The sequence below is a fragment of the Daucus carota genome, chromosome 3 (assembly GCF_001625215.2).
Source record: "Daucus carota subsp. sativus chromosome 3, DH1 v3.0, whole genome shotgun sequence".
NCBI classification, from domain to species: domain Eukaryota; kingdom Viridiplantae; phylum Streptophyta; class Magnoliopsida; order Apiales; family Apiaceae; genus Daucus; species Daucus carota.
Window position 1 is genome coordinate 7,334,912 of NC_030383.2, and position 231,549 is coordinate 7,566,460.

General features: G+C 34.6%; 31 protein-coding genes and 4 long non-coding RNA genes across 51 annotated transcripts; 17 read left to right on the forward strand and 18 right to left on the reverse strand.

The window, feature by feature from the left end:
- The first annotated feature begins 1,042 nt into the window (after window positions 1-1,042).
- Window positions 1,043-4,732, forward strand: LOC108211624 (caffeic acid 3-O-methyltransferase). 2 transcript variants are annotated; one of them, XM_064088741.1, is made up of 5 exons: window positions 1,043-1,560; window positions 2,743-3,056; window positions 3,621-3,685; window positions 4,240-4,315; window positions 4,398-4,732. In XM_064088741.1, exons 1-5 carry the CDS (start codon window positions 1,142-1,144, stop codon window positions 4,406-4,408), a joined length of 885 nt encoding a protein of 294 aa, XP_063944811.1. In that variant the 5' UTR covers window positions 1,043-1,141; the 3' UTR covers window positions 4,409-4,732. The 2 variants fall into 2 exon arrangements, with proteins under 2 accessions (XP_063944811.1, XP_017238759.1); XM_017383270.2 differs by having other exon boundaries at window positions 1,048-1,560; window positions 4,240-4,732.
- Window positions 4,733-7,155: 2,423 nt separating this feature from the next.
- Window positions 7,156-10,182, forward strand: LOC108212157 (probable pectinesterase/pectinesterase inhibitor 59). Its single transcript, XM_017383887.2, has 2 exons — window positions 7,156-8,343; window positions 9,274-10,182. The coding sequence occupies exons 1-2, from the start codon at window positions 7,437-7,439 to the stop codon at window positions 9,966-9,968; spliced, it is 1,602 nt and encodes a 533-aa protein (XP_017239376.1). The 5' UTR covers window positions 7,156-7,436; the 3' UTR covers window positions 9,969-10,182.
- An 88-nt stretch (window positions 10,183-10,270) lies between these two features.
- On the reverse strand, window positions 10,271-13,246 carry LOC108210770 (F-box protein CPR1). Of its 2 annotated transcripts, XM_017382175.2 has the most exons (3): window positions 11,949-13,244; window positions 11,626-11,703; window positions 10,271-10,583 (listed from the first exon to the last, which is right to left on the reverse strand). In XM_017382175.2, exons 1-2 carry the CDS (start codon window positions 13,100-13,102, stop codon window positions 11,655-11,657), a joined length of 1,203 nt encoding a protein of 400 aa, XP_017237664.1. In that variant the 5' UTR covers window positions 13,103-13,244; the 3' UTR covers window positions 10,271-10,583; window positions 11,626-11,654. The 2 variants fall into 2 exon arrangements, with proteins under 2 accessions (XP_017237664.1, XP_017237663.1); XM_017382174.2 differs by lacking the exon at window positions 11,626-11,703 and having other exon boundaries at window positions 11,949-13,246.
- A 472-nt stretch (window positions 13,247-13,718) lies between these two features.
- LOC108210771 (F-box protein CPR1) lies at window positions 13,719-15,738 on the reverse strand. Of its 2 annotated transcripts, XR_010290452.1 has the most exons (3): window positions 15,090-15,738; window positions 14,791-14,879; window positions 13,719-13,941 (listed from the first exon to the last, which is right to left on the reverse strand). XR_010290452.1 is itself a non-coding variant. In XM_064090634.1 (2 exons), exons 1-2 carry the CDS (start codon window positions 15,588-15,590, stop codon window positions 13,861-13,863), a joined length of 582 nt encoding a protein of 193 aa, XP_063946704.1. In that variant the 5' UTR covers window positions 15,591-15,738; the 3' UTR covers window positions 13,719-13,860. The 2 variants fall into 2 exon arrangements, 1 of the variants encoding a protein (XP_063946704.1); XM_064090634.1 differs by lacking the exon at window positions 14,791-14,879.
- Window positions 15,739-16,090: 352 nt separating this feature from the next.
- Window positions 16,091-19,011, forward strand: LOC108212158 (ruBisCO large subunit-binding protein subunit alpha, chloroplastic). Its single transcript, XM_064089768.1, has 4 exons — window positions 16,091-16,104; window positions 16,757-16,887; window positions 18,455-18,906; window positions 18,997-19,011. Exons 1-4 carry the CDS (start codon window positions 16,091-16,093, stop codon window positions 19,009-19,011), a joined length of 612 nt encoding a protein of 203 aa, XP_063945838.1.
- A 4,026-nt stretch (window positions 19,012-23,037) lies between these two features.
- On the forward strand, window positions 23,038-36,964 carry LOC108211025 (uncharacterized). 2 transcript variants are annotated; one of them, XR_001804961.1, is made up of 5 exons: window positions 23,038-23,271; window positions 24,435-24,577; window positions 24,859-25,262; window positions 25,402-25,469; window positions 36,516-36,964. It is a non-coding gene; the product is annotated as an uncharacterized LOC108211025 (long non-coding RNA). The 2 variants fall into 2 exon arrangements; XR_001804964.2 differs by lacking the exon at window positions 36,516-36,964 and adding an exon at window positions 26,628-28,137.
- On the reverse strand, window positions 26,428-28,439 carry LOC108211026 (uncharacterized). The gene is made up of 2 exons (XR_001804966.2): window positions 28,133-28,439; window positions 26,428-27,701 (listed from the first exon to the last, which is right to left on the reverse strand). It is a non-coding gene; the product is annotated as an uncharacterized LOC108211026 (long non-coding RNA).
- A 3,357-nt stretch (window positions 36,965-40,321) lies between the features above and the next one.
- LOC108214718 (protein LPA2) lies at window positions 40,322-42,301 on the forward strand. The gene is made up of 2 exons (XM_017386874.2): window positions 40,322-40,861; window positions 41,986-42,301. Exons 1-2 carry the CDS (start codon window positions 40,447-40,449, stop codon window positions 42,132-42,134), a joined length of 564 nt encoding a protein of 187 aa, XP_017242363.1. The 5' UTR covers window positions 40,322-40,446; the 3' UTR covers window positions 42,135-42,301.
- Window positions 42,302-42,851: 550 nt separating this feature from the next.
- Window positions 42,852-44,966, reverse strand: LOC108214719 (small ribosomal subunit protein uS10y). Of its 2 annotated transcripts, none has more exons than XM_017386875.2 (4): window positions 44,836-44,966; window positions 44,599-44,752; window positions 43,929-44,042; window positions 42,852-43,157 (listed from the first exon to the last, which is right to left on the reverse strand). In XM_017386875.2, the coding sequence occupies exons 2-4, from the start codon at window positions 44,714-44,716 to the stop codon at window positions 43,015-43,017; spliced, it is 375 nt and encodes a 124-aa protein (XP_017242364.1). In that variant the 5' UTR covers window positions 44,717-44,752; window positions 44,836-44,966; the 3' UTR covers window positions 42,852-43,014. The 2 variants fall into 2 exon arrangements, with proteins under 2 accessions (XP_017242364.1, XP_017242365.1); XM_017386876.2 differs by having other exon boundaries at window positions 44,599-44,749; window positions 44,836-44,954.
- Window positions 44,967-46,804: 1,838 nt separating this feature from the next.
- LOC108211202 (probable calcium-binding protein CML13) lies at window positions 46,805-49,244 on the reverse strand. Of its 2 annotated transcripts, none has more exons than XM_017382735.2 (2): window positions 48,651-49,244; window positions 46,805-46,998 (listed from the first exon to the last, which is right to left on the reverse strand). In XM_017382735.2, exons 1-2 carry the CDS (start codon window positions 49,088-49,090, stop codon window positions 46,995-46,997), a joined length of 444 nt encoding a protein of 147 aa, XP_017238224.1. In that variant the 5' UTR covers window positions 49,091-49,244; the 3' UTR covers window positions 46,805-46,994. The 2 variants fall into 2 exon arrangements, with proteins under 2 accessions (XP_017238224.1, XP_017238225.1); XM_017382736.2 differs by having other exon boundaries at window positions 48,642-49,218.
- Window positions 49,245-50,412: 1,168 nt separating this feature from the next.
- LOC108211464 (uncharacterized) lies at window positions 50,413-53,793 on the reverse strand. The gene is made up of 3 exons (XM_017383069.2): window positions 52,067-53,793; window positions 51,421-51,476; window positions 50,413-50,721 (listed from the first exon to the last, which is right to left on the reverse strand). The coding sequence occupies exon 1, from the start codon at window positions 53,624-53,626 to the stop codon at window positions 52,424-52,426; it is 1,203 nt and encodes a 400-aa protein (XP_017238558.1). The 5' UTR covers window positions 53,627-53,793; the 3' UTR covers window positions 50,413-50,721; window positions 51,421-51,476; window positions 52,067-52,423.
- Window positions 53,794-55,143: 1,350 nt separating this feature from the next.
- Window positions 55,144-67,692, reverse strand: LOC108215135 (uncharacterized). 6 transcript variants are annotated; one of them, XM_017387489.2, is made up of 15 exons: window positions 67,585-67,692; window positions 67,337-67,402; window positions 65,646-65,770; window positions 65,409-65,542; window positions 61,069-61,107; window positions 60,882-60,974; window positions 60,399-60,515; window positions 59,927-60,022; window positions 59,472-59,585; window positions 58,473-58,526; window positions 58,350-58,397; window positions 57,032-57,182; window positions 56,371-56,536; window positions 56,004-56,073; window positions 55,144-55,562 (listed from the first exon to the last, which is right to left on the reverse strand). In XM_017387489.2, exons 3-15 carry the CDS (start codon window positions 65,722-65,724, stop codon window positions 55,308-55,310), a joined length of 1,416 nt encoding a protein of 471 aa, XP_017242978.1. In that variant the 5' UTR covers window positions 65,725-65,770; window positions 67,337-67,402; window positions 67,585-67,692; the 3' UTR covers window positions 55,144-55,307. The 6 variants fall into 6 exon arrangements, with proteins under 6 accessions (XP_017242978.1, XP_017242977.1, XP_017242980.1 ...); XM_017387488.2 differs by having other exon boundaries at window positions 67,568-67,686; XM_017387491.2 differs by having other exon boundaries at window positions 67,337-67,419; window positions 67,585-67,650.
- Window positions 67,693-73,230: 5,538 nt separating this feature from the next.
- On the forward strand, window positions 73,231-75,351 carry LOC108210582 (zinc transporter 11). Its single transcript, XM_017381926.2, has 3 exons — window positions 73,231-73,727; window positions 74,499-74,557; window positions 74,681-75,351. The coding sequence occupies exons 1-3, from the start codon at window positions 73,262-73,264 to the stop codon at window positions 75,203-75,205; spliced, it is 1,050 nt and encodes a 349-aa protein (XP_017237415.1). The 5' UTR covers window positions 73,231-73,261; the 3' UTR covers window positions 75,206-75,351.
- Window positions 75,352-76,717: 1,366 nt separating this feature from the next.
- On the forward strand, window positions 76,718-79,030 carry LOC108211563 (zinc transporter 11). Its single transcript, XM_017383196.2, has 3 exons — window positions 76,718-77,304; window positions 78,155-78,210; window positions 78,322-79,030. Exons 1-3 carry the CDS (start codon window positions 76,863-76,865, stop codon window positions 78,844-78,846), a joined length of 1,023 nt encoding a protein of 340 aa, XP_017238685.1. The 5' UTR covers window positions 76,718-76,862; the 3' UTR covers window positions 78,847-79,030.
- A 1,023-nt stretch (window positions 79,031-80,053) lies between these two features.
- LOC108210546 (hypersensitive-induced response protein 4) lies at window positions 80,054-84,560 on the forward strand. The gene is made up of 5 exons (XM_017381876.2): window positions 80,054-80,474; window positions 82,309-82,429; window positions 82,753-82,844; window positions 83,411-83,507; window positions 83,910-84,560. Exons 1-5 carry the CDS (start codon window positions 80,280-80,282, stop codon window positions 84,278-84,280), a joined length of 876 nt encoding a protein of 291 aa, XP_017237365.1. The 5' UTR covers window positions 80,054-80,279; the 3' UTR covers window positions 84,281-84,560.
- A 422-nt stretch (window positions 84,561-84,982) lies between these two features.
- On the reverse strand, window positions 84,983-87,904 carry LOC108211194 (uncharacterized). Its single transcript, XM_017382723.2, has one exon. The coding sequence runs from the start codon at window positions 87,765-87,767 to the stop codon at window positions 85,065-85,067; it is 2,703 nt and encodes a 900-aa protein (XP_017238212.1). The 5' UTR covers window positions 87,768-87,904; the 3' UTR covers window positions 84,983-85,064.
- A 3,115-nt stretch (window positions 87,905-91,019) lies between these two features.
- LOC108213394 (uncharacterized) lies at window positions 91,020-94,039 on the reverse strand. Its single transcript, XR_001805265.2, has 3 exons — window positions 93,898-94,039; window positions 92,685-92,792; window positions 91,020-91,813 (listed from the first exon to the last, which is right to left on the reverse strand). It is a non-coding gene; the product is annotated as an uncharacterized LOC108213394 (long non-coding RNA).
- A 1,082-nt stretch (window positions 94,040-95,121) lies between these two features.
- LOC108211634 (uncharacterized) lies at window positions 95,122-97,730 on the reverse strand. Its single transcript, XR_001805082.2, has 3 exons — window positions 97,460-97,730; window positions 96,611-96,681; window positions 95,122-95,924 (listed from the first exon to the last, which is right to left on the reverse strand). It is a non-coding gene; the product is annotated as an uncharacterized LOC108211634 (long non-coding RNA).
- A 6,159-nt stretch (window positions 97,731-103,889) lies between these two features.
- On the forward strand, window positions 103,890-106,354 carry LOC135151651 (uncharacterized). Of its 2 annotated transcripts, none has more exons than XR_010290453.1 (2): window positions 103,890-105,570; window positions 105,667-106,354. XR_010290453.1 is itself a non-coding variant. In XM_064090636.1 (2 exons), the coding sequence occupies exons 1-2, from the start codon at window positions 105,514-105,516 to the stop codon at window positions 106,285-106,287; spliced, it is 678 nt and encodes a 225-aa protein (XP_063946706.1). In that variant the 5' UTR covers window positions 104,008-105,513; the 3' UTR covers window positions 106,288-106,347. The 2 variants fall into 2 exon arrangements, 1 of the variants encoding a protein (XP_063946706.1); XM_064090636.1 differs by having other exon boundaries at window positions 104,008-105,570; window positions 105,667-106,347.
- Window positions 106,355-107,377: 1,023 nt separating this feature from the next.
- LOC135151360 (uncharacterized) lies at window positions 107,378-110,281 on the reverse strand. The gene is made up of 2 exons (XM_064089769.1): window positions 108,084-110,281; window positions 107,378-107,993 (listed from the first exon to the last, which is right to left on the reverse strand). Exons 1-2 carry the CDS (start codon window positions 110,279-110,281, stop codon window positions 107,378-107,380), a joined length of 2,814 nt encoding a protein of 937 aa, XP_063945839.1.
- An 11,909-nt stretch (window positions 110,282-122,190) lies between these two features.
- LOC108213852 (general transcription and DNA repair factor IIH subunit TFB5-like) lies at window positions 122,191-125,446 on the forward strand. The gene is made up of 3 exons (XM_017385641.2): window positions 122,191-122,318; window positions 124,356-124,421; window positions 125,147-125,446. The coding sequence occupies exons 2-3, from the start codon at window positions 124,387-124,389 to the stop codon at window positions 125,322-125,324; spliced, it is 213 nt and encodes a 70-aa protein (XP_017241130.1). The 5' UTR covers window positions 122,191-122,318; window positions 124,356-124,386; the 3' UTR covers window positions 125,325-125,446.
- Window positions 125,447-126,724: 1,278 nt separating this feature from the next.
- Window positions 126,725-131,011, forward strand: LOC108213389 (uncharacterized). 2 transcript variants are annotated; one of them, XM_017385181.2, is made up of 6 exons: window positions 126,725-126,884; window positions 127,351-127,680; window positions 127,780-127,831; window positions 128,070-128,137; window positions 129,555-129,777; window positions 130,645-131,011. In XM_017385181.2, the coding sequence occupies exons 2-5, from the start codon at window positions 127,381-127,383 to the stop codon at window positions 129,768-129,770; spliced, it is 636 nt and encodes a 211-aa protein (XP_017240670.1). In that variant the 5' UTR covers window positions 126,725-126,884; window positions 127,351-127,380; the 3' UTR covers window positions 129,771-129,777; window positions 130,645-131,011. The 2 variants fall into 2 exon arrangements, with proteins under 2 accessions (XP_017240670.1, XP_063944803.1); XM_064088733.1 differs by having other exon boundaries at window positions 126,728-126,884; window positions 127,365-127,680.
- Window positions 131,012-133,602: 2,591 nt separating this feature from the next.
- LOC108213308 (65-kDa microtubule-associated protein 3) lies at window positions 133,603-143,376 on the reverse strand. Its single transcript, XM_017385089.1, has 14 exons — window positions 143,208-143,376; window positions 141,876-141,988; window positions 138,419-138,507; window positions 138,095-138,301; window positions 137,150-137,401; window positions 136,850-137,059; window positions 136,363-136,518; window positions 136,106-136,265; window positions 135,863-136,014; window positions 135,686-135,773; window positions 135,279-135,352; window positions 135,115-135,189; window positions 134,712-135,003; window positions 133,603-134,334 (listed from the first exon to the last, which is right to left on the reverse strand). Exons 3-14 carry the CDS (start codon window positions 138,488-138,490, stop codon window positions 133,883-133,885), a joined length of 2,190 nt encoding a protein of 729 aa, XP_017240578.1. The 5' UTR covers window positions 138,491-138,507; window positions 141,876-141,988; window positions 143,208-143,376; the 3' UTR covers window positions 133,603-133,882.
- A 6,734-nt stretch (window positions 143,377-150,110) lies between these two features.
- On the forward strand, window positions 150,111-152,074 carry LOC108211296 (protein PSK SIMULATOR 3). The gene has a single exon (XM_017382854.2). It carries the CDS (start codon window positions 150,416-150,418, stop codon window positions 151,835-151,837), a length of 1,422 nt encoding a protein of 473 aa, XP_017238343.1. The 5' UTR covers window positions 150,111-150,415; the 3' UTR covers window positions 151,838-152,074.
- A 1,519-nt stretch (window positions 152,075-153,593) lies between these two features.
- On the reverse strand, window positions 153,594-154,019 carry LOC108212160 (zinc finger A20 and AN1 domain-containing stress-associated protein 6). Its single transcript, XM_017383890.1, has one exon. The coding sequence runs from the start codon at window positions 154,017-154,019 to the stop codon at window positions 153,594-153,596; it is 426 nt and encodes a 141-aa protein (XP_017239379.1).
- Window positions 154,020-170,522: 16,503 nt separating this feature from the next.
- Window positions 170,523-176,930, forward strand: LOC108214484 (DEAD-box ATP-dependent RNA helicase 7). The gene is made up of 14 exons (XM_017386493.2): window positions 170,523-171,198; window positions 171,655-171,789; window positions 171,889-172,029; window positions 172,147-172,258; window positions 172,571-172,641; window positions 173,140-173,294; window positions 173,377-173,488; window positions 174,404-174,505; window positions 174,590-174,650; window positions 174,740-174,908; window positions 175,000-175,096; window positions 175,181-175,275; window positions 176,222-176,355; window positions 176,524-176,930. Exons 1-14 carry the CDS (start codon window positions 170,722-170,724, stop codon window positions 176,721-176,723), a joined length of 2,061 nt encoding a protein of 686 aa, XP_017241982.1. The 5' UTR covers window positions 170,523-170,721; the 3' UTR covers window positions 176,724-176,930.
- A 687-nt stretch (window positions 176,931-177,617) lies between these two features.
- Window positions 177,618-179,027, reverse strand: LOC108211736 (putative F-box protein At3g16210). Its single transcript, XM_017383413.2, has one exon. The coding sequence runs from the start codon at window positions 178,935-178,937 to the stop codon at window positions 177,774-177,776; it is 1,164 nt and encodes a 387-aa protein (XP_017238902.1). The 5' UTR covers window positions 178,938-179,027; the 3' UTR covers window positions 177,618-177,773.
- Window positions 179,028-180,581: 1,554 nt separating this feature from the next.
- Window positions 180,582-184,356, reverse strand: LOC108213290 (monocopper oxidase-like protein SKU5). Its single transcript, XM_017385069.2, has 9 exons — window positions 184,115-184,356; window positions 183,590-183,699; window positions 183,231-183,501; window positions 183,012-183,147; window positions 182,462-182,828; window positions 181,607-181,972; window positions 181,446-181,524; window positions 181,051-181,256; window positions 180,582-180,958 (listed from the first exon to the last, which is right to left on the reverse strand). The coding sequence occupies exons 1-9, from the start codon at window positions 184,259-184,261 to the stop codon at window positions 180,859-180,861; spliced, it is 1,782 nt and encodes a 593-aa protein (XP_017240558.1). The 5' UTR covers window positions 184,262-184,356; the 3' UTR covers window positions 180,582-180,858.
- Window positions 184,357-191,912: 7,556 nt separating this feature from the next.
- LOC108212162 (uncharacterized) lies at window positions 191,913-195,650 on the forward strand. The gene is made up of 2 exons (XM_017383891.1): window positions 191,913-192,326; window positions 194,157-195,650. The coding sequence occupies exons 1-2, from the start codon at window positions 191,913-191,915 to the stop codon at window positions 195,648-195,650; spliced, it is 1,908 nt and encodes a 635-aa protein (XP_017239380.1).
- Window positions 195,651-195,933: 283 nt separating this feature from the next.
- On the reverse strand, window positions 195,934-201,136 carry LOC108215226 (probable trehalose-phosphate phosphatase G). Of its 2 annotated transcripts, none has more exons than XM_064090628.1 (12): window positions 200,991-201,136; window positions 198,575-199,038; window positions 198,349-198,489; window positions 198,156-198,227; window positions 197,943-198,065; window positions 197,798-197,854; window positions 197,603-197,704; window positions 197,438-197,515; window positions 197,274-197,343; window positions 197,078-197,148; window positions 196,881-196,973; window positions 195,934-196,463 (listed from the first exon to the last, which is right to left on the reverse strand). In XM_064090628.1, the coding sequence occupies exons 2-12, from the start codon at window positions 198,857-198,859 to the stop codon at window positions 196,413-196,415; spliced, it is 1,143 nt and encodes a 380-aa protein (XP_063946698.1). In that variant the 5' UTR covers window positions 198,860-199,038; window positions 200,991-201,136; the 3' UTR covers window positions 195,934-196,412. The 2 variants fall into 2 exon arrangements, with proteins under 2 accessions (XP_063946698.1, XP_063946699.1); XM_064090629.1 differs by lacking the exon at window positions 200,991-201,136 and having other exon boundaries at window positions 198,575-198,713; window positions 198,795-199,006.
- A 5,313-nt stretch (window positions 201,137-206,449) lies between these two features.
- Window positions 206,450-211,981, reverse strand: LOC108210948 (vesicle-associated protein 1-2). Its single transcript, XM_017382412.2, has 8 exons — window positions 211,736-211,981; window positions 211,533-211,603; window positions 210,615-210,696; window positions 210,411-210,526; window positions 210,171-210,296; window positions 210,013-210,054; window positions 209,029-209,106; window positions 206,450-206,885 (listed from the first exon to the last, which is right to left on the reverse strand). Exons 1-8 carry the CDS (start codon window positions 211,830-211,832, stop codon window positions 206,772-206,774), a joined length of 726 nt encoding a protein of 241 aa, XP_017237901.1. The 5' UTR covers window positions 211,833-211,981; the 3' UTR covers window positions 206,450-206,771.
- A 2,785-nt stretch (window positions 211,982-214,766) lies between these two features.
- On the forward strand, window positions 214,767-216,253 carry LOC108212163 (F-box/FBD/LRR-repeat protein At1g13570). Its single transcript, XM_017383892.1, has 2 exons — window positions 214,767-215,609; window positions 215,942-216,253. The coding sequence occupies exons 1-2, from the start codon at window positions 214,767-214,769 to the stop codon at window positions 216,251-216,253; spliced, it is 1,155 nt and encodes a 384-aa protein (XP_017239381.1).
- A 3,560-nt stretch (window positions 216,254-219,813) lies between these two features.
- Window positions 219,814-223,425, forward strand: LOC108211078 (cell number regulator 6). Of its 2 annotated transcripts, none has more exons than XM_017382570.2 (5): window positions 219,814-220,332; window positions 220,411-220,521; window positions 221,892-222,006; window positions 222,479-222,744; window positions 222,954-223,425. In XM_017382570.2, exons 1-5 carry the CDS (start codon window positions 220,330-220,332, stop codon window positions 223,203-223,205), a joined length of 747 nt encoding a protein of 248 aa, XP_017238059.1. In that variant the 5' UTR covers window positions 219,814-220,329; the 3' UTR covers window positions 223,206-223,425. The 2 variants fall into 2 exon arrangements, with proteins under 2 accessions (XP_017238059.1, XP_017238061.1); XM_017382572.2 differs by having other exon boundaries at window positions 219,815-220,332; window positions 220,399-220,521.
- Window positions 223,426-223,969: 544 nt separating this feature from the next.
- Window positions 223,970-224,945, reverse strand: LOC108212164 (probable aquaporin TIP5-1). Its single transcript, XM_017383893.2, has 3 exons — window positions 224,822-224,945; window positions 224,444-224,694; window positions 223,970-224,353 (listed from the first exon to the last, which is right to left on the reverse strand). The coding sequence occupies exons 1-3, from the start codon at window positions 224,943-224,945 to the stop codon at window positions 223,970-223,972; spliced, it is 759 nt and encodes a 252-aa protein (XP_017239382.1).
- Window positions 224,946-226,194: 1,249 nt separating this feature from the next.
- LOC108211279 (GDP-mannose transporter GONST3) lies at window positions 226,195-228,552 on the forward strand. Of its 2 annotated transcripts, none has more exons than XM_017382837.2 (2): window positions 226,195-226,338; window positions 226,971-228,552. In XM_017382837.2, the coding sequence occupies exon 2, from the start codon at window positions 226,977-226,979 to the stop codon at window positions 228,108-228,110; it is 1,134 nt and encodes a 377-aa protein (XP_017238326.1). In that variant the 5' UTR covers window positions 226,195-226,338; window positions 226,971-226,976; the 3' UTR covers window positions 228,111-228,552. The 2 variants fall into 2 exon arrangements, with proteins under 2 accessions (XP_017238326.1, XP_063946895.1); XM_064090825.1 differs by having other exon boundaries at window positions 226,977-228,552.
- Window positions 228,553-231,549: the final 2,997 nt, after the last annotated feature.

Sequence of the window (231,549 nt, forward strand, 5' to 3'; positions counted from 1 at the left end):
ATACATGAATTAAAAATTAGTATTGAATTATGGTGCAAATTCAAGTTCTACATCATAGAGATATAAAGAAAAAAAATTTTGTCTTAAATATAAAGAATCAAAGAATTTCATTAATAAGCGACCTTTTGAAAGGAGTTAAAAAATCCACAGTATCAAGTATCATTAGGGAGAAATTGTTGAGTGAGTGTCAATTCAAATCTCATATCATAAAGATATATAAAGAAGACCTTTTGGTAGGAACTTACTGAGTTAATGAATGTATATTATTTTTGAGAAAGCTACTATAATAAAACTATTGAAAAATAAAATATAAAAATAATTTAGTCTTTGTAATTAAGTAGGTATTGAGCTTTAAAGCTCCTCCTAGTTTCATTTTACAAGTTGAGTTTATTTTACAATGTACACGATTAATACATATCGGTCCTTCAGTTTCTTTCTTCTTCATCTCGTTTCATGGTTATAAACCTATAAATAAATATGTATTATATTAGTCATCATGGTAGTTCTCGAGGCTTGACAATTTAGTTAGAAAAGCTTTAAAGCTCAATACCTACTTAATTACAAAAACTAAACTATCCTTATATTTTATTCCTCAACAAAAACATATATCAAATATATTGTTTATTTTTTCGGTTGATACTCATGAAAAGTTTATAAACTATACCTTAATCAATTGAGTCTAGTTTCAAGTTTAGAATTATCAACTTTATGCAAAATAGTGTTTACTATTATCGATTTTATGAAAATAATTTTGTTTTATTTTCAGTGATCCCTTTTCTTCCAACCATTTCACTGTCTTTTCAACTCGGGTCAATGCATGAGAGCTGGTCGTTTCCACTTTATGCAAAATAATATATTATTCTTTCTTGATGTAATTTTTCTGTAGTTTTCGTTTCTTTGTCTTACCCATTCCATTCCACGTTCTATTACGTATGGTAACTCCAACCTTAATTTATATCGCGTGGTCGTTATTATTCGGATAAGGTATCTTCTCTCAATTTGATTAAGTGGTTGGAATTCTGTAAAGATAAAGCCAGAAAAGGGTAATTTGGTGGCCCTCCTCCTTACATTAGGTCGTTTCGAAGATTATACAACTACCAGAGACCAAGTAAAACTACGTTGATATAATTTAATTACTAAGATGTCGAAAGAAGAGGAAGGCAGTGATTTCGCCAGAGCACTGCAGCTGAGCAGTGGCACCATTCTTGGAATGGTTACCACAGCTGCTACACAACTTGATTTGTTTGAGATCATAGCTAAAGCTTCTACTGCAAATGGTACTTCCCCTTTCGGACATGATGCTAAAAGATTGTCTGCTGACGACATTGTAGCTCATCTTCCGACAAGAAATCCTACAGCTCCTGCAATGCTTGAACGAATTCTCCGCTTTTTGGCTGCCAAGTCCATTCTAAACCGAATTGTGGTAACGGGAGAAAATGGAGAAGAGAAGAGCTTGTATGGTCTAACAAGTGTGTGCAAATATTACGTTTCTGATGAGGATGGAGTTTCACTAGCTCCTACGTTGGTGATGCTTCATGACAAAGTTATGGTCGATTCCTGGTACGTACGTCTCATCCTTTTGACTACTGCTGCGTCCTGTCGTCCCCAAAAATATATAGTACGGAAGATACAGAATGAGTTGGCATGATGACATGAAAGCTCTTTTATAGTCTTGTCTGCTCTGTTGGTTGACAGATATATTCACATGATCTCTGTTTATTCTATATAATTTTCCCCTTTTTCTGATTTGATAATTATCTTAATTCTATTTTAACTAGTTGTTTAATTTTCCATAACTTAATTTTTTGTTACATATATATAAATTTGTTATAGAATAAATATATAAATGAAATATGATTTGATATTTTAAATATTTGATTATATAATATTTCATTTTTGTTAATATATTAACAATTTAAAAATATATTATTTATAATTTACACTTTATTGATTATATGTTAACATGCATTTATAACATTTAATTTTCAGGTGCAAATTTATCATAAGTAATATATTTTACATTATTCTAAATAATTATAAATCTAATAATTTTGGTAATATAACACACCGACAATTAATTTTAATTAGTGAACTAAAATTATACGAATTAAAAATATATATTAGTATTGTATTTCTACAAAACTTAGAAAATTGTCAACAAAAAATTATAAAAAATAATCAAATTGTCAACAAATATATTAAACAAATTTTTAAATAAAATTGTGATAACAACTAAATGAAAGTTAACAATAAGAAAAAAAAAAAAAAAAGTACATCACCGGAATAATTAAACATAAATGCATCGATGCCAGTTGTAGACAAGAATATAATTGCACCTTATGCGTTATACCTCATCCTGCCAATTCGTTTTGTAATTATTTTCTGCTTCTCTTTTTGTGCAGTCCAGACAAATTACAAATGACGATACAGGTCGTAAAAAACTAACATACTAAAAATAGTTAACTATTTTATTTCCTAATCTTTTAACACATAAAATTTAAAATTTTTGAAGATAAAAATAAAATCAAAGATCCGAATTAAACTACCATCTGAAATCCTAGATATAGACATGCCGAAAATGTAAACTACTGATATATGAACAATCTTCGTTGTGAGGCACAAACACCAAAAAATAGATTTTATCTTTTTATTTTAAATGCACAGTTTTATTGGTTTTCGCTCAAATTGTTTTTAATGTACTTAACTGCTTAGATGTATCTCATCAATGTTGTTACTTGTTAGGCATCACTTGAAAGACGCAGTGCTTGAGGGCGTAACTCCCTTCAACATGGCTCATGATGACATGCATTTATTTGAATACCCTGCAGTAGATAGCAGATTTAACGATGTTTTCAATCAAGGAATGTATAACCACACCACTCTGGTCATGAAAAAGGTTCTAGAAGTATATTCTGGATTCGAGAAATTAACAGAAGTCGTAGATGTTGGTGGGGGAACAGGGGCGATGCTAGCCAAAATCATATCCAAGTATCCCCAGATCAGGGGAATCAACTTTGATTTACCTCACGTTATCAAGACTGCGGCTCCTTTACATGGTGATTAGCATGCATATTGTTAGTTGTAATTGTGTTTGATATATTTTTAATTATTTTTATTGCGTGTGCTCATGGTTATATAATAACATTCACTTAGAGCCCCCAAATATAATATAAAATATTATGTCCTAATAATTTAAGACATACTTTACTAATTTGAACTCCAACAATGTAACTTATTCTCACACTATGTTTAATATTTTATTATTAAAAACTCTCTTTCATCATTTAAGCATAATATAAAAGTAGAGAGTGAAAGAAGGTGTGATGAGAATTTATAATAAAATATTGAATAGGGCAAGATGAGATGTGCCCCAAAAATAGAGCTTGGGGAGGTTGTCCTAGTGATATAAGGCATCACTAGGACATTGTTGGATCAAGTTTTTTGGTCAATTGCCCTAAATTATGACTTAAGACATGATATAGGGCATCTCTTGGACTTGCTCTTATAAGTAATTTAGTATATTTTTATATATTCTATTTTCATTAATAATGATGTCTCATGATATATGCACAAAAATGAACTAAAAAAATTATTTGAATAATCATGTAATCTTGTTGTAGGTGTGGAGCATCTTGGAGGAGATATGTTCGAAAGAGTTCCAAAGGGAGAGACCATTTTTTTAAAGGTGAACACATTTTTTATACAAAACAAACTTAGTTAATTATTCACAGAGTAAAGTATATAAATACATGGCTGAATTTTATCTATATTTTAATATCGATGACTGGAATTGTAAATTTACAATAAGATGGTCATATATTGTTCTAATTTATCAAAAAAATGGCTAAAAATTTTTCTTTTTTAGCTATATATATTTTGTACTATAAGATTTGACTTCCATTATTTCTAAAAGGTGCTCAAATTGATACTATTAATTGGGTACCCTTAAAACACCATATATATTCGACATTTCTTATTGAAGATGCTATAACTCCACGGATTTATTATATCTGCATGGACCCCCTGTACCATTTTCTCTTTTAAGAATAGATGGAAATTTAATAAAAACTTGTAACATGTGTTATAAAATTATTACCTATGTGGCTTTTATTTAATCCGGCCATAAATGTGCAGAGCAAGCCAACAAAATGTAATTAGTTTATGATTTCATATACAATAGACTATGATAATGTGGGTAATCAAACATGATCAAAATTTTTAAATACTTGGATTATGCAGGCTATACTTCATGACTGGGATGACGAACACTGCTTAAAGCTTTTAAAGAATTGCTACAATGCACTTCCAGAATATGGTAAGGTTATAATAGTAGAATTAGTAGTGCCCGAGTTTAAGAGCATAGGTTCTTCATCAAAAATGAACTATGTTATGGATAGGGATATTTTGATGTTGGCTGCATGTCCCGGAGGAAAAGAAAGGAGTTTTAAAGAATTTCAGACATTGGCAAAAGAATCTGGATTTGCAACTGCAAAAATCATTTGCAATGCAGGTGTCCACAATGTTTTGGAATTTCTCAAAAAATTATAATTCATTACGTTAGTATGACAATACATGAATATGTTTATATATATTCATTCAGATGTTATTGTTGGAGCTTTTTCATCTTTAGAATAGCTCAATGAAGGGTTTAATTCTTAATTTTCATATAAACACATGTATTAATGTTGTATTGTTCTAAACTCCATGAAATATTGAAGATTTCGTTTAATTACTTTGGTTTGTAATTTTTTTAATTTCTAATACCTATGATTATACATGAAAATATATTAACAAGACATCTACATGTGTGTCTATATGTGTGTGTATACATGTGTGTAAAGAAAATATAAATTAAATAGCAATAACAAATCCACCTCTGTTAATTCATTTACTGATTAGAAATTTGATTTCACAAACTTTTAAAATAATCAGTTTTACAAATTTAATTAGTGTATTGATCGGGATATTTATCATAATAAACATTTATTAAATTGACACCAATTAGACATTATTATCATTTATAGCGTACTCTCCTATATGACTCATAATTATAATATACTTCTTTTTTTTATATGTCACTTCTGACTTGAGCACGTATATTCAGGTGGGTTGACCGGATAGTAAAAGTTATTATTTTTAATTAATTTTTTTGTGAATTAAAATTTTGATTACATATTTTTGTTCAGAAAAATAAAATTTCAAAAATGATACTTTTAACTACCCGGTTAATATATTTAAAGTGTGTGTCAAAAAGTCAAACTGTTATATATTAAAAATAGAGGAGTATGAGATGAGAGTATAAGTTGAATTTAGATTTCTGATTCTATCTCCGACCTGGGCATGGGCTTGATGGACAAGTTTGATAGTGAAAGAAAATTACACTCTTTAATTTACAGGTTGTTGTAAATGTTGAACGGGAGAAACAGTTGCAAGCATACAAATGGAGAGATGACAGGTGAGTTTTGTCAGCACATAATTGACATGTTAGCCCCATTGCGCAACGACATAAGTATTAATTTTGGGAAAAAAATTTATATTTTACTTTATTTGCCCAAAGGGCAAAGGCCCCAAACTATTCGATTATCAAATTATCTTGCACACTTAAGAGTCCTCACTTTCTCCTTCTCACAAACTTTCACAGCCAAACAAGCCGGCCCAATCAACTTAAAAATGGATTTACATACTAGGACTCCAGGAGGCTCAACGATTATGATTTCGTTGTGGTAATTTATCGGTAATTATCAAGAGAAATATTTGTTGTAAATCCGTAAGTTCAATATTTCTTGCAAAGATGTTAGTAACTACTCACAAAAATTTCAGGGGTATTTAATTGTTTAACGGGGTCCATGGTGACTTGGTGAGTCGGTGACAAGAATTTTAGATTGAATTATCACAATTTTGTTGTTAAAGTATGCAATAAAAATTCAGTCACCACATAGTTGTCTATGAAGAAGGGTCATAACAACTGGAATTTTGTAATAAACTACTTAGCATCTTTTTTTTTCACAATTTAAACTTATATATTTTATAAATAAATATTTATTCTAATATCTCTCGGGATAAGTCAGAGTTGAACCCGAGTATCCGGAACAACATAAAATAAACTCATCATTTGGACTATCCAATCATACTCCACTATTTACATCTTTGTCGCAAAATTAACTATGATTACAAAATTCATTTCAAATTATTTATTATCACTATTTTTCTAACTGGAATTCCCATAAATATATCTGTTTCTTTTTTTTTTTAAACAATCAATATATTTGTTATCATTCTCGGTATTGCTGTTAGAATTCGATGACTATTAACGAAAATTTCTAGTTGTAATCATCAAAGATTATCAAAATAGTGATTTTAATATCAATCACTAAATTATGATCGGATCAAACTGATTATTAAATTGTTGCCTTCACTCTTTTTCTTTTGTTAAATAAGGTCTTCACCTTTTAACTTTGTTAACTCAAACTTATATATATCAACTGAACTGTAATTAGTAAGAAATTTTAAGGGATGATTTAGTTTATGATTAATAATTCTTGTTTACCATCTCATAATTTAGTGTTTGTATTAACAAAATCACTATTTAAATTTATCTTTATTCTCGATACACTCTGAACTCAATCTCTTGTCAATGTCCCTTTAAATGGGCGGAGTTCTCATTCTCAATTATCATTTTCATCAACAATCCAAACATTTATATAATAACATACAAAATATCATTAATTTTTTTTATAAAAAGGGCCAGATCTAGTGTAAAAATCATAATTTTTGACTAATAGTTACTGTATATTTTTTTGAAGAAATTTGTACTTATTTTTCTGGACCAAGATTAGCCCCATGTTATATCTCTGCATATTTCATTGTTTCAATATAAACTTGACATAATTCTTTAGCACATAGACATTCTCAAGTACAATTTTAATCGTGAAGCAATCAATAATCAATTCTTCTGCACATGAATCACCAATCAATGGCAAACTCATGCTACTATTATATCAGCTCAAAACACTATACATCTGGTCAGCATTAAACCAGAGAAAGCATCTTCTTCATTACTGTTTCCAATCAATCTTCTCTGTGTAGTGGAGTGATCCGCATAACAAGGATCTTATAGTGTAAACTTTAAGCATAGAACGTTGGTTGAATAATTATAAACTTGCTTATATCTGCATTATGCATTATGCAGTATACTTAAACCTTATTGACTTCAATTTCAAATCTGATAAGCGCTCGATTTTTCACATTTCAATTAGCCAACTGTCATTTACACTTATCTATCTATGCAACCCTGTATTTTTGTTTATAAAGAGAGAGCTAGCAGATAGTTCTGATGCTTAATGACCCCGGAAATATTTTTTCGAATTTTCACCAGATCCCAGAGAAAAACAAAGCAAAGAAACCAAAAGGGTTATTGAAATAGTTCTTATTTCTTCATGGCTACCAAGATCATAGCATTATTTTTTTTCTGCATATTTTTTTCTTGTGTCAATACTTCCCAAGCCATAGTTGTCTCAGACGAATCGTTACGTAATATCAACTCCTGGTGCGAAAGTACACCCCATCCGGAGCCATGCAAGTATTTCTTGAGCCATGATCTACAGGTGGAACCAAAAGACAGCGGCGATTTCAGGAGAATAATGGTGGAAGTAGCTCTGGAGAAGGCCTTAAAAGAGCAAAATGGCACGGATAGGCTTGAAAATCGATGTGATAGCAAGAGGAGAAGAGCAGCGTGGACTGATTGCAACACATTGTTCCAAAACACAATTTATCAACTCAACCAAACCCTCGAAGCCTTGAAAAAAAACACAAGCGTTTCTTTCAATTTTGATGCGCAGACTTGGCTCAGCGCTGCCTTGACGAATATTGAGGTATGTCGTTCGGGTTCTGTAGAGCTAAATGTTACCAAATTCATAGCTCCCATTGTGTCGAATAATGTGTCAGAGCTGATTAGTAATAGCTTGGCAATCAACGGAGCTCCTTCCGCGGATGAGGATCAAGGAGAAAATAATAAAGATAAAGATTTTCCGACATGGTTTACTAGGAAAGACAGGAGACTCCTGCGAAGGAGATCATGGCCGTCGAGGGCGAACGTTGTGGTGGCCAAAGACAGGTCCGGGAAGTTTAGTTCAGTTCAAGCTGCTATAAATTATGCAGCAAGAGTGAAGAAGAGAGATTCGAGATTCATTATATATGTGAAGAGAGGTGTTTATCGCGAAAATATTGTTGTTCCGAATACGCTGAGCAAGATTATGTTGGTTGGCGACGGGATGAGGTACACAATAATCACTGGGAGCAGAAGTGTAGGTGCGGGATTTACAACCTACAGCTCTGCAACTGCAGGTAAACTAATTTATTTTTTAGTCTTGCTAAAGAAATTACTAATATTGCATAGCTTATGAATAAATCACCTGAAATAAGCTTAAGAAATATGTAAACACCGAGTTGAATACAGGGGTCCTTCCAATCAAAACTTATCACATGTCATTTTGGGTGAGATTTTATACCCAATTTTGTGCTTCAAGCATTTTCCTTTGGTAAATTATCTAATGCACAAATTTAAACACCGACATGCAACGAGATGTCACACTGAGACACTGATACCTTAAGCAGCATTACTGTGATCATCGCTTAAAACTTTCTGGTGTCGAGTGTTGCTGTAGGGCTTTCAGTTTTGTCTTCAACAATTCTACAGAGCCATACAGTTTTTAAATTTCTATGTAATTATGTAGTGTTTTGAGTCATTGAGTACGCGTCTATATTCATGTCACAGGAAGTGAAAAGAATACTGCAGGATTGAGATTTTAGAATTTAGGTTCTTAAAATCAGACAGCTGATGTTCTGAAAATCAGCAAAAATGAAATTGATGTTTTTTAAGTGAAGAAGCGAAGAAGCTACAGCAAGTTTAAAAGTCTCGATTAAGTTTCTAGATAATTTTGTGAAAAGGAAGAATAACATAACATAGTCATTAATATAATGATGCGATCGTGTGATGTAGAATTCTATTTGGCAATTTAAATATTCCTCTTGATCAGCCTTTTGTGGATCTCAAACCAAATTTAATTCTGCCAGAGTATTGTATGATTGTATCGTGTATCATCTTATGCAGACAGTAGCCAGACACCACTAAATTCGGATCAGTTCTTGCAACTAACTGTTGACCTGACACTAATAATCTAAATAGATTCCGTTTTTCATATCATATTGAGCTTGTAAGATCTGCAACAATTGACTTCGATTTTCTGCATCTGATATACCTCTAAAATTCATCAGGGATCGACGGAGTTGGCTTTATTGCACGTAGCATTACGTTCCGTAACACAGCTGGACCGCAGAAGGGACAGGCCGTGGCTCTTCGATCAGCATCTGATCTCTCTGTATATTATTCCTGTGCTTTTGAAGGATACCAGGACACTCTTTTTGTTCTTGCACAACGCCAATTTTACAAGTCATGTTACATTTACGGTACCATAGACTTCATCTTTGGAAATGCAGCAGCTGTGTTTCAGAACTGCATTATAAATGTCCGAAGACCGCTGCACGGCCAGATAAACGTCATAACGGCTCAAGGCCGGGCTGACCCGTACCAGAACACCGGTATTTCAATTCATAGCTCACGTATACAAGCTGCACCGGACCTTAGACCGGTGGTGAGAGAATTCAACACATACCTAGGACGTCCGTGGCAGCAATATTCGCGAACTGTTGTGATGAATTCCTTCATCGACAGCCTGGTGAATCCGCAAGGATGGTTAGCCTGGCAAGAATCGAATTTTGCTTGGAATACTTTGTATTACGGGGAGTATAATAACTTCGGGCCAGGTTCTGTCACCGGAAAAAGAGTCAGGTGGCGCGGCTACCACGTTATCAGAAGTGCGAACGAGGCATCTAAGTTCACAGCAGCGAAGCTTATAGCTGGTCAGGCCTGGTTAGCTTCCACTGGGGTGCCATTTTACTTAGGGCTATGATCATATCTCAATCACATGCCATTCATTCTCAGAATTGCTTTCATTAGTTTATTTTACAAAGTTCTGTATATTATTTTTTATATATACCTATCATCTTGAAAATGAAAAATCATATCGATTTTTCTTTAACCAACTTGTATGAGTTTCTCCTATGTTGATTGCTTGATGTAAAGCGGAAACTATTACTGTACAAGTCAATCATATTCTTGTTGAATCCTCCTTGTAATGAAAAGACTACAGATATAATTCAGCAATGATTTTGAACAAAAGATGCACAGCAGTGATCTTTAGAGCCTTGCAAATGTAGAAAAGAAGTTTTGCCTATACGGCTATACTAATCTTAGTTTAACAGAAACATAACAATTCAGCCTTAATATAATGATGTCTAGTTAATACCCAGTTCAATAAGAACCACCATACAATTGATCCCTAAGATAGAAAGGTTAAGTAGAATCTGTGCACCATAATAACAAACCAACAGAATCTTGAGTCAGATAACAAAAGCAGAAGAAAACAAACATAGATAGGCTAAATCATCTCAACAATCCACTTTTGTTTGTGCTCCATCTTTTCCTGCGTACAACCAAAAAGCTATCCAGAACAGCCGTCATGATCCTGCAAATTGTAACATTAACAATGCTTACTTGTTGAACAAAGAACTGCTATAATTAATTACATACCCGGGTGTAGGCAACACGGATTCACATTGTACTCAATGTAGACAGTATATTACTGTAGGAACTAGGATGTCAACCAGATGTAAACTTGTCAGTACTAGAAAGCAAAGCCCTTGAGGATCTACTAGAACTATATACTAGCATCATCAGTTCCTAACAGACAAGAACTTCATATAACAGACTAATATCACTAACGTCTAAATTGGAACTTTCTACCATTTAAACTTAATTTCAGTCTGTCAGCGATATTCATAATTCATGTATCCCGCAAGCATTCATCTGTAACTCTTTCCTTAGAAGACATAATTGAAAATTCATGCATCTTAATTTTAAACTTCTAAACCAACAGGATTCCAAGACCAACGATATATGTTTATGATTATTCATGTAGCCTGCAAGCATTCTTCTGTAACTCTTTGCTTAGAAAACATCATACAAAAATTCGTAATGTTTATATAGTTTATAATGATTAGTCTTTTAGACCTAGAATGACAAGGGTGTTTTAAAAGTCTTTACCCACTTTCCGTATGTCTCTCTACTTAAGCTGATTATCGACAGTATTAACATAACCTTCTGGCAGAATACAGGGCACTGCAACAGGTTTCAACAATTCTCGGAATACACGCCACCCCACATAACCAAAACAACGTCATGTGATTATTCAAGCTACAGAAACCTGATGTGTGAAATTATACTGCAAGAATCCCAACTTAAAATTTCTGTCTTCTTATAGTCAGGTAATTCTCATAATTTAGAATCTCTAAAAGACCCAACTAGAAATTCCCGTCTTCTTATAGTCAGGTGTATTGTTATAATTCAGGATTAAGGTGTTATTCATCATATTCTTATAGTCATACTTGTCGGGTATTCTCCTTCACAAGTTTTCATACAAGACAGTAGTGTATATTATCTAATTAAATAATATATCTTATTAACGCAAAAGATATTGTAATACAAGATAAAGATTTTAAGAATCTTACACATCAACTTCGTGCACTTGTCTCCTGTACTAAAGCTTCAGGTTGAACGCCTTGGACAAGAAATCATCCAATTGACGACTAAAGACAATGTCAGTAATCAATTGAAATTAGAGCGTGCTAGTTAGTATGAACTCAGTACCCAAAAGGCAACCACATTTACAGGAAAAGAGTACAATCAAATAACCATCTAACTTAGGAGTTGTAAATAGCTCAACAATTCAAATTTGCCAAGCATCTAAAGTCATGGACACAATAATCCATTGCTCAGGAACATGCAGTTGAGATAAAGAAGTAATACATGAAGTATAAAAGAAAAGATGTACCTCTTCTTCGTTTTCCTTTTAGACCATGGAAACTCAGTACTATCCTCATAATCGAGCTTTACAAGACTTTCCAGAGATACATATGCTTTCCAAAAATCAGGAAAGTGAAACTTTTTGCTGATAACCTTTTGTTCAAGTTCATACCACAGCAGCTGGCTAGCATCTTGCTGTAGGAGGACTTTCTTACCAGTGTTTGAATATGCCACAGCAGTCAGTTGCACAAACGGGAGATCATCATTCTGTACAACAGACAATATCTTGCTCCACGACTTCTTAACACCATATTTCTCCATCACCCATATATCAATGTACCTCATATTATAGTTGCAATTCAAACACAGTTTCCCTCCTAGAACTCCAAGAGTTGCCATATTATCCGACATATCAGAGTACCGAGGCTGGGGAAGCAAACCATATTTCTCAGTTCCAAGATTGAACGAAGCAATGACAGCAGCCTCAGACCCAAATCGCTTGCACACTAGCCAATGCACAGCACTATCAAGAAACACCCCATGTTCAGATGTAGACACACGATAGGGAAAGTCCAGAACCCTTCTCCAGCCATTTTTCTTCAAACTAAAAACCTTAACCTCATTCTTAACCATATCAGGAAACTGAGCGATACGCACCACTTTATAATCATCGCGCACAGAATCATACCCGAAACCATAACTAACAAACTCACACTTAGTTTCCGAATAGTACACAGGATACTCAACTGGGGAAACCGGTAACAACTTATGCTTTCGAGTAGCGGGGTTCACCAAAACAAGGCTAAGATTAGGAGGGTCAGGCTGGGAAATAGTTTCGAGAACACACGTATCAACATTTTTAGCAGTTAAGAGCAAAATCAAGCCATTACAAGAAGCAATAAAATGAGCACCACAGTGTGTGAAGGGGTGATTGACAAAAGTAGCAAAAGGGTTATCAAAATCAAAGTCTGTATAACAGATACTAGTACAATCAATAGAAGTAGTGATAATAGTTCGATTAGAGTTAGAAACGAGAGATTTATGCAAGTGGGAGTTGATGAAATGAGGAGAATCGATTAGAGCACGGAGAGGCTTGGATACACACCTGAAACGAAGGAGAGATTTAACGGGCAGGCGTGAGAAGATGTTGGCGATCAAGTGGGGTGGAATCAGATCAGACATTGTTGCTGTTGATGTTGTGTTGGGTCAAGACAATGCTCCAAACCCTCACTTTGTTTCTTTTCTTCCAGCAGGGTTTACAAGGGGTTTTTTGTTTGGGAAATGCTTGTTATCTGAATATTTTTCCAAACTTTTCTCTATCTTGTGATTGATTCCTTTCACATCAGTAATAATGTACTATAAATCACTCAATTAAGTTAGTCATAAATCATTTAATGAAATTATACATATATATTTGTCTTCATTTATTCATATATATTTGTCTTCATTTATTGACAACAATTTACGAGTTACTCTCATATCTTTTTGTTGTTTTATACTTTCAACAAGCTAATTGTTAATTCGGTCTTTCTAGTGTGTTTAAAGTCACACAATAAGTCTCAACTTTCAAGAAAATAGCTTGTTCTTATTCGTGTGAACGCAAGAAGCCATCAACATTTATTATTTATCCACCGATCAAAATTTACCATTCTAATGAAAGTGACTATTGTGTGGCACATCATAGAATATCCCTCATTAATTTGTGGTCATTTATTGACAACAATTTATGAGCTATCTTTTTGTCATTTATAAGCAATTATCAGCAACAATCTACGAGTTATCTTATGGCTGATTAGCATCACAAACACCATAATAATCAATACCCGAGTGAGAAAGGTTATCGACTTGAATCTGTTACCGCAATAACAGAACAATAGACTTCCAAGTCTTTAAAAAAAAAAAAACAGCAGATTAATACAGAACAATTAGAATAGTTCAAATCATTTAGTAACAGATTGGTGGATAGCTCCAGCTTCTCCACTGCACAACCAAAAAGCTACCCCAGAACAACGGTCAATGACCTGCAAAAAATTATTCAATGTTCCTAATTAGAACAAACCGGTATATATTAAATACTAAAGTAGGCAGAACCAGGGGATGACAATGCACTCAATGTAGTCATCAAATTTTCATAAAAAGTTGTCCAGATGACCGGATGTAATATTGTTGGAACCAGAGTGTAAACCCCTTCACGATCTGTCAGTACTTTATATTAGCATCATAAATTTAAGAATAAAAAGATTCAATAAACATATAGCTTTTGATTAGAGACAAACAGTATCAGCTACGTAGTACTTCAGCGAACTTTTAACATTCTGAGACTTGCTATTATTTCATTTTAGCCTATCAGTGAGAGTTACACTTCACTGAAATACACTTCATGACATTTCAACCAACAAAACACAAAGACAAATGAAACATATTAATAAGGAATCGTCCTGCAAGGATTCTTTACTCTTTCTGTAAAAGACAAAAAGTATGAAGAGTTAACTTTTCATAACAAAGTCGCTAGTTTGTAATGATTCCATCCTGTAGACCTAAAATGACAAGGGGTGCTTAAGAAGTTTTTATAAATAAACCTTATTCCCTTGCTGAAGCTGATTATAGATAAAATCAACTAGAACATTTGGCCAAATTCAGCACACGCCAACAATAATATAATACTTCTCTGGGCATTTATATCATACTGCTCCAGAACTTGGCCTTTATAAAGCTCTATGATTCACTATAAAATTTTACAGACAGTACTAATGTCTTTCAGAAGTTGGCATACTAAGTCGAAACAAAGTTTACAGATAAATACAACAGACAGGACCTAGTAGTAATCTCACGCAAGAGATGAAACAAGATAAATAGTTTATGAAACTTACACATCATCTTCCTGTATTTGCCCTGATTATATATATCAGTTGACTAGAACACGAGTTTAAACCCCTTGGACAGAAAATCATCAAGTTTGCTGAAGACAGTAGCAATTAAGTCTAATTAAAGGATGTTAATTATAGTCAATGTACTCAGTGCCCACACAGCAATGCACATTGAACAACACAACTAAATTTAACATCAGAAAATTTTAAAGTATGAAATTCAATTGCTAAGAATCGAGCCTAAGTTAAAGTTGACAACTTAACATAGATATGCAATACATTCAATTAAAGAAAAGTGGTACCTCTTTTTTTTTTTTTCGAAACTGTGCCATACCGGTACTAGGAGCACTGTCGAGCTTAACAAGGCTTTCCACAGATCCATAAGCTCTCCAAAAATCAGGAATGACAGGATTGTTTACCATTTTGATGACTTTCAATTCAAGGTCATACCAAACAAGCTCTCCAAAATCTTTCAGTAGAAGGACTTTCTTACGATTGTTGGAATATGCCAGAGGCTTCAGTTGCATAAACTGAAGAGCAACATTCTGCACAATAGTAAGTATCTTGGTCCACGATCCCGCCACACCATAATTCTCCATCACCCATATGTCAACATTCCTCATATTATAATTGCAATTCATACAAAGTTTCCCTCCTAGCACTGTCACAATTTCCATAAACTCCTCGAAACCAGAGTAACAAGGCTGAGGTAGTAAACAGTACTCTTCAGCAGCAAGATCAAAAGCAGCAATCCTAACAACCTCAAGCCCTAATTGGGCAGAAACACTCACCGCCCAATGCATCGCACCTTAACAAACACCCCCTGAGTAGTACACCCAAGCCGATACGGAAAATCCTCCCCCTTACTCCACTCATTAAACTTAAGACTAAAAATTTTAACCTCATTCATCCCGACAAACTGAGCAATCCGAACCACATTATAATCATCACTAACTGTATCATACCCAACACCGTAACTAATGAAGTCACACTTAGCTTTCGTATAACAAGCAGGATACTTAATCGGGGAAACAGGCAACAACTTGAACTATCGAGTAGCGGGGTTAACCAAAGCAAGATTAAGATAGTGCAATCAATAGAAGAAGTGATAATAGTTCGATTTGTATTTGAGGCGAGGGATTTTTTAAGGTGAGATTTGATGAAATGAGGGGAATCGATTAGGGCACGGAGAGGTTTGGATACACACCTGAAGCGGAGGAGAGATTTGACGGGGAGGCGTGAGAAGATTTTGGTCATCAGGTGGGGTGGAATCAGATGCGACATTGTCGCTGCTGCCGAGGAAATGAAGCTCGGGAGGTAAAGGTTTTTTTCCTGTTTCTCAACCAGGGTTTCTGGCGAATTAAGCGATCAGAATTCAGGATAACTGTTTTTTTTTTTTTGTATCATGTTAGTCCAGGTCGCTGCCATATGTACAGGTTCCAGCGGAAGGATTAAATAGAACGTATTTTTTAACGTTATATTAGTCATTTTTATTACATACAAGCTGCGGCGCTTTTCAACCGTTAGTACAAGATTTTTCTCATACAGCGCAAACATGGTATGTATTATTTTGTTTTAATTCTGACTGTTTTCCGACGCCTAGGAATTTGTATGTTATTTAACTGGTGCCCAATAATTATATGTCCGATACCTGAACTCATATCATATCTACTTCTATATATTAAAAAGAGAACCAAGGTAGGAATCTGTATGTTATTTAACCGGTGCCCAATAAATATATGCCCGATACCTGAACCCATATCATATCTATCTATTTCTATATATTAAAAGGGGACTAGGGGCAAAAAGAGCAAAGAAAATACCTGTGAAATTACATATATACCCTTAGTTTACACAGAATTTCTAGAATGCCCTCAACGTGTTATACTGAATACTCTTCGTTTTCTTGCTGTGTTCTACCGGTTTCTTTTCATGTTTATCGTTTGTTTGCTCTTTAATTTGGCTTCAGTATTCTCTCGTTGCTTTTCACTGGATGGCTTCCCGGAAAAGCGGGGCAAACCGAGGCTGTGCCTGACCAAGAAGTTACCGAGGAGCGCGGGACGCTGAAGCGACTGCGGAATGCTACTCGCCGGGAACTAGGTATGGTTTCTCAGATCATGATTTGTTTGCCCTTACCTATTACAAAATGCCATGCTCTGTAACCCCCAGTAAATCATTTCCAGGGAAAAGAATCGATATACACACTGCTAATTGAATTGAATCAGAGACAAACAGGAATATATTGTTTGTTTGATTACAAATCTTGAGTTTGAGTGGGTGAAAGAGTCAAGATATATTCAGGTCCAGGGTATATCAATTTCTCAAGGGGTTTGATAAACCCTAAACTCGGGGTTTATCAAAGTCTTCTGTCATCAGTCTGCAATTTGTAGTCGTTTCTCCATATATATATATTCTCTGCCAGCTCTTTCATTTAATTACGCTGTTCACTCCTTGTCTGCGATTTGTTTGGTGCTAGGTTGCCTCTCTTCTGTTGGGTTTTTGTCATGGTTTGGGTTTTAGAGAAAGAGATTCGTTTTTTGTTTGTATATTAATTGGGTTTATGAGGCAGCTTCTTCACAATGGATGGTTCCTCGAAAGAACATGGCAGGCATAGTTTTCTTTACAGTGAAACTCGATTTTTTTTTTCCAATTGAAGGTTTCATTTTTCAAGTCAAGAAGGGGATTTGTTCGCATAGCTATGGAGAAGGGATGTGATACAGTGCCAGCTTTTGGCTTTGGTTAGGTATACACTAATTCTATTATGCTTCGATATATGAGCTTATTAATGACCTCCACATTTTTACCCTGTCCTCTCATCTCAGTCTGCACTATTAAATTTTAATACTTCATTATTGTCAAAGAGACATCTATTATATGGTGTTCACCTTCCTATTCAGTTCTGCATTCATTGATGCTAATTTCTGTATCGCAAATTGCTTTAGACTGAAGTCAATAAATGGTGGAAGCCTAACGACAATTTGCTCCTGCAAATTGGTAGAGCAATAAGGGCTATATGTTGAAATAGATCTCCATAGTATTTCTGCTTGACAGAATCACACCATACAAGGATCCAGATGATCCTTGTATATAGTTGCATCTAGATGATCTAAAAGCTAGCTTACATCAACTGAAAAGCTTACCAAGGATCCACCATACAAGGAAGATGGGTATAGTTTGATTCTGAAGTAAGGGTGCTGGATGTGAAAGCATCGACTAATGATACTTTTATATATGAGATAATAGCTTTATCCAATACTGTGGTTGCAGCAACTCAGCAAGAGTCAAGGACATGAAGTGTTGTCTAAGCATTGTAGAAGACTAGATGGTATATCAGTTTTAAGGGAATAAAGTGTGATATATGGCGAACTATCTTTTTGCAACCTATAGGTTTATTATGAGAAGCGCAAAGAAAATATTCAGTTAGTAATCTGAAGTCATGATAAAGATTTCTGTTTTGAATAACAAATATTTTAGTTTGTTGGTTGTCAGTCTGCTAATTTAGATACTCGTGTTCACTTTACAGGAGCTGAATACTAAGCCAGTGACTGCAAAGAAAATATCCAGTTAGTAATCTGAAGTCATGATAAAGATTTCTGTTTTGAATAACAAATAATTTAGTTTGTTGGTTGTTAGTCTGCTAATTTAGATACTCGTGTTCACTTTACAGGAGCTGAATACCAAGCCAGTGACTTGAGTTTACTCATTGAGAACACCTTGGTTCAACAGCTTGGTTTGGCAAGAAAGATCACCATCACTAAGGATTCGACGACCATTATAGCTGATGCTGCATCAAAGGATGAGATTCAGGCTAGGATTGCACAGATTAAGAAAGAATTGTCTGAGACTGACTCTGTTTATGATTCTGAGAAACTTGCAGAAAGAATCGCAAAGTTATCTGACGGGGTTGCTGTCATTAAGGTAGGTGCTGCAACTGAGACCGAGCTTGAGGATCGTAAGCTTCGTATTGAGGATGCAAAGAATGCAACTTTTTCTGCCATAGAAGAAGGTATTGTGCCTGGTGGTTGTGCCGCCTTGGTTCATTTGTCAGAATATGTTCCTCCCATCAAGGCCAAGCTTGAGGATGTAGAGGAGCGTCTCGGAGCTGACATAGTACAAAAGGTAATTAATTGTGTTACTTGCTGATGGATAAAGCAGTGAGTAGGGTCTTTTGTATATTTACTAATTTATTTTTCAATTTCATTACGGAAGGTACGAGAGCAATAGCTTTACTGTCCCTAATCAATTCCTTTTAGAGCAACTCCAATCCAACACTATAACGCTATTAGTGTAACTTATAGTTTGATATTTTTGTGTTTTAATTGGGTTTCTGCGGCACAAACTTCTTCCCAATGGTTGATTCATCGAAAAAGCGTGGCAGGCCGAAACTCTGCCTGACGAAAGAGGTTTTGGAGGAGCGCAGTGTGCAGGGCGCTCAAGCGACAGCGGAATGCATCTCGTCGTAATCCAGGTATGGTTTCTCAGGTCTTCATTTCTTGCTTGCATTAATTGGACCAAGTTTGTTTCGTAAGATGTTTTTGAATGTTTGATTCGCTTATAATAAGCCTGCCAACAATTATTTTGAATGAAGAAATATTACTACTGTCCATAATCAGTGGTGCTTCTTTGTGGCGCAATTTTAAAAATCGTCCACTCACCATACACCCAATTTATGAATTTTCTAGAAAAGTGTGAATCTTCAGCAATAATTATATATAGTTGGTCACTGTTATCAACATATTATTTTTTGGGTTATGTAAATTGAGTGTTTTGTGGTCGTAACTAAACAAAATTCAAACTTTTGAGGCTCACATTTTACTGATTTCTTCAAGATTTGTTTTGGAGCATAGTGTAGCAAAATACAGAAAAGCTGTTTTTTTATTTGAGCAAAGTAGACTTTTTGTCACTTGTGTAATAAATAACAAAAAACATGTTAGTAATTCACTAATTATTAAATTATAATTGTCTGTTTGTAGAAGAGGGGATTTGGGTTTTTTTCATGCTGCTTGAGGCCATCTTGTGATTTGTGAGAAACCAGTGACAACTTAGAAGACTTGCTGAGATGCATCATATGCCTACATGCAAAAGAATGATGGCAGACAACATAGTTGTGACTAAAACCATTCTAAGCCTTTATATTTTCATGCAGCTATGGATCAAAGAGCAGAGGTAATTTTTTCCATCTAATCTGATTTTCTCGGCTTTAGGCACGAGTATATGAAAATAGGAACCAGAGATTTTACACAAATGCGAGCTATTAGCCTACAAAGACATCTTCGAGGATATTTTGGAAACAGAAGCATTTGATAATTTATACAAATATATCTTTTGGGTCTACTTAACTCGTGTACTTACCTGTTCGTATTGATGGCCTGTCTCATGCTACAATAAAAAGGCATTCTCATCAACTTCATTTCTGTTTGTTCATTACTGTGAACATACAATGGATATGACTAGCAGTGTTTTGTTTTTTATTTTTATTTTTTGAAATTAGAGTGTTAAGCTGATTATTGCTGGATAGTTTTTAACTTAAGATTTCGATGACATGATTTTATGAGTTCTTTTGTGAATTATGAGCTGAAGTTTCACGGAAAAAAATTTATAAATGTCGAATGTGTATGTAAAACAATGTCGAATGTGTATGTAAAACTTGCAAGTTCAATTATAAATATGCACTATATTTTCACATTTGTGTGCATCTTTTTTTATATTATCTAATGGATAATTTGTTAGTGTCTTATGTTTTGTTCCATTATTAAGTGATATCAGATCATTAAATACGAGCGCATTATAAGTCCCACAAATATTTGATCAGTAAAGCAGAGAATATTGAGTTTTCTTCCTTAGTTTTCTCTTTACTCCCTTTCAAGGCAACTAAGAATTAACATTATTTTCCTTTGCACACTCTTTTTTACACTATTGTATGTTTGATGATCATCTTCTATAAATGGATTTGGCAGCTTGGAAGAAACAATTGGCTTGGTCATCAGATTTATTATAACAGAAGATAAAGCAAAAGTGTTAGAACTCGTGAAGGAGGTGGCAAAATTTGATGACTTCATGCTCTTGGATATCAAACAGGAGTACAGTAAGTCCCATATAAATTCGTCCTTACATTAATTTCATCCTCGGTGAGTTGGATACATAATCTGATACTCATAAAAACTTGTGCATTTATATTAGGTTGTCCTTCTTTAAAGCCGCCTATGCACTTTATGATTCTGAATTCTATGTCAAAGCTGATGCCGACATATTTTTGAGGCCAGGTTGATAATTTTAGAAATGATTACTATTTATGTCATTGCTTATTATGTGCATTTGCGTGAATGCAATTATTTATTTGTCGTTTGGGTTATTGTTAGATCGACCTTCACTTCTTTTGGCCAAAAACGTTCTTACACCTAAACATATCTTCGATGCATTAATGTTCTGTTTTCACTGATCCAAAGCAAAAATGGTTAGCTTATTACTATACTGTAACAATTTATACATAGATCAGCTTTAATGAACTTGAGACTTCTGTGAAAAATAATTTAGACAGGGTGCTCCCCCTTTTTTTCATAGGTCGTTTGATTTTTTTAGACATTATTGACTGTCTGTTTGAAATTATTATTTTTACTCTCTTTTTTGTGAATAAAAGTATGCAATAATTATTATTATTCCATGTGCATCAAGCATGTCACCTTAATCTCTGATCGAATGAAAGACTCAAATTAGAAGAATAGTTAGAACTGCAAGAATTCTGTCTTTACTCTTGATGACAGTTATTCTGAGATATCAAAATTTAAAGTGAGATTGTATACAATGGCAGTTAGACAAAGTTATCAATTTGACTAGAAAATTTAAGCACACAGCTCGAATTTGTGGTTTATTCCAATTGTTTGGTGTGTAACATGGTTACAAAGGTGAACATGGCAAGAAATCATTAGTTAATTAGTCAATATGATATCAGTGTTTAAGGTCCTTAGAGAAGGGTCCTATAAGGGAATTAAGAATGGCTAATCTCAAGGTATAATAGAGGCAGAAAAGATTAGAATTGGGATGGGGATGGGGGATGAATAATGAAATGAGAGGCTCAGGACTGGCCCATAATTTAAAATCAAACTATTGACCCACTAACTTCTGTTGTTGCTACACACTGTGATTAAAAGCTGGGGAATTATGTGAGCTAAAAACTTTATTTTCATTCCCCAGTTTTTCAGAAAGATACACATCCATACCATCATGTCAGGTATGTATTACAGGAGAAGATTGCCCACTTACAATACTAATAGTAGGAATATTCTAAAAAATACTACATTTTTGCTTTATGCTCCAACATATTTTGTGGGATAAATTGTGTTCAAACAGACTCAAGTGGTTGTAGAAAATTGAATGTCAAAATATTAACTGATTTGCAAGTGTTTTTTGTAGACTACTTATAACTTTTACATCAAATTTATATTGCTTTTACCGAAGTTTCAACTTCGGCAGATTCTTCTCTAGACTGTGATTTAGCCGTTTATGGCTACGCCTTCTGGAACCTTTTCATCTTACTTACCTAAATATTTCAGAGACCTCCTTTGTTATGTTATAGCTGCACTTGCATTGTTTGACTCCCTTGATTGGTATTTTTCACCATATATATGATCTTTACTTCTACTCATTCAGATTTAATTTTTAAACTATTTTATGTCTTAGGGTTTTGGATCTCGATGTGCAAGACAAGGGTGGCTCCTTCAACTTGCTTGTGTTCAACTCATATATTGAATGTTTACATAATGCGCCAGTCAAAAGAAATCAAAGGGATGAGTCTATCTTCTGATTCTATGCTTGAACATATACTGGAAGGGAAGGATTTTGTGTTTAAACTCAATCTGGTAACCACAAAATGAGTGGACTAATTTAAGAATTATGTTGTTGCCTTCACTTTTATGTCAGATTCTAACTTGAGAAAAACCTAAGAAAGTTATGTCTTTACATGAAGACGTATTTGGATGGTTAGCAGCACCTTTTGACACAGGCATACTACAAAATAAAGACAAGAAACTGCTGAATTTTTTTAATAAGCACGTACCAAATCGTAAAATATTGATATTTGAAACTCGAAAGTATATGTTAGTTATACAACAGGCCCGTGCCTTGCACGGGCTTTTACGCTAGTTTCTATATATTAAAAGAGAACCAAGGGCAAAAAGAATAAGGAAAATAGGCGTGAATTTACAGATATACCCTCAGTTAACATAGAATTTCGACATTGCCCTGTACCGTTACTGCTATTACAGGCATACGAAGACGAAGCACTTCAACTTCCGCCCAATTATTATCTAGCTGGGTCATCTATAGCATATACAAGTCTCGGCGAATTGTGTTAGGATTCAAGAGTAACAAACTGATTTTGGGATACTGGGTGGCCATTTGGTGAAGTCAGTTTGGTGTGTGGCCAATTGGGAGTGGCGCTGTGTCCATGATTGAATTCGACGTTCAAAAAAAAGAGTTCGAAGAAAGGTATTTAGCGTTGATGGAATCTTGGTGTGCATATCACTTGTGTGTGTACATACTGCGACCGAATTGAGTTATTAGCATATTTCATTTGTTGAATGTTGATGAAGAATTATGTCTATAGCACTGATTTTTATCTTGGCAATCCTGCTTATACTTTGAATATATGAATATAGTGTCCCCAATTCTTTCTTTTTTTTGGCAATTTATATTCTGGAATTCGTAGAACCAATGGATGATTCTCATGCATGTTTCCAGTTTTGCTTTGAGATTATTCTGTTTTAGTGTTCTGTCTCTAGTTTCTTGTGTAGAGTACTTTTTTGATTCAAGGTTGTTTGCTGTCGTTGTTTGATTTTCTCAGGACACAGTTTTGTCTTTTAGAATCTTAATTGATAGTGACTAAATTGTTTTTCCTGGTCATTCTACCTTAGGATTAGTGTCACTAATGTAAAGCAGCCTATTTAACGCCGTCTTGCTATTATCTTCGAGGATTGCATTTTTTGTTGTCACAAAACATCGCACCTCATGTTCTCGAAGGGGATTTCATCGTTACCTTGCATGTTTACAGTTTTATTTGCCTGATGCAGCAGAATATAGATGCATTGTTTATTTGTTGTAAAAAGATGGTCGAAGGACTAATTGCTCATAGAAATTTTGTATCGATTTTGTTGTCTCCTACATATGCTATTAATTTAATTATGTAAGGGTTGGATCAAGGAAATTCAAGACATAAATAAATTGAATGAACAATAAGTTTAGAACAATTCAAGAAACCGAACAACTGAGTTATGAAATTATTGGCAGAAATAAAAACAGAACATAAATGATAGGTTCCTTATGATTATATGAGTCTGATGTTTGTAAAACTCAACCGATGTAAAAGCTATGCCTGTAAATTTCAAGTGGTGTATAAGATTCCAGCTGCAATTAAGCTGGAATGTGACATCCTGATTAATACGATTATTCTGGTTAAGAGGAAAAATCACACTAGAAACATGTAGCATTAATTTATGGGATAACAGATATTGATTCCCCTGAAGGAACCTTCACACATGATAAACAATTACTTAGTATTGATTGTGACCCTGATAATTAATATATAGAAGTTTAAAGCCAAAACTAGCCTGTCCTCCATAGGATGAATTTTCGAGTGTATTGTTATCTTTCAGGATAATAAGTTTGCCTCCAAAGCCAAAGAAACTAGAGCATGTGCGGCCGTTCATCTGACGATCTCCCCACAGCCGTAGCATAGCTCTGATACTGTTGCTGAGAATGGCTTGCCACATCCTGGTTACCATAGTAATTACTTGAGGTATTCATACATTCATCTTTCTTAGTTTGTGGCTTATTATATTGCTGAGTAAAGTTTTCATCAGTAACAAAGCTTTGGTTCCTTGATGTATTTGAAAACTCATTATGACTCTGACTTGCTCTCTTTAAGTCCAACCACCAATTGAGTTAACCGAGATATTTTGGGGCCCTTGGATGTCATTTTTCATTAATCAAGTCATTTATATTTTCTATCAGAAATTTGACTTTATATGATTTGATATTGAGTTATAGCTTAAATAACTTAGTTGTGTTGTGTTTCAGCACATGAATCCTCTTTGGTTTGCTTGCCTGTCCCTGCATTATGTCCCTAAATCGCTGCTATCAGTATGGTAGTGTCTCCAATTGGACGAAAAACCATGTGATGATCGATAATCCAAAAGCCTTTCATTAACCTGTTTCTTTTAGAAATGGCATGTCTTGTTTTAGCTGTCCATAGGCAGTCTAGGATTGAATTTTTGTAGGTGTGAAATGTTTTACAGCATGTAGATCGAGGTTTTCTCAAGAATTGGTTGTGCGGTGATTTGGGCATGACACCCCAGACCCCAGTCTTCCCAATGTATGTGACACCTAGAAAACAAGGCAGGCCAAAAGTGTTCTCACAAAAGAGATGGCAGATGAGTGTAGGAAGCTAAAGCATCTACATAATAATACTCAACGGAGCATGGGTATGTTTTTTAAGTGTATAAATTTAATTGAGGGCTGTGATTCTCTTCTCTTTTATTAGATCATATTTGCTGTTTATTATTAACTAAGTTTTAATGGTATGAATTTAGTGATCCCACCCTAAAAATTTATGTCGTGCAGGATGTGCATATCTGGATCCGGAGAAGTTCATAGTCGTCTTAGTTTGTCGCATGATGGAATCCCTCAAGGTAATTTTATATTTCTCTTGTGTGTCCCCGTAACTATAAATTTCGTAAATTTTAATTTATGGAGGATATTAATTAAAAAGGTTTGGTGGGATGTAAAAATCGCACTTTCAGCGATGCAAAACATGAGTATTACCACACGTGTTAGAAAGATACCCAACATCTTAAAATAATTTAGCTTTCTAAGTTTATTAAATAGTATTCTTTCTAATAAAATTATATTCGATTAAAACATATATTGCATGTAGAGATTAAACCGATTAAATAGATTTGGATTCTGCTTAAATTTTAATATTTAAATCAGTGAACTTTTAGAGCGGTGAAAACAGTTTGCTAATATAATATAGTCTCATAGTAGTGAGGTGCTAAAATCTACTTTCTATACATTAAAAGGGGACTAAGGGCTAATAAGCCTAAATAATAGGTGTGAAATTATAGATATAGACTTAGGGGGTGTTTGGATCGCACATGGGAATGGGAATGGGGAATTGGAATGAAGGGTATGGGAATGGCGGGAAACGGGATTGGGAATGAGGTTACGATTTTGTTTGGATCATGCTGGAATGGGAATGAGTGCCAACATAAGCTGTTTGGTTTACACTGGAATGAGAATCAGAATACTTTTTCTCTAAAACGAAAAATAATTTATTATTTATTTTAAAAAACATAAAATAATTCATTTTTTATTTTAAAAACATGAAATAATTCAATATTTATTTGGATTTTAAAAAGTCAACCGGAGGCATAAAATTATAAATTATAAACCAAATTAAAAGTTTACTTTTCACTAAAAATATTTGATTATTTATTTGATTTTCTACTAAAAATATAAAAAATAATAAAAATAGTGAGCAAGGAAAACCCCAAAAAAAAAAATCCTAAAGAAATATGCTTTAATTACCCAATGTTACTACAATAAGCAAAATAAAATTTTTATTTATTTGCATAAGTTTTACACAAATTATAAGAATCTAATGCACAGTAAAATAAACAATTAAATTTCTCAACTTTTTACACATAATAAAAGTTTTGGGTCAGCTCCAAACAACAACATTATATCAGTGTTTAGTTTTCTTAAAACAAGAATCTTCCTTCGTCAAAAGTAGCAAAGTAATTACAAGAGCGGCTCCGACATAAGTATATTCACACTGTCTAATGCAGGATCTTGATCTCCTCTTCCACTAAAATTGTATAGCCGGCTCGAGAAGGAGTTACAGAGAGCAATTCCAAATTTTCAATTGTGCGAGCACCTGATCATATAAATAAATTTAAGCAAAATCAGAAACACATGTGCAAGCAACTTCCCTATGTCTGAACAATAGTTTGCAACTCTAAAATCTAAATGAGCCAGGAAAAATAGTTCAGAGATGTCCACACAAACGAGTGAAAATGTTTATTACATCCTTCCTGCAGTACTTTGTACACTTAAAATCTAATAGCAGTAGTGTTACTACAGTCCGAGTAGTAATCTAAATTGAGCAAGACAAGTTAGGATGTTGATGAGTAAAATATGAAATGAGATGATAAAACTGACGGGGTTTGAACAACACCACAGAAGTTTAAGGAGCTGAGCACACATGATGCAAGAGTTTTCGATAATAAAACCGTAGAAACAAGTGAATATATTAGAAATGACAGGCTCGTTTTTGTAAAAGGAAAGAATGAGTCCTTGCAAGCATTTGAAAAAGCTTATTTATGGAGAAACTGTATGCAGTTGAATGGTAGTACTCATGTTCCAAGTTCATTTCAAGGCCAGTAGGCAAAATTTTCATCCTTTGGAAAAATGGGTCATTTGGAAGAAAAATTGAGAACATAAACTCATCCAACAAACTTATATATTTATAATTCATGCTCCACAGGGACCAAAAGTTTAAAGACACATCTCACAAGCATAGCTGGAATACAAGGATAGTTATGGAGAGAAATATGAAATTGACCCAACTATCCAAAAAGAAAAATGCCAATTCCAAATTCCTCCCTAACACTTCCAAATTAGATTAAAATCCTTCCTGACAAAAAATAAAATATTAAAATCATCAGCTAATTCCTGCAACAGAACTTTCACCAGAAACAGCTAATGTTTTTGAAGTGCTATTGACAATTATGAAAAAATGGTAAAATATTCAAGAATATGGTGCCTGAAAAATACATGTAAACATACCTTTCAAGAGTTATTGCTTGGCGCGTTAATGATACTTGATGACAACTTAACAGACTTAACCTAAGCTATGAACACTGTTACAAATTCGCCAATCCAAAACAAATTAACCAATAATAACCAGCAACTCAAACTTCAATGGACAGCAAGAAGAAAACGCAGCAGACTAAATCGAAAATAACCAAACAATAACAAAACAAAACATGATTCTCGACCCTGCAACTCAGCAAAACAGGACTCGCGACTTGGTGAAATCAGTACACCAAGTCAACAACAAATTACTACTCGACTCGACTGGAAACCAAAGCCAACACACAAACAGGCAAACAAGCATGAAGTAGCGACTCATAAAACAGAACCCAACATTACAAATCGGAAGAATCGGAACAGCAGACAAGAACATCAAAAGGAATTAAAACTTTGAATTCTGCTCAGTTGGGCATTAAATGCATAACTGTGAGCAAAAATACACAAATGCATATAGTGAGAATTATGCGGAACGTGTTACCTTCAAAGGAGACTTGATTACCGAGTTATATGCCTGAGAGATCTCGCCAGAGATGTAGGGGAGAGATTCAGTGAGGGAGACACGGTACAAAGAGACGGAGGCGAGAGAGTCGATTGGGAGGGAGTCAGAGAGAGGCTAGATCGACGGAGATGGAGAAGAGATTACAGCGAGAGAAACGACGGAGGCGAGGGAGTCGGAGAAGAGGGAGAGAGATAAAATAAAAAGGGAGGAGCGGCAAATGAATTTTGTTAACCCAGGGTCCATGTAAAGTTTGTATTAACCGGCTGGAGGTATACATGTTCCCATTCCCGTGGTATTGCTAAATACGTTTTTACTTCGTGCTGTTTGCTGAATTTACCTTTAACTCTTTTGAATGAATTAAATGAGGACTTAAATCACAGCATTGATTATACATAATTCTCACGATTTGAGGTCGATTGCACTAATTTGCACACCGCCCGATACACGGTACAAGCAGATTTTTTTTAAAATTAACAATTACAACTGCTTCTTATTTGATTATATGAGCTATTATGTTTTATATTTGAACTCTTCCATTATTTTATTTTCAGGTGATATCAAATTAAATAAATTTATAAAAATTATTATTCTTCCAAATCAAATGTTATTATAATATCGAAAATTATCTTTTAATTATGACATACTTCAATAACTGAAATAATATATAATATTATGTTTTTTTTATTATTTTTAGTGACTTATGCTATTTTTCATATTCTTATTCTTTCATGATGATAAAAGATACGAGATTGGTCCGAACATAATTTGAGTAAATAATGTCTTTAAATATCATAATTGAAAAAATTGGGTAGCACGTATAAACTCAATATCGGGTAGTATTACATAAAGTAACATTTGAAAAACCTCTCCTCATGACATCTAGAACCATTTCTCAAAATAACAAGGTTTTGCATGTGTCTTCATTTATCAAATATTTTCTAAACCTCACAAGATATTTTTATAAATATTTATGCCAGAAAATATTTTTCTTAAAAAAAAATAGACTTCATTTACGAGCAACTAGACCTTATAAAAAAATTAATTAATTTTTAAAACTTATTTCCAAAATTCTATTTTGAAATATATGTATTTTAATAATTTCCCTTTAAAAATAACAAAAAAAAATGTATGATGAAAACAATTAGTGTGGTTCAATTGCCTTTCATAATTTTATTTTACACTTTTATTTTTATTTTTATTAAATATAAAAATTTATATACTTGAACTAATGTCAATAAATTTATTCTTTTTAAATCATGCATGTACTAATATTTTTAATATAAAAAACAATCAGTATTACGTTTACTTGATAAAGCGATACGATAAGATTAATAATATAAATCATAATTAATTAGAAAAAATAGCAACTAAGTCAATTTTACTTTGACAAAATTATTTCATGAACTTTATTTTCTCGATTAGCCGAGTAAAGTTCCAGTTAAAAAGAGAATTAATGTAACAAGTTTCAAGACATTAACTCACTGTCATCATAATGACGCCCAACTAACCTCAAGGCTATATTAGTAATCACCAGTGATCACTCCAAACTGTAAAAAGTAAAATTGAAGTGTATACATCAATTATGTAAAATTTTAAACCAAACAGCCCATTAGGGATTGGACTTCCCATTCCCGTTTACCAGTCCCATTAACCCCCAACCAAACACCCCCTAATAAACATGGAACATCATAATTACCATCAGCTGCTGCAGATAAAGGGTTTATTATACTAGCTCCATCCCAAATTAGATGAGCTAGTTGACTTTGGGCACGCAATTTTAGATGCATTGACCGTCTAATTCCGAAATTTATTTTTCTATTTTTTCTTTTGTAAATGAAAATTTCATATTTTAATTTTTATTTGCAAAAATAAAATTTTAAAAATAAGTCATGTAGCTATACAGTCAATGAACTTTAAATTGCATGCCCAAAGTCAACAGGGTCATCTAATTTGGGATGGAGAGAGTATATCCTACCAAAGATAATTAATTAGAGCATCTCCAACGGTCACCTGTTAGCTTTAAAATCTACGTGTCAGCTTATATACCTAATATGTAAAAAAAACACAACTTAGATGCCGAGAAATGAGCATGCTACATTTGTTGAATCAGTGTTTGTCATCTATATCATATCCATGTCATTTTCTTTTAAAATTTAACTCAAAGAAAATTTAACCTTGCTTCAACCTAGGTGTCTATATTATATTATATATGTATTATAATATTATAGTTCTATTATATATATTTGTATAACTTTTTAATTTAATTTTATGTATCGTTAAGTGTAAAAATATTTATTAAAAAAAATAATATAATAAAACTAATATAATAACTTATATAGTTATTTAACGTCAATTGTGAATTTTTAACAAAGAAAATTAGTAAATGTTTTACATGATATAAGTAATTTTTGGTAATTAGTTTTTTCAAGTTATTATTATTATAATAGTATCGGTATATATGTTTTTATTAATTATATTTTTTATTTTCACTTATATTAAATAAAATATAATTAACTTTATATTTTTAATTCTTTCAAACTCTTTTTATCAAAAGATAATTATCAAAACATAATTAGCTTAAAATCTTTCACTTTGATTTTGATTCTTGCCCTACTTTAATATTATTTTTTTATTTATAGCATATAACATTCTACCTTAAATCATTTTTACAATATTTAAATTGAAATATTTAAGGTACTATTATTATTATTGTAAGTATATATGTATTATTCATGTTTTCTTATAAATAATATTGTTATGTAATATTATGTAAAAATGTTACTTTATTGTCAATCAAAATTTTAAAATATTATAATATAATAATATAAAAATGTTAAATATTATAATTGATCATTAGTTATTAAATATATTATTTAGTTTTCAATAATACAGAATAAAAATTAAATAAATTATTTTTATATTTATAATTAATATTTAAAAAAATACTTTAGATATAGCTAATGGTTTTAGCTAATACCCACTGGAGCAAAAATCCTTACAGGCTCAAAAAAATTTTAGCTAAAGATATTTTAGTTAACAGTTGCATCTTTAGCCTTGGAGATGCTCTTAGGCTAGCTTATATGTACAGATATTTGGCGATCAAATCAAAAGAGTGTGTGTTGACTTGATTTCGTTTGCTACCTCTATATATGTGTACACTCGAAATTCAAAACTTAGGAAGTCGTTTGCTACCTCTATATATGTGTACACTCGAAATTCAAAACTTAGGAAGGGAATCGAAGAATCTTTATATCATGTGAACTGATACATATACTGATTTGCCACCTCATTCAAGTGTTGGTTAGTAGGTTCAGTGCCACGTTTAGTGTTATTGGAGTTTTGTTGGCTTCAATACATTGATTCCCCGCTTAAATATTTAATTTGCCAGAGGTAGGGTAATTGAAGTTCTATTTTGGCGGGGTTGGGCGAAGGTAATTATTTGTGCCCTAAATTGATGTCATAATTACTTGAGATCCATATCATTTTATGTAACTATTGCAACATATGTTTTAAATTATTCTAGAGACAATGTAATTCGTGAAAGGATATAGCTATACTTGATGTGATGGTAGTGAGAATAGTTTATTTCGGTTGGGTGGTTTCGATTTGAAGGTACTCCCTTAGTCCGGCACGCATTTTAAGACTTTCATATATATAGTATAACTTCATAAATTATGTTGACCTTTTATTTTTTTATTAATAAAAGTTTAACTTTTAGACTTTTATTTAGAAAAAGAAAATTTTGAAAATAAGTTATGAAACTATATTTTATATACGTCTTAAAATGCATGCTAAATATTGTAAAAAAAAATGTTAACAAATGAAAGGGATGAAAGGGACAGAGGGAGCAATCTGTTGTACGGTTTATAGTTATTTATTGTTCAGATTATCTGACACTCTACATCTCATATCATATGTCTTGTTTTGACTATTAAAAAGTCAAATTGACTAAATTTTGACCGCAAATTACACATATCATCCAACTTAAATAGATTAAAAAAAAACTTATTTCATCAGAAAATATATCTAATCCCCTTGAAAATTCATTTTTTAGATTTTAAAAATAATTAATAAATGAAACATGTATCAAAAGAGGACACATGCTATGAGATGGAGGCTTCCTCTGTCTCGAAATAAGAGTCGCCTTGACTTTTTACACCTAATTTGAGGTGTGAAAAAAACGTGCTTTTACATACTATTTCTCAAAAAAAATAAATTAAAAAATTTAATATCTACATTTTAATTCAAAAAAAATAATTTGAAAAATAATGTGTACAAGCATGCTTTTTTACACCTCAAATTACGTGTAAAAAGTCAATGCGAGTCTTATTTTGGGACCGAGAGAGTAACATTTTTCTGTTAGACTGCCATTATTGCATTGCAATCATTCGCAACTTTCATTACATACGCCATGTTATTCAATATTCATGTTGGCTCAAAATCAAACATGCGATTTTTGTTTGGATTCCTTTTATTTTCTCATATTAGAGTTCTGATCAACTAACTCTTCAAATTATAACATGTTGACATTCAAGCTTTCTTGGGTTCTTTTGTATTATTAATTAAGGTATTAAAAAATGGTCTCATTTGCATTTTGAAACCTATAACAAATGGCGATAGGCATATATGTCTTAGCAGAAAATGGAACCAATACAAATTACATGTCGAGTTCTTTCTTTGCTATTGCATGCTTGCTTTGCTTCTTGAGTTCATGTTAGTTAGATATGAAATTATATTTATATCAGCTTCTTTGTTTATGATTGTTTCATACATATTTTGATTTCTTAATAATTTTGTGCATTGTAAATCATTTGGATATGGATTTCAAGTACTGGTTGTTGTAATTTTTTTATTTGCCTCCACCGACAGTAAAGAGAACCACGGGGTTATATTTCTAAGTAGATCTGTGAGCATTCCATTTTAATTTTGACATTTTAGCTTTTTAAGATACCATTTTCATAGCTTTGAGCAATGGTGTAGAATCACATTATGTATTTTGAAAAGACTAATACTGCTTGTGAATTTTGTAGTGTACTACAGTCTATATCTACAAATGTAGTTTGTAAGCAGCGATAAAGCCCATAAAATATTTAAGATTAAGAAATCTTGATGGGGCAACAAGTTTACTTAACCCTACTATATCAAGTGAAACACACCATAAATTGGTTCAAGATTATCTTCGATCTCTTCTAATTGTATCAACCACGCCGGTTTTGAAGGCAACTATTCCAACAAGTTACTTAAATTTAATTGTTTGTTTGTGGTTTCAGTCGTTGCTTAGTACTCTTTTCATCTTGCTCTTACAATATGGGGCTAGAGAATATATATGACTATTAATATCCACGTTTAGTCCCAATAATACACCAATTTTAGTCGAATTTCTAGATATGATTGCAATTGTCACTACTAGAAATATGCTAATACACATCAGTTAAAAACTGATGTCCCGGAGAATTGTAACTGATGTTACTGTGGGCGATGTTAAAGGTACCTGTCTTTAACATCAGTTAATAACTGATGTCTATTATGACTTATTACATCATTTTTTATTTAAAAAATGATGTATATTATACTATTTAACATCAGTTCTGTAAACTTGGATGATGTCTATTGTACTCGTATACATCGGTTAATAACTGATGTTAAAACTTAGTACCTTTAACATCGCCGACAAAGACATCACTTGAATTTTTTGCTTACATCAGTTAATAACTGATGTCTATAGCCTTTAACATCACTTCAATTTTAAAGAAACTGATGTCATAATATTTGATTAACATCATTTCTTTACTCATTAACTGATGTAACAACATTGAATTAAAATCATTTTTATACGCCAAAAATACCAAGAAAACAACCAAATTAACAACTAAATCTTATTAATGCATATATAAACCAATTGTATTCTACACATCCATCAAATTCCAAACTGACCTACTACACATCCATCAAATCCAATATTGATCAACTATTACAAAAATTTATAAATCACAACATTTACAATGATATATTGTTATCACCGCACCCTCCAACCTTGTTCCTCTGCTTGAACAAAGAAGACGGCATATTGTAATCTCTGCACAAAATCAATTTCATGTGATTAATATACAAGAATATAGCAAAATGATATCCAGGCCAAGAAAAAAGAACAACTATTCCCCTCGCTTTCAGGCACAGACAATCACTTAGTATGCTTTATGTTAGCTATATATATTAATTTTTGTCAACTGAATATACATGATTAATTTCAAGTTGGCAAATAATTGTATTCGTTTATTCATCAATTAGAATACTACAGAAGCGCACGCGCGCGCACACAAATAACCGGGGAAATTATATTTTTATTAATAAAATAATGGTACTGAATAACATTCTTACATATAACGTAAGTACATACACAAACATTTACTGATGTAAGAGCTTGCCAGTAGTAACTAATTGCAATAATAAACTCAAATTGCAATATGAAAAGGAGTGAAACTCTTCTGTATATAAAATACCTATACATTGGCCAGCAAAGCATGAATACTAAACCAAAGCTTATATGCACCATCTTCCTGTTAACTTTCTGAAAATAAAGTATACATGTCATAAATCAGAATTCATCATACACGAGACATTTTAACACAAACTCAGTTTATTTTAACATAACCCAGTCCATTTTGCTTATACTGAAATTAATTGAAATCTTTAATTAACTTTTGTGAGTGTCTGGATAATACAAACTCGAAATTACCTTCTGAAGATTATGAACGCGTGCATCAATCATTTCCCTTCCCACTTGAATGCCAAATTCACTAACAGAAACAAGAAAATTGCAACTAACATATAATGGCATACTATTAGTACAAAATAAATTTCTATCTCAAACTGTCAAGAAGCAACATACAAAAGCAATTGAATATATTGATACCACATGTTTTACAAAAGTGGTGACCCAGATTACGAGTAATCAAGTAAAATACAAACAACCCACATAATTAATAAGCCCCCAAATAATTTATATAAGTGGAACAAACTAAACAAATATTTGACATAATTAAACATCTCCTAAACAAGGACCCATATATACTAGAGATACAAATCACAAGCACAATAGCACAACAACACAATATTAACCCAAATAGCCCTAAGAATCAGTAGCCCTCATATATATACAAGAACACCCAAATCAAGAATCTTCATATATATACAATAGTACAATATTAACCCAAAAAGCACCCAAATAGAGCATGTATACACTAATCAAAGCTTACCGACTCAAGAAATAACCTCCTAATTGACTGATTAAGCTCAAGCTTCGAGCACCCGAAATAGAGCAGCTAGCAGCAAGATGCACGAGAAAGACCTCGGGACTGAAGAAGTAGGGGCGGAATCGAGGGTCTACAGCTCTTGGAGCGCCTGAATTGGGACGGAGATGATGAACGCCGGGGGAATCGATGTCGCGCGATTTCTAGGGTTCATGAGCAGAGAGAGTGTGTGTCGGGTCCTTTCTGTTTTAAATTGAGTGTGTTGTGTGCGTGTTTTAGTTTGTCTGAATGTTTGTATGTGTTTTATGTTTAAGTTTGTTTTAATTATTTTATGTGATGTTTATTGATATATATTTGTAATGTGTTGGGTTGTAATATTTTGGGTGATTTTAATTTATGTGTGTGATAGTAGTTTTAATTAGTTTAATATTTTTATTTAGTTGAATAATTATAATTTTTAATATTTTAAAGTTATAATATATATATATATATATGATTTATGTATTTTAATAATTTTTAATATTTTAAAATAATATATATATATATATATATGATTTTGTATTTTAATGATTTTGATTATATAAATATTTTATATGTATGTGTTTGTAGTTGAATGATTTTATTTTAAAGTTTTATGTTATGTATATTGGAGGGAGATGAAATTTGTTTAAGGGAGGGAAGTTGAAATTTTATAAGGGAGGGAAATTTTTGATAAGGGGATGGTGGAAACTTTTTTTAAACACGTACCTTAGACATCAGTTGCATAAATAACTGATGTCTAAAATACTTTAACACATCAGTTTAAGTGAAAATGATGTTGAAAGTATCTTTAACATCAGAGACATTTCTAACTGATGTCTGAAGTGTGATGTCTATTCCACTTTTTCTAGTAGTGTGTTGTGAGGTAATACAAAATTAGACAGTTGTGTAAGGTTATTGAACACATAATTCTTCATTAACTTCGTGATTTTATCAAATAGTTTTCAGTATATGAGCGACGACTCCTCGACCATGTTAATAGGTCCCCTTCATAAATTGCCTCATTAAATTGTTGGTGTTGATGTATTTTATTAATGTGTGTTGTTTGATAAATTACGTGCACTTGATTCCAGGATCAAAACACAATCAAGAAGAAACCCCGCAACTGAAGAGCTTATCTAAACCTGAGCCCATCGCTTTAGAGAAGCTTACGATATTAGCCGACTATGAGAATAAATCTGTTGGGAAGTGCATAGAAGAAGAGGGAAATGCACATCAGAGGAATGGAAAAATGAAATTGTGTGGTAAATTAGATGAAGATAGAGGCAAGAAATTGCATTAGCTTTGGAGCTTGAGATTTTCACTTCTATAGTGAATGATCTCATTTCAGTTTTTAAAGAAGCCTTTTAGACATACATTTCGTGTTTTTCTGAATCGAATAATATTGCCTGCTTGAAAAGTGTTTTCGTCTTGTATGTGGTTGCAAATTTCAAAGTATTATGGTCTAGAGTTGTGCACCTTTACAGAACAAAGCCATTGTTGAACTTTTATAGCAGGAATTGACACAACTCTAATTTTATGACAGCAGCTCTAACTTGATAATTTTTTAATTTTTTTTCGAATCAAAAGTACTTGCATTGATTCAAATTAGCAGTAATAACATCCAAAAGGAAATCTGGAGCACAGGAGCTCCATTCCCTGAAGTCTGGCAAAGAACAAGAAGCTTTTGCTAACAAGTGCGCTACTTCATTTGCAGACCTATGCACAAATTGCTTGCACTAGCATATTATCAAAGTGTTTTAATAGTTCACTACGCAAACTATAGTCTATATAATACACGTTTTATGAAATATGACTCGAGAGTATACACAAATTATATAAGAGGACGAAATATGACTCGAGAGTATACACAAATTATATAAGAGTCCCGTGCCTTGCACGGGCTTTTACGTTAGTTGCTTATTACAGTACATGGCTATTATTTTTTAATTAAAAATAAACAATAAATAAACTTGATAAAAGCTAAATATATTATCATAAATATTAAAAATTATAAGTTTTTATTTGGTTGTGATAACATTCAACAATAATCTGTAAAACTCTAATAATATTTTTACTAACTTGAACTCATATGTAGATATACATTTTCTTCTTTTTATTTTTTTACGTAGGAACCCGCTACACTTTGTTAGAAGGATATTTCTTATTAATATGTGGGAAGAAAGTCGCTTAATTTTATTTTGTTTAATATCATAAGAAATATTTTCTAGAAAATATAATATTATAAATTGAAATTACCTTATTAATTACGAATTTGTTTTTAAGAAATATTTTTTAATTAATAATATAATGTTTTTAATTTATATTTAGTTAGAAATATTTTTCTTATAAATATATATTCCCTAGGTATCAATTTTCAGTTTCGAGAAAGTTATTATTTGTAGAAAACAATGTTTAATTTATAAATAGCTTAAACAATCTGCTATTGAATATTCTTTTTTTATAAATTTTTATTTTCGTATGGAAACATTATAAATATAACTGTATACATAACTAGACATATAAATATTAAACAAATATGTTCCGAATGTTAAACGCAGTTCTGATGTTGATGTGAGACAAGACAAGTAGCCTTAAAACATAAACCAACACTAACGCAAATTTCACATTATTATTAACAACTAGAAACCTAACCGGCAACAATTCACCGTTACATGGCCTATCGTGATCGTCTCCCGATGAGATTGATGAGTCCTACCAGGTTCGCGCGGCTGCGGCTTGCGAATCGAAATTAACATTGTTATTATTACGATATCATTTTTATAATTTTAACAAAATAGAGATGATGATATTATCGGGTTTCTCGACATATTTGAAAGAAGATAATCGGATGCAACAAGTGTGATTCAACCTCTTGATTTTACAAATTTCGCTATTGAGTCGTTCACTATGCTGTAGTGGCATATCTGTTTCAGAAAATAAATGAAGTCGTACACATAATAACATTTTATAACGGTGATCAGTAGGTTTACATTAACTTGTTGAATTGTTTATGTTAAAATTAACTCTAAAATCATTTTTTTATACGTTTTTTTTAATTTCTTTTATTTAAACTAGTCCATTTTTTATCTTCATTTATTAAATTTTTTTTATACAAATAGTCCAACTGATTTCATACAATATTAAGTCCATTTTATATTTTTGAACATCTAAATACTTGACTAATAAACAAATCATGTCTACCAAATTTAATACTAAGACTATGCAATTTTTTACCGTCTCACAACATTTCCTTACCGCTGCATAACATTATCTATAATATTAGTGGTATGATCTTTTTACTCAAACCTATTACTCTTCTTTATTCATTCAAAATAACTCTTTTTTCAATTAAAAAATTAATGCGACGGTTGTTATTATTGCCCTTGGTATGTTTTTGTAAATAGTTAAAAAATTACTGTAAAAATTAAATTTTAAGGAGATCAATATAAATATATATTTGCATAAAAATATAAGAGGGTCGACTGATACTCTTGCTCCTGTTAGGATCTCATCTGCAATGTTGTGCCTTAGAATGAGTTCAGCCGAAGAGGAATATATTTTTTCTATAACACGCTTGCTCACCCTCAAAAGGGCAATCTTAACCTGACTAAAAAAATCATATCAAAACTATGGAATACTATATGTGGAGAAAATCGAGTAATCAAAAAAGAAATTACTCTTATGGTTGGTATGTAAGTACAAGAACGGCTTTTAACTTGATTGACAAACAAGTTGGCAGAAAAGAAGCGGCGACTGGATTTGAAATAAGATTGTGTTCAAGAACATGTTTTTCATTTCAAATTTTGGATTTCAAATGACACGATTTGAGATGTCATTTCAAATTCTCAGTTTTATACTGGTAATTGAATGTCTTAGATTTAAAATAAAATTTAAATCCAAATTATTTTTTATCCAAACATATCATTTTATCAAATCTTGGATTTCAAATGAAATCCAATTTCCAAACAGACTATAAAGATACTTGAATTGACACGTGATCGTATTTGTGTTTTTTCGCAATTTTATTAGTTGATGATCGATTAATTGATTTTAATTTTTTTTAATTTTTTTATATTATTTTCATATAATTAAATCTATATCTTTGTTTCCAGAAGAGTCAGTGAACTCTTGTGCAATTGAAGCACTGTAGGATTAGGAGAAGACAGGATCAGCTAGTCAGTTAATTTGGTTCTCTTTTTTTGGAAATCATGACTTAGTTTTATCATTGTTGAAATATTGTGACATTTTGTTAGACTCAAATTATATATTATTTTTTTTTCTAATAATTCTACATTTGGAATGTTTCAACTCTCTCAACTCTATGTAGATAGGTATAGATTATTCAAAGAATGCAAATGTAGAATATTTTGTAAAACGTGTTATCTTGCAAAAATATAATTCACAAATATCATTATTTCAATAAAATCTTATAAATCTTATAAATTTACAAGTAAAATATGTATTTTATGCAATATGAACGTGTATATTCTTCAAACTAAACATATTTTATAAAATAATATATTTTGCAATGTTCTACTGGTAAACTATATGTCTACATGGGGTGCGCAAGATTTTCAATAAATAGTGATTTTTGTATAACATCATTCGAAAAATAATATGTTTTATAACATTTTAAAATATATTTTACTTAAAAAACATATGTCAACTTTAAGACTCCAATGAAACTGTGGACTTAATAGAACTTAACTTTTATATATTAATATAATTATATGCTAATTTATTATATATATGTTATATATGTTCGTTTCGGATATATCATGTTAAAATTTTAGTAAAATTGAAACCAAATTAATCTAGCAAAAAAATCCAAATTTTCTGTATGATCATATGGTTCGGTCCGCTTTATTAAGTTTTGATATGCGAGGATCATTTCTACTTTATTTTTTTTTAACCTCAGTATCTTAACTATTAACAAAATCCTGTGTCTAAAAAGAAACCCGAGTGTAGCTGAACATAGCAAGTAGTTTAGAGGCAGAGGTACTAAACTAACCAAATCAAACAATGTCTCTAATTCTCCACTCATCTCCCACCTTTCATTTCAATGCCTCTAATCTTTTTCTCAACAAATCTCCTCACCTATCATTCTCCAAACCCTCAAGACTCTCCATCAAATCTGAAGATTCTTCGGACCAATCAAGTGATGACGCATCATCCACCGTGGTCCCACCCAAATCCAGCTCCACTGGTCTAGGATTCGGCTCTTCCGCTGCTTCTCCGAGTCCAACAAAGAAAAAACAGGGGAAAAGAGAAAGAGCGGCTGTGATTCGTAGAGACCCAGTTGAGAAACCCAAGTTTGCTGCACTAAGAGATGAGAGTGAGTTGAAGGAGCAGGGGCAGAATGAGCAAGCTTTCTTGCTTGCTTGGTTAGGTCTTGGTTCTATTATTTTTGTCCAGGGGATTCTTCTTGCTGTTTCAGGTATATATTTCATGACCCTTTTCGAGGAATTGTTGAATTTATTGATTTGGAGTTCTTAGTAGGTTGTTTAGAGTAATTGGATGATGGAGTACTACATGATTGTATTGCATTCTTGATATTCTGTGCGGTTTAATTGGTAAGAATGTAATTACTAATGACCTAGGGATGAGGTGAAAAACTGTGAATTGTGCAGAAAAGAAAATGAAGAGGGTAGAGTGATGAAAATGTGAGAGCGATTTTTTTATGGTGGGATAGAGAATTATAGAGCTTTAGTTCGTATTTTAAAGGGTTAATAATCAAATGAGTCACCAAAGTGGGTTCGATATATCAATTTGGTCACTAAACTCAAAACCGTCTCAAATTAGTCATTTAAGTCGGTTATACGTATCTTTAAATATGAGTTGAAGGTGTAAAAATATTATTTACAGAGGTTTACGCATTATTATTGAATGTTATCACAACTAAGTACAATGTTTTATAATAATATATTTTGATTTTATCAAGTTTATTTATTATTTATTTTTAATTAAAACAAAGGAATTAACTATATAATAAAAAATAAATAACAAATAAATTTGATATAATCTAAATATATTATCATAAATACTAGAAGTCATAACCTTGTACTTAGTTGTGGTAACATTCAATAATAATGTGTAAATCTATGTAAATAATACTTTCACTCTTTGAACTCACATTTAAAGATACATGTAACTGTGACCAATTTGAGACGGTTTTGAGTTCAGTGACCAATTTGATATATCGAGTTCACTTCGGTGACTCACTTGATTATTAACCCGTATTTTAAATGAACAAGAATGGAATGAAAATGTGTGAAGAATAGGGAGGTGGAAATTTTGATGCAGAGGGGAGAGTAAAAAAGAGAGCAAATTTACTAGGGTGAGATTGTGTTAAAGATTCAATCTGTATGAATGTAATGGATGACTGAATGAAAATTATGAATTGAATGAACAATGTGGATATTTACCTGCAAAACAGTACAGTTTTTATTTCTTGCTTGCCTGATTCTGTTCCTTCCAACCAAATTTAGGGTTAGAGACTTAGAGTTAAATTCTTATAGATTTTTTTGTTCTACCTGTGTTTTACTTGTTGGTGTTTTTCAGGTTTTCTCCCAGAAGAATTGGATAAGTTGTGTGTAAAGTATGTATACCCAGCATTTACCCCAACAGTTGTTTTCTTTTTTGGGGGAACGATCGTGTATGGTGTCTCTAAATACCTGCAGAACGAAAAAGAGAATAACCAAAATTTATGATTTCTTCAATGTAAATAAGTTCTTGGATTCCTTGGCTGCACCTTTTGCTTTGCTTCTCATTGCAATGGTCATAAAGATGTATGGCCTTTGAGTTTTTTATTTGAGAATCTGCCAAGGATAATGTAATTCTATATTTTCATATCATACCTACATCGGCATTCTGCATACTAACATTTTACAGTGAGCATACTTGCATCTGAAAGAGTTCCATTGCAAGTCGAGTATGCTAATGGTTACGACTTTTGAGTAGAGCTGCTATAGACACATACACCAGGAAAACTCAGTTCAAGCTGCTATAGACACATACATCAGGAAAACTCAGTTGATCTGTACATATGCGGTGATTCCTGAGAGATATATCATATTTCACAGTTTCCATCCATTTGGATATTGGAGAGATATATCATATTTCACAGTTTCCATCCATTTGGATATTGGACTGCGCCAAGTTATTTGTTTATAAATATAGTTGTCTTTTTTAGTGTTTGAAAGTATCAAATTCAGCCAAGCTTTGCAGACCATTCCTTTATCTAATTCATTCTGTTTCAAATTTTGATTCCTCTATGCTCCACATCATCTCCTTGAGTATGCTAGTCCACCACCATTTTCAATGTTTAACCACTTCTTAATCTTCATCTTAGGAAGGTTAAATCAACTATTAAACCAAGATTTATCACAATACGTTAGATATCAAATCTATAAGACATGCCCAGATCCTTTACTTAAAACTTCATGTATCAAATTGCAAGCATACTTAGGAAAACTGACAATACAGTTACTTTTCTAACAAATCTGTTCCAGCTCCACAAATGAAATAAAACTGAGTACTTTAAAAAGGCTCTAAGACAAAAAGCCCAAAACACATAATCAATAAAGGCCTCTAGTTATCAGCAATGGTGACCTCAACCTCAACACCTGGTTCAATGGTGATGGAAGTAATCTGCTTCACCACATCAGGGGAGCTGAATAGGTCGATCACACGTTTGTGGACACGAAGCTCAAATCTGTCCCATGTATTGGTTCCTATGAGTAGATGAAGAACAAAGAGTCAGATGTGGAATAAAACTTGCCATGTATTCAATTTTCTGTTACAGAGGAATAGTAACTTAATAACCAAGATATGTTTAGTGTAATTACACACATATCACAAGGGACTTTAGAGTATAGATTTTAATTTTGTTTGCTGACACGAATTTTACAGCCGAACTCTATTAAGACAAGACAGACTCTTAAAAATCAGACTCTTAAAAATCATATATAAACTTGGTCTATAAAAAATAATTTCCAATAAAGTTTAACAAAATCCATATAACAGAGGAGATGATAAAATAATCCTAGGAAAGAGAAAAGGTATGCGACAGAGTGGTGGAATAAAATCTGAAAGTGATAAATGCATCAGAACTGCAGTACAGACACAATATATTCACTAGCAAGTACAGTAAAAAGTATTTCCTAAAGATAAATTAGCTTATTCAGTATCTCAGGCAAGAATACTTAAACATGCACTATGCTTCAAAGAACTGCCTAAAGGCACATTGTAGATATTGAAGTACAAAAGTCTTTTTCGAGGCAACATAAATTAGAGAAACAAAATCTTGGCACCACAAGTGTTACAGAAATTACTAGGCAACTCTCAACTCAGACCAAGTATATGTTTCACTACAGAATGTGATGGGGCCAGTTGCTCACTGTTGTTCTTCATGAACCCCAAAAGCGATAATAGTATTTTAAAGAAACCATGAATGATGTCTACAACAAGAGAAAAACAATTTCTTCGAGCAGTAGAAAAATTACCTTCACCACATGGAGATTTCCTGGTGGTAATTTTAAGAACCTTGGTCGGCATTCTAACTGGTCCCTTGACCCTCAAAGTCTTGTCCTTGGCTCCACGAACCAAATCAGCACACACTAATATAAACAATTTCCATAAATCCACAATCAATACGTGAACAGAATTATATACATATCACAAACACTTTAAACAGTATCACAACTCAATGCTATATTCAATAAAACATCAAGACACTTAACTTTAGAAAAAACATTCATACACTCTGAATATCATTTCTAATGAATTCAGCTCATCCTCAAGTTCAATTAATTTATCACTCAAATTTGTTAACCTTAATATTAACTCTTTAATTAAAAAATGAATAATCCTCCCTACGTAGAACCCGAACTCGCAACAAGAGAATTCACATAAAAATGCACTCAAACCCTGGCTTAGATCTCAATGAATCACCATTCTACTTATACTAGTCGCAACACTCAATATTAAGCTAAATAACCATAACACATTCAATTTCTCAACCACAACTGAAAAAACATTATCAACGCATATGTACACTATCGAATCAAAAAAATCAATAACAATTAGCTGACAATTAATTCATAGCTACCATAAATTTAAAAAAGCTAAACACAAACAAGTCTAACATTTATTAATAGATAGAAATGTTAATACCTTTCTCGAGATTCTTGACATTTTTGGAAGAGAGAGTGATTCTAATCTTGTGAATCGACTCCTGAGTCTCTTCGTAACCTGGCTTCGTCGCCGGCTTCACTGCTGCATAGGCCGCCATTCTTTCAGATCAATTAGATTGTTGCTGCTGCTGCTGCTGTAATTATACAAGCTTAATCAGATTACAAGATTGACTAAGCGAATAAGAATAGAGATTATTAGGGTTTGATGATTGAGTACCTTTGAATTAGGCTCGGCGAGGAGGAGCGGCTTCAATCTCTCAGTGGCGTTTCTTTTTAGGGTTTTCTGCATTTTTATACCCATGTGGTCGTGCTTGTCAGAGTGGGCTTGGGCTTTTTGCAATAAGGGCTTATTACAGCTCAGAAGGCTAATGTTAATTCGCTGATTATGTTAGTGCCCGGTTCATTCTCTTCCTTGAAATAACCCATCATTTTATTTACAAGAAAAACCTTGTTTATAAGTGAAGTTTACTAGTTTAGTTTTGACTTTAATTCTTATTATTTTAAATGAGATAATATATAATGTATGGATCAAATAATTATTACTAATATAATAAATATTATAAATATTCATTCAAACTAATTATTTATATTTATTTTTCGGTTTATATATTTATTTCAAAAAAATTATAATAACTTAATAAAGTAAGGTAGTTTTTACGTTTTCCATATTCCTGCTGATGAATTATATAAACTTATATCACAAATAATATTGATAAACATATTTTATTTCATTTGTTTATCACGTAACAGTAAAAAAAAAAGTGGTTAATAAACAGTATAATCCAACTGCAGACTATTTAATATTTTGAAAAAGTACAAAGCTTTTATAGTTTTTTTGTTTATTGAATAGGTGATCATGTAAAGATGTTGACTAAAAATAAGGGAAATCTACAAAACTACCTACTTTTTCTTTTATTGTTTTCAAAAATACTACCTTCTAGAATTATTTTTAAAAATACCTTTTCATAAATTTTATTTTTCAAAAATACGGTTTGCAACTTTTGCAACCTCATCTGCAACTCCAGGCGGCGCCAGCCGTGTTGCAACCTCTTTTGCAACTTCATATGCAACCGAATTCCTGATTTCAAATTCCAGTTTTCAAATGTCAGTTCAGGTCGAAAATGACATTTGAAAACTGGAACTAAAAATCAGGATTTGTAATTGCATATATGGTTGCATATGGTTGTATTCAGTTGCATATGGTTGCATTCAGTTGATTCTATTGCAATCTAATGGCCCCGCCAGGGGCACACCATACATCTGTTGTTATTTACAGTTTTCAGTTGCACTTAGTTGCAACTGAGGTTGCAAATGAAGTTGCAACTGCAGTTGCAAAAGTTGCAACTGCAGATGCAACTTCATTTGCAACCTCATTTGCAACTTTTGCAACCTCATTTGCAATTATATATAGTTTTTAGTTGCATTTAGTTGCAACCTCATTTGCAACTTTTGCAACCTCATTTGCAACTTACAGTTTTCAGTTGAACTAGTTGCAATTGCAGTTGCAACAGTTGCAACTTTTTGTTTTTATTTGCAACTTTTGCAACCTCATTTGCAACTGTTGCAACCTCATTTGCAACTTTTGCGACTGCGCCGCCCAAGGTTGCAAATGAGGTTGCAAAAGTTGCAAACCGTATTTTCGAAATTTTTTTTTTATGAAAAGGTATTTTTAAAAACAATGAAAAAGATGGTAGTATTTTTTAAAAAATAATTTTACAGATAGGTATTTTTAAAAAGATCCCTAAAAATAATGTCTTAAATATCACATCTGAGAAAAATTATCTAAATATTATTTTTTTGAAATACTACTTTAACTTGTATTATTCGAATCGTGATATTATAAAATCATTTTTAAATTATGGAATGTCATATGAACTTGCCCCTTAAATTTATGCAAAACTCCAGGTTATCAACTCAGGGTGAGATTTTATTTCAGCCGATCAATCACCAGCAAAGCAGCAACAGAGGCAAACCATTGAAGTTTGCCAAAAAAATAAATAAATAAAGCGAGGGGATCAATGAATGGAAAATTTTGACGATCAACACATAAATGAATTATTACAATATCACAGGCAGGTTTTACTTGCCTTCACAAAATTAAAATCACTATATCGAGGTTTTATGCCACTAAATTATTCAAAACACAACAGCCAAAAAACATGCTACCATCTATATTAGCAATGAAATTCAAGAAGATTAAAGACAGGATTGATTCCAATAATACTGGATGCACACATTGTTCACTGTTAGAAAGAAGAATCAGAAGGAAACCGAATGCTAAAAACACGAATATACCAAAGAGAAAGTAGGAACTACATGACTAAATATCAAAAGGACTGGTCAAGCTTGAGCAAGCATTATAACACCACTTCAAACTCACCTGCACAGGAAAATAGAAATACTAATAAATCAATGTTCAAGTGACGCCAAATAAATTCTGCACTTGAATGAGTATAGAAGATGCGTATTAATTTCATTAAAGATTCATGGGTGCTGAATGCTGATGATCCTGCTTATAAAGATATTGACTTAGCGAAAGCATGGGTCAATGTAGCAGAACGACCATATTGCTCAGTTACAAGTTTGAAATTCAAAATCCGTCATATAACTAATAATTGTTTAAACTTTTGCCTTGTAGCAGCAATACTCATTATAGCTCTCTATTCACCTTACTACACCGACACAGAAAGTCAATTAACACAATGACAAAATGAAAAGACCCTTCCCATAACAGATGCCCTAGTTGGTCTTTTTTACTCATGTACACGAAATTCCCTATAAATAGTCAGAATATGGCAGCTCTTTAAGATGCTTCTTCAGGAAATCTTTAAAATGCTTCTTCTACAAAATCACTAATCACGTTGGGGCTGTATCTCACATTTCCATTGTTGCTACTAGCATTTGCTTAGAGTGCTTTATTTAGGTGTTTATCAGGCTTACAGTTGCAGACTGCAGTTTCATTCAGTTAGTTTAACCTATCACGTGAGCAAATTCTTCACCGATGAAAGCAACGAACAAAATTTAGTGAAGGCAGCATACATTGATATTCAGTTTGGTTCTTTAGTTAGCACTTGGATGATAAACTTATACTTTCTTCACACGATTAGTTTACAGTATATTGTCTTGAGTTAATCACATAATGTATTAGTGCTTCAAGTTGAACGCTTAAATTATAAACTGGTACTTGAAATTCTGACTACACAAGCTCAGAGGATATCTATTATTTTTCAATAATTTTAAATGTTTCTTACACGGTTACACCTATCTTTATTGCTGCACTAGTCCTAACATATATCATTATCAGTTTATCACATTATGACACACCTGTCCTATAAACTTCCGCTCATCTATGTTTTTAGCATCTTAAATTTGCTTATATTCCATATACAAGCTTGTAATTTGTTCAAAGATATAGCACGTAGATTAGCTAATGACTAGTTCTAATGGTAGCAAGATTAGCTAATTTAGTAGCAATCCAAATTTGGTTACCATTAACTTCCTCTTAGCAGAGAGGTAGATAACAAACCCTTAAGAAAGTAGCTAGATAAAAGAGGCTTCTCTGTTTTGAACAACTCATATTTCATTTTAATTCTCATCTCATGAATCCATACCTTAGAAACATATGCACCGTATCCGTATGACATAATTCCAATATCTCAAGAGCACATAACAGGAATATACAATATACTCCGAAATCCAGAGACAATAGCAGCCTTGACATGGCTCCGTGATCTATCACACAATAGACTAATTGAAACCAACAAATTGTTGGTTTCAATCCCAAATTTCATTGTACTAACTATTTCACAAGATAGAGAAATCTATTCTAAGCATATTACTGCTAACTAAAACGAACAGAACAAGATTCCCACATAATCAATTACATCAACATTTCTCATTCACATTACCGATCACTAAAAAATTAGTGCATAACAAATATTCCCGAAATTCAAACCACACAAAGGCATAAACACGCAACAATGAAACAAAATTCATCGAAAACAAACGCAATCGCATACTCACACAACTCACTTGGCAACCATCTTGTTAACAAAATCATCATACTTAATCTTCCCATCGGATCCAACATCCACCTCACGAATCCACTCATCAAACTCCGACGCCTCCAATTTCTCCCCGATACTCGTAAGGATGTGCTTAAGATCCTTGACCGCAACAAAGCCAGTCCCGTCCTTATCAATTACTTTGAACGCCTCGCGAAGCTTCTGATCGAACGGCTCAGGCTTGAGATGCTTGGACATGAGATCAGTGAATCGATTGAAATCGAATGGCGAGGTGAGTTTCTCCTCGGCGATGATGGCTTTGAGTTGAGCTTGCGTTGGATTGCCGCCGAGAGATCGCATTAGGATTCCGAGCTCCGACGGTGCGATCTTGCCGTCGTTGTCGGTGTCGAAGAGAGTGAACGCTTCTTTCATTGATGAGACCTGATCGTTGCTCAGATTCTTCCCCATTGTGTGTCTCTCTCTGAGTGACTCTCTCTTCTCTCTCGTGTGTTGATTTGGTGTCTCTCTGCGTGACTCTCTCTCTCTGCTGCGTTTTTAATTTTGCAGTTTTAACAATTCAATAGTGAGGGATCCTATCTATCAGGCGAATACATTTCTATTTCACTCGAAAATGCAACATAAAATGTATTTATGTTTGGTTTTTTTTTTGTTTTTTTTTTTGAAACAAATGTTTGGTTTTATTTTAAAAAGTATATTTAAAGCACTTAATTTGCGACAAAATTATTTTTAATACATTTTCAATTTAATTTTCTTAAAATTCCTGCCTGAGTAACCTATAATTTGGATTTTATTAGATTCAAACTTCGGACCGTTGAATATAACTTAAATTTGGAGAAATTTGTAAAAAAAATATCCATTTTTTTATTCTTTTACAAAAATATGATCAAAATTGTACATGAGATTGTCCGTAATGAAAGTAGTTGATTTGCAATTGCAACTTAGGTTTGCATCATATTTTTGAAAAAGTCCCTGCTTTTTTATACAAAAAATTGCCTCCACCGGCTACTCCCTCCGTCCCATTTTAGTTGTCACCTTTGGGTTTGTACTGGTCAAATTGACCAAAGTTTGACTCAAATTTATAAATATTTTATCAAGTGAAAAAGTTTAAAAAAAAGTTAATTATCATGTTGGTCACTGAAGTGGGCTTAATGTATCAAGTTGGTATCAAGATGGTCACTAAAATCACCATAAATATCAAACAAGTACATTGAAATATGAGTTCAAGTAGTAAAAATATTATTTATAAAATTTTACATATTATTTTTAAATGTTATCACAACCAACTAAAAGTTTATGACTTCTAGTATTTAAAATAATACATTTATATTTTATCAAGTTTTATTATTATTTATATTTTATTATATAGTTATTTTTTTGTTTTAATTAAAAATAAATAATAAATAAACTTAATAAAATCTAAATATATTATCATAAATATTAGATTTCATAAGCTTTTACTTGATTTTGGTAACATTAAAATATAATGTGTAAAACTTTATAAACAATATTTTTACTGCTTGAACTTATATTTCAAAGTACTTGTTTGATATTTATGGCCACTTCAGTGACCATCTTGATACCGTTTTGAGTTCAGTGACCAATTTGATACATTAGACCCACTTCAGTGACCAACTAGATAATTAACCCGTTAAAAAAATATGTCAACAGAAATAACTTTTAATCTATTTTAAAATGTAATTTTTAGTTTTTTAAAATAATGAAAGAGTGGCTTATAATCTTTGGTCAAAAATTAGTCAATTTCACCAACAAAAATAGAAATGTGACAACTAAAATGGGACGGAGCCACGGAGGGAGTAACATTTTAAATTCTGAAATCGAGAAAACATACAGACTGATGGTCAGCCCCTTGATACAGGCTGCTCAAATAAGAGTACAATAACACAAATTTTTGCCCAAGATCAAGAAGTTGGAAGAGTTGGAGGACGGGCAAGGGAGATTGCCGAATAAACGCAGCAGGATAGGCCGGTAGATGATCTGCAGATATATCCAGGCTCGCAGAGCATCACGCCAGAACATATCATTCTATCTTTTGTAAGCCGCCTCTTCTGTGAAGCAAACTGCATGTAAAAGCAAATTCTGGGATCAACCGAGTACGCCAAATTGTTATGCAAAGGAAAGAGAGTAGCAGTTTGTCTAATACTCTACTAGATTTCCAAATTGACAAGAGCATGCATATTCACAAGGTATAGCCAGAGACCAGAGAATATCGCCATGAAAACATATCAGAACCATGCAACTGAATTGAGGAAATCATAGAGATCTGCATGGATGGCTATATCATGATTTCTAAGGAAAGGAGCTAATTTGCTGTTATTAACAACAGAACTAACAGGAGCCAGATTGAAACAATCTGTGATAATATTTATGAATTCACTTGAATTACAACCCTAATTTTCACATTTGCAACAAAACAATATAGAAATAATAAATAGAGCAGTTGTGTAGTGCCATTTTATTGTTTCTAAGAAGCATCCACTTTGTCGGCATATAATACAGACCAACACACTTTACCCTACAATACAAGAACATCGCTTAGACATTCTTGGATTTTACAAATTAATTAATTGATTTTATTATATATCATTTCACAGATGGGTATTGGTTTCGAATCCAGTGACAAGAAAATCACAAATGCAAAAGCGAAAGTTTATAGACAAAGCATCTCACCTCTAATCACAAAATTTTTATAACTTGCCTGATTTTAGAAAATGATAAATTATAACTGAACTGAGTAACAAAAACTGCAGTGAACTCACTTGAATCCCCTTTCAGGCTCCAAATGCTCCGTCCTGTCATGCGCAACAGGCATCTCCTGCACATAAAATATTGTGTCAAAACTAAAACACAAATTAACAAGACCCTACAGAAGCTCAATGATTCGTCAAAAATAACGAAGAACATTAGTATGATAATAACAAAGCCAGAATGACAGGAATTGTTCCTTTTCTGGAACTCCATTGGCCATTAAGCCCTGTTGTTTAACGTGGTAAGTCAATTATTCATGAACAAGCTTCATTTACAACTTGGTATAATTAACTACAAGTCCATAACCTATATGTAACATAGAAATGAACTGGAAACTGCACAAATTTGCTACCCATGAATGTCTACTGCGACCCACTCGAACATACATGGCACGCGGATTAGGTTATCAGTAAAATGTGAAGCTATCCTGCTTTGATTTGGCAGAATTTAAATTCTTCAAGTACAAAGTAATTTATTCCAATCTAGACTAAACAAAATAACTTCCTAATTTTGTTAGTAAACAGAACGAATATCTCTTTGTTGCTTCCACAGAAAATGCAGAATAGCAACTAAATTGATCTGGGTATCTTTCTGATGGTACACAGTGTTAAGCAGGTTAAACAAGGATAATAACTATTTAGACAAAATCTAACTTACCCAAAATATTAATGTAATAATGGCTTTTGACAACTTTATTCTTCAAGCCTCCATAGCATTCAAATCCAGGATTCCAACAAAATGAATAGCAACTATGATATCTGATGATGTAATGGTACCAAACTACCAATCAATAACACAACTTTTATTGCTCCTCCCCTGTCCGCTCCAATCAGGCAATCATATCTAATAGCGCACAGATAAAAAAGCTACATTTTCACCAACATAGTTGAATTCTAATATAATATTTTGCATCTTTTTACAATATTTCAAGTTTTTAACAGTTCAACGTCCCACGACTCCTGCTAAATAATGTTTTTCCATACTTTCAAGCTAAAAGTTAATTTTATACTAGCCTCATGTGATGCTTTCTGTTTCTTTTTCTTCTAAAGATTCCAATAGGTGTCCTTTGTAAGCAGCCAACAATTCATCAGCATAACTTGGAAACTTCGAAATGAACTTATCCAAGAACACATCCTCTGACAAATACAATACAGCTATGAAACTTGGCTGCTGCTTCAACAGCTTCTTTGACATGAGTATCTCTAGAACTTTATGCCGAGGAATCACTCTATTCTCCATGCTACTCATCAAAATAAAAGGATGGTTCACTAACACAGTTTTTTTCAACTTAGCAGTGTTCAAGAAGAATGAAAGACCAAATTTTAACTTCTCATGCGATGTTTTGAACACATTCGGCATTCTTCTAAACATGTCAGCACAATCAACCTTAGAAAACCCAAATTCATAAAACAACTGAAATTTCCCCATTAATGTATCATTGCTCATGCAATATAGTGTTTGAATTGTGTAAACAAACATCTTTGATTCAACTGAAGCCCCCATATACACAGCTCTAGCAACCAACTTCTTAAGGTCACCCAATTTCATTAAAAAAAGCCGAGGCTGCCTCCTCAAAAGCATTGACAACTGTTTACCAACAATTCCACATTCCATCAAATACTCAGAATTAGCTTTTAACACTTTTTCAGGATCCTTCCCTAAAATCCTCTTGCCACGATTTATTACAAGCAGCAAATCTTTGTCAGACAGAAGCAACTTCTTCAAGAAATCAACACCGGGAATCAATCTTCTTTCAAGACTAGAATTCAGAAGTGCAGAATTCTTGGAAAAAAACTCGCCCAAATCATAATCTTGAAGACCCAAATCTTGAAAAAGCTTAATCTTAGGTTTCAGTGTCTTGTCAATGTGGGCGTTCAAAATCTGTGGAGCGGTATTGACAGAACAGCGTATCTGGGTGTCCGAGAAACCGAGAGATTTCAAGAAATAAACAACAGAACGGGGGTTTTCCAGGGTTTTAAGACGTGGGGTACGTTGGCATAAGGAGAGAGCTTGAGGTGAGGAGAAGCCCAAAGAGAGAGTTAGGTAATCAATGACTTCAGGATTAATGCCAGTGGGGCTCTTTTTCCTGTAGGTTTCAGAATTAATGCCAGTGGGGCTCTTGTTTCTGTAGGTTCTCAACGGAAAGAAGTTGAAGAATGTAGGTTTGCAATGGTGAATCAGTTGGTGGATTTGACAAGTGAAGCGTCGATTCAACATTTTGGATTCTCGAGTCACTGGGGACTTTTTCCAAACACTTTGTAGGTGCACAGCTGCGACGCTTGTACGCCCAAAATGAAATTTGCAAGGGTGGAAATCTACTTCTCACAATCTGATGTGAAACATATATACAATGAAATGCGAAACTTTTTTACTTTTACTGCAGTGTTGTAAATAGCGAGAATCGGACTTAGGGTCTGTTTGGGAGTACTGTTAAAAATTGTTGTGCTGCCAAAATAAGTGCTGGTAAAATAAGTGTTGTTGTAGAAATCAGATAACTGTTTGGTAATTTTTTGATATTTACTTATTTTGAGTTATAATATAAAAAATAATAATGTTTTTGGTGAGGTTTTATAATGAAATCTATAACAGCATTCTGCAAAAGCTGAAAAGCAGTTTTTTACAAAAGCATGGGAGGACCTGCTTTTTCTAACAGCAGCTTTTCAGCCAAAAGCTGCTGTTCGGAAAAGCTGCTTTTCGATTTACCAAACAGTTTTTCACCTGCTTTTCAGCAAAAAGCTGCTGTTGCTGTCTGCAACAGCAACCCCAAACAGTACCTTAATCGGTGAAGTCACGAAACAGGGATTAATCGGTGATTAATTGAATTGATCCGTGATTAATCGGAGATTTAATCAGTTTGACGAGCTACGAAATAGAGATTAATCGGTGACTAATCATTATTAATCACCAACTTTTAGAACAGAGCTTTTAAGTAGATCAATTTTTTTATTAATATCATTTTACGGGGGTGTATTCGATTGGGATTTTAATACATTGTTTTTAGTCTATGGATTTTAATGGATTGTATGGAATTTTGATTTTTTGCGGATTTTTGATGAAATGTCGCAGAGTTGATAGGATTTAGGTAGCTTCAAAATCCCATTGAATTTGGTGGGATTTCAAAAAACTTAAAATAAACTGAAGAATGCCACAAAATCCATCATTTTATGAAATGAAAAAAAATCCATCAGCATTTGAATACCATCAGATTTTAATGGATTTTAAACAATCCCAATTGAATACCATCGGATTTTAAAGTATAATTTAAAATCCCAATTGAATACCACTAGATTTTGTAGCATAGTTTAAAATCCCAATTGAATACCTCAAGATTTTAATGGATTTCAAACAATCCTAATCGAATACCCTCGGATTTCATGAATGCAAAAAAATGCTTTAAAATCCCAATCCAATACACCCCTCTTAGTTTACGAGTTACTATTATAAACCAGTTTTGTAAAAGTCTGCAATTTATCGAAATTAATTAATAATTAGTAGTTCGAGCGGCTTTCATGGCGATTAAGTAATAATCTGGTTAAAAATCATCTTACAAGAAATGCATAAATATCTGTATAAAATCGGTTAGTATAAACTGAAAATCTAATTTTAATGAAAATAAAAATTTGTGTAAGATCGGCCGTTTATAAATTAAAAATCTAATTTTAATAAAAATGAAAAGGTTTTATTAAATCATTAAATTAGTACATTAGTAAGCAACTATACACTGACATCATATATTATGTTTCAGCTGATATATAGTACTTCCAAAATTTTATCATTTGAATGTGAGAGATAAAGTGATTAGGAGTATGTTTGTCTTGACTTTATGTTTTGGATGCAACTAATGGTGATTGTCTGAATTCTGATGCTGCTGAGCTGCTGGCATATCTGTCTTAATTATTTATACATTATAGTCATTCAAGAGTAGCTTATCTTCTTCAGTAGAATTGTCCATTGTGGAGAGTGGAATGTGCTGCTTTGAGCTCATTTTGATGACCTCTTTTTCAACACGAAAGAATACCCACTGGAACCTTCGGAAAATCTCCAATGCGGTTATTCCGAAGACTGTAAGGTAGTTGTGACGTAGATGAGCAGATAACTTGTAGGTCCAAGTGCAGCGGAGAATCAGATTACTACCCAACACCCAGAAATAGACCTGCAAATAACGAAACATTGATATTTCTGTTAGTAGAGATTACATCGAGTCTATGATAAATAGTCACTATAATTGGAGAAAGACAATTGAAAATAAAACTTTAATCAAGTTTGATACACTGTCTGTCTGATTGTGCTCAAGTGAAGGTGACAACCCACCAGAGTCCAAATAATGCTTTTTTCAAGTTCTTTGGTAATTATACTTACCGTATAAGTAGAATAGTTGTTATGACTATTTACAAGACTGTCAAAAACAGAATGTGGAACATCAGATATGCAATTTGCAAATAATTAGATGATAAGTATACAACACAGGACATGGTTTTAAGGGTTGCAGCTTTTATTTCTTCCCGTAAGTAGTATATACTATATAACCAAAGGTGAAGACTGAGAGAGATCAATCTCGCTGACAGTAAAATCAAGTGCATCCTTGGTTCCTTACCCATTTCCTTCCATATAACATGTGTGAGACAAGATGCAGTTTGCTAAACTTGAAGATCCGAGTGAACCCACTGGCACATGATTAAAAAAAAGGTAAATTACCAACACATATCTGAAAGCACGAAAAAGACCTAACGAATGTACCAAGAATGATTTTCGTACTGATGGACTTAAATCCCGAACAGTGCATGCATTAAATACAAAGTGCAACAGGTCAAAAGTTGTGTTGAAAAAATAACAATACATTTTGTCAGAAGGGAAAAAAAATGCAGGGAGAGAGATATCATGTTAATATAATATTAGGGAAGCACGAGTGACAAGGATATTTCACAACAATCAGCAACCAGAAAATAATTATAATCACGTACCTCATGTCCCAGTCTCTGGTCACATCCCAGTAAAAAGAATATGAGGAGTTCACAAGACTTGACAAAAGCCACAAAGGGCGATATATGTTTGTCCACTGATCAGGGAAGACATGATACTTAAGGGCTGAAAGGAAAATCACTGGCACTGCGGTCGAGTATTTTAAAGCTGAAAAAAAAGGAAGAAATATTATTGGAAAAGAATTACTACAGCTAAAATATGGAAACAAACGTTGTATCAGAGAGAGTTTGCAAGTTCATAATTAAAAAATACAGAAGAAGCAATGAATAATGTGCAGCAAAGGAGAAAACACCAAATCCATATATACAAAAAACTTGATGGAAAAGAAATTCATTGATAACAAATTTCTGACACATCCTTACTGCTAACAATATATCCCCGATCTGATGGGTGGACTTCATCAGGATAAAGTTAAGCAATGTTACACGGACTTATCTTAAAAGAGGAGGTGTATAGATACCTGGTGATCCAATTTGGTAACAAGAAGTTAAGGATCAAATAAAAGATCAAAATTGCAACTTTACTTGATGACATGTTATTATAGGCTGTTGTTGTACTGTCTAACTATATTTAGGTTATCAAGCATCCTAAATATCAACCATGATCTACAAGTGAAAATTCAAATTAGAGTGGAATTCTCACCATTCAGTAAAGTGGCTTTCTCCCCAGTATCCTTGTACTGCCGTAGACACTGAAACAGGCGAAATATATAGGGTAAAACAAGAACAATGGGGATTGCAACAGCGTGACTACCACAAACAGAGTCTGCTTCAAACCATGCAATGGTGGCAACCTGGACATGTTTAAGAATCATATTCATCAGGAAAGAAGGCCTTTTGGACATCAAAAACTGTGGTAGATATTCTATATTATATTTCACCACACTTGGCAGACTTTAATAGCGTGACTACCATGTGATATGTGATGACTTGGACAGAGATAAATAGAACTTGCGTGGCAGTCTCACTAAGTTCATTTCAGCCGATAAGAAAAAAATACATAACAATATCATGTATTCATGTGTCTCTGTAAAAATCTTTTCTTTATTCAGAAAATATAGGTTATTCAATCTTTACACTACTACACACAGACGCTAATACAAAACATCTAAAACTTGGTGAATAAAAATAAAAAATTCTTTTCTTCTTGGGTCCGCAACATGGATAGAATAATAACTAATAGCAAAAACCCAAAGAATAACAGCATGTCAACCCATACTGTAAATAAGGGTTACAGCAGCATTTAAGTAGAATGTACCACCAAAAATCAAATTTATAAACAGTTGGGTCACAAATTGTATCTAATATAGAAAATAAATCCAGTAAATAAATAACTTCTTACTCCAATAGTCCAATGCAGCTATGCTAAATGCAGCAGCAAATTTTAAGACTAAGATTATGGAAAGAAAACAAGAAAAGTATAGGCTCAAGTTAATTAATTGCAAAACAGAAGAATAACTAATCAAGAACTGCGCAAACCGTGCAACTTGCAACCCATGACGAGAGAATAATAATGTTATCACAACAATCAATTATATAACATGGAGGGACTACATGGGAATTTAGATAAACATAAACCGATCTATGTAACAAATTACTTCCTAATCATCCCAAACTATGCCAATAAAAACCGTAAATCAATGCTAGAATCCCCCAATCCCCATCAATACCTTAAATAAAGTCTACATTTGACCTTTATGAGAAGGAACACTAAAACTCTTACCAATATATAATTATAATCTCTTCATTAATTTGTCCCCAATCATATCCTTAGTAATATGTGCAGATGATGGGCAGCATTTAAAAAACAAATATAAACACTATCACACCAAAATGAATTTATAACATCCCAAATCTGATCACTGGGTAATACAGAACATCAAAGGAGCATTAAAATACTAAACTAAAACCTTATTTTACAGGTAAATGTTTTCTATAAAAAAAATAGAAGAAAAAGAAACCTGTCGATGAACCATCCTACAAACAGATCGCTCCAAATCAGAGAAAACCTGAAAGAAACAAATTTAAAAGCAAGTAAAAAAAAAAAATACCTGAATCAATAATTATCATGGACATGTTATTACCTTTGACATAGAGGTCAATATATCAGCCACAAAAAAGTCGGGGAATGATATTGCCTGCATACATCAAGAAAAGCGCAATGTGAGGATGTTATGTGAGCCAGTGTCCGTTCAGTAGATATATAAATGATTTTTTCCTCAAGCTTTTGTGAGATTAATTGGATTAAAATTGTTTGTACTTGGTTGTATCAACTGGACAACTTACCCTGTTATTCACGTTTAATGTGTGAAGAGACCACATTTGCAGCATATATAGGCAATTTTGACACCCGCAAGTGAAAAATGGAAAAGAAGGTAGCACTATATTGTTTGGCATCAACTGACAAATGTCTAAATGGCATGTTTTATTATTTTTCAATCTAGGATTATCCACCCCCAAATTAGTTATTTATGTACAGGACTTGAATTCAAATTTTGCGTCAATAAAAGAACTATTAAGCACAGAAAGGTGGTAGATTGTATCTTTCATTTACAGATATTAACAAGAAATCCATTTAGTATATATTCCTGTACTAGGAACATTACAACAACACCCTAACAAAAGAAGAGCTAAGAAGCAAGTCATCAATATCCACCTGCTATGGTGATCATTAATCTCTGATTCCAAGTTTATGTGCCTACTTATTGTTTCCTTTTAGTGGTGAGGTTAGTAGTTCCAAGGCTTTTTAGCAGTTTTTTTCCCTCGTATTATTATACTTTTACTTGGAATGGTTAGTTAATGTAAAATGGTGTCTATACCCCTCTTTTGGACTTCATTCGGTACAGATCTGAGGCAGAGCTATAACAGGTGGGGGACTGTTCGAACCTTAATTTTGCTTCTACTATATTTTATTTTATAAATCAAAGGAAAAAAAAAAAAGATCCCCTAATTGTTACTGTCATTACAAAAGCACAAAGATTAAGTCTATCAAAAAAGAATTGAAAATTGGAGATTAATAACTGGTTTATGGCAAAGGGACTTAGACGCTGCTTGCCAACAGAAAAGAATAATCCTAAACCTGCCTGCAAAGGAAGTACTATCCGCCAAAGAGTCCTCAAGAAGAAGTAGCGAGACGACAGATAGAAAATATCAAATGGAAATATCATAATCATTGCAACAGCAGCATACAAGAGCACCTGCAATTGAGTAAATGTTATAGTACACAGTACATATAAAGATACTCGCTGCTACACACAAACTAACACCCTACCAGTAAATCCCTTCTGCTGAGTAATGGCAGTAGAAACATGTCAAATATCTAAAAGAAATGTAAATGCAACAGTCTTGGACTGTAACATCAATATCTACAGATATGTGGTTATCTAGATTCATGCCCTCAGTTCAGAAATAACATAAATTTACTACTGTACATACATTTTCTGATGTCAAAAGTCAGTGATGTGTCATATATTCAACCAACATATTGAACAAAAAAGACATTATAATTGTCTGAACAAAGAGGAGGCATCTATTACACTGGTTGAAATGCAGCCAGGGGAACTTCTCCGTGTGAATACAGATAAAGATAAGCCGTCATACTACTTGGAACAATGATTGTCATCCAGGTTGCACACTGCAAGAAAGTGATGAATTTGATGAGTAAATCCTGCAACCTGCTCCTATTACTAAAAGTTAAACTATGTAATGCCTGGACATAAAAGTCCAAGAGGCATGTATATGCAAGAAAGAGGTAATAAACCTATGCACATGCTTCTACACCAAATGTCTCATAACACCAAACTATATTCATAGGAAAAAAGAAAACAGAGCATCATTTCTGTAACCTAATTAGAGATGGGAAGGAAGAAATTTTTTTAGAGTTTTAAGCAATATATAGCACACAAATCATATAAGCTCAAACCAGAGTACAAACTGTTTGAAAAGGAAGGATATTACAATTAAGAGTTGTTTCTCTCAATTAACTATGTCATAACTGTCATGCAGTGTACCTTCCATATTTCTCTATGGGTAAGGTGATTTTGATCGAGCTCAAAAATCGTTGCATAACTAATATTGGCTTGAAAAAAGACCCACAAATTTATGCCCCAAAGCCAGACCATCATAGTCTGCAACACCAAGATCACATAACATTATTAACAGAAGAAAATGATGTAAATTATAGTACTCCCTCTGGTCCTTTATATAAGGCACATTGACTTTTTACACACAATTTGAGGAGCTTTGACCGCATAGCTAAAATTAATATTTTTAAATTTTTCTTTTTCTGAATAATAGTATTTATGTTATATTTTTATTGAGAAAATGAAAATTTATAAAATATTGATTTTATATATGTGGTCAAAGCTCCTAAAAAAATGTGCAGTAGGTCAAAGCGTCTTATATTAAGGACCAGAGGGAGTACAAAATATAATAATTAGTCAGGTTTATAAAAGTACAGAGCTACTGTTTATAAATGTACAGAAGTACAATACCACAAGAAGTAGAGGATTGTAATATAAAAAGGCCTCATATAAAAACAAATCCCGAAGATCTACACTCATTCTCATAACCGAACCCCATCCAACCTGTATATGAAGTGAATGCGTGCAGTTATTAGAACTTCCTTTGTGTCATAATGCATCAAGATAAAAAGATAAAGGTAAGAGCAACAGAACTAACCTTACAGCAAACATAACCCCATATGACCAATAGTAACACCTGAAATCAGCATAGCTAATATTAATGTTAATATCACATTACATAATAGTTGATCATAACCAAAAATCTCAACTCACTGATAGTAGACCTCACATATATCCAATCATAACTCGATATATGACCAAATATAATACATGTTGTTTAGATCTAATATATTTCATGTTATCTCAGATTCCATTTATTTAAGTAATTTTACAGATACTAATACCTGATTACATAAATGCACTTTAGGCATTAGAGTTGCAGTTGCTCTTGACAGCTAGATGAATCTTACCAACAGGATTAAATCTGCCTATATCAGGCCCATGATGCTACATTGATACGGTCTAGAATCATCACTAGTTTTCCTTGTGGGAGTATACAAGCCATAACCAAACGATCAAATTGGTAAAGGCATTTGAGATTTTTGAAAATTGTTCAAATGATTACACCGTTCTTCAAGCTGCCCCTTTTCTCCCACAATATTCTGTCTCAGGTCTCAATCTATATCTTTTAAATAAATAAACAATCAACAATTTTAGGGTTCCAATGGTGCCCTAACAGTTTGAACTTTGAACATAATCAAGCTATCTATTGCCTTGGTCAATGTTCATCGTCAGATTTTTCATATTTTCTAGTTTTACCCAAATCAATCTATAAGATTCCATTAATACTGCTAACAAAAAGTTAATCATCACTAGCCAAAAAGCTATATGAAAACCAAGCATCAAAAAATTGGATGTTCCGCTCAGGAGAAAACCTAAAACTGAGCCTTGTCACTCCCCCAAAACATTGACGTTTTAGCAACAGCCACTGAATAGATCTAATATTTTCAATGGTCACCTACGGACCACCAAAAGAATCCTACTAAGGGACACAATCCCACTAAAAGGCACAATTGCACCTAAGAGCAATATACAAACAAAGGTGTCCACAGCTTGAAAGTTTGTTTATACGTTCAAAGAACCTTATTTTATATTCAAGTATCAGGATATAACAAATTTTATAATTCATGCATAGTTCATATACTACTTCCCTATCAATAATCGCAAGTTCTATAACATTGACATTTGATTAAAATATCAGTGTTTTGCTTAGACCAAAAAATGCATTCATTACTAATTAGTTCTAACCTTATTTTACCACACTTGCAAAGTTGGTGTTGTCACTAACTTTAATGGTTGTCACGTCGATGAGTCGAGGCGAGTCGATAGACCTCCCGCCAGTCGACTAGTCAACTAGTCGTGGACTAGTCATAGACTAGTCGCTAAAAAATATTTATATTTATTATCAATTAAAAATATATTATATACATATAAACACATATATTTGTATTATGTACCTTCCATAATATTTTATTTCAGATTCTAAGGAATTAAGACCCGGACACTTAAAGAGAATGATGGAAAAGCGAAAATAGTTAACAACAAAGCAAAGTACTCAAGATCACGTAAAATATGTATCAAGATAACAATTGATAAATATCAATTATGTGATACTGATGTGATGTGGCAGTACAGTAAACAAATAACAAAATTTATGCAGAAAGCAAATTGCAGAAAACAGTCGACTAGTCGGTGGCCCAAACTCTACTAGTTGACTAGTCGTTGACTAGTCGACCGCTTAGTCGACCAAGCGACCGAAATATCGACATTCACCTAGTCGACATGTTGAGTCGACATCCATTCACCGCTTAGTCGACTAGTCGACCGACATGACAACCATGCCAACTTCAGATATTCTTCAAACCCCGACATCAGTTTGACCTATGTTTTAGCTTTCACTTTAATTCCTCTATTTGAGGTAAAGAAAGGAAATACATTATGACTTGTTATTTATACCATCTTCAATTTCCCCCCACAGGAATTGTGTATCCAAGTAGAGTGTACAGCATAGGTAAAAAGGTTAACAACATTAAAGAATTTCTCTTACGCCTGTAACACTTTCATGGTGACAAAAGAAAGCTCGTCACTTAAATTGCAGTATGAACTATGAAGGCTTCTACTTTTTACGTAGCACAAACTCTGCAGCTATTGCAAGTAAGTCTAAGACTATCAAAGCCTCCCAATAAAGAAGGAGCTTAAAAGAGACCAAGAGGAGCTATGTGAATGTGACTGTCATGATGAAAATTAGTAGGCCCTCGAAGAGCACGGAAACACTCATAGGGATGGTTTTGTGGAAACTGAAATGGAGGATTTGTCATCTACCAAGTTTGATGAGGCTTTTAAATGAAAATTAGAGGTATAGAATATGTGGTGCTAAGAATGGGAGTCACTTGCTCGATCAATTCACATGCCTGGAATTTACTTGGATAAATAGAGGGTGAAAGTTTACTGACTTGGTCAAGGCTCTTGCCAGTGTAAGCTTGTGCTTTAGCCTTATTTAGGGTGCCCTTGCTAAAAGGGAATGGTCACTGGCTCTAGCTGATAACAATACAGTAACATCCCTTCTTGAAGATGATGAGTGAAAGGAGTGGCCCATTTTGGCTATAATCCCTTCATGTGCAGGAAAAATCTGCATCAGAATCAACTGAGCAGAAAATAAAAGATAATGTAGCATAACAAGTTGCGTCCAGTGTTAAGCATCATAAAGATTTAAAGGCAGGGTTGGCCATAAGTATGTCATAGATATTCTTTCTTGTCAAATGAATGACAAATAGAAGAAGTTTGCGGTGAAAATGGTATTTAGAATTGTAAAACCTGTAATTTCTTATTCAAATTCTTGATTTATTGTAAATAGGTAATTGAATTTCGGTGTAAATTAACGATCTCACGTTTGAGATATACAAGTTTTTTCTTTTTTGTACACCTGTACCTTTGAACGAAAAATAATTTATCATTAAGCTAGGCATGAGGATTGGGTATATCATTAAGAAAACTCAAGGAACGAGAACTTAGGAAAACAGTTTATATCCAATAAACCAACTCTTTGGGTCGATTAAGGACTTGGCTTTGACTTCCATAATAACAGATCAGAATACTCTCAAAATTCAAACTCACGCCTAGTGCATTTCCGGAAGATCTAATGTTAAGGGGAAACACTGTGTTAGTTGTCAATAAAACACATCTGAATTTGTTGAGAATAAGTTGTCTTATTTGGAACACATTGACAGACCGAAAGCAGCAGCACAAACCTTACAAGTAAAGAAAATGTTTTAAGGAGGCTTCAACCTAGAACTGTAAAAATTAATGGAAATTATGGACCTAAGTACCTAACGGCTATATAGAATCTATGTAGGACTATGTAATCATTGTGACACTACAAAGAGGTGATATATGAATTACCAAAGGCCTTTAAGAAAACCTAAGCAGGCTCTAAATCAAAACCCAGCATTAGCCTTACTAGATTATACCAAAAGATATAAAGAGAAGACAGATGCTTTTTATGCTGGGACTGGAGCTATTTTAACTCAAGATGAGTAAGGTTTAGCTTATTTGAGCAACACTCCAAACCCTTATTGTGCGTGAGTTAAATAGACAGCCTTCATTACAGTTGTACAATGATGATCACCTTCTCATATGATACCATTATTCTGCTGCCAACAACTTCAACCGCAGAACTCCACTATACGGTTACAGTAGTCAGTAGTGATTATTAATCATGTCTACATACCACAAGTGTGAAATTATGTCAAGTTGCAATTTACATCCATGAGAAACTGCTAAAGAAACACAACATAAAATCAAAGCTTGTGATATTTACAACATTCTTTAATAACAAGCTCCGACTTCCAAGATGATCTTAGAACTTATTTTTTTTAAGATAGAAGGGTTTATTATAGTATAAAATTATAAACAATTTGGCATAAGCCATAAGGTGTCATTATCGCAATCTCTGGGTGACATTGGTAAGGCATTTTGTCTGGTGATGCACAATAGTTTACCGTCACTCGTCTAAGGTTGCGTTCAGTTTGGAAATGGAATGAGGAGAGAATGGAATGAACAATTATAAACAAGTTTAATGGAATAAGAAGAATACATGAGACAATAGTGACTAAATATGAGTGAGTCTAAATCTTTTATGATGAAGATTATAGGAAAAATGATGAAGAAGTGAAAAAGAGAATTCCTTCCAAAACATGTGGGTTAAATTTTTAGTTCAAATAGGTTATAATGGAATGATTAAAGGAATGAATATTATATACATTTTCTCCAATCACCCCCAAATAAGAGTACACATTTCATTCCATTCTCACCCCATTTCATTTCATCCAAGTGAATGCAGCCTCAGTGTTTAAATGTGGCAAATGTGGTTCTAGGATACAATTTACCATGCGCATAAGCGTAAGCAGCACAAAATTTCAGATGTCAAGTGATGGATACCTTAAGTCTCCAAAGTAATATTGGAGAGGGCATTACTGCTGCACTAGCCAATGGTGTCGTCACACCTTTCATATCATATGATTCTACTGATCGCAATATATTTTCTTCTCCGCTACTTCCACCATCGCTAATACCTGAAAGTATTTTAGAAATATTAAGAAAAATATATGTTAAGCACCAAGGACTTCATGCATACCATGATATACTTTTGCACTTTGTGGTGTTAAAGTTCTTTACCTAAATCAGAGACCCTAGATCTGCTTGCAGGCTTTCGTGGATGAGGACTATTAGCAGGACTTACATTACCTCCAAACATAGATGAGAAGAAGAAACTACTGTGTTACTGTTCCTATAAGTGGTTCCTGAAATCACATGTATGACAAGTTTAGTATTTTTTTACACATATAACAAAAAGAAAACAGCCTTGCTTAATAAATCCACCCATTTACAAAACTCTACCTATCATATCTATAGAGAGAGAAATAATACTGGTAAATGGTGAAACATGTATATGCATATTTTTCTATCTTATATGCAACATTGTACGTGTTACCAGCAATCTAGCATAATACATTCACTTGAACTAGTTTTTTTTTTTTTTTTTTGTTTTTTTGAGCTAATTTTGAAAAGGTCAACATGAAAAGTAAAAGGCGACGTGGAGTTGAGAAATGATCACAATGATATACGGATCCAAGGCCACCAAAGAGCCAAAAAAGCAATTCATAGCAAATCTCGTATAAAATCAAGTCTACTAATTCAGCAGAGTTCAAAGAAGACCTTTCAGCTGTCTATAAATTGAACAAATGGCCTACAATTTGGACCAATTTACTGTCTGCTTCAGCTCATTTACTATAACACATAAAATGCTAAAAGCTTAAGCTTGGACTCTGTTTGTGGCATCTTGTTTAATGGTGATTAGAGGTAAAAACAAGGGAAAACATCTTTAATATGAAGGCTTATCTCGGCTTGCTTCATTTAACATGAACTTGAGTACCTCTAAGAAAATGTACTCCTGGCTTGGCTCTATTACAGTTGCAAGTAGATTAGGATAGAACAATAACTTAACAGTGTAGCGCACAAACTTAGGCTGTGTTCATTTGGATGGAATGGAATGCGGAGAGAATGAAATGAAATTTGTATTCTAAATTAGGAGTGATTAGAGAAATGGTCTATAATTTTGATTCCTTAATTCATTCCATTCCAGACTATTTTAACTAAAAATCCAACCCACATGTTTAGAAGGAATGCTCATTCCACTTCAACATCATGTTTCCCTACAATCTTCATCATAGAAATTCAGACTCGCTCATATATAGTCACTATTTTTTCATACTCTCTTCTTTCTCCATCAAATTTTTTTTTTTTTCATTCCATTGTCTCCTTATTTAATTCCATCCAAAGGAACGCAAACTTAGCGAATTGCAGAAAATACTTCGTCTTGTGTGATATGCTTGAGAAAACTTAACATAAAGAACCATTATATCAAATTGTCATTCTTACATGATCCCGTGACTTATACAGATGGGAGCAAAAGATATAGTATACCATTATTAACTCGTATAATAGCTTACTTCATTTTTTTATAAGGCAATCCGGGTTTGTAAAGGAACCCTCTGCTTCAACTTAGACATATATGTCAGCATTAAGACTTAAGCACTGTCACTCTAGTCATAACTACCTACATAACAAGACTCCAGCACATTGCTCTCCCCACAGTTACACAAGCGTCTATATCACTACACGTAGTCAGCAATTGTAACAAATTTTCTTGTCAAGATTCTCCAGAATTAAATCGAAACTCTATAGGCCTCAACAGCATGCCGCATAAGTAAACCAATTGTCAAGGTATACAAATATAATCTGCAATTACGCAAAAATGAACATAACGCCATATAATTGCACGAAAAAAAATAGTTTCCTCAATTCACCTGTAATCATTTACATCACTTTCCGGCCGTTTCTTCGAGAAACTATAGTGATCAGTCACCAGCAAACTGGATATATTCAATTTCTAAATATCAGTGGCAACACAGAACCATCAGTAATTTCTAAAACATGTTTATATCTGACACTAATAACACTTGTGATATTCAAATTGAAACGCGATTTTATAAACATCAATTGACGAAACAAATGAAGATTAAGAAGATTATGTGTACAAGATTGTGGATCTGACCGATCTGATACGCTCTTTCGATCTGCTACTATCAAACCCTGCTACTATCAGTGAGATTGTGATCTGTAACTCTTTTTTACAACTTACGGTTAAACGAGAAATTAAAATTTTAGTATCATCTCGAGGAAAAAAAATATTTACTAGTATTAATTAGCTAAGAAATTCATTTCTTACTTGTGATTGTTAATTTTTTTAGATATATTTATTAATTATTTCACATATTTATTGATTTAGATATATTTTTCACATTTAGTGACATGTACGTGTTTTGTAAAAGATAAATTTTAGTAAATATATAATTAATTTATGAATATTTTTAACTCCCAATTATTAGAAAATGATGTATTTTACATATTAAAAAGAACTAGGGGAAGATAATAAAATGACTATGAAATTGTCGATATAACATTATTTAACAAAAAATAATAAACACGTCATGTCTTATAACGAATAATAAAAATATCTGAATAACTTTCTTAAAAAAACTCTATTAAAAGTCTTATTATAAAATTCTGAAACCCTACTACTTTGATTATAATTTTCAGGTTGTTGAATTCATTTTCCAATTTTTTCTAAATAAATTCACACCTTTCATTTTATTATCTATTTAATTTATTATAAATTTTACATATAATTCGATCTATAGATACAGTAACCTTATTATACAAATAAACACCTTTAATCATATTATATTTTATTTTCTATAAAATTTATAAATATATCTTGATCTGTAGTATATACACATAATATTGTATATATGTATATGTGAGTATATATGTATAATCAAAAGATGCGGATGAATTGGGTCAAGTCCAAATCTAAAAAAAATTGTTTTATGATGCTCAATAAACAATTTTTTTCATAATAATTATATTGAGTGTCACTCGACCAAGCACATGAGATATGAGATAGGGTTAATTATCTATTTGGTTATTGAAGTGAATTTAATGCATCATGGTCACTAAATTGAAAACGGTATCAAGATTGTCACTGAAGTCATCATAAATATCAAGTACCTCGAAATATGAATACAAGCAGTAAAAAAATTACTTATAGAGTTTCACACATTATTTTTGAATGTTACTATGACTAAATAAAAAATTATAACTTCTAGTATTTGCAATAATATGTTTAGATAATTAACCCATATGAGATACGTTAATATGATTGCTTTTGTTAAACAAACCTCTCTCACTTCCCAAGCCGAAAATAGACGTTATAAAGGGATCAAAGGTCACTGTAAAATCCTGTGATTTTATTTATTTATTTAAATATTTTATTTAATTAGTATTGCTATTATGAGTTAGATATTAGATTTAGATTGTTTGTATTTATGTATTTAGATATTAGTATTAATTGGAAGCTTCTAGAATTTATTTTGTGTTAGTTATTTGAATAATAAAATAGAGAGAATTCTTTATTAATGGAAAGAAGCGTAGAAATATTTTCAAAAATCGAAATCTTTTTTAGAAAACCTTATATTTGGAAATTGGTTTATGAGGTGGAGAAAATTGTGACTCAGGTTTGGAACTTCCTATTTACGATTAGGTTTTATGTGCTATATAAGAACCCCTTTAGAATTCGAATAAGTCGTACAGTAATTTACGTGGACGGGTATGCTCTCTTTTTCTCTTTGATTATAACACGTATATGTTGACTTGAGATATTGATTTCTTGCTTCTTATCATGTGTATTTGATGTGAATATATCTTGTTTGTCTATTTGTTTATGTTGAAATTCGTATATAGTATTTTCTGTGAATCAGTTGGGTTGTAAAAATCGTAGTAAATTGAAAATTGATCGGATTTTGTTGATTCTGGACATTCTGAAAAGCTCCTTTCGTTATATACAACTCGTGTCTCATGACGTATTTCAGAATTAGCAGTGTATCTATGCTTAAAATCACATTCTTTGTTACCCTTCAGTTCTTAGTCGCGAAACTTTTTCCCATGTTCAAAAATTCGCTATAAATTGATCGTATGTCGAAAATTTACTCGTGATACCAATCTGAAAATCTTGAGATATAATCTTTCGTTATCAGTCATACCCAATTGTTGTTTAAATTGATTTAATTGTCTAAACTGACTTATAAAGATTCAGGGCTGTTTATACTTTTCTGCTGAGTTGTTCCGTGTTTAAAAATTCATATCTTCCTCGTTATTTGCCATAAAATTGTGATCTTTACCAATTCTGAAACCTCTGAGAATGATCTTTAAGTGTTTAGTTATAGTCTAGTTGAGATCAGTTTGTTTGCTTCGTCAAAATCTGCTTTGAATGTAAACTGCTCCTGAGTAAAATTCTGCTGTGTTACTTGAACTTCTAAAATTCATAACTAATTCGTTATCTGTCTGTTTATTATGAATCTGGTAATTTTGGAATCCTTATTGAATGTTCTTTAATTCTCCAGTTGACTTTATTCTCATATTCAGAAGCTATCTTTGGATAATATTGAGATTTGTAACAGCATGCATGTTATTTATCTTACTCAATAATTGCATTGTGTTATTTGCTATTAGTTGCTAAAGTTTGAATTTTGTTAAGACTTGTTATGTGCCTTGCTCTTGATTGTTTAAGGAGTACTACATGTTAATTATGTTTTGTTTGTTAATTAAATGTATAGGCTTTGTTCGGGTTATTAATTTCGGATTTTAAGTGTCGACTTTGAGGTAAGTACCTTTTGACTTACTTTTATTTTCGAAAGGATATTTTGATTTCGCAAATTTCAGATTTTTGTTATAAGATATAAGAATTTTGTTTCGAAATTTATAAGATATAAGACATGAGAATCTTTGAAGACCCAGTCTCTACGTTTCGAACCCGTTCGTAATTTACGCTATAGTTCCGGAACTAGCCTTAGATACCTTTAGTAGGCGCACAAGTGTGCAACTTTAGATACCTGCTAAGGGCGCGTGATTATTGAACTTTAGATCCCGGTCACTGGGAAAGTGTGACGAAAGAATAAGAATAAGATCCCGGTCACTGGGAAAGTGTGGCCGTAGAGCAAGACTGTGGTATTTATAAGATTTTTTATTTCTGTTCTGTTTTAAATTCTGTTTGCTGTTAAAATATAAACTGTGGGTTGGATTTGTTTTTACAAGTGTTTTAAAAATTATTATTGTTTTGAGGAACAATGTTTTATAAAAACACCCACTTATTTCGAGATTAATTGTTGGTCAAATTGTTACTTGCTGAGCTGTGTAGCTCATCCCCTTTTACAGTTTTTCAGGTTTGATTTAAGAACGAGTTGATGTGCATTGGATTTGGAGTTCAGTGATGTTAGATTTGGATTGACTTTTGGACTTCCGTTAGCTGCGCATTTGTAGTAGTCACCTTTGTAATTTTGATTTAAGTAATGATAGTATTTATGTTGTGAAATTAGTTTTTAATATTCCGAAAATTCGGGATGTTACAGTCACAGACATAAAAAAATAATCTACTATTCCCTTTAATTTTAGTCATCAATCTATATAAGATCACCATATTCTTGATAATTTTTCCGTAAACAAATTATCGTATTAAATCTTGATCTTGATTTTTTTAAAAGAAAGAAACTAATTTAATAATAAAAAATCATACAACATCTAAAAAACAATCGAGTCGAATAAATATAAAACAGATTATATCACTCATTAATCTAATATTTAATCAAGCGATTTTTTGAAATTGATATACGTACGCGTATTGCATTCACTGCAACCAGTGGTCGTAATTGCAATATCATATAAATTTTTATCGCTAAATCAAATTCTTAAAAATATGACAGATCTGTCGTCCTTAACATTGAATCACACTTGAACACCCACCCTTTCCACGGAGATGACAAACAAAATTCAAATATATCAAGAGCAAAATTCACCCACAAAAAAATTTATCAAACAAAAACAAAATTTTGAAAGATAAAAATCCTTATTTGGAGAGTATTGTTAATAAAAATGCGACCAAATTAAAAGAAAAAAAATAATCTTGGACTTTGCATCGGTGAATCCTGATTAAAAAAAGAAGAAGAAGAGATTGAGATGTTTTATTTTTAGAATTTTGTGAAGTTTCAACGACTTTTTGTCTCAAAACACTCAGAATACTTGATAAATGTACATATTTTTATCCTGATTAATAATTCTAAACTTTTTTGAGTACAAGATTCCTGTTATCAACAATGTATACCTCTCAATTTCATCCGCAAACTTTTGATTTACGAGCACCAAAATATTTTTTACAAACACCAATTAGACACTAGCAATTGTATTAAGTGTATATCGCTGTCGGTATGTCTTTGTTGAAAAATTCAGACATACAAGTCGAGGCATACCATAACCACATATATCGCCGTGACTTCTATCTTTGATATTTCAAAGTCTCCCCTCTCAGACTCTATTTATTCCCTGCCCACCTTGCCACAAATATCTCAAAAGAAAAACCTCTGAATTTTTTCGGTAAAGCTTCCACTTAAACAGCGGACTATAGTTAGTCTAAAATTATAATTCATTAATTAAATTATCTGATATTATAGTTATTGGTTGATAATCAATTATGTATATTTACCATTAATATGGTAAAAATGAGAACTAAAATTAACGGGTGAAGTCACCGCCTAGCAATTAGTAGGATAACTGGAGATTAATCGGAACGACTAATGAGATATATTTATATAATATATAACATATTAAATTTATTATACTAGTTTAAAAAAAAGCTATAATTAATTGGATTTAAAAATAATCGACAAAATATTTTTCAGAAATAATCCTCAAAAGCCCACAGGAACCGAGTTGATGCTCCCAGATCCATAGCATGATTAGTTAAAGCAAGTGAATGATTTGGATCGAATCGACAATTTTTAAATTATGCGTATTATTCGAGAATTTTACTCAGAATATTATCATCAGAGAAAGAAAAAAGTTCATTGAAATGCTTAAATTAGGAAGATATTCCAATAACACATTCTAAAAAGTACTATCATTATGTTTTATGGAGAAGCAAAAGCAATCTTCAGGATATAATAATGATATTATGTGATCGTGACGCCACTTAGCAAGGTCAATAACACCATCATTTTGATCTATACATGGTTTAATCATGTTATAATATCGTATACACTATACACTATTCTATCCTGTTCAAAATAAGACAATTACCTTGTTAAAAAATATATGTATATATATCAAAAATGCTTATATATAAAAATATTCCTCCATCTGTGTCTAATTATATGTATAATTTCAATTTTTAACTAGTTAAATTGATCATAATTTTCTTCAGATGTATATATATATATATATATATTATATAATTGAAAAAAAAATAAAAAATCATATCACCAAAAGTATATTTAATCTTTCTAATATTATAACTTCCGATTCCAATTTCATAAAATAAAAAAACAATTATTTTTAATTATTTCATCAATTTTTTTTTAAAACTAAAATGAATATGAGACGGAGTGAATGCAGATGTATTCAGGCATGCAGCGAGTAATATAAGCGAATTTTTTATATAGAAAATTCAAGGTGGAGTAGCTTATGCAGTACAAAGTCGGAGAATTTTATATGTTGATTTGTATTGAAGTACAACTAATTCTGTCTTTGTCAGATTAATGCAGTACAATAGTTGTATGTTCTGCCTTGTTATGGTAATCTCTATATAAATTTCAAACCCTACATTTCCACAATGCACATCTCCAATGTCTTCATCTCACCTCTTGTTCAAGACCCTCCTTCTCCTCTGTCTCCTCTTCGTCTCGGCCACCGCTCACGGCGGCGGCGGCGACGACGAGGACCATGAGCATGACTCAGAGCCGGTTGATCTGCGAAACAAATCGCTGATTCTGGTGAAGATATGGTGTTTGATACTGGTGTTTGTGGGGACTTTTGTGGGTGGGATTTCGCCGTATTTTATGAAATGGAACGAGGGGTTTCTGGTTCTGGGGACTCAGTTTGCTGGCGGGGTGTTTTTGAGCACGGCGATTATGCATTTCTTGAGCGATGCGAATGAGACTTTTGAGGATTTGAGTGATAAGGAGTACCCGTTTGCGTTTATGTTGGCTTGTGCGGGTTACTTGTTGACCATGCTGGCTGATTCTGTTATTTCTTATGTTTATGGCAAGCAGAAGACCACGAGTGTTTCGGCTAATGATGTTGAGCTGCAAGGTCTGTTCTTCTCATTCGGCTCTTTCGTTTCATGTATCTAAAATGAGAATTTATTTGGATGCGAATAGATTTTCTGCTTCGGGGTTGTGATATCTGATATAGGGTGTAAGGTGTAAGGAATGGAACGGAAGAAGGAATGAAATTCCGATCTTTCCAGATTCATTTACCCCGGCCAACCACAACATTCGGGTTAATAGTTATTTGCATCTAAATTTATCAGGCTGTCCTGCGTACCGGTGTGATTTTTTTAGCTCATATTATTCTTGAAACTAGCCATGTGTTTATTGATTTTTGGTTGATCTAAAAAAAAAATTAGCAAAAATTTTAGTATTGCATAATCCTCATTCGGATCTTATAGAATTGTGGTTGCGGTTATCGCTTAAGCTTGGTCATATTTAAGAATTCCTTCAAGTATATACTACTCATTTTACAACTTTTTTTTACCAAGACTTGAGATTTGTAATGAGTTGACCTCTGATCTGAACTTTGTTTCTAGAGTGTGTGATAAAAGATGGTTTGCTCTGCAACATGAGCTTATTGTATATAGATGAGTTGGATCAAAAACAAACTACAAAGACTGTATACAGTACTACTATTGCTGATTTGTAAATGGTTTGTAGATTTTGTAGGTTAAAATGATCTAGTAAATTGTAACATGACCGCAAATACCTTACATGTGTTTTTACTCTATCCTTAAATATGTTTGACTTGATGTTTCACCAATCTGTTTGGTATTATCATTTATTAAGTTATATGTTGATAATTCTGCAGGTGATCAGAGTGAAAAACGCGATGACACCGAAATACCTGTGTCATCTTCACAATTACAGGTAAGAATGAGAAAGGCTATTGCACCAGAAATTTTAATTGACTTTTTGATCTGCAATGATTTCTTGCTCGTAGTTGACGATTTGCTACAGTATATTTATATACCTGTTTCTCTGCTTTCCCAGGGTCATCATTCAACCAACCACTTTGTGAATGCCCCAGTGGCCAGTGCTTCTTCTGTTGGAGACAGCATCTTATTGATTTTTGCATTATGCTTTCACTCTGTCTTTGAGGGGATAGCCATCGGAATTGCAGATACTAAAGCTGATGCTTGGAAAGCCCTCTGGACAATATCTTTGCACAAGATATTTGCAGCCATTGCAATGGGAATAGCACTTCTTAGAATGATTCCTGACCGCCCTCTCTTATCATGTGTGGCATACGCTTTTGCCTTCGCCATTTCAAGTCCAATTGGTGTCGCCATTGGAATTGTAATAGATGCCACAACTCAGGGTGCTGTGGCAGATTGGATCTTTGCCATATCTATGGGCTTAGCCTGTGGTGTTTTCATCCATGTATCTATTAATCATCTGCTAACCAAAGGTTACGCCCCCCTGAAGTCTGTGAAGGTCGACACTCCACATTACAGATTCTTGGCAGTCACATTGGGTGTTGCGGTGATTGCTGTAGTGATGATATGGGACACATAAACTGTATTTGCAAATTATTCAATAGATATACTATTTCTGAAACAGTTTGATTACTGCTTAGCTAAGAGTGCAAAGATAACAATGTACAATTGCTTATTTCCTGTTTGGTGGTTTGCTGAAGTTATGAAGGATACGATTTTAGTAAATTGACTCCCTATGTTATGCTGGTGTCCCAATAACAGCTTAAATGCCCTATAGATTGTGTGCCAAACAGCCTAGTCGATGCAACAGAATATGCAGCAAAGATGCTGTAAACAATGTTTCTGCGCATAGTGACACCCTAACAAGGTCTGCAATATCTTGCATTGAACATCCTGCAAAGTGACACCCTAACAAGGCCTGCAATATCTCGCATTGAACATCCTGCAAAAGTAGATGAGAACTCGGTCAAGGAAATTATTTACATTCGAAGTCATAATCCCGCGTGCACAAGTTATCAAGCATCGACTTGCAGAATGTGTTTGTCGCAATGCATTGAGCAGCACACTACTGAAGAACAATCTTATTCATTCCACTTCCAACAGAAGCAAAGAAATCATTGTTCGCCGGAACCAGAAGTAAAAATACTCTGATATTCTTCTTACTTGCTGGCTTGCTGCACTTTCATTGCTTTATTATGTTGATCCCCTCGAATTCGATAGCCCTGAATGAAATGCAAGTACAGAGTATACATCAACGCCTTTAAGTTTTTTCTGTCATTTCTGTGGAAGTTCTTCCTCTCCCACACTTGTGCTGGGCTGATATCAGAACATCTGAATAAATTGCAATCACATATCATTCAGCAAATAGTGATATTTGTATGATAGTGGTGTTTGGCTAAAAAGCCGTTCCGAAAATGAAAACGATTTTTAATAATTTTTATATTATTTACCTTTTTAGAAATTAATATTTAATATTACTAAAATGGTTCTTATTCATTATTCAATAAAAAAATAATTATTTTCAAATAAAAATATATATTTGTTTATTAACTTACTATTTTTTCTAAAAATAAGAATTTATTTATGAAGAGTCGCTTTTTTTGAAATCATGAAGAGTATCTTAAATAAAACAGATTATCTTAAAAAAAAAAGAGAGAAAAATTTCCCAGTCATCTGCTTCTCTCATATTTCACTTTTTAAATTTGGGCCAAATATCCTAATTAAATAAGATATTCTTTCTGTCCCACCAGATTCTTTACTCTTTTCTTATTTGATCTTCTCATTCATTTCTTTACATTAAAAAACTTTTTAAATTGGTCGTCTCATTCATTTTTTTACATTAAAAAACTTTCGTAAATTAGTTAATGAATCCCACCATTTTTCCACTTTTCTCTCTTTTATACATCTTTCTTAACTTTCGTCCCCAAACCCAATGTAGGCAATTGGGTGGGATGGGGAGAGTATGATAAAAGGAAGTTGAAATTAATATTAAAAAAATGTATAAATAAAGGGTGAAATGGTCAAAGTGCCGAACGCAGAGTAGCTTATGCGTCAAAGCAGTACGATGTCCGAAAATACATCTTCGTATCCCTTTCCACTGAAGTAGAGACAAACGATGTCTCTGTCATTCACACCCTGTGTGCAGTACAATCTGTTATTACATCATTAAACTAACTTACAATCCACGCCTATATACATTTCGACAATGCTCTTCTCTGCTTACAATTACAATCCCCATGTCTCCAGCTCACCTCTTCTACACATCCCTCCTACTCTCTCTTGTCATCTCCGCCGCCGCACACGGCGGAGGCGATGAGGATGACGACGCCTCAGCCACCCCAGTTGATCTACGCAGCAAATCGTTGATTCTGGTGAAGATATGGTGTTTGATAATCGTGTTTTTCGGGACATTTGTGGGCGGGATATCGCCGTATTTTATGAAATGGAACGAGGGGTTTTTGGTTCTGGGGACTCAGTTTGCTGGCGGGGTGTTCTTGGGGACGGCGCTTATGCATTTTCTGAGTGATGCGAATGAGACTTTTGGGGATTTGAGTGATAAGGCTTATCCGTTTGCGTTTATGTTGGCTTGTGTGGGATACCTGTTTACTATGCTTGCTGATTCTGTCATTTCTTATGTTTATGGCAAGCACAAGACCACTACTGATGTGGAGCTTCAAGGTCCTTTTCTCTCGCCTTGATTCCTCTTTTATTTGTAGTTTATAATACATTTTTGTGCTGGTTTAAATGTAGATTCGTTTAGCCTATAATCTGAATCTCGATTTGTAGTGATGACATTTAAATATAGCTGAAAAAGAAATTTTAGTATGGTAGGCTAAATTTTAGAGGGAGGCTTCAATATAAAATATTCTAAATTTTAGTTTTAAAAAAAAAACTATAGGAGTCGGGAGTGCTTAACCCCCCTGAGCACCCCTTCTAGATTCGCCACTGGATGTGACTGGTGGTTAGTAGAGTTTTTATAGGTTAAAATGGATTGCCATGCCCCATGATCGTATCCGTGTGTGTTTCTAAAATAATGTAGTAATTTTACCTACGAATAACAGACTGGTGAGATTGATGTTTTATAGTACTGTTGTTGGTGATTTGTCGATGTTTGTAATGTTCATGGGGTAAATTAATGATCATTTGGTGCAACACCACTTTGTTTATGTATGAGTGTGGGATCTTTAAATTTGTTTATGACTAAATCTCACAATTTATTGGTTAAATGCCTAAATTTGTTCCACCAGTCTTGACTAATCGCAACACTATTTGGATGTGCCTCCTGATTAAGATAGCTTGTGAATTGTAATCCAATCTGTTAAAATCAATTTTCTTTAAACTATAACCTGATGAAGACCAGTTGATTTGAAGGCTTAAAAACTATGTGAACAATATAATCAGGTTAGGTTAGAGATATATACTTTTATGTTTAATTAGAGATTAGACCTTCGTCATGGTGCTATTGAAAAAGAAACTTGTTGACCTTTTCTTTTAAAATGTTTAAAATATTTGTTTGGCAAATGTGCAGGCGATCAGATTGAAAAAGTCGATGGCAATGGAAATGTCCAACCTTCACAAGATCAGGTAAGGATTGGAAAGTTTGTAACTGAGATTTACAGTTAAAGTTTTTGATGTGCAACGAAATTTTGCTTGTAGTTGAAAATTAAGTACAGTATTTTTTCTTTGTTCCGCCAGGGTCATTGTTCAACCAACCCCTTTGTGGATGCCCCTGCGACAACTGCTTCTTCCGTTGGGGATAGCATCTTATTGATTTTTGCATTATGCTTTCACTCTGTCTTTGAGGGGATAGCAATCGGAATTGCAGATACTAAAGCTGATGCTTGGAAAGCCCTCTGGACAATATCTTTGCACAAGATATTTGCAGCCATTGCAATGGGAATAGCACTTCTTAGAATGATTCCTGACCGCCCCCTCTTATCATGCGCGACATATGCTTTTGCCTTTGCTATCTCAACTCCGGTTGGTGTTGCCATTGGAATTGTAATAGATGCCACAACTCAGGGTGCAGTTGCAGATTGGATCTTTGCCATATCCATGGGCTTAGCCTGTGGTGTGTTCGTCTATGTATCAATAAATCATCTGCTAACCAAAGGCTATGCCCCCCTTAAGTCGGTGAAGGTCGACACTCCACATCACAAATTCTTGGCAGTTACCTTCGGTGTGGGGGTGATTGCTGTAGTGATGATATGGGACACTTAGATTCGTCGGTACATTGTTGGATGTTTTATCATCAAACACTTTGTTAGCAGGCTAGATAAAGATATATTGTAAATGTGTTAATTTCCTTGCTTTGTTGGCATGTGATGATGTACTAGAAAGGATTTCATAATGGTATTTTGACTCTGTCCATTTTATAGATGGATGGTGTTGGCACTTTTTATCACATTGCTAGATTGAAACTCAACTTCTGAAAGTTGCTCTATTGACTTTCATGTAAGAAATTTCAATGTGATACTATTTTATACAATTCAATTTACAGCAAGTTTTTATTGGCCTCCATTTTGATTTCAGATTTAACTCACCCATAATATTTGTTTTCAAAAAAAAAAAAAAAACACCTCACGTAAGCATATGATTTTCAAATCATTGGATAAATATTGGGTTAGAATCCTAACATGATTTTAACACGTCAAAAATCATTGTACAAGGTTTATTGTTAAAAAACACTGAATGTTAAGGCATGATCCAAAAATCTAAATTTAGGGCAATTCTGGTCCAAAACACTTCAAACATGACTAAAAAGTGATCCAAATTTGGATCAGTGAATAGTATTGGTCCAAATTTGGATCACTACTATTCACTGATCCAAATCTTTTTAACATTAAAATATTATTACTTTTATTATTTGATGATTTTGTTAATGTTATTAAAGATAGATTAATTAAGAATAGAATATAAATAAAACAATGATTAATTACAAATTAAAATTTCAAAATACATAAAATTTCAACAATTTATCAATTGCTACAGAAAAATCAAAGACAAATATTGTTCATCACGAGTTTCGAAATGCACTAATTGAGGGAAAAATATACTAATTCTAAGAATTAGTATATTAATGTAATATTTTATTATTTTTAATTTAGTTTTATGTACCGTTTTAACTTTTTCGAATTATTTTGTAATATTTTATCTTTGTCTATTTGTTAATTATATTATTATAATTAATGACGAAATTAGTTAATCATTTTTTAAAATATTTAAAATCAAAATATGTGAATATTATAAAGATGAATGAATTTGAATCCATATTTGAATCACATAATTGTCGCCCCAAATTTGGATCATTTGGTGATCCAAATTTGGACTTATAATTGGAGTTGACCTTAGGATATTCGTCCAACTATTCGAAAATTAGATGTGGCCTAGCCCTCAAAGCCTCGATAGTTGTGAACGGCGACCTGATATTAACAATAAAAAATAGACCGACCCTAAATATCTAAGCATGAGACACGTAAGCAGCTTCTGTATCATACACAACAAGACAACTTGTGCAAGTATCAACGCCTCTATCTAACACCGTTCCTCTCCAGATTTGATCATAAACCTTGCTATAAATAAACACACATATACATATCTAAACTTTACTCACAAAACATTAATCGAGCAGACACACATATACATACATAGTAATGGGGAATGTGTTCTGTCTATTCTGCGGATGTATAGGCCAATCCAACGTTGGTGTGGTTGAGAAATGGGGACGCTTCGAGAAGCTAGCTCAGCCTGGTCTTAATTTCTTCAATCCTTTCGCCGGAGAGTTCATCGCCGGCGTTCTTTCCACCAGAATCAACTCCCTTGATGTCAAAATCGAGACCAAAACTAAGGTTTTTATCCCATATTTATTTTAATCTCGATAAATTGATAAAATTGATTTAGTTTAATCCGGCCTTTCAAATTGATGCAATTATAAAGGTCTACTGTATGAATATGTAATCATGGTTGATTTAGTGGTTATGATTAAACTGGAAATGGATATGCCCGGATCTTTTTAGCGTTTAGTTTGGTTAATTTTTCGGGGTACTTTTATTGTTTGTTAAGCTCTCAGGAGTTGCTAGAAGCAGTGGATGATCCTTTCATCCGTTTTGTGCTACTGTTAGTATGGTTGATATATAGTACACGTAAATGATGTGGAATTGAATTAGGGAATCAAATTTAAGCAACTAACTTATGGTTAAATAGGGAGTTTGAAGTCAAATAGTGTTCTGATTAATTTATATTGATATAGTTCTACACACGTGATCAAATCGTCAGATGGCCTAAATGTAAATAAAGGGGAAGTGTGTTGTAAGATAAGCTATGAGCAAACAGATCTTACTTTTGATAACTAGAGCTGACATGATACTGCCACAAATAGAGACTGAATATTACTGCCTAAGCAGAGAACAGACGTAAACAACCCATTATGCATCACAACAGCCTGCAAAACGGAATTATATGAACAGGGGATGGATTCCTCGTCATCAAATGAAACATCAAGGTTCTGTAACACATCATCTGTGGATGATACCAGCCAACTAGTTCTTGCTTGCTAGACTGAATAACCTAGTTGACCCTAGAGAGGTTGTTCATGATATTTAGTTTGATTATGTTCTATCCTCAATTTTATGCCTTTAAGTTTGGCACCTATTATTGTTTTATTCTTCATTTCAAGATCATGTAAAGAAAATGAAGATATTACCCGGCCTTTCAGGTTTGCAAAATTACTCTGATATTTATAACCTTTGCAGTTTGACCTTTACTGGAAAGAAAATGCTGAATCTCTTATTTTGAGGAAGAGAAGCCATGCTCTTTATAATCTCACATGAACAAGCTTTAATCTTCTATATTATAAAATTAGATATGCCACAACATACGTTTTATTTCTTGTTCTGCCATGTCACAGTATAAACATTGATGCAATTTACTTCAGAGACCCAAAAAATGAACTCGTTATTGCTTTTTTCCGTTCCTTATGTGAGCCAGTAGCCACTGGCACCAACTTTGTGAACAACAGGTGAATCGTTGTAATTTGTTTGAGGTTTGGTACTGTGGTCTATAAGTGGACTTTTTCTTAATTTCTTGGGAAGAAGGCTCTGGCTTCACTTTAGGCTAACAGGGGCTGTTAAAAAATAATATCTGTTTACTGTTCCTAACATCAGCTTAAGGAGAGTTGATCATCTAAATGTTATCAGAGTTATCCTGTTCAAGCCCCCAACCCCCAATGTCCTCGAATTTTGATGTGGACACCTTTATTCTTGCCCCATAGTGAGTTTGTACCCCAGTGGATTGGTTATGATGATATGTTCTTTACCCTTAAAGGCTTTCGATTCGCAGGTTTTTAAATGTAAGCTTGATTTATCCAAACAACGTAATGTTTTGGGTGGGTTGGTTATCTAATATTGGCCTTTTTGTTGATTTTGACTGTCAAAAAGTCATAAGTAGCTTTTAAGGGTAGTTTCTACTGAAGGGGTGGTTTTTAATTTTGTCGGGATTGAGTTATAATCCTTTCTTAATTATATTCTTTTGTCACTTAGCCTATTTCTATGTTGGAAACACATCTCCCTTCTGTCGGGATCTAGTTTTTCTTTAGAAGCTCTTCTTGGAAGGAAAATAGTGGCATTATGTTTTAGGTCACTCATATATTTTTTTGAGAACACTGATGAAACTTTAATTATGCAGGACAATGTTTTTGTGCAAATGATTTGCTCAATTCAGTACCGTGTTATAAAGGAAAATGCTGATGATGCTTTCTATGAATTGCAAAATCCCGAGGAGCAGATCCAGGCATATGTATTTGATGGTAAGTTTCTTAGGGGCATATCTGTCTTGTTATTCTATAAATATGTACAATTCAATTGCAGAAGATATATACTTTTTGGCCTGGGTGTATAATTATTCCCAGTCTATCATAGGGAGTCTATTTGAAACTATTAGTGCAGTATTTGGGATGGCTGTCTTTTTTTGTATGAGCAAATGGGCATAGCAATAGAGTTCCAGAGTTTCACTACTAAATTTCAGTTAACAAACTTAACAATTTTGTGTACTTTAAATTGAAAAGGGATGATTTGTATTATATAATTACACAAGTATTTATTTCTCTACATATTCCTTTTGTGTACGTAGTGGTTCGGGCCCAGGTTCCCAGGATGACATTGGATGAACTTTTTGAGCAGAAAGGTGATGTTGCTAAATCTGTCATGGAGGAACTTGAGAAGGTACATTCATAACTCCTGATATAGATAATTATTTCCCATTTTATGTTATGGGATACAGTTTTCTTCTTTTATCTTTTTATTTTTTTCTAGATCTTCTATCTTTCTTTTTTTATGACATGCATGATTTGTTTATTTCCTGTAGACTGTATCTTATACCAGTTCTCTCAACTTACTTGTCTATATTAATTGTTTCATTATTAGCTAAATGTACATGACAATTATCTATAATGATATTTGTAAATTAACGGCATAACTAGACTTTAAGAAAGTGAATTGTTCTTTATAAGTTCACCTGGCGAATGGCGATGCAACATTTATAGGTTCTACTGCTACTTGAGTTTACTTGATAACAGGCTTCTTCTCTAGGAATTTAAACTTGCGTTACACCTGCCTCGCACAACATTTCTTTAGCATTTATATGATCTTATGCATCTGTTCGAGGCTGCCTTCTAGATTGTCACCTAGGCATGGTTTTTCTGTCAGCATTCAGAACTCCTAAAAAAAGAGTTTTATCTTTAACAGAAGCCATATTAGTACGTTAACTCCTATTGATTTAAATTCGTCAGGTCATGGGAGAGTACGGGTACAACATAGAGCACATACTGATGGTTGATATCATTCCTGATCCCTCTGTGCGTACCGCAATGAACGAAATCAATGCAGGTGATGATTACTGTGAAGGCATATTATCTGCTATTTTGGTCATTTATTACAAACTTTCTGGACACAGACTTCAACATGCGTCTAATGAATTTCTCAATCACTTCTTTTAAATATTCGAGAAGAGTACCATATGAATTCTGTTTCCAACAACCACCCTATATAATTCTATTTATTTATTTATTTTTTATTAAAATTGATATAGCAGACATCACCTGCCTACACATTAGAATTTAAATCTGGCCAATATTTATAGAGCTGGTATCTTTGTATTCTTTACTTGTGCCATCATGGCACCTAATTATCCACATACATGGCATTGGATCGTCAATTTCCTACTTAATAAATGTAGCTGTTGAGAAATGCAGTTTATAACCTCTCACTGAATTGTATAACTAAATGCAGCTCAAAGGATGCAGCTTGCTAGTGTTTATAAGGGAGAGGCAGAAAAAATACTTTTAGTTAAAAGGGCGGAAGCTGAGGCAGAGTCCAAGTACCTAGGCGGTGTTGGTGTTGCAAGGCAGAGGCAGGCAATAACCGATGGGTTGAGAGAGAACATATTAAACTTCTCTCACAAGGTTGAGGGAACCTCTGCTAAGGAGGTCATGGATCTTATCATGATCACTCAGTACTTCGACACAATCAAAGACCTTGGAAATTCGTCGAAGAATACAACAGTATTTCTACCCCATGGTCCAGGTCATGTCAGGGACATCAGTGATCAGATTCGCAATGGTTTGATGGAAGCTGAAAGCGGCCGTGTCAATGGCGTTTGAGTTTTGAATATACGAATCTTATTAAAAACATATTTACCTGGTACAGTTTACCTCCATTCTGTTTAGGGCCTGGTTAGAAATAAGTTCTTGAAAAGGAACTGTCAAGATATAGCGTATGAGCATGTGTTCATAACATTTCTATAATGCTTACACGTGAGAATGTGAGTTAAGATTGTATGTAAATTCATTTCCTGCTGTTGTTGGTTGATAAGGATTTACGTCATTTGTAATACTTTTGGTAACCTTGATTAAGTTTATAAACTGTTTCTTGTACTGGCAATTAGTTAGTGGCATATTCTGGAATGTAACAAAATATTACTTTTCAAGCAATTATTAGATACAGAAAAAGAAAAAGAAAAAATAAACATATTTATTCCAACTAACACTAGTCAAAGCTATAACATGCCCAATATGGGATTTGTTTGGCTAAACTTATTTTTCAGAAATAAAGACTTATTTATGGAGTAAAGTACATGAAACTCTAATCTTTTTCCTGAAATAATCCCTTATTTTTCTGATCAAATAAAGAATATGAAATACCTCTTTAGCATTTATATCTAATTTTTTTAAAAAAATATGAATTTTTTAAAAACAAATAAGGACTTATTTTACCAAAAAATTGGTTGCCAAACAGGCACATTATTCTGATGAAATAACTGGATACTGAATTTTGACATGCACTTGTTAACATCAGTTTCATCCTGAGATAAACCAAAATTTGATGCTTAGAAACCTCCGCTCGAAAACCAAAACGACTCAGGAAAGATTATTACATATATGCAGATCACAGATATCGTTTCCGAAAGCTAGACCTCTTAGCTGCAAAACTATTCATAAATTTCTTCTGTTGTCCTAACAAATATTTGAATTCGGCAGGCAAATGGTCAATTGGAAGATCACGAAACTTCACTCCTGGACGACATATGGCATCAATAGCTTCAGGTTTTGTTAAATCCAGTTTGTCGCTGGAACATACCTCGGCTGGACTGCATCTACTTAAAAAGGTTGAATAGTTGTGATTTCTAAAAGCAGAACTTGAGGATGTAGGAGGATCCACATTGGAAATTTTACTGGAGAATGCAACTGGTTCATAAATCGAAAAACGATCCCCATCTTGAGAGCCATTACACAAGTCATCTTTGTCATTTGAAAGTGAAACAACATGTTCACTGTCATCGCCAAGGTTACCATAAGCTGCATCTCGCACAACAACTTTGTTGACCATCTGCTTGACTTTGTTGCACTCAAGTTCAACTAGACGGTTAGATGATTCTCCATCTGCTTCTGCTTCTATATACAGCTTGTTATAAGTTACCAAAAAATGTAGAGGAACTGCTGGACCTACAAGCGGATTGCCAAGCTGCATCTTGTGAGACCACTTATTACTACAGTGTGACGGGTTCCGAAAGGTAAAAGGAGGCAATTGAGGTTGGTCTGGAACATTTAAAAACTCCAAGGACAAATTCTTACGACTAACTGTGATACTGCTTAAGTCTATGTAGGTGACGAAACTTATGCGTAAGAGAGCTGGTGGCAAGCTTGACCACATGCTCATCAAAGCAATCTCCAACATACTCATCGGGGATACAATGTCTCTAACTGCAGAGCTCATGTCACTGGATGCTCTAAGTTCATTAATTCCACATGTCTTCAACTTCTGGCATATATCTTGGTGAAACTCTGAACTGAGAGAAACTTCTGGACCGTTACCAGATGTATCTTTCTTTTTACTCATCAAAACTTTATCCAGCTTATCACTTAAATGACCGTAGAGGTAGTCTAGCTTTAGGAAGTACAATTGTTTGGAAAATTTATATTCTTCATCACCAGTTTCGCATATAAGAAAATCTTTTAAAAGAATAGAACACTCCTCGTGAGCTTTGTCAGAAAAATTCACTGCTTCATGTGAGGCAGAGTACCTTTGCAACTCAAGATTACCAGAAGAAGTTAGCTTAATTACGGTGAAGCCACCAAAATTCTCTGCCTCAAACAGTTGGACAGAAGGATCTTCATCGAGGATGCAAAAGCCCAAAACTATGTCTTTCTTTTGTTGCCAATCAATCCATTCAGGAAGAGCATCCTTTGAGAACTCCTCTCTCAGAAGGCAACTTCCACAATAACAATCACAAGCAGCCAATGAGAACTCAGAAGGGAGTTTCCAAGCATAAAATGACTTGCACAGTCTTGAAATTTCAGTATATGTTCTAGTATTATATGTTCTAGTATTTTGTCCATAGCAAAAGAGACTAAACTCGCAGTTCCAAAAGGATCCCATCAGAATACAGTATCCATTCTCAGAAGCCCACGTGTATTCATCATTCTTTGAGTTTGACCTTAGCTTGGACAACTTAACCCCAGTTATATATGCAGGAGTATCAATACTATGACTCCACCGCAGAACAGGCTTCAATGGCGCCCTCACATCACAAAGGAAAAGGAACCTATTGGAAGCCACTGTATAGTAAAATTCATCCGGACCTGTTCTAGAAAATGCCACAAACTGATCATTATCTTTAACAGAATTACCACCTGCTAACATAGATATTCTTAACAAACATTTCACTAGACATCCCTCCGACCTTAAATCAACCAAAAACACAGCACTAGAATGAGCAACAACCAAAATTCTAGGATGCCAACTGAATTCACAACTCAACCACGAACCTCCCCCCTGTCCACCCAAATGATTATCCCATGAGACCTTTAAAGTCTTTCTTGTTAATTTATTAATCAAACTATCACTGCCAATACAACAAGACTCCAAATCAAACAAGAACAGTTTCCCACTTTCTAACAAAACTACACACTCCTCGGGCACATGAGGACTCCAACAAGCATGAACAACAGCACAACTTTTAAAAGATCTAGTACCTACAAATTCCAACTTGGGCGTATCGGAATCCAAACCTAGCCTAACAACATACCAAGAAACAGAATACATTGTACAAATCAGCAAAAACCCAAAATCACCTGACTCGCAATCCTTAACTTTTTGCACCAACAACCTCGAAATCCTATGATTCAAACCACTGCTAGCACCACTATACTTAACAACAACCTGACCACCTTCAACTGACAACAAAACAAACCCCACCTGGTCCAAGTTAGGACCCGCCGGGAAAAACACCAAAACCCGACCCGACCCGGAACACTTCATCATTTCCAGAGAATTATATCGAAAGGGGGTTTGATAATCGTGTCGGCCCAAGGTAAAGTTAGCAAGTTTTGAGCTAGTGGAAGGGAGAATTGAAGCATCTTTAGTAGTCTCAAGAAATCTAGAGAGAGAGAGATGAGGGAAAGGAGAGAAAGATTGAGCTGGGGAGTAGAGAGAAGGTGGAATTGTGATTTGGGTCAGTGTCTCAAGAGATGGGTTGAAGAACAATGGCCCAGTTTTTCGAGAATCAGTGTCTGAGTCATCGGCGAGGAGAGGGGCAGAGAAAACAGATGAGATGGGCCACAAAGATTTCGCATCTTCTCCAAAATCCATTGGTTTTCAGCACATATCTCGGAACCCTGTAGGATTGCTGCCAAGTATAGAGTACTGTGGAGTTCTGAGGGTTTTAGCGGCTTCAGAAACGCAAAAGCACAAGCTCGGAACTAGGTGGAGTGTTTTATTTATAAGAAGCAATTTCGATCGAAACAAAAACAAAACAGAGCCGTGATTTCAATTTCAACTTATTGGAATACGAAAATACATGAATACAAAAAAAAATTCATTTCAAATAAATTTTGAGTTTAAGTATATATAACTTTTATTCTCAGCTCTTCAAATTATTTTCGGCAAATCAATTTTTAAATTTTCTTTTAATAATAAAAATTATTAAATTTGTATGTAAAAAATATTAAAATTAAAAATAATAAATATAAATCTTATTTAAAAATCAGGATGCATTTTTCACATCGATATATTGTATTTGGCCTAAATAGATGTACGTATTAAATTTATTAAGTAAATTATTAGTGTATGGTTTACTTTTAAAATAATAATGTTTTTAAAATTAAAAAATAAAGGATCAAGTGCTTGATTATACAAAAGGATTAAAGTTGTAAATATTAATATTTGATTTTAAAATGTGAGCTTTTACTTAATATAACTTAATTGAGTGAAGTTAACTTCTTAATTGAGAAATTTATTTTTAATATGATTATCAATTGTATTTGTATGGGTCCATGATGATAGTAAGTGATGAGATGGAGTGCGTGTGGTAGATAATCGCTAGTTGCACAAAATATCTATATATTTAACATATTTCAGATACATAATATTTTAAAAAATATAAATACCATTAAATTTAGATAAATATGATGAACTCTTCTTATATTTTATAAAATGACAATATATAAGTAATTGAGCTAGAGAATTAAAAAGAACAACTAGAATACTAGTAAAAATAAACAATTAAATTGTATATAATAGTTCTCGGTAAGATTAACTCATGCACTTTTTTAAGTACCTTAAGGCTTTCATGGTGATAGGGGTGGTGGAACTGTAAAGAAAATGATGTTCTTCTCGATTCCTTGGTCACACAAATCACCACTTGTTATGAGGGACACAAGTGCGATAATCAATTCAACATTTCTGGTGATAGTTGGCTCAGTATGGCTAGGATACGAGTAAGCGTTCTTATATTCATCAAATTTATCTAGACTTCCTACCATTGTCCCTATAATTGTGTTAGGATTCATTATGATTATAAAACCACTTTCATCCACCTTTAAATGAGTATGTCCAGTTGTCATTTGATACAGAGGCTCCATGATGATGAAGATAATTGGGATATTTGTTTGCATATCTAACTACGTAGCTCATATTCATGGAATTTAAGCAAAGAATGTAATTTATTTGTTGATGGGATGTAGAGAATTTTTAGGTCATATATCTCGGTTTTGTATATCTTATTTTTTTGAAATAGTTTGCAGATTGTGTACATGTAACTTTGGAAGAGGCAAAACTAAGCAGATCACCGGCTAAGATGAAGTCAGGGACACAATACCAACCTTTTACTCCGGTGACGTTCAGATAGTCTAAAAAGTGATTATAAGAAAGCCGCATTAACCACATATTGAAGTGGTTGCCAATGTCCATGGTTCAATTGAATCAGTAACCCCTGCAATTTTTATGCTAGTTAAGACGCTATATAACTTCCTTCAAAATTTGTTTCTAGACATTTAATATATATGTTGAGCGTACTTATGATAATAGTTTAACGCAATAACCTAAAATTTAACTCAAATCTAGTTGTAAATAAAGTAGCGTTGGAGATATGAGCACATGATACGACCAGTAATTTCGTGATAGTTTATGAGCATTGCCTCATAAGGGTAACCGGGATCCAAGAAAATGCACAGCCTAGTTAAAAGCGTCATAGCTATAGGAAACTTGTTATCCCACCTCAAAACGCTTAAATCCGGATCCTAGGGACTCCATGTGCATTGGAAAGAAGCTCTTGATAACCTGCAAGCGAAATATAACTCAAATTCTAGGTAAAGTTAATTTGCACCCCACATGTACTCATCATTGTAGCCACTCGAATTATATCAATATTCAGTCATCGAGTTTTGGAAGCAGTCTGTCGTGCCTTTGCTTTTGTCTAAGGCGAACTCGAAGACTTTAATTGCCGCTTTAACCAGCTTTTCAGAGTACATCTTGTTATCTCGGAAAACAAATGGACGACGTTGCTAGTGCCGCTGCCATTTCTCCTGCTAGATTTGGAGTTGTATTGAACTAGACAAGGATAGTCCATGTCTTCTAGCCTAGTCCAACATGTATGATCATCCGGCACCCTCACACCTTACAATTAACATAGTCAAAAAATCAAATATGATTCTTGGAACATACAAATCATAACTAAAGTTCTCACATTTATGGATCCTACTTTATTACCAATCAAGTATAATGTTTTTAGTTCAATGAGTGGTCAATTTCCTTCGATCCACAAAGTCTTTTTTTAAACATTTTATGATTATACCTATTTGTTCAACTATTTTATATAACTTAGTTGTTCTATATAGCTACCATAAGTTCACATACTACATCAGAAGCTTGAAGTTTAAGTCAACAGCTGATCAAGCTAGAGTGAACATTATATGTTTATAATATGTATTTAGCTTAACTAGATTCAGTTAGTATTTAGTCAACAAAGCATTCCTTATATACATGAAATACAAGTGATGAGGTATATTTGTGGTTGATCAGCTATTATGCAAATATTATGTAGTTTATGAGATTCATTATTCAAAGTTAATGGTTTAATCTATTTTTTTTTTATTACCACTAAACTACCCTTCTTTACTTCATGTTCTCTTTATCCATCTTTTCTCAGGGAACATAAGTAGGAGGAAAAAAAAAATCAAATCTTGAAAATCATAAATTGGTCCATACTTGGCTATAAATGTAAGGAACTTAAGGATCAAAGGTGTGGAGCAAATAGCCAAGACCCCACTTGATGAGTTCTCTGGTGTGATCATACTCTTGCACCGTCTTGTACACTCCTTCGTACTCTATGACACTCCAGCAGTCCAGCTAAGCATTGTCATCACAAATGACATGGAGAAATGATACTTTCAATTATCATCAGCATCGTGGTAAGATGTGCAACCATCGTGCAATTATTGTGCAACTATCGTGCAATTATTGGGCAGTTTGTAAGATTCATACTTAATGGTTCCATGCATTATATCTCTTTTTTTACCACTAAAGTGCACTCATTTTCTTTATTGCATTTAGCCGCAGGGAATATAAGTAGAAAAAAAATATCAAATCCTAAAAATCATAAACTGATTCATATTTGACGAGCTCTCTGATGTGGTCATACTCTTCCACCGTCTTGAAATTGCCTTCATACTCTATGACACTCTAACTTAGCATTATCATCATAAATGACACCGGGAAATAATACTTTGCATCGTCACCAGTATCGTGGTATCCTCCAACAAGTCCTCCATCCATTACATTTCCATCTTGTATCCCTGAATCTCTTCTCCATCTTATCCCATAATTGTTCTTGGGGAGTCCCAAATGCAAAATTTACAAATTTGTAAATACAGATTGCAGCTTATGTGAAGCAACATAAACAATATATAAATAAATAATTCACTTTTGTTCATTAAAGAAAAAAGCACTTTATGTAGAGCAGTTGTATAGTTATCTGGAATGCGTGACTTGGGGTGATGATGTGGCAAACTCCTCGTCATGATGGTTGGTGCGACGATGACAAAAACTGCAACTATCAACAACCACATCATCCACTTGAATGCTCTTCGGCTACATATCATGCACCCCAAATCAATGTGCCTGCTCCTAGACACTCATGATTTTGGGTTTAGCAGCCAACTCCGTTGTATCTCTTCAAGTGTACGGGTATTCTGCGTCTCACTTGAGTAAAGAGCTGGTGTGTCGAATTCCATTTGTGTTTGTCCGACCATATCTATTGCTCCAGCATCATTATTTTCTGAATGCATATTTGTGGCGGCTCTCGGTAAAGGATCAACGAATGCAATGAAATGCTAGCAATTTAAAGTATTTCTCTTTTCCTGCAAACAACATAGTCCAGTAACATGTTAAACCATCAGCAAAAAAACTTATTGTGTTTGGACTGGGATTATCTAATAGTGGAACCAAAATAAAGAACGTCACAATTATATGTGATATGTGGAGTGAAAATTATCAAATGGTCCGAATACTCCTAATTATATCACCTCATGATGAAAAGCTAACATTATGCTCGCTTTTTTAATAATTTATTAATTTATATGTGTTTATCAACTTTTCTATAAAGTAACTTGACATAATTATATTTGTGCCTAGTAAATAAATGTTACAATTAGCATATAAAACCAAGTACAGATGGTAACTAATTCCTCGTTGAATGCTTGAAGATTTGATTAAAGCATGGATGTTCTACATGAGTCGTACAACAAAGGGCTAGGCTATCTGATATATGGAGATGCACTGATCATACGACGAATTGGCATGAGTAAGGTGCCGTTTGATAACAAGTGAACTATTTTTTTTAAGCTATTTTTTATGGAACTTTTGTTCTTCAGCTCTTAAATTAACTGTGATATGTATATTGGATTTAGCATATCTGCACAAAATTCTGAAAACCGCAGACATCTGACCAGGCTGAAAACCAAATTCAAGCATCGAAATTAGTTCTGCAATACTTTTTTTGATATTTAACCCCTTTCTGGTTAAATATCAGACAACTCATTAAACTGACTTTTATGTATCAAATAACTCACCTATCTCAATATGGACACATTTAACTCATTAATTACACATAAAATCTCATTCCGTTAAAATAAGTTAACGATGTTAGCCCAATCAATACAGATTTTAAACATTATTCTCAAATTCTAAGTACTTGCATAATGTGATAGTAATGCGTTGAGGGCCACAAACCAGATTACAGCTTCTTAAGATATTCAGTCTTCTACTCAATGTTTTTAAAATCCTTTTGCCTCTGAAGGTACAGCCCCAAATATATGAATTGACAACGAAGTGTAAATTCTGTAACACAGTGAACAAACCTCATATTATTAACAGTTAATATACACTTCATGCATACATCGTTCAAAATAAAGTAGGTTCAACTTCTAGCAGACACTTTTTAGAAAAAAGCCAATCTTAGTCCATTATCTAGCCTTCTGCCTTCCAGCACCTTAGGTGAGCAACACTGGATAATGGCTCTTTAGGTTCATCTCGATCCTTTTCCTTTAACATTAAAGATACCAACTACACATTATGCAAGTTCTCAGAATTTGAGAATAATGTTTAAAATCTGTATTGATTGGGCTAATGCCGTTAACTTATTTTAACGGAATGAGATTTTATGTGTAATGAGTAAGTTAAATGAGTCCATTTTGAGATAGGTGATCTACTTGATACATAAAGATCAGTTTAACGAGTTGTTTGATAGACACAGAAATCACTCTTCTAGTTACACTACTCTGGACCTGAAAGCCTAAATTTGATTTTATAAGCAAAATTCCTCCTCGACCCACTAACGACATCTCCTATTCTGTAGTTAGTTTTAATCTTAAAAGGGACACAGAGCAGTAGTAGGGAGATTCAAAGCAAAAACTACATGATCACACCATATTTTCTCAGGTTCATCTTAAAGCGAGGAGATAAATAAGCACCCTGATAAGTACAATTTTGTCCCATCGATCTTAGACCCGTTCGGCACCTCAGGCGTGATAATCACTTGACCGTAAATTTATCAACTTATGATAGTACATTTTGCTAGTGAGGTAGAATTTCTGATTCCGTTGTCACTAGCAAAATGTACTGTCATGAGTTCATAAATGTACAGTCAACTGATTATCACGCCCGACGTGCCGAACGGGCCTCACCCCCGGTCCGGCATTGTTTTGGAGGAACCTCTGGACAACAAAGATCACTCCGGCCGCACCCTGGGTAGATCGATGGGACAAAATCGTCCTTATCACACCCAGACTATCCAAATCATACATATATAACAAGATTACGATCAATGTCTCTCGAAGGGAGGCTCAAAGAAAATAAAAAAATAAGCATCTTAATTTGCAAAAAGCTATATTCATAATCATATAGTAAAATCAAAAGTGTTCATCGAAGAAGAGACGGATCTTACCTGCGGGCGGCTCTGCTGTTGTTCTTAGATTTTGATCGGCCTAATCTTCTTACATATATAAGTATCAATTTATGAGTGTCCAGCTTAATCTCGAGTTTCCAAGCAGTGTGTAAAGCTTTATCTTTTCTTTCTAGAATTAGATCATTTTTATTCCTTGATTAAAACATTTTATTATCATAGTGTAGGTGTAGCACTTATAATTATTTGTTGATACGATGCACTTAAAATCATTAATATTGTTCATTTACCAAAATAACTTATTTTTATGTATATAAACTCTTTTATAAATAAGTGAATTATTTTTAGAAAATAATATAGATATGGTTTTATCAACTTCAGTCGGAAATTTTGTTATTCTTGTACATAAGAAGTTTATTAAACTTGTATATAAAACTTTTTTATAATGGATAAAAATAATTTTTAACTTATACATTTTAATTAATTTCAAAAAAATTTATATTTAAGTACAAAATTAATAATATAACTAAATATAATATTATAGATTTTTGTAAGAAAATTTACACACATATTTATGTAGCCAAATTTCATAGATTATTAAAATAAATTAAAAATTTAGAGTTCCATTTTAAAAATACAAAAATGATTATTAATTTATCTTATAAAATAACACAAAGATTTTAACTCCACCTTATAACAAAACCAAGCAAATCAAATACAAATCATAATCAAATAGTAAGTTTATCTTTGTTAATTTTCTGAAAATTGCCGGGATTCAGACCTATTGATTATTCCGAAAATCTGGAATTAATGAAATTATTAATTATAAATTATTATCATTACATAATTCAATAATTTTTCTAATTTTATTAGAATAAGAATAATATTTGATCGTAAATAATATAATATCATATATGAAATACACCAGACATATGATATAAGTTTTTTGCTAAGCTCCACCGTGTTAACCATCGCTAAAAAGATTGTGTAACTCATCTAAATTGTGTTTGGTTGGGAGGAATGAAATTTGTTAGGAGTGAAATGAAGTTGTGAATGGAATGGTGGGGAAATGGAAACAAGGTTGAATGGAATAATCAATTCAAAGCTCTTGTTTGGTTCTTTTTTTCTCTGATCGGAATGGACCATTTCGTTCATTTGAGTTGTTTGGTTACTCAAAGGAATTGTTGTTTGGTTACTCAAAGGAATGGAATGGTAATATAATATTTTTTTAATAAATTTTTTCATGTAAAATTTTAAGTTTCAGAATTTATGTATTAAATACACGAATTAATTAATTTCATTTCAATAGAATACTTCCCATTTCATTACATAAATTATTAGTACCTAAATCAACTATAATAAATATTATAAAGTTTACAAATAAAATCCAAACTTTAGCCACTACCAATTCTCCTTCATAATTTACAAATAAAATACAAAACCTGGGAATTGAATATGAGAACATTGGAGAACCACAACACCTGCAGGCTATGTATCCCAGAATTTTCAGCATAGTTTGAGCTCGAGCTTTGGTAAGCACTATAAGATGAGGATGCTCTCACTGGTTGGTGATTGAGAGGTAGAGATTCATGTTTGCATACAAAAGTTTCCTGAGAGCTGGATCCCTTGTTAAAGATTGCAGGTGAATAATCTGGAGGAAGATAAGGATACGTCTGAGGAACAGGAACCCCACCAAAGGCACGATAGGCATTTTCATACACAACATTAGTTTGACAGCCAATGGATGGACTAGTAAACCTGGAATCCAGGGGTATTATCTGAAAAACGCTTTGTGAGAGCATATCTATCTGAATTTCTGATGAAGATGCAATCTTTTTATTTTTTTCTATTCCTCGCTGCATCATTAAGTCTTGCTGAAAGTGTCTTGAGGATTCATAACTGATAGCATCGCCATCATGATGATAAAAAGTGGCACAGCTTCTCTGATGGTAGTCTCTCATCATGGTTGATAAATGATAACTGACCGTCCTGGTTACTTGGTGGTTCAGTACAAAATGCCAAGGTTCTCGATGAATCTGTAAAAAGCAACTGTTTCCACCACAAACCACCTGCCAATATTAATCAAGAGTAAAATTTCATCCAAAATCATTCTAAAACATAGTAATAAACATAGTAATCAAGAGTAAAATTTATAAAAAGCTTATGCAGAACATGAAAGCCCAAAAGATCAACTCCTCGAGCTTACAGAAACTTAATAACAGAAACTAAAACTAATGCAGGTGCAGGGCATAGATATATGCCTACTGTCTTCTCTTTCTGATTGTCAAATTTTTAATACACTTGGAAGCTAATTAACATTGTAAAACATCAACATAGAAATCCTTCGTTATGTGCTTCTGGTGCCAACTTAAAATCTTTTAGATATTAACACGCACAGATCACATTTCTACTTGGCAAAGATATTAATAGGCAAATAAAGCACAACAAATATAAAATTTCTACTGACAGAAGCACAAATATTGATCATTTGCAAGACAACTACGACTTCACATACCATAACAAAAAAATTGAATATAATTCAATGCATATATATAAATCAAGAAAAACTAACATCTTTCATCCCACAACAAGTTACCGAACTTAAAATATAAGGTACTTGAACAAATTTAATAGCTGCTACCACACTTCCTATAAACTATCACTTGGCTTCAAAACTACATAAAAGTATATGATTTAAACTTCGAATCAGACACAACAAAAATAATAATGCCAGAGTTCAGGATCAAGATTTCACCTCTCAAGAAGAAAATTCCCCAGTTCAGAATAGTTGAAACCCCACCAGCAAAGATATATGATTCAACAAAACTGTGTAAAGCCCAAGAATCAGACAAACCAGTGACAAATCAGACAAAATTACAACTAAAAAGTCAGATTAAGTAAAGGTGAGCTTGTAAGAATAGACTATTGACTTGTAAGAATATAAATTTTGTTACGATCTGAGCTAGCATAACAGAAATGTTGGATTAAAAAAAATCAGTTTTAAAAGGTAATGAATCCGGATTAGACCCCCATTAAAATTTCTCTGTCATATCAGTTAGGACAATATAAATGAATGGACTTCCATACAATTTAGTACCACCAAAATTTAAAAATTAGAGCCAAGAAACCAATGAAAATCAGGACCAAACCCACAGCCAAACATGGCATCTGCCTTGTCTAAAACATAACACAAATATACTTGTGAATATAAGCAATCAGATAGTTAAAAATAGAATCCTTGATTATAAGAGCCCCTGTGTACCTCCTGTAGATTCACTTTGCAAGTATTTTAACATGCAAAAATTCACAAATTATCTAGCTTAATACATTCTCTGTATCGGCCTACTGACACATACTCCATCAGAGAATAAATCAAGCACAAGCACATGCAATTCTCATTGTTCTAAGAGGCATTTCATCAAACACGTAATACACATGGTGAAACACAAGCATCTAATCCGGAATGAGCAACTGCCCTAGGCACATCCATACACCGAAATCACATAAATTAACTGATTGACAAATGATTTATCGAAATCAATCGACATAAAAGCACATAAATTAGCAAGAATAATAAAGAAATTTAAATGGATGGAAATCAAACCTGTTTATTTAGATAGATAGAGGTTTGAAAATGTTAAGAATCGTTGATTATGGTAGATCAATGAAAACGAAACATATTCGTTGATGATTGCAGATTCGGTAGAGTTCGAAGCTTGCTGAGAATCGCCGGACATTTTCTGTATATGTTGATTTTGTGCGGTAGTAGAGAAGAGAATTGAATGGACTTGTCCCTCTGTTTTGTTCGAGAATAGGTTTACTGCCGGCCCAGAATGAAATGATTTAAAAAAAGGATCATTCCATTCCTTTGCCCCAACCAAACAATAAAATTTTTTGATGGGCTGAATGGACCATTCCATTCTCTCCAAAACTCATTCCATTCAGGCAACCAAACAGAGCCCTAGTGTTCTAGTAGACTCAACATTTGGGTGTTGGGCAGGCCAATCTTTATACCAATATGAGAAATATTAAAATAAATAGTAAAAAGAGGATCAGTTTTCTTATTTACATAAGAACCGTACTTAGTAAATATAATTTGTCTTTTTATTTATAAATATAAATAATTTAAACAAGTTTAGTACTAAAATGAGTGTAAAAACATTAACATAAAAACTAGTGTTTAATATTAGGATTATTTTTCACTAATATATTTGGTGTCAAATGAAAATATATTTGCAGAGAATATTAGTCGTAAATCATATTATTTGGAGATAATATTATTTTTAAGTATATATTTTAAAATTTATGATATATGCTTTAATATGCCCGTAAACGTGTCTTAGTCATTTGGTAAGCCTATCTCTCAAAAAAGTTTTGTTAAATGAAAATTTTAATTTTTAATCATAAAGCACGTATTTGTATTAACAAAAGCAATAATGAGATTTTAATGTTTTTAATAAATAAAATTTAAAATCAATTTTTTATTTTATATATCCAAACATTTCAAAGGTAATTTTTTTTCCTATACTCAAATATATTATTTGATCACATTTATATTTGTAGTTTAAAATTTCAAACCAGATTAATAATTAGTTTTTTGAATTTTCTGGTTTTTAGATTAATAATTGGTCCATCTCTTGGTTGTTTTCTCAGTTGTTACCGACTTGCTGCAATTCAGGTAATCTTGACAGTTGACTTACTGCGTTCGGTCCGGGCGGTTCGGCCGTTTGGCCCCCCTAATTTGAAACTACTGATAGTTTTAACGGAGTTGATTTATAAGCAAGATTGATTGACATATGTTTGATAAATTCCCCAGAACTTTATAAGGAATACATTTTCATGTCTGATCATGTTACTATATTGATACCATCCCCAATAGTTTTTCTCTGGTTTCGTAAGACTGATTGGAAGTGAATAAGTAATATATACTCGCTTTCAGTGACCAGTTAGTTGAAAGCTCGGCTAGAGTATGTTCATGCCAATTATTGTCATGGACGAGATACAGAGCTTTAATACAAGAGTAGATATCAATGCCTATTTATAAAGGAGGTTATGTTTTTTCGGATTTTTTCTCGAAAGCTTATTCTCTAGAATTTTCAAACTGTCATGCTGGCCCAGCAACTTGATTCACTTGTTCATCTGAAGTTTTTTCCTAGACTTCTTTGATCTTCGTCCTTGCCGAACTTATTGATCTTGTATATATGGTCTCTTATGTGAATCATATTTTTCTTGTTGCTTGTACTTTCTTTGTTCTCGAGCAATTTTTCCTTACTGTTTTCCCAGCATTATAAAAAGCAAACTCTTTTGCTTGCATGTTTGAGCTCAAACGTGCTAACTGGTTGAGTTAGAGTAATACCAGTATTCCAAATCCTCTGCAGTTATATGCCAGCAATAAAGTCTCGTCTTTTTCACCTGTTACTTGTTTGTATGTGCTTCCGTTACTGCTGCTTCATGTTCATTTTCAGGAGGAACCACTATCCTTTTACCACCTAGGAGGATCTATTCAACACAGAATGAAAGACCGGTGATAACGCCAAATCCCGTTCCGGTGCTTCCTCCGCTGTGTACTGGTGTCTTGCGGTGTAGCTGCTGGACGGGTGTCTGCAAAACAACACCGGAGGGGGGTTTGAGCCCCGCGGCGCCTCCGGCGTGAGAATGAGTACAGGCGTCGGAAAAAAGATAGACGGGAAATGAGCTATCTATGTGTGGTGGGTGAAGGTGTATGGCTGCTGTGTATGGTGGCTTAGAGTGTGTGAGAAATATGAGAGTGTGGAGAAGAAGATCCTTAAGCCTCTCATCCTTGGTCTATTTATAGGCCAAGGATTAGGGTTTAAGGATGTGTACCTTGGATCCTGCCGTCCATCTGTAGGGCTTGGATGCTTAACACCTGTCCAAGTGTCAGCTAAGGAATAGTATTTTGGAGTGTTCTGAGGTTTGTCTTCATAGTGTCAGTAGTTGACCATTGAGCTTGGATCCCGGTTCATATCCAGACTAAGTTCTGGCAGGACTGGTGTCCACCAACCCGGGTTGATTGCCTCTCCAGGGTCATGGAATTCTCTCCGGGTTGGGTGCACCTCCGGGATTGCGTCTTTGCATTGTTGGTCCCTCGAACCGGGGTTGGAGTTGGTCTTGCTCCCGGTTCTTGACGGGATTGAGGTATCCTCATCCGGATTGGGATACTTGTCAGGACATGGTTGAACTATCCTCACCAATCCGGATTCATGTTCTGGAGTGGGTGGATTATTCTCCGCTGGACCGAATTCCTCCCGGGGTTGTGCTGAATCTGGACCAGACTTGGCCAAGGACCTTAAGAATACTGCCGGGTTGGATTATATACTATCATTTGCCCCCCACTCCCTTATACAGATTTTCTGTGTGAGGGAGTAGAGAATAATGTGAATCTTGTCTTCGATCTAGACGAGAATGGAGTAGGAGTAAAAATTTGCCACGGCTCCTTAATTCGGACTGATCTGGACTAGGAGTAGTAAGTTTCTGTTGCACCCTGATCTGGGTTGATATGGACTAGGGGTATAAGTATTCTTTTGCCCCCCAATCCAGGTTGATCCGGACAAGAGGTGAAGCTCTGCTTTTTGCCCCCAGTCCGGGTTGATCCGGACAAGAGGTGAGATTTTGCTTTTTGCCTTTGGTCTGGGTTGGTCCGGACAAGGGGAGGTTTTTGCTGTCGTCATCTGATCCGGGTCGCTATAGATGGTTTCTAAGTAATAGAGTATGAATGAGTCCGTACGAGATTGCTTGACATGAGTCCTGACGGGATTGCTTGACATGAGTCCGGACGGGATTGCTTGACATGAGTCCGGACGGGATTGCTTGACATTAGTCCTGACGGGATTGCTTGACATTAGTCCGGAAGTGATTGCTTGACATGAGTCTGGACGGGATTGCTACCCGGGTAGCTTTTGCTTGTTTGCCTTGGAATTTTTTTTTTTCTTCAAGTAAGAGATAGATCATAACTGGACCGGAGTAGCTTTTGCTTGTTTGCCTTGGAAATTTTTTTTTTCTTCAAGTAAGAGATAGATCATAACTGGACCGGAGTAGCTTTTGCTTTATACCTTAAAAAAATTTTCTAAGTAAGAGATAGGTCATAACTGGACCGGGGTAACTTTTGCTTTTTTGCCTTGGAAAATTTTTCGAAAAATTTTTCTAAGTAAGAGATAGGTCATAACTAGACCGGGGTAGCTTTTGCTTGTTTGCCTTAGAAAATTTTTTCCAAGTAAGAGATAGCTCATGATTGAACCCGGGTAGCTTTTGCTTGTTTGCCTTGAAAAAAAATTTCCAAGTAAGAGTAACTCATGATTGAACCCGGGTAGCTTTGCTTGTTTGCCTTAGAAAATTTTTTCCAAGTAAGAGATGGCTCATGATTGAACCCGGGTAGCTTTTGCTTGTTTGCCTTGAAAAAAAAATTCCAAGTAAGAGATAACTCATGATTGAACCCGGGTAGCTTTTGCTTGTTTGCCTTAGAAAAAAAATTTCCAAGTAAGAGATAGCTCAAAATTGAACCGGGGTAGCTTTTGGTTTTTGACTTGGAAAATTTTTCAAGAATTTTTTTTCTGAGTAAGAGATAGCTCATGATTGAACCCGGGTAGCTTTTGCTTGTTTGCCTTGGAAAATTTTTTCCAAGTAAGAGATAACTCATGATTGAACCCGGGTAGCTTTTGCTTGTTTGCCTTAGAAAAATTTTTCCAAGTAAGAGATAGCTCAAAATTGAACCAGGATAGCTTTTTGTTTGTTTGCCTTGGAAAAAAAAATTCCAAGTAAGAGATAGATCATGATTGAAGCGGGACTTGCTCATAAGCCTTTATTCTTCTAGCTGGATCCTTCTTTGAATTTTCTACTCTAGCTTTTCTCCTTCTTCCCTCCGGATGTGTTCTTTTCTTTTTCTTTTTTGGCCAGGATCTTTCGCCTTGTGGCATCACTTTCTCTCTGCTTCTTTTTCCTTACTTTGTCACCAATCCGGTCAAAAACGGAACCCCGGGATTGGCGGGAATTTTCAAAGTCTTCAAAATCAGCAATCAACCCGGGTCCTTTGAGGTTCTCGGCTCGTTGTTCCTGGTATAACCGGATTGCTTCGGCCAACTCTATGTTGGTTAGATATGTAACATGGTCTGCGGTCATCGGGACATCGATGCACTTAACTGGTTCATTTCAATTGTGACCCGGGCATCGTCTAGGTTGATCTGGGTCTCTTCTGGATTGATCCCGGTCAAGCGTGGTTTAGAGATGAGATCCTGATGTGGATTGTCCTGGTCCACCGGGTTGAACTGCTAGGATCGGGTTGATTGGGTTTGGGTTTTTCCACCTCTTGTCATGATTATAGTGAACGATTCAAACAAGAACTACCCAGGGAGTATGCTTGCTTTTTGGTGAAAGTGTATGTGTGCAGTATAGACAATAGTGGAATGATAGAAATAGTGTAGGCAGATAGTCAACTTACTACTTCAAGAAATGCTAGAAATAGTTAAATGACAAAGGTGTAAGGGACTACAGGACAAGGTGTCTTGATGTACTACAGACAAAGTTAGAGTGCTTCTAGACAGGGTTTGCTAACATGCACACAACAAAGAGAATCATGGCTGAGAGGGTTTTGAGAGATTTGAGTGCATTTTGAAGCTTACAGGGTTGAATCGGGACTCCCTTTTCGGGAGTTTGCTGATGAAGATGAGTCCAGTGGCACCGTGACCACAGGACGGAGAATACAACCTCCCCCTCCTTCTAGCGCCAAATGATAACGCCAAATCCCGTTCCGGTGCTTCCTCCGCTGTGTACTGGTGTCTTGCAGTGTAGCTGCTGGACGGGTGTCTGCAAAACAACACCGGAGGGGGGTTTGAGCCCCGCGGCGCCTCCGGCGTGAGAATGAGTACAGGCGTCGGAAAATAGATAGACGGGAAATGAGCTATCTATGTGTGGTGGGTGAAGGTGTATGGCTGGTGGTTGCTGGTGGCTGAGAGTGTTTGAGTATATGCTGAGTGCAAGTGTGTGTAGAATCAGTGTAAAAGAGAGAGTGAAGTCAAGTTAACCCCCAGACCCTTGATCCTTGGTCTATTTATAGGCCAAGGACTAGGGTTCGGGGGTGCGTACCTGGATCCTGGTCCTACACGTGTAGGGGTTTGATCCCCTACACGTGTCCAGGTGTCAGCGTAGAAGTAGTATTTTGGAATGTTCCCTGGCTCGTCTCTATCGCCAGTAGTTGACCGTTATGTTTGTCTTTATCATGTCAGTCTGTGCTTTGTGCAGCACATGTCGGCTGGTACATATAGGGATCCCGGTCGAGGGGTATGATTCTGGTTCTACCCGGGTCCAGGTCCTCACCCGGTGATATGCCCTGGTAGGGTTGAGGGATCGTCTGCCGTGTCTGGTAGCATACCGGGGGTCGGGGTCGCCATGTTTCCGGGTGAACACGGGGGCGGGGTATCCGGGTTCTGTCATCCCGGATTACACCCTATCAGTTCGTGTTTTGATCTTCGATTTCGATTTGAAATGCGTTAGAAATTGTTTGTGCCCGTTGGGTTTCTGGGGATGTGAACTGAACCCGGGTATGCCAGGTATGCCCGGGTTGGGTAGTTTTGGGAGATGGTCACTTTGGGTTGTTTTGAGGATTGTGTATATGATTGTGAAGGGTAGGATTTTCGACCCGGGTATATGTGTTAGGTCCGGGTAGGGGTTTTGAGTTGCTTTGTTTTCGTTCTTGGGGGAATTTTTGTTGCGTTGTAGTGTGTGTGGGATCCGGATAGCTTTCTTGTATGTGGTGCCCTTCTTCCCCTGAGAATTTGAAGAAGGAGAGGGCCCGGGTGGCTTTGATTGTGCTTAATTGTTTCCCTTACTCTTGGTATGCTTCACATAGAATTAGGATGGGATCCGGACCTAACTAAAATCTGTAACAACTTTTGTGAATTCTTTCTCTTAAAATTGACCCGGATTGCTTCTTTATTTAGGTCCATGGTCCGGATCCCTAGGAGGCAAAAGAGCGATATCGTTGCGTATTCGGCCGTTCCAGGGCAGTTTTCCAGTGATACGGAGTGTGACGAAGTCCAGACTTTAGCCAGCCGTGCCCGGGTCAAGATGGCTGAGAGAGAAGTTTCTTCTTCGGGGGTGGTATCCGAGTTCCAAAAGGTGACGAAGACTGTCGGGAGGCAGGTGATTATGTCTCCTGAAGGGGTTTGGTGTGATTGTAAATCCTATTTTATCACTAAGGCTCACTTTGTTGAGGAGAAGGGCTTCTATACAAACATGGCCGGGTTCTACCGATCGAAGCACCCGGATGGTCCGTTGGCTCCTTACAACAAGGAGGAGTTCGATTCCAGGTTCGAGTTGTTGTCTGTTGCCCGGGCTCCTTTTCCCTTGAGAGACCATATAATGGAAATGCCCGAGGATGTTGCGGATAAGATGATCCGGGCGGCGTTCCAGATTCCGCCCGATGTTGAGTGGAGATGGCCTCAGCCCGGGGAGAGGGTGCACCATCGCCCCGCCGACGGATTTGTTCCCGTTTGGATGGAGCACCTCCGATCGGGATGGAACCCGAGGTGGCACATCTTCTTTAAGCACTTATGTAAATACGAGTTCAAGTGTTCCCCGATGCAGCTCACTCCAAATGCAATTAAATGGATGACCTGGTTCCTGGCGGCTTGCAATAAGAAGGGTTATTACCTGACTCTGAAGCTTTTCCATTTGTTGTTTCAATTCAAGAGATCCGGGGTGAAGCCCCTTTATGAGTTGCGTTTCCGGTCTAAGGAGCTTGGCTTGGGAGCCGGGTTCGTTAGTCCGGTCATTCATCAAAGCTCTCTTAAGGGTTGGAATGGGGAGGTGCTCATGTTGAAGGGCTTGGACCTGGCTTTTATGCCGTACATTGTTTCCGACGAGAAACAAGTGAGAACAGACTTTGGGGCTCCGGGTGCTGCGGGTGCATTTCGGGAACAACTGCGTGACTTCTGTAGTTGTCTTGGGTCCCAAATGACCCGGGATTCGTTCATGCAACATGATAAATTGCATGAATATGGCTGTAAGTTATTTTCTTTTCTTACCCGGGTTCGCTCTGTTGTATTTGGCTGTTTTGTTGTTTGTTTGTTCGTCCTTAGAGTTTTTCTGTTGTTCTAACTTTTGTCTTTGTTATGTGTATATTGCTTCTGACCCGGGTACTTGTTCCTCGTTGCAGGCTTGCCATATTTTGATCCGGATCTGTGGAAAGAAATGGCTAGTGATTCGTTTGCCGCCCATTTGAAAACTCTAGGGGCAGCCCATGTTCTCCCCAAGCCGGCTCCTAAGAAGTCCGGGAAGAAGAAGAAGAAGGCTGAATCCGGGTCTTCCCGGCAGGAGACCGAGGGGACGGGCACCTCTAGTGCCAACCCGGACCTTGTGCTTCGGGAGGAGAATCCGGAGCCTAGCACAGACGTGGTGGGTGAGGAGAGTCCGGATCTCCAGCCAAGACTGAAGAAGATGAGGGCGAGTTCTGCTGTGAAGTCGGCTGCAGAGGCCGAGAGCGTTGATCCGGGGAAGTCCCCTATTGAAGTCCTGGATTTGGATGTGGAAGGTGAAGAGAGGACCCGGGTAGTTTCGGGGGTTAGTAAACCGGAGTTTGGCCGGTATTCTTTGAAGAAAGTTATTGGATTGATGTCTGAGCTTCCATCCGACTAGGATTGGGAGACAATGGAGGAGGAAGGTCTTGTGGAGAATTTTAAAGGACTCGGGAGTCTTTGGGCCGAGGTATTTCTCCTTCTCTCCCTTTCTTTTTGTGCTTCCTGTTTCTCCTTTATATTTGTTTAATCTTGTTGATCTTTGTTTGGATTTTGTCTTCTTCAGCTTGGTGGTCGTTTGGCCGGGTTCAACACCCACGCTCTGAATCAGTTGAAGAAGGAGAGGGAGTTTTCTGCGTCCACTTTGGGCCAGGTCGCGAAGTTGGAGAAGAGCCGGGATATGGAGAGGTCGGCCAGGGAGGTGTTGGAATCGAGCGTGGCGACCAGAATCAAAGAAGCTGAGGCCCGTAAAGAAGCTGAACTCGGGCAGAAGGTGAAGGATGCTGAGATCCGGGCGGGTGAGGCCGAGGAGAGAGTGTCCGGGTTGGAAAAGGAGGTTGCTGACCTGAAGTTGCAGTTGGAGACCCGGAAGGCCCCTGAAGAGGTCATTGCTGAATTTCAGAAGTCTCCAGTCTATGCAGATGCTTTGTCAAAGGCCGCGGCTGCGGAGGTGATGCGTTGCTGGACTGTGGCCGAGAAACACATCAAGACAGACCCGGGTGCCAACGCGCAGAGCTTTATCGACTTGTATATTGCTGCGAAGGCCAAGATTAATGCAGGCGGGGGGGAGCCCGAACCCTATGTTGCCCCGGGTCAGGAAGTGGACTCGGATTCTTCTGCTGAATCTGAACCCTTGGACGAGGAGATTCCTGTCACCGATCCCCCTGCTGATGACCCTCCTGCTTAAGTTTTCTCTGCCTTTACCTTGAAAAACAATGTTTTTTGTAAGACTGGATATGTTTGTGTTTCCGGATTTGGATGTTTTTCCGGGTCTGTGTTGACCCGGGCTCGTGAATATTTGTCCTCTGCTGCTTTTATCGAATATTTCCTTGTCATCTTTGCCTGTGAATGCTTTTTGTATATTTCTTTCTCATGTTTGATTGTTTTAGAATAATTTTGTACTTAAGAAATATTTCCAAGTAGGGACGATACAGGTGGATCCAGGCAACGCCTGCCCGGGTCGATTGCTTCTAACTGCTTTGTGTTTAGAGATTTTTCTAAGTAAAATGAACGGGTGGATCCGGGAAATTTATACCCGGGTATGATTGCTCAAATGGCTTTTATACTTAGAAATTTCTTGAACGAAACAGGTTGATCCGGGCAAAGTGTACCCGGGTCTGATTGCTTAGAATATTTTTCGAAGTACATAGAATAGATGGATCCGGGCAATGCTTACCCGGGTTGGTTGTTTTATAGGTGTCTGCACTTAGAAATTTTTCTAAGGAAATAAAATAGATGGACCCGGGCAATGCTTACCCGGGTTGATTGCTTTATACATGTTCGACTTAGAAATTTTTCCAAGCAACTGAGATAGGTGGACCCGGGCAATGCTTACCCGGGTTGATTGCTTTTTAACTTTTGTTTGTAGAAGTTTCCCAAGTAAAAATGTTTGAATGGATGGATCTGGGTAGATCTTTCCCGGGTTGGTTGTTTTCTTTAGCTTTTGTACTTACAAATTTTTCTCAATTAGATGATTGCATGGATGGATGACTGTATGGATGGATCCGGGCGGGTTCTCCCCGGGTTGTTTGCTTTTTAGATGTTTGTACTTGAAAATTTTTCCAAGTAAATGAAAATGGTGGACCCGGGCAATGTTTACCCGGGTTGATTGCTTGATTGCCTTAGAAAATTTCTAAGTAAATAGGAACGTAGATTTATCAATAGCAAAAGACTTCATTGATATTAAAACCATTACACAGCTTTGAGAATGATCAAAAGTACATGACTGCTTTTAGGTATATATGGCTGTCTTCAGGGATCCTTCCTACTCGTTGATTTTACTGATAGAACTTCCTTAACCTAAGACCATGCCAGGTGTTGGATACTTCTGACCCGTCCATATGCTCCAGCTTGTAGGTGCCCGGCCTTAGGACTTCTTTGACTTTGTTAGGGCCTTCCCACTTAGGCATCAGCTTGCCTGTGTTGGTTGGATCAGAGGCTTCGGTGTCTCGTAGTACTAGGTCTCCTGTTTGAAAATTCCTAACCCGGGATTTTTTGCTGAAGTGATCCCGGGTCTTCTCTTTGTATTTTTCCATCCTTGTGATTGCTTGATCTCGGACCTCGTCTACCAAGTCCAGATTGACCCGGAGTCCTTCTTCATTCGCGATTTCGTCGAAGTTGATCACTCTGTGGGAAGGTGACCCGACTTCGATTGGGAGCATTGCCTCCGTTCCATAGGCCAATTTGAATGGAGTTTCTCCGGTGCTTGTCCGAGGACTAGTTCGGTATGACCAGAGGACATGAGGTAGTTCTTCTGGCCACTTGCTCTTGCTTTCTTCAAGCCTTTTTTCAATTCCTCTCAGGAGGATCCGGTTGGTGACCTCTACCTGGCCATTTCCTTGAGGATAGGCGACTGAAGACTTCTTGTGCTTGATGCCTCTTTCAGCCAGGTAGCTTTCAAAGTCCGACCCTATGAACTAGGGTCCATTATCTGAGACCAGGACCCTTGGTAGCTCGAATCTCATCAGGATGTTGTCCATGAACCGGATGACATCTTGTTGATTGATCGTCCGCATTGCCTTGGCTTCAACCCACTTGGTCATATAATCAATGGAGACAAGCAAGTATCTGAGGTCTCCTTTAGCCCGGGGAAAGGGTCCCATGATGTCTATTCCCCATACAGCAAATGGGATCGGGGATAGAACTGAGGAAGGTAGGACAGGGCTTACCCGGGGCACGTTGCTGAACAGCTGACAGTTCTTGCATCTTTTCACAAATTCCATAGCGTCTTGGTGTATAGTTGGCCAGTAGTAGCCTTGCCGGATGAGTTTATACGCCAGGCCTTTTGCTGACATGTGATCTCCACAGATCCCTTCGTGAACTTCTCTTAGACAATATTCGGCCTCTTCCGGACCTATGCATTTCAGGATTGGGGATGAGTAGGTCCGGCGAAAGAGTGTTCCTTCTTCGACAAAAAATTTGGCCGCCTTAGCTTTCAGCCGTTGTGCTTTCCCCTTGTCTTCGGGTAACTCTCCCTTCTCTATGTAGTTGATCAGGGGAGTCATCCAGGTAGGGTTGTTGTTGATTTCGAAAATTTCTTCATGATCTATTGTTGGCTTGTTCAATTCCTCGAAATAGACTGAGCTACCCAGGTCTGCTGAATTTTGGACTAACCTGGAGAGGTTGTCTGCTTCAGCATTTTCTTCCCTGTTGACTTGCAAGATCTTGCACCCGGGGATCAGAGTGAGGTAGCCTTTTACCAAGGCTTGATATTTGGTCAAGATTGGGTCTTTGGCAAGGTATTCCCCATTGGTCTGTCTGACCACGATCTGGGAATCACTGTAGATGGTGAGGTTCCGGATTGACAAGGTCCGGACCAACCTCAATCCCGCTAATAGGGCTTCATACTCTGCTTGATTGTTGGTTGCTGCAAAGTTGAAAGAGATTGCTGTTTTGATGGTGAATCCATCCGGGCTTTTTAGGATTAGTCCGGCTCCTGACCTTTCGGTTGTTGAGGAACCGTCAACGTGGAGTATCCAAGACTCCGGGTTAGACTCTACCGGGGCTTCAGGTTCGGTTTCCATGGGAGTTATTTGATTTTCTGGGAAGTTGCATTCCACTACGAAGTCTGCCAGGACCTGGGCTTTGACCGCTGTCCGGGGTAGAAACGTTAGGCTGAACTGGCTAAGCTCGATTGCCCAGTTCACCAGTCTCCCGGAGATGTCTGGCTTGTGAATGATTTTCCTCAGCGGTTGGTCTGTGACAATCCTGATTTCTCTTCCTTGGAAGTAATGTCTGAGTTTTCTGGATGCGGTGATCAGTGCAAATGCAAATTTTTCTAAGTTGGGGTATCTGGTCTCCGCATCTTTGAGGACTTGGCTGACATAGTAGACAGGCTTCTGTTGTCCGGATTCTTCCCGGATCAAGGCTGCCCCGACGGCGAAGGGACCGGCTGACAGGTATAGGTAGAGAGGTTCTCCGGGTAAGGCTTTTGTCAGGATTGGGGGTTTGGACAGATATGCTTTGATTTCATCAAGAGCTCTTTGGCAATCCGGGCTCCATTCTACTAATTTCTGATTTTTTGCCCCTTTTAACAACTCAAAGAATGGTAGACATCTTTCAGCGAGTTTGGAGACAAACCTTCGGAGCGCTGCTAAGGACCCTGCTAGCTTTTGGACCTCCCTCTGAGTCCGAGGCGGTTGCATCTCTTGTACAGCTTTGATCTTCTCCGGGTTGGCCTCGATACCCCGGTTGCTTACCATAAAACCCAAAAACTTTCCAGCCTCCACTCCAAAGGTGCACTTGTCCGGGTTGAGCTTTAGCTTGGTCCTTCTCATGTTCTCAAAACATTCTTTGAGATCAGAAATGTGACCCGGGACCGAAGTGGATTTGGAGATGATGTCGTCGACGTAGCATTCCAAATTCCTTCCGAGTTGATCTTTGAAAATTTCATTCATGGCTTTCTGGTATGTGGACCCGGCGTTCCTTAACCCGAAAGGCATCAGTTTGTAGGCATACACTGCCCGGTGGGTTATGAAGGCTGTTTTGGCTATGTCTGCTGGGTTCATCTTAACCTGGTTGTACCCGGAGAAGGCGTCCATAAAGCTTAACATCAGGTGTCCTGATGTGGCATCAATGAGCTGATCAATGCTTGGTAGAGGATAAGGGTCCTTGGGGCACGCCGCATTCAGGTCCGTGTAGTCGACACACATCCTCCACTTGCCGTTTGCTTTCTTTACCATGACTACGTTAGCTAGCCACTCCGGGTATTTGATCTCGCAGATGATATCTGCCTTCATTAATTTGCCAACTTCCTCATCTATCGCCTTCTGCCTTTCTGGGGCGAAGTTTCTTCATTTTTGTTTGACTGGTTTCTTCTTGGGGTCTACATCCAGGCTGTGCATTGCTAGTGACTCATCCAACCCGGGCATGTCGTCCGGGCTCCAGGCAAAAACATCTGCGTAACTCCGAAGTAGTTGGATGAGCAATAAAGTCTCGTCTTTTTCACCTGTTACTTGTTTGTATGTGCTTCCGTTACTGCTGCTTCATGTTCATTTTCAGGAGGAACCACTATCCTTTTACCACCTAGGAGGATCTATTCAACACAGAATGAAAGACCGGAGCTTTTGATTCCCGCCAAATAGTAAAACAAGTGATTCATAGTGTCCTGGCGATCACCTGTGTTTATCCTTTGATCCTTTTCACTGCACCAGCTTTATATCTCTTTTCCTTATATTTTTTCGTGATCCTTTTGTATCTCTGCTGCATTTTTTAGTTTTAACTTTGCAATTCCTGTATCATTACTTGTTTTTTTCCTGGATCATGTCAAGGGCTTTGCCATAGAATTTTTTCGTGCATTAGAATGTTTACCTCCTTGAACAGATCTGGTACATGTTTGCTGATATAATTTTTTCTGTGAATGACGCGAAGTCCTGCTGTTCAACTTAATTTAGCCCAATTTTTTGCCCTGCTAAGCTTGATGACTTAGCTTTTTCCTCAAGGCTGTATTTCCATTGCCTCTTCCAGCTACATAGAGAGCTTCCTTTTTGCAATCAAACCCGGTGTTTTTTCTAAGCTGATGTACTTTTCTCCATGCAGCTTGTTTCCCATTCCTGTACCTTTTCCTCTTTCTCTGCGCAAGTCTTTGGTATTTTAATTTTTTTGTTGATGTCCGGCGGAATCACACATGACACAACATGTGTGTATGCTTCTCATTCCTTTAGTCCGATTGCTTCCTTTTGCTTAAGAACTCGTCAGCCATTTTCTTAATGTCTGTCCATGATTTTTTTAAATCTCCTTGCAGGAATATTTATTTTCTTTATTTTTCTGCTTTTGCACGAGCTTCAGAAACAAGACTTTCTGACTGAATCTTTGCCGGTGTGTTACCTAGGAGAGATCCCAGATGTACTGGTTTGAGATTTAGAACTTTCACAAAGTTTTGCTTTAACCACATAAACATAGTTTTGAATACATAGTAATAAGGGTTGCTCTCATTTACATTGAGTTGACTGTCTGTTCTACACCTAAAACCTAATGGCCACGCACTTTTTCCTTCACTTGTTAAGCTGAATCTTGTATATTTGTATAAGAGATTACTGAGTTGATTTTGTGGCACAGAGTTGCTCAAGATCATAAATGGTTTTCAGAGTTCAATTATCAGAAAAAACCAAGTTTTACCTGGGACTAGTCAAAAACAAACCGACTATCAGAAGATTATGTTAATGAAAACAATAAAAGCATTCATATGTGTACTGGTCTTTTAACTCAAAGTTTACGTGAAGTATGCAAGTTATCCATGAATTCAAACATGTTGTAGTTACGTGCAAGGAAACAAGTTTTTAAACAAAATGCATAGATTATTAAACTGAAACTGCTTCCCCGTCTATCGATTTAGAGTACTTTCAAGATGTCCCAAACTCATAGATTTGAGACTTCATCTTAATATGTAGACCCTACTTAATGTTGCCAGGCTAGTTGTTCATTGCCCGTGCTAGCATAACAAGTGCGAAATCACATTATCGTTAGGGATTGAATGTTTTTTACTTTGTAGTGTCTTGACTTGACAGTTATTTTTAACGTAAGTGCAAATATTTTTACTATTCCATCCCATTTAGTAGAACATTCATCCTGCGAATCCCTGCATTTATTGTATCTGCATTTTTTTTCTTCATATTCTGTACTTTTTATTTACAGATTAAAGTTTGTAAAGGTTGCTTACAGAATCATGGTAAACATATTCAAAGGATTATACATTTCATGGTAACTGTCCTGCCTTCTCAGTATTTCTGTTTCTTGTTCGACACATATTATCTGTGTTGCTTTTATTTCATAAAGCTGCTTCCTGCTGATATATCCCAAAGATTTTTTTTAAAAAAAACTTAATTTGGTAATGAAGTATAATCTTTGACTAACTTATCAAGATCTTGATAACCCCTTGTTATGATCGCAACATGGTGTATATGATTTTGAACATCACAAAGAGTGCTGCTACATGCTTTAATAAATCATTGGTAGAGAAACATTTTGAAACTAGATATATTTAAATACCAACTACGATTTCCTCCGACCTATTTTATACATGTAATTTTGTTTTTTATAATTGGTCTCTGCTTCTCAGTTTGATGATTATGCATTATATTAGTATCTTAGTGTTTTTTGTATAGCTACAACTTGCAAGCTTTTCATGTATTGAAGCCATGTCCTAGAAAACATGTGTCGGAAAGAATCTCTCTACCATCACTAGAACGTAGTAGGGAAATATATTTACAAATTGACAGGTTAATCCCAACCCATGGCAGAGTTTATAGTGTTACCTAAACTCTGATTTTGGAAGCGTGGGAGAAATATTTAAAGATGGTGCAAGGTGCATGCATTTAAATAGGCTGTTTTCTTAGTTATTTTTGCAATTCCGCTTTTATTATATTGTTTTCCTATTGCGAATTTTCAATTTGCTTTTAAATTCTATTTCTTGTCCTTAAAATTCTCGAATATGGATTTATTATGTAAATATTCATATGAAATTTATTTTTTATGATATATAAATTCACGCATATAAAATATATATTATTGTATGTAATAGTAATTTAGTTACATTAATTAGTCGACACATATTATAAAGGCTTAATGACCTTTTAGCACTCGAAGTATGGGTGGAAGTTTCGATGCGGCCTCGAAGTTTAAAAACGTACCTTTCGACCCTCAAAGTATCTTTGTTGTACCTTTGAGCCCTTTTTAAAAATACCGGTATAAATCGGGGGATAAACTTGACAATTCATATTCGGGGTAAAGTTTTGGCATACCTTTTAACCCTTAAAATATACATCTCGTTCCTTTTAACCTCCTAAAGAATACATTAAAATACATTAGATGTTCCTTTTAACCCTTAATGTTTAATGCCCCTTTTAACCCTCACGTGTGAAATGTCAATTTGTCCACCCCGTTATATACCGGTATACGCCATAAGGGCTAAAAGGTACGACAAAGATACTTTGAGGGTCGAAAGGTACGTTTTTAAACTTCGAGGCCGCATCGGAACTTTTACCCAAACTTCAAGGGCTAAAAGGTCATTAAGCCTATTATAAAATTAATTGCATTTAATTAAAAGTGATATTATTTGTAAGTGCAAGAAAGATTAAATTGAGTTGTAGTAAAAAGATTGAATTGAATTACAGTTCGCGAGCCGAGTCACGTCAACATAGCAACATACAGTCAACATAGCAACAGAATGTATGTTGGCCGGTATTACGTTTGTTAGTTGGGCCACATCAGCATAACGTTTGTTGGTCGAATTTAGACGCAGCACAACATATTTTAGAATTAATTAAGGTGTCCAAATATTTCAGAGACCTAGATTGTAGTTCAAAGATGAAAGAATTTATTTTCCCTAGCCGCTATGTGAGTATGTCCAAATTTGCACTACGTCCAGCTTACTGGTGCAGCACTGCTTGTGCAGTGTTATATGTACCCAGTTTAGATATATAAGGGGGCATATGAGTAGAACAACATCGAATGTTCGAACTCTTGTTCGCTGAATCACAAGTCAGTCTAACTATTCAACAGGAAGGCTCAAGGCCAGTTGGTACACATGCTCAACCAGAGTTCTCATGTGCGGATGTTTAAAGGAATGGCCTACCACTACCTATTCACTCTGGGGAAGGGGGGACTTCTGTTCATACTGCATCTCGAGAGGGTCCTCCTATTCGATCACAAATTCATGATGAGGCAGCTGATGATGATGTCATTATTTCCTCAGCTAGGGAATTTGAACAAGTATCAATTGTTTTTTGGGTTTTATATCAAAGTGCCCACCGAACTCGTTAAAATGTATCAAGTGCCTACTCAATCTCCACGACGACTCATTTAACATACTAAAATCATTATATATATCAGGTTGCTAATTTTTTTGAATCTCTTGATAGAAAACGTTAGGTCTATAACATTTTTTGTGCTGAGCTGTTGGACTGAACCACCTCACAAGACGGTATCATCTACAACTAAGACTAATTCAAAAAAATTCTCCATCACAGACAGGTCCAAGAAGAGCAACTCCACCTGCAACCAATGTTCCAGCAGCTTCTAAAGTATCTAGAGCGGCTTAACTTACCTTTGCAAGGCTAACTAGGTGTGTACCACAACGGAGTAGAGCAAAATCACTTTGGCAGAGTACAAAAACTCACTGAAATATCATGTTAAACTCACTTTAACGTTTTCTGTTAAAAGATTAAAAGAAATCAGCAGGCTGTTATATATAATGATTTTAGTATGTTAAATGAGTCGTCGTGGAGATTGGGTAGATACTTGATACATTTTAACGAGTTCAGTGGGCACTTTGATATAAAACCCATTGTTTTTTAATCCAACTGTATATGTAATGCATTAAATGTTTTACTCTTGATCACTACTAACAAATCCTAAACATTTTATAACAGGCAAGGAGAAAGAAGAACCGAATAAGAAATCATCAGAGGAATTTGAGTTCAGGTAATCAAGTATTTATCCTATGATTTTCGCTGCTATGTATTTAGCTGCTTTAAATGTGGCTCTTAGATAAAACTGCAATGTTTTGTGGATACATTGGTATCTTACCAAAATCTAGTCAAATATTAGCTGTACTGAAGCATGCATATGTTGTGCAGTATTTTTGTTGATGCAATCCATTCATGTTTCTCTTATCTTTCTTTGAGGGACTAATTCTATATTGTAATTAGAACAGAAGGACAATCAACTAGAAGTTCTCCAAATAATCTCAGTAAGCGCATAAGAGGTCCGTCGAATCTGGGAGTAAGTAAAAACATTTAGTAATTGCAAAATTTTCATTTTGTGTTACAGAGCTTTAGATAGTTGTGTTAATTGTTTCTTGTTGTGCTTGTTTAAAACTAGTCATTAATAAAAACCGTATTTAATACATTCAAACTGCACTTAGTCCTTTATATAGGTCGTTTGGCCTTTTGCATGTAACTTTAGGATCGTTTTTTTTTTTTTGTCAGGAAAACTTTAGGATCTTTGACCACATATCTAAAATTAGTTTTTTTTTTTAATTTCTTTTTCTGAATAAAATATTTATGTTATAGTTTTATTCAGGAAAAGAAAATTATAACAAAATTCATGTTTGCTATATGGTGAAACCACCTAAAGTTACTTGCAAATAGTCAAACAACCCATAAATAGGACCAGAGGGAGTGTTCCTGAAACAAATACTATGTAATAGGTACTGTTATTCCTCATTCTCATCTTTAGTACTATAATAGTTATTACCTTGCTCATGTCATCTAGGCAATTGGAAGCGCCCTGTGTCCTCCTTACGTTCATTTGAGTCACTAATTTGAGCTCATGGGTCGTCTTGTTTAGGCAAGGATGTTTAATCTTATTTAACATAGAAATGCCACTGTGTTGCCGGAAGGAAGAGGAGAGAAAACAGTTGAGGTAAAATCTTGTAGTTGTATATTATAGACTAATAGTAACTGCTTCTTCAAGTTTTTCAACGAGGCATAGCCTCTATTAATAAAACGCCTGCTTATACCCGTCGCTGCAGTAATTATTTAATTATGATGTTATGATGGTGACTTAAGGTTTTGATGCCCAAATTCACAATTTCTCATACTACACCACAAGTTTGAAGTTTAAGTCAATAGCTAATCAAGCTTAACTAGATTCAGTTAGTATTTAGTCAATAAAGCATTCCCTATATACATAAAGTAAGTGATGAGGTATTTTTATGATTAATCAGCTATTATGCAACTATTATGCAGTTTGTAAGATTCATTCTTCAAAGTTAATTGTTCAATCCATTTTCCCTTTTTTATTATCACTAAAATGTCCTCATTCTCTTGACTACGTCTATTGTTTATCCACCCTTGCTCAAGGAACATAAGTAGTAAAAGAAAATCAAATCCTAAAAATCATAAATTGGTGCATACTTGGCTATAAATGTAAGAAACGTAAGGATCAAATATGAGAAGCAAATAGTCAGGCCCCCACTTGACGAGTTCTCTGATGTGGTCACCGTCTTGTACACTTCTATGTACTCTATGACACTCCACCTCATCATTGTCATCGCAAATGACATGGGGAAATGATACTTTCCATTATCACTAGCATCGTGGCAAGATTATTGTGCAACTATTGTGCAATTATTGTGCAGTTTACAAGATTCATTCTTCAAATTTATGGTTCAATCCATTCTCTTTCTCTTTTTTACCACTAAACTGCACTCATTTTTTTGTTTATTGTGGTCATGTCTTACATAGACACAGGTGGTGTTTGGTTGAAGGAATGCGATTGGCTGGAGATAGGATGGAAAATCAACTATAAATATATATATATATATAGTTTTCATTATTTCCTCGATTAATTCTACTAAAGTTACCTAGATCTTGAAAATGAATCATCTGCACTATATATCGTCTACTCATCGTTTCGCAAACATCATAACATAAACAAGCTACACGTGCAATAAGCAGAGTCGCCAATGAACATACTAAAAGTAACATGCAAAATTCAGAAGATATGAACTGACCACCAAGTATGAACAGGGGCGTCTAAATGCTGCCAGGGTAAGGTTTCGTCGGAGAAGTTGCTGAAGCCACGGGAATTCGAGAAGCACTTAGTTGGGTGAAGGATCAAAATCAGAATAATATTGTGGTGGAGACGACAGACTGCCTAGTCGTAGTTCAAGCTGTGAGGGGCCTTCAATTCTTCTGTTTTGCTTTCGGAGATTAATAGAAGCTATAGCGAGATACTCGCGCATTCGTGTACAAACCAGTGCAGACGAAGTAACACGAATATATCCGGTAGTCAGTCTATTTTCATCAGCCGGCCGGTGGGAGCGAGAAGTTTGGGATACAGTAGTTGTGATGGCAAACAAAAAGTATGAATGGTTGTAAAATGGAAGAAGAGATTGGTTGTAATTCCGACTACTTTCCTTTTGTTTGCTTTTTCCCAAGAACAAGTATGAACCTTTTTCCATATATTAATTGCTTATTAGCAAATTTTGTATAGGACTAAGCTATATCTCATTATATCCTGGCAGTGGATTTTCGAATAATGGCCTGAAAAAATATAGCACACTGGTGTACTTTGCTTGCAAAGAAACTGCTCAAGTACCAGCTCAGTAGCATGCTCTAACATTTGTCCTTCACAATTTCTTTAGTAAATTTATTCTCACAGCTAGGTTTAAGTCGAAAGAAGTACCTGCCAGTCAGGTTGTGTACCAGGTGAAGTAGCAGCAAGTTTGCCGGAAAGCTTTCTTTTTAAGCCTTCAATTTCTAAATAATCAAGTAAACCAGGAGTGGTTGGTATCAGAAGAAAGGAACCGCTAAGCAAAAAGGATAACAAACATGATTAAAAGTAACATAAACCTGACTTTAGACGCCCACCAAGAAGCTTGCAAAAAGTGTTCCCAATTTGCAGCAGAAGTATATGCGGGTGATTATTTTCTTGTGCCTGCAAAATCAGATACATATATGCCTTCAATGGATAAATTCCTCTGTTTTGCTTTCGGAGATTAATAGAAGCTATCAGGGACGAAGCCTGCAAACATCTATAAGGGGTTCGACACAGTGAAATTTTTCGTCAACACAGTAAAATATTCAATATAAAATAAATACAAAAACATTAGTAAAAAAATTATAGTAGAACCTTGCGCTCTTTTAAACCTACCTGGAAATCAAGTATATAGTTGTGTCAATTAAAATATTTAGCTATTTCTTTTTAGATATATAAGAGTATAAAATATTAGGAAACTCATCATAATAACTCAAAATTATAAACCCTAATTCTCTCTAGCCTCTCTCTTGTCGTAGCCGCCTGGGGCTTCCATCGGTTTTCACCGGTGGAAAGCCCCGAATCAGTTAATTGCTTTGTTTTCTTCTTAGTTTTTGAATAATACTTCTTCTCGCGAAGCTTATATCTAAAAGACTAAAACCATCGGAGATTTCGTTGTCTCTCTTCCAAGCGGGTGGGTTTCAGTCCGATTTCTCTTGTTTTTGTGGTTCTATCCGGATCTATTTGCGGGAGAATTCTTAGATCTAAAACCATCGGAGATTTCGTTGTCTTTCTTCTCTGTTTCAAGCTGGTGGATTTTCAATCCGATTTCTCTTGTTTTTGTGGTTCCGTCAGATCTAAGGTTGTGTTCTCTCCCTGGTGAGAGCTTTGTTTTTCGCTTCTTAGTTGTAAGCGGGTATTGATTTGGTGGTGAAAGTTTGTATGGAATCGCAGTTGTGGTCGATATCTCTATCAGGGCATGATGAAGAGGGTACCAGTAATTCAACGAGGATGCATGAAGCGGGTACTTGTATTTGTATATACATTTTCTTCAAAATATCGTTTAAATGTCTCTTAATGAGAATAGGCGATTGCAATTTAGAGTTTGTTCGACTCGATCATTGGTGTAGATGCCGTATGGCTTTTTATTATTAAATTAACACCTTTGTTTTAAAAAAAAAGATAATCTTTATTTAGCAAGTAACACACATTAAATGAAATTGTACTTCAAAAAAAATGAATTTGTATTTTAAACAAGAGCAAGTAAAATTTTTACAATATCACAAAAAATAAGTATTATGCTTATTAACCTTACAAAAAAAATATTATACTTATTTAGAAGATGACAAACTATAGTTTAAACAAGTAAAAATATTACCTGGATGATGAAATTTGAATTGACGATGAGTAGACAAATATTAATATTAATTAAAAAAACTGATAATGCACGAGTACTAACTCTATGAAAATGAAGAAGTGAGGTATAAGTTTCTCAGATAAGAAAGACCTCCACCAAAAATTCTTATTTTTGTAAAAGAATCATATTGACGTTTACCTTTACCACATATCACATTTCACGATCTTTTTCTTAAATAGTATAATTGTATATATATACATATTTTAGTTTATTTTTATTTATAAATTATATATATACATATTTTAGTTTATTTTCCTTTATAACCAACATCATGGTATGATTATTGTGCAATTATCGTGCAATTATTGTGGAGTTTGTAAGATTCATTCTTCAAACTTAATGGTTGAATCCATTCTCTCTCTTTTTTTATCACTAAACTTCACTCATTTTATTTAACCAGTGCAGACGAAGTAAGACGAATATATCCGGTAGTCAGTCTATTTTCATCAGCCGGCCGGTGGGATCGAGAAGTTTGGGATACAGTAGTTGTGATGGCAAACAAAAGGTATGAATGGTTGCAAAATGGAAGAAGAGATTGGTAAAGTACCTGCTGGCTGCTAGTGTGCGTTTAGTTGTTCGGGATTTTGATCGGCTTGAGCTTTGTAAGTATATTAGCATCAACTTGTGAGTCTCCAGTTTAATCTCCATTTTCTCAGCAGTATATTTACTCTTGTCCACCATATGAGTCTTTATCATCATCATCTTTTCTTTTAATAGCTTCAGGGAACTCACTAACTTTCAAATGTAAGCTTTTCCTAAAAAAGATTGCAAGTGATGTTATATTTTATGTTCGAGTTATAAACAGTTGGGGAAAGCTTCTAAGCTTTCACGTGCCAGGTGTCATGTATTATTAAAAAATATATCTTTTCTTTCTAGAATTAGATCATTTTTATTCAGCTTGTACCCGAACTTGATTAAAACATTTTTATTATTACAGTTCAAATTTTATGTAATTATTTGTTGGTACGGTGCACTTAAAATCTTTAATATTGTTCATTTACCAAAATAACTTATTTTATGTATTAATATAAGTCTAACATCTTTTTGCGAGAGATAAGACAAGTAACTTGAACCGATTCTTCAGTGCATGGCTCTCTCTGGATCAATCTTCGAGAGTCCAAGTCAGTGCCCAGTGGTGTATCATATGATATAGGTGTCAACGGCATTATGGAACGAGATAATCCCTGCTTGATTCGGGATTTTAGACAATATCAAGGTTTGCTACGTATATAGGTATTTATTCACCATCGGTTCTGGAGGATCTTTAATCACGGGTACATCTTTGTTCCTCATCTCTACAGATTTGTATGCCTATGTATATTTTGAAATCTTTGATTGCTTGATGCTTCGGATTCTTATCATTCAGTATGTCAAGATTTAAATAGTTATAATATTAGGATTTGTTATGTTTCTTGGGCGTTTTGTAGTGGTCTGTTAAATGTTTTTCTGGTGGTTTTGATTTTCTCGGTGGTATATTGTCTCTTCTATCTATTTTGTCTGATTTTGAGAAGATTGGATTGGTGTAATCTACTTAAATTTGCAATTAGTTATAATTTGTTCAGTATCCTCTTTTTGAGTATTAGTTTTTCGCTAGTGTTCTTGGTGAATGTTTGTTATTTCTTGGACGGTGGTAATAGAGGTTCACGGACGATGGGAATGGAGGTGGCGTAGGGGTGACTAAATTAGTGCCCATTGATTATTCTGATTGACTATTTTGTTGCATGATTTAGTTTTAAGTATTAAAATTTTGGATAGGTTGTTTTTAGTAATAGTAATTGTAGATATTAATTTTATTTTTTGAATGGCAAGTTGATTCTTTTTAAATTTGCTCAAATTTGGAATTTGACTTTCTCTACATGCCTTAATTTAAATATTTTTATTGCTGACCTGAATTTCATAATTTATGGGGCCATATAAGATGGTTTAATTGTGCCTTAATGAGGTATTATTGTGCCATTAATGGTTGATGGATTAATTGGTGTATACCAAATTTATTGTGCCTTAATGAGGTATTATTGCGCCATTAATGGTTGGTTAATTGATTGGTGTATACCAAACTTGTATTGCGTTGATAATGATAATTAGTTATAATCGTGATACATTTGTTTTGCCAAGATTTTGTCTTATATTTGACGAGTTATATATTAACTATGTTTTCCATATCCAAACTATATTTTCTTATTTTAAATATTTGTTATTATATATGTCAGTTATTTTCAGATGGGAGTTATTTTATTATGTATCTAACCAAAGAGATTTCTTATCTCTTTGGTGTAGATTTTTATGATTTGTTTAACATTATTTTTGACTTACTGTTCTTTTTAAAAAATTATATTATATACTTATCTTATTTCTTTAATTTAATTATGGTTTTGACCCTTTTCATCTGTCATTTTAAATAGTTTTCTTATTTTATTGTCAGCATGACCTTACAATGTTTTTGTATTGTATTTTTCAGGGTAGGAGAATGGATGGATTAATGACAGCGAGACCTCTTAAGGTGTTTTCTTGTCGAACATTAAAGCTTTATTGTCTAATGTTCCCGGTCATCTATGCATGTTCGAGGAGTAGATAGTAAATTTTCTTGAACGAAAGAAACTCCGGGCTGCGGCTTTTGTACTCTTCGGTATACGAGAAAGTATCTTGTGACAAAAAAAAAATAGACGGGAAATTACGTTATTCTTGTACATAAGAATTTTGTTACACTTGTAAACAAAAGGTTTTTCATAAGGGATTAAAACAATTTTTCACTTATACATTTTACTTAATTTAGAAAATTTATATATTTAAGTGCAAAATTAATATTATAATTAAATATAATATTATTGATTATTTTTTTAAAAAAAGTACACACATATTTATATATCCAAATTTTATAATTATTAAAATAAATTCAAAAGTTTAGATTTCCATTTTAAAAATGGAAAAATCATTATCATTTAAAATACAGATACAACGATTTTAACTCGCACCTTATAACAAAACCAAGTCAAGTACAAACTTGCATGCTACAAAATGAATGTGCAACTCAGTGATTATACAAGTTTACTGCAATAACGGGCCATTTCTTGGTTGTTTTCTCGGTTCTGACTGCAATTCAGGTAATCTTCACATGATGAACTCAAATTGAGTGTTTAAATTTAATGCCCATTGAAACTACTGATAGTTTTAACGGAGCTGATTTGTAAGCAAGTTGAGATTGATTGACATATGTTTGATTAAAGTCCCCACAAAATTGGAAAAGGAGTACATTTTCATGCTTATATATGTTACTGTAACTCTGTAATCGATTGTTTTGCTTTCTTTACGGAAACAAGGGTGATTTCATCTGATCATGTAACTATATAGATACCATCCCCAATAGTTTTTCTCTGGTTTTGTAAGACTGATTTGAAGTGAATAAGTAATATATACTCGCTTTCAGTGACCATAGTCAGTTGAAAGCTCGACTAGAGTATGTTCATGCCAATTATTGTCATGGACGAGATATTGTAACTATTCGTACAGAGCTTTAAGACAATAATAGATATCAATGCCTATTTATAAAGGAGGTTATGTTTTTTTGGATTTTGGGACTGAACTCGAGAGCTTGTTCTCTAGAATTTTCAGAGTGTTTGTTCTCCCCTCAAGGTGCTAAAGGATCACCATTGACTGGTCTTCAAACTGTCATGCTGGCCCAGCGACTTGATTCACTTGTTCATCTCAAATTTTTTCCTGGACTTCTTCGATCTTCATCCTTTCCGAATTTATTGATCTTGTATATACGGTCTCTTATATGAATCATATTTTTCTTGTTGCTTGCATGTTTGAGCTCAAACATGTTGAACCTTGGCCATAGAACTGGTTGAGTTAGAGAGTGATTCCAGTATTCCAAATCCTCTGCAGTTATGTGCCAGCAATAAAGTCTCGTCTTTTATCACGTTCTGTAACTTGTTTGTATTTGCTTCCGTTACTCTGCGTCAAGTTCATTTTTAGGAGGAACTGCTATCCTTTTACCACCTAGGACTAGGAGACCACGGAATATATTCAACACAGAATGAAAGAGCAGAGCTTTCAATTCACGCCAAATAGTAGAACAAGTGATTCATAGTGTCCTGGCGATCACTTTTGTTTATCCATTATCCTTTTCACCGCACCAGCTTTATATCTCTTTTCCTTGAATTTTTTCTTGATCCTTTTTTTTTTTGTCTGCTGCATTTTTTTAGTTCAACTTTGCAGTTCCTGTATCGTTGCTTGTTTTTTTCCTGGATCATGTCAAGGGCTTTGCCATAGCCCATAGAATTTTTTCGTGCATTAGAATGTATACCTCCTTGAACAGATCTGGTACATGTTTGCTGATATAATTTTATCGTGCTGCCATGTAGAATGTGTTTACTGGCATCACTCAGCCTCAGAGCATTCATTTTTTTTAATTAACCTGCAAGTTGTCGCATGCACTCTGCTTGTTTAATTTGTTTTGCTTTAAATTTTTTTTTCTCGTCTTGATCATGAATTGCCGCTGCATTTATGTTACTTTTTCCATTGTCACATGCACTCTGCTTGTTTATTGCCTTGTTTATAAGTGAACTCTGTGAATGACACGAAGTCCTGCTGTTGAACCAAGATTTACCTGGGCCTCGTAAAAAAAAACCAATTATCAGAAAATTATGTTAGTGATACAATAAAAGCATTCATATGTGTACTGGTGTTTTAACTCAAAGTGTACGCGAAATATGCAGCATATAATGTATGCAAGTTATCCATGAATTCAAACGTGTTGTAGTTACGTGCAAGGAAACAAGTTTTTAAACTAATGCATAGAATATTAAATTGAAACTACTTCCCTGTATATCGATTTAGAGTAGTTTCATGATGTCCCAAACTCACAGATTTGAGACTTCATCTGAATACGTAGACCCTTCTTAATGTTGCCAGGCTAGTTGTACATTGCCTGTGCTAGCATAACAAGTGTGAAATCACATTATCGTTAGGGATTGAATGTTTTGTACTTTGTAGTGTCTTGACTTCACAGTTATATTTTAACGGAAGTGCAAATAATTTTTTTATTCTATCTCATTTAATAGAATATTCATCCTGTGAATCCCTGTCTTTATTGTATCTGTAATTTTTCCCCCTTAATATGTAATTTTTATTTCCAGATTAAAGTTCGTAAAGGTTGCTTCCAGTATCATGGTAAACATATTCAAAGGTTTATACATTTCCTGGTAACTGTTCTGCCTTCTCAGTATTCTTGGTTTTTGTTTGACTCATATTATCTATGTTGCTGTTATTTCAGTAAAGCTGCTTCCTGCTAATCCTATCCCAAAGATTTAAAATATACTTAATTTTGGTAATGAAGTATAATCTTTGACTAACTTATGAAGATCTTGATAACCTCTTGTTATGATCGCAACATGGTATATATGATTTTGAACATCACGAAGAGTGCTGCTATGTGCTTTAATAAATCATTGGTAGAGAAACATTTTAAAACTAGATATATTTAAATGCCAACTATGATTTCCTCCGACCTATTTTATACATGTCTTTTTATTTTAATAATTATTGTTCACTGCTTTTCAGTTTGATGATTATGCATTATATTACTATCATAGTGTTTTTTGTATAGCTACAACTTGCAAGCTCTTTTTCATGTATTGAAGCCATGTGAAATGATGTCCTAGAAAACATGTGTTCGAAAGAATCTCTCTACCATCACTGGACCGTAGTAGGGGAATATATTTACAAACTGACATGTTAATCCCAACCTGTGGCAGTTTTTATAGTGTTACCTAAACTCTGATTTCTGAAGGGTGGGAGAAATATTTACAATTGACAATCTGCATTTGACTCTTATATGGCAATTGTTTGTGATTTTTGTTTTTTTGTTTGTTTGTTTCCTTTATCACTGGTTTGATCCCAACTAACCTCTTTCAATGTCGGATTGCAGTGACATACCAATGGCACAATTCATTATTAACATGAATGCAACATTACCCCAGACACAGAAGTTTATATTACATGTTTTGGATGATACCCGTCTATTTGTGCGATCTGACATGGCTGGAAGTATACGAGATAAAATCTCAGAATTCAGAGAGCAGAATACATATGAGAAGCCTGCATAATTTTTCTTTTGTTAAGAAGTTCCCATTACTCCTGTGAAATTTTGAAGAAAATTGTGAATGACTAGCTTCGAGTATAATTTCTGAATAATTAAATTCTTATAATAATGTATAAATTTAAAATATTTGCGTGTGTAATCACCATTAAAATAACAATAATAGGAAAGATATACATATATCTTGAAAGAAAAAACATAAATTTATACCAGGATAAAATGTCTGGCATGGAGAAATGTGTAAGCTAATCAATCAGTGCCGGTTTGCTTGAGCCGGTCGCGGTTCAAGCTGTTTATTTTTTTGTGTTTTTTATAATTATTTCTGCAACTCGGCTTTTATTTCCCAGAAGTGAAATACTGTTCTTAGCGTTATAAACACCTGTCTCAATTTTCTTAATATTCTTGATAATTTTTATATCGTTTATTCCTAAATATGGCGTAATATAAAAAATATTGAGTCGACGAGAACAAATTCTAAATATTCAAATTCTTTTACTATTATATACTTATATATAATAAGCGTAAGGGAGATAATTTGGTCGCATGGTCACATGATCCAAAAACTTATCATCCGTTGGATCGTAGATTGAGCAAATAAGTACCGTTAGATTAGAACAAAATTAACTTCCAATTCTATAAGGCAACTGATATCTACTTGCATGTTTATAATTCCTTTTCTGAATTCAAAATAAATTCTGTCTTTCACATGTTTATGATTTTTTTAATCCGAAATAAATATTTCCTACCAGCCTTAATTGTGGAATCATATAAATCGCACCGTCACAAAATTATTTTTATCTAATATATTTTAAAATTCATAAGCCGGATATTTTAATCCAAAATAAATATTTCCTACCAGTTTTCATTGTAGAATTATATAAATCGCACTGCCACAAAATTATTTTTATCTAATATATTTTAAAGTTAGTAAGCCAAATTTAAATCATATTATAATAATTCTAATATAAAATACATTTATAAATAGAATATAATGGAAGTTGACGTCACATATTCTACTCAATATATATTAAAATTTGATAGAAAAAATTAATACTTTGGCATGATACATGAGAGAAAAGGAATGGCTTGATTACAATAGTTTATTTGAAACCATTAATGAGTGTGACAGTGTATTTTATACGGCGTCGCCACTGTCGGATGATCCAACATGTGTGACCAGTTTTTTTTTTACAGAAACAAATCTGAAAAGTAGAACCTATATATTTTTACAATAGTTCTGACTTACAAACAAATCATAATTTCAAATTTTATTTAATTGAAAATTTTAATTTATTATTTATAAATTAAATTCTTTCGCACCACTTACAATATATTTAAAAGTTTATAAATAATTAAAAAGCTCTCGTGCTTTTGCACGGGGTATAAGCTAGTACATTTAATATGCATAAAATTTCTAAATGACACACCGGGGAAGAAGAGGCTGTAGCCGAAAACAGAGCGCCAAAAAAATTAGTCGACGGCGGGCTTGAAAATATAAAATCAATTCAAACGCCTCCTCACATATTATTGGCCCGTTGTGTGATTACAACTCCACTCTTTCTCTCAGGTTCCTCAAGCAACTCTCTATCTCCCTGTTATTCATATTAATCCATTTCTTCAGTCTAAATCTAATTCACTTCATGTGTTAATCAATCCCGTTCGATTTCATTTGAATGTGAATTATCTGCTCTTGTAATCATGTGATCTTGTAATACCTAAAATCTCTAGCCACCACTACTTTAATTCAGCGATAATCATGTATTACGGAAGAGCTGACTACTAGTGAAATTTATAAAATGTAGTGTAGTGCTTTGGTAGACACTGATTTGAGTTATGAAATTTCGACTTGGCTAAACTTGTTTATGATAGAAATGTAGGATTTTGTTGACTACCGGTAGGCTGTGAGGTGAATGTTGATTATTTAATTTAGATGAATTAGGATGTTATGTGTTATCATAACAAGCTATCGTTAGTTCCTACTCACCTATATTATTGGCGCGTGTTTCTTAGTTAAGCTATTCTTGTGTCTGTAGATGATTTTATGCAGGTAAGTTTCCCCAAGTATGTCCAAATTTGCACTACTTCCAGCTTACTGGTGCAGCACTGCTCGTGCAGTGTGTAACCACTTTAGATATATAAGGGGGCATATGCGCAGAACAACATTGAATGTTCAGACTCTGGTTCATACTGAATCGCCAGTCAGTCTGAATATTCAACAGGAGGGCTCAAGGCCGGTTGGCACACATGCTCAACCAGAGAGTTCTCATGCGCGGATTTCACAAATACCAATGCCACCACAAATTCATGATGAGGCAGCTGATGATGATGATGTCATTATTTCTTCTGCTAGGGAATTTGAACAAGTATCAATTGTTTTTTTATTGAACTGTATATGTAATGCATTAAATGTTTTAGTTGTGATCACTACTAAGAACTAACAAATCCTAACCGTTTCATAACAGGCAAGGAGAAAGAAGAACCGAAGAAGAAACCATCGGAGGACTTTGAATTCTGGTAATCAAGTATTCATCCTATGATTTTCACTGCTATGTATTTAGCCGCTTTAAATGTGGCTGTTAGATAGAACTGCTTTTTTTTTTGTGGATACATGGGTATCTTACCAACTTCTGGCCAAATATTAGCTGTACTGAAGCATGCATGTTGTGCGGTATTGTTGTTGATGCAATCCATTTGACCATTTATGTATCTCTTCTCTTTCTGAGGAACTAATTCTACATTGCAATTGAAACAGAAGGACAATCAACTAAAAGTTCTCCAAATAATCTCAGCAAGCGCATAAGAGGTCCGTCAAATCTGGAAGTAAGTGAAAATATGTGGTAATAGCAAAATTTTCTTTTTATGTTACAGGGCTTTAGTTGTGTTCATTGTTTTTTTGTTGTGCTTGTTTAAAACTGGTCATTAAGAAAAACCGTATTTAATACACTCAAACTGCACTTGGTACCTTGATTTATAAATTAGGTATTCCTTAAACAAAGACTATGTAATAGGTACTGTTATTCCTCATTCTCATCTTTAGTACTGTAATAGTTATTACCTTGGACATGTCATCTAGGCAATTGGAAATGCCCTGTGTTCACCAATTTTGAGACCATGGGTCGTCTTGTTTAGGCAAGGATGGTTAACCTTATTTAACATTAAAATGTCACTATCCCTTGAGGATTGAGCAGCTCATTTGGGGGCCTTGTAAGAGAGGGAGCAGAAAGCAGGCTTTACTTATGATATCAACTAGAGTGCTTTCTTGCCTTTGAAAGTTCTAAACTTCTAATCAGTTACTTTATCATTTTTTTCTTTCTAGTAATCTTTATTCTATGAAAACGGAAGAAAGGAATAGAAATCAATATTGTGATTTGTTTGAATGTGGTCACTTTCAATCATTGGACCAGCATCCGAATAAAGGATTATTCAGTAAGTATATACATCTTTATGCTACCCAGTTCCCACTTCCCATTGTACAGCCGTGGACTTACTAACTTGATAAGACTAGAATGAAATGCCAGATTATAGAGAAAGAGGAGAGAAAACAGTTGAGGTAAAATCTTGTAGTTTTATATTATAGTAACTGCTTCTTCAAGTTTTTCAGTGAGGCATAACCTCTATTAATAAAACATAAAAATTTACCGCCTGCTTATACAAGCCACTGCAGTAACTATTTAATTATGATGTCACGACGGTGACTTAAGGTTGTTGATACTCTAATTTGCAAAAATTTCAAATGAAGCACACAGTATTTAATACTTTAATTTGGGTAGTGTGAGAAGTTCTATTTGATTGTATGTTATCGTGATGTGGAGCATGAATTGAATAGAAAATACTATTGTAATGCACTTCTGCCCATCTTACTAGTTATATGTTTGAGTTCGATACAAAGAAAATTTATCATCATGATGGCACAAAATTGGAGTATTGACCTGAAATCTCTATAGGTCTACTACTGTCAACGTACTTTCAGTCTGTGCTAATGTGCGTTCATAATAATATCCATTATGGTTGTCCTCCATACCACTGAGTCTTATATCCTTGAAACATTTTCATTATTCATTAGGTTGCCTGAGTTTTGGAAAGTAAATTAACTCCTATATTGCTGTTATTTGTGTCTTGCTTCTACTTGATTTCCTTGCACCAACTTTACATGGATGCATCGTAGGTTATTTTATGATGGAAGATAAGATCAAATATAATGTTTTTCATTGCTTCCCTGAATTATGTAAAATTGCAGATTGAGAATGCATGGAGTGCTCCGCAGAAGAAGCTCGAATTCACCTGCCCAGTTTGTCTGGGTCCAATCGTCCAAGAAATGTCTACAAAATGTGGTCATGTATTCTGCAAGGACTGTATCACGCAATCAACAGCTACTCAGGGTAAATGCCCTGTATGCAGGACAAAGATCAGTATGAAAGATAGTATCAAGATTTATCTTCCCATGGCCAGTTAAACTCAAGGTTTGCACTCTCCTTATAGGTTTATTAATTCTAGTGCATTAAATCTATAAGCTTCAAGGAATATTAGATTTGAAAAGTTTCTTCTCCTTGCCTAAAAACTTGGAATGCTATTTGACTAGCCACGGAACACATTTATGTTGACATCAGTAGAAATACAAAAAGTTTGAAATACTTATTTTAACCGGAAATGGATTAAAAGAAAGGCAAATAGTGGAGTGATCATGAATGGTTCTCTTCTCCTGTTGATTGAAGTCATCTTGGCTGTTGATCTGTTTTTGGTTCGATAAACTCTCGATTCAGCATCATGAGTTTGAGGGAGGATGTTCGTTTGGATTTCATGGCTCCGTGTTTGGTTTGGCAAACTCTAGATTAAACATCGTGAGTTTAGGGGATATTAGAATATATATTTATCATAATTATATTAGGCTTTGATTAATTTATCATATTTGTATTAGGTTATGTTTCCTTTATTACTGTTGGATGTTGGCTATATAAACACCTCTTCTGTTGTAATTGTTAACAAGTTCATTATGATGAAAATATAGTTTTCTTGTTTCTTTCTCTACTTTATCAATCATACATTTCTAGTAAGTAAACATTGTTCCTTAACCCTTCAGTTAATTTTATTTTTTTTGTTTAAATGAATTTGTACATGTTGTTTCAATGTCATTGAGATTATTATACGTTGAGGAAGATTGAACTCTTGGCCTCAATGAAGATAGAACCCTTGGCAACTCTTTATATATTGTGTATTATGTTCATGGCAAAGGTTAAAGATACTAGTATGCTTGAACTGTCTGCATATTACGGCTCAGTACTGTCATATCAAATATGAAGCTCAGACATTTATATTTTTGTTTCATGCAGGATTACTCTATTCCGATAGGTACTTGGTTGAAGTTTCATCATGGAATGTGGTTGTTTTGCGGAAGTGGCTAAATGCTGTAAATAACTTAGAATCAGATATGAGAATTGCTCATCTTTTTCCGGGTTGTGATCGGAGCTGGTTTTGTGGCAACAAGACTGCTTTACTTTTGCTTGTTGGCTGTTGCTATGATGATAATATATAATCGTTGAACTGGTTGTATCACTCAAACTATTGGTGATTACTCTTTTACTCTGCTGTGATGATATAATATAGTCTTATGCTGTTACCTTGCGATTTGTTAAGTTCTTAGCTTCATTTCAATGGAAATGTAGTCATGCTGTCATGGCTCTCATTTAGCTTTTAAAATATGATTTCTTTATCATTGTATGTGGAAATAAAATAGAATATGAAAACATACTAATTAAGAGAGAAGGTCCTAACAAATAATTGTTAACTGCTCGAACCGAATCCTCTCATTAACATGTAAGAACAAAATAATCGTAATCAAATTAATTATTATTATTTTCTGAAAAACGACTCAATGAAATGGTGAACAGACCTAATTATATGCCTAGGGTCAAGTTCCACATAGAACCCAATAAAATTAGAACTTTAGAACTTTAATATTAACCATTAGATTGAAAAGAATTTGATGATTGAGATCAAATTTATGTACAATACATATATGCTGCAACTTACTATACGGTACACAATTACATCTTTAATATAATGAATATACGCGGCAGTTTGGTTTTTTTATTTATTACAGTAGTGTCATCAAATCCCAAAAAAAGTGCAAATCAGCATCATGCTTATCAGTTGGCTCTCTATACAAGAGATTAGATGGTCAAAGCCTGATATCCCCATATACAAAACCTGATTTCACTTAATCGAAAACCTTGATGCTAGAATAGTATATATATAATCTGAAGAACTAACAGTACTGCAAGAGTATATAATGTGTTATTCGAGTTTGAGGCTGCGAGGCGATTCTGAATCATCAGGCACACTAGCTGAAGCAATGGTCTATGATAGAGAGTATAATAGTGATACTACTGCAGCACACGAGCACATAAAACTAGCTCGTGATTGATCTGCAGCACTTGGGAAGTAAAATTTTCAGATGTTAATCTCACGCTCATGTAAATGCATCAAATTAATCATAATGTCAATAGATACTGCAACAGTATGTGAGACTGTATAACTGAAAAAGATGTACAGTTGGAGCACAATTGTGATGGACCAATAAGTCGGTCATTTAAAACTTAATAATGCAGTACTTAAATCTCCCCACACTTATATGCATATAAAGCTACGTTGCAGAACACAGGTGTACTGTTGCAGCACACCTGTAAAAGACATATACTAGTTCTTATAAAAATAATCATGCAGCACATAAATCTGAAAGGTGGTGTAAACTTGCAACAGCAAAGCTGAATTTCACACATATACTGGACTCGTAACAAGGTTGATACTGGAATGAATCGAGACACAGTAGAGTACACTTAGAGTTGTTTTGATCTTTAAAAGATGGTGTATAATTACCTTTAAATGTACACAATTATGATCAATTACTGATTGATGTTTATTTTAATTAGCAACTAATTTCTGATTAATAAATTATCAGTTACAGCTCACGTATTCCAATTGTGTATAATAGAGGTATATTGATTTTGTATTTAAAAGCTTATTAAATCACATCCATTTGTTACATTCCAATCTAATGGCTAACAGTGGTCCTAAGTTCTAATCCTATCATTGGTTCAAATTTGAACCTAACCCTATATGGCTATTCTTTTTATTACTAAATGATTTCCCGGGGAAATGACATGTTAGTGTAATTTATTACTCCCTCCGTCCCTTCTTATCTGTCCATTTTGGGAAAAAAAACACATACCAAGAAATAATTGATTATATGAACTTTTTCATTAAATATTTCTAATTAATATCTTGAAAATGGTGGAATACCCCTACTGTCTTGAAAACATGAATTCAACCAAGTTTTAAATAAGTCAAGCCTTGAAAATTGAAATTATGGAGATATATTTGAAAAATTATCATTAAATTAGTTTTGAAAGTATAAATTGACAGATAAATAGAGACAAATTTTTAAGAGGGGTAGATATTTATTCCTTTTGCAAGTTGATTTGTCCAAATTAAAAATAATGTACTGGTGCTGACATCGATTTATAGATAATAACAACATAATCAACTTATATTACTTACTCCGTCCCAATTTAAATGAGCTCTTTGCTCATTTCATATTAAGAAGTATTAAATGATTGTTATTTTTTTCTTCTCTATCCATATTTATTGTGTTGACTTTCATAGTATTAGGTAGACGATACATTGAAAATAATAAATAAGCAAGGGAAACAATGGAAGATTGTTGACAAATGTGCACCGGAAAGAGAAAGGCTCAACTATTTTGGGATAATTTTTTTCTCGAAAGGGTCATCTAATTTGATAGGGAAGGAGTAGTATCCTGGGAAAACTTGACAAAAGAGACTCACAATTAAACAAAATACCTTTATTTTATTAACAATAGAACATGAACATAAAATTAACACTGTTAAATCTCATGCTGACATTTATATCGATGAGTAATTGAAAAAATTGAAACTCTGGAACAACAACTAAGCACGTACATAAATTTTACTCCTTCCGTCCCATCAGGATGCTTACGTGCACTGTTTGCACGCATTTTGAGGCTCTCGTAAAGTATAGTTCTATTACATATTTTTAATTTTTTCTTTTTTTGAATTAAAGTTTAAATGTCAAACTTTTTTTGGGGATTTTTTTTAAAAATAAATATATAATGTAAGTATACTTTATAGGAGCATTAAAATGCGTGTCAAAAAGTAACGTAAAGAACCTGGTGGGACGGAGGGAGTAGCATAGTTTTCTAAAGCCTCGAAACTATGTTATATGCAATTAATCTAAAGTTTGATGTAATATAACATTAAAAGATCAGAAAACTGATAGTAATCTGAAATTTCAATTATAGAAATAGTGATCAACCACCAAAATCATTTTATCGTTCAAATGTATTTTGTAAAACCAAAAAAGAAAAGAGTATAAATAAAATCCTTATTTGCACCCCATTCCAGACATTTAAGGGATTTTATTTGAATATCCTCCTGCCTTCTGGTTTAAAAGCCAAGTTCGGATCGACTTAACCACACAATATACCAAAAAGAAGACAGAAATATCATGGACAATAACAAATAAGAACCTTTAGAGGTGTGTCAGAGCTTTGAGATGTGCTTCAGGTAGTATAAACCCTGCCCTTCGTTCCTCAAACGAGTATTCAATCTCTTCAGGAGTCTCTCTTATCAGAGTAGCAGCAGCGGGATGATTGGACTGTGAAGCTGGAGTTGTGCTTGTATAAATTGATGGTGCTGAGGGTGTAGAGGGTACAGGAAGCATCATTGTCTTTTGATTCATGTTCGCTTCTGCTGCAGCAGAAACTGTTCTGGAGGGAGTGAGAAATGAAGTGTCACTTTCAACTGGCTTTTGTGCCGTCTCATAGTGTGTCCCATTCAGTACGTTTGCTGCATTGGCCTTCAATAATTCTTTAGACGATATAGGCGAAAATGGCTTGCGAAACACAGGTGACATTTGGGCTTCAAGAGCACTCAAAAAGTGCTTTTTTCCAGGAAGATCAGCAGTGTCCAAGCCTCTGCTACCTGAAGTGATGAGAAGAACACAAGGCAGGGAGATGTGGAATGACATGAGTTAAAGAATCAGAACAAATCCAACTATTTCAGAATTTTATGAACTTCAGATACAAAAAAAGAAATTAAAACCAATCATTTAAAAGCTGGAACCTTTAGGATGAGTTTAGTAGGGCAAAACAAAATCTTATTGAACTAAAGGTGAAGTATCTTCATGCATACTTAGTTTACAATTTATGACCATAATTAGTTATCTGTTGCGGTGAAAATTACTTTATTAAGAAGGAGATCATTTATTCTAGACTTCATAAACAAACGAGACACGATCCGGATCTATCTCAAAAAAAATGCAGACACATGCAGAAAATAGATATTTATGTAAATATTACCAGCTGAAAAGGCTGCAACTCCACTGTCACTCCGTGAATTTAACTGTCCCTTCAGCAGCATTCGCTCATTCGTTTTGGTTTGTCGTGTATTGGGAGTCCCTTTAATGGAGTGAAGTTGGTTAGTCTTTGGAGTTTGTAGGACTTCTCCTCCATGTGAGAGTCTGTGATTGCTTGCGCCACCATATGACGTTCTAGAACCTTTTTTTACACTCTGGGGTCTCTTAGGGCTTGGTTTTGATCCAAATAGTACTTCATGTTCTACTATTAGTTGTTCTTCAAGTTTCTTCTGGTCCTGGTATAGATATATGTTGGCATGGGTCACTTATATATATATGCTCATGCAAAATCGCAATATCTAGTTGGCAAAAAGAAAACAAATCTATGTGAAACTACAGGTCCGTACCCTCTGCCTCTTGCGTTCTTCCTCCTTTTCCTGTCGTAAAATATTATAGTCTTGAAGCATGGAAAGAAGTCGTATCTGAAAGATGGCAAATAAAAGTTATTGACTCTGTATTTCAAAGGATTTGCTACATGGAGTATAGATATAGAAAGGGAGGTGAGACTCACTCCATCATAAGTGAACTCAATTCCCCTCTCTTTTTCCCATGCATCAGTTTTTGAAGCTAATGTCTGTATTATTCCTGTTAAGAAGAGTGTAAAATGTTTTAAACACAACTAAAAACTAAAAAGGAACTACTAAGTCAATGTTCTAGTCATCTACCAAAATCTGTAGTCTAAATGTCTTCTCAATTTGATTTTTGGAACAAAAAGTATATATAAAAACATGATACACTATCAACAAGCTCCGATGAGTTGTTGATAAGTGAAGGGACCAAATTAATGCATTATGCAACACCAAAAGACCTTATTGAGCACATAGGAATTTTGATATTGGCTTAAGGGGGGTTAATTTATACTCTGGTAAACATTGGGCTTGTGGTGTTACAGTTAATTTGCAGAGGAGCAAAATTTACCTGGAAGTTTATTAACCAAAGCTCGAGCTTTCTCAGCACGCTTCAGAATAAGGTGTGCACCTCTCCCAGCATTGTATCGATTTTCATCCTGAGGAGATATAGGGTAAATGAGAACTAAGATAGTTGATTAATAAAGTAAAAACACAATTAACCAAGAGGAATAGGAATTCAGTGCACCCTATTATACTCCTCAAGCCAACACTCTTCTTCACATGCCGCCATCCATTTCTCAACCTTTTCAAGTATTTCTTTTCTGCTAAGAGCTTCCTCTTTAACATTACCTATTCGAAGCTCAATTTGTTCAAGGATATGACCGAGGTCCACGACTCCTTTGATACACGATACAAGCAAGACAATGAGACATGAATTTTGTCTACAGAGCATTGAGAAATAATTATCTTATTTACAAACTCCGCTCACCAGTTTCAATAGCTTGTACGGGAAATTCCAGTACACTATCTGGTTCCAGAATCATGTGTGTCTTCCTGCATATATCCTCCAGCTCGGACCTCTTTTTGAGGACGAGCTCTTTCATTTTGCTCACTTTCAGGGCTTCCAAACGATACACTTCAGCCACAACCTGCATGATAGATTACATTGACTTGATAGAATTAGATTGGACCCCTCAACAAAAGAATTTAGATTTTCAACAAATAAACAAAAAGCCAACTCCTTACAGTATTAATGAAATCCTCAGAAAGCAAGTTAGCCTCTTTTAATTCATGTTCTGAAGCAGCTATGTTGCGGGTAACATTCTGAAACATCTGCTGCTCTTCAACTGAAGTATCCATCAAATTCCATAGTTCAAGCATTGATGTTGCAAGGTCTCGCAGCTGGTACAATTTTGACAGGCAATATAATAGGTTCATTAATGAAGATATGTCTACCAAAGATAACGTCTTGTGAAAAATATAAGAACCATTTAGCAGTTCTCCTCAACACCCTAAGTCTTGGAAGAGTTGGCCATCTAATATGGATTTCAGAGCTCAAGTAATAAACGAGGTGTCGAAATTGAACCCCTTTATCAACTCTAAAATCCGAAAAATGGGCTTTCGAGTGAGAGGATATATTATAGATATAAGATCCAGTTAGTGGCTTTACCAACACCATAAGATTTTGGATAAGTTAATTATCTAAAATGACTGTCAATGCAACCATTATTACCTGATGCATTCTCTGTATCTTTAGCTCCCGCAGTTTTTCAATTGCAATTTTCAAACTCTCTATAGTATCATTACTTATGCTTTTTGTTCCATTTAAATCACCTAAACTGGGATGAATCTCATTAACTGTCTGCTGAAAATCCACACCCAACACCAAGCATAGAGAGTTTAAGGTATACTGGTGATCCAGGACCTGCTTCAGGCGATCACTCTGCATCCAGATAGACAACAATATTAATACACATGGATAATACAGAGTAATTTCTGCTGACAAAATACAGGCAGGTACTTTAGAGGATACCTTCTCTTTTTGAAGGTCCTGAAGCTCTTTCTGCAGTTCTTCAAGCTTTCTTACGGATAAGTCCGTCTCATCAACACCAGGGCTAGAAGAAGTTCGTTCATCAGACCTATAAATTTCTTTTTTTATCTTTTGTATTTTCTCTACAGCATCGAAGAATTGATTTTTTCGTTCCAATTTCTTTTTCTGCATCTCCTCTAATTGTGGTAGAATAGACCTGAGTTCTTCCTTCAAGCTTCTAGGACGTTGATCAGACTAAATAAATGAAGAACATTTTTATTTGTCTTAATTGTATGCAGCAGAATAGAACAGAGAGATAAACTATATATGATAGGGCAGTGGTGCACAATATTTACATGGAGAAATCTCACTTAACAAAGAGAAAAAAAATATAAGAGCGGACAATTCAGCATCTTAAAGAAAGCATTGCAGATATGTGACAGTTGGAAAGTAAAGGCTAAAGAGAACAGCAAGCAGCTTTTTTCCCTCTCATATAGAAGAAAGCCGAATTTATTATTCTGATTATTTATTAGCATTATTTTCTCTAATTTGAGTTGGATACTACAAAACTAGAATATTACGCTGTGTAATATCAAGATAATTAAAGTAATGTAACTTCTATAAAGCAGCTAAATATTATATTTGTCTCCTATATCATAGCTCTTTTTAGTTAAACAGTTTTATCAGTCTGCAATAGTTCAAACTTATTTAATCAGAACAATATAGACATTTTACTATTTTCCCTGGTATGCAAGTAGATTTTCTCAATTAAACTAAGAGAACCGGTTCATAATAGTGTTATCATGTTCCATATGATGTCATTACTTTAAACCAATTCGGCAAATTAAACCACCATTCGAATCAGAAGATCTGCCAGTTGTAGCATACGACTGATTAGATATAGATACTTCTTAATCTGCGAGACAGTTTCAAAACCTCACTCTTTACCTGCCTAACATGTATGGGTCGCTCCGCCATAGCAGAGCAGATAGATGCAAGCTCTGCTTCAGCTTCAGCAATTGCCTGTCTTAGCTGAGCTCTTTTCTTGTTAGCTGATTCAACTTTTCTTCTATAAACCTCAAGGCACTCTCGTTCAAGTTCAAGAAGCATTTTATCTCTTTCAACATCAGACTCCCCAACGTCATCCCATATTACCTGATTTCGTCAATAAGTTCATATCACATGTTAAGATGTTATCAGGAAATGGCAACAAACATGAAACATGGAAATGAAAAGACCAAATGAATCAGCAATACATCCAAGAGTTAGAACCTTGAGTTCGTATAGAAGAGAGCCGCACGTTGTTTCAACTTGCATAAGTGGATCGTTTTGAGGGACAGACATTAGAGAGAAAATACAGCCTGTTGATAACAATAATATAAATGAGATATTCAAGCTATATGGAATTTCATATATTTGTAGAGGATTAAAACCTGTTGATAACAGTAATATAAACGATATATCCAGGCTATACAAAAAATCTATTCAAATAATTCCAGATGTTAAAAAGTACATACTATCAATTAAAGTAGTAGTACACAAAATTTTCATATCCCTTATCTCTTCTTTTTTCCACACGCAGGTCAATAGCATATAAAATCCTTTAACCATAATGAATTTATAGTTGGAAAAAGGGTGTTCATGTCCTCCATTCCTCGATAGGTGTTTCATATATAGGGTAAGTTTATTTTGAGTTTGCCTCAAGCAATTTGGATTTTTCTAACACACTCTGATAACACTGGATATGCATCTAGTATAATTTTTTGCTCCATTTTCACCCTATAATGTGCATTGGAAATGTTGGAAATAAAGAATAAAATGAAGGCAACTCCGGGAAGATTAGTCAGTACTTGTACCTTGGAATGTGACAGAAACAATTGAAATGGAATTTTCAAAATTTAGACAGATGCCCTATTGAGGAACTCGGGAGTTCTTAAAATGTCTGTATATCTCTAAACCATGCGCTGAACATGACAGCCTTTGAAGGTTGTAAGTAAAACTTTCACAAGAAAAACTAATACTCGGGCAAGTATTCTACTCCGTGAAACAATTCCATATTTATATCAATGGACTATAGTTATAACTCTTAAAACGACAAATCAAACTGCCCCTCCATATATCACTAATCAAAGCAATAAATAACAAATTAGCTCATAGATCCAATTTAACATCTTCTGGGCAATATTTATGTGACCACCTGTTACATACTCATTAATCAAAGACGGCCATACAAAACACCACACTGCAACCAAGTTCTCAAACTCTATCTATCAACACAATGCCCCAACTTAACTCTAGATACTCCACACATGACTTGAGCACAAATAGGAGAGAACAATTATCATCATGGAAACCTAAATTGTGCATCTGGTAGTAATCTTTTAGTGTTTCTAACATCTGCGACATACATTTGATTAAACAACTTCCAAGCATCATACAATCTACCAAATTTAATCAAGAACCAAGTTCTCAGACTCTTTTCCATCAATACCCACCCCCCCCCCCCCAAAAAAAAAAAAGAAAAAAAAAAGACATGACTTGACCACAAAAAACCACAAAAGTGAAAGTAAAATATCAGCAAAGAAACCCCAACAATTCATGTGACCAGTCAAGAACTAGGACATGTTTTAGTATAATACCGCATAGGGGGGTTTCCAGTAAATGAATATGTCCAACATTGTTTGGAGTGAAGTCAGGAGCCATATAATAAATAATATTGTACTTACAGAACAGTTTTCAGATAGTTTTAATACAGAGTACCCTAAAAGATACAAGGTGCTAATATTATCAACTAATATTGATTATTATCCTGTTTAAGTAATGATGAATGTGTACTAAAATTATTACATAGAGCCAATCAGATTCCAATTCAAGCAAGGAAGAGGTTGTATTATTTAGTATTTTGTTAATAAAATTTTAAATAGTATAGTAAAAACTTAAGTGAGGATCAAGGAGCGCTTGATGTGCAAAAATGCTTCCGTTCGGTCCTGCCCAATAATATCTATAACACAACAGTAGATACATTTCCTGAACTTAATAACTTGGTTCAATAAGAACAAACCACTTGGTTACCATACTTTAACATTATTTAGTAGTTATTTCTGGTGCCTATTATTAGCCCCAACGGCCAATATCAGGGGGTACTATGTTGTGAAAAGGTGGATGTGGATTGTGCTGTGCAATTATATTCTCAGTCTACAACATATAGAGTTTTCGAAAATCTGCTCCCATCACATAGCAAAATAGGTAACATATTAAACAGCTAAACATTTGATTTTAAACTAAATGAAAATTTACATTGAATTACTTGATTGATGGGTGAAAAATATATCATTATAGCTAGTGTTCTTTGACCATATAAATAATTTTTTTCTGCTAACATCTTATTCAGTCGTGGATGCCATTTTTCTACAGGAATAGCTAATATTTTGTATATAAACCTATGTAATTTAGCTTGAATTAAAATGCCCTACATGACTATACAGACTTTTTCAAAATTTAACCAGATGCCTATAAAATGAAAAACAAATAAACTATGAATTCATACCAATCTGTAGTATTAGGAATTCAAATCTAGTTTTAGGACAGCAAAAGTCAAAACATGAATTTTCAACCATTAACTATATTGCAATAAATGAAAACTATTATTTCCTTATAAACTTTTACACTCCAAAAAATCCTATTAGGAAAAACTACAACATCCCACTGATAAACATCACATTAATATAGAAATTATTGATTTTAGCATAGCTTGATTCCAAATGTATGAACAAAACTTAATGCATTGATGACAGAAAGCATGAATCGGATAATCCAATTCATAGCTTAAGCGCTAATTTGGATCTAACCATATTCTTTTAAATTCAAATTTTTTGAAGTAGCTCGATTCAATTATAATCAAAAACCTAATACAATCTAGAAAAGTAGATAGTTGCGCTAAAGCACTGGAAAGAAGAAAAGAAAACTCTGGGAAAAATAAATAAGACAGATGTGTAAAGTATTATGAAACTGTAAGCATACCTGTGAAGACTGTAAAGAGTCTAGTGCTAAAAAAATTCAGGATTGAAACAGGCACTCCAAATTGATTATGAAAATAACTCTAGACGATACGAGATATATACATAGCGCTTGATTATAGAAAGAAGAAAAAGAGAATATGAGATCTCTACATAGCGCTTGATTATAGAAATAAGAAAAAGAGAATTCAAAATCCGAAAGGTTGTGTAACTGACGATTTATACTTTATAAGGTCCCCACACTCATTTGCAGCCAGATACTCACATTAGGGAGTACATAGTTTTAATACAATCTATAGTAATCATGGAATGCTATAACTTTCCGGACAGATGAACATGAAATGATCGAAATAACAGAAAAAGTAAATTAGAGTCTAAAATAATAAATTTTCATTTTAGCACTCGGCCTTTTTTTAAGAAGTTTGCGCCGCACATGCGTTACCTAAGTGACTGTATTTGCAAGATGCGTTACAGCCTTACTCAATTAATGCATGCGTTACTCATATAGCGCATGCGTTACTGATTTAGCGCATGCGTTACTCTGAGTAGATAAGGGATTTATCACATGCGTTATGCTTGTGTTTATATGTACCGTTTCTTTATAAAGAACCATTTTGATTTTACATGAAATGTTATCATATACCTTCACAGGACATAAACTTCACTGTTGTAACAATACACAAAACCTTATCAAATCAAAAGAAGCCCCTTACCGTAAATGCAATTTGGTAGTCTTTTCTGCACCTCAGTTAACTACCTTCGTAAACGTTATTTCTGTGCAATCATCCACTCACTCTAGTAACATAGAATTCCCAGAAATCTGCCACTGTATCACATCAAAACGTCAAGATTTCTTACAGTATATGAAACTACTCAGTGGATTATTTATATCAATAAGTGAAATCTTAATCTCACCTAACATGTATTACATCGATATCCCTTAATAAATGTCGGACTTTATTGAGAAAATCATACATAAAATATCGCATAAATATCTTCAAATAATATCATTGAAGAATATCTTTCGGATACCACGGATCAAATTTTTTTAAGACGATCCCAATTAAATATTACTCCCTCCGTCCCCCTGAGTTATATACATTGGGGGACGGGGAAGCGGCACGGACTTTAATGCTCCTGTAAAGTATAGTTCTGTAACTTAATTTTAAGATTTTTTTCAATCTGAATAAAAATTTGAATGTACTTTTATTCAGAAAAAGAAACATTTAAAAATAAGTGATAGAACTATGTTTTATAGGAGCATTGAAGTGCGTGTCGAGCAGTGAAAAAGAAACGTATAGAATTAAATATGACCGAGGGAGTAACAACTTGTCAAGTTTTTTTACATACATTTTCCAAAATCCTAAATAAATGTCAGCGTATCCTAATTGCATACGGAGATTTTAATACGATCCCACTCGAACCTTTTCGAAATCCTAATTAAATGCCATCGTATCCTAATTGAATAGGCGTAAACTTTTACAATCCGATCTCTTATAATTTCAGCCAATCTCTTAAAGACTCAATACTGAATACAAGTGTATCCTAATTGAATAAGCGTAAACTTTTACATTCCAATCTCTTATAAACTCAAAACGATGAACAATCCAGTTTCGAAACAAACAGATAACTATCCATACACAAATTATATAGTTGGGCGTCGAGTAGGGCCAGTGGTTAAGGTGCCCAATTCATGATAAACGGTCATTTTTAGAAACAATCGAGAGATGAGAGCTAGTATTCACATAGAAACTTGTCATAATCACATTCCATTCCAAACAAACCTAGCAGTATAACAATTACAATGCCGACAATAAAATGGAAATGATTTAATTTCTACTATATAAACAAAACCTAACCATAGCTGAATTAGGTAAAAAAAAACATTGATTATAATATCGCTAAAATGATGTGACGGAATCTAAATTCGACCTAGCTGATGAATAAAATTAGATTAATATATCAGATTGTAATTAACCTAGAACAGTAGATACGCGCGGGAAAAAATAAAAAGGATAAAAAACAGTGAGAAAATTTATGCGTACCTGAGGAGAGCAGTGCTAACTAGTGATGATCGAGAAATTTCGGTGACTGTAATTTCAGTAGAAATTGATATTTATTCGGCAAATTGATAGGGTTTGATTGTGAGCGAGAAAGAACGAAGGAATTTCAAATTCGAACTAGTTATGTAACGGACGGTTACAGGGCCCACTTTGTTCTGCATTTTGGAAATTACTTGGTAAATTTTAGTGTGATCACTGTGATATGCAAATCTAGTTGCGCGATACCAGAATATACAGTACATGTATATTGAATTATTTAAATAATTTTTTTTTTTGAAACTAAATAAAATTATTAATATTCTATAATAAAAATTTGACAGAACTTTAAAAGTATATATTCCCATTTCCAGATAACTTGATTAATAATAAACTGATATTTTTATATGTGATTTTAGATAAATTTGAAAATATTATCAATATATAAAATAATAAATATATAAATACATAAAATTGAAACTATAATTAGTACATTTATTATATATCATGGGTGTTACTTTTAATAATATACATACTGCGTATATACGATAGCTCCATATAACAACTTAAATAAAAATATTGATATTAATAATACTCTCTCTGTTTCAAAATACATGTCCACCTTAGGAAAAAAATTGTTTCAAATACTTGTCCACTTCAACTTTCAATGTAAATTTATATTTCTAAAATCAACTCTCCTTCGTATATTACTAATTTATATTTCCAAGATCAACCATACACCACATATTATGTTCAATTAATGACTTAATACACCTCTTTTTTCTCACAATCCACTTTTTTTAAATTATATAATTTTTTTAAAGTGTACATAAAATTTGAAACGAAGGAAGTACAAATTATAAATGAAAAACTATATCACAAGTATATATCAAGTCATTCAAAGTGGTCCTAAAAACTATTATCATTACTCCCTCTCTGTTTTGAAATATATGTCGCTTGATTTTTTTGCACGTATTTTTTAGTCCTTTGGTCGCATGTTAAAAATCATTGTTTTTGAAATTTTCTGTTTCTGAATAAAAATATATATCACATATTTTTATTAAAAAAATAAAATTTGAAAAAAAATGACTTTTAGCATGCGGTCGAAGCACTTAGAAATGCGTGCAAAAAAGTTAAGCGACCTATATTTCAAAACGGAAGGAGTATTCATTTTATATAGTGTTGTTCCCGGTACTGCTAATTGTTATGAATGCATCGTAACATTCACGGCGGTAGTGGAAAGATTCATAAGGGCGGTGAAGAATGGTGTTAATTGAGTGATAATTGTACCTTAATTAAGGATATTAATTATTCTTAATTAATGGTTTTTGTACCATTTATGGCGACCATGACTGGGGCATTTTGGCATATAAGCATTTAAGTGCTATAATGTTGGCTCATTTATGTCTATGTTTTAATTTTTTCAAATTCACTCAAATTCCTTTTATTCAATTTTTTCTTATTTTCAGGATGTTTGAAAGAGATTTTATGAATTTACTTATTAAGGTTGCTTTCGAGAAGACGCAAACTTTGGAGTACAAGACAATTGAGACACGAATATTGATAGAAGGGAATAAGAAGACACTAGTTTTAGTATGTGTTATTAAACGATGTAATTTTGTAAGGCACTCTTTTCTCTCTTGAGTTTTTTCCCCACAGAATTTTACTCTTAAGGGGTTTCAATTAGGCCTTTTTTGATGAGTTATCTTTTATGACTTGAAAAGCGATATCATCCAAATATTCGGAATATATACATACTTTCAGTTAGACGATATATTTTCTTTAATGAAGGAAATTATGTACATCAAGATATTGTAACTTCCCATCTTAGTATAATATAACCGTTTTATGAAGAAAAAAAAACAAAAAATAATGACAAGAGCCATTTTAAAAATAAATAAATAATAACAAAGATATGATCGCTGAGTTTATAACTTATGGATTAATGTAATTTATGATTTAATGTGACTTATTTGATAAATTAAGAATTTAAAATGTTTTTATTAATGATTTATGGGTTATCAAAAATATAAATAATGAAAATAAAATTGATTTATGAGTAATTTATAATTTATGAGTAATTTATTAAAAAAAAGTCCAAAAAATTTAAATCACCTAAAAAATACCTAAAACTAACTTCTGTATCTAAGTTAGTTTCTGAACAATTTTTAATTTTATGCGACTTCTAATTTAGTACCCAGACAATATTTTTTTTAGCTTCAAAAATGGCCTAATCGGGATGTTAGTATTTAGAAAAAAAAAATAATCGGGGCGTTAGACCCCGCAAACAGGCTCCACCTAAAGCAAGACCCAGCCTCGGGCCTGCGCCCAAATACATACGGGCTAGATTCCTGTTTATTGGTTTTAAGCGGCAACCAGAAACTATCAATGGGGTCCTGAATCATATCAACTCACCCGTCGTTTTTTACTTGTCATTTTGATTTTTTACATGTAATTAAAAAGATAAAAAATCATATTTTTATTTATTATTTTTAAAATTTTTTATGTATAAAAAACATAAATTATAAATTTTAATTCAAAAAAAAAAATTCACACTCCTGTTGCTATTTGTAATGGTCTCAATTGTAGAATTTGATTTTACTCGCGAATGTAATAATAAATAAATTATATAATGATAATTTTAACTTATAAATAATAGGTTGATTATGTATCATAAATGAGAGTTTAGTTTTAAAATAATTTTTAATTAGGAACCGCTCCCGAGTGTTTTTATGAAAGAAAGTAAAAGAATGTAAATGAAAATAAATGAATTTTCACTTTCATCCCACTTTTGAAGTGAAATTGGAATGAAAGTTATATAACTCTATTTCCTATCCATTTGTTGCACAAATTGGAATGAAAGTTATATAACTCTATTTCCTATCCATTTGTTGTCCACCCTATTTATAATTCGAGAGCATGGCCTTAAATGGATTAATCTAATTCAACTAAAATAAGTTTAAATCACACCAACTCGAGTTATTATCATTTTTTTAAATCAATATCCTTATGTTCTACCACACTCAAATCTAAAAGATAAGATTAAAATTCTAAAAATACCCTTTGAATGATGACATAACAATTTATAAGTATTAAATTTCAAACAAAATAATAGTATCACCAAAGGTAATTCTCAATCATTTCTTAAACAATAATATAAAATGTGTCTCTTAGTGAGTTAAATATTGAAAAACGTGAGAACTCTAATGTTACTCTTTATATTTGGTTATTTATCCACTCTTTATATTTATTTTATATTTATATAAATAAGAGGGAAAAGTTAACTCAAGAAAAAGAAATATCAGGGAGAAATTAATACTATACTTCTTAGTAAAAAGTTAAAAGTTATTAGATGTTTTTAAAAAAAAGAGAGATTTTAAAAATCCGTCAGAGAACTAATTATTGATTAGCTCTTTAAATTTTGAGTTGGAATTTTGTTCAAGGGGGTCATGAGAAGTGATCTGACAGAATGTAACAGTCAGTTAGTCCGTGGTCACTTGCTTTAGCTGAAAGGCCAAAGCTTCCACCTTCATACCATCCCAAATTTGTGTGTATAATTATGAAACTCGTCAATTCTTTTGCAAATATAACAAGTATTCTAATGCTACTTGTAAAGGGTTTCATACATTCGAAAAAGCGAGTCTGTTACTGGGAAACATATTGTATCCAACACATACAATGCACTACCCTTGCCCATTTATTTACCGACATCATGTTTATAAATCGGTGGCCAAAGGTAATTTATAAATCGACTTGCCGCACCCTTTTTATACACCGTGCGTGCTTCATATACTTCATACCGTTAACTCTGACCACGCTTAATTTTTTTGACAAACTCTGACCACGCTTATTATAAATAAATAAACTTATAAATATCCGCAGCAAGTAGCAACATGATGCTAGAAATTAAGAGGAGTGTATTCGATTGAGATTTTAATAGATTGTTTTTAGTCTATGAATTTTAATGGATTGTATGTGAATTTAATTTTGTGCGGATTCTTAATAAAATATCATAGAGTTGGACAGGATTCAAAATCTCATTGATTTTGGTGAGATTTCAAAAGAGTTAAAATACACTGAAAAATACCACAAAATCCATCATTTTATGAAATCAAAACAATCCATCAGCACTTGAATACCATCAGATTTTGATGGATTTTAAACAATCCTAATTGAATACCATTGGATTTTAAAGTATAATTTAAAATCTCAATTGAATACCACCATATTTTGCAGCATAATTTAAAATTTTAATTGAATACGTCAAGATTTTAATGGATTTCAAATAATCTCAATCGAATATCCTCGGATTTCATGAATGAAAAAAAATGTTTTAAAATCTCGATCCAATACACCATTGTAAAAATTATAAAGAACGAAGATGGGCATCATAAACCGATCCGGAATCCATCATAAAATGTGGAGTACATGCACAACCGAGTCTCATTGATTAAATTAGTATCTTTGTCCGGACAAAGCAAGCTTTATCTCTTGATTGATGATCCCGAATGTTGTGGATCTAGGTACCATAAGTGAGTGGCCTTTTGCCTTTGTTATGCTACCCCTTTTTCTTAAATTCACACCCTCATATGCATGTCCTCTTTTAACTCCATGCTTTTCACCCTTTCATAATGCATTTCTTTTCCAGCTACTTCTTTGGTCCTTACTCACTGTCCATTTGCATGCTACACAAATCTAGCAATATACTTCATTATATTATGAAAAGGTTGTTGGTGGTTAACAACATATAACAAAGAAAGATATGAGACTTTTTAGTGGTTTGTGAGGTTGGTTTTGCATGGCATCGACTTGAACTGATGGTGCAGAGCTGCAGTAACAAATTCGGAATCATAACCGAAATTAGGGGTGTTCGCGGTGCGGGCGGTGCGGTTTTTTCCTAAAACCGCGAACCAATCCGCGCATGTGGTTTAGGAAAATTCGTAAACCGCAACCGCATCGCGTAATATAAAAACCGCGTAAACCACACCACAAAATTGCGGTGCGGTGTGATGCGGTTCATGCGGTTTGCGTGGTTTATACATTCAAAAAATTTATACTTTTGAATGACAATATAAATATAATTTTAAATTATATGTATTTAAAAATAATTTTTATAATCTATTAATACACACACACAAATTTAGAGTTACGATACTCATCAAAAGAAATATGAACTAAAATATGAGTATGATAATGATGAAGATGAAAATATTTCAACACTAACAAGTTATTTAATAGAAAATAAATATAATTATAATATTTAATTTGTCGTCTTAAAACTAACTTTAATTTTTATTGTAAAATTATTAAAATTAAGTTAAGTAACTTGAACATATATATAATATATACACAAATAGGAGTTAACATATATATACACACATAAAAGATAACATCATAATAAATTTTAAATCTATATAATATAAATATTTGTAATTATATGAGATATATTTTTATATATTAGAAAGTAGCGGTGCGGTGCGGTTTGAACCGCGGTTGTATAATGTTAAACCGCAACCCGCACCGCACCGCGCGGTTTGTTAAAATTTCAACCCGCAACCGCACCACGAAAAAGAAAAACCGCATTTTGCGGTGTGGTGCGGAGCGGTGCGGGCGGTTTATGCGGTGTGGGCGGTTTGATGAACACCCCTAACCGAAAGACTCCCTCCATCCTTGATATGATTGTTTACGTTCACGCATTTTAAACTCATGTCGTTTTTTAATTTCTTTGAATAAAAATCTAAACATCAAACATTTATTCAGAAAAGAAATTAAAATAAATATTATGGAATTATATTTTCTAGGAGTCTCAAAATGTAAATAACTTGTTAGGACAGATAGAATAATAAGATGTCGCGAGTAATAAGTGTGATTTCGATTTTTTAAAAATATAAATCCAAGTGCAGTTTCAAACACTTGAAATCGACATCGGAACAATAACAAACAATGTGGTTTTTGTAAATTTTGTTCCGGGCTAAAGCAGGGTGCTGAGAAACAAGAAAAGGAAGATGCTTACTCTATGTGTGAAAAAAATAGTAGCAAGTAGAAAGGTGCGTTTGTGCTATCAAGTCCTAACAATCCGAAAAGAACCTTTACCAAACTAAGAAAGATAAAGTTAAAAGGATGATCCAGTTATTGTTCCCTGAGCTTTCACCTCTTGCACCACACCAGATATACTCATGATGATGACCCATTTCGCATCCTTGGGCACATTTTCAATTTTGAAATCTAACTCCCATTACATTATTACAAACCCAAGGATTGACCTGACTAGCAGTCCAGCATTAACCAATGACAGTTTGACAACTTTGATATAAAAAACTCTCATGCTCTTCTATGTCGTGGTAAAATTATTTCTGACACACATATGCAACAAAAGCTCTTCGTTTTCTGTAAGGTCGGTTGTTAAAAATTTATCACTTTTATCTCCATCGTGATTCGAACCTTCAACCTATTTACAGGATGCGTTATTTATCCAATCAAATCACTGTATTAAGATAAGAAAGCGCGGTTACTTCAAAAAAAAAGATAGGAAAGCGCGGTAGTAGAAGACAGTTTAACAAGGGTGTTGGTTTAGCTTACATAAAAAAATATGTATATAAGCATTTTTTTTTCAAATAAGTACTTATTTTTCTGATATAAGTCAAAACAAAAACATCGTGTAAGAGGGTGATAATTTCGGATAACTGGTCGTGTTCGACTGTTCGACCAATTTTGACTCAAGTTAAAATCGCGTAAAATTGAAAATTTTAATTTCTACGAATGAAATTCAAATCCGGACCATCTCAGGTCTACGAGTCATTTTCGGGTTTGATCTCCTTAAATCGGGTTGCGTTTTCGGATCAGGGTCAAGTCGGTTTCCGATCGTGTCTGATACTACAACCCTGGTGGCCTCATCAGACTTCAAGTGACTCGACCTGGTTTCAGAACTCATTAAGTAATATCCAATGCCAAAGATTGTGCTATAGTAACTTAACTATACACTGACTAATGTTGACAGACATCCCACGAGCCTATCATCTTCTACTCCCTTGATAACTCCGACTTCATCTATCTTCTGCAATTCACATTTCAATTATTCTCATCCATTTGTTCCCTCCTTCACTTACCATCAGTACTACAACCCATCCCTTTCCCAACCCCACTCTATTTCCATTAACTCCTTAGACAACTACATTTTTTTCCTACATTGTCTAAAATCCAGCTCAATCAAGCTCATGGCGCTTGATACATGGCTAGTCAAAGTGAAGAAAACTATATCACACAGCTTCGATTCAGTTCGAGCAAGCCCTCCTCATGCAAAGCCTGTCACCAAGAAATCAAGTCTAGGAGTTATGGCATTCGAGATCGCAGGCCTCATGTCGAAGCTCCTTCACTTGTGGCAGTCTCTCTCTGACAAGAACATAATGCGTTTACGAAATGAGTCCATTTGTCTTGAAGGGGTGCGAAAAATTGTCTCGAATGATGAAGATTTCCTGCTCAGCCTCGCCTGCGCGGAGATAGTGGAGAATTTGAGAGTGATCTCAAGAGCCTTGTCCAGGATAAGTAGCAAGTGTGAAGACTCGAGTTTACGCAGTTTTGATCAGATTTTCGACCAGTTTGCTAATACTGGCCGTGATCCTCATAATTGGAGCCTGAGCTGGAAGGATATGGAAGCGAAGATCAAGAAAATGGATGGTTATGTGACTGTAACTGCAACTTTGTATCGCGAAATTGAGGAGCTTACATTGGTGGAAAACAGTTTAAAGAAATCATTACAGAGTAAAGACCAGGATCATGTAACAATTAAGCAACAGAAGGTCATTGATCAGCAACAAAAATTACTCTGGCAGCGACAAGAAATCAAGTACTTGAAGGAAAGATCATTGTGGTGCAGAAGTTTTGACACTGTCACTATATTACTAGCAAGATCAGTTTTCACTGTTCTTGCAAGAATTAAGCTTGTTTTCGGTATGGGTCAAGGCTATCCACATTCTCTGCATCGTAGTTTATCCGCGACAGTTTACCCTTCTGATCAGAACCATCCCACTTCCCTTGACATGGTATTAGGCCCTCGTGCCAAAAGCACTAAACATCAAGAATCAAAGGGTGGTTTGTCTCATGGATTCTTCGAGTTGAACTCAAAGATCCTGAAACCGCCTGCAAGTACACTAGGAGCAGCGGCTTTATCTCTGCATTACTCAAATTTGATAATTGTTCTTGAGAAAATGACCAGGTCACCTCATTTGATTGGATTCGATGCACGGGATGATCTTTACGTGATGTTACCACAAAGCATTCGATGGTCTTTAAGGGCTAGACTAAGAGGGGTGGGGTTTTCCGCTAGTGATCCGGTGCTTGCTGGAGAATGGAGAGATGCATTGGGGAAGATCTTGGGGTGGTTGTCACCACTAGCGCATAATATGATTAAATGGCAAAGTGAAAGGAGCTTTGAGCAGCAAAACATGATGCCGAAGACTAATGTTTTGTTGTTACAAACTTTGTATTTTGCAAACCAAGAAAAAACAGAAGCTGCCATAACAGAGCTGTTAGTGGGATTAAATTACATTTGGAGGTTCGAAAGAGAGATGAATGCCAAGGCCTTATTCGAATCTGCAGATTTCAACGGCGGCTTCATCAATCTGCAGAATTCCAGTTAAGTATATCAAAGCTTGCTGCTTTCTCTCTTGTTTGTTTAGATTTTGTACTGAGTCTGTATAATCTGTTTCTTCCATATAGCTTACTCTGGATCTTTCATTTATAAATTGAACTGAGTTTCACATCTGTGAAGTGCTGTTTTGCTTCCAACTGTGATCTATCTATTGTAATACAAGTCATGTTTGTGAATGATCTGCTCTAAATTTGATATGAAAACATATTCTTGTAGTTGCTGATTATTTACATCATTACATGATGTGATAGCCTCATACTGTATTTGATTGTTCTAGAAATATGTTTAACTGTCTGCTGTACATGCTGCGGTGGTCCGGTCCTGACATGACCACGACGTTACTCATACCTGATTCCATTTCCGACCAAATTATATAAATAAAATTTTGAAATAAAACAATACGACTAGACCGATCTCCTGAAATTTCACTTCAGTACTTGTGTATTCATATTTTTTAAAGTTTTGTTTTTTGCAAAATTGACACATTTACAAACACGACTCTGAACTCGAATGGTCACCCCGGAGGCCCGGACTCTGCTCTCTGTTCGTATATACATTAATGCACACATATCTCTATTTTTTAGGGAAGATTCATTGAATGGTGTAGGCCAAACCAGTCTGTGGTTAAGGAGGGTGCCTCATAAACATATGTACGTATGGACAACATGCAATCATTATTAGTATTACAACATGATCTATCTCAAAAATAAAAATCAATTTTTAAGATATTAAAGATATGGGAACCAGACTACCAGAGAACTGAACCTGAATAACTGTACGAATGTACAATATCGGCCTTATATTCTAGACATGTAAATCTACAGATAGATTGATATCAAGAAGATGATCAAGTCTCTCTGATTAGATATTAATACTTTTATGAGTTGGTGAATTATTAGAGGTGGTACTGATCATACCCCTCCCTCTGCTTTAATTAGATTCCAGTACTTTACTTAATCATTCAGTTCTTTTGAATTTAATCGAAAATGCTCTGGGGTCAAGGTGCCCACATAATTGATTCTTTCTTCCTCTTTCTTTTCATTATGAAAAAGATTGTGTTGGATTAAAGAACTTTTTGGAAATAGTAATTTATTTGATGATGCTAAGGCTCCATCAAGCTGTTTGAATTAGTTCTGATCATTGGAAAGCTCCTCACAACAAAGCTAGCTAAGAAACTGGCCCTAGCTAGCTACTCCAGATGCACAGTTTGATTTATCAAGTGTTTATGATAGAAAAGAAAAATATGGTCAAGTGCTTCGTGTCACTTTCACCCTTCTCCTTCGGGTTGGGTGAATTATAGAGTTGTGGTCAAACTTTATCCGTTTTTATATTTTGATAGTTGAAATTTCAAATTCATATTATAATAATCAAACATTGTTTTAAATATTTCAAAAAAGTGGTGAAGGACATTTTTTCCGAGAGAAAAAACTACTTTATTCTTCATAAAGTGACTCTTAAAGACCTTTTTTGAAGAGTTAAAATAATATTTGAAATTTTGGCAAGCAAAATATAAAAGTGGTAAAATTCACCCATACATTACAATATATATATATATTTTTTTGACAGACCCATCGCTTTACAATTTACTCTTCTTCTTTCCAATACAATATTTAATTCAATACAATAACAAGAAAATTTCAATTACTGAACTTTAAAACAACTGATCTGATTTAACTAAAAGCAATAAGTAAATCAACTAATTATAAACATTCTGTTTGTCCTAATATAACTAACAAAAGGCTCAGTTACACTCTGTGCCTTAACCGATCACAAGCAACCAGAGGATTTTCCCTGGCCAAAGCAACACGTCCGGAAGTCTTATAATCAAAAGGGCACTTATGTTCCTCCGGATATCGATGCATGCTGCAGAACTTGCCTCCACACCGACATGCAAACCCTAGCAATCCGACCTTTTTCTTGCAGCACAAGCAACGACTAGGTTTGTTTTTCGACACAGAACTATCATCAACAACAACATGATCCTTCTCGTCATGTAAAGAGACTTGTTCCACAGAGGAAGTAATGGAATCAATGCCACGAGATTCGGACCGTAGTATAGCTTGATTGACAGAGTCTAGGTAGCACTTTGAGCAGAGATTACGATTTGCAGGAGATCCGTAGAAGCCACAATTCTTGACACAGAGAGTCGGAGTGCTATCGGATGAAGACATGTTTCTACTGATAATATACGAGACTTAAATCGTTAGTAAGCTGGAAAGAAGCATAAAAGTTTCGCTGGGGAATATTGAGAGAACTATAGAGCCTTTGAGTGTATATATACACTTCGGGTGAGAGCTGAGACTCGCAGTGGGAGACCAACTAGGAATCGAAAACTGAAGTCTCTTCCAAAATCTTTTCCAATTCGGAACTCATGATGTTAATCATTCTAAAAGCTTCTGGAATTCCGAAAAAAAAAAATCTAGAATAAACTAGATTCGGAAACTAGTGACTTCATAATAACATATATTATTATTATTAGTATATTAGTATATAATAATAATAATAATAATAACTAGTTGATAAGCCGCGCGTTGCGGCGACCTATAAAGATTATATTAATGATTCAAAATTTATATTTGTAAAATGTAATAATTTTGTGGCTGTCTATAAAAAGTATATTGATGATTAAAAATAAAATATTTATAGGATAAAATAAATTTTATATTACAAAAATTTTGATGTAATACCAATACTAATATATAAATTTACAAAATTGGACTATAATTCATGGTGAAAAAATAAAAATAAATTTTTACACGTAATTAATAATTTAAAGCACGACGAATTTTAATTTTATTTGTGTTTTTTTTTAAAAGAAATCATGTTCTTACATTGTCACCTTCCTCCAATATTTTTGGATTGATTGTGCATAAAAACATCTAACTTAAATCCGTGAGATAGCGGTCTATAACTACTCTTGCTTGTAACAACCTTTATTTTTTAGATTGATCGACACTTTGCACTCCTTATATTTAGGCGCTTTTTCAATTTGTTCTCAAACAATTTTTTTTGGCAGTATGCACCCCAAAGTTTGAAAAACTCTTCGCTTTGCACCTATTTTACCAATCTCCGTTAATTGACCGTTAAAGTTAACGTCAGGTTTTCATTTTGCACCCCACAATTTTAATTTTTTTTCAGGAGTGTTTTGAATGTTTTTTTCAGTCCCTGACTAACGAGTGGGGTGTTGCTGTTTATCAGGAAATTTTTTATGAATGTTTTACTGGTCATAAATGCTCCACGACTTGATATTAGTCCATGCTCCCAGATAAGAACTTATATGGGAGAACAACAATATGAATTTATCAGGAAATTTTTTATGAATGTTCTACTGGTCATAAATGCTCCACGACTTGATATTAGTCCATGCTCCCAGATAAGAACTTATATGGGAGAACAACAATATGAATTTTATATTATATTATGAGTCGTAGTAACAGTTCTGGATAATCTACTAGGAACTTGGAGGGTTGGAGGAGTTTTAGCAATGTCCCGTGCATTTGGTAATCGTACGCTAAAGCCATTTGTTGTGGCAGAGCCTGAAATTCAAATAGAACGTGAAACATAATGGATACTGACGTATCTCTATCTTTTGTCACTATTAAGCTGTTCGCAGGATATGGAATGGCTTGTTTATTTCTTTTCTTGTTTGTCTTTTGTATTCTTATTTGAATAGTTAATCTCATTTTCAATATTATAAAGCCACAAGTTATGAATAGTGTGGATGCATATGGTATGCTTAAAGCTTGGAGGAAATATATTACATATGTCTATTATCACTTCACACACACGCACACGCGAATAAAATGCAAAAGCCACTTGGGATCACCTCCATTCCTCTAAAACTCACCTTCATTGTAGCAATAGATCATGGTTGGAATTGTTCTTCTAATTGTGAAAATTTTGATTACTGTTGGTTTGTTACATGCTTACTCATTTACACAAGAAGTTTCTTTCTTTTTGTGCAGACACAAAACAAACTTGATGCTTGTGAATATTTAAAAACTCGGATAAATTAATTTAGTTTGCTTACCTATTGAATTAGAAAAGATGTAGTTAACCATAATGATAATCTTGCGTTCTTTACCTGGAACCCTTGAAGTCGATGTCCAGATTGGTAGTTCTAATCAATGTTCAAAAAATGTAATTTTTCTCAGTCTTGAGGAAAATATTTTTGTTAGGAATCAATAATTTTTGATGATAACATAAACATTTTGTAACATGTCTTACTTAGAACCTTTATCAAATTTCAGTTGTAATTGTTATGTTTCTTGTCTTTGGGAATTATCAACGGATGGGTAGAATAGGATGGCTAATTGTAAATATCCAATGCCATGTAATTTTATCTAAGTGAAGGATATTCAACTGATGAGATGTAACTATTCAACTGATGAAGACTGGATGATGTTTCAACTGATGAAAATCAAGCATTCAACTGAAGACAAAGTGTTCAACTGATGATGCTGAGGAATTCAACTGATGAGACTGGAACAGCATTCAACTGATGAAGTTTGTAATTCATTCAACTGATGAGCCGGGCATTCAACTGATAAAGTCAATAGCAGTTGAAAGTAACCAGAACTTTCAACTGATGAAGCAAAGAGCAGTTGAAAGTGACTAGAGCTTAAGTCTGACAAATCACATGGATCGAATTACACTAAAATAGACATGGAAGCCTAATTAGGAAAATAAAGAAGAAGCAGAAACATACTTATCTCATGCAATGCAATCTGGATCAAATCAAGATGATGGTCAAAGATGAAGACATCTCAGAAAGCATGCATAAGACAAAGTTGTGCAGCATTGTTTTTAGATTAGAGTGCATTTTGTAATCTAGCTAAAAGCTTTGTAAAACTTGGAGTATATAACCAAGTTAGTAGCATCAGTTGAACTTGTTCAAATTACTTGAGAGAAAAATCTGAGAGTTAGAACTTGTTGAGTGATGAACCAGCAGCTGTGCGAATTGTAAAACAATCCACAGATTCTTCTATATAAAATCTCACGGGTGGATCATTCAATCCACCCGTATTTTTAATACTTGGTGTTTTTCTGTCTATTGTGTTCTTAGTGTATTATTCTTGAATCTTTTAAATTTGTAAAAGATTGTATTCAACCCCCCCCTTCTACAATCTTTCTCATAGTTGGTGTAAAATAACAATTGGTATCAGAGCGAGGTTGCCAACAAACAGGGAAAAAGATCAACACTGCTAGAGAAAGATGGGAAAGAAGGATGCTGGAGTGAAGATTCCTGTTCTTGACAAAGACAACTATTTTCACTGGAAAGTGAGAATGCATCTGCATCTGTTGTCCATTGATGAAAGCTATGTGAACTGCATTGAAAAAGGACCTCATGTCCCCATGAAGGTCTGCACAAGCATGGGAGCTGATGGTGAAGACATGGTAGGTAAGATGATTCCAAAACCTGTCCATGAATATTCTCAAGAAGATACTGAGGAGGTGCACAAGGACAAGAAAACCATGAACCTTCTGTTCAATGGTTTGGATCAAGAAATGATTGATAGTGTTATTAGCTGCACAAGTGCCAAAGAAGTTTGGGACACCATCAGGACTATCTGTGAAGGGAATGAGCAAGTGAGAGAAAACAAGATGCAGCTTCTGATTCAACAATATGAGTCATTCCATTTCAAGGCTGGTGAAAGTTTGAGTGATACATTTAACAGATTTCAAAAACTGTTAAATGGTCTAAAGCTCTTTGGAAGAGTATATCAAGTTAAGGATTCAAACCTGAAATTCTTAAGAGCTCTTCCTAAAGATTGGAAACCCATGACAGTCTCTCTCAGAAATACACAAGAATTTAAAGACTATACTCTAGAGAGACTGTATGGAACCTTAAAGACTTATGAGCTTGAAATGGAACAAGATGAAGAGATTGAGAAAAGCCAAAAGAAAGGGCATTCATCTGTGGCTCTAGTTGCATCTCTGGAGGATACTGTCAAGGACAAGGGAAAGTCTCAAGTTGAAGAAACTGAGAAGTTGGTCAAAGAGGAGAGCTCAGAGTCAAGCAAAGGAAGAAGAAAGGAGAAAGAAGTAGCTGATTCTGGTGAAGAAAGTGATGGAATTGATGAGCATCTAGCCTTCCTGTCAAGAAGATTCTCCAAACTGAAATTCAAAAAGAATTTTAATTCTGCAAAATCTTTTAAAGGCAATCCCAAGTCTGATAGAAGCATGGTAGACAGATCAAAATTCAAGTGCTTCAACTGTGGGAATGCAGGTCACTTTGCAAATGAGTGCAGAAAGCCTAAAGTTGAGAAGAAGTCAAGTGAAAACATTGACTACAAAAAGAAATATTATGAACTTCTCAAACAAAAGGAAAGAGCATTCATCACAAAGGATGATTGGGCAGCTGGAGATGATTCTGATGAAGAGGAGGAGTTTGTCAATCTAGCTCTAATGGCCAACTCCACAGATCAAGAAGAAAACACTGGAAGCAGTAGTCAGGTATTCACTACAAACCTAGTTGAGTTAACTAAAGATGAATGCAATGCTACCATTAATGAAATGTCTACTGAACTGTATCATTTGCATGTTTCTTTAAAATCTCTTACTAAGGAAAACAGTAGAATTAAGGAAGCTAACACCTTTCTTAGTGATAGAAACAGTGCCTTAGAAGCTCAATTTATTGAATTTGAGAAGCTGAAGATTGAGTGTCAGACAGCCAAGGATGATCTCTTGGTTGTTCTGAAGAGAGAAGAGGTCATAAGAAAGCAGCTTGATAAGGAACAAGAGATCATTGCCAAATGGAAATCTGGTAGAGATGTTTCCACCAATATCATTAACATGCAAGGCAGAGAAACCTTTGTGGAGAATGAATGGAAGAGGAATAAGAAAGTGCTTAAGATATCTGAGAACAGTTCAGGTGATGAGAATACTGATGATGATCATCAGTTGAAGAACAAAGTCTCAACTGATGAGAGTCATCAGTTGAACAAAAACTCATCAGTTGACAAGAATGTTCTCAAGAAGCTTAACAAGAAATATGGTCCTGTTAAAAAGAATTTTGTTAAAGGTGAGAATAGTTCTTCTGAGACCAGTGATAGTGTTAATAACACTCTTCATTCTAGTAACAAGAACAAGAAGAATTTGGATACTAATGAGCATAAATCTGAGGAGACTAAAAGGAAGAAAGGAAATAGAAATGGCAAAATAGGAGTTAACAAGCACACCAATTACACTCCCAATGCTAGTGCTCTTAGGAAAACCTGCAGTAAGTGTGGTAGTGTAAATCATTTATCTGCTAATTGTAAAACTGTGGTTGCTCCTAATTTATCCTTGCCTATTCCTATGACATCTGTTCCTCACATGAATTTATCTGCTATGAATATGATGCCTGGTTTATTGCCTCACAATCTCTATTCTCAGCCTAACATGCCATATATGTTCAATCCTTATTTCAATGCCTTTAACATGCCTCAATTTCATTCAAACTTGCATGGTATGAACAATTTATGCATGACTCAAAGGCCTGTGTTTGAAAACAAAGTTGATATTCCAGTTTCTCAACCAAAACCAAAGATTGAACCTATTCAATCCAAGGAAAAGGTTGAGAAGGTGGAAAAGGCTGCTAAGACTAACAAATCTGGACCCAAAGCAATTTGGGTACCAAAATCAACTTGATCTGTTTGTGAAATGTGTGCAGGGAAACCACAAGAAGAATTTGTGGTACTTGGATAGTGGATGCTCCAGGCACATGACTGGTGATTCCTCCCTGCTCACAAAGTTTGTGGAGAAAGCTGGCCCTAGCATTACCTTTGGAGATGACAGCAAAGGATATACTATGGGATATGGCTTGATTGCAAGAGAGAATGTCATCATTGATGAAGTTGCATTGGTGTCTGGTCTTAAGCACAACTTGCTTAGCATCAGTCAGCTCTGTGACAAAGGTTACAAAGTAAATTTCACTTCTGCAGCCTGTGTTGTCACCAAAGGAGATGACAACAATGTGGTTCTGATTGGACAAAGAAAAGGAAATGTGTATGTAGCTGACTTCAATTCTGTCAAGTCTGAATCTATCACTTGCCTTCTCAGCAAAGCAAGCTCAGATGACAGTTGGCTATGGCATAAGAGATTGTCTCATCTAAATTTCAAAACCTTGAATGAGTTAGTAAAGAAGGACTTGGTAAGAGGTCTACCAAAGCTGGAATTCTCAAAAGATGGACTTTGTGGAGCTTGTCAGCTAGGAAAGCAAAAGAGAAGCTCTTTCAAAAGCAAAACTCTTTCATCAATTGTGAAGCCCCTTCAGCTCTTGCATATGGATTTGTTTGGACCAGTTAACATCATGTCTATTTCAAAGAAGAAATATTGCCTAGTGATTGTTGATGATTTTTCAAAATTCACTTGGACTTTCTTTCTGCATTCTAAGGATGAAGCTGGGAAAATCATCATCAATCATATCAAGGCATTAAACAACAATCCAGATGTCAAAGTTGGAAGGATAAGAAGTGACAATGGGACAGAATTCAAGAACTCTGTGATGAAAGAATTTTGTGAAGAAGAGGGAATTACTCATGAGTTCTCTGCACCAAGAACTCCACAACAAAATGGTGTTGTTGAAAGGAAAAATAGAACTCTTATTGAGGCTGCAAGAACCATGATTAATGAAGCTCAACTTCCAACCTATTTTTGGGCTGAAGCTGTGAACACTGCTTGCTTCACTCAAAACATCTCACTAATTACCAAACCTCATAATCTAACTCCCTTTCAACTCTTCAAAGGAAAGAAGCCAACAATTAGCTTTCTTCATGTATTTGGATGCAAGTGTTATGTTCTAAGAAATCAAGGTGAAAATCTTGGAAAATTTGAGGCCAAGGCAGATGAAGCTATTTTTGTTGGATACTCTGATGGAAAATCATTTAGAGTATATAATCTGAGAACCAACATTGTTATGGAATCAATCCATGTGGTTTTTGATGATAAGAAGATTCAAGGATTCTCAGATGAAGGATTTCATGATAATCTCAGATTTGAAAATGAAGGTGAAGGTGATCTGTATGACAGTGATGATGATGATGACATTATTCAAAATGTTGGAATTAATCCTGGAATTAATATCCCAACTGATGACTCTCTAGTGCAAGGAACAACTGCAACTGGAAATTCAACTGAAGCATCAGTTGAAACTACATTGGAGGGATCAGTTGAAACACCTCAAGGATCATCAGTTGAAAGAATGTCTCAAAGTTTCAATCAGTCTAGAAATAATGAGATGTCAAATTTAGGGGGAGCTTTCCAACATGGAAACCTGAACTTCAACAATGAAGCCACATCATCAAGACAATCACTTCCACCACAAAGAAAGTGGACAAGGGATCATCCTTTTGAACTAATTATTGGAGATGCAAATGCATCTGTACAAACAAGAAGAGCAACTCAAGATGAGTGTTTGTACAGTGCATTCCTTTCACAGGATGAACCTAAAGTCATAGAAGATGCTCTCAAAGATGCTGATTGGGTTCTTGCTATGCAAGAAGAATTAAATCAATTTGAGAGAAACAATGTTTGGAAGCTGGTGCCTAAGCCTAAAAATAAAACAATTGTAGGAGTAAGGTGGGTATTCAGAAACAAGGTGGATGAGAATGGAGTTGTCACCAGGAACAAGGCCAGACTTGTTGCTAAAGGATACTCTCAATCTGAAGGAATTGATTTTGATGAGACCTTTGCACCAGTTGCAAGACTGGAAGCAATAAGAATGTTCCTAGCTTATGCTGCTCATGCCAACTTTAAAGTTTATCAAATGGATGTCAAGAGTGCTTTTCTAAATGGTGAACTGGAAGAGGAGGTATATGTCAGTCAGCCTCCTGGTTTTGAAGATCCAGAATTTCCAGGGTATGTTTACTTTTTATTAAAAGCACTCTATGGACTAAAGCAAGCACCAAGGGCATGGTATGACACTCTGTCTCAATTCTTATTAGATAATCATTTTTCCAGAGGAACTGTGGATAAAACACTATTTTACAGAAATGTAAATGGTGCCTTTATTCTGGTTCAAATTTATGTAGATGATATAATTTTTGGCTCTACAGATGAGAAACTTTGCAAGAAGTTTGCTAATCTTATGAAGAGTCAGTATGAAATGAGCATGATGGGAGAGCTCACCTACTTTCTTGGTTTACAAGTTAAACAAGTAAAGGAAGGTATATTCATAAATCAAACTAAGTACATCTATGATCTACTTAAAAAGTTTGATTTATTGGATTGCAAAGAAGCTAAGACTCCCATGCCAACAGCCACCAAATTAGAGTTAAGTCCTAATGAGAAATCTGTGGACATCTCTAATTATAGAGGCATGGTTGGTTCTCTTTTATATCTGACAGCTAGTAGACCAGATATTATGTTTTCTACATGCCTCTGTGCTAGATTTCAATCTGATCCTAAAGAATCACATCTTATTGCTATAAAAAGAATATTCAGATATCTTAAGGGAACACCAAATCTTGGCATTTGGTACCCTAAAGACTCTGGATTTGATCTAATTGGATATTCAGATGCTGATTTTGCAGGATGCAAAATTGATAGAAAAAGTACAACAGGCACCTGTCAATTTCTTGGTGACAGACTGATTTCTTGGTTTAGCAAAAAGCAAAATTCTGTATCAACCTCTACAGCTGAGGCTGAGTACATTGCAGCTGGAAGCTGTTGTGCACAATTATTGTGGATGAGAAATCAATTACTTGATTATGGATTAAATCTCTCAAAAATCCCAATATTTTGTGACAACACCAGTGCTATTGCTATAACTGAAAATCCAGTACAACACTCAAGAACCAAGCACATTGACATCAAATACCACTTCATAAGGGAACATGTGATGGCTGGTACTGTTGAAATGCATTTTGTTCCAAGTGAAGAACAAATTGCAGATATCTTCACAAAGCCTCTTGATGAATCCACATTCACAAGGTTGGTAAGTAAATTAGGTATGTTAAATTTCTCCTAATTTAGAGTGAATTTTTCTGTAATTTGGCAGCCAGAATTTGATTAATTTTGATTTATCAAAATTGAATTAATTATAATTCTGGATAAAATCTATAATATTTCAACTGATGAACTAGTGAAATTGTTTCAACTGATGTTTGAAACAATATCCTCCTGCGCTGTTTTTCATTCAACTGATGACATCAGTTGAAGACGCCTTCAACTGATCTTCATCAGTTGACTAGGAAGTTTAAAGAGGCGCTTATTTCATCCGTTGAAAGTATTATCAGATCTGAGCCGTTGAAATTTCTTTTGTCTCTCTCTTACTTTATATACACGATCGTGTGTGTAATTTTTGTAGAGATAAATAAGAGTAATTTCTTCTCAACGGTAATTTCTCAGCCAATCACAGCAATTTTCTGAGAAAGTATTTAAGTGTTTTAATCTATTTTCATTTCTTTTCATCTTACTCTTTCGAATTCTCAAAGCTCTCTTCTCTCTCTGTGCAAAACCAAGTTCTAATTTCTCTTCAAGCTTTCTCTGTAACTGCAATGGCACCAATGAAGAAGTACACTGCACCAAGTGGGTTTATCTATGAGAAGAACAACTTTGCGTCATTTGTGGATACTAAAGCTGTGGAGGAGAAAGAGTATCACAGGATGATGGAGTTCATCAAGTCAAGCCAGCTCTCTTATGCTATGACTGAAGCTCCCATCATCTACCATGAAATAGTTGAGGAAATGTGGACCTCTGCAGAGTTTAATAGTGAGCATGAAACTCTAACTTTCTCTGTCAATAATAAAACTTACTCTGTTAATGCTGATGTTATGAAAGCATGCTTTAAGATTCCTGAAAATACTGTTTTATCTTTGCCTAGTGATAATCAGTTGGTTAATTTACTTTATGCCATGAATTATGTTTTGCCAACTGATGCCTTAGGTAAAATAGAAAGAAGGGGTCTTAGGAGAGAATGGAGTTACTTATGTGATGCATTTATTAAAGCATTTTCTGGTAAAATTAGTAATTTTAATGCCCTTACTTCCCAGATCTTACAGATGCTTTACATGTACCTGACTAATGAATATTTCAACTTTGGTGGTTTGATGATCCAAGAAATTGGGGAGAAACTAGGTGATAAAACTGATAGACCTAGGAATATATATTATGTCAGATTTCTTATGATGCTAGCTAATCATCTCAATGATAAGCTAGTTATTACTAACAAGGAAGCCAAGCTTCCCAGTTTTGTGCAGGAAAAGAGAGTCTTTAAAGACCTCTTTAGGATGAATTTATACCCCTCCTTGGAGGTGGTGTACCTGCCAACAATGGAGGCTGGAAAGCACAAAGAGGTACATGGCTTTCCTACTACTCTCTCTCAACCCTCAACTTCTTTGCTTTCTGCTATCAGGGCTGTTGAAGAGGCCCATCAACAGCCTACACAAATAGCAAAACCCTCTAAAACCAAGTCTTCTAAACCAACCTCAGATGCCTCCCAAAAGGCATCTGTTGTAAAAACTAAGAAACACAAGCCTGAGGGGAGTGTGATTGGAGGAAGTGAGGGGGAGGGAAAGGGTGATCATCAAAGAAACCCTAAGGATAAGGATGGAGAGGTGAGTGCTAACCAGCCTAGCCACTCTGCAGTCTCCCAAAAGACTGTAGATGTTAATATGGATTTAAGCACATCCCTAGCAGCATCCTCCCAAAAGGATGTTGTTATTGAAAACAGTCCTCAGCCAAGGACACAGTCAAAAAGGGGGAGGGACACCACTTCTTCACCAATAAAAGCCTATGGGAGAAAGAAGCCAAGAAGTGACAAACTGAAGCACTCTGCACACACACAGGCATCCATTCTGGACTTCATGCCTTTAACTTCTCAAAGTCAGATTGATGTGACTCCAATAAATGTGGAGTCACAGCCCCCTTCTTCATCTCAACCAATCACCCATATTCATGATCTTACCATCTCTACTGCTCAAACACAATCCCCAACCTCCTCTGTGGATGTGGAATTAATTCACACCACACTTGTAAATTCTCCATCTTTGGATTTCATGGAGAAGCCCCCATCTGAGATTGATCATCATCATTTTGATGATTTGTTGGATCTTTCTCTTCCAATTCCTTCTTTTGTGAAAGTGTGCTCTGTGGATATACCATTAAAATCAATCACCACAGACTCAACTATCACAGCCTCTAAACCTATTTCTTCATTTTCTTCAACTGATCTCCCTCATCAGTTGACAAGTGTTTGTCCTTCAACTGATCTGCTTAACAGCTCTCATCAGTTGAAAGCATTCTCTACTCATGTTTCAACTGATGTCTCTCATCAGTTGACAACTGCTACTACTTCAATTACTTTACCTTCTTCTACAGCAGTTGATCACATGGTAGCACAAACACTTTTAGGATTGAGTGGAGTGAGCTATGGAGTGGAGAGGCAGCCTAGTGAGCTGGCAAAAGGAGAGGGTGTGGAGAGTCTGGCATTTTCTTCTAGCCAGGAAAAAGGAGAGGATATGAGTGACCCTTTAGTAAGGGTAAGTGAGGGAGAGGTGAGTTGTGTGGTGAGCCAAGGGGAGCCCTTGATGCAAGAAAAGAGAGAAATTGAGAGAAATGCAGGTGTCAGTGAAGGGTTTAGTGAACAAGAGTTTCAAGCTGAATACAGATCCATATTGGATGGTGTTTCACTAGACCCTGAGACTTTTACTCATGGAATGTCTTCCATTCAAGATTTTGCCAGATTGGACAATCAAGCAGCTGAGAGGCACCTTAATCTAATTCACACTACATCTTCTATGCTTAGAGCAAAGGAGGCATTTACAGCTCTGCCTGCCAATGCTGGAGATGATTTTCAATATGATGATAGTGATGAAGACCTCAATGATGCTCTTGAGGAATCCCTTGGTGAACAACCTACCACTTCTCTACCTTCATGGCTCTCCATGCAGTCTGCAAATGCAATGGTTGTCAGCATGGAGCTGGAAAGGCAAGCCTCCACCATTCTTCAATCACAACCTGGAAGCTCATCCTCCTCTCAAGCCATCTCTGCCACCATTGCCAGTCAAGCTTTGGAAAACCTCAAGCTTCACAAATATCAATCTCTCCACTTTCAGAAAGAGATAGAGCATCTCAATTGTCTCATTGCCTCTGTTAAGACTGATCTGACCAAACAAATTGATGAAAAGCTTCCAGCTCAGGTCAAATCAGCTATTTCTGGTTCTGAGCAAAAACAACTGCAATTGGAAAAGCAAGTAGAAGCTCTGGAAGGCAATGTCTATATCTTAAACTCTAGGATGGATGAGATGTTGCAGCATCAAAGAATTCAGACTGGACTCCTTCAACATCTTCTTCTTGCCTCTGGTGCTTCTCTTCCCAGTCCATCCCTTACACTTGCTGCTAACAAAAAGGGGGAGAAAGAATTACCAACTCCTGCAGAATTAATCAGTCAAATTCCTCCTCCTTTCCACACTGAAAGGGAAAAGCAAAAGATTGAAAGGATGAAAGAATTGGACTCCATTGCAAAGAGAGTGGCTCAATTGGGCAAGAAATCATCTACATCTTCTACAGCCACCACAGCTCAAATCTCTTTTCCAACCACAACCACAATTCTCAGGGTAATCACACCTGAGATTGTTATTCCCTCCAAGACAGAGAAGGGTGAGCCATCATTTCTGAATGAGTTCAAGCCAACTCTGTTTCCAAACAATTGTGGTTACTCCAGGCCTGGAAAAGACTCAAGCTCAATCTACTTTCCATTAGCCAGGCCTGACAAAAATGAATACAAGCTTTTGGGCCAAGAAATCAAAAGTTATAAAGATTGTGCAGATGTGGCCTTAAAGACTCATTTTGCCATCATCTACAGAGAAGGCCAGAAGTTGTTTATTGGAACTGGCCATCCTCATTACTCATATGCAAAAGCTGAAGAGGTGGCCAGAGAATGTGAAAAAGAGGAGTTTGAATCCCAACTCTCTTTAAACCAAATAGAGGTGGATGAAAGGTTTGCTATTGAGCTGGAAGAGGAGTTGGCAGCTGAGCTTTTAAATGAGGAAAGATTGCCTCTTGAATCATCTCCAAAGAAAAAGAGAGTCAAATCTAAGACTAAGATGCCTGAGGCAGCCAAGAGAAGAGAAGAAGTGCCAGAAAAGCCTATCTCAAAGCCTTCTTCTCCAATCAAGGACACCACAGTGGTACATCCAGATGTCAACTTCCATGATGAGCCAATAATGCCAAAAGAGGAGCCAGTTGACTTGGAAGATATCCCAATTCCAGCTTTTCTTGTTCAAGAACCTTCCAAGCCAAAGAAGAAAGTCAAGTCTGTTGCTAAGAGGATGGCTAACCCTCCTAAACCTCCAAAAGAACCTGAAAATCCTGATGACTATCTGATCATTGCTAACATTGAAGAAATTTCTGAGTTGGAGCTGGAGCTGGATGATCTTCAAGAAGTAAGAGGAATAGAAGCAACTTCAAAGTTACCTGAAAGATTGGTATTCTCTTACAAAAACAAGGGTGATGTCATCTGGCCTCTTCACAGAGTTCTGAATTCTGAGGGATTCAGTTCTCTAACAAAAATATATGGATCTATGAAGAGGACTGGAGGATTTACACCACCTGCAAAGCAAATGGTACTAAAGAGAATCCTTGAGATCAGGAAGGAATGGAACTCAGATGCTAGTCTACAAAGAAGGCTGAAAATTCCCTACACTGGAAAGAAAATTCATCATGAACCTACTCCAGTTATGGAATTTAGGGACAATCAAGGTGTTAGGAGATTTTTCAGACCTAAAGATCAACTCAAGGTTGCTAGCTTGAATACTCTGAAGACTCTCCAATCCAAGCTCAACAGACAAGATAGTGATGAAGAATGGTTCTACAGGATCTTTCAGAAGCAAATTAATATTCTTGAAGAAAAACTTAAGTCCAGAAGAAGAAGATCTTCTAGGAACAAGTAACTGCTCAGTCTAGAGGAGCATAATCATCTGTAATCTTTTCTAACTCTTGTATTTAAATTCTGCATTTTATTTTATTAATGTTTTTGTTATCATCAAGTGTAGAATTTATGTCTGCATCTTCTCCAGTCATAAATTGGGGGAGATTGTTAGGAATCAATAATTTTTGATGATAACATAAACATTTTGTAACATGTCTTACTTAGAACCTTTATCAAATTTCAGTTGTAATTGTTATGTTTCTTGTCTTTGGGAATTATCAACGGATGGGTAGAATAGGATGGCTAATTGTAAATATCCAATGCCATGTAATTTTATCTAAGTGAAGGATATTCAACTGATGAGATGTAACTATTCAACTGATGAAGACTGGATGATGTTTCAACTGATGAAAATCAAGCATTCAACTGAAGACAAAGTGTTCAACTGATGATGCTGAGGAATTCAACTGATGAGACTGGAACAGCATTCAACTGATGAAGTTTGTAATTCATTCAACTGATGAGCCGGGCATTCAACTGATAAAGTCAATAGCAGTTGAAAGTAACCAGAACTTTCAACTGATGAAGCAAAGAGCAGTTGAAAGTGACTAGAGCTTAAGTCTGACAAATCACATGGATCGAATTACACTAAAATAGACATGGAAGCCTAATTAGGAAAATAAAGAAGAAGCAGAAACATACTTATCTCATGCAATGCAATCTGGATCAAATCAAGATGATGGTCAAAGATGAAGACATCTCAGAAAGCATGCATAAGACAAAGTTGTGCAGCATTGTTTTTAGATTAGAGTGCATTTTGTAATCTAGCTAAAAGCTTTGTAAAACTTGGAGTATATAACCAAGTTAGTAGCATCAGTTGAACTTGTTCAAATTACTTGAGAGAAAAATCTGAGAGTTAGAACTTGTTGAGTGATGAACCAGCAGCTGTGCGAATTGTAAAACAATCCACAGATTCTTCTATATAAAATCTCACGGGTGGATCATTCAATCCACCCGTATTTTTAATACTTGGTGTTTTTCTGTCTATTGTGTTCTTAGTGTATTATTCTTGAATCTTTTAAATTTGTAAAAGATTGTATTCAACCCCCCCCTTCTACAATCTTTCTCATAGTTGGTGTAAAATAACAATTTTTTTTTGAAAAAAAATATTTGAAAACACTCATGAAAAAATTAAAATTGCGGGGTGCAAAGTGAAAACCTGAAATCTGTTAACTTTAACGGTCAATTAACGGAGATTGGTCAAAAAGGTGCAAAGCGAAGCGCTTTTCAAACTTTGGAGTGCATACTGCCAAAAAAAAACTGTTTGAGACCAAATCGAAAAAGCGTCTAAACATAATGGGTGCAAAGTGCCAATCACTCTATTTTTTGATAATGTATAAACAGTCTTCATTTAAAATTTGCTTGAACGGAGCAAATAGATAATGCATGAATAATATTTTCCTGTGTACAAAGTAAATCATATAAAAATTAACAACAACAAAACATGTCCGATTATTTAAAAAAAAAAAAACATGTCCGATGAACAAAACAAATATTATAAAAGAATACCTAACAAACATACATCACTAACAGTTAATTTATTGATATCATCCATCAATATCATGTCAAGACTATATTTTTCTCCCGTGTTTGGATTTGTCGACTCCCACATAGCAGTCTATAACTACTTTTACTTGCAACAACCTCTCTTTTTCATAATTAAATAATCAGAAACGAAATCAGATTAAAACTTTCAAGCTGCTATATTCCATAAAAAATTTGAAACAAAATCAGATTGTGAAAATTGCTTCTAATATATCCGAAACTAAAAAAGATAGTTCTAATTTTTGATATTTTTCATCCGAAAATTTCAGAAAATTAGAAAAATTGAACGGAGCAATGTGAGATGCCACCTACACGCCCCTAGCTTCTCCTTTATATAAGTATATATATTGATGATTGATTGATTGATGATTAATGATTTTTCTTTCAAAAATACCAAAATTATAATTTTTTTCTTCAAAGGTACGGGTAACCATTTTCAACTTCAATTGCAATTACTGACAAATGCTCCATTTAATATTATTCTTTCATACAACAATAATAATTTTTTGTTTAAAAATAGATGAAAAATTATTTAATAGTACATATTTTTGAAACATGTTGTTTCTATTTATTTTTTTAAGAAAAAACTGTCATAAACCTCATCACAAAAAACTCGTTAAAATTATTATTTTTCCTATTATAAATCAAATCACATAAATATAAAAAATATTTACCAAATAATAATATGATTCCACCTCCTTTTGTTTACGGGCTTTTTTTTTCCTCGAGTAAAGACCCTTAGGGTCGTTTGGTTCATGGGTTTTTGGAATTAAGTATGGGGTTTGTCTATTCCAAACTCATACATGATGTTTGGTTGGGAAAAACAGAATCTGAAACTCATACCTTAAACCTCCAAGGTATGAGTTTTTGATACCCAAACGGGGAGGTGAGTATGAGATGGACGTATGAGATGCATTTATTGTTTATTTCTTATTGTTTCTATTTAAGTAATGAAATATTAATATTTGATACAAAATTAAATCAATGATGCAAAAATATATGACAATAATAATTTTATTAATATTTTTAATAAATTAATAACTTATTTTTTACAAAAATTATATATATTGATTCCGGCACTCAACCAAACACATGATATCAGATATGATACCTCAAACCCATACTAGCTTAAGCCGATTCCCCGTTCCAACCCAATACCACTCCTCCAGCCAAACAACCCCTAGTTCTTTTTTCTAATCCAACGGTAATCCCCTGGATCCAGCGGCCCATAATGAATCCCAAATTCCAGCCGAAAAACATCGAATTGACTATAAAATCACAAAACCCTAAACCCTATTCTCTCTCTTTCTCTCCTGCAAGCTCAAGCCCACTTTCACTGCCACATTCTTCGCTTGCAGCTACAGCAGGAGATCACTCATCCCCTTATTATACATACGACCTCTGTATCTATCACCATGCCTTCTTTTCCTCTCTCCGAAAATCTCTCCCCCGAGAAAAAAGAGAAGAAGATGAAGAAACTAAAGGAATCAGTTAATCTCGACTCTTCGATCGAGAAGAAGGTCAAGAAGGAGAAAAAGAAGAGAGCTTTATCTGATTCCGACGACTTTACGGCGATTGATTCGGAGAAGAAGAGTAAGAAGAAGGAGAAGAAGCGAAAGTTATCGGAAGACGAAGACGAGAGGAGCGAGACGAGCTCGGAGCGCGGCGAGCCGGTGAATTTGAAGGAGAAGAAGAGTAAGAAGGCTAAGTTGATGGAGGAAGCGGAGGAAGAGGAGGAGAATCCGAATGCGGTGTCGAATTTCAGGATTTCGGAGCCGTTGAGGAATAAGTTGAAGTCTAAGGGGATTGAGGCGTTGTTTCCGATACAGGCGATGACGTTTAATATTATTCTTGAGGGTTCTGATTTGGTTGGGAGGGCTCGGACTGGTCAGGTAATCATTGGTTTGTTTTGTGATGAATTACTAGTGCGTATTTTTTGATAAATGCATTTACTCGTTGTTATAACTTTGTTCCAATAGAAATTAAAGTGTTGAATACCTAGGCATGGTTATATTACATTTAAGTTTTAAGAAGTTGGTTATTCTTAAAATTATTCTTTAGTAGTGCTTAAACCCAAAATGTCTAGGAGCCATTAAGAACACAATATACGGAAATGCCTATTGCATGACTGCACCATATGAACATCGTGCAGGGATTTAATATAACAAGCAATAATCTCCTATCTGCTAGATTGCCAAAAGGCTGCTAGTTGCTACTAAGGTCTATTAACTTAAGTATTTTGGTGTGGAGCCTTTATGATTCTATATTATATATTTTTGATTGTTCTATTTGGTCTTGTATTAATTTTACTGAAAAGCTGTCTGTTTTTGTGTTTTTTGATTTTGCAGGGTAAAACCTTAGCATTTGTGTTACCCATATTAGAGTCCTTGACAAATGGAGCATTTAAAGGATCACGAAAGACTGGTTATGGGAGGGCACCAAGTGTTCTTGTGCTATTGCCTACCAGGGAGCTGGCAACACAGGTATTGTGCAAGAATCCATTTCAGAGAACTTCTCCCAGACAGAAAATTTGAATATCTGTAATCTGAGTTTTTAGTTTGACAGTTTGCTTTAAATGGTAGGTGGCTGCGGATTTTGAAACCTATGGAGGGTCTTTGGGGTTGAATTCATGCTGTTTGTATGGGGGTGCTCCCTACCAGCCTCAGCATACGCAGCTGATTAGAGGGGTTGATATAGTTGTGGGAACGCCGGGTCGTATCAAGGTATCTTTTTACTGAACCATTAGAGCTTTCTGGAGAGTTTGCATATAAAGTAGGTATCAGTTTATGGGACTCTGTAATCTTGAAACTTATTGCCTTTCTGTCGAAATTTTGTTTTAGGATCACTTAGAAAGAGGAAATCTTGATTTTAGCTCTTTGAAGTTCCGTGTTCTTGATGAAGCTGATGAAATGCTTAAGATGGGTTTTGTTGATGATGTTGAACTTATATTAGGTAATATGATGTACTTATTCAAGCGTTTCGGCCAATTTTTACAATTTCTTAAATTATATTGTGAGCTGATTAATAAATTGATTATATATGTGTGTGTGTGTGTGTGGGTGACTGTGTGTGTATAACAAAAACTACCTGAGAACACCCTCAGACGTGGGACCATTTTCTCATTATTGGTACATGATATCTGTTAAGATATATTTGATTCTGTGCTCTAGGAAGTTAGAATACAATGGCATAGATGGGATGTCTTCGTGGTCATTTCTATTATAATAGCGTATGATGTTTCTAACTCTTCTTTACACTATGAAGGTAAAGTAGAAGATGCAAGCAAAGTTCAAACTCTATTATTCAGCGCAACCTTGCCTATTTGGGTGAAGCAGGTTCATTTCCCAACTGATAAGTTATTTCAAAAAATTTAGCCAAGTATAGAGCCTCATCTTTTATAATTGAAGTGCTATGTATTTCCTTAAGAGCAAGTCCAATAGGTGTGCTAAATCAAGTCTTAAATCCAAAAATAGGGAATATGGGATAAAATTGCACTCCAACACTATGTTAGTGATGTGCTAAATCACTAGCACAAGCCTCCCCTTCCCTATTTTTAGAATATGCTAGCCACTTCTAAACTATTTTTATCATTAAAATATTCATTTCCCTCTCTCCTCCACATCATTTCCCTCTCTCTTTTTTCCTCTTTTCCTCTTTTTTAATATTATTATAATAATAGGGAATGGATATAGGGAGTACTATTGGAGCTCATGTGCTAAATCACTAAGACATATTATTTTATAATATTTTTAGGGAACCTTTTAGCATAGTGTTGGACTTGCTCTAAGGACCCTCCTATGCTTAGAGCTGACATTTTCATGTGTTAATGTTAGATTGCTGCCAGGTTTCTGAAGCCAGATAAGAAAACCGCCGATCTTGTTGGTAATGAGAGAATGAAGGCTAGTACAAATGTCAGACATATTGTTATTCCCTGCTCTAGTTCGGCAAGAGCACAGCTCATTCCAGATATTATTCGCTGTTATAGCAGGTTAATATTTCGGATCATGGAACTTGTGCACGAATAATGGCACATCTCTCATTTTCTTATGTCCTGGTATCTTCTATTTCAGTGGAGGACGTTCAATAATTTTTACCGAGACCAAAGATTCTGCTTCTCAGTTAGCTGGTATATTGCCTGGAGCACGTGCTTTGCATGGGGATATACAACAGGCCACACGCGAGGTATGCGATATTTTTTTGTGCAAAGTTTTTTGTGGACTTGCGGTCAATTTACTATGTTCATTGTGATAGTTCTTGATACTTTATTTTGTGTCTCTTTGTTATGTTACTTTGGACAGTAAAGACATCATGTTTTTGGATAACAATTATAGTTCTTGACCAGAACCGAAGGCCCTCTATCTCCTACGATAAACTTCTCATCTAATTCTCTCTCCAAGGAATAAAACTTCATCTATATTTTTATCAAATATCAACTCCAGCATATAGCTTCGCAATCGTCTCATTTGACTACCACAACTAGTTTTGTATTATATACATTTGACTAATAGTTTAATATGATATCTATAATAATTAACAGTTCAAATATAATTTTAAATCTATTCAAGTGCACAAGGACATATTCAAATGTTAATTTGGAGATGCTTTAAATAAGATAGGTCCTCAAATGTGCATGTTGCCAATACTGTAATAAATTCAGGGGAAGAGGGAGCTAATAAAAAAAGGTATAATAATCTTGAGTTTTTTTTTTAATTAACTTATTTAAGCAGCTCTCAGTTATGTTAGGACTAAGCATTGATTGAGAATGTTTTCTTTAAGGTATTATACTTAATTGAAGAATTACATTGCATCTTTACTAGGCTATATGATTAGTTTGTGATGTCAGGAACTAAATAATAATCCTATCATCTATATATATTTTCAGTTCTGAGGTAATTTTTCGAAGCAAGTTTAACGTTCATGTATCTTGGTTCTAATTTTATGTTAATATACATGAATCTGATGAGAATTCAAGTAATTGTAGACTTGTAGTGATACCATATTAATGTTTTTTCTACTAAATCCATTATGAAAGTTCATTCCTGTAAAATTCTCAGAAATATGAAAACCTTCGCTTTAAATGATGAATGGTATTTTTAGGTTACACTTTCTGGATTTAGATCAGGCAAATTTATGACGTTGGTGGCAACAAATGTGGCAGCACGGGGACTCGATATCAATGACGTGCAGTTGATCATTCAGGTTTGTCATCGCTCTCTCTCTTCCCCTCCCCTTCCCTGGTTATATTCGTTGTATGTGATTTATGGTGTCCTCCCTATGCTCTAGTGTGAACCTCCACGTGATGTAGAAGCATATATTCATCGATCTGGACGGACAGGGAGAGCAGGTGAATTTTTGTTGTGTGATATTGGAACATGTTTCTTTCCTTTACCAAATTCTTTTTTGTGTTTTATTACTAGTGTTCATTTTATACAGGAAAATCTGGTGTTGCTGTTATGCTTTATGATCCAAGAAGGTCAAACTTTTCTAGGATAGAGAGAGAATCCGGTGTAAAGTTCGAACATATGGCTGCTCCTCAGCCAGCTGATATTGCTAAAGCTGCTGGCTTAGAAGCTGTAGAAACAATCAATGAAATTTCTGATAAGTATGTATTTATATAGTATATGCCTTCTATCAATGAGTCGCAGTTCTCCTTTTGGCTCTCAATTAAATCAATTATACAAAAATTGCTGCAGTGTAATTCCGATCTTTAAGTCTGCCGCCGAGGAGCTAATGAGTACTTCTGGACTGACACCAGTAGAACTGCTGGCAAAGGCACTTGCCAAAACCACTGTGAGTTCTGTTTTTGATTATATATACTAGATATTCTAAAACTGTGACACGAGTTCAATAGCTGTGTTGACTTGTTTGGTACAGGGATATACTGAGATTAAGAGTAGGTCACTCCTTACTTCTATGGAGAACTTCACCACATTACTTCTTGAGGCTGGAAGACCCATTTACACGCCATCGTGAGTGTCTTTCTACATATTCATTGCACTTTCTGATTTATATCATATCATATGTAATACCTTAAATGAAACTGTATGCAATTCTACATAACAACAGTAATCATGGTTTACTTGTGTTAATGATATCTTTTAGTTTATTATTAAATTATTAAATATATCTATTGCTTTAGATTTTTTAGTACACACAAAGGGATGAGGATTCGAGTCTATGCCTCTTGCCATTTGGAATTAATGAGGAGGAGCTTTGCTACTAGCTGTCAATTAATCCTAAAAAATAGGGGGTTTAGTTTTCTTAACTATTGATAGTCTATTGACTTCCGTAAAATATGATTTCACCAATTTTTCTGTGATTGATACATTCACGGGATTAACTTTTGATCATGTAATCAGTTATTGGTTTGACCGTTAATCAATTGGGTTGTGTTAAAGGCATCACGTACTCAACATGATATTTGTTTTGATATTTGGGTTGCGTTGATGCTTTTAAGGCAGCCTTGTGATAGTGTATTGTATTTGCCTTTGCCACCTGAGTTCTGTTGATTGATGATTTTTGGATCTTGAATTTGTACCCTGTAGCACATACCTAGAAAATATCTTTTTCTTGTTTGACTGAAAGTTTGTGCTGTCCCAAGTGTACTTGGAATGTGTCATGTTTTATGGGGTGACAGACTTTAAAGGATGGGAAGTGCAGTACCTTTGTTCATTGATCATATACTATCTTTGTTCTTCTGATCGTGTTCTCAAGATGGAATCTATTGTGTGCCTCTTATCTCTATGAAGAATGCTTATTTTTATTGTTTGCCTGTTGTATACATGGTTAATCTGGTATGATGTCCTTCAGTAACTTGGATTATTCAGCTAATGTCTGGCTACGTGAAAGCATATATTGGCTACAGTAATGAACTTTTGTACCTAAAAACTAAATGTCCCTTGTTTGATGCTCCAGTGTTGCTTTTAGTATCTTGAGGAGGTTTTTACCAGAAGAGAAAGTTGAAACTGTCAAGGGTCTTGCTCTTACAGCTGATGGGAGGGGAGCTGTATTTGATGTGTCTGCAGCAGATTTGGATACATTTCTTTCTGGTACGTCGCTGATATTGCCCATTGTCAAAATCTCTAGATATCATTATGTGTTTTCAGTTTAAAGCAGGTACACCCAAATGAATTTGGAACTATAGAACTGTTGCATCATCTACATCTCTAAACCTTACTCAGTCTATAACTTATCCTATATATTTTGAATGGTTTCAGGTCAGGAAAATGCAGCTGGTGTGAGTTTAACGGTGGTAACAGAATTGCCAGAGTTGCAAGAGAAGGAGCAATCCAGAGGGGGAAGATTTGGAGGTGGTGGTCGTGGTGGTAGGTTTTCTGGGGGAAGAGGTGGTGGGTTTAATGATCGAAGAAATGACAGATTTTCAGGAGGGAGAGGTGGTGGTAGAAACAGATGGTGAAGATATATGTTCTAGTCGGACAAATACCAGGGTTATGGTTAAAGTTAGTCATGCAGTAGGGGCATACAATTTTTTGATAATGATGAAATTTATTGCAAGCAATTTCTCAGAGACAGAATACTTCTTAATAAACTTGTTTTCTATTTTTAAGTTGTGAGCAATTTTGAACCTAAATACTAAAGAGAGCTCTATCTCTGTTTTATGTTATGTAGTTCTTTTTTTTTTTCTCTTTGTCAGAATTTATGTTCGATAGTTGATTTCACTAGAATTACTTTGGTTATATATATATGTACCTTATATCTTTCTGAAGCATATTTGAGCATAAATTGTGCGAACAATGTTTTATAACAGAAGAGTGCCTGAATCTGGCTTGAAGCTCATCAGAAGCTACAGCTCTGTTTAGTGCAATAGTACTGTACATTTGATTAAGCTGAAGGCTTTTGGGTGCTTGAATGAATTTTGCCATTCAATTGGTTGCCTAATCTAAAACTCGTGTTTATTATCTGGGGGCGGCATGTAGAAGATTACTTATAGATTAAATTTATATGCATTAAAAAAAAAGTATTCGGCCATTTTAAAAATGAGTATAAAACTTGCTATACATGCAAGGACAAGTTAAGTTTCATATCCTTCAACTTTTTGTAACTCTAAAATCACACAAACTGCTAGTGTTTTAAATCCCATAAGTATTTAAATGACATCACCCAATGGATGCACAGAAAAAGAGTGCTGAAAATTGATAATAGGATATCAGAATGAAAAGAAATGAAGTTCAAATATATTGTTCACCCTCTAGTAGAGCAACAAAAAACATTCCTAGCTCGTATTTGATTACAAAATAATATTTTCTTCTGACAGATGGCTCGTATTGTCTTTAAAATAAGACATGCATAATTTTCGAGAAACTAAACAAATTCTTTCAACTTTGATAACATAGAATCCTCCACATAAATTATCTCAACAGAGGAAACAAAAAACAGAAATAAATAGATGTAGCCATCTCAGGAAAGCAAATATAACAATACTAATAACATGACATGAGTACCAGAATCAGTGCTGGTCCCCTAAATTATCTTCGTGAGCGTTCCAGTCAACTTGTTTGGATCCTGTGACCGAAACCAAGCTCTCATTATACTTTATAATTCGACCATGAATAGAAATCGAAACAGGGGCATTTCTGGCCTCTTTCGTGTGTGGGTTATACAAAAGACAGTTGTCATCTTGAGTATATAGCACGAAATCACCACTGTTGAAGCAGCCATAAACACGAGGATATGGATAATCTACATCAATACTGAGCATTAAAGTCCACGATGCCTCAACTTTACCACCATGAAGGCATGCCTCATCATCCAGCGTCCACAAGCTAAATGTGTAATTCAGCTCACTCTTCTGAGAGGTAATGACAGCAATAGTACCGTTGAAATCACCAAAGCAAGCGTCAAGACATTTAGTAAGAGGTAACTTAAGACCAATGGTAAACACCTCGGTGTTTAAATTAAAAGCCATCATACCATAATATCCCAAGCAACACAAGAAACCATTCACAGAAACATCAAACTCATCTTCCTCTGGAAAATCTCCCGGGACATTATAATAATGCTTCCCACCCTCCGATAAATCAGGCTTTACCTTCTGCCAGACATTAGTATTTGCAGAATAGACCTCAGCTGCCCTCGGGTCAGCACTCAAGAAAGACACAATCCTAACAACCTTATAATCATCGGCTACGGGATCGAAACCAAATCCTAACGCCACCGACATAATTTCGCCCCGTAAACTATGAGGGGGGATGAGTTTGGATTGTTTAGTAGCAGGATTCCAAAGATAGATACATGGATTATTATTTATGGGGCCATTAGCTACGGCAACACAAACAAGGCCATTACAAGAAGCAACAATGTCGAACTGGGGATCAAAAGAGAAATCACCTCGTGAAAAAGGATGGCCGAGTGGGGTCCGCGTTTGAGGAGAATCGAGATGGAGCAGAGACCTGGAGTAATCATCTTCTGCTTTGACGATGAGGATTTGATCAGCTCCTGGTTTGGATTGACTGTGCTTCAATTGAGACTTGGTGAAATTAGGGTTTGAAATTAGGGATAACCAGGGCTTGCACACTGATTTGCAACGGAGTAATGATTTCACGGGAAGTCTGACAAGAATCTCAGTAAGGAGATCATCGGAGATCATATCACCGGTCGTCGGAGTAGACATGAGTAGCTAGGATTTGAACGAAATGTTAGGGTTTTGAATGAGTAGCTAGTGCTTTCTATGACAATCCGGAGAATTAAGGTTTCAGTTAGGTAACATATGAATCCCAAGTATCGATGTTTTTAATTTTTGGGAAAACATACTTTCGCCGTTTTATTTTAATATTTCAATAAAATATAATTCTGTAATATTTTTTTGAAATTTTCATTTTTAAATAAAATTTTAAATATCAAATTTTTATTTAAGAAAACAATCAAAAAAAATTATAAAACTATACTTACAAAAATCTTAAAAAAAGTGTCAAAAAAACGTATATATTTTATTGGCATGAAGGAAGTACAAATTAGTGTTTAGAACATGATCTTAAGTGATGTAATGTTATTTCAATCAATATTTTGAAAATTCAGGTAACGATAAATCTATTTAAAATATATATTAAATATATTTTTGTGAACTAATAAAAAGAAGAAACGTTCTAATGCGATATATGTGACTATCTCTCGAGAACATGTTATATGCAATGTTTCAATATAATATCGAGATTATTTTGAGTGTGATATTTAAGTCATTGAATATGATATTTAGTATTTTATTATCGAAATTATAATATAGATGTCTTTTCTTTTATATTAGTCGAAGAAAAGCTGCTGTGTTGGAGTGGTTACCGAAACTTCAAATACTATATTGTTATGTTATTTTTATTAAATTTAATAAAATTTATTCTAAATATCACACACACATATATAACTTTACCTATTATATAAAAAATTGTTATAAAAGTATTTAAAATTTCTTTTATTTTCAAAATTTAAAACTCATGGAAGCAACTAACTAATGGCATGGAACCACAAGTGTGGTTTCAGTTTCAGTCTTTCAGACATGGAACCACAGGCCAGACAGTAGTCTTGACATGGCTGATTCGGAGCTACCATAAGTTGATATTATAATCCTATTCATAAGCCTCATCATTCTTGCCACCTTATATACGAGTCCTATAGTTTTGCGCTATCAACACAAATCAATCTGAGCCAAAATTTACTTGTGTCAACCCATGAACCCAACTCCTCGACTAGAGCACTGTCTCCCAGTCAACTTGTTGGGATCCTGTGATTCACGAATAGTAATCAGGACTGGCGTAATTCTGGCCTCTTTCTTGTGTGAGTTATACAAAAGAGAAATGTCATCTTCAGTATATAACACAAACTCACCACCGTTGAAGAAGCCAAGCCATCAACACGTACGGGCACTTGAACAACACGGATTATCCACATCAAAACTGAGCCTTAGAGTCCACGATGCCTTGAGGACTTTACCACACCACATAGGCATGCCTCATCATCCAGCATCCACAAACTAGGAAAGTATGATTCCGCTCATTCAAGTCACTGAAACAAGCATCAAAACACCTAGCACAATGCCTTAATCTACCACCACGTGTTATACACTTTATCTGTTGAGGACTGTACAAGATTGGCAGAGAACTAAAACAAACACATATAGAATAATCATCTCCTGCTTTAACGATGAGAGTTTGATTAGCTCCTGGAGTTGTAATGGTGTGATTATATAACAAAAGGAAATATAAGATAATAGGGGAGAAAAAAACTTTTTATAATAAAAATTGTCAATACCAGATTATAAATAATCTTAAGAGCAATGTGCATGCTATATAAGAACTGAAATTGGTCCTGGTCAAGTCAATAGGAATCCTTCTACTAACCAGTATCAAAACCAAATTAGTTACCATACTAGTATTAGGGAAGAAATAAAAAATTATGTTAATCTTGGCTATCTTCGTTACAAGTATGCCACCTCCCCAATGGACCAAGTCTAAAAGAAATTACTTTTTTTAATTTCCTAAGTTATGTAATTGCTTCATTTTTACGGACAAACATGCGCAAATGCCTCGCCATTGTGATGAAGATCATAACCACGTGAATATGAAAGCAGATAGTGTCACCAGAAGCAGCTGATAGTTCGAATTTGACCTTTCATTGATGATTGATGCTGAGGACTTCTGTGGCCTGAAATTTGATAATACAAAACCAGAAAGATTATTTCTAAATTAATAACTTGAATAAGATATAAAGACAGAAAAACCAATGTAACATCGTACTTCTGCAATCGTGAAAGAGCACCACAGAAGAGAGCATTATTAGGGACAGGGAATTCTGTTTTGTTGCTAGGATCAGCTTCGTGATTAATAACTCTCATATATGTCTCTTGCCCTAAATACCATCTGTCCAGGTTCTCAGCTCTAAGGTTCCACACTCCAACATTGTCTAGAGATACTAGAATTGCTGTCCATCCTCCGGGAAGTACCTTTGCGCCAAAATACAAAATTCACGTTTGTTATAGAAAAATAAAATAGTCCACGTTTGTTAAGTAATTATTGGAAGAAAAGATAAACTTGAGAAAACATACTAGCAAGGAAACATAGTTTAACACTAGGCACCAGTTTTAAGAGCATAGTATAAAAAAGCAGGTAATACAAGTAATTTATAATGAAACCTGTGTGGTGGAGCGAGCTATAGCATCCCACTTATTATAGGAGCCCCGGTTATTTTCAGTCCATTCTCCATAAGCCATCCTATATTCACACGTATTTTCAAGATTAATACTTCACAGAAGTTCCAAATGTAGATATTTGCACAAATAAAAAAAAAACATACCCAACTACAAAAAAGGAATAGCCGTCCATGTGAAAGCTCTGAACTACTGTATCATTGTTCTGCAATACAATTTCGATAAATCCTTTGTATGTAGCGTTGATGACAGAGCTGTCCGATCGAAGTGGTCTGTTGAGTGGTCGACTGGGGAAGTCGAGCTTGTAATCCCCCTTAATATTGTACTTGTCTGCTAGCCTAATGGGTGTATCAGGATTAATGAATGAAATACCATTTAGAGTAGCTCTGAGTTTCCCATCAATCATCACCGGGGGAACACTTTTTAAGACAATTGTATCAGTCACTGGTATTTGACCATAGTGGAAAGACCCCTGTGGGTTAGGGCGAGCACCACTCGCTGAGACATTTTGCCTGAGCAACAGGATAATTCAACACAATAATAAATGAAAAAGGTACAAACCATTCAAATGATGGAAGACATTCACTTCAGGATCACTGAATTTACATTCATATTGTAAGGTGTTAAGACAGTGTGACCATCAATTCTTAGCTTGCAAAAATAGTTAGAATAATCATTCCTATATATCAACTCTTGACAAAACTGCTCTGACAAATTTAACCCTAATTTCAATGTTTACCATCATAAGTGCTCAATTTCCAACATTCTAAAACACATATATCCAACAGTTAACAAATTGAGTAAATGATCTTGATACATGTATACATGATGTACATAAACATTATATGCACAGATATCTACATATGTGCTCATACAATATGTGATATCAAGTTAAGACAGGAAAGTATCTACTGTCAGCAATTGTCGCTAACAAGTAGAAAATTTGATGTATACAATGAACTGGAAGTGTCTAATTAAAAAAATTATGACTGATAACAAACCTGATTGATATTGCTTCGTTCACCACGTACGATTTATCATAAAAATCATTTGGAGGGTCAGGAAGAGAACCGATTGCCTTTCCTTTAGAATTTGAATAATGCAAGATTGCAACGCCAGTAACTCTCTGCCAAACTGTTTGATTTACAAACCTAGGACTCGCAACAATGTAGTAATCACTGCTTGCATTCTGATCCATGGTAACCAGAAAAGAATAAGATTGTCCAACATGGATATCTAAGCTAGTAAAGTTATTTTGTTGTGTATAGTATCCCTCGGTCTCTGCCAATAGCAATTTGTGGTTCTGAATACGGAAGTTCAGACATGTTGAGACACCAACATTATGCACATGAATTCGGTAGGTTTTACCTACAGCACAAGACAGCAAAGTCATTTTAAACCATGGAGTCCTAAAATGAAGTCAACAGACAGAAATATTATCAGATACAAGTTTTTGCTGGCTCATGGATATACTTGAAGGGACAATGACCTTAAACTTAAAATATAATGCTTGCAGTGTTACATACAAGATTAATACGGCCTTATCATTACCTGGATCAACACTAATTGTTTCATAATTAATGCCATCAGGTACACTTGCATTATACTGATAAGGTCCCTTGCCATTAATCAGGACTCCATCTGGCATCCCGAGGTCCTTCCCCATGTCAAGAGCTGTCCTCAAGGCCTATTTTGGAAGAATAAATTTTAAGCATATACAAAATGAGAACATAGACAATAAAAACATTTGAATTAACAGCAATTTCTAACCGTGTGGTTTTTAGTATACCAATCACCGATTGAAATGACTATATCTCCGTCAGGCATTTTGTATGGCAATGAGATAACTTTCCGATTGGTAATAATAAAAGAACCAAATCCACCCGCCGCTCTTTGAAAGTTAAGCGATGGGAAGTAGAAGAAGCTTCCAATCTGATCCTTGACCTGGAAATTATAGGTCCAGTTCCACGTGGGCGGAATGGGACAGTTGGTGCCAAGAACCCCATCTTGCCAAGAAGTACGACGCATTTGAACCCCAGGCCTAACACCAAACCAGTATACTCAAAACACTCAAAATAAATTCCCAAAACAACGTAAAAATATAAAGGCAACACAGGTACACAACTTACCATGTCACAAGGGCGTTTTCATCCAGTTTGTTTCTCACATTCACAAAGACATTTTCATTAGTGGTTACATTAATAGTAGGACCTGGAAAATTCCCATTAACCGCTATGACCTGCACCAATCGTAAAGAATTACCAAGTTAAACCAAAGCATTATACTATTTCACCCAAATCATCTCCTTGACAAATCCAGATTATTTGTACAATCTTAACAACTTGGAGCAATACTTCATATCAACAACAATTAGTATATGCAGTACTACATATATCAAAACAGTGGAATTACTGACTGAACCGAACCAATACACTATCACTTGGGGGCCAATCCGTTAACAAACGACAATTATTCGATATTCGACATAATCAAAATTGCAAAAACTATTTTACAAGCTCAAATAAAAGAAAAACACACACTTGACCACAAAAATCTAAAACCCGCGTTTGTATCTGAACTACATTCAAACAAGAAACAATTATTTCTACGTTTTCTGACGCTAAAACTGTTGTTCATAGAGCACGAAAAGTGACCTGTTGGGGGACACCGAGAGGAGAAGCGGTGATATAAGACAGTTCCAAATCAAAATATTTGGAAGCATCATCTGTAAAACAAAGTCCAAACATGTAACAAACGAGAAAAATAATACACAACAGCCCATTTGATCCTGCGATCGCCATTGATGATTAGTTGAGAATTCAGACACACTGAGAAGATTTTGTGGGGTTTGGCTTGTCAGGTGGTAAACTGAACAGCCTATGACTACCTGTTGAATCCTAAGTACTTGTTGTCTTTTTCTCTACTTTTTAATGGTTAATTACCGTGTATAACCATTCTTTCGAAAAAAAATTAAATAAATTGCCATGAATGTCCGCGTACGGTTTCGAAATAAATATCTCCAATATCACGACCATCTTAGCTGTCCCCAATTATATTTTTACCAAATTTATATATTTTCCGTATTTACTCCCCAGCTTGTTATGTAATGCCAACGTAAAAATACATAAATAATTATTAGAGGAGTGATGATAGTATCCTTTTTAAGAAAATAAAAATAATTTTTAAATACTGTATTGATTGAATATAGTATAGATTAAAGATTAAAGATAAGATTAAAGTGAGCTATTTTATTGGTAAGTACCAGTGAATATAATGACACAATTATGAAATTAATTATTAATAAATTGGAAATCATAATAAACAAATATTTTCAATATAGTGAAGATCATGTATAATTCTTAGTGTTTTTTTTCCGATAATCGAAGATTATGTATAACTAGTGTATAAATCAGAATTAATACTATTGTTTATAACTACAATCAATAGGATGATATTGTTTAAAATGTAATTGATTGTAGTCTACAGTCATCGTATTATTTGTGATAGTTTTAAATTTGTTTAAAATATAATTGATTGTAGTCTACAATTACAATGTAGTTGATTGTAGTTTAAAATAATATTAATTGTAATTTGTTTAAAATGTAATTGATTGATTGTAATTGATTTGTTTAAAATTGATCTGTATTGTTACTCACTACAAGATCGGCCCAGGAGAGGAAGCATAATAATTGACTGTTAGTTGCATTTGTAGTTTGAGCAATCAATAATATTCTTATGCATTGTTTTAAATACTCCGTCCGTCTCAAATTAGATGAGCTCGTTCATTTCGGGTACGCACTTTAAAGTCTATTGACCGCATAGTTATATTACTTTTTTTTTTAAAATTTTATTTTTGCAAATAAAAAATTAAATATGAAATTTTCATTTAGAAAAAAAAATTAAATTTCAGAACTCGTTGACCGCATAGCTACATTTCTTTTTTTTAAAATTTTATTTTTGCAAATAAAAATTTAAATATGAAATTAAATGAAAAAATAAAAAATTAAATTTCAGAACTCAACGGTCAATGCATTTTAAGTTACATGCCCAACATCTAATTTGGGATGGAGGGAGTAGTTGTTTGTTGTGATGTAATCCTGGTTTAAATGAATGTTCTTTTATTTGATATTTCATTGTGCTTCCATTGATCACCATTCTTGACAGTGCAAGGCAGCTTCTTGATGAAGTTCTCCATTATAAATGGAGATCTGCTAGAGTTCTTGAGCACATGTACGAGGTATATGTTTGATATTTATTTTGATTTTAGTGATTCAAGTGATCCCTCGTTAATTTTGATGACTAATTTGATACTAACCCTTAACTTCGGTGAGCATTTTAAGATTTAACCCAATATAAATATAACTTAATTTAAATTAAAATAACAAAATATTGGTCCTGTTTGGGGATTAGCTGTTAGCGGATTGAAATAGATGTTTTGACTAGCGGATTGAAATAGATGTTTTGACTAACGGATTGTGATGTAGCTGTAAGGGTAAAATAGGAAATTTAGTCTTTTGGGCGCCAAAAGTAGTTACAAGCTGTTAGAGAAGTGGTGGCCTATAGAGCTATAGGTCTGTAAACCAGTATAAAGCTGGTGAAAGGAGTTGTAAAAACATTATGCAGAATATTATTCACTCTTGTTCTCAATTCTCTTCCTCTCTCTCTAACTGTATTTCTCCATCTCTCTCTCTAGTCCATATCTCTCTGTTAGTGTTAATTACTAGTTGATAAGCATACTGCATCAATGGTATCAGAGCGGTCGAACCTCCATTAATCAAACTGGCGCCTCAAACGCGAAGCTCGTCGACTGGGGGAATGGACGAACAGATTAAGGATCAATTTCGTTCGATTAACGATCACTTTGTGGCAATTGATGATCATCGCATTTCTGCGAATGAGTCTCGGTTTGATGGAAAATTGGAAGAAATCTTGCACATGATGAGGAATCTGAAAGATATTGGAGCTACTCCGAACATGAATAGGAGCGAATCCTCTTCTCCAAATCAGGGAGGTAATATCAAAACCCTAGGTTTTACTCCTAAAGTTGAATTTCCGAGATTTGATGGAAATGGAGCTAAAAGTTGGGTTAAAAAGTGTGCTAAATACTTTTCGCTGTGTAAGATTCCAGAAGAACAAAGAGTAGATTTAGCAAGCTTGTATATGTTTGATAAGGCTGAGGTATGGGTTTCTAATTACCTGTCTGTTCGTAAACAAGTTGATTGGGGAGAATTTGTGATTGATTTGAGTGCAAGGTTTAGAGATGAGGCTAGTCATGATATAGTTGAGCAATTTAACAAACTGCAACAATACTCTTCTCTAGAAGTTTATATTGATGATTTTGAGAATTTACGCTCTTTACTACTCCAGAGTAATCATACTCTTCCTGAACCTTATGTACTGGAGAGTTTTATTGGAGGCTTAAAACCTGCTGTTAAGCCTATTGTGAGAGCCTTTAAGCCAGTTTCAGTAACTGAAGCAATTCTGTATGCACGGTTACAGGAGGAAGCTTTGAATAACACTCAGAAAACAAACAAGTATACTGTGTCTCCATCTGTTTCTAAATCAAATTTTTCCACAGTTACCAAACAACCTATTTTACCTACACCTCAGACTAAGCCAGTTTCACAGGGATTTACTAAAGAAAACCAAAAACCTTTTAGGTTCATTCCTGCTGAGGTTAGGGCTGAGAAAATGGCAAAGGGACTGTGCTATTATTGTGATAAGCAGTATGAGAAAGGACATAAATGCCAGTTCAAAGAGGCACAACTGTTTACTGTGGAAATTCCTTGTGATGAAACTTCTGTCAATCAGGAAGAGAAATTAGAAGAAACAATACCTGAGGAATGTAATAGTGAGCCCTGTATTTCTGTTAATGCATTGATGGGAAATCATACATTTAACACCATGAGAGTGCAAGGGTGGGTGCAGGGTAAACCTATTCACATTTTAATAGATGCTGGCAGCACTCACAATTTTTTAGACATTGAAACTGCACACCAGTTGGGATGTAAGAAGGAAAAGATTGAATTGCAGGCTGTAACAGTGGCAGATGGGAATCACATTCCTTGCCACCAGATGGTTAAAGATTTTTGCTGGAAGTTAGGAGGAAATTCATTTACTGCAGAAGCTTTGTTAATTGAATTGGGAAGTTGTGACATGGTCTTAGGAGTACAGTGGCTCAGTACTCTAGGAAGTATAAATTGGGATTTTAAGAGACTGGTTATGGAGTTTGTAAGTGATGGCAAGATGGTGAAATTGAAAGGTGTAGCTTCTCAAAAGCTGAAGGTACTTAAGGACCAACCTTCACTTAAACTACTGCAGAATAGTGCTCAATTATGCTTACTACAACTACAATTGAGGCAAGTTGACACCAGAGGTGAATTGTCTCAATTGGAAGGATCTCAGGAAACACACATAACTGGTACTCCAGGAACTCACAGTAAGTTGCAGGAGCTCAAGGAACAGTACAAAGACATATTTAAAGAACCTGAGCAGTTACCACCAGAAAGAGGTTTGTTTGATCACAGAATACCCTTGGAGGAAGGATCCAATCCTGTGAGCATCAGACCTTACAGGTATCCCTTAAAACAGATAGACATTATAGAAAACATAATTGAAGAGATGCTGCAGAAGGGTATCATTCAGCAGAGTGCATCTCCATTTGCTTCTCCTGTTGTATTAGTAGGGAAAAAAGATGGCACCTGGAGGTTGTGTGTGGATTACAGAGAGTTGAACAAGAAAACAGTAAAAGATAGGTTTCCTATACCTGTAGTAGATGAATTAATTGATGAACTTTCAGGTTCTCAGGTGTTTAGTAAGATAGATCTTAGAGCTGGATATCATCAGCTGAGAATGCATACTGAAGATGTGTTTAAAACAGCATTCAAAACTCATAGTGGGCATTATGAGTTTCTGGTTATGCCCTTTGGACTCACAAATGCTCCAGCATCTTTTCAAGGGTGGATGAATGCTATTTTTAAATGTTTGTTGAGGAAGAGTGTGCTGGTATTTTTTGATGATATTCTCATCTATAGTAAATCTTTAGATGATCATTGGTGTCATTTGAAGGAGGTCTTTGATCTTATGAGATCTCACTCTTTGTTTGCCAAGGAAAGCAAGTGCTGCTTTGTTATGGATAAAGTAGAATATCTGGGACATTTTATTTCTGGCAAAGGGGTGGAGACTGATGCCAGGAAAATTAGCACAATTGTGAATTGGCCAGTACCTACATCAGTCAAAGATTTGAGGAGTTTTCTGGGTATCACTGGGTATTACAGAAAATTTATAAAAAATTATGCAATTATCAGTAAGGCATTAACAGATCAGCTTAAGAAGGGCTGTTTTGCTTGGAATGAACAGGCCCAGAATGCTTTCCAGACTTTGAAAACTGCCTTGAGTACTGCACCTGTGCTTGCTTTGCCTAATTTCAACAAAGAATTTGTGGTGGAAACTGATGCATCAAAAACAGGCATTGGTGCTGTACTGATGCAAGATCAACACCCTTTGGCTTTTATAAGCAAATCTTTGGGACCTAAGTGGCAGAAACTCTCTGTGTATGAAAAGGAATTATTAGCTGTGGTTCATGCAGTACAAAAGTGGGAACAATATCTAATGGGGAGTCATTTTATCATCAAAACTGATCAGAAGAGCTTAAAATGGCTGTTACAACAAAGAATTTCAACTCCATTTCAAGTCTTTTGGCTATCCAAATTAATGGGGTTTGATTATGAAATTCAATATAAAGGGGGGAGTGAGAATGTGGCAGCTGATGCTTTGTCTAGAGTGCAAGGGTCAGAAATACTATTGATGGCTATTTCAGTGGTAGATTCTGATTTAATGGAATTGTTAATACAAAGTTATGATCAGGATCCACACCTGTTGGAAATTAAGGGCAAATTGGAACAAGGACTACTTGTGGATACATTTTCTTTGCAAAATGGTCTTCTGAAAAAATCTGGCAAGATTGTGGTAGGTTCAGATGCAGCTTTAAGAGACAAACTGATTTGGTGGCAACATGCCTCTCCTGAAGGAGGACATTCTGGTAGGGATCACACTATAAAGAGAGTCAAAACACTCTTCTATTGGCCAGGAATGTCTAAGGAAATCAGACAGAAAGTGAGACTCTGTCAGGTATGTCAAGCAGCTAAATATGATGCTAGTCCATACCCTGGTTACTTGCAACCACTGCCAATTCCTCAAGAGGTTTGGGTGGATATTTCAATGGACTTCATCACAGGATTACCAAAGTCTCAAGGGAAGGAAGTGATATTTGTAGTGGTGGATAGGCTGAGTAAAAGTGCTCATTTCATGGCATTGAGTCATCCATTCACTGCTATCCAGGTGGCACAGTGCTATCTTGACCATGTTTTTAAACTACATGGTTGGCCCAGAACCATTGTAAGTGACAGAGACTCAGTATTTCTGAGTCAATTCTGGAAAGCACTATTTGCTCTTCATGGAACTAACTTGTTACTGTCATCAGCATACCATCCACAGACAGATGGTCAAACAGAAGTGGTCAATAGGTGCCTAGAATCTTACCTCAGATGTATGTGTGGGGATTGTCCTAAAGAGTGGTCACTGTGGTTACCTTTGGCTGAATGGTGGTTTAACACACATTTCCACAATTTCATTGGTAAAACTCCTTATGAGGTAGTTTATAATCAACCACCACCATTACATTTACCTTATCTGCCTGGAGAGTGTATGATAGCAGCTGTGGATAGAAGCTTACAAAGGAGGGAGGAGATGATAGCAACTCTTAAGCTTCAGCTCACTAAAGCTCAGAACAGAATGAAACAGCAGGCAGATAAGAGAAGATCTGAAAGGCAGTTTGCTGTTGGAGATTGGGCTTGGTTAAAGTTGCAGCCATATAAGCAGAGTTCTGTGCAAAAGAGGGAGAATCAAAAGCTGGCTTTCAAATATTATGGGCCTTTTCAAGTGTTGGATGTTATTGGTAAAGTTGCTTATAAAATACAGTTGCCTGCTAAGGCCAAAATCCACAATGTCTTTCATGTTTCTCAGTTGGAAGCTTATGAGGGTCCAGTACCAAGTACTGCAAATGTACCTGTGTGGTTTAATGAGGAGAACCAACCTATACGACCAAAAGCTGTGATTGATAAGAGAATGGTCAAGGTTAGAAATGCAGCCCAGGTTCAGTATCTAGTACAGTGGGAAGGGCTTAATGATCATGAGGCAACATGGGAGGTTGCAGAATCATTTGTGCAGAAGTACCCGGATTTCAAAGTGTTTACATAAACTTGAGGGCAAGTTTCTTGTTCAAGCAGGAGGGTATGATGTAGCTGTAAGGGTAAAATAGGAAATTTAGTCTTTTGGGCGCCAAAAGTAGTTACAAGCTGTTAGAGAAGTGGTGGCCTATAGAGCTATAGGTCTGTAAACCAGTATAAAGCTGGTGAAAGGAGTTGTAAAAACATTATGCAGAATATTATTCACTCTTGTTCTCAATTCTCTTCCTCTCTCTCTAACTGTATTTCTCCATCTCTCTCTCTAGTCCATATCTCTCTGTTAGTGTTAATTACTAGTTGATAAGCATACTGCATCAGATTGAATTAGCTGTTTCTCGTAAAACTGTTTGGTTAATAGCTGATTGATTAGTTTTTTATGATACAAACCAAAACCTCTAACTCAAAAAACTCCTCAAAATAGCTTTTTCAAAATTAGCTTTTTGGGTCCAAACCTATGTTTCAATCCGCTAACTACCAAACACTTACATTAGCGGATTCTAGTAGTCAAACCTCTAAACCACCCTAAACCTCTAATTTTGCCCTAAACCTCTGACTTTCAAATAGGCCCATTGAATATTGTGATTTCCACATTGTGATAATACTGCTGGGTAGAATATGGTATTCTAGGAGATGTATCATGATCATCGGAGATGTATCATGATCATCTACAAACTACGAACGTTGAGTTCTGCAATCATATATTTAACCATCCAACTGAATTGTGTTCTTGAAACTATTCGAAGAAAATTATGTAAATCACTGGGGCACGTATGTACTCGTGATACATGAAAAGAGAGTACAAATTCCCTCCTCGGTGGCCTGGCCAAAATATGCAATTGTCAGAAGTTCCTTTGTAAAGAATACTTAGTACGCCATGATATTTGCTTTTCTTTTTGTTTTCTCCGACCACCAAGTTTTCTTCTTTTATGATCATGTTAGTAGATAGTAAATAACTGCAGATGTTCAGCATAATAAATCCACATTAGTGATGATAATATTCAGTTTAGTTCAACTATAACATGTTTATGGCAAATATTTAGCACCTGACCACTTTAGAACAGAACTGCTTGATCCAAACCTTGTCTGTCAAGTTTCTAGCTTCTTGGACAATTAAAGTATACCATAAATATTATTATTCGTTATATATACTCACACAAACCACTTAAACCAGAGGCCATCTAAAAGAAAAAAAGATCATATATCAGTTATGATAGTTTTCAATGGATGGGAACTCTGGGCTTGCATTTTGCTCAGTCTTTTCCTCCAAATCTTCTTAACAATTGCTGGAACCTTTAGGAGATTAGCATCCCGCAGATGGTTCGTGAAGATTCTGTGGTTGGCCTATTTGCTTGCAGATTTTGTTGCTGTTTTGGGACTTGGACTCCTTGTGAGCAGGCAAAGTTTATTATATAACAATTGTTTGAATGAAAAACATTGCTACACAGATGAGGCTCTCATGTACTGGGCTACCTTTTTCCTCGTACACCTTGGCGGTCCAGACAACATCACTGCTTTCTCAACAGTGGACAATGAGTTGTGGCTCAGAGATTTGTTTTCTATTTCTTCAAAGTGCATTACTGTGGCCTATGCTATCTATGAGTCTGTCAGGACTAGTTCCAAAGTAAGTCTCCCAGTTCTACTTTTGTTTTTCTATGGAATTATCAAGTGCATTGAGTAGGGATGGCAAAATAATCCGATCCGACGGATACCCGATCCGAAACCCGATTTTTTGGATATACCGAACCCGAATTTTTGGATTTGGATTTGGATATGGATTTGATTTTTGTACCCGAAATTTTTTGGATTTGGATATGGATATGACCTCTACCGATCCGAAACCCGATCCGAAACCCGAAATCCTATCCGAACCCGATCCGAACCCGAAACCCGAAAAAAACCCGAATATTATATATATATATATATATATATATATATTATAAATAATTTAATATGAATGTGTGTGTGTGTGTCTATATATATAACATATTTATATTTAATTATTTGGATGAATGTAATATAATACTCTCAATATCAATAGACTAGGTTAAAGGAATAAGGGTTTCTATTTAAGACAAATACTTCATTATTAATAGGGAAAATAAATTTTTTTGCCACTCAACTTATAGCGTTTTTCAAAACTTACCACCCAACTATTTTTTTTCTTTTTTCAGTCACTAATGTTAGGTTTGGTTTTATTTTTAGCCACCAACTTAGGTTCGGATTTGATTACTAGCATTATGATAATTTTTTGTAGCATCGTTTATACATAGTGATAGTATGTAATATTTTAATGATGTGTTGTATGTTTATATCTTTATATATAGTAATAATAATATAAAATAAGCTGATGAAAAATTAATATCAGGAAAAATCGTAATTAGATTCCAAAATTTTAATAATCCATAAATATGAAATCAGTGACTTTAAACAATTCATCCTCTCTCATAATATATTCACCCTCTCTCATAAGATAAAGTGTAATTGAGTGATATGACGCATCATCTTTCGCTATTAAAGTTTCAATCGACTAGCTCAGTCTAAGATCTCTCTTAAATTTATCTTCAAAAGTTTTAATAACTTTATCTTATCACAATTTTCAAGATAAATAAATAGAGAGGAAAACTTAATTTTTAATGATTGTCCACTATATATAAAGATACAAACATATATCAAATCATCAAAATATTACAGACTACCACTATATTTTAACAATGATACACATAAAATGTAATGCTAATAATCAAATCCGAACCTAACTTCAGTGACAAAAAAAGTGACCAAAAAAAGCTGAATCTATCGCTAGTGAGTAAAATAAAAAAATTATAGTTGAATGGTTAGTTTCTAAAGACGCAATAAGTTTAGTGACAAAAAAATTATAATAATACTAGTAATCAAATCCGAACCTAAGTTGGTGGCTAAAAAAAAAAACCAAACCTAACATTAGTGAGTAAAAGGAAAAAAAAATTAGTTGGGTGGTAAGTTTCCAAAAGCACAATAAGTTGAGTGACAAAAAAATCTATTTTCCCTTAATAATATATTGTATAAAATATATTGTATATTGGTAATAATGAAAATTAATATGGTTTAAGTTTATATTATTCAAATTTAAACCAATAGAATCCAATCCAATAATCTTAATTTTGAAAAAAAATACTTAATTATCATAGTTCAGACAGCTTTATAATTTTTAATTTTTTTTTAAGATATCCGGTTGAAACCCGAATCCGATCCGAAACCCGAAAAAACCCGACGGATTGGATTTGGATTTTACATTTTAATATCCAAATCCGAACCCGATCCGATCCGAAATATATCGGATTGGATATGGATTTCATGAAATCCGACCCGATCCGACCCGATTGCCATCCCTAGCATTGAGCGTACGTGTGCTCTGTATTATGCCAGTGCAAAGGGTTTCCGCAATTCCATGCTTTCAAAAAATTATTTGCAGGTCAGACTTGTGAGTGATATGAATAAGGTGGATTTGTCCAAAACAGAAGTGCTGCAATATGCTTTGGTATACTCCACGGCGTTTAAAGGACTTGTTGTTGATCTCAGTGTCAGTATCAGTCAACGCAACCAAAGCCGTGAATTCTTCCTTCAAAGATCTATAGAACAAGCTTTCAGGCTAGTTGAGTTAGAGTTAGATTACCTCTATGATGTGCTTTTCACGAAAATCCTAGTGTTGCACCACAAAGTTGGCCTCTCTTGTCGCATTCTATCATTCATCGCAGTTGTTTCTTCCTTCGTGCTCTTCTATTTTGATTTTGTTGCTTCTCCCTTACCACCATCAGACATTGCTACTCCTGAATTTCATAAAATTGATATAGTGGTTACCTGCATATTGTTTATTGGAGCCATTCTGATGGAGGTAATTGCCTTTTTTATGCTACTTTTCTGTGACTGGACTGTGGTTAAGCTCAGCCCTTTGTCTGATGCAAACTCCAACAGACAATCATGGAAAGATAAGCTTCTTGCTTGCATACTGTCTTATAAACATACTATAAGTGCCTTCTTTCATCACTGTCTTTATCTTGTTGGTATAGAGAATCAACGCGAGATTAGAATTACTGAGAGGTGGTGGGCTAATTCTTTCTCAGCATTCAACTTGATATATCATTGTTTACATGGAGGAAGGCAAAACATTTATCCTCGCCTTGTCAAGTTTCTGATGGAGTTTTTGTATGCAGAACCATATGCACTATCCGGTCATTTAGCTACCTTCATTTTCGACCAACTAAAAATGAAATCAAAAAAAGCTGAGAGTTTAGCCATAGCAAAACAAATCTATTCTTCTAGAGGAGAGTGGGTGCTTGATGAATTGGAAGATGGCTGTCAAGCATTTCTTCCTTATGTTGCCAAGTATGATTACGAAGATATCCTTCTTTTGTGGCACATCGCTACTGAAGTCTGCTACAACGACAACCAGGACAAAGTAACTAACCAGGAACAACGTCGCACTGCAAAGGATCTATCAGACTACATGCTCTATCTTATGGTCATGAAGCCTGATATGATGTATGGAGTTTCAAGCAATGGGGAAATAAAGTTCAGAGAAACTTGCACAGAAGTTTCAAAATTTTTTGACACGGAATTACCTGAACTAAAGAACAGACAGTTTAGTTATACCTACCGCGGAGAGAGGGAGGAAGCTTTACAGAAAATTGCCTGTCAAAGAATTCTTTTCCACGAAACAGAAGCTGAGCATGTTACTGTATGCAGAGATGTTCCTACTTTGTTCACCGCATCTGAATTGGCCAAAGAACTGAATAAGTTACCTTCTGAGGAAAAATGGTTGCTAATAAGCAAATTGTGGGTGGAACTGCTATCATATGCTGCAACTCATATCAGGTCAAGTGCTCATGCTGAACAGCTAAGTAAAGGAGGGGAGCTCATAACTGTTGTTTGGTTACTTATGGCTCATTTTGGCTTGGGAGATCACTAGGAGATCGGCCCTGGAGAGGAACATGATATTTGACTGTTAGTGCAAAATTTAGCTACCTATCAAAAGTTGCATTTGTGATTTGAGCAACCAACAATATTCTTATGTATTGTTTTAAATAGTTGTTTGCTGTGATGTAACCCTTGTTTAAATAAATGTTCTTTTTTTTTATATTTCATTGTGCTTCCATTGATTACCATTCTCAGGAGCACCAAAGACTGAAAATTGCTTTCTTAGGACAATTTATCAAGTTAATTACGGAGTACAGGAACCACCAGGCACCATATAATATATCTACCAAAATATATAAAGTAGACAAAGAAATTATTGTAAAAGATAGATGTGTTACAATAAAACTATCTGCAGCTTCACTCAATTAGCAGCTGCAATTTGCAAAGGTCACCCAAACTACATGATTCATTTCCCAGAGGATTACTTTGTATAATTACTCTATCTCCTAAATAACTATACAATTGCCAACAAAGAAATGAAATAATAGCTTTCCCCACCCCCAAAAATTTGCCAACAAAAACAAAAAAAAAAAAAACTAGGGAACAGAAATTAGAACAGTGCTATGTAATTACAATATGGCGTGGGCATCCTTGGTATCAACAGAAAGACTGCAAATTAATTGATCCACAGCTTCATATGTGCACCTCTCCCCTTACACCAGCAATATCTTTTATGCAAGAATCGGAAAAAATGCTTGCTTTTGGTTATATATCTTTACGATTGTAGAGCAACCGTCTATTATCTTCATGATTGTTAAGCACTTGCTTTCTTCCATATTACTAATGACCTGAGGAATTCCAAGACCTGCACATATATGGGAAATAAAGTGAATACACAAATTGTAATCAGATATACAGCCAGAGGGTGAAAGGAAAGGCGGCTATAGTGTACTAAGAATAGCAGAACTCGGTCTGCGAAGAAACACATACCATGGGCGGACATAAACATAAACATATTGCCTGCTTGTTGATAAATTATAATTCTCACAGCTTACTAGGTCTGCACTCATGGCACTAGTTATTTTAGTCCCTATTTAACCTTCCGGAAGGCAAGTATGCCAGAGCCCTTTCTTCCACTAAGTAGCAAGTCCATCATGGTGTTTGCGAATTGAAAAAGGCATTTTTATTGACATGGCATGATAACACTTTTTATGATTAAGGTCTTATAAAGTTGGCCTCATGCTTACAATACCACCACTCCTAATTTAAGAAATAAGATTACCTCTGATGGGTCTCTGAGAGAGTAAAATGCATTGCTTTCTTTCGGTGCAGAAGACACCAATATACCATAACCTCGATTACCCTCTCTAAGAACCTATATAGAAAAAATAAAAAATATATAACTTTATCCAATGTCTTCTGAGACGTTTTTTATGTCGAGATAGTTCAAAATATAATTATCACTTGACACTTGCTTACCTTGAATGCATCTTCATCAGTTCGATCATCTCCAACATATATAGGAAGCACGTTGTCACTATTACTAAGCCCTACAATAATATTACAAAAACCATTTAGCTTGCTTACAAAAAAAGAATAACAGTATAGCACATAACCATTTTTCAATATTTAATCAGGATTACTTCATGAATCTAGAGGAAGAGAGATCACGCACCTAAAGATTCAAGTAAAAACTCTACAGCCTTCCCTTTATCCCAATTAAGCACTGGTCGGACCTCTAAAACCTACAAAAAAGTATGGGAAGTTTAATAATTGAACTAATTTTACAAATATGCTGCAAGTGCACATAACCATGTACAAACTAGTTCAGATGTAAACCTTCCGCCCATGGGTTAATCTAAGTCGAGGGTAGTTCTTCATGATGTCATGAACAGATTCTGCAATCGTTGTCCAACTCTGCAATTACAGCAACGAAGAACAGTAAATATCATTCTTTACCAAAGAAGAGTAACTATAACTGGTTAAACTTAGAACAACTCCCACCTTCTCATCTACGTTACGGTAATGAACAGATATACAAAATTTATTGTTCTCGACAGTGGCTCCTTCTATTTCTTTAGCAATATCAACAAGGGATCTATAAATCTGCTCAAACACAATAAGCAAATGATACTTCAATCATACAGAATGAAATGAACGACAACTACACATCACCAAAATAATATTCCAGTACTATACCTCATCAATCATGGGTAAGAATTCACTAGCAGGCTGGAACAAGTTAACTTCTTTACCCTGTCATCATAACAAACACAATCAAAAAAATTAGCAAGAAGGGTTTCCAGACACTTTCTTTGGAGAGAATTTATACTATGATAATCACCTGGTTGTCAGTGGACCTGATACAATTTGTATGACCATCAGTATTGGGGCGAACAGGGCCCATTATGTCCATCCCATGGCTACCAGCATAGTAGAGTTCTGTTAGTCCTACAAATTCAAGTACCTGGAAAAGAGGGCACTAAGGGATCAGAAAAGAATTAAATGTTGAATGCGAAAGTTGATATTGGTATCACAACATTGGCCTGCCAAGTACCTTGTCACGGCTTCTCCCACTGATAATTGCTGTAGGGAAGTACCTTGCCACATTTTTAACAGCCAAGCGCATCTGAAAATGTCGTTAAGAATGCAGAAGAATACAAGGGTGAGAAATAAATTTAAATCTTAAAATTAACTACGAAATATGAAAAGAATACCAATAGAGTAGACACAACACAGTAGATCCTCACATTATTAGACATAAAGGCTCGATCTGGGTTGTCCACTATTGGTGACAAAGTCCCGTCATAGTCCAGAAACAAAACTACTCTTTTACCCTTTGCATAGCTTGTTATTTTCTCAAAAGATGCAAGTGCAGATGGATACTTGAGCTGCGTGAATTTAGCATAGTACAAGTTAGATGCTAATAAAAGAACAGTACGAATTTTATAGCTAACCATAACACAATTTAATTACCATCCAATTGCGATGGGCTATTTCAGTATCGGTGGGCTCGGTGCTAAAATCTTTTAACTTCTTATGAGTGGGAGATGAAGATTTCATGGCATCCAACCAACAGGTGGACAGTACATCATCGAGTAGGCCAGTCTTTTTCCTTGGAATTGTCAAGAAGAGACTTGAAGAAAACACGGCATCTGGGGGAGAATATGGCAGCAAAGCAGAATGAAGGCCTAACCTTGAGTTGTTCAATGATGCAGATTCAGTGAGAACTGAAGCATTGTGATTCTTTTCCATTTCCATCAGATACAGGATATTTGATCAGTTATAAGGTTTGTTTAGGCTAATGGTGGTATTAGAAAACAGTGCAGGTGGATGCTTATAATTTCAAAACCCAACAGATAGCAGTTCTTCCAACCAAAAATCACCTCTTAAGTGGTCAAGCCCCACAAACTTAAATGGATCAAGCAGAGAAGAAGCAACTGCAGAGAAACAAAATGAAAGAAAATGTTATAATCCCATATCGAAGGTTGGTCAACCACACAAATCCCTGTATTTGATGCAAACACTTAATTAAACAGTTCTCTACAAAGTTTTAGTTGTCCAATGCACTAATGCTGCACCACAATGTTAGGTACCAACAATAACACAGAGCACTTATACAGTTATACTACATCCCAAACAATAAATATTGTATGGTACTATAGTTTATAATGCAACAGGAATAAATAAGGTACAGTAGTATATATCCACCTTCCCCCGACGTAATATTAAGAATTTTAATACATCAAAGGCGCAACAAGTGTCATCAACCATACAGATCTAACCATATGCACGTATCCTCCTGCAGGATCAATTTGACCACTAGACTCCAGTCTCACTAATCTCAATACTTCACACAAGATCCCATTTTTTACTATTCACTTGAGCACTAAATTGAACTAGTGTGTTATTCATTTAATGGTGCACTTCAAGAGAAAATATAAGTACATATATGTTCTGTGTATCCTCTTTTGTTTGACATAATTAAACATTAAAATTGTTAAGATGATTGTCTACTTCTTTTCAAATCTTTTAGTATATTGGCTGTAAGACATCATATATACAGATTAACCTTTACAGCTTCAGTAGTCATTATTGATCATAAAAAATTCTTTGAGAATAAAAAAACTCTTCACCCAAAAATGTGAATGACAGCATTATGTAATTGCAACGCAGACCACCTTCTAGACTAAATAGTAGGAGTATATATTAGTAAAAAGCAGATAAATTGAGCTAAGCAAGCTAGATATGATCAGATTGTTATCAGGAGATTCTTCCACGCCATGTATCATCACAAAGTACTGAGACTTAACTAAATACAATCAAATTGACATCCCAACAACCTCATCAGACCATAAAGTAAATCAAACAGCTATCAAGACCAGGGACAAAAAACTAAACAGTGAACAGTTGTATTGATAAGACATTATGAGATACAGAGATAAAATATCTTTCATCAAAACAATTTGTAACAATGCGAAAGTTGCTTGACCCGTCGAAAGAATCTAAACTCGACAGACATATTGCAGTAAACACCAATTATAAGCTTTGTTCCAGAAAATAAACAGCTAATGAAAACCCAATTGCCCCACACAACCAGATTCTTGAAAGAGAAATTATTACAGCCAATAATTGCATTTATTAATTCAACAGAACCACAAAAGCGACAGGAAGAAAAACATATGGAACCACATATTACGGACCGGACCTACACCAAAGCATGGGAAGAATCCTAAATATGTGTGTATCCCCCTGGAAAGCTTTTGTATGGCTAAAAACAGATCTACTGAAGCCGATAACCAAAATAAGGTTAACCGTCGCTATAAGAGATATTTAACAATTCATTACCAACTATACTTCCATATGAACGAATAAACAGCATTTTCATATTAACACAATATAAATATCATATTCCCATCAGGATCTTGATTCTGGAGAGTAGCATAAGTTTATAACAAAACACAACATAACCTAGCTTGCTGGCCTGATTAATTTTTAACGGTTAATATTAAATTCTAAAAATTGAAATTGTTAGGATTGTAGATGGACAGAAATTACAAGAAAATGTCAAGAATCAAGACCACAAACAACATTACTTGAATAAACATATCAAAGAGAGCATAAACAATATATATGTAGGCGCATAACAATAATACTCCACAATTATTAAATCGAATATAAGGGAGAAGTAAACTTGATGAAGAAGAGAGAGAGAGAGAGAGAGAGAGAGAGAGAGAGAGAGAGAGAGAGAGAGAGAGAGAGAGAGAGAGAGAGAGAGAGAGAGAGAGAGAGAGAGAGAGAGAGAGAGAGGGAGGGAGGGAGGGAGGGAGGGAGGGAGGGAGCGGGAGAGAGAGAGAGAGAGAGAGAGAGAGAGAGATTGGGCGAAACTTGCCTCGGGAACAGCGAAGCAGTAGAAGGGGGTTGTGTTAGATACAAGAATGGTGCGTGCGTTTGTGTGTAATGTAACAGAGGAGAGGAGAAAGAAGAGGGAAAAGAGGAGCGGGGCTGGGGTTTATATACACAAAAATATGTACGTATGTATTGAGTATCTGTTTTGTGGTTGGATGAAGACGTGCCCAGAGGAAACTTCTAAAATTGATTAGTTTAATATTATTATGGAAACTTAGGTTGAGCTGGCGGTTGAAGGCGCGTGAGCAGCCTTAATCCCTCCGGACCATCTTCACTCATAGGCCATAGCGATTTCGATTTTTTAATCATAAAAATCCATAGCTAAAAAAATAGTTGAAAATCAGAAATAAAATAATTTATATATTAAAAATAAAAAATATGAATAATCAAAGAAAAATATCATACTTCACTCGTATAATTCTGAATATAATAAAATATAAATAATTTAATAAAATATGAATAATATGTGTAACTTAATCGGTGATTAATTGCGGTTAATGACCGACTTTTAGAACAGACGCACTGTATCACATCACTTTACATGGATCCAAGGTACCGTTGTTAGTTGGTAGTTGAATCCATCTGCGCGTGGGATACTCGTGAAAGCTACTCCCACAGCGTATTCTTACTTTTTTGTTTCACATGAATATATTAACACTTCCACGGTTCGACCCCAGAAAGGATGGTTGAAGAAAATTAACTGATACTTATTCATTACTGTATTTTCTTTTCTCTTCTATTTCTAAAATTCTCTCGAGCAGAATATAATTTGTTAATTCAACGTAAACAGCGTATACAAGCATCAATTCAGAACCAATTATAGGACTGTTCTATTTAAACTATGTACGCTTTCTTGAATTTGTAATATAATTATTAACCGTCTTTTTTTCATGTTATTCTTTCCGGACCCTGTATCAATTAAATATATTAAATTCGTTTATTTAAAAATATGCATAAAACAAAATAATATAAAATAAATGAATATTGGATCCAGAAAATTATATAATGTCCGCTCGTCTAAGCTTGATCAAGTTATTTCAACATTTCAACTAAAAACTAACGCGCTGAATGAGAGTCGACTCCCCTGAGTCACCATAACCATGGCCGCCGCCCCTTTTCTCCATCTACAACTTTGTTTCTCCCATTAAACCATCCTCCGATCTTTTCTCATTATCTAAACTTTTTTTTCCCAGTTTTTCAATAAAATCGAACCAAAGCCAATTATCTAGAATTTATTTCTCAGACCTATTTTGGCTTTGAGTATGACTCTACAAATAAAATACCGTTAGATTCAAATCCTCCTCCTTAACATCATACCAAGATCTGGTGTCATTGAGGAATTTTTGAATTTTTGATTTTAGTCTCGCCTATTGCGTGTGTCTGCCTTGTTACTCTTTTTATTGGGATGTCAGATGTATGTTTTTTGGATGTTGGTTTATGTTTTGTTCCTGACTATTTTGTGCATTTGGATTTGTGCTGGTGTCGGATATTGCAAGAGCTTATTTTTCACAACTAAAATTTGTTCATCTTATGAGATCTTTCACCCTCGGCTTGTCTATAGATGATTTTCGGCATGTAGATAGTTTAGGTGCTTCTGAAGATTGAGCTACAAGTGGTGTGTATGTGAAGGTTATTTGTGATATTACTAGTTTCAGGATTGGTGCAGGTTTGATCGATCGGGAAGCTATTTTAATCTTTTCTCATTCAAAAAATTTCGAAATTCATGATGTTAAACAGTTTGAAAACATATACAGTTATTTGCTTAACTCATTTTTATATTTCAATTCAGGTTGTATTGTCAGCTCAGGGAGATTTGTCCTGACTGTGATTTGTGTTTTTGCATATCTTTTCCAAATCGGATTTTCGATGGAGTTGTTCTTATTGGAATTAAGTATGTAATTTTGGTTGATACAAGTTAATAAAATCATTTTGTTTGTCAACAAAAGAACTACTCTCTCCGTTCCCTGTGGGCTGTGATTGTTTACGTTCAGTGTTTGCACGCATTTTGAGACTCTTATAGAGTATAGTTTCATAATTTTTTTTAAAAATTTTCTTTTTTTTTTTATAAAAGTTTAAACATTAAACTTTTATTCAAAGAAAAAAAATTAAAAAAATATATTATGAAAGGACGTGCCAAAAATAACGTAAAGAAATGACCGCGACACAAGGAGTATAATATAAATTTCGAATAATGTGCGAATTGTCAAATTATAAGACCCCGGCGGTTAAGTAAGTGCCTAAGAAAACGCGGGTTCCACACGCATGACCGGGTCTACACGTGGAATAGTGACCTTTTTAGAACGATGACACCAGTTGTCGCGTCAGAGCTGACGTGGCCACGTTAGTACTAGTAATAAATTTATCTGTCGCTTTTCATGACAGCTAGTGAGTGAGTCATAAGGACGGTTTGGAAATCGTGGGAAGCTTTCCTCTCTTTCGGTCAGCTACCATATCTTTTACGGTCCATTGTCTGCCAAAAATGACAATCCATTGTTTTTTAAGAAATTACCATCCTCCCTTTTGGGTAAGTTTTTTTTTTCTTTCTAAAATTTGATAATTTATTTATTTTAAAAAATGAATATTTTCATAATTATTTTAGATATAAATGTTAACCGGGTATTGTATATCTATTATTTAGTAAAAATTTAGGATCTATTTTAGAAAAATGTAGAATTATGTGTACTTTTTTTAGAAAAAAATCTTTATTTTTAAAAATAAAATTAGTCAAACGGTCATTATGTATTCTGTTAGGGATATGTCACGTACATAACAAAACCCCCCTCCAATCTTAGTTAGTAATCGTTGATTTGTTCTATTCCATTAAAAATAATTAATAATCGGATCCATGTGTATAAATTATATAATTATAATCAATCATTTGTCTAAAACATCATTTCAGAAATAAATTTGAAAAAGGATTTAAGATATGTGACAATATTATTTCCATTGACATGAAAAAGTATCTCCAAACATGATAAACCATTAACTAAAACTTTAGTTATCATACCAAAAATAAGAATTATAGCTAATGTCATCAAAAAACGACACTCCAACCACATCCACCCTTATTTATAATTATAACCAATCTCCTATAAATGATTATATTTATCGATCCACTACAGTTATGTAAGAAATCTGTAAGAATATTACATATCACTTATTACCATATTAAAGTGATAGATTCTATTTATAACAATCGAAGATATTAATAACATACTATTTTTAAATTATAGTCAACCAATATAAAGCAAGATATCTTAAAGCATCTCCAACCCTCACAAGCGTTTAGCTAAAAGTCCATGTGACTTTCCAAAATTAAATTTTATAGCCAATATTCACAAAAAATTGAACTCCAATTACAGTAACCCCTTGTGTATAATTATAGCCATCCCCCTATGTATGGCTATATTTGTCGATCCGCTACAGATATGTAGCGAATTCCACGTCATCTCCCGCAAATTATTTTCCTCCTTCCCACTGATTACATATTATTTATTACCATATTAAACTGATATATTCTATTTATAACAATCTAAATATTAATAACATACTATTTTTAAATTATAATCAAGCAATATAACCAATACCATTGAAGCACAATGTCTTACAGGTTCAACAAATTTTACATAATGTTTTACAAGTCCAATTTAGCCAGCGATTATAGCCAACGCCATTGGAGATGCTCGGCATTGGCTATAATCGCTGGCTAAATTGGACCTGTAAAATATTATGTAAATTTTGTTGAACCTCTAAGACATTGTGCTTCAATGATATTGATGACTATATTGGTTGGCTATAATTTAAAAACAGTATGTTATTAATATTTAGATTGTTATAAATAGAATATATCAGTTTAACATGGTAATAAATAATATGTAATCAGCGAGAAGGAGGAAAATAAATTACGGGAGATGACGTGGAATTCGCTACAGATCTGTAGCGGATCAACAAATATAGACATCCATAGAAGGATAGCTATAATTATACACAATGACGTGTTGCGGTTGGAGTTACATTTTTTGTCAACGCTGGCTATAAAATTTGTTTTGGGAAAACCACCTAGACTTTAAACTAAGGCTTGGGAGGGTTGAAGATGCTCTTACAAGTTAAACAAATTTTACATAATATCTTATAGGTTCAATTTAGCCAACAATTATAGTCAACTTCGTTGCAGATGTTTTTACCCCAGAAATCGACCATCCAATGGTTACGAGGAATATCAAAAAAATATAGAGTAACATTTTTTTTTTTGAAAAATATAGAGTGACTTTTTTAAGAAGAAAATGATGGCTGTCTTCCTTGTGTTTTTGGTCCGGGTCGCTGTATGTACAGTCATTCTGAGTCACCGCACGATTTCAACAAAATTAATAAGAATATTGCGGAGTACGCTAGGAAGCCATCACTCATTCTGTGCTACGATTTGAATATTTAATCGCGTGAAATACAACTAGCGCCTACAGTGTCGACACATATTCTAGGTATTACATTATAAAACAAAATGTAATTTAATAACAAATAATGTCACTAACTCGAACAATTGAGTAATAGAAGTTTATTCAACCTCAGTACCTCAGCCGACATTGAAGTATCATTGTAAACGTGTTTAATCGTCTTTAATATAATTAATTAACTAGTTCTTTTGCGTTTAAAAGTAGTTATATCATTGCTTCTCAAATATAAACAATGAGTCTTTATACACAAAGTAAAACAAAAGGTATTGACTTGAGCAACAACCCAACAGCATAACCGCTATTTGTTCGCAAGCAATTAGGTCACGTTAAATTGCTCTACACTTAACATATGTACCTCCAAGTCTCCAACGTAGAAGTTAATGTATTAATTTGATCTATTCAAACAATTTAGATTATAAAAATAATTGGATATACAATATGTATATCACGTGCTATTACATACTTGAGAAATGAAATGAACCCCAACTATTATTCTGGTCATGAGTCGTATAACCAGATTTAAATTATGACTTATATCTTATAATAATTTAATGTGACAAGTAATTAACTGAAATTGTCAATTTATGTAATTTTATATTATACATAATTTATAAGTTATTTTTTTCAAAAGAATTGATAGTTAATTTATTTTGGTGTTAAAATTAAATTTTATTAAAAAATCATAAAAAAAATAAACCAATTAAAGAAGTATATCTAGTATCTTCTCGTTGTAAATTGCAAGTCAGTTTCTGGGCCAACTTCTAACTTATTAGACATACGAACATTTTCAGTTTAAAATTGAAAATGACTTAAAACCCGGACAAGGCACACAAAGTCACAAACACACTTGCAACTGGAAAGGCTGGACAATCTGGGCCACACGCAATTTGCGTCTTCTTTGAGCCGCAAATCATGAGGTGTGGCACTTAAGGGGCAGTACCAATATGGCCTTCACGGTGGTAGGCTGGTAGCAGTATTTGGCAAGGGCGCCTACCTTAGATCGAAGTTTATCATTTCAAAAATATTCAAAGTTACACAAAATTACAGTTACGAAACTTAACAGAGAAAATATTAATCTATTACAGAACAATTAACAGCACACAACTAATAATCTGTCAAAAAAAAAAAAAAACAGCACACAACTAATAATTTTCCTCACGTTTAACAATCCAACTTTGGTCCCAACTCTAATATGCTTTTTTCAATCCCCAAAATCCTGCCCCATAAAAGTTGCTTACCTACTTATTTTCCTGCACTTCATAATCTCAGTGATTGTGACAAGTAAAATTTGGAACTTAAATGTCCCAAGCAGCTCATGAGCTCCTCATGTAATATCCTAGCAGAATGCTGAGTAGAGCAATAAGCAAGACGTAGTAGATTGAGAGTCCTCCGCTGCTGTTTTTTCTTGGACTTCTCTTCAGAAGTTCCTAGTTAAGAGCATGATGTTTCAGTCACATAGAACTTGGAAATGTGATATGATTAAGTTGAAAAGTTTTGACATGTATAGTAGCCTTGAATGAACTGTAATGAGGTTCAAACACAAAATATATCCTAGCATAAGTATTTTGCCTGCTACATATTAACCAGGAGGTAATTATAATCATGATAACAGGCACTATAACCGCTACTGCCGCTAGAAGAAGTGTTGCAACACCCACTAAAAAACTTTGAGCAAACGCAATTCAATCAACAGAATTAAGCTATCAGCAAAGTTTAAAGATAAACAAATGAAAGTAAATCGGGGCAGGTATAGTCTAACATTATATGATTGTGTACAATTGTATAAAAAATCTTAGAATTCCGGCTTCTGAATCTTATCCACATGCAAAGATATATACCTTTCTTCATCAATATTTAAAGTAGAATAGACATAGATACCAAATAGAGAACACAGCCATATATCGTCTGTGCTGTGATGTACTATCCGAGTGACATCAACAAAAAAAGAGTATATAGATACCCAGTCAAGTACCTCCTCAATTTCAAGTCAGGATAAACGCTCCAAGGGGTGCTTTGTTCAAGGAAATTCTCTTAACAATATCATTCTGGTGTATAGGTGGTTTGCTGGGTGAACTTATTCATTTGAAATGGCGATGTATACTTTACTAGACCTATAGAATGCAATTTCATCGAAGTCCTTGTAACCTATCCTACCTACAATCAAAAGACCCCTTAACTACTAGAACAGTTACCTCTTCTGTTTCTTCTTGTATTGGTAATCATCTGAGTAACACTTTCTTTTTCAAATCCTTTTCTAGTTTTAGATAAAGTGCTTGAAGCTTTTACAGTAACTGCACCAGAACTAGGTTTGTGGAGAAAAGATCTGAGCCATAATTGTTTAAGCTTGTTGAGCTGGGAGATTCTATGGCTCATGCACTCTCAATTTGAAGTATAAGTGTTCGCTTGGAGAACTTTTCATTTGGAATGGTGATGCATACTTTACTAGACCTATAGATTTAAATTACATACAACACCCCATACCCCTCATCCCCGTTCCCCATCCCACCTACAATCAAAAGACCCCCCAATTACTTGAACAGTTATCTATTTCTTTCTTCTTGTATTGGTAATCAAATGAGTAACACTATTTTCTTCAATTTCTCTTCTAGTTTTAGATAAAGTGCTTGAAGCTTCTACAGTCACTGCACCAGAACCAGGTTTGTGGAAAAAAGATCTAAGCCATAATTGTTTAAACTTGGTGAGCTGGGAGCCTCTATGGCTCAAGCTCTCCACTAGGCACACATTTTAGACTCTTGAACTTGCTCACTCTCAATGTAAAATATTACAATATTCCAATCCCGTAACTATATAAGTCCTGAATTAGGAATTTCTCTTTCCCCTCCTTCCCATAATTTTTCCTTCATCAAGGAGGCATTAGTAAATTTTTTGCAGTATCTACTGATGGTTAATTTCGAAAAGACATGAGTCTTCTTCAATTCAAAACCCCATTCATTTAAAAAGATTAACATCAACATATACTAATAAATAATTTAGCAAAAAGAGGAAAAGATATATAAGCTAATCATCTCTCAAAAACCATTCAATGTACTGTGGGCTTTTCCTCTCACTATACAGCTTAGAAATTTGCACAGAATCAAAGTGACTTGCCTATATTATTTACTTATTCAAGAAAGAAGACCAAAAGGAACGATAAAAGTAACGTGTTTACTCAAGGGGCAAAAGGGTAATTGGACTAGAGGGCTTTTTAGTAAAACACCAGCAGGAGGAGAACAAAGGGGAATGAGATGAGTGCGTCAGGGTTATAATTGTGTCTACTTGCAGCATTGGAGGTTTAGCCACTCCTCGAAGTGTAGCAAGTTGTAAATCGACTTTTTAATCATCTTTTGGATATTGAAATATAGCTGCTGTTGGTCATATAATTGGTTATTGCTTTTGGGTTATATTGCACAGGCAATTAAATTGTGCCTATTAGTAAATTTACAACAAAACTATACACATCTAAGTTTGAAGACTTTTAAATTGGAAGCTATTCAACATTTTGTAGCAATCACTAAAGACTGAATTCCGAGTAACAATCATAAAAGAATGAAAATCATAATTTTTTCTCACCAGTTCTGCTTGTAGCCTTTTATTCTCTTGAATAATCGACTGTTTCTCCTTGGTGAGTGTTGATATAAGATCATTAGCCTGGGACAATTCAAGATAACTCACCACTTTAAAAGCCATAAAACATAGGCACGCAAGGACATCGTAGGTTCACACAGAAAATAGTTTATAAGAGCAAAAATTCACATGCCAAGGTTGCAGAACATTATAAATAAACATTTTCGAGTTGAACATTATTTGTCTGATAAGCAGACAGAGATGCATAAGTAAAATGGAAGAGACTCGATATGTGAGTTTGGATAGTCAAACATAGAATATATGTGCACAGTAATGTAGCACTTGTAATATGTAACAAACAGAAGATGAATTCTAATGCTTGGTATGAAAAATAAGCAGTACAATCACAGAGAAATTTCTTCTCCACCGTGCCTTATTATCTAATTACAAAGTGACTGAAACTTGAAAAGAAAGTGAATATTGCAATACTCCCGCAAGTAGAAAACTGAATTATGTTAGAAATTTAAAGGAAAAAGTGAAGTTTTACAATATTCCTGATTTCTTAATTTGTACATGAAGAATATATATCTTAAAGACATTATAAGATTTTAAGTTATGGGTTATAAATAACTATCTGTTCTTACTTTTAAACTTATCATCCTAGAATTAATTTTATCTAGACCAACAATGAACGTTTACCAAAAGTAGCTATAATTATGGTGTGTTATTCACTTATTCTCTTCTAAACATTTGCTACGCACTTGTGCTTTCTAAGTAGCATCTTTATTAAACAATATTTAGCGTCTAGCTCTCAAAGCACTAATTTACCCCAATCTTCTTAGCATATAACTTAAAGTTGACATAAAAGATTCTGTATCTAGTCACAAATCTGATTTTTGAACATGTAACATGACTCTACATACAATAAAGACAATCTGATATCAACTTAGAATGCTAATACATGTTTGATGGATTTGAACAAAAATATACCTTGGAAGAAGTTATTTGGTTCTCAGAAGATCCTTTAGAAACCTGAAAGCAGCAATAAAGAAGTATTAGTCACACAACTGACAGTAGATGATCACTCAAGAATGGCATAAATGAACAAATATTTCCATCCTAAATAAAGCAACACTTGAAAAACTCACAACATTCATATTTTCAGATGTCTCCTCCTCCGACTCTTCTCGCACAGGCGATGGTGGTCTACGGGGATGAACATAAGAAACTCTTAATTTGCTCTCCTCAACATGATTTCCCGCCTCTTTATTAAACTTATGCACAGAGAGTATAAAAGGCATCCACAAAGTTATAAACTGCAACTTCTAACTCTTGACAGTACCAAAGGAATGGCATAAAATGAATCTCCAAACTCTAATGATTCTTACCATATCTGGGGTAATATCTTTAACAGTAGCACCAGGGGGTGCTGCAACACATTGGACAAGAAACTTGTCATTGCATTGCATGTCTGGGGGTGATTCTCTCAGAGCTTGCATTGTGACTGGACCAGTTTGTAGGTTAGTTACAACTAATCTAAAAAAGGTAACTACATAGTTTCTATGAGGATCAAACACTGGAAATACAAATACCTGTTACATTGCTTTGTGAGCGAGGTAACACAATACCATTGTTAGGCCGTACAGAGTACTTCTTTGGATTAGTTGTCTTAACCTGTAGATAGAAAAATAATTTTGTATCTCAGACTTTCAAATTTCGAATATGCAGACAACCTAAAAATATCTTAATATAGAAATTAACACGGCATGTTTTGTTTTCTTTGTGAAAAGGTCAACTTGCGCTTATTTCTATCTAATTAAACCAATAACATATTGACCCCTTGGTAATGGAAGGCACCCTTAGTGATTTGGTTAATCAAAGCCTAAACAGGGCTCAAGTCATTGTTAGATAGAATGGTTCCTTTTATTGCCTTCACAAATAACTTCATTTCATAATCAGCATCAACAATGATAAGTACTAATGTACAAATAATTAGATGAAGTGAACAACTGAACATACTCAATTTCAAACACTTCTAAGAAAATATAAGAATAAAGATTTCAGGACAAGGTAATATACGGGATATCTAATCATCTTGTCTTAATTTGCTTCTACAACAACTTGCGAAAACCTACCCAAGCCCACATATAACTACGAAACATAAAAGGGTTAGGGAGCAGCAGAACTGCAGTCTCTAGTAAATAATTTCTCCTCCCGATCCACATATTCGGTCATGCCTAACCTATCTAGGCCAAAGTGATCATTTTTAATGAAAATTACTACTATTCACATGCAAACTAACCATTTTTATTATTATCATAACTACACACAACCCAATAGCACAAGTCTTTACCAAGTCAAAGTGAAATTACAGCTAATGCAAAACAAAAAGAAACCAACTTTGCAGAATCAAAATTAGCAGGCAATAAATAATTGTACAAAAACAATTATAGAACATAATTATAATCCAATAAAATCAATCAAACAGTGAACAAAATCAAGATAATTACCTTAAAAGCAACATGATTGTCACTCTTATTAGACAACTGAAATGAGCAAGTGGTCTGCTTCTTCAACTCAACTATCCATTCAACAACAACAAACCCAATTAGTATTAGTAACTAATTAAAGCTAAATCAACAAAAAACCCTAAGTTTTGAATTAAAAGTAACAAAATTGAAGTGATTTGAGCAAATAATAGACAATTAATTACGTGGGAATTTGAGCTCGAGAGGATCGATGGTGACAAGCTCCTCGGGATGTGTGGATTGAAATTGTGTGGTGGATGAGGAGTTGTTAATTGAATCCATGGCGATTCAAGCGAGATTTGGGGGATGATAGATAGATACAAGGTTTGTGTATGTATCTGTCAACAACAAACGAAAGGAGTAAACAGAATATTCAACTGTTTAGTTGGATGTGTGTTTTGTAGGAGTTCAAAACGACTCTACTCATTTTTTACTCCGGCCTCTCTCGTTCGTGGACCATAATATTATTATTAATTTTCTAATTTTACATAAAAGTTATATTTAAATATCTGTCAAATTTAAATTCACTTGTATGTGTTTTATAAATTTCTAATATGAATGAATACAATTATATATAAAAATAAATAATTGATGTTTTTAAAAGTAATCCATACCAATATATCAATATAATTATATAGAGGAGAAGCACATATGTCGTAGTCATAGCAGAGCCAGTGTTCTAAAAGTCGACGATTGATTAATCGCTGTTCGGTCAGCAACCGTCTCGATTAAGCGTTAATCAATGAAAAAAAATCGTTTTTTTCTCAAAATCGGCCGAAGACGGGATTAATCGGTCAAAAACGGGATTAATCGGGGAAAATTGGTCAAAATTCAGTAAATTTAAAAAAACTAAAAAATAAAAGTAAAAAAAATTAAAATTAGAAATTTAATTTCAAATACAATAAAAGGAACAGAAATGACAAATTAGTGAAGTTAAAGTTGTTTTTATTACCTTTCACTCTTTTAGTATTCTAATTATAAAAATGTGCAATATCTTCCTTTGTAAATCCAATCAAATTCAAACTTGTTAATGAGATGAGTGGACCTGTATATGTATATAAATGCATTTTTGTATTTAACTAAATCATTAATATTTTGATTTTATGACACTATAAATTTATATTTTATAGTATATATAATTATATTAATATATATATATATATATATATATTATAAAATAATATTAAATTGATTACGATTAATGATCTGATTAATCACTCCGATTAATTCCCGATTATCCGATTAATCGTTGGACGGTGCTTTCACCGACTAAGTCCGATTCCTGCTTTTTAGTAGAGCTCTCAAATATTTTTTATTTATATTTAATTTTCTTTAATTTTTGATTATTAACTGTGAAAAATAAAATTATATTTTTAATACCGAAAATGTTGAAAAAAAGTTTCTAATAAATTAGAAAAAACATATTTTTTCAAATTGATTCTTTTTTATTTTTTAGTAAGACACCCGGATGGATTTGACATTCAAAATCCCAAATTGAAGACGCGACTTGTTGCACAGAGCAAAACAGGAGTTAAAAGTGTTAGACACTCAATTGATAGGCAGGGTTTTTCTTCTCCCCACAATTTAGTAGGGGTGAACACGGGTTGGGTCGGTCGGGTTAGGAGCAATAAAATGACCCAACCCAATTAGTTCGGTTTATAAAAAATCAACCCATTCATCAAAAAAAATATACATAACCCAACCTTGCTAATTAAAATCTGGGTTGGGTTGGTTCGGTTTGGGTCGATTTCACAAGAAAAAGAAAAATACAAACTAAATATACTGTCTGCTTAAAAGTTATATAAGGGCAGTTCTAGTTTTAGCATCTGGTGAATTGTAAATTAATTTACAAGTTGATCTGTCATTCAACAGTTGAGGATTTAAAAAAACAGAAAACTATGCGGTAAGAAAATATGCAGGACATTTAGTTATTCATATACAGACTCAACTTCTATCTAATCAAATGAAGCTGAGCAGAACCCATGCTATGACAGAAATCTATTCCACATTCTATTCCATATTCAAAGTTTAATGTAAGGAACTACTAGCATATTTGCCAGGTCATTATGATCTATTATACACACTTAAATGGAATAACAGCTAGCATTATTATCCAACATAGATTAATTAAGTATCAAATTAATTTGTTATTGGGCTTGGAAATATTGGACATGTGAATAATATGTTTATTTAATTGTTTTTATATAAACGGGTTGGGTTGGGTTGGTTAAGGGTTAAAATGTGTTAAACCCTGACCCAACCCAATTTATTTGGGTTTTTTGAAAATCAACCCATTTAATAATCAGTTTTGAACGGTTCGGTTTAATCAGGTGAAAAAAAGGTTGGTTTGGGTCGGGTTTTGCGGTTTGGGTTGGTTTTGTTCACCCCTACAATTTAGCATGGTTGAACCAATGGTGAGTTCTCAAACCGTGTTTGTTCATAAGGTTTTATATATACGTCCGGGTCCCTTGCATAAACACACAGTTTTCTGTTGTCAGGATTATAATAAAAGTTTGATATGTTTGGCTTTTTAACCGTTGAATAAGGTTATTTCACCCTGTCCATCGGTTAAAAACTGCGAAACAGCCTCTTCCGATCTATATTTTGGTTAACAGGTCCCTCTATATATGGACGTATGTTATAATAGTATCCGCGGATATTCATTCGACGGTCAGAAAGCTGTGTTGTGATTAACATGTCGGTCCTTGACATACGTAACATATGCCGAGTACTAGGACCCTCTGTATATTAGTCTAGTTAGGTTTTGACGATAGATTAGCTTTCATTGAAATAATTTTTGCATGTTTTGAATATTTTGTCGAATCCTGCTTATTTTAGTGCTTGTCAATCGTGGCTACTTTTGGAGTTTTTATAAAGGACATATGGTTCACAGTTCTAAGAATCCATGATATTCCCCGATTTTATCTAAAAATCTCCAATAAATTTATAAGACAAATACTGAATAGTTCCAACTTCTACATTCATGTTCACACTTTTTGAACGATAATAGCTTCTTTTTTCATATATATTACCCATGAATTAATCTGATCCGGTGAGATGGTGGAGTTCGGGGAAAACCCTTAAGTTCAATGTAGTCAAGTGAATTATTGCAGCTGTCACTGTATCAATCAATAATATTAGGAAGAATTAGAAGTTCACTACTTGAAAGAAAATCAATGAGCTCAAAAAATTAGCTTTTTTGTATTTCAGAGGAAGATGGTGGACTCTAGTATCAGAAAGATGGATTGTATTGAGAAAGATATGATTAGTGAACTGTCTTGTCCCTTACAAGAAACTATCCTGGGGTTTTTGCCGATACGAGATGCTGTGAGAAGTAGTGCCTTGTCAAGAAAATGGAGGCATAAATGGACTATGATTCCGCACCTAATCTTTGATGACCAGTTCTTTGATAGCAAGAGGAAGAACTTAAGGCAGTATCAGGATAAAAAACTAAGGGCGCATGGATTTGTTAGTGTGATTAATAAAGTTCTTCTACTCCACCAGGGTCCCATTCTTGAATTTTCTTTGACTAATCTTGAAGGCTGTGATACTAAAATAGTACATGATTACATATCTCAGTGGCTGCCATTATTGTCAAGGAATGGAATCAAGAAGTTTAATTTGAAGAACTGTCACTTTGATAATATTGCAGCATATGGTTTCTCTTCTTTAGACCTGACCCAATTGAGGCTTGATGGAGTTCTATTTTCCACTTCACCTTCATTTCGAAGTTTTACTTGTCTGAGGAGCCTTGAGCTAGTCGATTGCATAAACAACAAACCAAGTATATTTGTTTGCCCTGTGCTTGGGGAGTTGGTCTTGATATACTGTGAAGGACTCCTCCCGAACAACTTTCGTGCTCCTAATCTCAAACGCCTAAAGCAAGCAATTTGCAAATTACCTTTGGAATATTCTTTAGCTGGGTTACCAAACCTTAAAGAATTTTCCTGCACTGCACTTACAATTCCAATGATAAATGCAAAAGCATTTAGCGGGGTCAACTTTCTTGACAGTTTACATACAATTGAAAAGCTCTCTTTAAAATTTACTTTTGTCAAGGTAATATTCAGGTTCTCTATACATTGTTATTGTAAGTTTACCCTACTTTTCAACAGCTAATTGTTTGCGCTCTGTCTCCAACTTGTTCAAAAGTACTTGGTTGCAGGAGGTTGCCCAGTTAAACTTTCTAAATTAATGCCTCACCTAAAGATTCTACTTCTGTCTGGCATGGAGCTTATCCATTTGTCCGATATTACTTGTTTGCTTTGTTTGATGCAAAGTGCTCCCAACTTGAAGAAACTACATATCTCGGTGAGTCATATGCACTTCAACTCATTATGTGTATCACTGTAGTTTTGTAATTTTTTTTTTCATATTTTCTCTGTCATTAGGCTATGGAAATAAATGATGCCGTTGAAGGGAATCTCAGGAATTATTTGGCAAAAAAATTTGTAGATTGCACCTTTGAACATCTAGAAATTGTGACCTGTACTTGGCTCAGAGGTCTTAGGGATGAGTTGGAGCTAGTCAAATTTCTACTTGCCAACTCCCCGTTATTGAAAAAGATGTTCATCCATCATTGTGTAACGGTAAGAACGGATGTAGCATTAAACATTGCAGAAGAGATGTTACAATATGCCAGAGCTTCATCAGAAGCACAGATCAGGTTTTTGAAAGACGATCTTAATATTGAATATTTTTAAGTCCTGGCTTCTAATCTTGAAGTGCGCTGGACTTGTAAAGCCTCTCAAGTATGTTAATCTCCTTCTAGATTTCAGCAGGCCAATTCAAATAGCCTGATTTACAACTACAACAATTCTTGTTACTTGATATTTCAATTATCTTAACTCAGTTCTACTGTCCAAAATGTCTATACTTAGAATTCAAATTTACTTTTCAGATTAATAGTATAAGTTATATGATATAGATTCTATATTTTTGCTCGAAATCATGAACTGATATTATTAATCTGGGATAAACTACAGTTAAATAGTAATCTGAATCATTCTTTGTAAAACTGATTTTTGAAAAGAAAAAAACCCAGTAAGATTTAATAGTGGTTGAATTTCAGTCTCTTGCTAAAGATCCTCAGTTCAATTTCTCCCAGTTGCATCATTTGGAGATGCAGTTAAAAATCTCATATATTCATGTTCTCACATCTAAATTCGGCATCTTTAAAGATTGTTTCATCTTCAACTTTCGATCATCTGTTTGACAAAATGTGCTGCCATCTATGAAGCTTGTGCATTTTCACAAAGTGTGACTAGAAGTCTTAAACCACTTGTCGAAGGAATCAAGAGCAATGATTCCTATGCCAATCAAGTGCAATTCAAGGTATACTATACACCCTTTGATGAACTCTCACTTACACACAGAAATTGAACCAAACTTTCTAATTCCAGAACTTGCTCTTGTTCAGATTCAGGGTCAGGATTAAGTACATGGTTATTGTTGGCATCAACAGATATGTGAAAATTAGGTGAATATTGCACGATGAAATATTTGAAAAGTAGATTTATTTTATATAGAAAGTCTTCGCTATAAATCTCCAAGCGCATGCAGATTGCAGAACCATTTGCAATATTGAATTCTTGGGATTGCTTACAACTATTCTAGACTGCATCTCCTTTCGTTCAACCAAACCCTGGAACCGATACCCGTGGACCTTGTTGCATTTTTTGTGAAGGTTTCCGAGGGTGCTACCACTTTGTACATGGAACCAGTTTGACGTATATACTGTGTAATGTGTAGTATTGCTCATAATAGCATCTTGATACTTCAGCAGCAAACCTTATTTATGCAAAATGTGGCATATTTATTTGAAAGAACGTTGCTCGCTTAATTTAATGTATTGCTCCAGAGTGCTCAGAACTCAATCTTACGTATTATGGCCGATACAGGATTCGTTGAGTAAGGGCTTCATTTATATATATATATATATATATATAAAGTAAAATACTTGGTGCACATAATTGTGTACAAAATTTTATTCATAATGATATGCGGTGGATCTTAATTGGAACGAGTGCTTGTATTTACATCAACAACTTCAGTTAAAATATTTCCCATCAGTTATCATGTCATTATGTACAGACATTTTGCACACAATTATGTGCAGCACCTAGCACTAAAAGTTACACGGGAGCTGTTTGTTTCCAAGAAGCGGTAGCTGTTTCCGATTTTTGCTTTTCTTGACCTGTTTGTGTAAATAAATAAAAACACTTTTAAGAAACTGAGAATGGTAACTTCTCTCTTAGAAATTCTACTTCTTTTTAACCACTTTATTAATTTATTTATTTCTAACTTCAAATCAACTTTAAGAAAAAAATCACCTTTTTTTAAATTTAACCAAACGACCCCATAATTTATATTTAGGTATACTGACATACTATTAACATAACTGAAAACTAAAATTTGACAAGGGGACTTAAATTTAAAATATTTTAAATAACAATGTAAACAAAATAAACTACGGAAGTAAGCTCCGTCTCAATCGGTAACCTAACCCCTTTTCCAAATCTACTCTGCATCTACATCACAACATACATATATCTAAAACTGATAATGTAGAAAAAATCAGAAGTGTACTGCTACGGGTTTCAAATCCGAACACAAACACATGATACTGCTCCGACTTTCAAATCCTATGGGGTTCCTCATGGCTCAACTGGTATGCTCTTCTATTACAATTATTTACAATATTCTTTCTTTTTCTCATGATTTTGAGTGGAATTGCGAAAGGTGTTGATTTTAATCTTATTTGTTTGTGGGTATTTGTTTGCTTGTTTAATCCTTGTGTTTTGTTTGGTTTTGGTGTTTTTGGCGATTTTTCGTGTTACATGTGAGACGCTTCGTTCGCTTCGCATACGACGAGGCAACTTGACCGATAGCATAGCGGTGGTGGTCGATGGTGGCGGTGACGGCGATTTCAGGACCGGATCCGGTTTCAAAAAGGAAAGCGCGCTAATAGTGCGTTAATTGAGGGCGGTAATTGTGCCTCTTTATTGAGGGCGTAAATTTTGCCTCAATTATTGAGTGCGTAAATTGTGCCTCTTTATTGAGGGCGTTAATTGGGCCTTATTTAAGGGCGTTAATTGTGTCTTAATTAAGGATATTAATATTTTATTAGTATGCCTTAATTAAGGGCTTAATTGTCTCAATCATGATCTCAATATCATGATTGTGGGAATATTTTGATGTAATCTGTTAAATATATCGACTTATATTCTTCTTGTTTCTCTTATTTTATTTTCAGGACCGATTTTCTTTTCGGACATTAAAGTTTTATTGTCTAAATTTCCCCGGTCATCTTGCATGTCCGGCGATTAGATAATAAGTTTTCTTGAATGAAAGAATTATCACGCTGAATTAGGGTGCTTAAGCCTGGTTAGTACGGTCTTCATTCGTCATCGAATGTATAGAGTTGTTTGACACATTAATTACATAAGTTATAGTAATTTTTTTTGTGAAGTGTTTTGAATAATACTCCCTCCATTTCAAAATAATAGTCGCTTTGACTTTTTGTACGTATTTTGAGGTGCATAAAAAACATATTTCTAAATATTATTTTTCAAATTTTCTTTTTTTGAATAAAAATAGGGATGTTAAACTTTTATTCAGAAAAAAATTCAAAAATAATGTATAGAAGTATTTTTTTTACACCTTAAACTACGTGCACAGAGTCAAAGCGACTATTATTTTGGAATGGAGGGAGTATAAGTTTTACAAATATATTTGATTTTCAAGTATAGGAGAAGTGAAAATGAAAATCCAATACTATATATTATGTTATGATAAAATAATTTTATCTTAGTTTACAATTCCAAAATTTGCAAGGAAGAAATTTTTACTATTTCTTGCAAAATGATGATTCCTTATCACATATAGAAGAAATCCTTTTTCCCTCGATGTGTGTAGTGTAGTGTTGCGTTGGATATAAGTAATAACTTTTGCTTTTTTCTTGAACTGAAGTAATAACTTTTAATATGTTTGATTTACTTTTTGAATAAAATATTTATGATTTTAATACACACGTCAGGAGTTGCAAATCGCAAAATGACTGCTTTTTACCAGTCAAAGACGCAGTAAACTTTACAGTAACTGCGAAGTGACAACTTGCACCAAGGTCAACAGACGACCAACCCAGAAGTGAATTCACCCAGGGTAAATTCCAATTCCAATTCCCCGTACGAAAACACTACACTAATATAAACGCAATTCCCCCAAACTTAGAGGGGTGTATTGGATTGGGATTTTAAAACATTTTTTTGCATTCATGAAATCCGAGGGTATTCGATTGGGATTGTTTGAAATCCATTAAAATCTTGAGGTATTCAATTGGGATTTCAAATTATGCTACAAAATCTGGTGGTATTCAATTGGGATTTTAAATTATGCTTTAAAATCCGATGGTATTCAATTGGGATTGTTTAAAATCCATTAAAATCTGATGGTATTCAAATGCTGATGGATTTTTTTGCATTTCATAAAATGATGGATTTTGTGGCATTCTTCAGTGTATTTTAAGTTTTTTGAAATCCCATCAAAATCAATGGGATTTTGAAGCATTGTGCTTAAATCCTATCAACTCTGCGACATTTTATCAAGAATCCGCACAAAATCAAAATCAGACACAATCCATTAAAATCCATAGACTAAAAACAATCCATTAAAATCCCAATCGAATACACCCCTCTTAACCCCTTGATATACTCACATTTCTTTGTTTTTGCAGATTGGACCTAATTTAAGCGATCGCACATTCAATCTCAATCCTGTTATGGTATAATCCTCAGTTTCACTTTTCTGTGTGTTTTTATCGAGTAAATTTCTGTGTGTGTTGATTGAGTGGTGAGATCAGATGGCGGACGGAGGAAATCCATCGCGATACGTGAAATTGACGAAAGAGCAAGCTGCTCCTACCGAAGACATTCGCCCCGGGGAGCTTAATCAGCCTATTGATGTTCATCAGGTCCCTATCTCGTTATATGCATTGTAGTTTTCATGTCTTGTGCTGAATTTATATTTATTATTATAAAAAGTCGGTAGCGTAAATAGTTGAGATTTGTGTTTAGGATTTGCGATCGTGTTGTGTTTTGAGAGTGATTAATTGTTACGAGTTGTTGAAATTGATGGACTAGTTGATTGTATGGTTTGTAGTGATAATTTGTTGTGTTATGGAAATTGAGTTGGTTAGATTTACTCGGGAGTGGGAATGGGAATGTTTTGCTGCCTAGTGGATATACTGGTGAAAAGGGTGAGAAAACAGTGGACTGTGGTAATGGAGTGATTACAGATATGAGTAAATGTGATTATCTTTGTTGATATATGTTATATTTGTTTAAGGTTGTTTTTACTTTTTACTAGTACATGCTAGCAGTGTCTTGTGTTTCTAGGGTACCTTGTATCAGCGTAGATCAAGAGGAGCCGTGTAATTCTAGACTTGAATATTAAGTCGCGGTCATGTCTCGCCCAGGCGTGCTGTTTTTCTATCATCCTCTTCTTATATTTTTATTCCCTTATTTTCCCGTGAAGGTCAAGTAATTACAAACATACATGCCTGAAATGAGACTTGAACCCAAGAGGGAGGGATATCCGTCAGGCTCAATAGTTAAATTCATGTGTGTTGGAATCTCTTAACAACTTGACTGACTTGATCATTGCATATTACAGGGAGCTGCACCAATGATTACATTTTATCATAAAATAGTTTATGTACACAGAACACGAAGGACTAGAGTCAACAAAATTTTGCAATGTGTCCTTTGCCCTTTATAACGAAGTTCCTGATCACCAGGTGATCTGCCTGGTTCATATTTTTGTCATATTATGATTTACTTATAGGGGTTAGATGTAGTATGCCAAAAGCTCCAAAAATATCAGTCTGTCGTTCACTCAAAATTTGTTCTGTGTTGGCCGTGGTCGCCTCAGATTTTTCCAAAACTTGATCAACTGTAGCATACAATTTCATATATTATTTTGCATAACAGATTTAGAATTACTCTTTACTAGAATAGTGAAATTTCTATTTAACTATTTATGCTCAAACTTTTGTGGGATCTTCTTCATTCTTTCTATTATCGTACTGTTGTTACCAGTTCAAGGTGCATTCAGTTGAATGTTTATAGGCTGGTTCCTCACTATAAAAAATGAACGTTGCTCAATTTTCGATCTGACTGTTTATGTCGTTGTATCAGTTTTTTTTTGTCAGGTTTGTTGCATCAGTTTTGTTTGACCTTTTATAGACATATTTGTTATTTGCTTATGCACATCAGTCCAAGGCTTTTCTGAGTTTAGAGTTTACTATCAAAACCTCATTCCCTTATCCGTTTTTTTTGTCAGCTGAATGTTAAGAAGTGCAACGAGTGTGGTCAGCCTTTACCAGAAAGCTTTCAATTTCCTGCAGATGAGCCCTGGTCAACCGGTATTTTTGGTTGTACTCAAGATACAGACAGCTGTAAGTTTTCATTTCTACATCTGGATCAGCAAGCTGTAAGTTTTGCTATGATACCATCATCCCCTTATGTGATTTGCATCTGTCTGTTGATGTGTAACTATGCTATGAGGACACATAGTGCATTACGAGAAAAAAGGGGCACTACCAAGTGCATACTAGATATTGTCACACGGCATGGCAGTTTTATCGATTTCTTTGTGCTAGTTTTACTAGAATGTTCCTATGCAACTATAACCATATAAACAATACATTATGATTAGGGTTACCTTTAGAAAGAAGACTGTAGTATCTCCTCTTTTCTGTTCACTAAGAAAAGTTATTAAAGTTTTTGGGAAGTACTGCTAATGACATCTCTTTTGTAATCAAAGTCCCCGCCAAGTATTCGTGTATGCAATGTCTTGTTACGAGCATAATTGCATAATATTCATAAAGTAAGCATTTATCTAATAGTATTTACATCTCCAATTGACAGGCTGGACAGGGCTCTTTTGCCCATGTGTCCTGTTTGGGCGTAATTTTGAAGCCTTGAAGGAAGAGGTGCCTTGGACTGGCCCATGCATCTGTCATGCTATTTTCATTGAGGGTGGCATTGCACTTGCTGCAGCAACAGCAGTGTTCCATGGTATTGATCCAAGGACATCATTCCTTATTTGTGAGGGTTTGCTGTTTAGTTGGTGGATGTGTGGCATATATACTGGTCTTGTACGACAACAACTTCAGAAAAAATATCATCTCAAGGTGATTATCTTTACCGCAGTAAATAGCTTCTACAAAAAACAGTTTATGAAATAAGATAACAAGTTCTGAGCTGCAAGTTCTTGTCTTGTTGAAGATGTTTGTCAAAAGCTATTGGCTTCTACTTTGATACTAAATTGTTTGTATGCACAATGTATTCTCTGCAAGCCACTTCCTTGTTGCTTGATTGCCATTTATTTTTCCATTTGCAGAACTCGCCATGTGATCCATGCCTGGTGCATTGCTGCATGCACTGGTGTGCATTGTGCCAAGAGCACCGGGAAATGAAGGCACGTTTGTCAGACGATGTTGTAATGCCAATGACTATTGTTAACCCACCTCCTGTCCAGGAGATGAAGTCGGATGCTGAGAATAGAGACGTGCCACCACACTCTGGAAATGATGTGCCACCCTCTGGAAATGACGTTGAGCAGCAAACCAACCTAGAGATGGTTGCATTATAGAATCGTAATATGCATGGTTGTGGCTACATGTGGAATTATACAATACTGTCTTGCTAGGAATTACTCACAAGTAAAACTGTCTTCTGCTTTGGGAAAAGGTCTCCAGAAAGGATATGTTCAAAATTTTTCTGACAAGGATGTGTGATTTATATATAATCAGAAATCACTTGAAATGGTTAAACTAATTTTTAAATTTGACTATAGTACACATTTACTTGCCTTTTTTTCCTTTTGCATATAGAAATAAGAGCATATGCAGGAGAGTCCTAACATGTTCCCTAAATATATAATAAAATATTCATTTTTTAAGGGATTACTACATTTTATTGAATGGGAACTCCAACAACATTCCCTATTTCTATTCCCTATTGTTATTTTAATATTATATTCAACTTGTAAGTAGGAGAGAGAAACGAGGGAAAAAGAGGAAAAAAGGAGAGAAGTGAATATTTTATTGTTCAAAATAGTATGAGGAATGGTTCCACAATCCTTAAAAATGAGGAATGAAGTGGGCATACTAACTTTTTAAGGGATGATTAGGCTGGAGTTGTGTTTTATGTCACATTCCTTATATTATATTAATAGCTTAGAACACCATATAGCTAGGCTGCTGGAGATCCTCTAAGCACCTATTATTAAGAATAAAGTACATTTCTACTTGCTTGCAAGTAAGATACTTGTACGGTTATGCAATCATACTATGTGTCTCATCATGTCTTGTGCAACATAGCACAAAGGCAAATGAACTGACTAATAAGAAGCAATTAGGCACCAATTCCATCACCAATGCTCCTCAAAGAATCACTCCCCTGAGGAAACACTACATTGTCATACAGCAGTGCTGCGACGGCTGCACCAACCAGGGGACCGACCCAGTAAACTGCTTGATTCTTGAAACTTCCACCAATCAATGCAGCCCCAAATGAGTAAGCCGGATTCATGGATCCACCAGTGAACGGACCAGATGCCAATACGTTGGCTCCTGCTATAAATCCGATGGCTAAAGGTCCAATGACCGTCATGGGACCCCGCCTTGGATCAGCGGCTGCATAAAATGTGTACACCAATGCAAATGTCATCATGCCCTCCAAGATTGATGCTCCAAATCCAGTCATTTCATCAGGTATCATTCCCTGCATAGGAACATGCTGCAACACGCACAAACACAAAGGCATAGACATAGTCATCACTACACTAACTCTCTGAATAAAAAGTTCATCTTAACCATGTAATCGAACCTGTCCTACTGTTGTAACTTTCAGAAGCAAGCAAGCCATGACAGAGCCAAGTATTTGAGAAATCCAGCAGAAGAATGCCACTGAAATACTAACATGGCCTCCAATCGCCATTCCAAAAGTCACAGCCGGATTAACATGTCCACCAGAAACACTGGATGAAACATAAACAGCAACCGCCAAGGAGAAAGCCGTTGCAATCGCGGTGCCAACCAAACCACTAGGTTCTGATGCAGCATTTCCCATCAACTTCTCTACATGTAACACAATGCACATAAAAGATCATTCAGTTGGATAATTGATCTTAAAATCATCACTAAAATCCATAGCAATTACAGTAAAAACTAGCACTTAAGAAGAAGAAAAAACACGGGAACTCACTAGAAGACATTGAGGATCCAACAGCGGCAAAAACAAAGAAGAAAGTAGACAAGAACTCTGCAAGGTATGATCGAAGAGCATTGCGAGTGACTGAATGCTCCAAACGGCTTCTTAGAGAGTCCATTTTAATATGTCAATCAAGAACGAATAAGTCTGATAATAAAGTTACACAAAAATCAGAAGTTACTTATGTGTACATATATATGATGCAAGTTGGTTATTCGGAATTTGATAATTTATATTTTGATTAAAAAAGATAACCGCTCTGCCCAAGGCGCCATTTTTACTTTGTTTGAGGTGGTTATGGTTATGACAGTTTTCTCTTGCATTAGCCCATGACTCCTTCCCTCGTCCCTGCAATTAGCTGATGAACTAATGCGCCACCACTGCTCTCGAAAATAAGAGAGAAAGTAGAGGTGTTTGTTTAAAGTGCGATCAGCCAATTGTGTACATGAGTAAACTTAAAAATTGTGGCCAAATTTTACACTGATTTTTAAAAAGTTGGTCAGAGTTTCAAATTTTCAAAAAGATGGTCAAACTTTGGCTCTGCTTTTTAAAAGTGTGGTCCCGTTAAATGTCACTAACGGAGTAACAGACAGAAGGGTAAAAATGATTTCCAAATTCTCACAAAAGTGGCCAAACTTTGGTCCGCTTTTCAAAAATGTGGTTCCTCACATTTAACGGGAGCCACACTTTTAAAAAACGGAACCAAAATTTGGCCATCTTTTTGAAAATTTGAAACTCTAAGCCAACTTTTTGAAAACTGGTGTAAATTTTGACCACAACTTTGAAATTTACTCTGGTTTGTTTTGATCATTTTTTTACAGGACCGGCTCAATTGGATCAAACTAAACCTGTAACATATCGGGTAGAATTTGTTAAATGCGTAAAATATTGTGACGGTTGTATTGGGTGGTAATATTTTAAAATTAAATAAATTATTTATATTTTAGGTTGTTATAAATAAAATATATAATTTCAATATTATAATAAATATAAACAATTTAAAATAAAAAACAAATATTAAAATAATTTAAAAATAAATATGACAAATTCAACGAAATTTTAATTCTTAATTAAAATTCCATAAGTTAATTTAAACATGAAACAATTGAAATACAATGTTATTAGTCTAATGTGCAGGGAAATATCGTCTACATACACATATTAGCATCCGAAATATACCCGTTGCTATTTTATTGAAAATCTCGCTATTATATATACTCAAACAAATTTTACAAAAAAAATAAATTAAATCATAAAAAGCGCGAACCGTAATCGAATCAATTATTAATCTGATTAACAGGAAATACTGTAATCAGTTAATCACCGTTTTTAGTAGAATAAAATTAATGCTTTAAGTATAAGTTGTGAAAAAATGACATTGTAATCTACAAGTGGAATTCGAGTAATTTTACTACTCTCCTCACTCGTCTACCGACATTCTCCGGCAACGGCGAGATCCACCTCCTCTTAACGCCGCCGTCGCTCGTCTAATTCCAATTGTATCTCTTCATGTATGTATATGTCCCCCTTTCTTCTCAACAATTTGTTTCTATAATCTTCCGTTGTTACTTTGTACATTGAGCTCGTTCTGGATCTTATATAGTTTATTATACATATATGATGCTAAATCATATCTCTAAAGTCAATTCTGTTGCTGATTTTTCATAGCTGTGGATTTCAATTGAGTTTTATTTCGTTGCGCATTTTTATGATCCTGTTTAGATACATCACGATAAATAAATTGATTAATGATGTCGATTAGATAGAATTAGTGCTTTTTTTAACCTCGGTTTATTGATAATCTCTGTTAATTAACGAAAGTTTAGCTACAAAGTCGCAGCATTAGCCACGTGAATTCCTTGTAGCATAGAGATTCTTGTAGCATAGTGAAGTTTGTATCGCAGGATACAAACTGTGTTAATCTTGTTTGTGTTTGTTGATGTTAATCGGCTTAAACGAAGGCTTCTTGTTTACGGCTAAATGTATTGTTAATAGTTTGTAATTTGATAGGAATAGGAAAGCTTTTAGCTCAATCACTTGTTGCTTCTGAATTCTGATGCAGAAGAACACATTCCCCCCCTCTTTTGCGGTGAATGATAGTAGTAATGTTAAAATAGTTGATGTTCTATTTATGTATTCCCAGATTTAGATGTCCGATGATGTGGAAAACCCCATTGGTGATGCCCAAAAAGGTTCAGCTGCTACTTCAACCTCCCCTGTCATTGAATTTCAAGCAACATGGTATAGTAGCTTTCTTCAGCATGTATCGGTCTATGGTATAGCTGCTGGGTACTGTCTGTCGGCATCACTGCTTTCCATTATCAATAAATGGGCTGTTATGAAATTTCCTTATCCTGGAGCATTGACTGCATTGCAGTACTTCACTAGTGCAGCTGGCGTTTTCATTTTAGGTTCGCTTAAGATTTTGGAGCACGATAAACTTGATCTAATGACAATGTGGCGGTTCCTACCAGCAGCATTTATATTCTATTTGTCTCTCTTCACAAACAGTGAGCTTCTTCTCCACGCCAATGTCGACACCTTCATTGTCTTCCGTTCAGCAGTTCCAATCTTTGTTGCAATAGGTGAATCCCTCTACTTGCACCAACCATGGCCGTCAATGAAGACATGGTTTTCACTGGCCACAATATTTGGTGGTAGTGTTCTCTATGTCATGACTGATTACCAATTCACCGTCATGGCTTATAGTTGGGCACTGGCCTATCTGATAAGCATGTCCATAGATTTTGTTTATATTAAGCATGTGGTTATGACAATTGGTTTAAACACATGGGGTCTTGTACTGTACAACAACCTCGAGGCTCTGCTATTGTTTCCGCTAGAGCTGCTAGTAATGGGAGAGTTAAAGAAGATAAAGCATGAAATATCGGATGAGTCAGATTGGCATTCCTTTCAAGTGGTTTTGCCCGTAGGCCTATCATGTTTGTTTGGTTTAGCGATTTCCTTCTTTGGTTTTTCTTGTCGGAAGGCAATTTCTGCAACAGGATTTACGGTTTTAGGAATAGTGAACAAGCTTCTGACAGTGGTAATAAATCTTGTTATCTGGGATAAACATTCTACATTTGTGGGAACAATAGGGCTTCTGATTTGCATGTTAGGTGGAGTTATGTATCAGCAGTTCAGTAGTACTAAGCCTAAAGCTGCCAAAAATGTTGAGGTACAAGAGAGGGAGGAGGAACAACAGAAGCTCCTTGAATTGCAAAACAGCTCAGAGAACAGAGACAGTGAGAAGCAAGTTACGGATTTGGCTGAGGAAAATTAAAAGCATGATCGTTCTTTTGTTGCTTATTCTTATTATTTATTCCAGTACTCAGTTTGGAAAGCCGTTTCATACTTGATAGAAAAGCACATATTCCGAACGGAAAAAATATGAATGAAAGCCAAACAAAGAGGAAACATGGGGTTAACATACAGCTAACAGGTGGGAGAATAGCTCAAATTCTTCGTTCAGTAAGCACCTGAGTAACTGCACAGTTCGTTAATATATTTCTTTATTTTTGTACAGGCCTTTCTTATTCAATATGTTTGCTTAGAACTCAAATTCAATACCATATGTTATTTGGTCATTTTTTGTAATCCGCAAGTGAGGTGGATATGAACCGAGGGGAGTAAAAATGTCGAGATTGTTGTTTCAATCTAGGATGGAAATTCTTTTGTTAGTCCATCATAAACAATATATTTTAATTGTGATGTATCCTTCTTCATGTATGCTCAAATCACTTTAAACCTGTAGTTTGTAAGCAATTATTAATCTGATCCGCTGAACCAAAAGAGCTCTCTCATTCTCAATTCTGTTTGTTTGGCTGCTCTTTCTGTGCAAGGCTGTTCCCTGTTCTAGTAATTTTACTAATTTGATTGCATTTTATTAAATTCATTAAGATATACAAATATATCAGGTCTATATAAGAACTAAGATAAGATGAAACAGAAAATTTAATAATCCAAATTGTGGTTACTAGTGTAGGAGTATAAATTAGTAAAAAAGTGAATAACCCAAACATGACCTCTGCAGTAATTACTCGAGCCCTAATTAATAATCCTTAGATTTTTTGCAGTACTTGTTAATTCTCTTTCAAATAATAAAAGTAATAAAATATAATAAACATATTTTCACACAGTACAATAAACATAGAGCTAATAGCTTTTTCTAGCGTTGGACATACTAAAATTTTGTTTTGATCCTGGCCGCTTGATATGGATCCAAGTCCAACGGCCAGGAAGCTGTATGTTTTTTAACAGATCCCCAGCATACACATGCTAGGGACTTGAAATTATCCTAATAGAAATCGGAGACGGTACAACACCGCCCTGTAGAAGCTATATATACCCTCGCATGTATACATCATAAGGCACAAGATCACTTCTTGATTTTGCGCCTCTCAAGTCTCATGGCACGCTATTCACATCCCAACATTCTGAAACTAAGAAAATCAAAGTTAGTTATTAACGTAAGACCGACTCGTTACTATGATCATCGCCTTCCTTGCCCTTCAAGCTGCTCCGCTTCTCCCTTCCACATTACCTTCATCACTCACCTCACAGACCGGTTCTTGGACCCTCGTCATCTTTCATTATCATCATCATTCAACTCATCTCCGCGCCTTATTGGAGAGTATCAAGAAGTCGTTGGTAAAACCACTATTTGTCAAGATGGCACCCTCTTTTTCAAATCTCAACAAAAGGCCAACTCCAAGCTTGCTGTCAAGGCCGCTCTCCGTTCCTTGAATGTCAAGAAATCTCGACATGCCAAAATTTTCAAGCAAGTGATGGCATTTGGGAGGCGATACATCAACAAAAGCAATGATGGCAGAGGTTTTAAGAAACTAAGAACGTTCGGGAGAGGATACAAGAATAGAAGCAATGACAAGGAGGCTCTGAAGGGTCTGGTTGTAGCGATAACCATAGAGCAGAGTTTTATCGGTGATAGAGAAGCTGTTAATCAAGTGATGGAGAAATCATGGGAGGAAAGTAAGTCTCAAGCTCGCGGAGATGGAGATACATTATTCCTTGTTAATTGAAAGTTTGATCAACTCTGTAATTTTTGAATTCGAGGATATTTTATTCAAACGGAGATATTGCTGATATGTATAAATTTTATGATGGATTGTCGGAAGAAAAACGAGGGTGCAGTTTTAGACAATTACTACTGCAGTTGATTTTTGTTTGTAGAAAACAGGGAATGTTTAACAAGTCCAATCTTCCCTGCAGAGCTTACCTGTAATGTAAGTTATGGAAGGGCTTATTTACACAACTGATGCAATTTCTAATTATTATTATTATTTTTGGTCAATTCACAGCTATGTTTCTTGCTAATATACCACTTCATCCGGTCCAGATTTGTACTTACTTTTTTGACAAATATGACTTATAACCTTATAAAAAATGAGGATTTGTTTTACGAAACTCTCGGAGTCAGAAAGAAAGAAAGAGAGTTTGATAAACTAATTATTAATTTATTTGAAATAGTTGTAAAATGCGAACATAACACATCTTCTACGATTGTATAACAAAATAATAATAATAATTTTTTTAAATACAGGTATATAATCAGAATTCTAATTTACAAATTTTAATCTAAATTTTTATTATATAACCAAGTCACTTAAAATATGTGCTAGAAACCAAAATGTAAAATAAATTAGACATGTCTAAAAAGTTGTATTGTTGTCACATTGTCAAATTTGAAAAGGTTGTAGAAAATCCTAAATAATTGTTAATAAAATAAAAACGTATAATTGAAAATAATAATTTAAAAATATATTAAGATTTTTATAAAGATACTCAAATTGAAAATTTTTTTTCTCAAAATACGGTGCAAACTCATTGACAACTTTGACCATATTTTTTAAATCAAATTCGAAAATATTGATATTTTTACAAATTTCCAAAAATATTTGTTTTATTTGATCTTATTTCCTACTTGAAAAATATTTTTGTGTCCGCCCCTCACTAATATTATATTTCTTTATATATATATATATATAAATTAAAAAAATAAGACTTAATCAAAATTAAATATAAATGTTTGCACATTAGAAGATGCAAGTTTATCTCCCGTTCGTCCTGGAGAATTGTGATGGAATCTCGCTCATAGTGAGAATTATCTAGAACAGGTAATAATTTGCAGGTATAAGTCTTAACTCGTAAAAGCAAAAGGAAGATGTAGTTAATTTCCTATTCAAAATAGAAAAAGAACCTGGTTACCAACTTCCTGATACACCCTACTAATGCTAATCCTAATAAGAATCAAAGAAGGTATTACACCACAGCCCTGTCTTAAACCCCTATATAAACCCCTCTCCCAATGATACAAACCCTAACGCATAACATCCTCTCTTTCTCTCTCGTCAAGCATGGCAGGTTTTTCACATCCCCGCATCCTGAAACTAGGAAAATCAAAGTTGGATGTTAACGTAAGACAGACTCGCTCTACTGAGCATCACCCTCCTTGTCCTTGCCCTTCACACCGCTCTTCTCCTCCCCTCCACATTACCTTCTACACCCACTCCAAGCATCGTTTCTTGGACCTTCGTCATGTTTCCTTATCATCATCATCTTCCAATTCGTCTGCGCTCATCGCAGAGCACAAAAAAGTTGTCGGGGAAACAACTATTTGTCAAGATGGCAGCCTCTTCTTTGATCTTCAAGAAAAGGTTAACTCTAGGGTTGCTGTTAAGACTGCTCTTCGTTCCTTGAAGGTC

Bases quoted from the DNA above. Each gene is read 5' to 3' on its own strand.
- LOC108211624 (XM_017383270.2), top strand. From the start codon at position 1,142: ATGTCGAAAGAAGAGGAAGGCAGTGATTTCGCCAGAGCACTGCAGCTG. The intron at 1,561-2,742 runs GTACGTACGTCT...GTTACTTGTTAG, and splicing joins AAAGTTATGGTCGATTCCTG to GCATCACTTGAAAGACGCAG. The intron at 3,686-4,239 runs GTGAACACATTT...TGGATTATGCAG, and splicing joins GAGAGACCATTTTTTTAAAG to GCTATACTTCATGACTGGGA.
- LOC108212157 (XM_017383887.2), top strand. From the start codon at position 7,437: ATGGCTACCAAGATCATAGCATTATTTTTTTTCTGCATATTTTTTTCT. The intron at 8,344-9,273 runs GTAAACTAATTT...AAAATTCATCAG, and splicing joins CTACAGCTCTGCAACTGCAG to GGATCGACGGAGTTGGCTTT.
- LOC108210770 (XM_017382174.2), bottom strand. From the start codon at position 13,102: ATGTCTGATCTGATTCCACCCCACTTGATCGCCAACATCTTCTCACGC. The intron at 10,584-11,948 runs GTACATCTTTTC...TACAATTTGCAG, and splicing joins AAAAGGAAAACGAAGAAGAG to GATCATGACGGCTGTTCTGG.
- LOC108210771 (XM_064090634.1), bottom strand. From the start codon at position 15,590: ATGCATTGGGCGGTGAGTGTTTCTGCCCAATTAGGGCTTGAGGTTGTT. The intron at 13,942-15,089 runs GTACCACTTTTC...AATTTTTTGCAG, and splicing joins TTCGAAAAAAAAAAAAAGAG to GTCATTGACCGTTGTTCTGG.
- LOC108212158 (XM_064089768.1), top strand. The intron at 16,888-18,454 runs GTATGGTTTCTC...TTCACTTTACAG, and splicing joins TGCTACTCGCCGGGAACTAG to GAGCTGAATACCAAGCCAGT.
- LOC108214718 (XM_017386874.2), top strand. From the start codon at position 40,447: ATGTCTCTAATTCTCCACTCATCTCCCACCTTTCATTTCAATGCCTCT. The intron at 40,862-41,985 runs GTATATATTTCA...GGTGTTTTTCAG, and splicing joins GATTCTTCTTGCTGTTTCAG to GTTTTCTCCCAGAAGAATTG.
- LOC108214719 (XM_017386875.2), bottom strand. From the start codon at position 44,716: ATGGCGGCCTATGCAGCAGTGAAGCCGGCGACGAAGCCAGGTTACGAA. The intron at 44,043-44,598 runs GTATTAACATTT...TGTTTATATTAG, and splicing joins TGTCAAGAATCTCGAGAAAG to TGTGTGCTGATTTGGTTCGT. The intron at 43,158-43,928 runs GTAATTTTTCTA...ATCTACTCATAG, and splicing joins GAAATCTCCATGTGGTGAAG to GAACCAATACATGGGACAGA.
- LOC108211202 (XM_017382735.2), bottom strand. From the start codon at position 49,090: ATGGGGAAGAATCTGAGCAACGATCAGGTCTCATCAATGAAAGAAGCG.
- LOC108211464 (XM_017383069.2), bottom strand. From the start codon at position 53,626: ATGTTGAATCGACGCTTCACTTGTCAAATCCACCAACTGATTCACCAT.
- LOC108215135 (XM_017387489.2), bottom strand. From the start codon at position 65,724: ATGTTTGGAGGTAATGTAAGTCCTGCTAATAGTCCTCATCCACGAAAG. The intron at 59,586-59,926 runs GTGTAATAGATG...ACTCAATTGCAG, and splicing joins CCCTGGCTGCATTTCAACCA to GTGCTCTTGTATGCTGCTGT. The intron at 58,527-59,471 runs GCAGGTTTAGGA...TGATGTATGCAG, and splicing joins GGATAGTACTTCCTTTGCAG to GCAATATCATTCCCCGACTT.
- LOC108210582 (XM_017381926.2), top strand. From the start codon at position 73,262: ATGTCTTCATCTCACCTCTTGTTCAAGACCCTCCTTCTCCTCTGTCTC. The intron at 73,728-74,498 runs GTCTGTTCTTCT...ATAATTCTGCAG, and splicing joins TAATGATGTTGAGCTGCAAG to GTGATCAGAGTGAAAAACGC. The intron at 74,558-74,680 runs GTAAGAATGAGA...CTGCTTTCCCAG, and splicing joins TGTCATCTTCACAATTACAG to GGTCATCATTCAACCAACCA.
- LOC108211563 (XM_017383196.2), top strand. From the start codon at position 76,863: ATGTCTCCAGCTCACCTCTTCTACACATCCCTCCTACTCTCTCTTGTC. The intron at 77,305-78,154 runs GTCCTTTTCTCT...GCAAATGTGCAG, and splicing joins TACTGATGTGGAGCTTCAAG to GCGATCAGATTGAAAAAGTC. The intron at 78,211-78,321 runs GTAAGGATTGGA...TTGTTCCGCCAG, and splicing joins TCCAACCTTCACAAGATCAG to GGTCATTGTTCAACCAACCC.
- LOC108210546 (XM_017381876.2), top strand. From the start codon at position 80,280: ATGGGGAATGTGTTCTGTCTATTCTGCGGATGTATAGGCCAATCCAAC. The intron at 82,430-82,752 runs GTAAGTTTCTTA...TTGTGTACGTAG, and splicing joins CCAGGCATATGTATTTGATG to TGGTTCGGGCCCAGGTTCCC. The intron at 83,508-83,909 runs GTGATGATTACT...AACTAAATGCAG, and splicing joins AATGAACGAAATCAATGCAG to CTCAAAGGATGCAGCTTGCT.
- LOC108211194 (XM_017382723.2), bottom strand. From the start codon at position 87,767: ATGGATTTTGGAGAAGATGCGAAATCTTTGTGGCCCATCTCATCTGTT.
- LOC135151651 (XM_064090636.1), top strand. From the start codon at position 105,514: ATGGAGGAGGAAGGTCTTGTGGAGAATTTTAAAGGACTCGGGAGTCTT. The intron at 105,571-105,666 runs GTATTTCTCCTT...TGTCTTCTTCAG, and splicing joins TCGGGAGTCTTTGGGCCGAG to CTTGGTGGTCGTTTGGCCGG.
- LOC135151360 (XM_064089769.1), bottom strand. From the start codon at position 110,281: ATGGTAAAGAAAGCAAACGGCAAGTGGAGGATGTGTGTCGACTACACG. The intron at 107,994-108,083 runs GTTCATGGACAA...GGACTTTGAAAG, and splicing joins AATCAACAAGATGTCATCCG to CTACCTGGCTGAAAGAGGCA.
- LOC108213852 (XM_017385641.2), top strand. From the start codon at position 124,387: ATGGTAAACATATTCAAAGGTTTATACATTTCCTG. The intron at 124,422-125,146 runs GTAACTGTTCTG...GTCGGATTGCAG, and splicing joins AAAGGTTTATACATTTCCTG to TGACATACCAATGGCACAAT.
- LOC108213389 (XM_017385181.2), top strand. From the start codon at position 127,381: ATGTCCAAATTTGCACTACTTCCAGCTTACTGGTGCAGCACTGCTCGT. The intron at 127,681-127,779 runs GTATCAATTGTT...GTTTCATAACAG, and splicing joins CTGCTAGGGAATTTGAACAA to GCAAGGAGAAAGAAGAACCG. The intron at 128,138-129,554 runs GTAAGTGAAAAT...GTAAAATTGCAG, and splicing joins GAGGTCCGTCAAATCTGGAA to ATTGAGAATGCATGGAGTGC.
- LOC108213308 (XM_017385089.1), bottom strand. From the start codon at position 138,490: ATGTCTGTCCCTCAAAACGATCCACTTATGCAAGTTGAAACAACGTGC. The intron at 138,302-138,418 runs GTTCTAACTCTT...TGACGAAATCAG, and splicing joins CTCTTCTATACGAACTCAAG to GTAATATGGGATGACGTTGG. The intron at 137,402-138,094 runs GTAAAGAGTGAG...TCATTTATTTAG, and splicing joins GACCCATACATGTTAGGCAG to TCTGATCAACGTCCTAGAAG.
- LOC108211296 (XM_017382854.2), top strand. From the start codon at position 150,416: ATGGCGCTTGATACATGGCTAGTCAAAGTGAAGAAAACTATATCACAC.
- LOC108212160 (XM_017383890.1), bottom strand. From the start codon at position 154,019: ATGTCTTCATCCGATAGCACTCCGACTCTCTGTGTCAAGAATTGTGGC.
- LOC108214484 (XM_017386493.2), top strand. From the start codon at position 170,722: ATGCCTTCTTTTCCTCTCTCCGAAAATCTCTCCCCCGAGAAAAAAGAG. The intron at 174,506-174,589 runs GTTTGTCATCGC...CCTATGCTCTAG, and splicing joins ACGTGCAGTTGATCATTCAG to TGTGAACCTCCACGTGATGT. The intron at 174,651-174,739 runs GTGAATTTTTGT...CATTTTATACAG, and splicing joins TGGACGGACAGGGAGAGCAG to GAAAATCTGGTGTTGCTGTT.
- LOC108211736 (XM_017383413.2), bottom strand. From the start codon at position 178,937: ATGTCTACTCCGACGACCGGTGATATGATCTCCGATGATCTCCTTACT.
- LOC108213290 (XM_017385069.2), bottom strand. From the start codon at position 184,261: ATGGCGATCGCAGGATCAAATGGGCTGTTGTGTATTATTTTTCTCGTT. The intron at 183,502-183,589 runs GTAAGTTGTGTA...GTTTGGTGTTAG, and splicing joins GAAAACGCCCTTGTGACATG to GCCTGGGGTTCAAATGCGTC. The intron at 183,148-183,230 runs GTTAGAAATTGC...CTTCCAAAATAG, and splicing joins GGTATACTAAAAACCACACG to GCCTTGAGGACAGCTCTTGA.
- LOC108212162 (XM_017383891.1), top strand. From the start codon at position 191,913: ATGATAGTTTTCAATGGATGGGAACTCTGGGCTTGCATTTTGCTCAGT. The intron at 192,327-194,156 runs GTAAGTCTCCCA...AATTATTTGCAG, and splicing joins CTGTCAGGACTAGTTCCAAA to GTCAGACTTGTGAGTGATAT.
- LOC108215226 (XM_064090628.1), bottom strand. From the start codon at position 198,859: ATGGAAATGGAAAAGAATCACAATGCTTCAGTTCTCACTGAATCTGCA. The intron at 198,066-198,155 runs GTACTTGGCAGG...CCTCTTTTCCAG, and splicing joins GTGGGAGAAGCCGTGACAAG to GTACTTGAATTTGTAGGACT. The intron at 197,855-197,942 runs GTGATTATCATA...TTATGATGACAG, and splicing joins TCAGGTCCACTGACAACCAG to GGTAAAGAAGTTAACTTGTT.
- LOC108210948 (XM_017382412.2), bottom strand. From the start codon at position 211,832: ATGGATTCAATTAACAACTCCTCATCCACCACACAATTTCAATCCACA. The intron at 209,107-210,012 runs GTATATTTTTGT...GAATTGTCCCAG, and splicing joins ACCAAATAACTTCTTCCAAG to GCTAATGATCTTATATCAAC. The intron at 206,886-209,028 runs GTGAGAAAAAAT...GCTCTTAACTAG, and splicing joins AAAGGCTACAAGCAGAACTG to GAACTTCTGAAGAGAAGTCC.
- LOC108212163 (XM_017383892.1), top strand. From the start codon at position 214,767: ATGGTGGACTCTAGTATCAGAAAGATGGATTGTATTGAGAAAGATATG. The intron at 215,610-215,941 runs GTAATATTCAGG...CTCTGTCATTAG, and splicing joins TAAAATTTACTTTTGTCAAG to GCTATGGAAATAAATGATGC.
- LOC108211078 (XM_017382570.2), top strand. The intron at 220,522-221,891 runs GTCCCTATCTCG...TTTTTTTGTCAG, and splicing joins AGCCTATTGATGTTCATCAG to CTGAATGTTAAGAAGTGCAA. The intron at 222,007-222,478 runs GTAAGTTTTCAT...TCCAATTGACAG, and splicing joins TACTCAAGATACAGACAGCT to GCTGGACAGGGCTCTTTTGC.
- LOC108212164 (XM_017383893.2), bottom strand. From the start codon at position 224,945: ATGGACTCTCTAAGAAGCCGTTTGGAGCATTCAGTCACTCGCAATGCT. The intron at 224,695-224,821 runs GTGAGTTCCCGT...TGTTACATGTAG, and splicing joins TGGATCCTCAATGTCTTCTA to AGAAGTTGATGGGAAATGCT. The intron at 224,354-224,443 runs GTTCGATTACAT...TGCGTGTTGCAG, and splicing joins AAGTTACAACAGTAGGACAG to CATGTTCCTATGCAGGGAAT.
- LOC108211279 (XM_017382837.2), top strand. From the start codon at position 226,977: ATGTCCGATGATGTGGAAAACCCCATTGGTGATGCCCAAAAAGGTTCA.